Source organism: Netta rufina (assembly GCF_964035555.1).
Source record: "Netta rufina genome assembly, chromosome: 14".
Lineage (NCBI taxonomy): Eukaryota > Metazoa > Chordata > Aves > Anseriformes > Anatidae > Netta > Netta rufina.
The window spans coordinates 19,346,196-19,582,024 of record NC_140137.1 but is presented as its reverse complement, the minus strand read 5'-3'; the positions used below and the strand labels follow the sequence as shown (position 1 = coordinate 19,582,024).

Here is a 235,829-nt window from a genome sequence, read left to right as displayed (position 1 = left end):
TTCCATTTTCAGGAGGGGAAACTCTACCACAGTTTTCTAATGAAATCAACTCAGAAGCAGGTCTGTGCATCCAACCAAATGGACTTGTGCACATACTGAAGAGCATAAGCTGGCCAGGACTTTTAAGCTAAGAAAAACAAAACTAGATGTATTTAGGAAAAAAAAAAAAAAAAAAAAAAAAAAGTTGATTTAAAATGTCTTTTGTTACTCCAGTGTTCCTTAATGTTTTGATACTTGCCAGAGTGTTGATGGAAGCTCCTTACTAAGGGAGGTGCTGGCAGCTGAGAAGTTAGTGGTAAAAGGCAAATAAAAAATGATAAAAGCGTATTCTGCGGTTGCAAATAATCAAAGCGTTAGGTGTTCACGCTACATCTCCACGTTGGCCGTGCACGATGCCTGCCCTCTGCCTCCCGAGGTGTTCCTGGGCTGTGCAGCCTGAGCTCGGTGGTGGCCGAGCCCTCGCGTGGGGCCCTCACGCTGTCGGCCCCGCGGGCGCCTTCGCATCCTCCCTTTGGGCTGGGGCTTCTTTCTCCCTTTGTGTGCTGCTTTTTTACAACCTGCCTGCTGGCTCACGCTGAAGGCTGTTGCGGTGGTGCTGTGGAGCGCTGCCGCGAGGTTGCACCGTGCTGTGGGAAGGGAAGGAAGGTGGGGAGCAGCCGATGGAGGAGGAGGACGGGGCTGGACCCATCCAGGCACGAGCACCCTGTGGGGACAGGGACACGCTGTGGGGCCTGGGTGAGGGGCAGCGGGTGCAGGTGGGCTGCTGCGGGCATCCCTGTGGGAAACACCAGTGGGACGGGGCCGTGCAGTGGGGCTGACCATCTCCAGCAGAAGGCCATGACCAGACCCATGAAGAATTATTCCCTGAACCAGAGGGGCTGAAAAACACCTCTCTCAGTCCGTGGATTGGTGTAAGTGCATTGTGCTCGGTGTTCAGAGCACCTCCAGCCCCCAGGACAAAAAGCGCTGTCTTGAAATCCGCTTCCTGCCTTGAAACCGAGCTTTTAGAAAGCAGCACATCTTCAGCCATCAGTAAATAAAACCGTGAGTTCCTCTCTCCTCAGCAGAGCTCACTCCTTTACCCCACTGGATCGCAGTGTGAGATTAGTGCCATAGTAAAATCTACTTTAATTGCAACATAAAATGCCAACTTCCCAGCAGGGAACGATTTGTTTGAATTGTTTGCAATTAAAACAAAGGCTTACATAAATTTCACTTTGGTTCTTTTCGTGCTCCGCGTCTGTAGATCGGGGCTGGATGCGATACAAGAACAAGATTTATGATAACCACATTTATTTGTATAACAATTGTGAAAAGATGTTTTTAGCGGGTACATCATATATTAAGATAAAATAGCTGCTTTCTGTCCAGCACCAAGTCATGGCCTCCAACACGCCTCGTGGCAAAGTACGGCAGGTACCGAACGTCCCTGTGCTCCACCTGACAGCCGCTCCGTCCCGTTGCGTTTCAGATTCCTCCCACCAGCAGGGTCTGAAATCAGCCTGCCCGGAGCTGTGCGCTGCCAGCGGAGCCCCTCCAGCACCAGGGCCCTGGGGCTCCGCGTGCCCTCCCCAAGCCCTTCCCGGGGGCAGGACAGGACGGAGCCCCCCTGCTGCCGGCGGGGGTGCAGGGGAAGGGGCAGTGCTGCTCACCTGCCGTGCTGGTGGGCGATGCTTTCCTGGGCATCTGTCTTCATCTTCCAGGAAATTCAGACGAAACCCAGCATGGGACTGAAACTGGTGACTGTTTTGTGTTGTGTTTTTTTTTTCACGCTATTCCAATAAAATGTTGACATTTGAGCAGGGATTGGCAAAGATGCCATTTAAATGCCCTTTTTACAGTGCTGTCATCTGAGATGTCCCAGCCCCAGTACCCCTGACTTTCTGCTTGCCCCTAGGGCTGGCCAAAGGGTGCTGCCTTTGCCCTTTTCCTTGGCCTCAGTGCCAGTTCCATGAGCTCCAGGCACGGACGGGGCTGCCTCGTTTCCCTGCCGGGGTTGCCAATACACCATGGACCTGAAGATATGTTATGTAGTACACAAATTAAAATAAATTCAGAAGTGTAGGCATTCCACTCATCAGTGTGACGGGAGGAGTGGGAACCAGAGAGCTCCTCCAAAGGGGATTAGCAGTCCATCGATCTCAAATGCCTGCGCCCATGGCACAGCCTATGGAAACCTGCTGAGAACTGAAACGGGTGGAGGGGTGCCTGGGTAAATAGTCCTGTTCAATGCTTCCTAGGCCTGGCACGGCTCCAATTCATAATTAAGGATATTCTCTGAGGTCACAACAGGGAACTTTAAGTTTAAAAAATAACAAGTAAGTGGAATCGTTCTAATTATAGGCTCTGTTGATTCAAGATTAAACCACATGAAAAGACTGAGGAGAAACTGCTGATGCAGCATTTAATACGGCCACTAATTGCGTTGCTAATGCGATAGGACAGGGGTTATACTTTCTGCTTGATGTGAGACGTGCTGAAGAAAAGTGACCCATTGTGCCCAATTAAGTGCCGTGGGCATGACCACGGGGCTGGCTGTAAAGGACCAGGAGCTGCAACCGAAAGCGCCTCGGGGCGGGGGGAGCTGGAGCCGGCCCAGGCTGCTGCCAGAGCCGCGTCCGCTCCCCCCGCAGCTCCCACAGCCCTCGCCTTTTCATTCCCCTCCCTTTCCCTAACACTTTCTGGGAGGTTTCTGGTTTGGGCTCACAAGGGGACGTCGCTTTGTGTTCAGGACAAATGCTCAGCAGCGGGGCCCCCCCGGCAGCCCCGTCCTGCTCAGCTCCCGGCCTCGCTCCGCACGTTCCCCAACGAGCTGCGGCCTCCGCACCAGGGCACACATCTGCTGGGTGAAACGTGCCTGACCAGCAGCCCGGGAGCAGCCTTTCCCAGCTCTTCCTGTCACACTCAGCCTGCCCTGGCCTTTTCCTTCACTCGGGTGAGACCAACACCTGTGACACCCACACCTGGCTGGGAGCAGAGTCAGGCCGGAGCGCTTCGCAGCCACACGGATCCGCACACACACACACACACACAGTGTGCACATGTACCACGGCAGGGGGCTGGAGCGGGGTGATTCTTGCAGCTCAATTAATTAATTAATGACCTTGGTAGAAACATGCCACATTAGTTCGAAGAATACAGTGAACAGGCATTAAAAACAACGAAGCCCAGCTCGGGTACAAATGCTGAGAGCAAAGCGGCACAGAGCGGCCGGGACGGATGGGGCTCGAGGTGCAGCAGCGGCAGGTGATCCCCCGGGGTGAGAACAACGCTGACCTCATGAACCACGACCCCACAGCCTGGAGCACCCCGGGACTGCCTGCACGAGGCTGGTGGCACCGCCAGCCCCACACGGTGGACTTGATGTCACCAGTGCACTAATACAGTAATGAACCTGCAGAAACAGAGCCTGCCAAGGGAATCGGGAGCTCTAAAACGTTAATATTTGTCCAATGAGCTATTAAGAAGCATTATCTGCCTAAATAATGTTCACAAATAGTTTGACAAATATTTTTCCTTTGCCAGAAGTACAATTCTTTTGCCATTTTTCCTTATATATGGCTTTATTAAAGCTGCTCTACAAATGGTCACCCAGCGTTTTTCGAATCACTTAGCCATCAGTCACGCTTTAATTGCAGCCGTGCCCTGCTTGCAGCAGCACTTTGGGAGGGCTGCGGGGCAGAGAAGTGCCTCCACCACGGGGCTGCGTGGCTGAGCCCCCTGTCCCCTCCCCAGGGACCTGCCTCGGGTGCCTTCCACACCACGGCTGCTGTTGCCCCCCTGCAAGAACCGATCCTAAATGCGAAAGTCGCGATGCCACCCCAGCAGTAAAAAAGTAAAGCCCCAAAAAACTGCCCAAAACCCTCAGCTGGAGCCAGAGACCGATCCCACAGCTCTTTGCTGGCTGACGCAGCACGGCTGCAGCTGGGGTGCAGCAGGAGGCACGCGTGGCTCTCATAGAGTAGGAACGTGGCTCCCAGGGGGGCTCGGGCCGGAGCAATTGCCAAAATCACGGCGGCGATCCCAGCCCCTGCCCTGCGCACCGCACCTCGCGCACCTCGCTGCCGCCTGCCCTGGCAGGGGCTCGCTGAACATAATGGGTCTGAAAGAGCTCAAAGCTGCTGGTCTAAATATATCATTGTTGCTGGGGAAATAAATAATAAACAGAGGAGTGATTATAATCTTGTGGTTTAATTGGTTCTCCTTGCTGCGGCTGGAGGGCCGTCCCCGGGTGTTTCAGAGGAGCAGGCATTTCAGGTACCAGACCAGCAGAGCGCAACGTTAATTTAACAAAAAGCCAGCCAAATAAAATAAAAGGTGGTGCAGGCCAGACGTGGCACGTGCGCTTCCCAGCCCCAGAATATTTATTACGGGTTATGAATGAAGCAAAATTAACAAGCTCTGTCTGAAAAGGCATGTGCAGAGTGGCCACAAGCCCCACCAGGCTGGTGGATAAGAGGTGGCCGCAGCCCCCACGCGTGTTGTCCCGCGCCTCTCCCCTCACTGCGGGTCCCTGAGGTGCTGCAGGGGCTCGGGGCCAGCCCCAGGGCTCCGGGGGGAGGCAAAGCAAGGCGAGGTGAGGCACACAGCACCAGGACCAGCCCCGTTGCACGAGGGCAGCTCCGGCAGCAGCAAGAAAAGACAACGCGAGCCAGAGGGGCACAGCGTGCCCCCAGCGCAGGCCCCGGAAAGCTTTCTTTTACACCCAAAAGTCCCGTGTAACGCTGATGTTCCCTTTGGCTAGTAGGCGAACCTGCTGAGCACTGGGCTGGCCCCGTGGCAGTGGGTACAGAAAGGGCAAACCGCGGAGCCCCTTTGCTTTCTGAAGGCTTTTTCTGGGGGGTGCTGAGCCCCCAGCCCTGCCCAGCCCTCCCCGCACCACCGCAGCCCCGCGGGAGCTTTCCCAGCTGCCCGCCCGCTGCGGCTTTTTGTCTCCTTCCTGAGTGCGTCAGTGAGTTTTAGAGCCCAGGTGCTATTTTCTAGACACCTTTGTCTGAGGTTTAGGAGCAAGAATAAGCTTCATTAACAGAAGGGAGGATTTATAATAGGTAATAGCTAGGTGCTACCTCGTGAGCCGTCAAACAGTTGTGCTAAATTACAAGCTGCTTTGCTGTGCTTGTCTTCAAATAATCAGCTCCTCGCCCAGAGAATAGGGCTTTAAATGCCTATTTTTTTAAAAAAGTTGTTTCTAATTTTTATTTCCCAAAAGCTAAAAAAATTGAATTAGCCCAAATGCACAAACTATAATTGCTTTGAGATTTCTGGTTCATTAGAATAATTAAAATACTATGCACTTTCTAAGCAGAACACGTCCCTTCAGCACTAGGTTTTCTCTCTCTCTTTTTTTTTTTTTTTTTTGCATTAACTTTCCTCAGTTTTACACCAGTTTGCCTTAAATCAGTGCCCTATCGAGATGGCTAAAATTTCACAGGTGCACCTGCTGCTTGGGCTCTCACTTAGCGACTTCACACCTCAGGCAGATGAATCGGGGCCATGAAAGCATTTTGCTCTGCCCCAGGTGAAGGCAATCTTTGGGACCGCTGCTCCAGGGAAGCTTTTCTCAGGTTTCCTGCGGGAGCAGTGCTCTCAGCCCCGGCACCTCCTGCCTGCCAGCAGTGCAGCTACTGGTACTGGGCTCACTCGGCCATTAAATATAAACAGCTATCAAAATAAAATTAAAAATTCCTCCAAGCAGCCTGTGTCTGCCACTGCAGCAGGCACAGCTGCCCCAGCCCCGGGCGGCCGTCCTGGCCACAGGGCTCTGCTGGCTCCGCGCCCTTTTAATCCCTGTTAAGAGCATTTTGTGCACGGCCTGCTCTGACCCACTGACACGCTTTGCCATCTGAACAGGCAAGCACCACTTTTTTTTTTCTTTTTTTTTTTTTTCATGCTGGCATCACCTTCCTCATGGGCGCTTGCATCCACATCTCCAAAGCAAGTGTCAAAGTTGAAATGCTGCTGGGAAATACATAAACAAATAAAAGGGGAAAAAAATGGAAAACTAGCAACTGCCATTCTGTGTCCCAGGTGGCAGATGCCTCTGCAGAAGGGGCTGGGGGTGGTGGGGCCCGGCAGGGCTGGGGAAATGAGAGCGCCGGCCCCAGAACTGCTGACAAACGCCTTCCCGGCCAGTGGAAAAAAGCTTATGTGTAATCAAGCCTGCGCCCGCATCCAGGGAAATAAAGTTTCCTTGTTTTGAGTAGAAACACAGGTTTGCTTTTCTATCTGTATCTGCTTCCTGTGTCCTGCAGCCGGGTTGCATTCACAGACACACAGCGTGCACAATCAATTAAAAGCGGCCCTGTCAGGAGGATATTTCTGGTCCGTGTATTTTATTACCAAGTGCTATTCCAGGCTGGCCGTGATTTACTGCGTGCTGCTCCAGAGAGCACTGGAATCACGAGTTTTGTGCTATTTCAATCATTTCTGCAGGTCAGCCCAGACAGATACCCCGATAAGGAGCCGGGATTGGGGTTTGATTTCCCCCAAAACCAGGCAGGTTTGGGAAGGAGCAAATACAGCTGGCAGAGGTAGGAAGCAAGTGGCAAATAATCTCTGTGGACGTGGGGAAAAGCAGAAGCCTCTCTGCATTTTCCCATGGCAAGGGCAATGCTGATTTTTCAGCCTTGGGCAGTGGCTGCCCCCCTGCAGCCTGGGGGGTGCTGCTCCCACCTTCACACGGTGCAGCTCTGCCTTCGGTCACCGGGCTGTGGAACAGCAGCTGGGCAAAGCACTGTGCGTGTGGCAGCCCTATTTCCACAACAATCCTCTTGTAAGGTCCTGTTTCACTTGATGTCCTGGCACTGGTGTGGACAAGGGGTGTGGGTGTGCGGGGCAGAGCCCTGCAGTGACGAGAGCTCCTCGGAGAACCCAGCGGGGAGCATGAAGCGAAGGCGGTGCCGCTGCTCACGGCTGAGCATCACCTGCAGGCCCACGCGCTGCAGGCAGCACCGGCCACAAACCAAGGGAAGGCTCAGAGATGCCCCGGGAACTTACACAAATCCTGCACGAGCTGTTTGGATTTGTACCGTGAAATCTCTCCAATAAATCAGAATAACTCCTCTTTAGTATTTAAACAGAGCCATCAGCTGGCTAGTGCGGGAACCCAGACGTGACAGCGCTATGAGTCTCTAATGAGCATCTTCCTCTCATCCCTCACTTCCAGCCTCTTTTAAGCTGTCAGCAGAAGTGAAACTAAAATAAGAGCCACCATTCTTCAAGGGAAAATTCCAGTGCTTCAAATGCAATTTACAAAATAAAGTGGCAGGCAGAGCCTGAAATAAATATAACAAAACTTCTGCTCCAGGCTCACCGAGTTCAGCCCATTCCCTGGAGCGGAGGCGTTTGTCCTGCTGGTCCCAGTGCAGACAGACCCACGGCTGGGTACTGAGGAGCTCACACCCAGCTGGGTGGCACTGCCACAGGAGGGGCTCATCCCTCGGGTGCCCAGAGGCGCTGCCCCATCCTGCTGCGTGCCCACAGCCCCCGGCCCATGCAGCCCCCGGGGCCGCTCTGTCTCCCTCCGCGTTAAGCAGCAGGGACCAACAGGAGCCCGTCTGCAGCCAAAGTGCTGGTGCTGAGGATGCAGCACCCACATAACCGTGTGTGCTACAGCAATAAGCAGAGCACCACGAGCTGCTGTGGAGCACGGCTGTAATTAGCTGTAATGGACTGGGCTGCAATTCAGAGGCCACCGAGCTCGGCAGAAGCCATCTCGAGACAAGACAATTACCAGGAGGATGTTTTGTCTGACTGCTGAGCCAGATGGGAATCTGAAAAATTTATGGCCAGCGTCTGAAATTGTTGCTCTTACTGAGTAATAGCCTGCTCAAAAAAAAAAGAGGAAAAAAAAAAAAAAATCAGCCCAGCCCAGCCCAACCCAACTGGCCCCAGCAGCGTACAGGGACCTGCTGCGAGCATTACCCAGCCCTCTGGGTGCTCCCAGACCACACGAGCTGCTCCACGTCCTGCTGCAAAACTCCATCAATTCAGTAAAAAACCACCAGGCAGCGGCTGCAGGTAGGACGTGAGGAAATAGCCTCAATTTGCACCAGGGGAGGTTTAGACCGAGTCTCGGGACGAACTGCCCAGGTGGTGGAGGCCCCGTCCCTGGAGGTATTCAGGAGAGGTGTGGATGTGGCACTAAGGGATGGGTTTAGTGGGGGACTTGTAGTGTTAGGTGATGGTTGGACTTGATGATTTTGAGGGTCTTCTCCAACCTACACAATGCTACAACTCTGTGGTGCATGCAAAAGAAAGTCAGGCCCCAGTGCTGATGCCGCTGCTGAAAAATAACACCGAGGTATGCATTTTTAATAAGAAGGAGGTCCCTAAGTACTGTACCCTCTAAATGTGGGGATTTGGATGTTTTATGTGTTTGAAATTCTCAATTACACGTGGTGTGCTTTCTCTTCAGAGGGCAGAGACCAGCTCACGCCAGCAGCCCATGCTGGGGGACGCTGCTCGGAGCTGAAAGCCTCCGGCTCCAGCAGCACCCATGAATGCAGGAGGCAAAACGCAGGAGCTGCTCGGGATGGGGAGGCCCCAAATACAATCAAGGGTGATCCTGTGTGAAACATTTACCTGTTTTTTTCTCCTTTACATTTATCCTTCCTGTCCGTCTCCTGTAATCCTGACAACACATCAATTCAGGGAGCGTAACACGTCACCCAGGCAGAGCACGTCGCTGTTAAAGGCAGTCGATAGAGGCAGGGGGGATTTAAAACGCAGGCAGTGCCAGGCACGCTGCCCCGGCTGCAGCCAGCCACGGTGGGGAGGGAGTGGAAAGGGGGCAGCTCCCCACCGGGCAAGGGGGCAAAGCCCCGGCACTGGCATCGTCTTCTGGAGAGGCGAAGTCAGCGTCTGCCATCTGCTCTGCAGCGGCTGCTGGGACTGGATGAAGACCAACCCCATCTTTTACTTTATGGGAATAAACAAACGGCACAAATACTCACTAGTAAAATCCGAGGGCAAACAGGAATCAGTGACCTGCTGCTGAAACGCTGCCGTTGATCCCAATAGACCTCTCGGCCCTTTTCACCCACACCTCAAAGTGGAAGGCATGGCAGATTTCAGAGGCTGAAGCCAGCGGCTTTGCTGAGCTCCTCGTCCCTGCCAGAGCAGCAGCAGCCTCCTGATGTGCCCGCTGCGGCCTCAGTGGGTCAGTGTGCCAGCCACAGGTGTGTTAGTCCTGCGAGCCTACCAGAAACCTCGGGAAATCAAAAGAATTACCTAGGGCCCTTCTTAAGTGCTGTGCACATCTAAAAACTAAGATTCGTGGTTGCTGGGTGTGGTTTCTGGATCAGCATCTTTGTTCCTCCCGGGGCTGTTGGACAGTCCATTTTTTTCCTCATGCCATTTCTTCCCTTACTCCACTCCACAGCTTCTCACCATCTGACTACGGCTGGTGCCCAGACGCGGAGATCTCTGCTTGCTCTGGTCCCCCTTGGTCATGCAGGGGCCAGGAAGGATGGGGCAGGGCTGGGGCTGCTGCGTCCCGACACAAAACCGAGCAGGGGGCACGGGGCCAGGGAGCAGAGGGACCCCCATGCTGGGGGCTGGCAGGAAGGGGAGCAGCACTGCCACGGCCCCAGAAATTAGGGAAAAAAATGAACTTCTTCCTATTATTTTTTTTAAGACAAAAGTCCAGGAAATTTAATTACTGCGAATGAATCTTAAAGAGGTCTGAAATTTCAGTTTCTGTCCTTTCTGTGACACCACAAAGCACACAGAGAAGCGAAGGCCCAGAGGGTGTTTGTGGATGTGTGTGTTTGCAAGGCTTTTTTTTTCTTTCTGTAGTCGGTTTCAAATGTCCTTCACTTCTCTTATTACAGGTCTTCTAAAAATATCAAATATAGCTCTTTCCCTCATTATATTTTAAGATACTCTATTTATACATTAATTCTTTCAAAAATAAAAAGTGACACATACAGCGATTCAGTCACTCAGAGTCTTTAAAATTATTACAAAAAGACAAGACACCCATTTTCACCAGTGTGCGATCGCGTCACTTCTACACAACAGTCTCTCTGCCCACAGGCTGCATTTTCTTTCAGGATTTTCTATTACAAAATATAATCATCTCAGCTCCTGACAGGGTACCTGGCAGGTCCAGCTCTGCAGGCACACAGGGCTCTTTCTCCCCCCCCACTCCCTCTTAAAAACGACCCGAAACAGCGAGAGGTTTGTCCACGGAGGCACGAGCGTCCTTTTGGAGGCAGGCGCAGTGGGGATGGAGCCGAGGGGCTCCTCCTTTGTTTGCTGCAGGTTGGCTACACCAGCGATGGATGTTCCGGGGGTACGGCAATAATTTACCTCGCACAGCCAGCACTGCACAGACTTGGCACAGACAGACGACACGCCAGGCTGCAAGCACAGAGACCACCTGAAAAGCAACGGTGGCGAGTAGCAAATGCAGCTCCAAAATGGCACGAGAGCGGCCCGGGCATTCGCAAAGCTTGGATGTCTCCCCCTGCAATGTGCATTGGGAAGTGGAGATACAAAACAGCCAGTCAGACAAAAGAAGTAGTATTTATCTGGAGCTGCATCTTGCCCTCCAGGAAGGAAATGCCGGTTGCACAGATCACAGATGTTTACCCTGCATAAATCTAAATCTAAAAAAAAAAAAAAAAAAAAAAAAGAAAAGAAAAGAAAAAGAAAAAACTGGAAAAAGTTGGAGGGGTTTGGTCCCAAATGTCCCCTGGTGGGGACCCAGCCGCCCCCAGCCCTGGCACCCGGCGCTGTGCCGGGCAGGATGTGTGCCCGGTGTGGGTGCAGACATGGGTGAGGCTGCGCCCAGGCGGGGAGGGAAGCTGGGTGTCACGCAGGACGCCGCCGCAGAGCAGCCTGCGTTCTGCTGCCAGCCCCGAGCACCTTCCCCCACCACATCGTGCTGGCTGACGGAGCGCGGGGAATGGCTGGGGAGCAAAGGGCTCCTCGGTGCTGAAGGCTCTTCCTTCCACCGGGCAGGATCCGTGCCGGCAGCTCCAGCTGCTGCTCCTCCGCGGGCAGCCTCACGGCAGCGGTGAGCGGCCAGGCGCGGGTTCACACTCTGCAGGCGTAGCCCCCCCGAGCCTGCGGGCTGCTGCTTTGCTGCTTTCCTCGCTGCTGCAACAGCTCCGGACAGGGGACGTGGCCTTCAGGCACCGCCTGCCTCTGCACGATGCTGGGAGAGCCGAGCGACCTCCCCGAGCCTCCTGCAGGCCCGGGCGCCGCGGAGCACGGAGGGACCCGCGTGGTGGCATCCACGCAGCCGCCGGTGGCCGTGGCCGTGGCCGTGGGGACGCCCTCGGAGGCAAGGAGCAAAACGGTCTGCAGCACGCGAGCCAGCGCTTGCCATGGATACCATGTAACGCGCAGCGGGGCCGCGTCCTGCGCCCCGAGTTATAGGAACTCCACGTAGTTTTCGGGGATTAATCCCGTCTTCCCGTTGAGGGTCCCTTCCAACCAGCCGGGCTCCTGGGATGGGTGAACTTGGGGAGAGAAGGAGAACAAAGCGCGTTACCACACAGCCTGGCTCCACCGTGGGCTGTGCAGGATCTGTCCCGGCCGCCTGCCCCTCGTCCCTCCTGCCCGCAGCCTCTGGGCCCCCCCGGCCCTGCCCCAACCCAGTGTGCCCCAGGAAGGGCTGGGGACAGCAACGGAATGGGAGAGGGGTTGGGATTCTTATCCATGAATCAATGCAGTGACCAGTCTGCACCAGTATGGCAAAGTCCATCACCACTGGAGATGCCCGCAGAGGATTAGTACCATAACGTGGTGGCAATGTGGTAACAAAAAAGAGTCAAGCCACAGCAGACCAACTCGTTTTACTAGCAAGTGTCCTGGCTCCTAGGTTTACTCATCTCGGGGTTTTCTTTATGCCCCACGCCTGTACCCCTCTCACTCTCTTTGGGCTTTTATAACACCAAAGGCTAACGGCCAGCTCAGAGGAAATGCACCACCTCCTGCCTGCCACCAGGAAAGCCCCTGGAAAACCTTCTCCAAAATTCCTTTGGCTTCACAGTGCCCCTGCCAACGTCCACCAAGAGAAAAGAAATTGTAAATGGTCTGTGTGCATCTGAGCAAGCCCTCTGGTCGCAGCAAATGGCTTGGCAAAGTGCTTTAGCGGAAAGTCATGTGAGTTCCAGCGACTGCTCTCCCTTAAGGAATCGCTCATGTCCCCATTTATTCCTGCCTGGACACTGTCAGATAAAGCGGGGCACGCAAACAGGTAGGGAGCAGAATTTTATTCTCTATTACAAAATTAGGAAACGAATGCAATGCAGCTTCCCTACAGGCCAGCACAAAGCCTTCAGTACCTGTCGGCAGCGGGGGCTCACTGCTTCCGAACAGGGAGCTCTCCACGGCAGGGGCGCCTGCAGGCTGGGAGCAGCCCCTGCTGACCCCGTGGTGCCCTCACCGCCCCCAGTTGTGCCCAGGGACACCTCTCCCAGCAGCACTGCCACGGGGGCAGGCAGCGATAGGTGCCCGAGGGCTGCTGGAAGCCTGCGTCTCACAGAGCTACAGCTGGGAGACTCCAACACCTCAACGCTCGGTGTTAGGCACGGCGTGGGCACGGTGCGCCTCGTGGCACCTCACCTGCCCCGTCAGACTTAGATGCTGCCCTGCCACGTACAGCCTCAGGGAACCCTGAAGCCAAAATCCAGCTCTCTAAGTATTTCCGAGATCCATTCGCTGCCACTGGGTTTTGTAACCCCCTCCATCACAATAATATTCTGGCCGAGCTGTTTCGAACTCACTTCCCCCAGCTAACGTGAGCCCCGGCTACGCTGCTAAGTGATTAGAACATGCTGTATATTTTTTCCCCTGAATAATCCATTGATTTTTATCTAGCAAACACAATGTATTTAATTCAAACTTGTTCCCCTACTAGCTGCTCTAATTCCCACGGGCTCCCAAAGGGGAGACCATGTTTATTTATGAGATATCTATGGTGCTGCTTAGGAAAAGTATTTTCTTGAATTCGCATGTATTAATTCTCTTCCCTTTTCTGCCATGTTCTCAGATATATCCCAGGGCAAAAGCAGTGCATGGGGTAGCAGTTTCCCAAATGACAATGCTTAGCATATAAAAGCCAAGAACTACTTGGAAAGTAGCAAGAAGACTTTTCTTTACGTTGGGATTATATCTAAACCAGAACTTCTTGTCCATGGGGCACAGTCTCTTTCCCTTGATGCAGGAAACAGAAAGTCTATGCTCATTAACGTCGTCTCCAAAAACCTGACTAATCAGAGGCCACCTATTCCAATTCTCAGTATCCAGAGGAAAAAAACGCTCACTACTTTTCCATCTCCCGTACGAAACATCACAGCAACTGCATAGAATATTTCCGGTGCTGGTACTTGGAAACTGATCTCTCCTACCCCGAAAACTATCAGGGAACGGTTCCCTGGTAAACGCTGCTGTCAGTCAGCCACCTCGTGCTGGTACGTGGCACTTCAGGTCACAGCAGGCACTTCGTGCTTGTGAGCACAGCCTGGGACACCTCGGCGTGCCCTCCGTGCCACCGAGCCACCTCCACCCAGGTGGCAGAGCGGGCATCTCGGCTCGTCGGGGTCCTGTGCCCCACAGGGGACAGGAGGAGGCTCCCGCCCATTCACCCCCCTTCTACACATCTCCCCTAGGATGAATTAAATCACGGTCTTGAAAAAGTCGTTTTCACACTGAGCCTAAAAAAAGGACTGGATGGCCGGCTCTTTTCAGCACAGATATAAAAAGGAAGGCAAGATACACCCTGGATTTAACGCCTGTTTCAAGCATTTCTGCTTTCTTCTTTCATGGGACTTCTAGTGGTGGAAATGGGATAGTCATTAGGCACAGGATTGAAAGGAAACCCATGAACTTTGAGTACAAATTATTCCCTGGGTCGCAGGAGGAAAACCAATAATTTGCAAAACTCGGTGCTAAAATAACTAATAGCCAACTGGCGTTCTCTGCAGCTTTCTTCACGTTACTGTTAACACTGGCTCTGCAGTTTCTCACATCTCCATGAAATGAGAGATGCTGTCAGAGAACAAGTCCATTCGGAAACACGGGACAGCCTCCTGCTACCTGCTGCCCAGGCTGGCAGCCGCAGTCTCAGTGCTGGTGGACACGAGCCCGATGGCTTCCCGCAGCGCTTCTCCAGCCCAAAGGCTGCCAGCGAGGGGCAATGCCACTTTCATTAGAGGGACACGAACCTCACGGCATGTCACCAATGCCCCAGTTCACCCGCTGCCCTCCCACTGTGCCCTGCCCTTGCTCAGGGCTCAGCTCTGGCAGCCGGCCCCCCGGGACCCCAGCCCCAGAGCCGCCTGGCCCCGCTCCCCGGGGGCGCAGCGGGCACTCACCGTTGTCAAACACGGTGCCTGCCGTGAAGGAGAGCTCCGAGTCGTGTTCTGCCTTGCAGGCGTACAAAGCTCGCGCCTTCCTCAATGGCGAGCTGCAGAAAGAAAGCATTTACTGGCATTAAAACCGTACTCTGGTCAATACACAAAAGCTGCCCCTTCCTGCTCCTTGTAGGGTCCCCGGGCCCCTGCCCTCGAGGGTTCCAAGGTTGCCACAGGGAGGAGCAAGAAGGACCCCGTGGAGGTGAAGCTCCCCTCCAAGAGCTCCAGGCCTGGGGCAGGAGTACGTGGAGGGCTGGCAATGCTTCGTGGGTCCCTGCGGGGAGGTGAGGGCTGCCGGGCAGGCGCTGAGTGGAGGCAGGCAGCAGGGGCCATCAGCGACCCGCTGCAGACCAGACCAGGGAGCTGCCAAAGCCCAGCACTGCCAGAGAGCTCCTTGTCCAATTTCAGGAGGAAGAATTAGCACCTGGGGAAGGGTATTTCAAAATGGAAAAATAACTAAGTCCATGAAGAATTTGCTGTGCTTCTTTAGAGACTGAAGACAAAAAAGATTTAACAACCATTAGGCTCCACTGGGAAGGAGTCTGCGTGCCCACGCTGCGCAGGGGAGCGCCTCAGAGCCGACGGGGACAGAAGTGGAGGCCGATTGCTGGCGGGTGCAGGGGAGGAAGGAGCCCAGGAGTGCACCCGCACGGCAGAGCTGTCCCCATGCCCCGGTCCCCCCCTGTTCATCCCCGGCCAGTGTCCCAGCAGGGGGGGTGGCAGCTGAGACACCAGCAGCAGCTCCAGACCGCGCTGTCTGTCTGTCCGCAGCCAGAGCCGCGTTGGGCTGTTTGGCTGCAGCCCGCCCCAGCGAAGTGAGGGAAGTGCCCCCAGCACTGGCATAACCAGCAAGGCGCCACCATTCCCAGCCGGTGGTTTCGTGGTCTTTTCTCTTTCTGAGGACTACACAGCGCTCAGCTTTCTCAGGGTGGGCCCCGTATAACCAGCACACTCTCACCTCGTGGCGAAAGTGGTTCTTGCTCACACAGAAACCACAAACCAGGGGAGCTGCGAATGGTTTTGGTTTTGCTGTGAGCACAGCCCCTTAGTCGAGGCTTTTCCTATCTGAATTCCAGCCGCCTGATGCGAGCAGCAGCAAAACGCTTTGCAGCCTGGTATGGGCACCGCTGCCTAAACGAGGGGCCTGGGCTGCCTGGGAGGCTCTCCTCTCCTCTCCTCTTCTCCTGCATAGCATTTGTGGAGACCGTCAGGCAAAAAGCCATTTTCTGGCTTCCTACCTCACACTGTTCCAGTTAGTGTTTCTCCTCCCAAAGCCCCGTGCAGCACGCCGTGCCCCAGCCCCCTTCACCCGCTGCGCTCGGGGCTGACACTGGTGCTGCGCCCACGCCCTGCGCAGCCCTGCCGGGCTTGCAGGGACCGAGGAGCTGGGATCCTGGTGATGGCTCGTGTTGAGTTTTTGCCTCCAAGCATGGCACGCAGCCAGCAAAGCACTCAGAGGAGTATCACCCATGTGCCCCTGTGCGGTTTCGGGGATGATGAGCCTCTCTCCCCCAGAGGAAGAAGGCTGTTGGGATGATATTACACCGCTGTCGGGCTCTGCAGACGTGTACCAAAACACATAAATAACCCTGCCGAACAGGCAGACATTGTACAGGCAACGTGTATGGCTGTAGGTGTGGGGGAAGAGCTGGGTCTGTGCCTGCAATGCACAAACAGGTCTGACACGTCTCCCCACGAGAGGCTTTGCTGTGCCGTGCCAGGAGTGCAGCTGTGGGGACGAGGCAGCCCCTCGTTCTGCTGGGCCAGGGATGGGCTCAGGGGAAGGACACCCTGTCCGAGGGCACCACCCCGGCTTCCCCCATGTGAGCATCCCCGGTACCCGCAGCACAGGCACCAGGGAGCTGCTCGTGGTGCAGCTCCAGTGCCAGAAGCTCTGGGGCAGCGCACGTGGCAGCGAGCTGCACGCTGCAGGTGCAGGGCTCTCGCTGGTGAGTCCTCACCGCTGCTGCCCTGTGCGGTGCCAACCTGCTCCAGGGAACCCACCCCGGTCCACCCATGGCCTGCAGGACCAATCTGTTCCAGCAATGCCCCAGTGCCTGAGACATGGGCTAAATGCAGGCAAACGTCTGTGTTGCACCATATCCTTTACCTCCCTCACATTCCAGCTAAGAAAAAGAGAATGGCCAGAAAATGTGGTATCACGGCATTTTACAGACATCTGCACCTCCCGGCAGCAGCTGGGATGACAGTACCTCGCTTACCTGTTGTAGAGACGAACGAAGCGAGCTGCAGGGAGCTGACATGGCTGGGCAAAACCCACAGAAACCACAAGTGACTCCATTCACCGTCAGCATGACCTGCCAGTGCTGACTGCCGCCAGCCTGAGCATCGCACGGCCCAGGGCTGCATGTGCTGGCGGCACCCACCGGGGGCAAGCGGGTGCCACAGGGGTGCCAGGAGCCTCTCCTGGGGCAGGAGATGTTTGAAAGCTCCTCTCTTGCTGAATGCAGATAGCTGCACTAGGGGAGTTTGAGCAGGATGCAAAGGGGGAAGGGAAGTGAAGTGAGGGAAACCAAGTAAATTACACAGAAAATAGCAAAAGCAACAGAAAGCCAAGCAAATTCCGCAACAGACCTGATGGGGGATGAGTCGCTGGACGTAGAGGAGGTGGGCATAGGACTTGATGGCGCGGAGAACATGGGCCAGGACGGTGAGAGGGGTGACGTTGGGCTTGGATTCTGAGGGCTGCAAGACATAACCAGATACCTTATCAACGTGCAACCACAGAAACAAACAGCAACCGAGAGACAGTCAGACGACATCCGACGATAGCGAGTGCCTTGGGAATATTCAGAGCATGAGACACAGCTACGAAATGAAGTGCCAAGACCTTGGGAAACGTTTCAAGGCCAGATCTGCATTTCTCTGGACAACAAGAGCTGGATCTTCCAGTTAACCCCTGCTCCATCGCCACATCCAGGCGAGCCCGGCACCTCGCGTGCGGAGGGCTGTCGGGTTGCTCGCCACTGCTGCCTTCCCAGCACCTTACCTGCTTTGGTTTGATTCCCCACTGCTGCCAGAAAGGGCTGACTGCATTTCCATACCTGAATGAGGCCTGCGAGCAGCCTCCACGCTCCATTTTTATTTTGGTTGCTGCTGTGTCTGGCTCTAGAAGGTTCTTCTCTGGACCACCACCTGCAGTGCCAAGCACCGCTGCCTGTTTGCATGTCTGAGAGGGTCCCAGCTGCACCCCCTCAGCAATGAGCAAAGCCAAGGCAAGGACAACAAGGACAACCTGCCTTGAGGTGAGAGAAACCAGCTGCAGGGCACTGGCTGAAGGGGCTGTGTCTGTGCACACCCCCTGAGCACACTGGGGTGCACCCATCATGGGGAGCACCGGGACCCCGCTGTGAACCGGCTGCTTCTGCGGCCACATCACTGGCTCACGTCGAGGTGACCGGTGCTTCAGTGCTCCTGTGGTGCTTATAAAATGGCAGCACTGTAAAGGTTTAATTGCTTTGTTTTCGTGTTTTACATCAAGGAGCTCTCTTCCCCTCATCCAAACTGCTCTTGACGGTTAGCTCTAGGTTCTCCGCTTCCCCTTTAAGTTCCTGCCGTCAGCTGAAGTCAAATCAAGTTACTGGACTAGCAATTGCATGCAGAAGTCAAGTGAGAAAAGTCTGTTTCCTGCAAAACTGTTTTATTTAGGTCATTTTCAGGTTCACTGAAAAGCAATTATTGTACTAAAACACCAGTTTGAGTCTGATTCATCTTCTACCGTTTGTACGTTTTTCAACTCATCTGCATTCTCCATCTAATTCAGATCGTAAACTCTGTCCCCGATAAAACACCAGAAAAAAATTCTCAGCACTGCAAATGCCCTGGAAAAACAAGAAGTTTTGTGAAAGCAATCATGATTGATGCCTTCGGGCTCAGAGCGGGGTGGCACCCCGGGTCAGCAGGCCTGCGGCCCTGCGGGCAGCCCCCAGCCCAGCCCGTCTCTGTCCTCGTTCCCATCCCCGGGACAGATGAGCCAGGCTGAGGCCACCCGTGTGGCTCCTCCACCCAGACGCCTCCAAAACTTTAACAAAAAGATGAACTCTCTGTATAATGGGTGATGGGTTAGCCATAATCCTTCAGTAACTTTGAGATGCCACCAGCAGGAGGTCGCCGCTCCGGGGCCTGGCGGGCTCCCGGGCCTACCCGGAGCTGAAGGGACAACTCTGTCGGTTTGGCCCAACTCCTAGGGAGAAGGTGGCCGAGTCATAAATACCCCACCACAGCTGGCTCCGAGAGGACACTACAGAAGGTTACATTTTTGGCCTGAACTCCCCTGCAGTCCGTATCTGGTTAAGGGCAAACTCTTGGCTTCTCTGCTGCCTGCAGAAGCCGTGGCACCGAATCGAACAGAAAGCAACCGTGGAGCTACAGGCAACTCCTTTATTGCGTCGGAGGGTTACAGGTGTACAGACATACAGCAGTGCATCACAGCTTGCACCGAGGGTTGTCATACAATGGGCAGAATACTAGCAGGAATCCTCAAATAATTCACCTCCTATTTAGTGTTCACCCCGCTCCTCAGATCTAATCAACGTCCACATCATAATTATCAGCATTATATAATATATAACACAATCTTTTTGTATTTTTCTATCAAAATCATCAGTCCTAGAAAAATAGGTCATTACCTGCATAAGTTAAGCTTTAACAAAGCTGCTAGACATTTGTGTTTACCATTTAGGAAGCCTATTTCCAACTTTTAACAGAAGGAGGTGCTACAAAGACCACAGAGTTATCCCAAATCGCAGAAATTAACCCTTGATGTGCCAGTTCTTCCTGCTGCTTTTTCTTTCCAGCAGGCATAGTTGTCTGGCGATCTGTGACGATGTCCTACCTGCCCTTAACACAAGAAGTTATGTAGCACACAGGGCAGGTAATTTGGTTTTATTTTATCTGTGCACAAGCATGCTTCTGCCCTCTAATGGAGAGAGCATGTTAGATCCATTTGAAGACATGGAGGGCCCAGTTCCTCTGGGCATCAGGAACCAGAACATCTCTGTCACTGTTTGTATTGCATGAGGAGCCGGTATTTTGGAAGCCAAAGTCTGTTGGTTGTTAATACCTGTATGCAACGACTGCTGGCTCTATGCAGCCAAGCTACCGTGCAAGCCTCTCAGACGGTGCACGTCTGCAGTGCAAACGGAACGAGGACGTGTGGGGTTAGCACCTGGAAGCAGAGGGCCTGCCGGCTGTGCCCTTCATCACTCCATGGCTACTCACCATTCACGCAGCCTCCTCCATCCTGGTGATCCCAAAGAGCTCTTCAGAGGTGCCCGTGACCTGCTCCATACATGGACTTACCCTTCACAAGAGACACGGACCTCTCAGTCCCCAGCCCCTGCTTCAGCGAGGTTCCATCTTCAGGGCAGGATGAGTCCTAAGACAGCTTGGACGCCTCCAGCCGCCAGCTCCTCTTCTTGCCGGTGACAAACCCGTCAGGCAGACGTCCCCAAGGGACCACAAAGGCCCCAGGCAGGGCAAGACAGAGCAAGCAAACGCACAGCATAGCCTTTTCCACAGAGGAGCTTTGTCCATGGTTGGGAGGAGCCCTGGAGCAGGGTGGTGACACAGTGACCGAAACACAGCCAGGCTTATCCCCCTGTCGGCCACCAACACCAGCAGGTGGCCCTGCTCCGTGGGCAGTGGGATCCGGGTGCAAGAGGACCTCTCGCTGGGTGCAGACGCCGGGCAGCCTCCACCAGCGGCCCCCCCCCCCTCCTCGCTGCATGGTTGGAAGGGCACCCATCCAACTGCAGGGCCAATGGGACCACAAATTCCCAAGATGCGTTTTGAGATGAAATCATTTTAAAAGAATGCGGCTCTTGCTACTTGCAGAAGTCAGCTCTATCACAGCCTCACCAACTGCTCAGTCTACTCTGATTACGGTGCATAATGCAATCAAATGATTCTCAGTCAAATGAGAAGAGAATTACTTCTGCAGCGTTGCAGTAAGAACCTGGCTCTCAGGCCAGCCTTTATCTAAGAAGCTATCAATAATTTGCAGCAGGATTTTGGTAGCTTTGGGTTCTGGGTGGCAAAGAAAACACTCTCCATGCCCACCAAAACAACTGAGAGATACATTAAATAATGACATCATGCAGGTCCTTAAGTATGAAGATGATCCTGTTTCAGTCGGGTTACTCACAGACGAGATGGTCCCATGATGACTGAGCCACCTCTGCTCACCTCGTCATCTCCCTCTGTAAGTCTTTCCAGTGCGTTGCCTCAGGAAGGACAAATGGACTTCTCAGGATCCTGCCTGAGCTGGCCCTCCCGAGCGCCTACAGACCTCGTGTCTGTGATGAGCACCAAGGGCTTATCTCCTTCCAGTCAAACACTGGCATTTATTTTCAAAGATACTGCTCAAGTATCACCTTGCTGAGTTATGTGATTGCAAGGCCTAAGTCCTGTTTTGTTGGATGGAAGTAAGCGCACTCGAGTGATCAGACTAAAGAGGCCTCTGTATCTGGAGAACCATTTTCGTGTAGGGTCCAATTTCCTTTCTGTTTCTCATGGAAATAGCAGAGGTGGTGATGGACTTTTTGGAAATGTTGGCTGCTGCCTGTTGTCTGCCGAAAGCAAATGTCATCTGGACCTGTTTTTTCCCTTCTTATTATTCTTGAGGACTTTGCGAGGGGCTCTCCCTGTTGAGTGCATAGTGGGAAACAAAACAGAAAAAAAAACAGCTGAGAACCAAAAATACCAGAAGCAGGAAACAAAGAAATGGCTAAAATTAGAGTCTTCAAAGCAGCTTTAGCCAAGCAGAAGCAGCAGAGGGAACTCCATCAGTCAGTAGCCCACAACGTGCCGAGGCTTTCACCTTTCCTTCTGGCCCCTTTTGCAGCCCCACGAGGCGCAAGGTGGTGTGAGAAGCCCAGGGGGTGGCAGCAGGATGGAGGAGGTCCCCAGTGCCCCTCGGGCAGTCCCACTGCACCCGCAAACACGCAGGGATGAGTGGAACGAAGCCTCCTCCTCGCTTCCCGTGGCTGCGGCACATCTTGGCTTTCCGTTCCGAAGCTCAGCTTGTTGCCTGAGCATGCGAAAAACGCAGCACTCCTTGCTTCCAGATACTGCTCTGCTTTCCAGTCGCTGGACCTAAAGAGCTTCTTTTCTACCCCCTTCTCATTACCTCTCTTTTCTCCCCCGTTCTCAGCAGTCTGCCTGCCCAGACTGTCTCTGGCATTTTCTTTACACTTCTCAAGTCCTGCAGGCATTTACAGGGCTGAAGAATTCTTCTCAGCAGGGTTTCCAGACAGCTTTTGCTGCTTTGTTCTTTTGGCTGAGAGGACACCAGTTCCACTTAAAAAATGTTTACAACTTGTTTATTTTTGTGGAACTCAGGGCTATTTCTGGCACAGAACATCTAACATCTATGAATGGGCACAGTCTACCGATGAGCTAAAGCCCTTTGATGAAATCACCTCAAGAATAAACACAATATTCCCATCCTGACGTTACCGGTACCTGACTGCATGAAACTAAACCAAGAGCCACCCACCCCTCGATCTTCTTTTCCTATAAAACAAAGCTGCTCAATGTAAGGCTCTTCTCAAAGCTAACCAGAAAAAAAAAATATTACAGCATCATTTAATGCCAGGGCTCTTCAACTTGCTAACACAAGGCCAAGATTGCAGCTCCCTGGTGGACACGGCTCTGTTGCCTAAAAGAAATGGGAGGCAGCTTTGGGCAGAGAAGCTCATGAAGTTCATGCAGCGCTGCACATCCCAGCAAAGCGCGGATTGCAAAGCCAGATGGGCTTGAGCGAGCAGCTCCCCAGGCTCTGGTTGTACTGCAGGTTAGTGATGGCACCAAGCATGATCCTGTACATTACCATGAGCCCACAGGCTTCTGATTGATAGGATTCTTCCTCTCTTTGGTGCTTTAAATGCAAGAAAAATGATGCCAAAGCTCTCTCAGGATATTCTCTCAGGAGCTAGCTTGTTGTATAAATAACTCGGGTGCAAATCAATGAGACTCAGGGAAATAAGCAGCCAGAATACATTGTGGGCAACATCACTTGACCAAATAGGTCCAAAACAGTTCAGCTTCTTCAGCATGGACTTTTCCACATCTCAGTTTATTATTTCCTCTGTCTCGATGAGCACAGCTTATGTGATCTTCTTTACAGTAATCTGGAAGTGTCTCTCTGTAATCTTCAAGACACCCAGCACATCGGTTTGTCCTGTCACTTTGCTGCTTGCCTTATTTCCCATAGAGAGAATGCTATGGCTGCTGTAGGAACGTCATACAGCATCTAACAGCTTTTCCACTTGAATAAGAAGAGAGGTTGGGAAGAGTTCTGCTTTTGGGAAGGAGAGCTGGAGGTTTTGTTGTCCCACTTAACAGACGTTTCCATTTCCAAACACAGCTTACCCTCAGCGTTTCACAGTGATGCAATGACATTGCTGGTTTGGTGCAGCCTTCTGGCATGCAGCTTAGCGACTGATGCTACCGCTGGAGAAAGGTTGAGTGAATAAGCAAAGAATCAGCAATGGATGCATGTTCAGCATGACTAAGCGCAGGGAGGCACCGCGGGAGGAACCTGCTGGAGCAGGCGGACGCTGGCACAGCCCGTGGGAAGGTTTTATCCACAGCAGCGGGGTCCAGGCGGTGGGAGCACCGTGCTGGGTTGGTAAGGAGCAGCTCCTCAATGGGAGCCCAATTCCACATCCAAAAATCGGCAGTGCCACCAGCAAGTCACCAACCCACCCGTCACTGCTCCGATGGGAACGGGGAAGGCAGGGGACATGGGGAACGCACGGGTCCACACTAACACAGCTCCAGGGCCTTGGTGGCACCTAGCCCCCATCTGCATTCGCACAGAGGCTGCACTTTCTGCTCCACAAATAACCCCTCCCTGCTTCCTCCCCGCTCAGAAGGCTCTCAGCAGACCTCACAGTCAAGCCAGCAGATTTCACGTTGAACCAAGTGCGTTCAAACTGTGTTTGAGCTCTGAAGTATTAATAGAAAAATTGTGCTGTGCCAGTAGGAAGCCAAAGAGCAGTTTAGGAGGGAAGTGCTGGTAAATCAGGAGCCAGCATCATAGTCACATCTTTTCCACCACGCCACTGCTTCTAATTCATGAGGTAATTCTGCAAGTCTAGATGCATTAGTCACCAACAAATTGTACTCACACTTAAGGAGAACTCGACAGGCCTCCAGAAGCTCTCATTTTAATCTGGCATTCCATCCACTGCCATTTTACGTCCCCCAGGAAAGAAAATTCTCCCATCTGCCACCCCAGCTACCATAAGGGATTCTTGCAAAACGAAGGAAATTGAAGTCCCTGGGGGATCACAGCCCCCAGGTCAGTGCGCCACGACCTCCCAGCCTACTGACCAGCCTCAGCACCTCTGCGGGCAGTCGAGGTGAAGATGCCGCTTCTTCTCCCTTCCCATTAATCAAACACAGTGAAGACAAACACATGCAATTCACTGTTTTTTTGGTAGGCTGTTTCTGCACTTCCATTTGGGACATTTCACGTGCTCCCCCAGGTTCCCCTGAGGGATGCACCCACAGGAGGCAGAGGGGATTCTCCTCTCCTGCTGCTTCCATCCGTGATTTTCTACAGACAACAACAAAAGATGAACGGGGCACTCCTTCCCCTGGGATTTCCTTCCCTGCTGCCCGCCGAACCCAGCCGGGACCCCTCTGCCTCAGGATGCCCACGGCTGCTCCCAACCCGGCCGGCGGCCTCACGGCATGGCGCCGGGCGAGGAGGGGGAGCGATGCCAGCGCGCGGGGGCCGGCGAGTAATTGGCCGCGGTTCTTATGCTACCGATAATTTCCCAGCTTAGCACAGCCCTGTCAACGGTGTCTGCACATCGGCTTGTGCACGGCCAGAATGCAGCTGGACGGAAAGCGGGCGAGGGCCAATTAATCGGTGGGCAGGATCCCTTACGGCGGCAGAAAGGGCCGCGCTGATCGTGTTACCTCCGCTTCATGTCGAAGTGGCGGCCTTACGGCTCCGGCTAATTTATGAAGTTAATTAGGCACCAGGATCTTCTTTCAGAGGGAGACAGGATGTCTTTGTGACTGAGCAGCCCTGTTCCCCCCCCCTTGCCCTGGGGGGGAAATTGTCAGCTTTTTGCTGAGAAATCGGATCCCTCAGGAGGGGCACGGCCGCCCGCGGGGGTGGTCCCCATCCGCACCCCGCTCACGCAGCCCGGCCGCTGGCGATGGGGAGCGCGGGGAGCACGGGGAGCACGGGGCCGTTTTGTGCCTGTGTGGCACGGCTGGGAAGCGGCGCTGCCTCCAGAAAGCAGTCCCACATTCGTCAAAAGGCTTTTACAAGGGAAAGTCTAGGCTGCATCCTCGGTTTTGAATTGAATCTGCCGGCAGAAAGAGGAACCAAAGAATGCATTCAGCTGTGGGTTTTTTTAAAATATTTTGTCTCTAGTGACGTTTATAGGTGGCAGAGAGACCTAATTTACTGCCATTTTGCTTTCAGCTGGCTCAATAAAACTGTTGGCTAGGATCGTGCTTGTGAGACTCGGCCCAAAAGAAGCCCCAGCCCAGCACGAGCAGAGGCACTGGAGGCAGAGCCGAGCTGTGCAGGATGGACCCGGCTGGGCTGGGCAAGGGCTGCACGGCCGGGAGAGCAGCCCGTGCACCGGGACCCCGAAACATGAACCAGAGGGGAGAGGGAAGGAAGGCAGGAGAGGAAAAGGCGAAAAAGAAAGCAAGAAGATGAGTCTGAGATCTACCCATCAGCTCCTAACAGCACACACACTGTTCTGTTAGCTGCCCCGGGGAAGGCTTTGTTGTAGCATCTTTGATTCCTGCATCCATTTCCCCACAATGGCCTTAATGTATTTTCAAATACCGCTTTATTTGAAAGTGAAATTTCCATTAGCCAATATTTGTCTGAGGCAGTTTCTTTGAAGAAAATACAGCTATGCAGCTATCTCCACACTAATTATATGAATTAAGAAAGCAATGAAAGTGCAATGTCTGTATTTTCTTCCCCAGGCTTTCAAGAAAGCTGTCTTTTAAGCATATGTGATGCTGAAGTCAAAGGCACTTTTTTAGATCTCTTGGAGGGAGTTGTACAATTCTAATTTAATTCAGTTTGCGAGAAGCACCCTTAGATGTTCCCAGAGCAAATCACATAAACAGAGCAGTGCAGTTCAAAAGCAGAAACTTCTGAAAAGTCTCCTGGGAGGCAGCTCTGCAAAAAGCTGCAGAGAGCAGGAGGGAGGTTGGAAAGAGCTGCAGAGAGCCCTGGGGAGAGGAGCCTGTGAAGAGGCTGTCTGTCTGTCTGTCTGTCTGTCCATCTGCGAGGGCCCGCACGCCCTGCACAGGCAGTAACATCCCCAGGAGTAGGCTCCAGTTAACTCCAAAGCTGCGGATTCAAAGCAACCACATACTTCATTCCTGCTGAGAAAAGGAAGGTAGGCTTCTGCGTGCATTAGCGAGAAGGAGGCTTGACCTGACAGATCATCTTTGCTGTAATGGATGACCATGCAGAAAATATTTTGACGTATGACTGATGGTTCAGATGGGGCTAGCCACAAAACTGGAGACTTTCTTTGTAAGAATATTTGGCCAAATTTTCAAGTTCAATTTGTGGAAAGTTTCTAGTCCAGGAGCCAACTGAAAACTGAAAGAGCTAAAGCTTTGAAAAGTTGTTATGCCAAAGTCTTGGGCAAATGAAAAGCCCACACAGCAGAAAAACAGATAAACCATCCATCTTCGACCTTTTCCTCCTGCGAGCCCAAAGCAACAAGCCCACGGAGCAGAGATGCTGGGAAAGCTGGCGGCCTTTCAGCGCTGGACTTTTCCTCTCGACCAAGCAGCCGTAAATATCTCTCCTCAAACGAAAGTTTGTAATTTCCCTCTGCCCTCCCAAAACAAGATGACTGCTCTTGTGGCCTACAGGCATCTTTCTTTTACACGTATCTGAAAATACCTCATGGAAGCGCACAAATGCTTCTAAAATAAATCCAGGATTATTTAAACACAACATAGGAAAGAATTATGAAATACATACACATAAATATACATGTGTGCGTGTGAATTAGATATATGCAAGTCCTAAAACGTATTGCCATCAGCAACTGGGCCTCCCCCACATTTATCTGTGGAGCCTACTGAGTATACTGCTTGTATTTTTCATGAACTGGGTTTGAAGATGTTTGCCAGACCCTTGAATCACTGCAGCTTATGGAGCTCCTAACTGCAGGCAGAATCCGGGACTCCCAAGTCAAAGCTGCTTTGCGAAAAACACACAGACACCCTTATAACAGTCTGAACCAAAAAAAATAAATAAGTCATGAGATAGCTGGAATATTATGTCATCTGGAATAAGCCAAGCAGCAGACTGGGAACTTGAGGATCTGTTCTCAAGCAGAAACACCAGGAGATCCTGCTTGGAGCGGTGAACGAGCCCTGCTCCTCCCGAGGCCAGGCCGACCCCATGGCTGAGCCACGCAGCACCGTGCTCCTGGGGCCGCCTGCCCAAATCCCCTGCCCAACCCACAGACACGGGGTGGGCACAGGGCAGTGCTGCTGGCACCGGTGCAGCTGTGGAGGACGAAGCAGGGCGCACGGTGCTGCTGCTCAGCGGGGCTCCGTGCCAGCCCCGGCCGGGTCGGGGCCCACCCCGCGGTGCCGCCCGGTGAGCCTCCACGGAGACCTCGTCCCTAGCCTCGCTCTCCTCGTGCTGTAGTGCTTCCCATGACCCCAAACAGAAGGGAACCAATGCTCATTTGGGCTCACTTCACCCCAGACCCATACCAGATGCCGTACGTGTGCTTCTGCCATCCCGCCGGGTACCCGCAGGGCCAGGCAGTGCCCGCCTCGGAGAGCCTTCCTCCCCCAGCAGCTCATCTGCAGGGCCATGAGCAGCCTCCCACGGGCTCTTCCCCCATCCAGGAGCAGCGTGGTGGTACCTCACAACTCCGACAGAAGAGACACGAGCCGTGCCAGGAGGTGCTGAGGGAGGAGAGCTGCGATAATTAACAGCTTTTCACGATGAGCTACCATTGAATGCCAGGCTGGGGGAGAGCGGGTAAGCACACGGGCTCCTCAGGGACAGCTCTGCTTGGCTGAGAAGAAAATTGCTCAAACAAAAGCCCCAGAGATGCCATTCAGAGAGACGGTCCCCAAGTGGCTGACAGGAAGGCAGGATGAGGGTGGGACCCGCCCCGGTGCCTTCTGCACCTCCAGTTGCCATTATTCTTCGCGAATATAAACAACGGCAGCAGAAGAAAGCGGAGCCACAAAAGCCTCTGCAAAACAACTGCGAGCGAGCACGAGAGAGGAACTGCAGAGGTCACGCAGGTTAAGGGCTTGTTTCTCCCCCCCGGATGGAGGACGGACGGACGGACGGGCGGACACGGCACGGCAGCCGCCTGCCCCTGTCCCCGGGTGGCTGCCACCCTTGTGGTGTGTCCCCGGGCACGGGCAGTGACCCGCAGCCAGCCCCGAGCCAGCCCGTGCCCGCGGGGATGTGCGGGCGTTCCCCCTGCCAGCCCCTGCCCGTTTTGACCTCAATCTGTGTTTCCTTTTTTCATTTTGGAGCCATCGCGCAGCCTGCACCTCCTGACCTCTGCCCGTCCTTCTGAAGCAGCACGGGGTAATTAATATACGGAAAATGCAGCCTGAGATCACGAAGCGCGTTGGTTCCACGCTTTGCTTACATTGTTTGACCGAAGGGATTATTTCAGAAATATTCTGACCTGTCTGCCTGACCCGAGAAACAAAGAAGGAAACCGAAGCTCAGAACTTCCCGGCTGGTCGCTGCTCCGAGGCTCAGCCTCTCCCACGGCCCCACACTGCAGCACTGGGGGCACGGGGAGCTCCCCCCCAACCTCAGAGGGCTTTGAGAAGCACAAGAGGAGCAAACAACCCAGAGGCACTCAGCAGCACGTGCACCTTTCTGCCCACCTGCAGGCAGCAGGATGAGCACAGCTTCCAGTGCCCAAGCGCTGCGAGGTCCCCGACACCCGACAGCGTCCCACCTCCAGCACAGGACAGCACTGCTGAGAAAGGCCCGCTGGGCTTTAACCTGTGCAAATTTGACCTGCAGGTCTGAAATGGGAAATAAAATCCCGTAGTGGTGTTTCCAGAGCGGAGGTTTGCAGCTCGGAGCCCAGGGCTACCGGGGCTTTGCAGCGAATGCAGGATCTGTTTGTACAGTCGCAGCAGGAGGCTGCAGGAGGTAGTGCAGAGGGTGGAAAAGGGGAAGAGGCCTTCGATGTGGATGTTCTTGATGGCTCCCAAAGCCCTAAGAGGATCAGGACACGCTGACCAGGGCAGCACCACCCTGCACAGAGCCCTGGACCTCCCCGTGCCGCTGCCCCTGGGGGCCTGCGTGCAAACCTGTGGGGCACGACCCTCTCAGCACATGTTTTGCTCACTATTACCCCGAGCAGAAGCACCCAGCTGACAGGGATGTCAAATCTTTTTGCCAAGTCAGCCAGATACTATCTGATGAGCACACCGTCGCTACCAACCATCGTCATTCCCTTTCCAAAGGTGTGAAAATGCCGCAGTGACTAACGCGCATCTCCCGAGCAAGACCGGCCGGTTTCGCTGCACCCCGGCGACTCACCCGACACCCGTGTGGGGATTAGTGACTTCGGTGACTTCAGACATTTTCCTAGCCTGAAACCGAACACCCCGAGCAGCTGCCATTCCAGCACCAGTGTAGTAGGGGTGGGATTGCGTTTGGGCTGCAGGTTGCAGCGCAGCACGCAGGGCATGGGGAAGAGCTGCTGCTAGCCTTTTTTTGGCCAGCTAGGCACCCGATGTAGCATACCCCCCTTATCTGTAAAAAAAAAACCAAAAAAAAAACAACAACAAACGAAACTAAAACGCAGCTGAGCACGCTAAGAGCCTCAGCAGGGAAGGCAGAAATGACAGCATTTGTGGCAGCAGCGGACAGACGTGAGGACTGTCACCCCTAACCACGGGTTACCGCTGCACCCACGGGAAATATCTGCTGTGACAGGCCTGCCCCGGCTCACAAACCTTTTAAGGCTCTGTGGTTTATCGGAAATAACCCCATTCTCGTGGGCAGTTTTCTCCCACCTCACGCCTTCGGCTGGCTCAGAGGCAGGGCTCCGGGGCCGTGGCGCTCGCTCAGCCCTCGCACACAGCCCCTGCTCCACGGCCTCGTCAGGCGCTGCTCGGAAAACGAAACAGCCCTGGCTCACAGCTCCTCTGCTGCGAAGGAAATAAAAGCTGTAAAGAGTTCCCGGGCATTCACAGCCGGCGAGTACCTCCCCGTGCTCTCTGCGCGCCTTCTGGGGGGTCCTGCCACAAATAAAGGCAGGCTCTCCTCGCTGCCAGCTTCACACGGCATCCTGAAAACGAGTTTTCCTCCTCGGAGCAGTGCCGGCCTCCGCTGCCCTTCACACCTGGCTGGTCTCAGTGCTGGCAGCGGGGTGGCACAGCTCCCAGGGGAGGCAGGATTTGTTCTGACAATAGCTTGACTAATGAAGCACAGCACAGAACGAGTTCACTTCTCTCCTGTTACTGACATCTTCACAAAAGTTAAAACTAATCCAACCCCCCCCAGCCCCTATTTTTGCTGCCTTCTGCCCAAGCGGAGCTGCTGAATAAGGCTGCGTCACGTTTATGTGGTTATTTTTCAGAGTGGAAAAAGTGACTTCAATTCAGCAAGGACCCAGCAGCATTTACAGATCCATTTACTTCTTGGGTGTTTTTGCTTATGTGTGTTACAAGTGGTAATTGCGAAGCTGTTTGCATTGTTAGGAGGTTATTTATTCCTGCACGTCCCACCTTACGCCCTTCAATACACCCATGATGCTCCTGGCTCTCAGGCCTTTCGTTTTTGGGAAGGGAAGGAGAAATGTAGTTCAAGTTTTAACTGGGACGCCTAATGAAGATTTATTCTGGTCTTGTAAATCAGAAGCACATGGGAGTAGCTTCTCCTCCTTACACTGACTGGGCTATTTTTTTCATGACCACTGGACCTCAGATCTGCTCCTCATTTCTTTCCATATCCACGGAGGGCAAGAAATCGCCATACTTGGTCAATCAGAAAATAAAATAAAATGCAAACAGACACGTGACGACTAAATCCAAGTTTCCCAAAGCTATCATCTCCCTAAGGCCGGAGTCCCCAGGGCAATGAAGGTATGGGATTGCTCGGCCACCGCACCTCCCCAGGGCACGCTCCTACGGGGCCCTAACGCAGGAACTCATCCGCACGCCCTGCTCAGCCCAACCCCACGGACAGCAGCTCTGTTGGGGAAACCACCCCAGGAGAAACCCCAGTGCCCTGAATGACCCTTAGAGACCTCAAAAACCCGCTGCCCGTAGGTCCTTTAGAAACAAGCGAGCGAGAAAATAAGCACAATTATTCCATTTTGAGGGCACAGCAGACTACGCTTCCTTCATCAAGTAATTTTTCTTTCAACGTTCATTATTTTTGGCTTGGTTCGCACGTAAAAAGCCGATTCCAGGAGCAATTGGTAAAGGCCTTGATATTGTGAAGGGAGCTCTGTAATTATCACCCCGACACAAACCGAGTGCACGCAGACAGGCACGCGAACCCTAGAAGGGATGTGAAAGGTGCCAAGCCCTGAACTCCAAAGCTGAGGAGCAAGGCAGCAGCTGCAAAGTGCTCACAAAGCCCCCCTTTGGCTGTGTGGGACAGCCACCCCTGGGGGACAGCCACCCCTGGGGGACAGCCCCAGCACGGATCCCCTGAGGGAAAGCACGAAGGATTCACGGATGCCCTGCCTGGGCACGAGGGCCTCGAGGCAACTCCAATTCTGGCGTTTCCTTGTGCGTGCAGCCAAGTTCCCAGCCCAGGGGATCCCGTCCCGTGCCCTGCTGTGCAAATGCCTTCTCAGGTTTTTCGACAAGCAAAGCAAAGCCAGGAGGATCCTCCTGCGGGCAGGGCTGAGCCTCCTGAGGCAGAGGCAAGGAGGCTGCTGGCTGTGCCTCCCCCGAGCTCCGTGCCTGGTATTTTTGGAGCCATCCCCGCACGCAACCGGCAGCGCCGTCCCGCCCCACAGAAAAATGTGTATTTTTGCGCCTGCTCTGCGCAGGTAAAACCTCCTGCCACACCTCCTGCGACTCCCCCCGGCTCTAATCGCCGCAGTTCCTGCTCGTCAGGCTTCCTGGCTTCCCCCAGGCTCTCCCCAGGGCCCCCAGTCCCACGCTCAGCCTCCACCCTCACCCGCCAGCAGCCCCAGCCGCAGCCTCTGCTCCCTGTGTGGGGGTCCTAAGCCAAGGGGGCTTCTCCAGGGCTCTCCCGATTCACCAGGCAGCATTTTTGAGCAGCCAGCCTTGCTTTGGAGACCTCGTGTCTGGCTGCTGCAGCCGGGCTCGCCCTGCGCTGCCATGCCAGCAGACAGGGGGCCGGCGTGGGAGGGATGCCCAGCGCGGCCGAGGCGCGTGAGGACAGCCTCTCCCTGCCCCCCCGCCAGAAATGGCTGGAGCTGCGGTGTCCCTCCGAAAGGACAGCCTCACAGAGCTGCTAAAATTAGCCCTGAGATTGAATTGCCCTGTCACCACTCGGAGAGCCGGGGAGCCACGTGCTGCTTGCGGTGCTCCAAGGAGAGCACCGGGCACGGCATGGCATGGCATGGCACAGCATGGCACGGCATGGCACGGCATGGTCCCCCCGGGGCTGGGGATGAAGCAGGGGCACTGCTGCAGTGGCTGTGGGATGCCTGGGGCCAGGGCGAGCACCACCTGGGCTAGCTGCGAGTTCCTGGTGCTCTCCCACCTGCTCCAACCATCCTGCGTGCTTGGGATGCAAATCTCCCCTTCTGAGAGAAGGCAGAAGGCTCCTGGACATCGTTTGCATGCTCCTACTTCTGAGCAGGCCGACGACTTCATGCAGTCGTGATGCAAAAATCCAGCCCATCTAGTTACAGGGCGAAAAGTCACCTGGCCTCACCCCACCTTCACCACTGTCACGCACAAGAAGAAATTAGGATGAGAGAGCAGACCGAAACCCTCACTGTTCCATTCAGCGCACATCTCCGGTGTGCATCACCAGGCCACCAGAGCAAGGTGCTGGCTTTTAAGGATTTAAAAATAAAAAAACGTTCTTAAGTCTTATGTACTCTGTGATCACACAGTGTTTGAAAACTTTCCCCGTTTCAGCTGAAGCATCTATCCGTGCTAGAAATACAGGCTTTTCTGGCTTTTGTTTTGTCATGTTTCCTAAGGAAGAAGTTCTCTGCAATGGCGAGGGTAAAGAAAATCAGTGCCTATTTAAAAGAATTTTTTTCAAATCCCCATGTGGGGCGTTGGTGGCAGCAGACAGCCAGCTCTGGTCCCTCGTGCCCGCGGCCGCAGCGACAGCTCCTGGCAGGGGACAGCAGCCCTGCTGACTCACCAGAACAACTCCCGCCCAGAGCAGTTTTTCCATAAAAATAAAACCAGCCCTAATAAATAAACGCATTCCCATCGTAAAACCCTGATTGGTGCCTGGGAAGGAAGAGCCTTCGCCCTGCAGCAAAACAATTTCCCTCCTGGCTCGCGATGGAGGGCCAGGACTGAGGAAGGCAAACCTGGAAACGAGCGAGTTCCCCCGGCCGAAGGACGGCGGTGGCACGCAGAGCGCGTCCCATGCGGGCTGCTCGCACAGCGCCCGGCACGGCCACCCGGCCCTGCTCACGTGCAGAGATCCAGGAGAGCAGCCGGAGCTGGGAGGGACCCCTGGGAGGATCTGAGGAGCAGGATTTGGGCTCGGCCCCGCGCAGAGCAGAGCTGAGCTACGCACCAGCATCTGCCGGAGAGCCGAGAAGCTTTGGAGACAAAGCTCAAACTTCTCTGCTTCCACAGACGGCATTCAAAACTTCAAGCACCACACACTGTAAGGTCACAGGGTGTATCGAATGTACCGGTGCTCACTGCAGCAAAACAAAAGCAAGGCATCCCCCAAACCTGCCGCCTTAATGTCTTTGCTCCAGCAAGCCTTGCGCTGAGATCAGCAGGAGCTTCACAGCCTTACTTTGACACAAACACAGGCAGCTCAGTGAGCAGCTCGAACTTCCAACCAACGCAGCCTCTCCTGGCAGCACCCCGAGAGCTTATGCAGACACTGAGTTGGGTGCCCACCACGACGACACGAGGGCCAGAGATGTCAGTGACCAAAGGCACCAACCCCATCCATCTCCCAGCGGCAGAACAGAGCAAAAGGCCCTGGTGCACGATGGCCTGCATGGAAGTGTCTGTTCCACTGGTGACTTCAGACACCAAAAAAAAAAAAAAGAAGGAATTAAATTCTGGTCTGGGTGAGTTTTTAATTTTCTGACCTTTGCTGTTGTCACTTTAGGGAAGGAAGCACCAAATCCAGGATTCCTTTTTTACTGGTACTCTCAAAGAGTGCCTTGTTCAGAAAGAAATCCTTTTTTCTTTAAGGAAGGAAAGCGGGGCTTCCCGGCCTGCTCACACCTGGAATTTTACAGCTCCTCAGCTGCAGGGCTTGAATTCTTGAATTCTGCCAGCTCCGCGAGCTGCTGCAGCCGTGGGCCGGGCAGCTCCTCCTGAGCGGGTCCCGAGATGGGACAGCCCTGGCCCACAGCCAAAATCTTACAGAAAATGGTGAAGAATGCAGGAAAAAAACCAAACTCCTGAAGCTGGGCTCAACGAGGGGTCTCACGGGACTGGCAGAGGGTTTGGCAGGGTTTTTGAAGGGGCGCGGAGAGCGAGGCACCCTGACACGCTCCCAACTCCTCATTGTGGGCCCGGTAATTACAGGGGAGCACTGGAAACCCTCGCACGGCAGTAACAGATAATAGCAGCCGACTCCAGCGTACAGAGCTGCCCAAGGCTTTGCAAAGCCGAAATTTCTCAGCTGGTTAAAGAAACAGGGACGGCTTTATGCAGGCATTATTTGTGCAGCGCCGCAGGGCAGCAGCGACAACGCCGCCGGGACACTGGCACCATTCAGGCCATGCGCCCCGACCCCGAGAGCGCAGCCCGTGCACAGCCACAGCTCCTGCCCAGACAGCACTCCTCCTCCTCTTCCTCCTCCTCTTCCTCCTCCTCGCCTCTGCCCATCAGCACCCGCACGGGGCAGAGGAGCCCTGAACCTCCATGGGCTGGGCACGGGGATCAGCGCTGCCACCGCTCCGACCGCGGCTGGGAGTGACTCCGGTGACCGCCCCAAGCAGAGCAGGGTAACCCCAACCATCACCAACCCACAGCCCTGGTGTGGAACCAAACCCACTCGCACCAAGCCCTTACTTGTCTGAAAATGTGTGCTCCGAGCACGCCCGGCAGCCCCCCTGCACACGCTGCTCCCCCCGGTGCCCCCCAGACGCCGCGTGGGGGCTGAGCCCCATCAGCTGGCTCGAGCCGGCTGCAAATACACACGTGGAAACGATCTGGGTGTTTAACCACCCCAGCACTGCAGAGGAAATACAGCAATCAAATTTTCATGGGACTACAAATTAGGTTAAAAGCAAATATTTAAAGACAAACTAATGCGTTTCAGCAAACATTAAAACCCAGCAGCACAGATAAGTATGGGAACAGCATGGGCTCGTGCGGAGCAGACGCAGGCTGATGGGTAAGCAGGCACAGAGGCTGAAGAGACATCTATACATAGCATTAAGGGAAAATAAAATGAAGTCAAACACTTCATTTCTCATCGAAAGATTGGATTACAGACATTTGAGTTACATAATTGGGGTCACAGAGAAGAAAACATTTGCTTTGAGGTATTCACTTTAGACTTACTTTTTAACCTTTAGCTCGACCTTGACTAAAAGCTTGCACATTTGTGTGTGTGTAATCACTGGATGTAAGGGAAAATGCTCAATGCCACAAACGTTGCCAGAGGCAGGAGTGCTGCCAGGGCTCCCCTGCTAGGCACCGCTTCACTTTGCACAAGTGTCAAGGCCCCTTATGGGCGGCAAGCAAATGGTTCTGCTCCAGTCTGCTCCAGTAGCTCTGGGTGACAGCAGGACGCCTCCGCTCCCCAGAGCCCCACACGGCCTGAACTGGTTCATTCTGCTGTGCTTCTTTACGACTTTCTTTAAAAAATAAGTTATTAGGAAGAGCAACTCTTGGAATTTGAAAAACTGCAGATTTGGCAAATGATTCTTTAAAGTCACAACAAGACAAGTCAAATAATTTTCTTCCCTCGGAGGACAAATAAACTAAAAACATCCTGCTGGGGGCAACGGCATGTGACCGACCTCCAGGGCTTCCACCAGCAGCACGGGCACGAGACCCGCACATCCCAACTCAGTTCAGGGCACACAACTCACGGCCTGACCGTGGCTCCTGCCCTGCGGGCCCTGCCGTGTGGGCTCGGCTTACACGAGGTCGGCTGGGTTTGCACGCAGGGTTTTAGGGGCAGCAGTGTGATGGGAAAGAGATGGAGCTGGTGGGCGAAAGCCAGAGCCCTTCTCCGCCCGGGCACTGCCAACGTGCACCTACCTTCGCCTGTCCCAGCGCCGTGGGGATGAGCCCCCCCTGAGGGGCACGGGCACTGCACCCCGGACCCCGGACCCCGAATCCATCCCCTGCCATCAACCAGAGGGACCACGGCCAGGGTCACCGGCCCACCCGGCACCGGCAGCGTGTCTGCTCTTGGCGTGTGCGGGAGGGGAGGGAGGTTCTGTGGGAAAATGCATCGGGGCCCAGCAGGGCCGCGGCAGGAAGGAAATTCCCCGCAGCAGAGCGGCCACTGGTGCGAGGGCTCGGCTGTGTCAAGTCCAGGGGACTTCATAAATAACTCGGCCGTCCCCGGGGAGTCATTGCTAAGGTCGCTATTTTTTCCCTTGAACTTTCCAGATGAAGGAAGCAATAGCAGAAGCAATGGCACAGATTTGGCTGGAGATCAACTGTACTGACAACAGTCATAGGATTTAACTCAGAAGAAAAGTCCTTTGTGTTTGCTGGAGTTATCTCCAGATGGGTCAAGCAGTTCAAACAGCAACGCGGAGCCCTGCTTGAAAAATATCCCGCGTGCTCAAAATAACCCGGGCTGAGCTCACCAGCAGACCCAGCCCGCAGCCACTAATCCCACCACTTAGGCAGAGTTAAAAATGCAGGACACATGCTAGGCGCCCATTAAAAATTAAAACGTTAAATTGTTTTCTTCCACAAACTGCTGGGATTCAGAGTAAGAAACAGCCCTGATTAAAGATTAAGGACGGAGAGCCTATAAAACACTAATTACTACCGTACTTACAGTGAATTTGGCCTGTTGGGTTTAATTACTTCTAGTTCGAGATCACTTGAGTTCAGGTTGGGCTGGGGAGAGCTGTTGGAGTTGAGGAAGCTGTTTGCATTTGAAGATACGACGGATTCCAGGCTGGAGTTGATGATACTGTTCCTGTTCTCTTCTGAAAAACACCGAAACCCAAGGACCATCAGACACCACACATAGCTGCTATTGCTTAAAAAAGAGCGTACAGCTGCGAAGGCATATGGCATCCTATTAATAATCCCTGCCCTACTGGAAGCAGGGCACTGTCCCACCAGATCCCCAGCAGCAGGCAGCTAGCTTACGGCCACATTTTCTGTGTTTTACATCCATATACAATTATTACACCACTTCTTTTTTTTTATTGATGCAAATACATTTTAAATGACTGATATTTTAAGGAATTCTTTTCTCTTAAGGCATTAATATCTTACATTCCCAAAGACTTCCAAAGTGCTACATACCCTGAAAAAAATTAGAATGCAAACTATATACAGGAACAAATGTCTCTGTGACTGAAATCAGCAACTACAGGGCCGAACGTTTGTGTGAGAGGGTAGGATAACATTTCGGAAGGAGGAAAGGACAGATCACCCAGTTACAGTTTATCTCAGCACAGCAATGCTTCAGCCTAGGACGTGACAATAACTACTCTCAGCCTTCTCTGGCTGTGCCCAGCATCCCAGCACAGCCTTGTCACAGACAGGGCTGAGGATGAAGGGGAAGAGCTCTCCTCTCCATTTCATGCTCTGAGCGCTCCCAGCTCCAGCCCTGTGGCTCAGCCCCGGCTCTGCACCAGCCCTGATGCAGCACTGCATGGACAGCGGCTGCACCGTGCCCACCAACACGGGGACACCTCCCTGCAGACTGCCTGGGGGTTCCCTGGAGTTTCTCGTTCCTGTCATCATGCTCTGCTACGAGATCTTATCTGTGTAACTTCAGCACCGAGGTGTGGAAACACTACGCACCCCAAACCAACCTCCGCAGCACGGGTCCCCTCCTCAGCTCTGCGCTGAACTACCCCAAATCACATTAACTCCTTTTCATAAGGTGCCTTTTCCATACAAGCAGCGATTGTAGTTGTAATTGGGAGAAGCAATGATCATCACTGAAGGCAGGGAAAGCAGCTCTGTCGCAGAGAACTGCTCCTTTCCTGAAAGACAGGCACCTGCTGGGAAGCACACCGAGCGCTACCTTCACGAGAAATCGTCCAGAGAAATTATTTTTCCTGTGCGCACCAATATGATCAAATTGCTACTGAAGAACACGAAGGAATAAAGAACTCCTCATTCTTAATCCCTTCAAATTATACGTATATATACGTCTGCTTGCATTAGAAGGCCAGCATGCAATACTCATCTACATCCTGTGCATGTTTAAAGAAGGATAAACAGCAAGAGGAAGCCCTGAGCTATGCGGAGGGTTAAGCCTGAGCAGAGAGAAACCCCTCAGGTCTCTGTGCAATAGCCTGGAAGCTGTGCTGCCTCGGGGACAGGGGAACATGGCATTGTGTAAGCCCTTTGCCACCGTTTCAAAGAAAAAAGATTACAAGAGCCAAAGGTTCGTGGGTGCCAGGGCAAGGAGCAAAGTCTAACGCTCCTCGTCACGCTCGCTCCCCGGGGTCACCGAGTTCTCCTGGTTCCTGGGCAAAATCAGAGCGCTTGCGGGCAGCAAGAGGGCCCAAGCTCAGCCCAGGTGATCTTCCAAAGCTTACACAAAGCCAAGGGTGTGATATTCATGTCTACAGATGTAAACAGGTTCCTGAAATTGCATGTCATTAATCTTGATCTCCAACAAGCTGACAGGGGAGCAGGTATCTCCAACACTTCTCTGTCCCCTCCGCTGTTCCCGTGATGCACCCAGCTGGATTTTTTTCCAGGCTGCCACCGTCTGTGGCGTTAAAGGAAAACACAGACGACCTCTCCAGCGATGAGTCACACAGCGGATCGAACAACGAGCCGTGCTTTCCCTAAACCACGTCAGAAAGGCTCACAAACAAGAGAGATTTCCCCAGAGTGCTGAATTTAAAGATATTTATTGGCCCACGGTTCCCGGGCAGCTCCAGCAGCAGGTATGGGAAGGCTGTGCAGGTGGAGGAGCCCAGCTCGTGGAGCTCCCTGCCTGCCCTACCTCGGCTGGGGCAGCGATGAAGCACAGGGGTGCAGGACGGGTGGAAGGAGAGCACCAGCTTGCGCAGGGGCTGCGTGCAAGCCACACGGGGCAGCACGGTGTCTGGACACCAGACAGCAGGTCCCCACACACCAGCATCTCCAAAACCATGCGTATGAAGGAAAAAACATGCGTCTGAAGGTTGCTTTCAGCCCAGCACCTTGGGGAGCTCAGGGGGAGGCTGCACTGGGACAAACGAGCTGTTTCTGCGTGGCAGCACCACCGCCAGGAGCCGTGCACCACGTGCATCCCAAACACCCCCCGCGCCCATCAACGGGGGTGAGGCAACGTGCTCACGAGAAGCTTCTGCCCCCCAGTTGTGCTGAGGGAGGTGTAAGCCCTGTGGGATGGAAAAGATCATCCAGAAGATAAGGAGGAGCAAGAGCAAAGAAAAGCAGAGGCTGGACTCTCCAAATGTTGACCGGGGGACAGAGCAGCCAGCAGATGAATAAGAGAGAAATCCACCTGCCAAAGGACCTAAAACCCCCCAAAAGGCCAATCCACCTCAGTCCTTGATCTTTGCACCCAGCAGTGCAGGTTCCGAGGCCGGTGTGTGCCTGGCAGCCCCTGGCTGTGCCGACCTCTCCGACACCGGCCCCGGCAGCGCAGAGCTGTGCCTGCAGCGCCTTCGGCCGCGACGTCCGCTTGTTTCCAAACATTTTCTGCCCAAGGCTGAAGTCCGAAAATAAGCTCTGTAAGCCTAACAAATCAGTGTCAATTGCCTGTGTAATCTCAGACGCAGCTACCAGCCAACATTGAATTAAAGTCGCTATCAGCCAAGGAACTGGAAGTGTTTCATCTGCAGAGGACGGGAGATGAATGGCAGAATCGGAAACCATGCCTTTATTTTATTTCCTCCTTTTTAAGAGGCTGAGATTGTGTTTTGCTTCATGATTTTAACAGCTTAAGTGAAGGACTCTTTGCTGTGGTACTTAATTTGTCCTTAGAGCTCCGGGAGCAGGGCAGCCAAGCTGCCACAGCACCGCCAGGGCAGAGGAGCCGCTCCGAAAACTGCCCATGCAGAGGTCCCAAAATGCCAGGTGCCAGAGCAGCGACCCGTGGCTGGGAACCCAGCTCTGGGGCACCTCGATAACCCTCAGAGGGACCACGGAAGGGATGACAAAAGCACCCTGCATAACAAAACACGAGCAAAGGGCCAAAACACCGCCTAGAAGGAAAACCTGATAAGGACCAAAGCGGTGCATTGTCGTGTTAGCCCCGCTTGTTGCACAATATCCACTCGGTTCCTGGGTCACACTTGACCCAGGTCAGTTGTGGGCAAAAAATGTGAGCATTTAACAGCAAAATTATCATTGTTATTATCTAATCTGCTCTCTTGCGTGATCCTGTGTGCTGAACATGATAACAAAGCGTTACGCACAGCTTTGTGTGATGAATCTCAGTGAAAGTTTCAGAAAGACATTGTACTCCAAAGAACAGATATCAAATAAGGGAAAATTCACTGCCCCACTTATCTCCTTCTTAGGGCTAAATTGCCCTCGGTATTAAAAAATGTGCGCTCTGCTTTGGTTCTGGACACGCCTAGCTCCAACTGGGGCTCTCAGATCTCGCCATGCCCCTGTTTCGGGGAGCAGAGTCCTGCGGCCGGTGCCCCTGCTGTGTTCAGGGCTGCTGAGCCCCCTCCACCTCTCCTGACACGGATTTTGGGGCAGGAGCACCCAGCTGCGCGCCCCTCCTGCGCGGAGCAGCTCTCCACGGGGCGGGCAGAGCAGGCGGCTCAGGCACAGACCCCGGCCAGCGAGTGAACCTCCGAGCACCAGCAGCACAGCTGCAAACACAGCTGGTGCTGGGAAGGCTCAGCGCCTGCCAAATAACCCCAGGCACCTTGCTGCATTTAAGGACGGTTCGGACAAATCCCGCCAGCCTGCCTGGCTGGAAAGCTGCCCCCGCTCATCCCGTGATGCACGAGCGAGCCGCGCTCCCACAGCCCTCTCACCACCTTCCAGACCGTGAGCAGCTGTGGCCGGGAGCAGGAAGAACTGTGCTGCTTGGGAGCCCCAAAAGCAGGGCGCTTTCTGTGTCCCAGCTCTGGACAGGGGCAGCGTCTGCTGCTTCTCCTCGGCTGCCCTGGCTCCAGCCCCTGCCCCAGCCCTCGTGCTTCAGCCCACAAACACAGGAGACTGCAGACCGTCAGGAGGAAAGCTGAGAAAATATTGCTTCTCTTGAGGGTAAATAGCTACAGAAATAAATAAACGAACTCGGTTCCTCTTCCAGGCAAGCTGAGGACAGCACACGAAGGACCTGGCAGCCAGGTGACTCCAGCATCTACCAAACATCTGCTGAGTTATCAGCAAATAAACTAATTAGGCTGAAATTTCCCCAAAGCAGATGCTGATACTCAGGGCTGCACTGACAGCTGGGGTACACGCCATTTCCAGCGTACATGTCGGTACCACCGCCGCCTCCTAAATCCACGCGTTATTACGACATCCTCCAAAATGGGAGTGCTTGGACCTTAATGGGAGCTCAGTCAGAGGCAGGGAAGCGCCAGTGTTTGGAGAGTCAGGAAAGCAAACAGCAGCCTCTCTGCTACAGCGAGGGGGCGAGGGGCTCACGCCAGCCTCGCGCTGCCCCCTCACCGCCCGCTGCCAGCCCGGCTCCTGCCCCTGCTGCAGCATTGGGGATGGCCGGGGACAGAACAAGGTGAGGCAGCAGCGTGGGAGGTGGGAGGGCACGCTGACTGCTTCACCTAAGTGTCTGGAGCCAATTAGTGACAGAACTGGAAAGACGATCTCCAGCATTTTTCAACTGCTGGGGTACCTAATCCGCGGAAAAATGCAGAACCTCCTGGCTGAGCTTGTTGTGTCTGTGAAAGGCAAAGTGCCCGTGGGCGTCCAGAGAGGATCGTCTGCGGGCTCTGCCCCACACACTGCAGGACCTCGGCAGCTGGGGACAGCGGGGACGGGGGCCGTGAGGCGGGGAAGGCTCCGGGGGACGGGGCAGCAACACTACACCGCGCCAACGCAGCCCCCAGCCCTGCTTACAGCCTGGGATGCCAGGCAGTCTTTGCACTCCCTCTCAGCACGGCAGCGCAGGAAACCGAGGCACTATCCTCTTACAGGACGCACCTCTCATCGGTACCACGGCAGCTGCGTGTCGTGGCGCAGGAATGGCCAGCTGGCCGTGAGCAGCAGGGCAGGGGCAGCACTTACGCTTCTCGTTGGGCTGCGCCGTGTGGAAGAGAGTCAGGGGCCGCTCGCTGCACGAGGGGGGCTTCGAGTCCGTGCTCTTCTTGCGAGATAGCAGCAGCTGCGAGTTCGACGGCGGGGTCTCTGGCACAGTGTTAAAGATCTGTTAAAAATAATAAACAAGTTTCCTTGGCATCGCCCGCTCGGGAAGAACAGCGTCCCGCTGCCACACCAAGGAGCAGCATCGGCAGAAGACCCACAGAATGAGTGACATTTGGGTACAATTTCCTAAGTTCTACGTTTCTAACATTTGCACTCTTGCATTGTTGTGGCATTTGACAGACCCTACAGTAGGCTTTTTGGTGTTCAAGGCTCTGCGGTGCCCTTGCAGGTGTTGGTGGGGGAGCGCCCGAGGGAAGAGCAAGCAGTGTGCGCCTGTCCTTGCCACAGGCTCGGCGCCCGGTGATGCAAACCAGCTTGGGAAAGTCTTCCCAGCTTCCAGCCACAGCTGTCAGAAAACTGAGTAATCACATTTTTCTCAAGGGGATGGAATTTTTAAACTGCATGAACCTAATGAGCACCAGTTCTGTTTGTCGTTGATATCTGGTTATTTATTGTTTTTCTGTAACCCCAGGCTCCAACATCAGCGTTCAGCACCAGTTCTTCCAAGGTCTCTGTTTGCAAAAATCTCTGAGACTTCCGTGCCGTGTCTGGCTGTGCCCAGCACCCCTGAGAGGTGCCCGGGGCTGCCCGGGGCTGAGTGGCCCTGCTGGGGTTTGCCAACAGGAGAACTGCTCCTGAGAGCCACCCGCTGCCCCGTGCCCTGGTGGGTGCTGCCCCAGCAGGCAGCAGAGCTGCAGGATGCCGCTCACCAGCCAGAGCGAGCCGCTGCCAGGAGCTAATTGCTCTTTTTCATGTAACAGCAACATAATCCTCAGGCACACATGAGTAAACCCTCCGTGCTGACTCTCACAAATAAATGCTAAATTGCCAAGATGCTTTAGCCAAATATTGTAATGTCACATCTCTCCCAAACAGCACGGAGAGGCAGGCACGGCCCCTGGTATAAAAACTGACAGACTGTTCTCAGCAAATCCAGCACCCCGTGGTGGAGGGCACCTCAAGCAGTGCTCCAGGCAGCCCTCCTGCTTGCGGGTGCTCGCTGCTCGAGCTCCGTGGGGGTTTGGAGCCCCGGCGCTGCGTGAGGCCGAGGAAGCAGAGAGGGGTCACCACGCACACCCCGAGACCGGCACCGCTACCGCGAGCACTGGAGGCCGTGCATAGCTGGACACGCCGCAGACAGATGGACGGATTATGTAGCTGCGGCCGACCTTCCTCGCGGGGAAGGAGAGCCCCGCTGAGCTCATTCACACATTCCTCCCGAGCCCATGGATCACCCCCAGCACCACCAGCCCGAGCCGCGCTTTCTGCAGGCAGCCCCGCTCGCTTGTGCCGAGCCTGCCCGCAGCCAGCCCTGCCCCGTGGGACCTGGGGACTGGTGGCAGCCCCGCTGCCCACCCCCAGTGCCATTTGCTCACCTGGCTGTGCCCCTGGCAGCTGCTGGGCTCCAGGGGCCTGGCCCCGCTGCCCGGTCCCGAGGCTGGAGCTGTTCCTTCTGCACCGGGCAGGGCGCGGGACCCTCTGCAGCAGGCACCTCACTCACCTGCACTCTGCTCTCCAGGCCCGGAACGGCCACTTTCTGCTATTAAATGCTTTGCAAATTGCTTGGGAAAATGATGAAGTACGTAACCAAAATATATGAAAATGAAATATATAATCAAAGCAAATAAATGTGTTCATTTGTGAATGGCATCTCGTGATGGCTTCCCACAGCACACTTGAAGTTAAACTTCCAGGTTTTTCTGTCCACTTTTTGGTCTTCAGTCAGAGAAGGTGTATCTGCATTAAAATTACAGACTGAGTGCCTGAAACCAGCCTCAGCTTATAAGAAGCTTGTGTTGCTCAAAGCAGCTGCATGAAACGGTTCAACTAAAACACTTCAGCGTGTGATATCTTACCCCCTCCGACCCACCACAAACAACTCTATTTCAGTTACAGTGTCTGACCAGCCCAAATATTCACCCTCCAGACTGCCCACACCTCCCCTCGTGCCCGTGGAGACACAGAGATGCTGCTCCTGCAGGAGTGTCCTGCGTGCCACTGCCACCACCGCCTCCCCTCCGCCGCCCTTCCCCGTGCAGGCTTTGATGTGCTCGCCTCCACTCCAAGCGCTCGCTTTACAGCCTCCACTTCACTCACTGACGCAACTGCAATTGTAAAGGCTCGGTAAATATGCTGCTTCCTGCTAGGTTATAAACTTCTTTTATTAAGCCACAAGGTCTTTTATGCCTCTCGTGCAGCACAGATTAAAGCCCTGAGGGCTGCACCAGCCTGCTGTCCTGGGCTGGCACGGCTGGGCACTGCAGGACGTGGCTGGGCATGGATGGACATGGCTGGGCACTGCAGGACACAGTAGGACACGGTAGGACACAGTAGGACACGGTAGGACACGGTAGGACACAGCAGAACCACCACAGCACCTCTCTGCTGCCCGGGGAGGGCAGGGCTTGGAGCGATGCCGCTCGGTGGCAGTGGCACGGCGCTGCCTCCCGGTGAAGCAGGAGTGCCCCAGTTTCTCCGGGATGCTTTCCAGCCCCAGACCTCCCACTGCTCCATGCCCACCCTCCCGCCTCACCTCAGAGAGGGCAGGGAGAGCAGCCCCACCGCAGCCCCCCAGCACCACCGGGCGAGGAGGCGCAGCAGAGGCAGGGCTGTGCCAAGCGGCCCCTCGGCCACCTCGGGGTGGCACGCAGCACCCCGGCTGCATTTAACTGCTCGCGACAGGGGAAAGCCAGTCAATAGCTCCATTTTAAAAAGCACCAGCGCTCATTCTGAAGGTCCACAGAGGGAGGAGTCTGAGGGCTCAGGGAGCCGTAAGATAAATAGTTCATTCCCGAAGTGACTTGGCCAGCGCTACGCGCCCGGAAACTGCGCCGGCCTCCTCGGCAGCGAAGGAAACCCCCCCAGCCAGCCTCAAAAACTCCCGCTCCACTTCCCCCAGCCGAGGCATCGCTCGCATAAAAACCCCACTCTTCTTCACCAGAAAGTTTGTCAGGTTTGTTTCAGTCTCTAATTTAACGAGACTCAGCGAGACGTGTTCCTCGCTGTGCATACCCGTGTTATAACTCTCCCGTCCCAGAGTCCAATTAACGGAGAGAGCGAGACAGCTTAACGGTCAGACGGGGAGAGGAGCAGCCAGGATTCATAAATTACATTTACAGCCCTTGTGCTCGCTCTGTCTGATGCAAGCGGGAACTTCGCTGCTCCACAGCCACAGAAGGGCCAGGCACCGGCAGCACCCCGAGCACCGGGAGCGGGAGGCTTTGGGAGCAGCCCCCACCCCTGAACGAAACCATCCGAGTGCTGCTAAACCCTGTGCTCCACGGCTGCTCCAGAGGATGAGGAATCTGCCCGCTGACCTCATTATCTGGAGCTGGTTATAAACGACGGCCTCACAGTGCTGACGACTGCTCCCGAGGAAGCGGTCCCCAGGCACGCGCGGGGTCAGTGCGCTGCGGAGAGCTTTGGTGCTGGGCACCCCTTACCCTGATCTCTGTGAGATTCAGAAGTGCCATACCCCGTTATCACGAAGAAGCCGAAAAAGGGGCAGGTTGGGTTTCCTTCCCAGGTCAGAGGAGCACGATACCAGAGCACACAGACGCAGCCCCAGCTCCGCCGGTGGCACCGACTCGCCCCAGGAGCTGGCAGAGCCGGGAGCTGCCGCGGCAGCTCCAAATGGACGTGGGACAAACTTCATTCGAGGGCAACTAAACTGCTGCCAACAGCACTGCTAAAAACTGTCGCTAATTAGAGAAAGAATAAAATAAAGACGAGGTGCTGAGGGCTTTGACTTCGGCATTAATTCTTACCACTGAGTAAGGCTGGCGTTTGGGTCCGTGCAAGTCCCTGCAAGGGCTGGTCTCTCATTTGTCATCACTACCGTGTGCAGAAACAATTCAGCTGGTGAATCTTTTGTCTGAGGGAACGTCGTCAAGACAGTGTATTGATGTCTTAATTTTGTAACACTTCAGAACAATGGCCTTTTCCAGAGAGCTATACAAATAAAAGCTTTGGAAAATAAAGTGGATGGACAGCCACAATTTTCAGAAAATTAAATGCCACCAGATGTGATAATATTTCAGTATTGCTTTCTGCTAACATTTAATTTTTAAGTCAATTTATTGTCGATTTTTTAGAGATATAGTGTTAAATAGCACTCTCTTGAGTAACTAATAACACACAGCATCCTGATTTTTTTAGAGGATACCCTCTTGGTTTGCTTGTCATGGCGACATCCGGAGCCATAGGAGAAAAGTCATTTTATCCATTTAAAAATATACAACGGGTGTGTGTTTTATATCACATCATACCAACGTACTGCATCCACGAGCACACACAGCAAAGGCTGATAATCGCTAATGGAGGCATCTCACTAAGGAACGACTCCAGGCTTTGTCCATTCGCTGGGAGGTGCTGGGCAGGCGAGCACCGGGCACGTTTGCTCCAGCTCAGCTCTTCCAGGGCTCCTGTTTGCTCTCTTGTAGCATCCGGCATGCAAATGGTGCGGCCGCTAGGATATTTTGTCCCCCCCCTTCCCCTAGCCCTGACTCTACACCACCCCAATGCTACTCCACACTTCCAGAAGCTCCGGTGTCAGTACAGCCCCTGGGAAATAACCCAAAGTGCAAGAGTTCCCCCTGACAGCTGCAATTACAAAGATAAACGCGAGGCCTGCGATAACTCCATGCGCAGAGACCTTCTCAAGGAGAACACGCCCGAGAAGCCCTACGAACAGCCTGGCTTTATTGGTGCTATTGCGAGGACAACCACCCGTTTGGATCCGAGACCTGGAAACCTGTAAAATCCCCAGGAACGATCCAACTCTTTGGATTGCACACAGAGCTTAATGGCCTGTGTCGGAGGCTCTGGCAACGCGGAGCAAGCCGTAATTTCCCAGCCGTTCCGGGAAGCCTCACAAAGACCCCGTTCTGCTGATTACCATCCCAAACTGCGCCTCGCTCCCGACACGCACCCAGACACCAGCCGGGGGCACGCTGTGGGCAGCACCAGCTCTGGGTAACAGCACTGAGATGGCACCATCACTGCGTGTCCTGCACTGCCTGCCTCTGTCCCTCTGTGCCTTTGGGGTGGGTGCTGTGCCCCACGGGTAGCCCCAGGGGGTTCCTGCAATGCACGGCAGTGAGCAGAGCAGGGTGACTGCCCCCCCGACACCTTCCCCACGGCTCCAGCGATGGGCTAAGCCTGCTGGAGGGACCGTAAACAAGCTGCCAGCAGTTACTCAGACCAAGCAATGTCATCACCAAGCTTGTTGTTTTTTTTTTTCTTCTCTTTTTTTTTTGGTTACACAATGACGACAGTAATTTTAACAGGAGAGGCATCCCACTTACCTGAGGGAAATATAATGTAATACCAGACAGTTGCTGATTGCCAGGAACCATTCAAATCAATTACATTTTCCCTGCGAATGCACTTAATCATAAACAGTGTCTGTGAGTCACCAGCGTAAAACAATATAAAGCACCAGCAGCACCGGCACAGAGGACTTGCATATTGCTAATCACCTACAGCAGCTCCCGGGGGGAAACTTCACTGAGTTCCAATCAATTCAAATTAAGGAATACACTGAAACGAAGCAGTCCTAAAGAGGGAGCCGAACCAGCACCGATGCTGAATTTAAAACAGATTTTCCTCCCAGTTGTTGCCTCTTGCCGTCTCCCTTCTTCTTGGGATCATTTCCCAAGAGCCCCTCGAGAAATGAGGGCAGGGGTCCACAGACATTGTGTGTGCAGCATCCTGGTGCCAAGGGACACCCGTGCTGCTGTGGGCAGTGAGGGCACCATCCTGCACCACCAGCACCCGCTGCACGGGAGCAGCCGGGGTGCACACACTGCACTGGACCCCCCCACAGCTCAGCAGTGACAGCAGCACGTAACCCAGCCGCAGCTTCCCCCTCCCGCTGGGGCCGTAAATTACTCCCCAGGCAGGGTGATCATGGCAGCGCTCGGCAGCCCTGCGCCACCAGGTGTAATTCTGCTGGGGAGCGGAGATGAGCACTGCAGCCCGCACAGACACGAGCACTGCAGAAATCTGTCATCGATTCCTGCAGGTGCCGACTGATGGCAGGAGGCTCGGTTCAGGAGGTTTGGTTCAGGCAGAAGAAGGACCTCTGTGTGACAACCTGCACCTCTAGGGACCCCCAGAGCTCAGCGGGGCCACAAGCAGGACGCTGGGGATGCAGCCAACGAGCCCGTCACCACCAAGCAGCAGGCACAGCGGCGAGGTTCCCCTGGGCCACTGCAGGACCACCACAGAAGGACAGAGAAACAGCCACCGAGGGCCAACACGAGGCTTTGTGCCGGGTCGGTGCCTTGCCCACAACCCCAGGTTTGTTGCTGCTGCTCGCACGCCCCTCTGCGTGGCAGCTCCTAATTAAGCAATCACCGCCATTGCCCCCCACGCAGAGGAGAAGAAAATAGCTCCTCCGTGCTAAATAAATACCATGGTGCTTATCTGCATGGGGAGGCAGCTTCTCTGAGGACACACAGAGCACAGTGTCCCCATCCATCCCCGCTGGTCATGCATTTGCTGCCCCTCGGCAGACCACGCACCCCACTGACACCCACACCGCACGTGCCGGGGACTCAGCCTCGCACCTTCGGTGTGAAATCGTGGGCCAAACTTCTCCAGAGCGAGCCCAGAGCCCTGGGTACCTCGCAGCACCCAGAACCAGCTCCTGCATCCTGCAGCTCCCCAGCCCACGCCGCTCTCCCCCCACGGGCACCCAGCGGCACCGCGCGGGGAGGTGTGGCACGGCGTCCCTTTGGCCGGGGCACCCGCAGGAACGCGGTGTTTGTGGTGATGCACCTCACTGCCTCCAGGCAGCCCGGCGTGCCTCTCCCCACCAGCCCACGTACACGCAGGCACGCTGCACGCAACCTGCCAGCAGTGCTCGGGTTCACAGCGTCGGCAATCAGAAGCCCCAGGCCGGAGCTGCAGCGCTGCCGGGCAGCGGTGCCCCCACTGCCCTCGGCAAGTCGCACTCCTTTTTTCAGCCAAAATGCACAGCTCAGTACCTGCTCCAACCCAAACCAGACCAAAGATCATAAGAAAAGAGCTGTTTGAGTTTAGAAGGAAATGGATTCTTTTAGAGCTGCCATTTGCTGAATCACACAGCCTTCCACGGGCAGTCAGCAGGCTTCTGCACCACGCTGAGGGTGGCCAGCTCCCTGGGGGGGACAGCGAGCTCCCCGAGGGACAGCCAGCGCCCCAGGGGGACATCCAGCTCCCCGGGGAGGCACGGGAGCCCCCAGCTGCAGCACAGCCCGCTGTGGCACTCGGCTCCACTGGCAGAGCCCAGCAACAGGTGAGAGCATCCCTGCAACCACAGCCACAACCGCATCGCAACGCAGGGAGCAACCCTGCGGATAAAGCCAGGACTTGAACAAACACAGATTTAGTCAGAAAAGCAGGAACCAAGCCTAGCCCTTCGTGGCTGCCGGCCACGGAGAGCAAGGAGGGCCCCGGGAAAGTGGGCTGCAGCTTGCGGAGAGACGGATTTGTTTTAAGAAATGAACTGCGCTGAAGGAAGCACGTAAAGCTGTTACCTTCTCATGGTTTTCTATGAGAATTTCAATCACAATGTTCTGAAACTTGATGTCCATAATGGCAGCGACTGTTTCCTCTTGGGGTCGAAGCAGAGTTGGCCCAAACACCACACCCAGATTAGCAACAGTCATCAGGTTCTGCTTGTGGTTATTTGCAACTCTGCAAAACAAAAGCAATGCAAGAAGTGGGTGATAGGAATAATCAGAATGGAAACCCCCTCCCCGCCTCGTGGCTGGCACCAACCTTACAGTTCTGTTTGCGTTTCTGACGCTCCTGGTGAGCTCCTTGAAGGCTCAGCCATGTGGAAAAGTACAACGTTAACCATTGTGTTACTGGAGGCCCCGCAGCCTCAGGAATTGACTAATCCCATAAAAACCCCAACGCTGCCCTGGCCACCGAGTCTCATGTTGCAAACCACTCCCAGGAAAACATCTTGAATCATTAATGCTTGAAACCCTTCTAAAAACAAATTGTTGGACCTCTGACACACGCTGCTCTCCAGCTGAACGAGTGACCTAATATGTTCCAAAATCCAATTCCTTCTCACCCATTTCAGCATTCGCCTTCCCCAGAGGTCAGCCCAAGCGGAGCAGGCTGCGGAGCGGAGACCTCGCGTCACCAGCGGGCGCGCGCCCGTCCCCGCCCCAGCCAGGAATCCACCAGCCAGGGATCCACGGACACCAGAGCCTTCCTCCCCGTCATCCCTATTTTTATGTCAGCGAGGATCGCGGCACGTGGGAGCGGAGCAGCTCAGCAAAACGAAGCAGCTCACGCAGGACCCAGCACCCCGATGATGGGCGCTTTGGGGGGTCCCCAGGAGCAGCTCTTGGCGCTGCGAAGCATCAGCAGCACGGCTCAGTCCCTGAGAGTACAGGCTGCCTGCGAGGTGCTGCGGGGAGCAAACCCCACGGCAAGCAGCGGGGAAGCCCAGGTGCACGGCTGCCCTTCGGCAGGACCCCGACCTCCTCGCCTGGCACCGCGGGCCCTGGCTGAGCCGCGCGCCCGAGCCTCGCCGCGCCACGTCACTCACCGACACGTGCGAGTGACACAAGGAGGCCTTGCGGTGGGAGCCCTGCAGCCCTATCTTCGCAAGCCTTTTTTGTGGTTTTCTCCTGACCTCTTCAACCAGGAAACTCGGTGACTTCAGGCTGTGCTGACACACAGCTTCAGCTGACACGTTTCTGTGAGCGCCTTTCCCCCGTCGTCTTTCCGTCCCGTTTTCCCTGGAAACACGCGCTAGGCGAGCACATCGTGAGCGTGAGGTTCTCAGATCTCGCTGGATTGTCCCAGGATGTTACTGCCACGAGCCTTTATTACTGATCGCAGAGCCAAGACGATAGTGCTCGTTTGTGTGCGGGCGTAGCTTATTTCAGCACAGCATAAACTAGGGCTGACTTAAAATCGGCTTTCCTCCTTTTCCATCCAAGTCTCACTTGAGTCAGTGAAGAACTCTTCATTCCTCAAACAAGGCTCCTTGGGCCGTAGAAGAGGATCTTGTCACCTAAGGGTGCTCAGGGTCACCAGAGCTGCCCCAGCTCCAGCCCTGTTCGTGCCAGTGCGTGCTACATCCCTGGAGACCCCGCAGAGGCATCACCTCCACCAGCACACCGAGCACCTCCTGGGCTGGGCTTACAACCTTCCAAGGTGCAGAAGCCCCAGTGAAGGTCCCCGGGGTGTGTTGTAGGACCTCCCTCTTACCCGTAACCTCCCCCAGTGTCAGGAAGCCCTGAATATTTTATCACCAGTGTCTGAGAAATCTCCTCTGTCAGTAAACCGCGGCGCTGCGGGGATGGGCTGCCCCGGCGGGAGGCTCCGGTTACCCAGGCGCTGCTCTTCCCATCGCCGCTCGGTGAGCGAGGGCACGCCACAGCACGCACACAGCGCTCACAACACCTCCCCTCGGCGGCAGACCCAGCAGAGTGGAAGCAAATCTGCCTTAGGAAGTCACAGCCTTGGGGAGCGGAGAGAAAGGCAGAAGTCTAACAGGAAAAAAAAAAAAAACTTACTTAGGAAAAAACCTGCTTGCTTACAGGAAAAAAACACCTACTTGCAGAGGGATGTAATTTTCTTTCCCTAGTTTCATCTCCCCAGGAGAAGTGCCTACCTTGGCAGTGCCCCGCTCGGGCCCTCGTGTCCCCACAGCCACGTCCCCAGGGACCCTCACTCCCTGCCCCGCACCGGGGGCACCCCAGCCCCATGGGGCACCCCGCAGGAGCCACCCCTCCGCTCGCTCCAACGCCCGCATCCCCCGCGCCGTGTCACGCAGCTCCAGCTCCACGCCTGAACACAACACCAGTGGTGGGCTACAGGTTGCAGTGCCGTGGAGATAAATCGAAGCAATGTTTCCAAGCCTGCTCCCCGCCTCCGTAACGAGACATTTACCAGCGCCGATGAAATATTTACACTGCAGCAGTATCACACATCCACATGCTCCCGTTTGGATTTTGACAAAATGCAGCTGAAACCGAAATCGTTTTGAAAGTCCTAATAAAATAATAATTCGAATGATCTTCTGTGGTTGCTAAAACAATGTTCATTTATAAAAAAAAAAACACAACTGAATTGATCCAAGTCTTACAAAATTAGGTTCCTTCATTTCTCATTACCGTTATCACGTAATACATCACTCTAATAAATTGCTTTGTCATTGACTTATTACCAGGAGGCAGCTGTACACGGTCCTGTTAATTATTACAGACTAAAGCATTAATGGCTTCCCAGCGAGGGCAGGGTCCCGCTGCCCCCGCAGCAGACCTGGCTCTGCCCCAGCCCCCAGGAAGCCCCCCCGGTACCGGTGCCAGCCCTCGGCCCCGTGCCCCCGCCGGCACCACGCTCTCCTCTTTGCCACGGAGCTTTGACTCCGCAAAGGGTGAACGACATTTTGCAGCTGCACGGGGCTTGGTCCCTTCTGGAATAAATCAGGGTGGCACATGAATTTCTGCACTGTAACACGGGTACTTTTCCACTAGTAACCTTTATAGTGCTTGGTTACTAAAGCTATGCTACAAAACATGATTCACCTTTCACATCCTTCAAATTCCACATCCATTATCCACATGATGATTTACTATAAATTATACCTCTCCATCATCCTTTGTACTAGCAAATAATGCCCCAGTTTCTAAAGACGGGGTGTTCTCATCCCAAAGTGTCCCTAATGCTGGTGCTTTTCACAGATGCTTTTCTGCAGGCATCGTTAGTTCCATTCCGGAGCTGCCCTTCAGAAGGTTTCCAAGTATTTCCTGTATTTTCCTTTTAACCTGCTGCTTCTTCCTGGCCCTCAGTGCACTCTGAAATCAATTGCACTAACAGCAATTTAGATGGGTCCGTTTGCAGTTCTCTCACCCTCCACGCTTTGCAGAAGTCCCCTCCAGCACAGACGGGAGGTGGGAACCCAGAACAACCTCTCGAGCAGCGCTCGGCGCTTGCAGCGCGCCGCGATATCGACTGGCTGCTGGGTATTGGGTTTGGGGCTGCTTCCCCTCCTCTCAGCACACGATGCCATTGCAAGCACCCAGCACACGCAGCTGGACCGGGAGCTGTGGGCTCACACCGCTGCTGCAGCCCCCCGGCAGCGCGGGTCTCCTGTGCCCGCAGAAGGCCGGTCACTTCGCATTCACTCGCAGAAAAACAGCGGAGAGGGGAGCAGAGTAAATCCATGTTGTGTGCTAAATTAGATTATGCCTGGGTTGCTTGGATACTGTATAATCACCAGCATGACCAAACATAATTTAATACAGAGTAATTGGTAGTCAGGCTTCAGCGCAGAGAAAGCTTACAGGAACAGTAAATATTTCTGTGCTGCACCGGCTGGAAGCCAGCAGCAGGTAGCAGGGGACGAGCGCAGCGCGGCACAGCGAGCGGTGGGGGACGCCGTCCTCGCCCTCTTTGCTTTCACAGACGTCAACGATTTCAGTTCCTCCAGCCTGGCCAACACCTCCCATTTGCTCTCAGGGAAATCCAGTTAAAGGATTCATTTATCCCCAGCAACCCGCAAGGAGCCTGTACTGCAGGGGCAGCCCCACGCACCGCAGCCAATGCCACGCACAGAGTGAGGCGACAAACAACGCTCCCACTTCACCTCCTGAGCCATCAGCTGGCATCAGCGGTGCTGCCTAACACTGGTGGACACATTTTGGCCAGGACACAAAATTACCTCCATCAGTGTGCAGCCCTGAGGGCACCAGCAGGCAGCCCGGCCACAGCAGCACCGTCCTGGAGGGACGCCGTGCCCCCGGACCTGGCACCGCTCGGCACAGAGCTGCTGCCCTCCGTGGCTGGAATTATTTTGGGCACGCATTTTATATAAAATGTATACACGCCTCAGCCAAAGAGTGTTATTATTAGTTCAAATATCTTCCCCGATTCAGAGAAAAATCTCTGAGAAAACAAACATCTGAAAGGGAACAAAGGCTAAGTCCTAAGTGTTTCTATTTCCATGCCTGGGACAAACCTTTGAAAACAAAGTGCTTGTTACGGCTGGCCTAGCGAGACCTTATAGGATGGAAAATAAAGCAGCTAGTTCGTATTGCTGCAGGACTAAATATATTTTGTCTCTGCCACCACCAGTAAAGCTAACACGAAAACCCAATCATGCAGAGGATTAGCCATCCGAAAATTATTTCGGCCGCTATAGGCAGTTTGTTACAAATTAAATGGGCGCGTTTGACGCTGGAGATGAATTAAAGACAAAAAGCCCAGAGGATATAGATAGCACACCGGGTGACAGCAGCACCTCTGGATTTAGCAGCAATTTGGGGGTGAGTAACTCAGTAACTGCACGAGCTGCACTAAGCCGCGCAGGCGAGGCGCAGCCATGGCAGAAGCTGTTCCCACCGGGGCGGCCTCACAAGGAAAACCCTGCCTGGGTAGGTGTGAGGCTGAGGGGCTCAGGAGAGGTGAGGAGGCAGCAGGGGGTTTGCAGGCAGCTCCATTTCCATGCAGCCTCGCAGGCAGCGTCCCACCCACCACGGCCACCCCATTTCCATCAGCCTCATCGGGGTCGCGCACGCTCCTGGACAGACGGCAGCGCTGCTACAGCCCGCAGTCAGCGGCATTTATCGGATAAGATCTAATGAGTTCTGGGAAACGTTCCTGGGTGCATTCGAGTCCTCCCTGCGCATTACCGAGCTTAATTGGGCTGCAGCTGATGAGCGTGTAGGTGTAGGGGCGAGGGGCCGGGCCGGCTGCCACGCCAGCACCCGGATCCGGGGAGCAGCAGCGCAGGAACCAGCGGGTGCTGTGCTACGGCACAACGGCTGAGAGCTGCTGTGTGCAGCCACCTCCCGGTGCCAGGGCAAGGGATATCGATGGCACCACCGCTCTGTGCTGAGGGCATCCAAAACCAGGGAAGCCCTAATGGGGAGTTTTGTCAAAAGCAAACTTGGGAAAGAAACAGCTCGAGTTTGGATACTGCAATAACTGCAATAACCCTGGAAGGGTTTTCAAGTTACTGAAAGGAGGTGTTTTAAAAATCAATGCTTCCCTCCTGCAGCATCAGAAACAGAGGAGACGAGAAACAGAAGCTCTTCAGCAAGTACCACTGCAAACACCAACGCCACCCATAGCTCACCGTAAGAGAACTGGAAGAGCCAAGCACCACGGAGGCACACGCGGAGAACCGCCGAGCGCCACCGGCTACGCTTCAGCTTCCAGCCAGAGCACGTACACACAGAAGGGATGTGTTCACAGACTGCATAACTGCAATTTATCCTGTCATGTTCATTAAGGCCTGGATGTGCCTGGGCTCTTCTGGGCTGCTCTTGGATGAGGGAAGCTCTATGAGGGCTGGTGGATTTTTGAGGTGCTGGATGGGCGCACTGGGTGCCCGCTCTGCTGCCACGCGGTGCTTGCAGGTCCCCAGCAGGCAGCAGCAGGGCCTGGGGCAGGGGCACGGCCCCGCTGTGCAGCCCCAGCTCCCTGCAGGCTGACGAGCCGCACGGCATCACAACTTGCACAGCAGAGTGAAGTGCGGACAGCCAAGTTCTGAGGAATGCAAATGGAGGCCAGCAGATCCAAAAGGAGGACAGATCACCAGGGAAATACAAAACCTCCCAGCAAAGACGAGGAGGAACTTTCTGAAAGCAGTTGACAAAGCACTCCAGGACAATGCTGAGAATTAAGAAGGGTTTTCAGCAAGCATCCTCACGGCTCTCAGGTTTCCCCGCTCAGCTAGGACGGGACGTGTGCCTGCACGGGCTCTGTGGGATCTGACTTGCTCCAACAAGACTCCCTTTCTCTGCCGGGTGAATCTGGCCACAGCTGGATGCCTGGGTTCACTCCCAGGGAAAACAAAAAAAACGCTCCTATCACACTGAACAGATGCACAGGCCAAATGTTAAATTCAGTATCGGTGAGCCTAATCAGTGTGAATACCATACATGCTGCGACTTGCAAGTAAAGCTCTGGTGGTGCTGCAACGCTCCTCCGATTCAGGCTTCCCAAACCAAGCAGCCTCGACTCCTGTAGTAAAAACTCTGGGCACCACGAGGAGCTGCCACCTCGCCCATAGGCACACAGCCCCCGTGCTCCCCCCACAAACATCACGTTTGGGGAAGAGACGGCACCAGGTGAGCGCAGTTCCCATACCCCCACCCTGACCCCGAAGCCTCTCGCTTCTTCCTGTAATTTTGTGTGCACGCACAGCCCCCATTTACAGCTCCAGTCAGTTCTGCTCAGTGACCTCGTTAGGATAATAGCAGCTATTTGACCCATTAGGGACAAGCACCACGGCAGGGTTTTGGCCAGCTCCGTGGTCCCACAAGAACCGTGCTGTGCTCCCGTGCCCCCAGTGCCACCACCTCCACGGGCACAGGGGCAGGTTTTTGGCTGAGAACAGGAATTGTTGAAGCACAGAACATCCTGAGTTGGAAGGGACCCACAACGAGCATGGAGTCATCACAGGCGGCGCAATAAAGCACCAAAAGAGAAAGAAAATGTTAAAAAAAAGTGCAAGTGCCTCAGTCGCAGTGAAGAGGAACAGAGCGGGGTTTTACCTTCTTTCTTCCACCTGAGGAGTAGTTTGGAGCACTTTCTCTTCACAAACACACGATTAGCACCGTTCCCCAAAAACACTGAAACAGTCCATATGGAAGTGGAATACAGAAAGCTACAGCTTTGTAAAATAAATTAAAATAATGGTTAAAAACAGCACATAAAGTGCTGAAAAAGCCACCTGGATTTTGTGCACCCTGCCATGCACACGTATGGGCATACCCACGTGCCCCCCACAGCCCTTCCTCTTGTCAGGGCAGCAGCTGACCATCAAACTGCGACACCCTTCCACGGAATTGCATTCGAAGGGCACAAAGGCTACTCAGCTTAATAAACCAGCCTGCAAATCCCCTGCCCCAATGCGGGGTGGCCGTGCAGGCCATGCAGTGGCGCACCTTACACCCCCTGCAGCGGGGTGAGGCAGGCCAAGGGAGCGGGGTGAGGAAACGCGCTGCCAGCAGGCTCTGTGCTGCGGGCACGGGTGTGCACAAACAGCCCAGGGAAAGCAGGAGCAGCTCCCTCAGCTCACTCCTGGTGAGCCGGGCACCACCCAGAGTGCCAGAGAATCTCCAGTGCAAACCAGCTGCTTTGCCCGGTGTGTGTTCCCCCATCGCCCCTGTTATTTGACACGAAATTTGTGGTTGCATTTGTGATTGATTTGCCGCCTCGCAGCTCGTGACTCGGTCCTGTGTCCGTCCCCCAGAAGGGGCCACCTAGAGAAACCCACCACAACGCCCCTGTGCCCCCGTGTCCGTGGGAGGCAGAGACAGCGGGGAGAGACGCCGGCTACGGACTGGAAACCTTCTGCTCACTCTAGATTCAGCCCGTTCCCGTGCACAGTTTCGGTTTCACTGCGATAAACAATAAAAAAGAACCCAGATAATTATGTGCTAGCAACGACATGTGCCCCGCAGCACGGAGCTCCAGCCTGAGCCCCACCAGCGGGGTGCCCGCGGGGCGGTGTGGGCGCAGGGGTGTGCGGCCGAGCCTGCAGCACCCCCGCTCTCGTTTAGGGCACCCTTATCGCATCCGGAGGGGTGAGTCTGTGTGCGATGGAGATACAAGACTTGCAAAGGACCTGATAAGAGAGATGCTGCAGCCTCCGATGTGTTCCTCTGCGCTAAGAACCGGGGCTCCTTCAGAAGCAACGTGGAGCAAAAGCGACTAGAACAAGGCGAGCAGCTGATCTCATCGCAATCTGGTCTTAGGAGGTGAAGAGTTCATTTGCAGAAGTAGAAAAAAGCCTTCTGCTAATTTACACATTACAGGAAGCCAAGCACAAGAAGCACAGAGAACACCTACGTTTTTGCTTTTTTTTTTTTTCTTTTTTAATTCTGCAGAACCTCCTATTAAAAACAAAACCAGACCAGTAACGGGGCTGACAGAGCTGGTGAGGGCGGCTCGTGCCCGGGGCGCCTGCACGGCCGGTGCTGCAACCACTTCCCGGTCTCATCTCCAGGAGCATCCCGCCTCTCACCCTACGGTGCCACCGAGCAGGAAGGCTCGGGCGGTGGGAAAGGATCCTCCTCACCTCAAGGCAGAGCAAATAGCAGAGAGCAGGGATTCGGGGCCCCACCACTGCGCCGGCTGCGAGGCATGAGGGCAGCCCGGCGTCGCGCTCGCTCACCAGCCGCAGCATGAGGAAGGTGCCCATCTCCGGCCACATTACCAATTATCCAGCGGGTTGCTGTGCAGCAACAGAAAAAAATGGACCCGTGCCATTTGCAGACAGATGCAAGACCATATAAGAGAATGCCTGCAAGTGCTGGAGAGGTTTGAACATCCACTGACCTCGTTTAAGTGCTTCCTCTTCCTTTACATGGCCTCAACATACAAAGGGTTTCTGCGGGAGGCAGGAAAAGCACAGAGGGAGACTCCCCCGTGTCTGAAAGGCCCCGTTGTGCTACACGGACTGCGTTTGTTTGGTTTTGAGAGCGATGCCTCCACTTCCATCAAGCATTGCTGCACACGCACAGCCCCACGGGTCTGACCACGCCGTGCGGAGGAGCTGTGTTAGCAGGAGCGCCGCTCTCCCTCCTCCCGCTCCCCGCTGCGTTTCGGTGGCCGTTTCGGCGATGCCCAGGTTCGGTTTACTTGAGCAGAGTTGACCTTAGCGGGAGTTGAACAGCAAATGCACAAAGATTTCAGCCTTTGGCTGCGGAGCTACATTCCAGTCTAGATCTGCAGCTCGAGTTTGCCGCATTTCCACGGCACGTCTGCTGCCTCCAGTGCCCCGCGTTACGCCAGGGCTCGTACCTAGCAGGAGCACTTCTGGAGCTTCCCCCCAAAATCCATCTTGCTCAGGAAACAAAACCCCTAACAAACTGTGTTAAAGGTACCATTTCTTCAGGAACCTAATACAAAAACTAAGAAAACAAGGGAGGCTGAAACATTACGACAAAAACATGCAGATTTCATTAATGCTTAAAATGCGTGTGAGCCTGGAGGAGCCCGAGAGCCAGCAGAGCCCCCGCCGGAGGCACTGTGAGGGGAATACGGCCCTCTGCGGCCTTTGTCTTCCCATCGAGCTACAGGTGGTTCCAGTTAAAAGCTGTAATTAAATTAGCCATGCAACATGGTTGCGCTAAGATTTCAAACTAATCTGCAGAGCAATCTCTCCACCGCTGCCTGCGTCCAACACTAAAAATACCCCAGAGTTACACAAACCCACATCTGATGGAAGAGGACGACCCGGAGGATTTCCCACTGCTCCCGGGATGAGCGAGTGAGGAGCGGGTCCCGCGGGCTCCCTGCACCCAGCGCTGCCCCGCTGCCCATGGCCTCGCCTTCCCAGTCCCCCTCTCCCCTGCCTTGAGCAGGGAGCCAGCTGAAGTCCTGCTGGGTTGGGTTGGGTTTGTTCCCCTCTAAGGAAAAAAAAAAAAAAACAACAAAACAAACAACGGACGACTGGCTATACTTGCTAATAACGTCTAAGCAGTACAACAAAAAGGATTTTTATCGATCTTCATGGGCTTGGCTCCAATTAGGAAGAGGACAATTTAAAAGAGTTGCTCAGAGCTGTAGTTCCAAAACCAGGAAGGAGAAATACAAACCCTGCCCCCCGCGGCACACAGGAACGGGGCTGTGTGGGCCAGGAGCACCGGCCAGGATCAGCGGGCAGCCGAGGTTGGCGCAGACCCCAGGGGTCGTCTGCCCCGGCCCCCAACCCGAGCACAATGCCCCAAGCAGGCTGTGTGGGACCATGCCCAGCTGGGTTTGAGCATCTCCCCTGATGGAGACCCCACCGCGTCTCTGGAGGCTCTTGCAGCGCCTGGCCTCCCTCCGGACGGAAAGGCTTTTTTCGTACGTTCAGATGGAATTTCCCACGTTTCAGCTTGCGCCCGCTGCCTTGGCTCCCATACCACATTCATGAGCTCCTGGCGCTCTTGCCAAGTATGTTGCTGCTTTGCTTTTTTTTTTTTTTTTTTTTATTGTGATCAGTCTAAATTTTCCTTCTTCCTTCCTGTGTTCACACCTTTCGCCATGCCCACCAGGGTACGCAGAGGCAATGCACGCCCCTCCACCAGTACGCACCCCTTGCCCAATGCAAGCAGCAGACGATGGTCCTGGTGCCACTGTGGCTGGGATGAAGCTCCAGGGCTCGCTCTCTTCGGCATCTCATCTCAGCCTCTCCCTTGAATTGCCAGCAGTGGCCACAGGCGAGGCAGCGAGCTGCTTCGGATGGGACCTGGGTTATCCCCAAAGGGCAGCGCTTGGCCCAGCCCGGGGCACATCACGGTGCTCTGGAGCTCATCCCGGCACAAGAGCAAACACAGAAGTTAAACAGAAACAGGCTGGTGGCAAAGAAAGTGTACTGGGCCCATCCTTATTGCAGCGGTGTGACAGAACTTGTGCCTGTTTGTGACCCATGATGAAACACTCGTGCAGAAGTGCCTGATGTGAAATGGTCCCGGGGCAGGAGGCCCAGCAGCACCAGCAGGAATGGCTCCGGCTCCAGCTCGGCACCGGTGCAGCAGCACCCCTGTGCCAGCTCCCCAGGCACCAGGACCTGATGCTTCAAACCAAGGCACAAAGCAAAGGGACAGAACGGGAACAGGAACAAAGGGGAAAAAGGCAAAACCAGGACAGATGGGTCTCAGGCAGGATTCTCCCAATTTCTGCAAGGGAGAACATGCACATGGGGAGCCACCTTGCAGGTGACCTTCACAGCTTCCTTCACAAGAAGTCCTGCCTTCCGCAACCTACGCAAGTGCCCAAATCCCGTGGGCCACTCAAGTGCTCCAAGTCCTCCCAAGTTCCTAGCCGCAAGGAAGCCAAGCGCTGGTGGGGTCATGAGGGGCTCAGGGCTGGAGGAGCCCAGGCACTGCCCGGGCTGTCGGCAAAGCCCCCGTACAGTGCCGGGCCTGGGGGGCCCTGGCAGCACCACAGCGGGCTCGGGAGCGAGCACGAGGCACTGACAGCACTTCCGAAGTGAGGAAGGGGGAGCAGCAGCGAGGGAGGAACGCTGCTTAGACTTTCCATGCAAGGTCAAGGGAGCTTGCTCGCTATTTGCTTTTGGCAGCCAAATCAGGCGAAGAACATATGAGAGAAGCGTATCTTAAAGGCCTCAGAGGCTAGTGGAAATTTCCAGAATGTCCTGGACAAGAATGACTTACTGGAAGTAATACATAAATCAAGCAAATGAATAGTTACCAGACAGCAGCATAAACAGCTGCCACGGGGATGAAATCAGACCTGCTGTGCCAAGAGGCGTCAGCCTCATCGCCTGCTGCACCTTCGGGGGGAAAACGGGGAAAACAACCGGAGGAAAAGCACATTTCTGCAGGAAGCAGCTGCCCCGGTGCAGCGCCGGGCGACCCAGTGGTTCCCGAGGCCGCCGGGCACCCAAAGCGCCGCGGTGAGCACCGTGACCGCTGCCAGCGAGCCGGCCCCAGGGGATTTGCATGGGCAACAGCCAAGGATCAGGCTGCTCTGGCGAACCAAACCAGACACCAGGCTCTGCCTCCAGGGGAGACCCTGGAGGATTTTTTTCTCCCTCTCCTTTGCCAGAGATGTTGTGAGCCCCCTGTCCCGCGCTCCTCTCCACGTCCAGCCCTGCGTGTCCTGCCGGCGGGGGCATCACTCGCTGGGTCGCAGCAGCCGCCCCGCAAGGCTGGTGGAAAGCATCCATGCTGATAAGTGGGAAATGATTTGTGCTAGAGATAGCAATCACTATCATGTTGGTTAAAACACGTAAAGTAGAAAACAACACCACAGCAAAAACAAGGGGAACTAGTCACTGCTGGCCAGGCCACAGCTGTGAATGATGAAAGATAATTAATTTTCGCTAAACACACGTACACACTTTTCTTTTGCAGCCTCCTTAATTGCTTTGACCTTTTGCCAGGAGAGGCACGGGTGCCCGGGGCAGAGGCGGCTCAGCCCCAGGGCTGAGGTACCAGGCGAAGCAGCAACACATGCAGCGAGCCCAGCGCTGAGCTGCGCTGACGGGGCACCAGCACTGACGGACATGGCTCTGATCACTGCAGTCAGAGCACATGCCTCAGGTGTTGAGTTATGTCCATGCAAAAAAAAAATATATATATATACATCCAAATTCTTGAAAAATAATCGGTGTAAAATCCTCGTGCTCTGCAGCCACAGAGCATCCACTCCTCCCGGAGAAGGCACGTGAGAGGAGGACAAGATGGCGGGGCCGCCGCCACAGGTCGCTGACAGGACGGGCACCTTCCCGCCACCCGCCTCGGCCCTCGGCGCGGCCGCCCCCAGGCTACATGGCGCTTGAACTTGCTTTAATTATTTGGCAGGGGGAAAAATCAGTTTCATCAGAGCTGGCACAAGCCATCGATAAATGCGCATTCTGAAGCGAAGCGCAGACGTTCCTGGAGATAGGTGCCGGGCCAAGAGGAGATAGCTGCAGCACAACAGCTCCGAGCCGCACGGAGTTGCTAGGTGACGGCTGGGGACGGCCTGCCGCAGCTCCACGGCCGCCCGGCGCCTCGCCTCCCTCCCTCCTCACCCAGAAAAGGTGACAAAACTCCCCCTTGGAGGCATGGAGAGAGCAGTGCCACGCCACAGGGAGCCCAATGGCCGGGGCTGTGGAAGGCACGTGCTGAGCTCAGGCTCCTGCACGCTGAGAGGCTCTGGTCCTGCTCTGGCTGCTGCTGCACCCAGGAGAGAAATAAACACAGATTTCTAGCGTTTTAATTTGAATATTAATGGGGATTTTCCTCTGCTCAATAGCAGTACGTGGCTCTTCCACTTCAGTATCAGCACAGATCAAACCTAGCACCGCACATCAGGCTGCAAAACAAAGAGAGCAGCCGGGGAAGCCGGGCCTGGACCTGCTCGCCCCCAGGGCTGCTGCAGCGCGGCTCCCACACCAGCACCGGCACCAGGGGGGCCCCTGCTCGCTGCCTTGCATGGGCAGTGGAGGTGTGTGCAAGCAGCTAAAACACGGCATTGAAACACAGAGGGGAAGCTTTGCTGCACCACACACTTCCCCTAACATGTGTGCTCGCTCAGTGAACTCACGTGTTTCTTTGCATAAAGTGTTCATGCAGCTTTTTAAAACGTCTTTTTTCTTGTTTGTAAACTAGGGGCATCAAGAGCACTCTTCCCAGCCATCTCCTGCAAACACCAAAACCTCCAAGAAGTGGCAGTGACTAAGCAGTAGTGACTTGCAACCAAAACAGCAAGAATAAGGAAAAGACAGGTACTGGCTTTGCCTTTTAATTCTTTAAAAGACGTTTGATTCTGGCCTGAGACAAGAGAAACCACACTATTCTTGAGGCCATCCAGAACTATACCAGGTTCAACAGATGCATCCTTAGAAATCCCCTGGAAAGGTTGAGGGGCTGCGGGTGCTCATTGGGACTGCTCCTACTACACGTGGACAGGCTTTTCGGCACAGATCCTTTTGAGAAAACATCAGAACAAGGAGGTCTCCTATGCTTCAGGAACACTAAATCACAGCTGGGTTTATCACAGAAATCCTGACAGGGTGAACGTGGCCCAGGAAGGAAAATTAAAGGTTCCACTTACTCGTGGGTCAAAGATTACCATAATAATAGCAAGTTTCCCTGGAACCGGTGGCTGCAGAGGAGAGGAGGAAATTCGCAGCATGAAGTTACTGATGGAGGAGCACTGACAGAGATTGCTCACACTCTGGTTTTACAGGGGATAACTGCCTGGACACCTGGACACCTCAAGAGGCAGTGCAAACAGGCTCAAAGCTGCAGCAAGAGGTCAGCCTCAATGCGACCAGCCTCATTTTCTCTTTGCACACCCTCCCATGCCTGTCCCCGGGACCTGTCCCCCACCTCCAGCTCTCCTCTCCCTGTGAACACCAGCGCGGCGTCTCCCCGTCGGCACAGGGGGGGACGTGGGGGTGCTCGAGCGCCTCTCGCCGGATTCCAGCGCCCACTCGAGCACCCACTCGGCGAGGGCCCGGCCACCATGGGAAACCCGCGGCATTTCTCTCAGCACTGCTGCACAAGTGCTCTGCTGCAAGGGAAAAAGTGCACTACTCAGCCACCTCAGAGTGCTTATCCCGGCTGATATTTAATTTGTATTAATAATCGCCAATTTTGAATGTATCGGCTGTGCTAGCATGGTTTTATTACCATTACTCATGGCAGCCCCACGCCAAACAAGAAGCCTGGTTTCCCTTTTCACTCAGCAACAGTGAATGTACAAACCAAAAAAAAGAGATGTAACACAACATAGGGCAGATAGGCTCTCTTTCTTTCTCTATTTGACCAATACAGATTGTGTTCTGTTTTTAGTGTCAGAGATCTCCACAGTAATACTGTGAGAAATACTTTTTTAGCTCATCAGATAAAAATGCAAATCTTGATTATTCATACATTGCTAAAAAAAAAAACAGAAAAAAACAGAAACAGCTGAGGCAACCCCCTCTGAGAACTTCAGCCCGGCTCGGTGGGGGCAGGAAGGGGCCCTTTGGTTTCACCACACCAGCTCTGGGCACCCTGTGTGCAGGGACGAGGCAGCCCCCAAAGCCTGTGCCCCCCTCCGGAACACCCCTCCCCAGGCAGGTCGCCCACGCCAGGCCCCGTCCTGCTGCCACGCTCTCGCTCTCCAAACGGCTTCTGCAGATGTGAAGCTTTATCTCCGGTTAGGATCGAATGCAAGGTCATTAACCCGGCGGTACGGCACCGCAGCCGGTACAACAGCAACGAGTCCCGAGCCACGCTGCTCCCACGGCCAGCAAGGTGCTCGGGGGTCGCAGCAGCCCCAGGGCATGCAGGCAGAAGCTGTGGGGTGCGGGAGCAGCGGGTGTGGGACCGATGCAGGAGAGCTGCGGGTGCTGGCTGTTTGTTCGACCTGTCCCTCCAGGAGCAGCACCAAGCTGCAGGGTCTGCCCGTAGGGACACCCCAGCAGAGACCCTACACAAAGCCCCCCCATCTCCACCACAGACACGTCCAGGAGCACCCCGAGGAGCTCAGCAAGAGCTTTCAGCCCTCCAGCCCCACTGCGACAGAACAGGCTCTTGTTCCAGCGGCTTCCTGCCTTTCTCCGGGATAATTTTTTTCCCATTAAACAACCACTATGAGCTGTTTCTCTTCCCAATATGGCAAGCACCACTACGCTCATTGTTTGTTTGTGTTTTGTTTTAGTTCCTTCCCTACTAAAACAGCTTGAAACCCATTGTATTACCTGCCTCCCCCTCCACATCTCACACTTGAATACCACCAGGTTTTCCTTTAAATGAAAAGCACTTAAGCAGTTACGAGATTCCTCGCACATATTTGGCTGACGGGAGTACCTGGAACTCCCTATTCCTTGGCTTCAGCCTGTAAATGCAGAAGGTTTTGAAACTGAGATCTAAACCAGCTCTTTGGTTTTTAACAGCCTAGCCGGGGAGTCCATGGAACAGATACAAACACATGTCATAAGAAAGCATCTGGAGTCGTTTTTAAGCATATTTCAAGTATTGTTTATTATTTTTTTCTCTTCAACAGATAACTTCAGGTTCTCCCAGATTTATTCTAACTGGTTATGCCAATTAACTCATTCACCAAGGTTTCCAAGCCCTGCCTAATCCCTCGTGCTCACACCGCACCGGAGCGAACGACGAGGGCAGGTGCGACCCCGCAGCCTTGAGGCTGGCACAAACACCTTATGATGCTTTCACTTTTTAAGCACTAATCAAAGGTTTCCATGGTGACCAGCAGGAGCAGGAAGAAGATGGGAAATTATAGGTCAGCTCTATCACTGAGAGCAAAAAATTTATTCAACTCCTTTGCCCTTGAGAAGTTTCAAGGTGACCTAGAAGTATTGACTAACTGAGCTGCACAAAGGCAGAAAACATGCCCCGGAGCAGTATCCTATCGCTGCCAAGAAATAACTTCCAGTCCTTTAACACCAGGCTTGATCCGAACCCCAGTGAGGAGCTTCACCCCGACAGCCGAGCCCACCAACACGCCACCAGCGCCCGCACGGCCCCGCGGTGATGTAGGTCAGCGGGACAGCCCAGCGCCCCTGCCACCCACGCTGCCCCGGGTACCGATCCCCATCTCACGCACACACAGGTTTCCATTTACTCGTAAACCAGATATGACTCAACACCAAACACACACACACACACACACACACAAGGAAACTTTTTTTACCACTATTAACTTTCAGAGGAAGTGGAAAATGGAGAGAAAAACATATCAGTCATATACATACTTTGCCAAGTGGTTCATGAGCAAGTGCAGCATCTGCCTGTTTTTCTCCGGGAGCCGATGAACAAGGCTGTGGATCTCTGACACCCTGGATTCCTGATTCTCCAGTTCTGCATTGGAAATAGAAGATGATTTATCCCTGCATCAGGGAGGTTATTACAGAAAAAGGCATGCGGGCCCAGAGAGCAACACTGACAGACATCCCAGAGACCCGAGGCTCCCACTCCCTAACTCCAACCTACACCCAGGCACGCTGCGGGTATTCTCCACAGTGTTTTTTCTCTTTACCAACTCCAATCAGTTGTTTGAGAAAGGAAGAAACTAATGGGCTGAAACAATGAGCTGAGAGCAGATGCCAGCCATATGAAAAGCCAGTTGTGATCAGGAAATGGGCTGGCTGTAACCAGAGTGTTCCTCCAGTTTCAACAATGGGAAGCATCAGCACATTCTCATCCAATGTGTTTCCAAGCACCGTAAGAATGTGCTCAGCACAACGCCCGGAAAGATTTTAGCATCTGGTCTCAGCAGGCTGGTTGGATCTGCAGGTGCTGGCAGACATGCCCCAACGGCCTAAAAACAGGATCCACCGAGGAGTCCTTTGCCCTGACCCCTCTTCAGGAGGCCACCACCGATGTGACCACCGTCCATGGGAGCCTCCTAACCCAGCAGTCCTCACCTGTGTGCATCAGGCAGTACCAGCACAGAGCTGCTACCCGACAATTACCTGCTCCCATATTAAAGCATCCTCCTAGAGCAAAGGAAAGCAGCACAGACATCTGAACCGCAACTGATCTAACCAAAGCACCGGAGGTGTTGTTTGAACAACGGCCTTGCTCATTTTGGCAGCTGATGGTCAGAGAAAGAAATAACTGTAGCACCAGTTAGTGCCATCAGCCAGCTCTCCCCTAGCCCCGCACCGTGCGTTCCCTTTGTACCCAGTAAGTCCCAAACAACACCCTGCCCCTTGCGTCTCCATCCTTAGTCTGCTCTCCAGGATTTAAGAACAAGGGTTCAGTGGGGGAGCAGCAGGGTAGAGGTTATGCTCAGCTGCTTGCAAATTCTGTTCCTCCTTCAGACTGATACCATAAACATAAACAAACTCACTTGCTGCTTTGATGAAGCTTCTTTGAAACTGGTACATCATGAGTGGCCCCGGAAGCATTCTGGAAGATAAGAAGGTAACACAGACAAAACACAGCTGAGCAACACAATCGCAAAATTGCAGAAATAAAGCTTTGCTGTTACCATAAAGTCAGCTCTCTTTTTAAAGAGCAGAACTAAGCAATAGCAACTCCAATAAATTCCTCTCATCAGAAGGCTTAAGACCTGCTAAAGTACCCTCGGTTTATTCTTCCTCCCTTTTCAGTACCATACCAACTTCGTTTTTAATTTTGGCTGTTCTTCGCTAACACTGTAACACAGAGTTTTAGTGCAACAGCGAGCCCATGATTTCCAAGTAAGTTTAAAAATAGATTAAAAAGAGAAACAAGCCTAGTCATAAAACTTTAACAGTCGCTGTTCCCATTATATTTCCAATTCTCCCCTCCCCTTGCACATCCTTTCAATGGGACATCTTGGTGCTGGCGACGTTCTTCAGTGCTTTGCAAACAGTTCAAACACTGGAACAAAGGTTGCCAATCAAGCAAAATTATGTAGTGTTTTGTGATTTTCTAGGCTGAGATCCACCAAGCTAATTATACTCATCACTCTAATTGGATTTAGCTTCTCTCTTGTTCTCTGCATCTCAAAAAAGAAAACCAAACCAACACAGAACAACAGAAAGCAAAAACCTGCAGTCGCGACAGGTAGAAGCATGTTGTGGATAATGAAATGCTGACTGCTGCCAACAAACTAACATTTTTGGAAGATAACCCACAATGATAATGGCATCGGCTTTCATACAGAAATTATTACTGAAACGAAGCTAAGCACCCAGTTCTGTAACAACTGCTCCTTACAGGAGCACGGTGCTCACTTTCTGCCACACACTCATTAGGCAGAAGCCTACTGCGAAAAGCTTCGGCAGAAGCTGAAATCAAGGCAGGGCATGCAAGAATGAGCTTTTTTAATTACGTCTGTATGATATATGCATTTTCCAGAGAGCTCAACGTATTCCCCACATCCTACTCAAACATGCTGGAGGGTCAAGGAAAAAGCCAGAATAAATTCTCTAGCAGCAGTTTCTCTTTCATTTATATTAAAGTGTTTTTGTTAAGTATCAGCAATAGTAGGCAGTAACGTCCCAGATCATTGCTGAGTTTGTCCTGAAGCCTCACGACAGACGAGCCTTTTCTGCCTTACCTCAGGTAAGTTTTCAGTGCACTAGTAATGGTCTTTATCTCCCATTCTGCACAGATCTCGGTTTCTGTTTCAGTGGCTGTTTTTGGATCTAAGGAAAAAGAAAAAAAGAAAAACAGTGAACCAAAGTGATGATAATACCAGCTCACACCACTCCAGCACCAGCAGAATAGAGCCAGCTGTGTGGGAAGATCATCACGTCGCATTTTCTTAGCTATTCCAAACCCCAGTGACCACAAGCTGTTCCCCAGCAGACACTTCTGCTAGGAAGCAGAATTCGTCACCAGAGATGGGACACACTAATTTGCATGAGACAAAACAAAAAAAAACAGGAAAAAAAAAGAAAAGAAAAACAAAACATCAACCATGAGCAACGAGCCTGGCAGTTGGACTGAAAGCGTGACACCGAACAGGGTGCAGGAGGCTGGGGTGGTCAATGACAGCAGTGACAGCAGTGCACAAACACGACACAGACCAAGACAACCGCAGATCACCCCAGGACTCAGCAGAAAAGTCACAGCCTCAAGTGGGCTGCAAGGCATCGCTACAGCCTGCATGGACACGGGCACGCAGCAGTGGTGGCACGGCCTTTAGGGTGGCAGTGAGGCTCCTGGGCCCCAGTGGGACAGAGCGGGTGGGCAGGGGCAGGGGCTAAGTTTGTTCTCCTGCCCGAGGAGAGCTCCTGGAGGTGGCAGGGAGGCTGTGGAAGGCCGAGCCACACGCCTGCAGTGTGGATTCACAGCTGCCTTTCATTTGGACGGGAGGAGTCAGCGGGGCGGCCGCATGCAGTGCCTTGGCACGGCTGCTGCCCGGGTGCTCTGGGGCTTGGGATGCTCCCATTGCCTCGTCTGCAGCCCCTGGGGTGCTCTCATGCCACCCCCGAGGTATGTGGGGAGCAGCCAGGCCTCATTATTGTGGTGGTGTTAGCAGGGAGAGCACGGAGACACCCGGCCAGTCTGCGCGGGGCAGGGCGGCAGCAGCCGGGGCTGGGTGCGGCAGTGCTGCGCTGCGGTTTGTTTATTCACCTCTGGCCTCTTGATGTCATCCTATTCTGCTCCTGCATCCTCTCGGCAGCAGCAGGCTGTTTCTTGCCATCTTTGTTTTTTTCCAGCACCTGATTCACCCTCCTCCACCCCGCAGCTGCCCGCAGGCCCCGCAGCAGCAGCGCCAGGCCCAGCGGCATCTCCCTGCTGCGAGGAGAGCCCGGCACCGACAGGGAGCGACCCTCGAGCCGCCTCCACCAACATCACCAAGCTCCACAGCACTGCAGAGACCCAGCCACTGGCTCAGCCTGCAAAAAGCCTCCTAGTGCTTGTGAGGAAGGACTCTGAGCTACAGGTGATGGGCACGCACCGCGGCATCGCTGCCCGCCAGGGACACTTCTCAGGTCCTTGTTTCCCCGCTGAGCCGAGGAGAGGGCTGAGCTGAGCTGCTGCCTCGTTCAGCCTGCCTCTGCAGTTTGAATTCCCAGCCCTCCACAGCTGTGTTAGATGAAAACATGAATGGATGACAAAATGTTTCCTGGCCATAACCAGTTCCGTGTGATAGCTTCGGCTTTGACAAGCAGCAGCAAAGGATACCCAAGAGAGGCAGGAGCTACGTTACGGGATGCTGATGTTGGCAATGCTCAGATGGTCCCAGCAGCTCCCTGAGGCCACCTCCGGCCAAGGCCGAGCAGATGCTGCATCCCAGCCTGCCGAGCCCTCCAGCATCCACGAACCAGCACCTACTGCCCGACAGCACCGCTGGCAGCTCTGCACCCCCAGCCTTGGAGCTGGTGAACCACACATCCCCACGAGCCAGGACCAGAAGTGGTCTCTTTTTATTCCTCCTTCTTTAAGGAGGACTGACTGGAAGCCAAGCTCCCTGCCCACAAAACCGGGTCAGTCAGGAGGTTTCACCTCCATCTCACCAGCCGTGCACACCCTTGCACCTTTACCCAGCCCTGCAGGGCACGGCAGACCCGTAACGCCACCGGTGCCCCAGTGGGGCTGGGAGCGGTGCCAGCAGCCCCCGGCAGGCTGCAGGATGGGCTGCCCCAGCCTCTGCAGAGGAGCGTGTCCGTGCTTCCAGAGTGACGGCTGCTCTTGGCAGCACGAGGCTGTTCTGGGCCTCCCTCTGCTCGGAGGGAGCCTCCGGAGCGTCTCTATTTTTATTGTCGAATACTGCAGCATTCTTTTCTCCATCTCCTCCGGGGCCTTTCCTTCCTTTCTGCATTTTTCCCCTCCTATCTCCCCTTTTTAAAATTCCTTTAAAGAAATCAAAAAAACGTGCAGCTGCTCCGCACGGTGTAAATACGAGGCTCTGGCCTAACAGCGTGTTCTTTCCAAACGCCGACCTGAACCAACCGCTGTGGAAAGTCTGCTCGCAGGAATCTGCGCTTTTCTGCTTCTCCCTGTTTTTTGCAAACCACCAAACCAGATCAGGAAGCCAGACTTGTTTGCACAAAGTTCCAGAGCGAGATCAATAAGGCACTATTTTTACTGATTTCTGAGAAAACACCGTAGTGCTCTGACAATGAGCGAGCCTGTAGGAGAGCAGCGACTGCTCCCTTCTCCGGCACCTCCACCCACGGCCGGGCCCAAGCTCCACAGGCTGTGGTAGCCCCAGCGGCCACGCTCGGGTGGCTGCTCGGCGACCAGTGGGAAGCACCATGGTGAGGGGTGACACTGGTCCGGAGTCTTTGCTGATGACTAGACACAGCTCAGAAATCACCACGAGGTCTGCACCAACAGGCCCGGCCACGGGGATCTCGCACACACACGTGAAGGCTCAGGGTATCGAGACTGAAAACCTGAAGGAGGCAGGAGCAGGACGCGAACACGTTACATCCATAGGCATAAACGCCTCATTTCCGCCCTGCTTTGATGCTGCCTCATGAATTCTCTTTGCTAACACAGCCCTGCACCTCGCAGCCCTGGAGGTCTTGGCTGCAAGCACGCAGCTCCAGGCGAGCAGGACCCAGAAAGGTGCACAGCAGGAGCCCACTCCCACCGAAAGTACTGGGAAACCTCTCCAGACCTCAGGAGAAACAAGAGCAGGCCCTTTCCGTGATATGAAACCACAAAACCTCCCGTCAGAGACTGAGCAGGAGGCAGGGAGGCACTACAGATACTGCTACCGAGGCCAAGCGCTGATGCTGGATACAGCCGCCAGCACCATCTGGTCCCGTGGCTTCAGCTCAGTGGGTATTCTTCTCTTCACAGACACGTATAATGTGCTTTTGAATTTTAAAGCAATAGGTAAACATAGTGTAATTTTAAAACTAATTAAAAGAATGCACTGAATAAGAGTTAGGATTTCCCTCAGGGCAAAGGGTTTATTTTAATTAAAAAAAGCATCAAGAGGAGCACTTGAAAAGTAAACATTTAAGAAATGTATATTCACACTAAGGTCACGTGTCTCACATTAATCACACAAATGAATACTATCCTTCCTCGTCAATGCCAAGGCAACTTCCCATTGTACTACCTTTTTAAGGAAGCAATTTTAACAGATTAAAGATAAGCCTGGTATCGGGAAACAAAATAAAAAAATAAAACCAAAAAAACACAACTTTCTAATAGCAAGGTCTTCGCTGAAGTTGAGCAAACAACTCAACACAGGATGTCTTTTGAAAAACTCATCCAGGAGTTTCCAAACATGATTCATGAAACAGTAGGTGAAATTCTGTGGTTGGTCTCGTGCAAAGGCTCAGGGCTGATAATCAGTCCTCCCTCACCCTCAGGTTTATGAGTCGGCAACAGTTAGCTCCGTGGGTTACACATGCAGCATCTGTCTCCCAAGCTAGAGATGGATGCGGCCAGCACCAGAAGCTAACTGCTGGCTCTACAAAAGGAGATTTCCACATGAGCTGGTATAAATGAGAAATAGTGCCCATAAAACACCCAACAGGCCAAATTCAGTTTTAACCCTGGAGTTGCTTATTGCTGTAAATTACTAATCTGATGTCTCTTAGCAGATACAGAAAAGGATAAAGCTAAAGAGAGTGAAAAATTAACTTCCCTAAGCCTTTTATTCCAGCAGAGTCTGGCTGGAAGGGCCACCCGCCGCAGCAGCCACCCCCAATGGCCCCAGCTCCAAAAGCACCCCATTGAGCCCTGTCCCTGCCTGGAGCCCGTTTTTAAGGAACTTCTTCATCCATTTCCTGGGGATGGAGAAAGCTGTTGCCGTAGGACAGCTGGTTTCAATTCCTCACCAATTTCTCCATGGCAAGAGGAACTGCCTGGAGCACAACCTCATCACCCAGCCGTAATTCTCACCCACACTTGGATGGCTGGAGAGGTTTCCAAAACAGCCGTAGGACCCCCTTGATCCCAGCAGCTACGACCTGTCAGAAGCCTCACTCACCACCCCGTGCTGCTGCACACTGGGAGCAGCGAGGAGGCCAGGCCAGACGCCGTCACGCTCCGCTTATCCTAGCGCCGAGTCACAGCAGCAGCTCTGCGTGCTGGGAGCTGCTGTCCCGTGCGCCCACACTTCAGCCATAAACCCGTCCACGGGAGCTCCAACTGACAAACTTTATTTATTTGCTGGGTTTTGTCCTCAGTTTGACAGCAGATGGTGACGGTGAAGGTTGGAGAAAGGCAGCTCAGCCCGCCACAGCTGCCCTGCGTCTCGCAGCTCCCGGTGGGACGCACACCTCCCCGATTCCCCCGGGTCTCAGCGAGGACCAAGAGCTTTGCCCAAGCCCCCGAGCCGTGCTGCAGCTCACCCCGCAGCGCCTCCGCGCCACGGCTCAGCCCAGCGCCGTGCTGACCTCCTGCAAAACGCCTCGTGCCAAGGGCAGTGTCGCTTACATCAGCCGCTGCTCGCTGAAACCTGATCCTTTTGCCATTTAAACTGCATGTGAATCGCTAACGCTGCCCACATTCATTTCTAAATATAAGGGAAACCCGAAGTTGCAAGCAAAATTTGGCTTCGCAGTTCACGTGGGCTTGAGGCAAACACGAGCGTTTACGCAGAGCGGTGCCGCGGCCTTCAACTCCTCGAGGGACAGGAGAGAACAAAAGGGGGATGACAGCTGATGCGCCTCAGTGTGACACTTGCTTTACAGACCACCTGAGGGCTGCCACTGTGTGAAGGTGATTTAATTGCCGGTGATTCGGAGAAAGACAGGGAGACCTGGGTTTGTAGAGTCCCAGGGACCGATAGCAGGGGACATCCCCAAAAAGGATGGCACTTCGGACACCCACCGGGCACGCACCCACCTCTCGTCAGCCCTCCAGCACCGCCAGCTAACGAAGACACGCCGGGACAAAGAGAAACCACTGCCTATATATCACCGCCTTATGAGACACGAGGTCGACAGCTGAGTGGCTTCAGTCGCTGAGCAGATAATGGATGCTGGACGGGGTCCAAAATTCTGAATCCCTCCCAGCTCCGGAGAGCTCTTAAACCAAGCAAGTTTTGCCATCTGTCACAGCCCACAGCCTCCAAGCAGAACCCACACAGCCGCGAGGCTGCGACCCATGGGGTGAATTATGCCCGTGTGAGAAGAAAACAGGTCGAGGTGCTCTGCTGGCCCTGGAGAGGTTGCACACCGGCGTGAGAGCCACGAGCAGAGGACCTGGCAGGTCAGACCTGCCCACATTACGGGCACCCGTCCCCCAGCCTATTTTTATCAGTGGGCAGCAATGCTCTTTAAGTGATGCTCTAACGCAATAGTGCCAAATGTGTGTGCCATGGCTTATCTGCTGTACTGGCGTGGCTAGCAGGACATATTCACATGCTCCAGAGCCTATGCCAAACTTCTACTAATAGAAGAAAAAGAGGCAGTCGCTAGCTCTTGTGACTGCAGCTAACTTTCCAAATGCCAGAGCGTAACTGATGCAGACATGTCCCCGTGCGTCAGGCAGGAGCCAGGGACTGTGATTTAGAGCCTTACCCTTCTGTTTCCTAATGGTCTCGCTGGATTATCAATTTTGGATAGGTTAGTGCTGACAACTGCTACAGCCACCAGGGGCTTTGCTCAGCGAACACTTTAATGATGGGAAAAGAAACAGGAGTTGGAAGACGAGAAGGGAAGATACTGAAAGTGAAACACAACGGATTAAAACTTTTTGCGAGGAGAAAAACACAGAGAGAGGAGCACTGGCATTTTGTGAAAGCGAGGAAACAGAAGTTACTTTGCAAAGGAACGACACTAAGCAAACGAAAAGAGGAAGAAGACCACAAATGTCACTCATTTGTCCCAGCAAGCACCAAATGCATTCCTAAGGCTGTTAACAAATTATCAGGCGTTTATTTCCTCGTTACTGCACCTATTTCATACACGGTTCTGCCAAGCCTACGAAGCAGGAGGCAGGACTGGAGAAGCGCAGCTGCTGCTGCTCCAGCTCGAGTGTGTGTTTGCTCAGATGTGCCTCATCCGTGCCTAAATGCACAAATTCCCCCAGGGCTGCAGCTGGGGGATGCGAATGCCCCCCTGCTAGTGCTGAGGACGAAACCACTGGCTCGGTCACACAGAGCCATAACTTCAGCACCAGCACGGGTCGCACACAAGGGCCTAAGGAGCAGGGGCAGTTCTCCTGCACAGGCCAAAGCCTGCAAAGGTGGTGAAAAAACAGAGCCAGGAGAGGGAACGACTCACATTTCTTTTGAAGTGCACCCACTAGGCTACAGTTAACGCAGACGCTGGGCTGGGAGTCAGGCTACAAATTCTGCACTGCAGACCCACAAGCACAACCCAACGAAGAGCTCTGCAGGGTCCCGGGGTGATGGAAACCAGGCACCACGACAAGGACACGCCAGGAACCGTCAGCCAAAGCAGCCCCAGACCTACCCTGCACCAGGGACGACCGACAGCTTGCTGACAGCCACAAGATCTGTTTGCTCCTACACATTTTGTGCTCAGCAGAGGCCTGGGGGGATGCTGGGTCAGAGCTCAAAGGCCCTGCGGCCTCTCTCGTGCCATCGGAGCAGCTCAGGGGCAGGGAGAGGTTTCTGAGAACGGCTGCACACCAGGGCCATGCCAACACGAAGCTCTGCCACGGTGTGACCTGACACCTTCCCTCCTCCCCAGCACCCAGACCCGCAGGACCCAATGCCTCAGGCACGAGGGGATCGCATGCTTGAAATGCCTGTGCAAGACCGTGTTAGAACAGGCACGGGAAGGTCCAAGGGGAAAGTCAGAAGAGCCACAGGCAGCATGCAAAACAGAAGAGAAAACAATTTTAAAATATTCTGGGAACAATGTGGCAGGTATGAGATCAAAAACCAAAGCTTTCAGTTATTTCTTTGAAGATTTTAGTTGCATTAGGGAAGGCTGCCAAAATCTGTAGTGCATGTGAGCGGGACACCAGTGACTGCACCAGACCTTTCAGAGCGATGTCCTGCGTGAGTCCTACCTTTGTAACCTGCCAGTGGTGCCCTGGGACCTCCCGGCCTCTAACAGCATGTGGTCCTAAGAGCACAGTCACCACGATTAGGTACCCAGCCAAGAGCCTCTGTTCTTGGTTTGCAAAACTTCAAAGCAGCAGGCTACTCGCCTTGAACAAAACACAAGACACTTACCCATTAATATGCTCAACAGCTTTTGAACTCTAGAGTTTACTCCGACAATTCGGTAGAGCCCTTGCTCATTGATCCCTGGAAGAAATAAAGAGTTTATTAGGAGAATGTCAAAAGAGCTACTAACATTTCTTTCATTTCTCCAGCTTCCCTAATAGCAACAATAATTAAACCCTCTCATCAACTACATACAAAATTACAGAAGAGGGAAAAAATGGGTTTTGATGTTAGGACTTTCATGTACTGATTAAAAGTAATGTCCCAGTTAGCTCAGGAATCAAAGACCCGAGGCCACCTTGCCACCACCCCATAACAGTGAGGGAGCACGGTTGCACCACGAAGGATCTGCACTCAACATGTAACAGAGAGGCAGTTTGGGAAAAAATTACTGTGCCAAGTTCTTCAGGTTGAGGTTTAAGACATTTACATGTTCTTCACACGTGGCCTGGAAAAAGACCTTGAGCCAAACTACTTGCTACAGCATCCAAAGGACTCGGTGATGGATGCCCTCTTTCCCCAAAGCACCTCAGACGGGGTTGCCTAACCTCACAGGCTGAAGCTCTCTGAATTTTCCTTCATACCTGCGTTCGCTTTGTTTGGACTCATCTCCCCCTTTGTTTCCTTTTGTGGACTGGGGTTGTTTTTTAATTTATTTGCTCTCACACGGCTTCTAAAACTTGGCCTGAATGTTACAGAAAGTTGCAGACAGCTACAGAAGCATGCAGCCCCCACTGCAGGAATGCTGACAGAACTGCTGCCACTTCGGGACCCTCCTGAGCCGACAGGAGGTGTGCACCCAGCCTGTGTGAGGGGAAGGGCTGAAATGCACGCCTGCTGCCCCACAGGAGGGGACAGGCTTTGTGCTGGCAGCGCACGAGGGCACGCTCCGGGGACGCTCCGGGGATGTCTGCAGCTCCCTCCCCTCCCTCCACCCCACTGCGGTGCAGAGCTCCCCGACTCAGCCCCATCCCTGCTGCTTGTTAACTGCTCCTGGGGGGCTATTGAGCCATTATCAGGTGTGGGATCCGGGGGGTTAATGAATCATTGCTGGTCATGAAAAGAGCAGGTAAGCAGTCGCTGTGCTACGAGCAGCTGCAAGGCCTTCCCCCAAACAAGACCATCTGGTGAGCGGCTCTACCTCTTGTTTCAACAGCGTGTATGCATTTCTTGATGATGCTGAAGCCGATATTGTCCAACTGGGCGGCTGGAAGGGAAGAGAAGAGAGAAGTGATCAACTCCTGGCCGAGGGACGGCCTCACAGCCATCGCTGCCATATCACCACGCCAACAGGGGGAGGAAGGAAAGGGGGATCGGGGAGGAGAGGCACGGGGACAGCAGTTGCACCAGGTGTAAATGCAGCAAGCGCACGGCGCTCACCCCTCAGCAGCCTCCTGTTCTGACCCCCCACCTCCCGCAGCCTGCCGAGCAGCACTGCCCCAGCTAGGCCGGAGATTTATGTCTACAGCTGGTCAAAATATTAATTTAGGACCAAGGTGAGCTATCCTGAGGAGACCTTTGTCTGGAAACACCAGGTTGCTTGGGAAAAAAAAAAAAAAAAAGCGGAATCATATTTTTGACATGACAAATCCTTGAAAGCAGCACGCAAATCAGCCGGCTTCAGCTCAGAGCCACGTAATTCCTACAAATCCTCTGAACTGTCCACCCCGCTAACCGAACCGCCGACCTGCCGCAGAGGTGGCTGCACCTCGAGGCCAGCTCCACCACGGCACACCAGGACAGCCCGCGGGCTGGGGTTGGGGTTGGGGTTTGGAGCTCCCTCCCACGCTGCCTGGAGCAGGGCAGGGGCACCGCGGGGGCTGGATTTCTTGCTGCAGCTTCTGAGGCGTTTTTGTGCAGATGAGAGTTTTTTCAAGGACAAACCGTATGGCAGGCTAGAGCACGGAAAAGTGCCAGTAAAAGGAAAAGAGAGCTCAAAAGAACTGGGGAAGAAAGGTGAAAGAGAGGAGGAGGTAGATGCGAGCAGCAATAGCTTTCTGCAGAGGAAAATGGAGTGCAGAAGTCAAAAGAACGGCAAAGGAATGGTAAAAACAGAAGGAACGGATAGCCTGGGGAAGAGCAATAGGTGCTGGGTGATGGGAACAGATTTTGCTCTGTCCAAAACCAGATTTTGCTCCTCTGTGCCCAGCAGGAGGGGACCTGTCCCAGGGGAGCAGAGAAGAGTCCTGGGCCGGCCGGTCCCTGCACTTCTTTCATTAGCACAAGTGAAACGTTTATTTAGGACAAATTAGGATGTGTGCAAGGCAGCTCACTCTGCCTGAGAGTCAGATCTAAAAGATCTGTGTTAATGCGACGTAAAACCCAATTAACTCATGCCATTGCAGGTCTTCCCATTCAATTTTAAGGGGTTACTAATACACGGATACAAATACCTGCTGGAAGGAGATTTACCCTAGTCAGCTCTCCAGCGCTGCGTGGAAAACACCGCCCACAGGCAGCAATTTGTCACGAAAAATTATTTCCCCGTAGACAATGGTCTGGGCAACCCTGTGCAGGGCAGAAGCCCCTCGGAGGGTTGGGGAACCCAGCGGGGCTCCCACTCCCTGTGAGCTGGACACGAGGGGACGTCGTGCTGGAAGAGACGCGACAGCACAGCTTGGAGCCCAGAGGAGAGCCCGGGGCTGGCAGTGTCCTCACGGCAGGGCACAAGTGATTTTATTCCTGTCGTTCTCCCCGCTCACACCATCGACTGGAGCACGGATTCAGTGCTGGTTCACAAGGAGCTGCCAGTTCGCTGGCTGCCGCTGGCTTGCATGGTGCCACCCCTTCCTAATCACTGCTTTCAGGTTCTCTGCCGGTATCGTTACTGGCCTGATGAATGGCACAAAAACCTGAGACAGTGAAACAGCTCTATTGTATTTTTCTGGGCAAGCACACCGGAGCACCGAGCCAACATAAGCGCTCATGCCGGAGGCTGCCCGTGCCGCGGGACGTGCAAACATCCCGGAGCTCCGGGGTGCTCCTGGAGGCTCCCCAGCACCGCTCCCCGCTGCGCTGCAGGCACAGCACAACTTAACGCACCACCGAACAGCGAGACACCACAGCAGCACCCCAGATCACCGAAATCCACAGCCGTGGGGGTGTTTGAGGAGCCAGCAACTGTGGGGTGGAAACTGTATGGGCAGAGCTCAGCAGGGCTCGCTAGCGCGGGCTCCGTCCTGCCCCTAACCCTGGTCTTTTGCTGTCCCTGTGCGGTGCTGTCCAGCCAACACAGCTCGCCATTTCAGGCTCTCTACCACACACTTCAAGTGGCAGCCATCCCTGCAGACCAGCAGTTTCCACTCGGTCCCCAGCACGCTTGGATTTGAGCACAAGACCCTTACAAGCACCAGGTCTCCTCGCCGCGTGCCCCTCTCAGAGCCCGGGGCTGAGCAGGAGGTCAGCCCGCACCTCCCGGTGGTGCTCGGTAATAGCAGCCCTGGGAAGCAGGAGCAGCCCCTCCGGATGGAAATGACCGAGCATAATCCTCCCAAGTAGATGAATAAGCTCTTCAACTCGTTGCTGAGCTCTGGATCAGGAAAGGTCAGGGATTTATTTGCAGTAGTTATATCCAGAAATAATATCTGATTAAATATCCAAAGTGCCTTTATTCATCCTTAAATTTAACTTTTAATGAGCATCATAAAAGCTTGATTTCCCCTCTCACAGAAGCAGCTTCTCTTTATCTCATTCATTTACCCAATGATTCCGTACCACACCAGCACAGACCAAAGGCAGATCTGTATCTGCTGCGCTCCCGATCCCCACGCTCGCCCCGCTCACCCCGGCAGCAGAACGAGGGGCAGCCCCGAGCTGCCACTCGGCACCACCGCCGGAGCCAGGCAGATGCAGGCAGGTGTGGGCAGCAGGGCCAGGAGCCCCCAGCCCACGCTCAGCCAGATTTAAACCCTCGGGGAGCTGCCTCCTGCCATCAGCTGTGGCCGGGGAACAACAGAGGGAAGGCAGCAGCAAAGAGCAAACTCCCAGCTCTGCCGCAGGGAAGCACGGCCCATCTGCACTCCTCACGGCAGGCAGCCCTAATTCCCCGCCTAGATATTTAAAGCTGCCTCTCAGTCCTTAGAGGCAGTGGGCTCACGGCAGCTTTTCTCAGCAGAGGCAGTATTTTCCTCTGCTCATGCACCCAAACACGCTGTGGGGGCCAAGCCTACAGCCCTTCCTCCTGCGGTTTTTCTGTCCCTACAGGCTCCCGTTCCCCAGGGGACGGATGCCAAACCCAGCTTCCAGCCCGCGATGCACACCTCGTGCTGCTCGCACAGGACCAGCACTGCAGTGCAGCCCAGCAGAAACCTTGTCCATCAGCAAGGTGCTGCACTCTGTGCTACAGCTGCACGCACACGCACTGACCTGACCTCCATGTGGCATCACATTTCCAGTGCTACTGAGCTGGTCTCATCCTGTTCTATTTTTGCCTACAAGATTATTTCTATTTAATCCATTAATTCTTCTACTTTACGCTGATGTGGCATATCAGAGCATCGGGAAGGGGGCAAGAAGACAGTCAGCTCTGTTTAGCCTCAGGCAACCTCGCTGGCTCCAGCTGTGTACGCGTCGGTCACGGCACTGCAAGGTCAGCACGGGCTCTTCTGCACACCCCAGCACACGTCCGTGCCATATAACAGAGTGCCGTGATGAGGATGATGACATGAATTCTTTCAAAGACTACTGTGGTGTTCAGAGTCACGGAGAGAGAGAGAAAATAAGGAGTGAAGACCAGAGAGGAAAGTTTTCAGCCATAGCTCAGGTCTCAAGCCAAGCCACGGGGAGGACCGCAGGGTGCTGCCAGGGCTTTTGATGGGGTCCTGAGCTAGATGGGCAACCAAGTGGGTATGAAACGAGGGGAAAAGGGTGGGGAGCAGAAGGGAAAGGAGTTCTTTGGTGCTTCGCCATGCAATATGCACAAACAGCCTAGAGGATTTGTTTCCGCAGAGCAGAGCAAGCCCTCCTGGTTTGCGAACCGGTGCATCTAAATTCATCCAGCTCTAGCGGTTCACTGATACCTGCTCCCCCCAGCACTCTGCACTGCTTCCTCCCAGCTCCCAAAGAAGATTAAGATAAATCACCCGGCAGGCTGATGGCCATCTGGCCACACAGCAGGATGTAAAATCCAAAAGCTCTGTAAAATTAGACAGTGGCCAAAAAGCAGACCTCGCGATAGTGCTCTGAATCTCTTTCAGCCTGCCATAAGCAGGAGCAGGAAGCAGAGTTATATAGGTTTTCAGGGTCAGGAATTGCATCCGGACTCCATTCAATCATTACACTCATTTCAAGTCCTTATAGGAAGCTCCTGTATCAAGGGCTCCGTGGCACGAAGCCAGCCTCCGAATCAATCTGAAGTGTAGCTCGTGAGGCAAGCAGCTCGCTACAGACATGGTTTTAATGAGTGCTAAAGCAGAGTCAGATGTCTGAACATACCAGCAGCAGCCCAGCGAGAGCCGTATGTGAAAATAATTGCCACCAGACCGCGTAGGAGCACGGCTACGTAAGCAGCCTTCATTTTGGGGTCCCAGCACACCCTGGTGGGCAGGGTCTCCCCAGCACAAGATCGGGATCGCTCTCATTTTTAAGATGAAAATCGACATGGAAAAGACACTGAAACACAAGCAGCCGAAGGACACCCCGCGGGGCCACCCGGCTGGGCACGGGGCCCTCCTGCTGATGGCAGTGCCACCAGCTCAGCACCCTGTGGAGTGCCAATGCCCCTCCAGCACACGCACCCGTCCCAGACCGACCCAGGAGAACAACCTCTGTGCCCGCAGCAGCCAGCCCTGTGCCGAAGGAAACCCTAAGCAGGCATTTAGGAGCCCCTACACGGGATCTGCTGCAAGCCTGGCAGCTGAAAACCGGGATTAGACAAAACAATGACCCTGGGAAAGCCACGCATGCATCCAACTCGAGCTGTTCCCAGTTATCCAAGAGCCGCCAGTACCCTGCAGGATGACTCCAGCCTAAGTCACCAGCCCCACGAGGATTGCTGGCTGACAGCACCGAGATGGAAAGGTCACAGTTTGACAAGCACTTCTTTCAGAAGCAGTAATTGCTTCAGCGATCCTTCCTCCCCGCCCCCAACCCAAATGTTTTCCCTGCTTTTGCATCGCCCCTCAGAGCAGTTTACAAAATGGTTGTTTTAAAAGCTGCCGAGCCAAACCGGCACACGCTGTCCTGGCACAGCCAGGGGCCGGGCACAGGGAACACGCGGAGCGGTGGCAATTAATGGCCAGACCAGGACAGAGCTGAGTAAGTCCCGTTCTCTGTCCCTGAAAAAACTTATTTTGGTCCCCTGTAAAATGGAGAACACTCTGAGCTGTCCCAGGCAGGCTTCGTGTTCGGGCAGGGCAGGGTCTGAGCCGCCCTCCCCAGGCTGAGGAGCGCCCGGGTCCCCTCCACCACGAGGACAAGGTGGGGACCAGGGCGGAGGGGGGAAACCACATCGCAGGGAGCAGAAACCAGGAAGGGACTGCTTCATGCACGGGCTGGAAATGGGCACAAGGAAAATTACCTGCAAATTATACCTATTATTGTGAGAAAAATGCTTCTACTCAAGATGAAAATGCCCTGTCTGAGGCAGCACAAAATGGGCTATTTACTGGCCATCAGCGCGGGCCGGGCTCCTGCGTGACCGATGGCTTGGGGACAGGGGAAGGATCGGCTCCGAGCACCGCAGGTCAGGGGCACGGCCCAGCTACGGGTTTGGAACCAAGGGCAGGAGAGCTGGGACTCGCTGCCACTGCTCTGAAACACGCGCTTCTCAACCCAAGTCTTTGACTGGCTGAACTACGATAAACACAGCCTGTTTTTTCAAGGGTTGTTGGTGACAGTGCTGACTCGGTGGGACCTCTGTAGTCCTTATGTTATGTTCCAGCTCCCCTTTGAAAAAAGCAAGTTTGTTCTCCAGGTTCTGGCCCAGCACGGCCAGCTGGTCACTCCAACTGCCCCCTGCACCGTTTGTGCATGAAGGGAACCGGCCCCGAGGGATGCCAGCACCTGGGGAGCGAGGGAGCCTCCCAGCCCCATTTCCCTGACCCCTGTGTGCCCGTCCCCAGCTGGGTGGCTCTCTCCCGGGGCCACCCTGCAGTCCCCAATCACCCTCCACCCCATCCCGGTGTCACCGCCACCAGCAGCTCAGCCTCCCCGCCGGGGCTGCAAGCTGCACGGCACAGACCCTTCTGGGGGGCCCTGCTTACAAAGGGTACTTACTGCCTTCGCTTTGGTTGTCCTTGTTCGAGTTGTAGACCTGGAAAACACAAGAAGAAAGCCTTATGAAGACCTGGCTGCAGCTGGGAAGGCACCGCTGACCCACCTCATGTCCCCTGCTGGTGGCAGCTTTGGGAGCAGCTGCCCCGGCCCCACCAGCCAGGTGCCAGGGCCAGCACAGGCGTCAGCAGCAGGCTGCCCCAGCTAAAACAAATTCTCAAAAATAGGACAAATAGGACAGAATAGGTGGGAACGGAAACTAAACGGGCTTTAAAAGAAAACACAGATGGGCATTCCTCGCTTCCTTGCAACACGTAAAGGATACGAACCTCGGAGCAAAGCAGGCAGCTCCTTCCCTTCGTGTCAGGAGCACTGCAGCAACATCTGGCAGGCGCTGCTCAGGCCAGGAGCAGCCCTCCCCACTCACATGCACTTACAGCGAATAAACGAGGCAAAGGGTAAGAGGAGAAGAAACATGAGTTCAGGGAGGACATGAAATGCTGCAGGATGAGCCCCCCTCGGGCAATGCTGTGACTCCAGCCCAAGCCTCTCCTGCCTCCAGATACCGGTGCTCTTCCTCCTGCCCTGCCCCCATTACAGCTTGGCTACTTTAGGTTAGAGCAGAGCTTCAGTGGGTTACAAGAAAAAGGGGGAAATGACAGCAGAAGGTTTTAATCAGTTTATTTTAATCAGTTGAAGCACAATTTTAAAACCTAGCATAATGAAAAGCTGTAAGATCAGCCTTCGGATCCAAAAAGGTTGCATTTCTCTAGCTCAGTAGATGAAGATGTTAAAACAAATAAAAAAAATAAATCCTTCATCAACCTGGAGCTGAAACAAACACACACGGCACTCGGTCAGCATCACAAGCTGGAGCTGAGTGTGGCAGCATCCATCAGAACAGGAAAAAAAGCCTGTGTGGGCCGTTAAACAAAGCCACGGGCGTGCACACCCTTCCTCTCCCAGGGAACAAAGCTGGGAGCCCCCTTCCACAGGGACCGAAGCTCGGGGAACTGATTTAATCACATGCTGCGGCCAGAAATAGCAAGCGGGGAAGGAAAGTTTCCACGGGCGATGTTGACAGCAACACGGCAGCAGCAGCCACCACACATCGCCCTCCCCTGCCGTCGGGCAGCTCCCGGCCCTTTGCACCCAGGCACGAACGAACGCCAAGGGCAGGGGATGCACGAGCTGCCCCCAGAGCTCCCAGCGGGGCTGTCCTGGCCAGGATGTGCCCCACAGCCCCGGCAGAAGCAGAGATGAGGGAGAGGATCCTGCCCTCGGGAACGGTGCCGGTGGTGCCCGGACAGGCGCTGAGCGCGGCACCGCTCGGCTCGCTGCGGGTGCCCCAGCAGCAGCTCCAACCCAACGGCCCCTCGCCCTCAAAGCAGCCCCCAAAAGGCTGTGTGCCATACTCCTGCTGTGAAGCCACTTAACCAGATGTCCTCCTCAGAGTTAAATAAAACCCCTCGGGGTTCCTGCGCTCCCCGGCCTCTCGGCCCCACCGAGGCTGCAGCCCCACCGCTGCGGTGCCGGGGCGGGCAGGAGCAGCTCCCACTCCAGCTGCACGTGCCAGTCAGCACGGCGAGCCGAATGAGGAAACTCCGTCAGCATTACAGACAGCTTTCTGTCCAGATATCTCCCACAGGTTTATTTTTACCCCTCGGTGCCATACACCAGGCGGAAGGCGGCAGGCACTCGCAGGGTCCATGACCCAGGGAGCGCCCCTGCAGCCACAAATCCTACAAATCGGCTCAAAACCCGGGTACAGTCATAGACCGACCCCACTCTGCTTGATCCCCCCCTCCTGAGATGTTTCCCAAGGAGCATCTTCCCTCTCCCACTCCCAGGGGGCCCAGCTACGCAGCGGAGGACAAAGTGGAGATTTTGTTTGCAGGAGGAGAGTGCATCGCCCCACATCTGGAGACTGGGGGATGAATCAGCAGCAAACACTGCCAGTCAGCAAGGGAGCTTTCCTCCAGGAACTGCGTTTGTATCAAGAAAATAAAAATAAGTGAAAAGAGGGAAGGAAATACACAGCAGGCTCCCCCGCCAGCAGCGCAGCCTCGCAGCCCTGGCCACGAAGTCAGCTTTCTCTAATAACGCTTCTCCCCAGCTCTGCTTCCACCCCCGAGGACCTGCTGTAGGAGTGGGCAGAGTTCAGCTAATTTCAGCTCACCAGAGGCTCGCAGAGCACCCGGCCCTCCCTGGGGACCCCGCTGGCACTCGGAGCCCTGCAGCTTCAGACCCCACAGCTTCGTCCACCAGCTGCACCAGGTCACTGTCCCCAGGGCCCCTGCTCTCAGCATCCTGCTCTGCCCAGCCCAGCCACCTGCCCTTGCTGAGCATGCACCAGCTCCAGTGCTTGGGCATCAAATATTTTCCATTTTTCTGGGTCCACACGGGTGTCACCCCCCTGCTCTGGCTCCTGACACACTTCCCAGCACGGCTTCGTCGTCCGCTGTCCAGCTCTGAGTTAGGGCACGCAGCGCATCAGCCGCAGGAGATGTGTCTGCCCGCAGAGCCGTTCTTGCAAGTTGGTTAAATGAAACCATAGAGATGTTGTTAATCATCAGACACCGCTCTTTAAAAATGAGAGAGGACAGACACGGAAACGCAATACGCTTGTGCCATTAACTGCCAAGTGTGCACACAGCATAAAGGAAATTTCACGCAGAGGCCAGCCGTGCGGCCATAAAGCAAGGAGGTAGCGCCGTCCTCCACCCATCTCGCTAAGGACAAAGCCTTTACTGCCCATTGAGGGTTTTAGGTCCATAAGGACAAACCCTTTGCCACTGCCAGTGCGCGAATGCCCTGACACCACCCTACAACATCGAAGCTGTAACCAAGCCTCAGCTCTGTAACATCCTTTCCTTTTCCAAAACAAACATTATATTTTATAAAAAAACCTTTTGCTATACCAAAAAGCATTTGCTCGGAGGTGAAGGGCCGACACGCTGCGTATCGCGTGTGGGAATATTCGGTTATAAAACTCACCCAACTGGGGCTAGTGACTAACTTGGAGACAAATCCCTACCCTGCGGCGCTCCGCTCGCTTTAAAAGTCATTCTCTCGCTAATTATTCCCATTTGATCATATCTTCAGAGCCAAACTATCTTTACCACGAAGTTTCAGAGGTGATGGTAATAGAAAAAATATTTATTAACCTAATATAGAATTTGCTGGAAGCCTTGAATTCAGTCTTCTGAATTCATACTGAAGATGGTCAAATATCCCGAAGAAAATTGGTTTCTATCTTTCTTAGTGGCAGCTACTGCTTGCTTAACTTCAGCAGTCGTGGCTATTTGGAGGCTTAAACAAGGCCTCTTTAAGCCACCTTTCCGATGTAATTTTGAAAAATTCTGAGACTGATCCATAAGTAAAGCGGAGGCTTTTAGGTTCTATGAACCGAATTCTCCAGATTTTACAACCCGATCCTACAAAAAAGGCACATGTGAGCATGCAAAGAGCCAACAGCTAACAACTGCCTGCCTGTAGGTTGTTTAGGGTGAAACTTTTGTGGGCAAAGGGGAAAAAAAGAAGTAAATGGGGTTTGGAAGAGGAAGTAAGAACAGGAGATGTTGAGTAATTTTATGTTCATTTCCTCATTTCAGATTTCACACTGGTTTGGCCATGATGTCTATTATCCTCCGTGATAAATTAACTATGCTTTCATATGGCAACTGCATGTTTGCACACATCGTTTCTATAAAACAACTCCATTCCAGACACAAAACAGGTTTCCACTTAAGATCCCAACTGCCCCAACCGAAGCCGTAACACTCGGAGGCTGCACAGTGCGCGGGCACAGCCGGCAAATCTGTCAGGTTCAAATATTGGAGCAAGATCTGCCTAAATGGCCGAAAACCAGATGAAAGAACTGTCTAGCTTCTCAGAGGCACAGAGGCGAGAGGTAGATGAAATGTATAGAAATCCTTAACCAACAGTAACGTCAGCTGTCCTGCTCTGTACTCACAGACAGAGGGACCTCCACTTGAGAAGGAAACCATCATTTCAGTCGCCTAGCCCATGTCCTGGCTTGGAAGATGCCTCCTTGCACTCCTTTTACTGGTACTGAGACCTACTCTTCAACCTAGACTTTGTATTTAGACTAAAACTGACTGTCAAAATTGGCCAGTCCTGCCAGATTTCCTTGGTCTCCCTGGAGGAGCGCAGTGTTTGTAAAGCCATGAGCAATAGAAGGAAATGCTGCAATGTTATGCAATTTCCTTGTGATTCATATTCAGAAATCCTCAAAACAACCATGAACGAGTTTTTCAACTTTGAGTTCAGAAGACGAAGAGGCCAAAAATGTATAAATAGAATTCATTATGTTCCCTCAGAATTGGTAGTCCAGCTGGCTTGCCAGCCACCCAAGGACAGGTTTTGAAGACACGGAGAGGAGAACCGCAGACATTTTTGGAACTTCTTATTAAATGATCTGGGGAAATAGTTGGAAAAAACAGCATGCAGGCTGGCGTCCAGCTCGGATTTGCTCAGACAAGACCTGGGTCAAAGTACATGGCGCAGACACTGGCGCGGCGCAGGGTGGTGCCTGCAGTCCCCCAAGCCACCAAGCAGCCGCAGCACCAGGGCTCGCTCAGCCCAGCAGGGGGAACATGGTGCTGGGACCCCTGCCCTTCATCCACTTCTTCAGTGCCCCTGCAATAGGGTGCTCCGACGATCTGCTGGGAAGTCTTTCCCCTGAGCCTCTCACTTGGACACTAACGAAGCACCAGATCACTTCCCCACAGGCCAGACCCAAAGGTCCTCGTCCCCTTCAGAGCATCAGGGAAACTGAAGGGCGTCGAGCTCAGCCCCAGAGAATTTATTCCAAATTATTCACAAAGAGCTGAAAGCCTGAGAAGCAGCAACCACTGAGCAAAAGGCTTATGAAAATGCCTGGACAAAAAAGCCTCTGGGATGATGCACAGTGCTCGGGAGCTCTCAGGAAAAGAGCAGAGAAGACCGACTCCAGCGTTCCCTAAAGCTGTGGTAGCACACAAAACCCTGCTCTGACGAACTACAGTGGAGACACTGTAAGTTACAGGAGGTTTTACATGGAGATCTTGGGAAACTCAAAATGATTTCAAGCGAGTAAAACCTCTGAGAATTGTTTAGCACATATTCAGCTTAGAAGACAAGGCATTACTTTGTTTTTACCGTTTCTGTTGCCAAATACTCCATTATTTCACAGCAACTCAAGAGAAAAAGAAAGTGATAAAATAGCAGCCTAATTTTAGTACAATAAGGATGGCACATTGTCCCTGACTGCAAACAGCACGAGTTACCCACTCACGTCCTCAAACTGCTGTCGAACACAAGCAGTTTCAGGGGCTTCTGAGGAAGGCCGGTCTGTGGGGCTGTCCGTCTCTCCTGGCCAGGCACGTTATTGCTCACTTTTATGCTCGTGTGCCCAGTATTGCATTTCTACCTTGTCTTCTCCATCGTACTGCTAAATCCAGCCTTCATGAAGATGGGCAGCCTATGGTCTGCTATCCTATCTCCCACGGTGGGCTCGGGATTGCCCACAGCTGGGTCGGAGCCTCCAGACAGTTTGGGCACACCTAGGGAGGGGAAGATCCCTTGTACCTGACTCCTGCAACAGCAGGTAATGGGAAAGGAAGGAAGAGAGAGTAAAAAAGAAGGATTAGCACAGGCCCATGCCACGCCGGGCAGGATCCTCTGCACCTGACACCCGAGCGAGCTTGGCACGCTGCAGAGGAGCTGTGTTGGGACACGGCCCAGCAGCAGGATGCCAGCAGAGCACAGAGCAGGAAGGCTCATGTACAAAAAAGCATATTTCCTTGTTAAAAGCAGGACACCTGGCAACCTTGATGAAATCAGCCCTTGTTTCTGGCTCTGCCTTATCAACCCTGTTCTATTTTTGTCCGAGAGCCAGGTTTTCATACTACAGGCAGGATTTTCAGAGCTAGACTACACTGTGTTGTGGCTAGAAATAACCTTCCTTGCTCTCTGAGCCAGAACGATATAGATAGGAGTAAGATCTCTCCCAGCCCACATCACTGCAAACCTCCCTGCAGGGGGAAGGGAGGGAAAAAATACGCCTTGCTTCCAAAGCGAAAGACTTGGCAGGGCAGCAGAAACCTGCTGCGAAATGCTGGTTTATGTCATTCAAACGAGGGCTGTTCATTTGGAAGAGGGTGGCCTAGGGTCCCTGGCAGCTCCTTCCTTCCTTCCTTCCTTCCCTCCCAACCTACTGTTCGACGCTGAACTCAGGCGTTGCAGGCAGAGCTACCGCCCCAGCGCGCTTCCCTTCGCCCTCCCCCTCCCTCCTCCCGGCACAAATCTCAGCCCCGAGCTCACACCGATGCCCGAGTTTGATTAAAAGCAAAAAAACATCCATCAAAGCGAAGCATCTGGGGGCCTGAATCCTCTACACGGGTCTTGCTCTTGTGCGTCTCGGCGCTGAACTAAGCGATGGTTCTAATTAAAAACAAGCCCACGTTTTATTACAAGTGCAGGCATTCCCAAGAGCCTCCAAAGCCGAAGCCGACCGGGCTGCCCGCCAGCCATCTGGACTGCTTAGCTCAGCTCGGTTATATAACCCGCCGTGTTTGTCACCTCGGGAAAAAATTACCTGGGTCAGCCAAGGAAAAAACTACCTGGGTCACACCGCCAGCCTTCCGAGTCTGCAGGTCAAAGGGAAACCGAGCAGCAGATAGCTTGGAAATCAAACCAAAAAAGAAAAAAAAAAAAAAAAAGAGGGTAGGTGGAAGCAACAGGGCACAAAGCACGTTAGCCATACAGTAGCCTCTAGAACAATGTAACTAAAGGTCAGCCGGTTTAGAAAAATACATTTTTGGAATAACTGAGGCGCTTAAAGCTTCGCAGCGTCTTTAAGCAAGTCCAGCGGAGCAGCTAAATCCAGATCGCTCCAGTGACTGATAAAAAGTGAAAATTTCTGCTAGTTCAACAGCTTTCCCTTAAGTTTTCTAGGATGCTTGAGCAACAACTTGCACATCCTCCTCCGCCAGCTCTGTGCTGGAGCCCCGCCAGCCTCGCTCTCCCCCTCTCCCGCGAGCACACACGCCCTTCCTCCTCCCAATGTCTACCCATCAACCAGGAGCCTGAGCACACCAAACCAGCCTAATTTTAAATGACACTGGCACCTTCGTTTCTAAAGTAACTAACACAGATGTGCCTCGCGTTCCTGCCCTGTGGGAAGAGGCTCCTCGCTGCCCAGTTGCTCCGAGCAGCCGGGGGTTGGTGCCACGACCCCAGCATCTTTGTGGTGAGGCCACTTCTAGCCCTGGGCTCGTGCAGCTGCTGGGGCAGGAGGCTGGGCTGGCCGTGGGGCCGAGTATCCCTCAGAACTGACCATCACAGTGCTGCGGGGTCTGCCTGGGACAGCAAAGCCAGGACAGCATGGGAGAGGGGCCCGGAGTACAGAAATACGATGATCAAACCGTTCCCAGTATTGACGGGCAGGCTTTCGTCTGAGGCTGCGGCTAGAAGAAGGACAAAGCCTAGGTCACAGCCCATGCTGGGACTGTAGCATGACAGTAGACCACTATTTAAAGAGGGCAAGGACCTTTAAAAGCAGGCAGTAAAGGAAGTGATTAATTTTACACCTGACTGTACAACGCATCGCCTATTTTAATTTTTAATTTCGTGTAGAAAAAAAAAAACTACTCTAATGGCCCACTGAAACTGGCAGAGAAGTTTGTTCTGCTAACACGGAGCTATTCTCTGAATTTCTAGATGATTCCTGAATCCTCTGCTCAAACACTCCTAAACAGAGGTGATATGAGCAGAGAGAGAAAAGGCAGGAGATTTTCTCTTTGGCATTTCATCCCCACTGAGCACTTTGTGCCTCCCCGCAGAGGCTGCCAGCAACTGGGCAGATGCAGCCTAAGGGTGGGCAGCTGGGTTCAATCAAAGCAGCATAACGAAATCGCTCGATGCCACCACCCAGCAACCATTTCTGAAGCTCTCTCCCCTGTCCGGGCCCAGACTCATGAACAAGTTCACACACGCCAGCTGATCTGTCCTGTTCACACACACACACACACACACACACCGCTTGTCGCCAGCACGCAGCAATTCAAGATCAATCAGCCATCGTTCCCCAGGGACTCTGCAAACTCTCATTACCTCCCACCACCGTGCTCACCTCCTGGCCTGAACCAAAATGAAAGAGAAACACATCGTGCTGCAGCAGGCTCTGCGGGTATCCCGCACAAAACACAGGTTTGTGCAGGGTCCTGTGAGCAGACCTTCGCTCACATCCCAGCCCTCCTGTCCCACACCCTCCGTGGGTATCAGCAGTGGCCAAAGCTTCCCCAGCAAAAGCAACATCATCAGCTGCTCCCACCGGGAGACCAAAACCCAGCTCATGCCGAAGGACCAGCCATCCCACTCCCCAAGCAAAGCCAAATGTCTGTAGCCTATTTCGTGCAGTAATATCACAGTGAGGAGTGCTGTGGTGAAGCTGGCTACAGCAAAGAGTACATTAAGGAAACGATGAGGCATTCACGCACAGAGATGACAAACAGAAACAGGAGCTGCTGTTCTGCTCCTGGACTTCCCAACAACAGTGCTAGAAGCAGAAGAGGTCACAAACTTTCCAGAAGTGGGTGTGATAGCAATTTTTGTTTTATAAAGAAGTCTTTTATCTTCTTTAGATGATCTAGAATGTTTCTCTCGGTATTTTTCCTCTTTATGACCCAATCAGCTTTTTTAAGGAAAGGACAAAAAACTGACATCTTGAAGCAGCAGCGATTCTGACTCAGAAAGCTATCAAACACTGAAGCAGCATTTGTTGGAACCATACCTAAAAGCCTGAAGTCGAGCCTTAAGACCTCACTGGCTTAAGTGCTTTAGAAACAAAATAAAAGCTTATAATACTAATGTAAAGTTATTACCCATAGGCTTAAAACAGGTTACAAAACAGGAGAGGGAGAACAAGGGAGCTGTGGTCAAAGTACACGTGATACAAAAACTAACATGGAACAGGATAAATTATCACTGCGCTTGACTCCTTAGGATCCTTTTCTGCCACCCTGTCCCCAAAAAGGACAAAGGACAAACGACAAGCAGACTTTTTCTTGGCCAAAATCCTTTGTCGTGGGACGCAGAGAAGCCAAGCAGGCACTTTGCTGAGCCAGGTTCTGCTGGCAGGCAGGGGGCTCGCCACCATGGCCCCCAGGCACCCGCTGGAGCTGCCCACATGTTGCCCACCTCCAGCGAGACAAAGATGCTGCTGCCAGAGGCACTTCAGATGCTCCCAGGCAGCCTTGGTTCAGGGAAAGTTCACTGGGTTGTCTGGGTTGGGGGGCAGTAAGAGGCAAAGAGAAAAAAGCAAACAATAGAAACTTATAGATTGAAAGAGTGCAGCGGGGAAAGATGTCCCACTCAGCAAAGGCAGAGAGATGGAGAATCAGCAAGTGGAATGAGGCAGGTCATGGAAAATGGAACAGAAAGAATTTGCCATAAGCAAACAAACCCAGAGAGGACGAAGGCCATGAAGAAGCTGCAAGATAAAACATATGCTAATAACCAGCCTTCTCTGGAAGGCCTGCAGAAACACACATTTTTGTCAGACCAGCATGAAAGACTGCAAGGAAAAAAGCTGAAAAGATAAACATGGCCCAAACCCTTGAGCATCAAAGGAGTAAACGTGATGCTCGCTCCCAACATCTCACCTGCATACAAAGAGGCTCTCCCATGCAAAGAGAAAACAGCTGAAAACCATCGCACCTGTAGTCAAAGATACTCTGGATGAAGATTTTTCTATAATTTTAAATAATTAACTTCCTCCATTAACTACTAAACTGAGGTGCAATTTATGCCCAGCACACTCGGAGAAAAACATGACTGATGTTTATTAACAACCAGAGTGATCGGTCCCCAAGTCCTCCTGAGTCTGATGCAGCAGCAGTCGTAGATACTGCACCCTAGGTGGAAACGCTGGCCCCCACCTCAGTCACAGACGGTTTTTCAAACATTGCTGGAAACGGATACAGAGCTAATGAGCACGGTACACAAACCGACAGAGAAGAGGCAAGTGACCTCCAAGGAGTTGGAGATGAAATGAATTAAAATGATAGAGCAGATTTGCAGCTTCCAGTTCGTTATGATGGAATACGAGAAGGTTGGGAATTCGTGCAGTTGGTAGGTATCCAGCTGTCCCTCCGTGGTGTCTTGGGGGTTGCAACTGAAGTCCTTCAAGTTAATTTATTTTTTGAATGAGCCAAAATGACAGGAATGCCGAGGTTGAAAGCACTGGATTGAGTTCAAAAGACATCATTTCCACTGGGAAATTAATCTCTCACCATTTTGCATAATTAGACAAGGAAAATGAAAAACAATTTCAGAAAGAATTCCCAGAAGCCATATCTGAGGTGGAGGCGGGAGAGGGTGCCGCGTATTGGGCAGGAACGCGAGGCCGGGCTTTGTTGTTACGCTGGGGTTTGCTATAAAAACACCACGTTGCATTTCCAGAGCAGAAATACTGAACCAGCCCCAGTGCCGCCGAGCAGCTGTCGGACAGGGAGCGAGGCCGAGGGCTGGGACCAGGGGCAGGGCTGCTGCAGACGCCTCTCCCAGCGCCGTGCCAAGGGCACACCGGGCCACGGGAGCTCCCAGTGGGGCTGAACGCGGCTGCCCAGCAGCCTCACTGCCCATTACGGGTTATTTCTCTGCTGGTACTGCCACCAAACCAACCCAACCCAACCACCACCGCGGGCTGGCCCTGAGGGGGACACGAGCCCCGCCATGGCAGGCTGCCCGGCCCCCCGCCACAGGCCCCCTGGCACAGCCTCAGCCCTCGGGCAGCCCAGGCCTGGGCCCCCCAGGACACCCAGGGCCAGGAGATGGCAGCCATGGTCACCATGGCAACCCGAGCAGGCCTGCCTGATGGAGGCGGCGAGGGGAAGGACCCTCGGTGCCTGGGGGGGCAATGCCAGGCCGTGCACGTTTTGAAGGTCTGAGCTCAGCCCCGCTCAGTGCAACCGAACGCTGCCTGCCCCCAAAACTATCATCTGCTTCTCTCAGGGGAGCAGCAGAGGAAGGACAGAGCAACGGGAGAGGGATGTGTTTTTCATTTGGGGCCATGCCAAGCTCTGGGGGCAGACCTGGGAAGCATTTGTTTTCCCTGCCCCATGCAGCAGGAACTGCCCTGCCTGAGAGCCGGGGCAGCAGGAGCAGGGCAGCCCGTCCTGGGCACCCCCAGACCCGCAGCCCCCCACCCACACGGGCTGCCCTTGCCCTGGCAGGGCACAAGTGCACTGAGCGGGCTGGTCTCAGCTTGCCATCTAGTGGAGGGCGCCCGCACGGCGTCCCCATGCCTGCCCTGCTCCATTTTGTGCCGTCCCCACGCTTGCAGCACTGGAGGATGTTCGAAGAAAGGAGAGCCCGGTGACACCGAATGCCCAAGCACTGACCACACCACCTAGCCACCGGGCGTCCTGGGGCACTGAGGGGCCACAGCCACCAGGACGCGGTCAGAAGCCCCATAGGGTGCTGCAGAAAGAATAACAAGTCCTTCGTGATCCCCCAATGTGTCTGCTCGCCCAGTACTGCCACTGACTGCAAGCCCGCAGCACCCGGCAGCATCAGACCCCCCCGAGGGAAGGCTGTGGGGGCTCATGTGGGCTCACAGCTCAGACATACCAACCCCACCCGCACCTTATTTCATTAGGCTACAAAGCTACAGGCACATCACAAACTCCAGGCGATGACCTACAGCTACAGATGGGAGACGGGTTTCAACTGAAGGTTAAAGAGTTTGGCCTGGGCTCAAATGGAGGAAGAGAAACTCAGGACAAGACATATGAAGTATGGTGCTGCAGTGGTCACCAGGAATTGGGCAGAGGGTACTCCTTACCCAAGCAAAGGATTGGCACATCTACACAAAAGAGAGCTATTGGCAAAGGGCTGCCAGTGTCCACAGACCTTCGGCACCTAGGGAAGGCCTTAAGAGAGTTTCAGTGTCTCTGCAATATCTCAAATGTCATTTAAGAGAGCCTTTGTGGATCTTGCCCTCCGGGCTTTCATTAATTCAGCAGTAACCACTTCTGAACTTCCTGAGTTCCCAGCGCTGACAAACAGCATCGCAACTCCAGCCGGGCCCTGCCCCTGTTTGGGAACATGAACACGGCGTCTCAGCACCCAGCAGAAAACACAGACACCGCAGCTACTGCTCGACGTGTCCCCACGGCTCAGCAGCTCCACACAGCCCAACGGCCCCGCAGCCCGGTGTCCTCACACAAAGCAGCAGCCAGGACTGCACCTGGGAGAGCGGGGAACCAAGAGATGGTTTCTGGACCCCAGAGCAGTGAGGTCCAGGAACGGCTTTCCAGAATGGGAGCAAAAACCTCGTTTGCTTTCTGGAGGATGGAGACTCGTGGCACAAGGACCGAGTCAAGTGAGTGCCACTGCAACGGGTCCAACTTCGGGCAGGTCCCAGGACCAAACCCACCAGCCTCAGCAGTGCTGCCTTGCTGAGTTACCAGCCTTTAGCCTCCCACAGCACGCAAGGGATTTGTACTCTGCTTGCCTTTGCAAATGTGCAGAACACATAAAGGAACTGAAGGTAAGGGGAGCAGAGAAGGAAAGAAGAAAGCCCTGTTTGCGTGTCTCCATTGCTCACCAACTCCCTGTGAGGGCACAAGCTGGAACCAGCTGCCGGTCCCCAGCTGATGGTGCCCTTGGCTTTACAGCACAAACAAAACCAACTCCTAGGTGAAATGCTTGCTGCATTTTTATGCACTTGTATTGCTTCAAAGAACCAAAAGCAAAACAAAACAAATCAAGCAAAGGGCAGCACACTGCAAGCAGCAGAGCAGCACTGCTCAGGTCCCATCCACGTCTTATTTCCTCTGACAGGATCACAGGATGTTGCATTTGCCTTTTAACACTATCTTTTCCATCACCAAGCAAGGCTATGGACAATGTATTAATCCAGCTCAAGAGGGATGTAATTTAACATGTTTCATATCCTCAATCCTCTGCTTACCCTTACATTGCTAGGCTGACTTTCCTAAAGAAATATTTTTGTGTCCCAAACGCTTCCAAAACCAGTACCCCACTTCTGCCTGCATGGACGTGAGAATGATTTCTAAGATTACGAACCTGCTTGGAAGGTAATAGCAGGAACTGCTGACACCAGCATCAATTTTGGCTGGCATGCTCACTGCAGACTTGGCAAGCAGAGCCACAACCTTACTAAAATGCTTATCTTGTTCGGTTCTTTGACAGAAAGCAAACAGCCTAATTTGCGTCTCTGTTAATCCTACAGCCTACCACAGCCACCAGTATGAGCCAACACAGCTTTTATTCTTGACTCAGTCCCCAGTCAAGTTTCAGAATCACTCTGGCCTACACCATATTCATTCGCAAACTGCATCACCAAAGGAAAAAAAAACACATAGGAAACTCATCCTGAATATCTTAATGAAAATGAATGCAATTGCTCTGTTACGTAGTTAACATTTTCTCCTATTTCCAGCCTCTGTAACATAAAAGAAAACCCAAAGTCAACACAGGGTTTTCAGCCAAATTAATTGCAAGTGGTAAGAGTTAACAGACTGATGATAGCTATCTGGAGTCTGCTCTGACTGTAAGATATATAATAAATCTTTTCAAGTTGTGACAAATGTCTTGGCTAATGTAGCCCACATTCTATGTTGAGATTTTACTAAAATGTAATACAACATTTGGTTTTAGTTTTTTAATTATAATTAAGAAACAAACTCCACTGCACTTTAATCTCTCCACAGCCCGAATTTGCACATGGAATTACCGTCTCCGCCGTGCCAATCTTTCCCACACTCAATATTCAAATCAAAGGAAACCAGACATTCTTTCCAGTAGGGGTGTTTTTGGTTACAAAATTATAGTCAAAGCATAGAATGGATGCTTCTAGGAGTCCAAACATTAAACCCTTGTCTCTTGCTCAAGGAAATCTCCGCAGAGTAGGTAACGTCCCACACCCTCACGCCACAAGATAAGAACTCAAACAAAACAGACCAACAGCTCCACTTGTGAGAGATCAAAAGAGGATAACTGAGGACGAGGAGCTACCTTGTCTGTCAACACACGCTGCCTCCATCAGTGAAATGCCTCTTGCATCCATCTCCACAGAGGCTTCATTCCCATGGCTCCCGCGCCACACCTGGCAGGCCGGGTTTAAGCGCCACGAGCACTGAAGCGCCACGAGGTATTGCATTAAGGCACAGCGTTAATGAGCAGCAACACTGCCTGACGTGCTGGATGAGCAAGCTGCTCGAAGCTGATGGGCACGATAGGGAAGAATAGAAATGTGCAGGTGGCAGCATGAAGACCTCTGTTTTTTGAATGGGTTCACGTAATCAGATTCTGGAACAGGATCATCCAGGCAGTGCTGCATCTGTTACTCCATAGCGCCTTTCGCATGCACAGCGCCCTACAAACGCTCAAAATCTCTGGCTGCACTTCTGCAACCCTATCCTACCAGACCGGCTCCACTATTGTGCCAAGCCCTGATAGCATCAGCAGGTCACAATGCAGCTGGATGACTGTATTCGTGCAGCTCCAGCTGGAGGTGGCCGAGTTTCACATCCCTGCAACTGCATTCTGCAGCGGAGGTGAGGCAGAGGGAAGTAGGTGAGCAGGCTAAAAGAGGACAAGGCTTGATGCCAATTATGAGCAATTATGCACATTTAGTTAGTGAAAGAACAGAAAATATTATCCTGCCTCTGGATGCCTGCCACCACAGATCCCAGGTAGGGGTTAATTTAGGAGGGGACAAGACAGTTTGCATGCTGGAGCTGGAGGGGCTGGCGTGCCTTACACAGGGCTGAGTGCCTTCCCCCTGCAGCTGCCACAGGACAGGGACGCTCGAGTTAATAGCCAAGGTGGAGCAGGCTGGCTCTCCCAGGCAAGGCTGAGTGATAGAAAAAGACAGCAGGGGTTGTCCTGGGCACGCACTGCATGTTCTGTCTCCTTTTTGCTTCTGTGCCTGTGTCTCCCACAATACCGGTTCTTGGAAGAAGGTGTACATGTGCAATTTTGTCCTAGAAATGTTGTTTCACCCCAGGGAGTGGCAGAGAGGTGTGATCACCATCAGCAGTAGGTCCCAGCTCCACAGCACATGCCCTGTTAGGAAGCGAGGTCTGTGCAGCGTGGAGAAGGGGCTAGCCAAGCTTCGTGGGGACCCGACAGCAGCCACCTTACGAGGAAGGCATCAGAAGGACAGAGACAGGCTCCCCGAGGCAGTGCAGGGCAGAACAGACAGGAGGTGTAAACTCAAACCACAGACAAGGCATCAGGAGGAACTCTGCTCCAGGGGGATGGCCAGGCAGCAGAGCTGGAGCTCTGGAGAGCTGTGCCAAAGGTCTCCTTCCTCGGGAGTTTTCAGTTCCCCGCTGGATAATGCCCCGAGTAATCTGCTTAGAACAGGAGGCTGGACGAGACACCTCCCAAGGTCTCATCCCATCCCAATTACCCAGTGAATCCCTGATTCCAAACTAAGCCCTGACCATCATCCTCACTGCAAGGCACCGCCGGGGGTACCCGGCAGCACCCTCAGACCCAGCCGATGTCTGAGTCGCTGCAGGTGTGTCAAAGCAAGCCCGGCACGCGCCTGCCAGCCCGTGTGTGTCCGCGTGGGTTTCACGAACACTTCTTTGTGACAAACCAAGGACCTTGCCGTGGGTGGCGGGGAGGCTCTGGCTCAAGGCAGCAGCAGTCTGTGGCCGCGGGGCTGTGCTGGAATCTCTCCCAGCGATGAGGCAGCCCGCACAGCTTCGGCATGGCAGAAGCAAGCACAGCGAGGACGGTATCGCTGAGAGCTGGGAACGGGCTCCACTCCTCCTCTCGCACTAAATCTGCAGTTCTCTGCAAGACGCAGAAACGCCTGCCAGATGAGTTGCAGGACTCAAAAATCCCTGGAAATCTACAGCGTATTTTCTTCCACTGCTCTTTTTGCCATGTTTTCCTTTCAGCACAGCACAGCAGCGTGTTTGTGCTGGCCAAGCCTACCCTCCTCCCTTCCACCACACCTTCAAGCAATCCAAGCACAGGAGATACAGTATTACCTCAAATATTTAACCAAAGGATTAAACTATTCTCTTGGCAGGAGGCGTGCGCTGCCCCACGGATACAGCTCTCGCGCCGGCTGGCAGGCGCTGCGTGACTGCGAGCTCTGCAGCGAGCTGCCCCGGGCTACACAACGCTCTCCGTGCTCTTCTCCAGTGCTTTCTCTCTAATATTTGTGCTCACCGGCTCCCGGCCATCCATTGCCTCCATCCAAAGCCTTCGGTCCTCTTCCGAAAGCGCCTGCATGGTGATCACGCCAGGCCTGCGGAGAGAAAGGGAACACCGTGAGTAAACTGCAGGATGGAAAATGAAGATGACAGGGATAAATTTTCCATGCGAGGGAGAGAGAAAGATGATGATGTTCCTCACCGAGCCCCTGCAGCACGGAGCTGATGCCAGCCTTACCCCTGCAGGGAAATCCCCGCAGATCCTAAGCAGGACCAAGAACGGCGCAGAAGGCATCTCCAGCAATCAGCACACATTTTCAGTGCTTTTAGAGCGTAACAGCCACTCCGTGACGCTAGACAATTTTGCATTTGATTTTCCCCCAGAGAGATCACCTGCATTGGAGCTAAGCACGTCCACGTAATGGCCAAGGTGAGGAAGGCAACCGAGCAAGCAGGATGCCCCCACACCCCACGTCCCACCACCACCTAAGCACAGGCTCCAGGGGGACCTTCCGCTGCATGAGGAATTTCAACACTTTTATCCCCAAAATGCTCGTGTGGTGTGACCATCTCACATCCCTGACCCTGCCGGTGCTCCCACACTGCCAGTTCCTCTGCTCCCTCCCAAGCTATTTTCAGAGGCATTAGCACAGCACGGCTGCTGTTTCTGCAGGAGGAGCACGGACACGAGCCCTGGCAACAGGGAGGACGCAGGCATGGCCAGCACGACCGGGAGCAGCTATCGGGGCCGACCCCACAGCAGCACTTGTGAGGTTTCATCCATGGGAAGTGCTGCAGCACAGAGCTCCTGGGGCCACAGTCTCCATCCCTGCAAGGCGCAGCCGCCCCGGCCACGCAGGGGTCAGCCACCGAGCTGCCGACCACTAAATCCCCAAAAAATGGTAAGGCCTGGGAAGAGGGGGAATTTCTAAGCTGCACTTTCCAAAAGCGATTCAGCAGGAGGATGGGAGCAGCAGGACCGCTCTGCGACAGCCGTTCAGCCCCTGATAAGAGCTGATCCTCCGTCAGAAGAGACAGCACTAACAGGGGCTGCCATGGTGCTGGTTTTGGCCCCTTTTCTACTGCTTCTAGCAGTCCGTATGGGAAAGGAGCAAAGAGTTAACACTCCTCACTTGCTGTGCCCCCTGACCGACCAGGCAGCTCGCTCGTGGCACCCCAAGGCAGCTAGCACGGGGTCCCCAGCAGCAGCAGTGTGCTCAGGCTCGCATCAAGCCCAGGTCCAAGTAAACCAGCCGTAATGTATTTGATCTCCGCTAATCCCATTGGTGAGTCAGTCAATACTCACCAGCTTAGTGGTTTGGAAGTTTACTCATTCTGAAGGGAAGAGGAAACCACTTAACCATCGCCCCGTTTGAGGAAGAAAGCGTTCAGCATCCAGCGCCGAGTGTTTTCGAGACGGGGAGCAGAGCTCCTCGCCCTGCACAGCCCGGGTGGCGCAGAGCAGCCGGAGCTACCCACGGAGGAACAGGAGCACTGGCCATGGGCTGAGAGCAGCTCCTCTCAGAGCAGCTCCTTCACGGCAAGAGGCTGAGGCCGGGGCCACCGGGGGCTCAGCTGCACCCCCGGCCAAGGCCCAGGCCTGAGCTGGAGGCAGGGTGCTGGGCGCTGCTGCAGGGGGCACCGACAGCCCCGGCAGAAAGCCCTGGCCGGGCTCTAGCTGAGACTCGGGCAAAGGAAATACGGGGATTTCTGTCCCTCTGGCTGAGACATTAAAACAAAAGACATTTAAAGCGTTCATTTGAGTAAGCTTGACGCTGGCCTCTCAGAACAGCGACAAGACTCCAGAAAGACAATACGGGTATCTGCTGTGCCAGGCTCCCTCCTGCACAGGACAAAGGAGCGATAAGGTGGTGATGTTTGCTCTGCCTCCGAGCAGATAACAACTCTTTGGGCTTCACTTCAAAGTCACACTTATTTAGCAGCATGCGGGGCGGGGCTGTGAAACTGAATTAAAAAGCCATTTACATTGCAAATAGCTCTGCATTTCCTCCCACTGCGTTCATTGCCAGAGCCTCCATTGCACCACTTCCCGAGCAGAGCCACCTTCCTGGCCCTGATGCCTGCAGGACGCGCCCCGTGCATTATGCCCCGTGCATTATTGATCTGCGCCGTGCCCAGGGGTACCTCGCACTCGCTGTCCGGGCAGGCTGGCTGCAGCGGGGGCAGCATCCCCCCGACAGCATCAGCAGCAAGCTCTGAGCGCCTGCAGCCAGCCCCGTGTGCAGGGGGTTCCTTCCAGACCAACCGCTCCCCAAGGTGCGCTCGCTAGATTCTGGGTATTTTATGGCAAGATGCCGGGTATCTCGGCCATTCAGGGCAGCGGCTGAGACAGCAGAGGCCCTGCTCTGACTTGCTCTCCCAAAAGATAAACAGAACTCATCCATCTCCACTAACACACGTATCTGAACTCCGGAGCTCTTCTACATTCCCCCTCCCGGCAGCCCCACAAGCTGGAGGAGCCCCCTCCGCCCGGCGGGACTGCTCCCCACAGGCAGACGGCGGCGGCCACGCAGCGGGAATCCTTCAGGGATGAAAATACACAAACATGAACTTTTGTGGCAAACGAGATAACGAACCTGCTGACTCATTACTGGAAGCTGCACCAGACGTTTCAGCCGCCAGGCACCAGGAGGCCCTTGGCCTTCTTTTGGGATGCAAGGAGGGGACTGGGAAATTTTGTGACCGGTTTCTAAACTGAGTAATGCGGGAGCGAAAGAGCATGGAGTAGAGCACGGCAAACATTTTGCAAGAAAGCGTATTTTCGATATGCTACAATCTAAAAACTAAAAATATTTTTCCATACGAGACCACACAGGAAATTTGAATTTTCTCAATATCTCTGCTTTTGAGAAAAACAGCCCGCGTTTAAGGAGCTATGACTAAGCGCGCGGAGAAAATGAGAAAGTCCCATGGCCCAGAAAGACAAACAAATAATGAAAGCAATAGGAACAGATAAGAACTTTCAACTCCTGCAGCAGCTTATCACACCAAGACAATCAAAAACGGCTGAAAGACAAAACCTGAGCAGGGATTAATAACGGGGCCTGGAGGGCCGAGCACAGCGCCGGGACCAGAAGTTTCCAGCCTGGGTCTGCGCGGAGCAGCGCGCCCACGGGCAGCAGCCAGGTGTGGGCCTGAAACGAAGCGTGGAAGGAGATGAGGAAAGCAGGAAGGAAGGGGGCTCTGCTCCTGAGATCAGGTCTCCCTGGGCTGGTTATAAGACGAGGCTTCCCCTCCCGGGACGCGCTCTCCCCGTGACCGCGGAGGAAGGCTCGTGGCACGGCCGGCGTGGGCGCTCAGCCGCAGGGGCACGGGGCTGGGGGGAGCAGTGGGGGAGCCCCCTGCGAACGGCTTTGTTGGAAAGGTCACTGGAAAGGCGACACCGGCAGGGAACAAGTACAGGTTGTATTGCACGTGCTGTGCGAAGCTCCGCTGCCAGCCGCCGGCCTCTGCACAGCCCAGCATGGGGAGGCGTCGGGAGAGCCGCCGGGCTGCGGGCAGGGCCGGGCACGGGGAAACGCACGGAGCCAGGCAGCGTGTGCCCAGAGCAGGGCCAACACCAACACACCTAGCTACCCAAAACCATCTGCTCGGTGGAAATGCTTGCAGCAGGTGCCTCGCAGCTCACCCAGCGCGGTGCCAAGCATTACGCAGCCCTGCGAGCACGATGCCAGCCGCTCCGGGGGCACAGCGGAGGCACCCGCAGCGATGGCACAACGAGCAGGTCACTGCCTTGTGAATGACTAAGAGACCAAAACCCCAAAATGCTGAATACCTCCTGTTCCCGTAAACACCAATTGGTATTAGAAGCACTTAGCTTCTGGCCCTGAGCAATGACCTAGATTATCCTAAATTGCACAGCCTTTGTCATCTGCCAGATCAGCTGCTCCTCCTCCTACGGCTTATTTGGCAAGACACCGGCTGTCATCCCTGTTCACCTTGTTTATAAAACTGATTTAATGCGCAGAGACTACAACTAGGTTTAGTTAGGAAAAGGGCATTAGCAGTACACCACGCTATCCATGGCACAGGGAAGTATTTCAGCCAGACACTACAACTGCATTCTGGGGCTCGTTTTGCTGTAATGGTATCTGATGTTTTCTGAACACAGCACTAGAACACCCCCTAACTTCCCAGAGAAAATCAGAGCTATGTGCAAACGCAGTGTTAGGGATTTCTTAGCCTTTCCCCCAAATACCTCTATCACAGAGTTTCAGCATTCAGCGCTGGGAATTCTGGAGCCTGCTCCCTGCCAGACAATAGGAAAAGGAAGCGGTGCTGCGATGACAGGCCAGGCTCAAGACTTTCAGTTCTGGAGCGTTGAATCATCTCTGGAGGAGCCGAGCACGCATTCCTCCCCCCAGCACACAATAGCTTCTCTGCCTGTTATTTAAAATGGCCCGAGCCTGCAGCCGGCCCGGCATGCCTACCAGCTTCCCAAAATGCACCGCCGACAAGAGCAGGCTTTGTGCCGAGGGATGCAGCACGGGAAGAACCGGCCGAGGCTGCCACCTCTAGGCTGCGCGGCTCCAGCCTGGCGTGTGCGGGGCCGCCTCGCTCCTCTCCGCCTTATCACCGCGGCACGGGGCTCGCTCCGCATCCTGGAACACCTTTCCCAGTTGCTATCAACGGAGCCTGAAAAGCTACTCCAAATTCATGGCAAGGGGAGATAACAGCACTTGAATGAAAAGGGAAATTTCATCAGGAAGCTGCACGCGTGCACGGTTTGTGCGCGGTGTTGCTGATACGCCAGCACAGCGCAACCGCGTGCGGGGCTCCCGGAGCCCCCTCCAGCAGCAGGACAGCCCTGACCCGGAGCCCCACCAGGAGCCCCTTGGGAGGGGACAGCACAGGAGCACAGCAGGGCACGGGCAAGAAGTACCTGCTGCAGAGCCATGCAGGGGGACATGGCCCCAGGGCCACCTGCAGGGTTATTTACGGGTAATTTGCTGGAGAGTAAGAGCAGAGGCTTTGGACACGAGTGCCAGGCGGCAGCGATGTGGCCTCTCCACCAGCACGGACATCAGTGGGGTTTGTGCTGTACGGGCGCAGGTTTCAGCCCTTGGGTCGCTGACCCACGCCTGCCCCGGGAGGCACAGCGCAGCCCAGCAAGCGTCAGTCCACGTGCTTCACAAGGGACAATCCGATGCATCCGTCCATCAGAAGCAAGTGACGCGTAGAGAAGAATCTTCCTGCTCTCTTAACCCATCCATTTCCAAGCAAACCACTGGGGAGGTAGCTTCCACCTTCAGGAGAGGCACGGTGGTGGCTCTACTCAGCCCTTTCCCTCCCAACAGCACAGACGCAGGCAGCACGCTCAAAATGAGCCCAGGTCTCCCAGGCTGGGTCAAGGGAAGGTGCCTGCACGCACCGAGCAGTTACAAAACACTCGGCTCCTGCTGGACCTTGCTTACAAGCCTCATTTTCATTTCAAGCTGCATGCAGAAAAGGAGAAAACTGCTCTAAGTCAAACGCAGCACATGTGTGAGACAGAGAAGCATCCTGGGGATGCTTGCCTTAATCACAACCAGACTTCCAGCATGGGGCTGAAGAACAAGACATCAAGTTTCTAACTTCTCTATTAGCAGAGACAATAAAAAAGAAAAACAAAAACAACAACACAACACAAAAAGCCCGAGACCAAAGCAGAAAACAACCAGCGCAAGACAAAAAGCCCTCTGCACACTCAGCCTGGACGGAGCTGCAGCCAGCCCTCGGTCACGGCCGTGCCACCGCCCGCGGACCCCAGCCCGTGCCCCACAGCACAGATCGGGGGCAGCGCCCAGCCCGCAGCTCCTCTCCTCCTGCCTTAACCACGCTGGGAAGCACCCCCGTGCTGGGCAGCCTGCGACGAGTTTTTATACCAAGAATACGCACAGTTGCCTGCATACTGGGTGGAAAAAGCAGCCTTTCGGTTCATGTTTTCTGCTCTTGTGGCTCTCAGGCAGGGGAGCCGGGAACACGTATGTGAAATGAGCAATTTCTCAGGTTTCCCCGCCTTCGCCGCTCCCCTGCCATTATTTACATTTAGCAGGCGCATTTCTGGAGCAGCTCTTGATCCCATGCCTAGCAGGCTCCAGACATCAAGGGAAGGTTCAGCCGTCTCTGAAAGCACTACAGAAGAAAACTATTGTGGTGGCTGGCTTCTCCTCCTCCCAGTTTTATTTTGATTTTCACGTTAAAAAAAAAAAAAAAAAAAAAAAAAAAACACTCCTCAGGGCATAGGAAAAAAATCCCAGCGTCAGCAGAAATCCTGCAGCTTCCTGGAGGAAAACGGAGCTCCAGGGAGCAGGCAGCAGCCACGGGGCTCTCAGCACAGGCCACGCACCCCTCCGTCCCCGCGGGCAGAGCCACAAAACACGGGCTGGGCCGGGCCAGATGCAGGGGCTACCAGCCAGCACCATCCAACACACCAGCTTTTAATGAGCTTGGGCTTTCTGGAGCCCTCCTGGGCATCTGCAGGACAGCTGGAACGGGAGCAGGCACAAACCTGGGAGGGCACAGATACTCCGTGACTTTGGAGCATGCTTTGGGAAAGCAGGTCAGCTTCCTGCAGCGAGGAAGGGACGAGGCAGTAACACCGCGTGGAGCAGCAGCACCAGCTCGGTTTTGATGTTTACGTAGGGAAGCCGTGCGTGGTGCTAGCTGGGCACAAACGGGCTCCCATTCCTGGGCGCTGTGGATTGAACCCACACGTCTGCCTGGCTCAGCTGCTCAGAGACAAATCGCGTCAGAAAGCATTTTACTCCTTTGGGGAAAAAGAAACAAATTGGAAGTGCCCAGAGGTGTGAGCTGGGCTTCCAGCGCTGACCAGCCACAGCACAGCGGCTGCAGCCCGGCCCCGGCACAAAAGCCAAAGTTATTTCAGCACATACCCAGCGCTGGAAAGAGGCACCCCAGCCCTGCCAAGACACATGCAGCGTGTCTTTTCCATCCGTGTGACCATTTACCCTCCACGGCCAGAGCCTGCAGAAGTGCTAAAACACCGTTCAGTTCAGAACGAGCAGAGTAAACTCGGCACCTTGTAAAACGAAGCGCTAACCCAACACCCCGCGAGCACCTGGCTGCGAGCAGCGGGGAGATGCGTGTTTCCACAGCCTAAAGCTTTCCACTCGCAGAGGGTACGACCACAGCAGCAGGCAAACACCCAAGCTGCACGGGAAGCATCCAGGAAAGCCGCCTGCAGCCGGGGGCAGGCACCGCGGGCCCGAGGTGCACCCCAGGCTGCGACGCCCCTCGGCACTCACCGGTCGACGGCTTCCACATCAAAGCAAAATCTCTTCTCGATTGAGTCGGTTTTCCGCCGCGTGCAAGATTTGAGGATAACAGCTTCGTCTTCTCCCTGAGAAGAGACGGAATCGCAGGTAAAGGTGGAGAACAGCCAAGCGTGCGCCTGCCCCCAGCACCCACCGCACTCCCCGTTACCGCGTTCAAACCAGAGGGAGCTTTGGTAACACCAGCAACGCATCGCCTGCTAGAAATGTGTAATTACACATCCCAAATGAGGGCTTGTCTTTCCACCTTTGCAGACGTGGTTATTCCAAAACAAGGAGGTGTCCCTTCTGAAGGCACGCGGTGAGCTTCATGCACCGCGTATCGCACGGCCCACGTTTCGGGCAGGCAGGGAGCGTTGGGCCGCAACTTTTGGGCAAAGTTTTATTTTCCATTGCTGAACAATGCCTCACAGACCTGGCTGTCAATTCTCACTCCAGCGCTGGCTGCATTTTTGGCAGCGTTCTGCACACACAAACCCCTAACGGGAGCAAACATGTCTTCAAATGTTTATTATTTAACAAAGCAATGACAAAACCGTCCTCCCATCCAGGCATCCGCATCCAAGCCGTGCTGGATTTCCCCACGCCGAGCAGCAGTCGGACAGGATCTGCGTGCACTGCTGTCCTCTGCTGGAGGAAGGCCCTCCTCGGGCCCTGCCAGCACAGAAAATTCTCCCTTTGCGATTTTTAAAATCCACCGATGACTCAATAGAAGATAAATCCTGCGCGTGTTCCTGGAGGCGGCCGCTTCTCTGTGCTCTCCGTGCTGTTCTAGACGACACCTTGGCTGACCACCCTGTTCCCTGACATCGCCGTTTTCCAGGAAACCTATTTAGGGCCCCAGCAGGAACTCGGGAGGACAGCTCGGAGGGGTCTCTGCAGGGCTGCTCCCCATGGTCTGGCACGCTGCCTGCACCCTGCCGCTCACCGCAGGCGCGAGGCTGCTCCCGAGCTGCCCTGCTCCCCCCAGTATTTGGGGAATGCCCCGCTTCAGAGCCGCTGATATCAAACGATATCCGACGCCAGCCACAGCCCCAGGCATGCTCGTGAGAGGCTGGCAGCAGCAGGGCCTGCCGTGACCCACGTGTGGCTGTCCCCTCCTGCAGCACCGACCCCGTGCCCGCAGCGCACAGACCCTCGGACACCCGGCCACGGCGCTTGCTGGTGAGCTGTGTGCAGCCTGCACGGGGCTGCTCAGCACAGGCAGCGCTTCAGGGGGAGCACAGGGCACAAGACCCAGCACAGTGCTTACTGCCAGGATGCTGCAAGGCTCCAGACCTCAGGAGAGCAGTGCCAGAGCGGGCGCCCGCCCTGCACGAGGAGGGCACCGCGGTGTGCGGCAGCACCCACACCCCGGGCACTGGGGAAGCCGTGAAGTGGGCAGGGACCACATGAAATAACACACAGCAGCTGACGATTACAAGGCTGGCATACTTGAAGGCTAAGTTATAATGAAGATGCTCCGAGGCAAGAGGAAATTCATTTTAAAACTTGCCCTCCTCCTTTTGCCAGCTCCCTTTGCCAGCAGGGAGCCGCACGGAAGCCTGCAGAGCTGCCAGAGGCAGCTCCCCTGGACGGGGACGATGCTCGCAAACCACCCCAGCTGGGAACACACCGGGGGGCTCCATTGTTCCTGCTTTAGAGGAGAGGAAAGCCAGACCCTGCTACAGCTGGGCTTACGCTGCCCGGGAGCGCTCCCCCTGCACTGGCACATGGGGTCCGAAGGGAGCTGCACGCTCTCCTGCAGCTCTGCCCAAAAGGAAGCAGCTTTATCGGCCAAGCCACAGGCAGTGGGGAAGGAGCAAAACAACCGACAGCCTGCCTTCCCTGCTCCTGCAGCAGGGATCAGGGACTGGGAACCGGGCGGTCACGAGGGTGTGCATAGCACGGCCACTGCACTCCCAGCACTGCCACCACCGCCTCTGCCAGCAGCATCACAGCACGGCCAGGGGGCACGGCCACACCAGAGACCCCACGTGTCCCCAGGACACATCCAGCTGCGTGCTGACACTCACTGCTTTTCCTCCAGATTTCTGGTCGAACGGCACCATCGTTATCCGCTTGGATTCCCGCTCGTATGTGCAGTAATGCTTCACCCAGGCCGTACTGAAGTGACCTGCAAAGCAAACGCGGTTTTTATTCCCAGAACTAGGAGGGTTTGACTGCTCTGCCACTAATAACCCGCAGGTTTAACGACCATTTAGCACAGCGGGGTTCTGTACCTGTGCTTCTCGCTGTACTTCACCGGCGGAATAAGCACTGCCACCCCTTTTTGTTCAGGGAAGAGAAAGCAGACCTGGCGGGCACTGGGCAGGGATGCTCCCATACTCACACCGCAATACCCCAGCCACTGGGCCAGTCCTCCCCTTCCAGATTTTGGGGTCTGCTGAGCTAACTTCCATGTCCCCCACTCCAATAAACCACTTCTCCCCACGCCCCTTCGCCGCATCGCCCTGGTCACCTACGTTTCTCCTGGATGTAGAGATAACCCTCCATCGTGTTAGGGCTGAGGTTTTTGTGCTCGTGAGGGTTCTCCTTCATCTTCTTCATCAGCGATTCAACCTCTGACCTTGTTCCTTCAAAACGGTTTCTTGTCTGCAAATCAAAACAGGAATGCAGGAGCAGAGCTAGCTGGGGAGCCACCTTCCCGTCCCTTCTTCCATTCAACTTCAATAAATTCTTAACTTTTTTGTGAAAATAAATAAACAGAGTGGCACAAATCCAGGCCTCAGGTGCCTATACCCCTTATGCAGAAAGTTACATGACTGCATTTTTCTGCCGGGACTGCTGGCAGGAGGACCCCGGCGCTGGTCAGCACAGCCCTCGCAGCAAATGGGACCAGCAGAGCCCATGAATAGATTTTTTTTCCCTGGGCCTGGATTTAATCTAAAAGAAAAATATTACAGCAATTGGCAAGTCACTTGCATTGTAAGTTTTCTGAAAAAGTTGTTCCAAAATAACGAAACTACTCTGAGTCCTTTGTCGAAAAAGAGGATTTCTCTAACACAAGAGGGAAGCGCAGCTCGCCAAACGCAGAGCCCTGCACCCAGCCCACGTCAGGCTCACAGGCACCACGGGCACGCCTGGCCAGGGCCATGCAGGGAGAAACACCACCTCGCAGAGCCCCACCAACCATGCCAGCAAAAAAACACAGCACTTCCCATGAGCAGCTGTGCTGTGACACACTCACAGAGCGGTCATGGAGCGGTGCCTGCCCGCCAGCCAGCTCCAGGGGTCACCTGGAGCACCAGAGGGAAGGAGCTGCCCCTCGGGCTGTGCCTGTGGCATAGCACTATTTACCAAAAAGAACTTCCTTTCAGTAATGTGGTGAAAGCCTTGGCTTCATGGCACGCACAAAAAAAGGAGCAGGCCTTCAGTAAGATCAGCGAGACGTGCGAGGTTTCTTGCAGGCCAGGCAGGCACAGCAGCAGGGGCACTTACGTTCTGGATGCTGATGGTCAGCTCCGTCTTGAAGTCGCTGAAATCCTTCGCAAGCTCGTAGCCATGGTGGTAGAAGGTAAAAAGCCCCTGCAGGAAGGCCAGCAGCTGCATTGGGGTAAAACGAATCGAGACCATCAGTCTTCCTCGGGGACTGCCGGGGCAAGCATCGCTGGCCCTTGGCCAGTGACAGGCACCCAGCAGCCCCACCAAGCCCCTGCTGCAGTCAGTCCCACTGACCCCAAGATACCCAAATCCTCCTCCTCTCCCCACCGTGCCCCTCCGCTCCCAACAGAGCTGGCTCTGCCCCAACAGCCCCTGCACAACCACAAACCGAGCTCTTGGGCAGCCAAACCCTTGAACTTCTGCTCCCAAACACAGACGAGCAAACCCCCTGCCCAGGACCCCGCTCCCACCCCTGCCCCACGTCATTCACACTCTCACTCTGCTGGGAGCCAGGAGGTGTCAGCAGAGCAGGCAGCCACAGCCACAGCCACGGCCACGCTCCCCTGGCTGAGTTACTCTCCACCAGGAGGGAATTACTCCTTGCAAGCAGCAGGGGAGGTTTTGCATTTCCTAGAGAAGCTCTAAATGGCCTAGAACTGAGCAAAGGCAGATCCCAGAAAGCCCATTTTTAATCTCTGTCACTCCTGAGCACTTTTTCCCTTGTGAGCATTACAGTTCTCTCCAGACTTTATTTTTTTCCCCTCAGTCAAGCCTCTTCTCCTTTTAGTTGCCAGCAGACCCCGTAGTCTGGTCCATTACAGCAGAGGTGTCTGCAGAACCAAACGCTCTGGGTGTGCATGGGGCCAAGCTCACGGCCCTGTGCCCAGCACCGAGGGGCTCGCCCAAAGCACATCTCCTGCTGCCTCCCCCAGACCCCACGGGGGGCTGCAGAGCCCTGGCTCCGTGGTACCGCGTCCCCCAGGACCCCTCTGTGTGGGACGGGGAGGGCTGAGCGTTCACTTACAGGCTCCACGAACTCAAACATCTTCCTCTCCTGGACCTCCTGCACCTTGAAGACGTACTCCAGGGAGACTTCGTAGAAGTGCTGCCGCACCAGGTCCACCTGGCTGTCTGCCTGCGAGCACCAGGGGGGTGAAAGAGGAAAAACAAAGTCAGCGCTGGCTGGGGGCACGGCCAGAGGGCACCTGGGCCTAACGGGGACGGGGACGGGGCCGTGCCGAACGCAGAGCCACCACGGGGCTGGACAGATGGCACAGAGATTAAATATAAACCTGAGGCACACGAGCAGGCTCCTTCTTCAGCTGAAAAAAAGGGGGTTGATGACTCACGTTCTCACCTCCCCGACAGCTGGGTAGGAAAGCACGGGTGAGAAGTGAGAAAAAGGAGCAGCCGCCGCGCACCCGACTGCGAGAGGAGGCTCCCTGCTGCCTGGAAAACCACACACAGGGCAGGGCAGGAGGCTGCCGGGGCCTCCAGCACACACCACGACGGGGTCACTGCTCAGAGCCACCCCAAACAACGCAACCCAGCCCGGGGCACGCTGCCCCAGGGACCCCTCGGGGCTGCACACCCGGAGCCCTGCCCGATAAACGCCCGCCTGCACGTTCACAGCGCCTTGCCCCCGATTTTCCCTGGGACACCGCTGTGAAATGCAACATTTTCCCCGTGACCTGCCACTTGTGCTGGGTGTCTGCGGTGCAGGGGCTGAGACATTTAACAAATCGAGCTCTGAAAAGCAGAAAATGTGATGCAATGAAGTAACTCTGCCAGGAGTTAAATGGCATGTTCGCCTCAGCGTGTTATTTAGCTGGTCAGTAGCCAAAGCAGCAGAGAATTCCCATGGTTTCCTCCTCTCCTGGCGTTCCTACAGCAGTTGCACATGTGGCCACTATCACCCTCCAGATGTGGACAGCAGGAAGAGATTAGGAAATATAAAACACCCAATCACCCGGACACAAACCCTCATCTCTCAGCCGTCAGGGTATCTAATGAGGCTTCAGGCTGCTAATAAACGGCCGGGGTTGGCTTTCCTGAAACGTTTCCATCCCACCAGCGACTGCTCCGTGCACATCTGCAGGGGAAAAGACCCCAGCTCCTGGCAGGCAGCAGCTGGCCCCAGCCTTTGCAGAAAAAGCCTGAGTTAAAGTTTGGGGTGGAAAATACCAGCAGATGGCACCAGCAGCCAGCACTGCTGAGCACACACCAGCAGCAGCATCCTGCACAGCACGGCACGGCACGGCATGGCACAGCACGGCATGGCACCCCACCACCCCCCTCCAAGGGCAGCTGGGGACACGCCAGCCCCCTGCCCAAAACCAAGCCCTGCAGGGACCGGCCAGCCCTGGCAGCTCACGGAATGCCAGGAGCACAAGAAATGGCCAAAAACTCAGCATTTACCAAGTAAGCAACAGCCCCACAAAGCAGTTTGGAAGCACTAAGCCTGGTTGCCCTTCTCACGAAGCTCAAAGCCAGCGCAGCCACTTCCAGAGAAGGGAAATGAAGACGCCCGTGATTTGCCGGGGCACACAGGGAGCCTGCAGCAGAACCAGCTCCCTTCTGCTGCGCTCTTTAATTACAAACTCTGTCCTTTTTGATTGCTATCCATTTTGGGATCTCTCTGACTTAGTCACCAAAACAGCTCTGTCCCCTTTGATTAAGGGGAAAACCTGCCACTCGCAGCCAACGTGAGGAAAAAAAAATAGTTTACAGCCAAGAAAACCACTGCTGTACGCTGCTTAAAGCATTCAGAAAGCTCAACAGTCACTGGCAGACATGGAAAACCAGAGGTTGTGCTCACCTCCTGGAGCTGGGATTCCTTCTTCTTGGAAGACAAGTTCAAGTGCTTTTCTAGGACACCGCAGTACTTCTCGGTCTCCTTGTCGTATTTCTTTTTGGCGTCCTACAAAACAGAGCAAACGGCGCGATGCTGCGCCCCACGGCACCGCGCCAGCGGGAGGAGGCTCCATGGGACCCCTTCCACACGGGACCCCCGGCTGGGAGCTGCCCACCCTCTGCTCAGCCCATCCAGCACAGGAGCAGCCCCAGGGGGCTGGGCACGGGTAAACGCCAGGGATTTGGGGCCAGGCAAGGCCCTGATGGCCAGCAGGGCAGCCAGGGAGGCGACCCCAGTGCCAGGGCCCTGCTCGCTTCCCATCCCCGGGCAGCGGCTCACGCCGGGTGCCATCAGCAGGACACCGAGACTCGGATGGTTGTGGGAGGCAGATGTCGGCCCAGCCCTGTCACTGGGAAAAGCCCGTGCGAGGCAAGGCAGCTGGGTTTATTTTAAGTTTGTTCTAAAAAGCGATAGCAGCCCTGCGGCCACACCCAGGGCAGACAGGCTTTGAAGAGCCCAAATTGGACGGAGGCAGCGGCCGCGCAGCAGCTCCCGCAGAGCAGCTCCCTCGCCCCGCGCCTGCTCCTCGCTTCCCACCAGGCTGGGCTCAGCCCAGCGCTTGCTCTGGCAAACTCTGACCCCGATCAGCACCAGGAGACGAGGCTGAGGGTCAGGCCAAAAAAAGGGTGCTGTGCAAGGCCACCCAGCCACGGGACATTCAACTGGTGCCGCCAGGGCGGCTCGCACCGAGCCCCTGCCCACAGCCAGGCAGCAGAGGCGCCCCTGGGCTCCCTGACACCTCCAGCCCGGGCCCAGCCCCATCTCACTGCCTCCAGATGTGGATCTTCTGCAGGATCCCTTTTTGTGCCTTTTTTTCCTTTTTTTTTTTTTTTTTTTTTCCAGCTGCATAAACCAAGTCGGATCGGCCCTGGGACAGGGCACTCTGCTGCCATGCGAACGCTGCCCCAGCCCGCTGGCACGTGCTTCTGGCGGGCAGCAGCAGGTTGTTATAACAACAGCAGAGCCACAGGCAGCGTCTGTAATTCCAGAACAAAGGCAGGAAAGAAAGGCCGGCAGGGACAGCCTGTCCCACAGCAGCCTCAGACACACGGGTGTGTTCCCGGGTTCACCCGGGGCTGCCAGAGATCTGCAGCGTGCCGGGAAGGAGGGAGCACGGAGCTGAAGGGTTCAGGGACCTGCGAGCTCGTCTCACAGGACGCAAATTCTGGTGCGGAGGAAGAAAAAAAATCGCTGAAACTGGCACGTGATTTTTGGCCCACGGCTCACGTCGGTGCATGACTTGGCTGCAGGTGGATTGGAAGCACCGAGGCAGCTTCACAGGGGCTGGGCTGTCCCCGAGCACCCCGAGCCGTGCCTCTGAGCCCCGGCAGAGGCTCACAGCCGAGGCCGTGACTCGATGCAGGAGCCACCCACCTTAGCGGCGCCGATCTGCTCCTTGCGGAACTTCTCCAGCGGCGTGATCAGCACCTCGCTGGCGTTCTCGATCTGCCGGGCACACACGGGGAAGAGTCACCCGCAGCTCCCCGGGCACACCGCGCGCTCAGCCCCGTGCCCAACGCCCCCAGGGACCCCCCCCCACAGCCCCCCGTGCCTCGTCCTCCTCCCTCACACCCGACTGGGCTCCGGCAGGGACGCTGGGCGGCGTGCCCCAACCCTGCTCTTCACCCCAGCGCACCCTGCGATGTTTCCAAAAGCTGAAAAAGCTCTCGGGGCCGTACCATGCGCATCCGCTCGTCCTCCAGGTTCCGCAGCACCGTGGCAAACTCCTGCAGGGACTTGGCTGCAAGGGACACACCGAGAGGTTCAGCACATAGCAGCGTTTTCTTTTTCTTTTTTTTAACTCCGAGCATCCCAGTAGCTATAGCAACACATCTCCAGCGCTCACCGCCTCCCAGGCTGGCTCTGGCTGCCCACCAGCTCCGTGGCAGCACGAACCCTGCTGTGGGACCTGGGAGCAAGGGGCCTGCCCTCAAACCTCGGGGGAAATAACGCCCAAAGCAGTTGCTCAGCATGGGGGTGCCTTCCCAGTGAGTTCACTTGACTCCCAGCCCCGCTCGGATGGGAAAGCTGTGCTGAGACCGGGCACAACTCAGCCTAAAGCCCTAAAGCAATCCCGGCTCCCTGTGTGTCCCGCTGTGTTCCCACCCCCTGCACTGCCCAGCCCGGGGGGTTTGCAGCAGACCGAGGCTCCCCACGCAGCGGTGCCCACCCTCACCTATGCAGATCTCGTCGTCCGTCTCCGCGTCGCCGATGCAGTTGAACTTGAACTCGTTGAGGGAGTCGGCGAACTTGCGCTTGGCTGAGGAGAGATCTGCCGGGAGACAAAGGGAGAGGGGAAACGGGGGTGTCAGCCCAGGAACAAGCCCACCGACCGCATGGCCCAGGTGGGCACGGGGTCCCAGCCAGCAACCCCCGGGGGGACCCACTCGTGGGGGTCCCTTCCTGCCCCGCACACCCCCAGGATGGGCTCTGGGGGTCCCGGCCAGCACCCCCCAAACACACCACGGGAGAGGCAGCCCCAGCTTCTCGCCGTGACAGCCTCGGGGGGCCCCGAGCCCAGCGCCCCGGGGTGAACACAGCGGGTGACAGCCCCTGGCAGGGCCGGGTGGTGGCACCGCTGCCCCCAGGCCCTGTCTGTGGGCGTTCCAGCAGAGGTTGATTGCTTTACGAGTCACAGCCTCTCCGAGAGCTGAATCCTATTAAGTTATTACTTCAGTGACCTGAGCGGATCCAGGCCTGGCTTTCCGGAGCAGCCCCGTAGCCCTGCGCACGCACGCGCCCCCGGGCACCGCGGGGCTGCCAGCTCTGCGGGGAGCTCGCAGTGCAGCAGGGCAGGGCCTCCGGGCACGCCGACAGCATTAGGATGCTGCCCTGATAAATCCCCTGGGCATTTCTGTGCTCAGCAACCCCAAAATTCAGCCAGCTTTTCCCTTTCCAAACACCGATGGAGAACATTGTGCACATAAAGACCGCGTCCCCCTCAGGCAGCCGCTGCCAGAAGAGAACCGAGGCAGAACTGGAGCACTTTGCTTTCCCCGGGGGATAAGGGACCTTAAAGCTTTCTCCGAGCATTAAAGCTGCTTTCCTGGTGCAGTCCACGAGCAAAGCTTTGCCCGGCTGCCCTCACACAGCTCCTGAGGCAGCAGCAAAACCGAAATGCCAGCAGGGACAGGGCCGGGCAGCAGCAGGGGTTCGGCTGCTCGGGGACCCCCAGGAGTTACTGAGGGCAGCAGCGGCACGGCCCCCCCAGCCCCTTCCTTCAGCAGCTCAGGGGCTTCACCCCGGTCCCCAGGAGCCCCGCAGCCTCCTGCGGAATGGCAACGGAGTGGATGTTAATGAGATGACGTTAATGACTCAAGGAGCCACTTCCTCCCCGCCAGCTCCGCGCTGACCCCGGGCCACCCGGCCGGGCTCACGGACACCCAGCCCCAGCAGCTGCCTGGGCAGGGGCACCCCAAGCCTGGAAGATTTTCGGAGCGATGGCCCCCCGGCACGTATACATAGAGGGAGGGGAGGCTGAAGGGGAAGGAGATAACTCCCAGCACGGTGGTGATAAAGGGAAATCGCTCCCAGCTGCTCGCTGAGTGACACCACCAATTCACAGGGTGCTGCAGCAGCTAAAATTAGCGGCAGGCTGGGCCAGGAAAGCAGATGGGCAGCACAGGGGGGCCCAGTCCCTGTTAGCCCATCACATCCTCGCATCCCACTGCCCGTCAGTGTTTTAGGGAACCCCCTTAGCAGCAGGACAAGCCCTAAGTGCACCGCGAGGGATGGCGTGTGGGGAAGGGCAGGGCAGGGCAGGGTGCTCGCCCCTGCGCAGAGCTCACTGACAGACACTCGCCTCCCCCCGGGCTGTGGGTGAGCAAACAAAATCTTGCAAAGGCTCAGGAGGAACTTCTGCTTTCCCTCGTGCACCACCACGCAGCTCCCCACGCGCGTGAGTCAAAGCCGCGCTGCGCCAGTTCTGCTTCCAGCTCCTGGCTGGCTGCACCACCCGGCCACAAAATCACGCAAAAACACCACGAAGCCGGAAAAATCCTGCTGCCTGAGCAGCACGGCTGGCCTGGGGCCTGGGCTCCACCAGATGGTGGTCCCGGCACGGCCGGGGCTGCTCCCCACCAGCTCTGGAAGCCGCGTGGTGGCCGAGTGCCCGCGGGGCCAGGAGCTGTGCACCCTGCAGAGCCCCCACGGTGCCCGTGGCCACGGGAGCCAGCCCTGCCTCCGTGCCCCAATACTACCTGTGTCTGGGGAGGGGGAGACACCCACGGGCTGAGCAGCACCGACCCCAAATCCCTCTCACCTGCAGGTAACGGGTGCAGCTGGCGCTCACCTGCCCTCCCCTCCCACGCCAGGCAGGGAAGGCGCCCGCGTGCCGATGCGGGTCAGCGCGCTCACCCTCACAGTGCTAAAACAATGGCCAACTCTGCAGTCACCGGGTTTCCGTGCTGTTCCTGCCTGTCCTCCCCTCTGCTCTGGTGCCCCACGCTCTCCCTCACCTGCTGCGTTGCCCCTCTCCATCCCCACCCGGTGCTGCAGGCAGTGCCATGCTGTGCCATGCCCCGAGGCGCCCCGCTCCCCGCACCCGTTTCAGGAGGAGGATCCCTTTCGGAAAGTCAATCTGACAGAAAGCAGGCATGAGCACGAGCACGGCATGCCAGAGGTCCAGCTGCGTAACCACGGCAACGAGCAATCTAAATAAAATGCCCTTTTAAAAGTGATGTATGGGCTCGTTACTGCAATATAGGGTTACCAGCTCAAACGGTTACGGGAACAGCTACAGTAGCGCTCCCCTTCCTGAGAACTCTGCCCTTCCTGGAGGAGGGTTACGACTCGGACAGGGTGCCAAAAGGGAGAAAGCTGCAGGCAGCTGGGGACGAGGGACGGGGAAGGAGCGGGCGGTGACACCACCACACACCCCGCTGCCCAGGCAGGGCGTGAGAGCAGCGCCGAGCTGCAGCGCTGGGGCGAGAGCCCGCGGGTACCAGGAGCTACGCGGGGGGCCCCCGGTGGGACACTGATCGGGGAGGCTGAACCACAGCCACAGCCCCACGCACGGCTCACATGCTGCTCCGAGTCCCTTGCGTAACCCCGAGCTGAACCGCAGCCAGCTCCCGGCGGCGTTCACCCATGGGGTGAGCTCCCCTGCGCTGCCTTCGCGCCCAGGTCCCAGCAGCAAGGTCGCCAGTGTCCTTCGAGGCAAACCTGCTCCTGTCAGGTAACAAACAGCAGAGCTCGCACCCGTCTGCACGGCCTCACGGCTCCAGAATCCAGGCTCCTTCCAAAATTCACGGGGACCGGGAGGACAGCAGCCCACAGCCTCTCTCCTGCCTGGCGTCCCTGTGCCCCTCACGCCCACTCCCCCCTTCAGCCCTCCCCGGGGTCACCTCCTGGCCCCGAGCACTTGGCTGCATCATCCTTCTGGGAAGCAGCTTCTGTAACCGCAAGGGGACTGAAGTGTTTGGTTTTGAAGCCCTTCCCAAAGACATTTGGAAGCGCTGCAGAAGGCCGGCCCTACAACCAAGGCGCTCTGGTTGCGTAACCCCGGCCGTGCGCACCCTCCCGGCGCGAGGAAAGCCCCGTCCCGGGCACGGCCCCGCTGCTCCGTGCCCTGCAGAGCTGGCACCCCCTGGCACATCGCCCTCGGGGCAGCGGGGCGTCCCAAAGGGGCACCACAGGCAGGTGAAGGGACCAAAGGTGCCGAGGGAAATTGGGGATAACAGGGCAGATCTGGCAGGGTATGGGGACGTGGGAGGCAGGCCGCTCGCTGCACCACAGGTTCAGCGCCCGTCCCCTGAAACTCTCTGTTCTCACCCAGAGCAGGGTTTCTACACTTCCTGTGAAGAAACTTGCTTAATAATCTATATTTAAAGCTGAATTGGACAACAGGAACCGCGTCGCCTGCCCCTTCCTTCCCCCGCCGCGGGGAGCAGCGGGCTCGTCCGGCTGGGCCAGGCCCGCAGCAGGGACCGGGGGGTCCCCGGCAGCACGGGAGCTGCTTCCAGCCCCCTGCCCCCTGCCCTGCTGTCACTGCCACGAGGAGCATCCCTCGCCCTGCCACGCACATCCCTCACCCCACAGCCCAGGGGCACCGTGTGCCTGCTCCCCGTGCCGGTGCCCGCACCCAGCCCGCTCGCTGGCATCGCAGCGCTCGCTTCTGACAGCCCCAAAGGCTGCCCCCCATCACATCCCTTACAGCTTCTCAGAAATAAAAGGGAATTGCATCTGCTTTACGCTCAGTCCACCTTCTGGTTTTAAAAAATGCCTGGGCACAAGCCCCACGCGGGCACCCCTGTGAACTCCAGGGGTCCGGGTGCTTTGGGGCTGCCCCTCACGGCCCTACAGGGGGAGGAGAGGGCTGAGGGCAGGCGTGTGGCTTGCAGTAAAGCAGGCTGACCCCACCAACAGCCCCCTGCTGCAGCCACCGGCTCTGGCTGAGCCGTTTAAGCTGCGTGGAGGCCCCGCTGCAGCTCTCAGAGCAGCTGGGACACGTAACGGGGGAGCCCGTGTCAGGCTTCTTGGGACATCTCGAGAGCAGTTCCCTTGGCAAGGAGGCTGAAGGCATCGCCAGGAATTGACCCCGCACTAACTGGGAACCAGGAGGCAGAGGCCAGGCACCGAGCCCGGGCTTTATTCACACCCCCTGCAACCAGCCTGAGGGGAAGGCACCCAAAGGCACCCACGACCTGTCCACAACGCAGCGGATCAGCAGAGCCCAGCGGTGTCCCCGTGGGCCACAGCCCCTCGGTGCCAAGAGCAGAGACGTGGGAAGTTTGGGTGTGCCAAGCCCCAAAAAACCCGGCGCCCTGTCCCCGGCAGCAGGGAGGTTTCAGAGCGAGGAGCCCTGAGCGGCCGAGCACGCCGCGCTGCTCTCCAGCCCATGCATCATCATATGCCTCGCTTCACACACTCAGAGTGGATTCATACGGCAAAATGTTTGCCAGAAGGACAGAGCACCCATTGTGGGATGAATGGGACTATTGACCGGGCTCAAACAGCAGATCAGATTTGAGTAACACGCTGAAGACATGAATTATTTTCATGGTATTTTAAGAGATAAAAGTTCTGCGCTTCGTGAAAAACAAAGTCAGCCTTTGGCAGGCCCGCCTGGTTGCACAGCTAAAATTATTCCCCGCTCCCCCCCCGAGCCAGCACCCCGGCCACGTCAGCGCCCACCCCCAAATCCCTGACGCTGCGGGAGCGCTGCCAGGCCGGGATGCTTGGCAAAGAGGCGCCCGATGAACGGCACCGAGGATCCAAGAGGGACGAAGCCAGGAGGACGTCAGGGCTCCAGGCAACGCTGCCGGAGCTCCGGGAAGGTGAGGGAGGTGTCCTTGGAGCACAGGGACAGCAGGTCCTGGGCTGCCGTGGGACGGGGAGCCCCGGGGGAAGCTGAGGCAAGGGGAAGTTGGGTTTGAGGAGACTGATCGGTAGTCGGAGCCCTCTTCCTTGCCCCGAAGTACCTGTGCCTTTTCTGAACTCCACCAGCCCGAACCTTCTGCAGTTTCGGGGCATTTTGGCCTGGTCCAGCCCCTGTGCTCGCCACGCTCCGGGCACGGATCTGACCACAGCTCTCCGCCCTTCCTGTGCAGCTTTTCTTAGCGCTTGTCCGTGCGCTTCCCATCACACCGACATCACTGCAGCAGCTCTGCTGACACAGATTTTGTCCCGAGGTGGACAAAAACACAGGGAAACCAGGACACCCAGGGTGGTCACTGAGCTGGTCCCTGGGGACCCCAGCATGAAGGGTTGCTGCTCCGAGGCTTCCATCCGTGCGGAAATTTGCCTCTCAGAAATCTGCAATAATCCCTTCATGAAAATACATTTTAACACTTCGCATCGTCTGGGATCTCTTTGGAAGTCACTCCTGGGATGCAAACTGCACTTGTCAGCATGATCCTCGCCACGGAGCTGCCAAAGCCTGGTGGCCGGGGAGGGAGCACAGCTCCGTGCAGCCCGGGAGCTTCAGGGCTGAGCAGTCACAGGCTCCACAAACCGCAGGGGATTTTCCAAAGCAAACCACGCAGAGCACACACCGCTCGCAGGGCACAGCTCGGCCCTACCCTGGCTCTGCGTTAAGGAAGTTATTTAGGGGGGAACCGAGGCACCTAATGGGCTCCACAAACACCCGGTTCAGAGGCCCGGGAGCAGAAAGGACAGAGGTGACGCAGGGCAGGGGTGAGGGAAAGCAGCAGAAAACCAGACAGCTTGAGCAACGCCAGAGCAGGCTGCGAGAGCTGCGTGCTGCTGCCAGGCAGGGCAGAGCAGTGCCAGCCGCCTCCTGACGGTCAGCTCGGGGAAGCAGCAGGCAAAGCCAGGATGAAGCAATGCAAACAGCCCCAAAAGGGCTCTGTGGGCACCCAGGAAGAGAAGGGGCTGGAAGCCGGGTCCGGCACTGCGCCATCCTCGGGCTGAGCAGCCCCACAACGCGGGGTCTCCACCAGGAGGGGACGAGTGCAGCCACGGCACAGCAGCAGGAGCCCACGCACCCGCTGGTGCAGAGCTCTGGGAAAGCAGCCCGCTGCTCCCGCTGCGTGTAGGATGGGGTGGCCGCATGGGGACCCCCCAGCAGCACTGTCCCGGGGGCTGGTGGCCACAAAGCACCGGGGTCGTGCAGGGTGCGGGGCCACCCCAGCCACCGTGCAGCTCGCGTGCGCGGCAGTGAGAGCAAGCAGAGCACATCGCTGCGCCTCCCCACCCAGCTACCAGGGCTGGCACTCTGCCCCGTGTTTATTTTCGTTCACATCCTGGTGTTGTTTTATAGCAGAACTCCCCCCAGGCCCCTCCTAACCTATAATCCCCTCGGTAAGTGGCTGCTGGCAGCGAGGCGAGCGCGGGGCTGAGCGCGCTGGGCTCCGAGGGGAGGGCGCGCAGGTGGGGGCAGAGGAGGGCTGGGAAGAAAACCAAACACAAGCGTCCAGCACACCCGGCACAGGGGAGGATACGCCAAAACGGCAAAGGCGGGTGACAGCTCAAGTGCCTGGAGAATTCGGGGGAGCGGCAGGGAAATGGAAAACCACCGCCCCGTGGCACGCCCCGAGGCAGCCGCCCGACAGACCCCGTGGGGGCTAACGGCACCAGCAGGGTCAGCAAAGGCATTTGGGAACAGCGCTGCTGCGAGGACGGCAACACGGACAGAGAGTGGCCACCGTGTCATTCCTGCTGGCTGGCTGTCAGCCCGAAACTATGAAAGACATTTCGAGCTCGTGCCGGCAGCGGGGGGTTCGAGGGCTGCGCCTCCCCCTGCCTGCGGGACGCCCGTGCCCTGCTGCCCCCACAGCCACCCCTGCGCCCTCTCCACCAGCTTTCCCCAGGTACATCACGGGCAAACGGGGTGGCTCCGTGCCCTGATGTGCAGCAGGGGCCCCGCACAGCCCCAGCCCGCTGGCAGTGCCAACAGCATCAGCCCCGCGTGAGCACGTAAAAGCTCCACCACTGCCCTGGGCACAAGCACTGACCCTCGGGGGCACGCACCCAGCAGTGTTGTGCACAGCGCCGTCCAATGGGTCACAAAAAAGCACCCAGCGCGTGGGCAGCAGCCGCACCGAGCCTCTCCCCCGTCCCTTCCAATGCCAGAGGAGAGCACGCATGTCCCCGGCCGCTGCAGCACCTGCTTTGGGCCTCTGAGCTCCTCCGTAATTACAATTCCCCCCCTGAGCCCTTTCTGCTTCTCCCCTCTCCTTAAGACCTGGAAGGATGACCTACAGGAACAGCGCAGGTTACTCTGCCCTCATTGCCACAATAATTCATTGGCTGGAGCCTGGAATCACATTTCATTAGAATAAAACGCTCCGTCTGAGACGGTTAATCAATGTAGAGGACACTAATCCAAAAGAAATTTGCTCCTGCCCAAGTTAATAACCATTAGCAGCGCAGACGGCCGAGCGGGGCAGCCCGCGCACCGTGCCGGCCGTGTCCCCACGTGGGGGGACAGCCCCTCGCCAGCCCCCGGCCAGACACCATGTGTGAGCCCCACCGAGCAGATTACCCCAGGCAGTAGCCACGCATTTGGATTAGTTGGTTATTAAACCTAATTAGTTAACAGCCAGCCCAGCAGGGAGCCTGCTTGGTTTCTCAGCAGGCAGGTGCCAAAACATTGGGGTGCCCGGGGGGGGGGAAGGGGTCTGAGCCCTTCTGGTGACACCCGGGAGCTGTCACCCTCTGCGGTGGCACAGCCCCACAGCAGCAGGTGACATGGATGGAAATCTCACCTCCAAGGAAGCAGCTCTCGGGGGCACATTTGGGAAAAATAAATGGGAAAAAAAAAAAAAAAGAACAGAGCCACACATATAGGATAAGTGCTCTGCTGGCTGCGGGATGACCTGAGGAACAGGGCAGCAGCCCAGTTTTGGACCTGGGACCCCCACACTGCCCAGGGCCGGGGCAGGGTCCCAGCAGAGCAGGGTCGGCCCCACGCCCCCGGCCAGCAGCCTGCTTCCCCTTCCTCCCCGGGAGCCTGCGGAAATCCTTTCGCCTCCGCTGCTCCTCCACCAAAGAGCAGGAAAAAATCCCACCGTGCTCACAGAAATGTCACCAGCAAGTGAGTCAATTTTTCCCTGATTCAACGGGGAAAAAAAAAAAAAAAGAAGTAAGAAATTAACCGAGTGCCAGCAGAGGCATGGGCACGAGGAGCGGCGCAGGAGGGAGCCGGGGTGACCGCCGTGCCCAAAGCACCGGGGCCACGGGTGGAAAGGGCTGGAGACGACACACGGCGGGGAGATGCCCCCATTGCTCAGGGACAAACCCCGGAGCCTCTGGGTCAGGAAGCAGCGACCCAGCACAGCAGCACCTGCGGCCCTTCTGCCCCCAGATTTTGGGAGAGGAAGAGCCGCACTCCGCCCGCCCCTTAGCGCACACAGGGCGAAGCAGTGCCGGCCGCAGGGGGAACGCAGGCGACGCCACGCAGCGCCGGCTGTGTGCTGGTATTTCTTCTAAAACATTGCTAAGCAACCAGCATCCGACGAGGGCATCCTTCTGGCCAGACACCGGTTCTGCTACAAAAAAGCAGTGAACAGAAATCTTTGTCATTTCGAGTGCTGGTGGAAAGGCTCACCCCAGCTGGCTCACAGGTAACCCCGCGGGCACAGAGCCCCCCTTCTGCCTCCCCCAGGTCCTGCAGCAGGGTCAGGAGCCACTAAAGAGATCCAAGCACGTGGGTGTGCACCCAGACGGCCACCACCCAGCACGTGGATGTGTTGGGGGACAGCTCAGGGCCACCAAGTGCCAGCCCTGGGGCCGGCAGAGAGGCCCCGCGGTTCCCGCTGCGGCACCGACCGCGTGCAGGCGAGGCTGCAGCTCCCGTCGCTGGAAAAAAAAAAAAACTTCGTGTTTTCCAACAGTTTTATGAGCTATTTATTGCCTGCCTGTAGATAAACAGTCTGTATCTTTTGAAAATAGCTTCTTCTGCACTGCAGCCCGGAACAAAGGCAGCGCTTTTGTCTCTGGGAGAAGCGCGGAGCCGGGCCGGGGGGGAGGCGCGGGGCAGCACGCACCGAGCCCCCGGCTGGAAGGGGCACGGGGACACGCGGCACGGCCTCTCCAGCCTTAACCAAAGGTAATCAAAAAGGAAAAAAAAACAGCGCCAGGAGCCAAAAACAAGCAAAGCGACCGCACCACGGAGCTGGTGCACGAGCTGGCTGAACCCCAGCCACCGCCAGCCCGCGCCGAGCGCCGCGTGCCCAAGCGGAGGAAGCGACATCTGCGGCCCCTTCCTCAGCGCTCCCGCGCCGCCGGCCCCGGCCCATGTGCGGCGCAGCCTCGCACGCAGGGACCATCTGGCTCGGAGGCTCGTGTGCTGCGCGTGAACCCAGCCAGAGACGAGCCTGGCACTAACAGATGTCCCCTTCCCGCGCTGCACCGCGCTCAGCGCCCCGCGGCGCGTCCCAGCGGGCACGCAGCCCGGCCAGCACCGCCACCCGCAGCCCCGGTGACCACCTTGGGGAAATCGGGATGGGATCGGCAGCTCTGCTCCCCCACACACCCCAAAGCCATCCAGGCTTCGAAGAGCCCGGGTGGTGCCCCAGGTGCACGCACCCACAGCCCACAGCGGGCATGGGGCCGCCAGGACGGAGCAACGAAGACAAAGAGGTGGGAGAGCGCTCCCGGCACGGGGGGAGCGTGCCAGGAGAAGGGAGACAAACAGCCCTGCTCTGCTGGAGCGGCCGCGCCGTGACAGCTCGCTCACACGCGCGGAGGAGAGGGGAGATGATTCACGCGGAGCAGCAGTGAAGCGAACAAGCTGTGCGGATCTGAGTACAAGCTCCCCCTCGCTTTCTCTCCACTCCCCACCCACACCGGGTCACGCTAAATCTATTTATCACGCCGCGTATGAAGCTGGCTCGTTTGGCTGTGCTTAAAATTGACACGTCAGAAAAAAAAGAAAGAAAGCGGCGATGAATACCTGGCACAGCAACATCCTCCTGCTGGGTGAGCTGCTGCAAGGTGCCAAAAGGAAGCTGAAGGGCTGCCCAAAACGCTCCGAACCAGAAGAACCCCAGCTCGGGCTCTGTAGCATCACCTTTGCTTCACCTCGCGCAGGCCAGCTGCGTCGGGAGCCCCTCGCTGCCTCCTCTGCTCGGGCACAGCAGGGCTGGTGGAGGGATGTGAGCCCGGACAGGGCAGCCCGTGCACCCAAAAAGGCCGGGGCTGGCAGGGGAGCAGCACAGAGCCCAGAGCTGGGGCAGGCACCGCTCCTCTCATTGTGGGGAGAAGCCCACGAGGGCTGGCTGCAGGAGCCAAGGAGCACGCGGTCACCTCTCTGCTCTCGCAGGGGAACCCCAGGGGAGCTCCACCAGCCCGGATGGGACCCACGCTGGGTGCCCAGCTGCCACTGCTCCATCCACCTGGACGGAGGGACGAGCCCCAATGGGGTGCGGGGTTTCTCCAGACGAGCAGCAGGTGCTGGCACTGCGCTCCGGCCTTATCTCGCTCGTGCCGGGGCGCTGCCGCTGCGCTGCAGGGAGGAGCCGCAGCTCCCACCCAGCCCGGAGCAGCTGGGGCAGGGGGAAGCACAGCCCGCAGAGCTGCCCGAGCCCCGGCACCGCCAAGGAAACAGCATTTCCTTGTGCACGTCTTCAGTGCCATCATCAGTTGATGCCCCCAAAACCACAACCCCCCTCACTGCCCGCAGCGTGCCGGTAACGCCGCGCTCACACCGCTCGGCACCGCGGGGCTGCTGCTCCCCCTGGCACAGCCACAGCCCTGCCGAAACTGCCGTGCAGCCAAGTGCACTGAGAGCACAGCCAGCAGGTGCCTGGTGCTGCAGGAACACCAGGCAGCCCACCCAGAGCCCCTCCAGGAGAGGTCCCCTCTGCGCCCACCTTCAGCTTTGGATTTTCCTCCTCAGAGCACCAGCTTCCTTGCTATGCTGGCTCTGGCAGCGCAGTCAAGATCGTTTCAAAGCAGCTCGTGACTCCCCAACCCACCCCTGCCACCACCCAAGGGCTGGTTTTAACCTCTCCTGTTGAACCCCTGTTTGCAGGGCACCTCGCCGTGCCACTGCCACGCGTGGGGACAGCCACTTGTCCCGACAGCATCACCACAGCGCTGCGCCGGGACGCGCGCCTCGGGTCAGAGCTCTACATGAGCAAGAGCTCTGGTAATGAGCTGCCTCCCTGCAGGATTTAAGAGGCATCGTCACAAATGCAAACTCTCCTGCTCGTCCAAGCCCTTCTGCTCTGTAGCTTCCTCCTCTGGATGTGGGGCCAGGTCTGGCCACCCCCGGCGCAGCGATGTGCCTCGGACGATGCGCAGCACCCTGCCGCGAGTGGAAGCATCACGTTCCTGCTGCTCACCTCCACTGGGGAGGCAGAGGAGGGGCCTTTAGGTTGTGCTGGAAATCAAGCAGAGCGTTATTATTGTTTGTGCTGCACCTCATTTGAATAAAATCCCAGCCAGGCCCTTAAACGCGTGGCTCCACAGGCCGTGCAGGTCATGCAAAGGAGGCAGGAGCGCTGCGGCCCCGGTGCCGCCAGCAGGGCAGCTCCCCCTGCACACACCAAACCTTCCCCGCAGCCTGCAGGAAGGACGGGCAGGTGGAAAATCCCTCCTGACACGGCGGAGCCCCGAGGCTGGGGCTGGCTGCAAAACTGCACCTTGGCTGGACAAATGAAGCAGAAAAATCAGAGCCACTCAGCTCAGAAAAAAAACCAAAGTGCTGTGTTTTGCCGCTCCGCTCGGTGCCGTGCCGGGCTGGCAGGGGCAGGGCAGGGAGTTGGGGGGGGGAAGCCTCACAGTGCCCCACGCCTGGTCCTTCCCCCAGGCTGCACAGGGACAGGGACACGGCGGGGGGAGCGGAGGATGCAGCAGAGCAGAAAACCCCAGGTTTTAAGCCCTGAACCGTGCCCGTGGCCAGGGGCAGGGCTGTGACGCAGCGAGGTGGGGGTAACGTCCACCTCCCAGCTTCTGCAGATGGGGTAACTGGGACGGCCACCGGGCTCCTGGAGCATGGAGGTGTCCCAAAGAGCAGCACATCACCACAGAACCAGAGACAGCCGCTGCTGGAAACCCAGCGAGCAGGAACCTGCAGCAGCGCCCCAGGGAGATGCAGGGGAAGCGGCCGGACTTCGAAGCACGAGATCCCCTCACCTGCTGCAATTCGGCTGGAACAGGAGTCGAGTGCCCAACAGAGCTCGGGCACCAGGGCAGGACAGTCAGCAGGCAGGGTAGAAGCAGCAGCTCCTGCCGAAATCACCGCTCGGTGCCTTTCCAGGCATTTCCTTATTTCCAGAATGAGCCTTGTTTATACCAGAAGGGAATTAATCGCTCAGGTTAAACAATGGAAAAAAAGTTTCACTTTTGCTTCCAGCCAAGCTTCACCCTGGGGCACCAGCTCCCGTCCCCGCACGGCAGCACCCTGCGGAGGAGCAGCACGAGGAGCACACAGCTGGGGAGGGCTGGATTTTGGAGGAGGTGCTGAGAAACGGCACCAAACCCGCACGGCACCGACCCCGGCACGCACGGCCCGAAGCTCTGCGTGCCGAGGAGGAGGAGGAGGAGGAACACAGGCACCCGTACCCCCTGCGATGGCAAGGCCCCAGCTCCGTGCTGCCAGGAGGAAGCCCCGAGGCCGGGCAGGGACGAGTTTGGTGGCTCCAAATTAATGCTTGGGGGCTGGCAGGATGGAGCAGAGCAGTCACACAGCACCCAGGTGGCTCGGCACGGCACGGGGCTGCCATCCCCGGCACGGCCCCGTCCCCAACCCACACACGGTGCCTGAGGAGGGGACGAGCCCGTGGCACCTCTGGGCCTCCTGGGTGCCGTGCAGGGAGCCCAAAATGCACCCAACAGGGCCAGAAACCCAGGGTCAGGCACAGGGATGGCCCCGGCCATGGCCCAGGCTGCCACCAGCCCCTTCCCAAGCCCCTCAGCACAAACAGCACCCGCGTGGGGCCGAGCTCACCAAGGGACAAGGGGGTGAAGCTGGCACCATGGGCACGGCCCCTGCACACCTGTAGGGGCACGAAGGGGTGAAAAACATCCCCGATAGTGTTGGTCACCACAACTCCTGTGCCAGAGACCATGTCCCCTGGCCTGCAGGCTGCCAGGCCGTTATCTGTGCCTCACTTCAGGTCTCTGCGTTTGCGAAACTTTGTGAATAATTTATGTGTGGCATACAGGGGAGAAAGAGGGACGCGTTCCGCTGGAAACCAGGTCGCTGTCGCTGCCAGCGAGCAGGAAAGGCAGACAATGGGAGCGGGGACAGCCGCTGGCTGGGGAACGCAGCGCGACATCCCCACAGCCGCTCACGCTCCGGAGGTGCCCCAGACATCACAGGATATTCACCAGGACCAGCCCACCGCCACACGAGGTTTGTCCCCAACCTCCCGGACCCCTTTTTTTAAATGAAGTTTGGAGACGCTACGAGGCGGTGTCACCCCGTCCTGCACCTCCACAGCCGGGCGGAACCAGGGTGACTGCACAGCAGCTCTCCACGAAATCCACGCGGGGACCCCCCGCCACGCAGCACGGTGCCGGTGGGGCCGTGCCGGGCGCTGGGGACGGAGCCCCCTCCTCACCACGCACCCACGGCACCGACCCTGCCCCGCCGCCCCTCCCCGCCGCAGTCACGCTTCCCTCGCGCCCAGCGCCTGTCTCGAGACAAAGAGGATGTGAAACGCTCACGAAAGCACAAGAGGAAGGAAAATGCAAGAGGACACTGCCAAGACCTCAAGAAGTTTCGGTTTCAGGCTGACGCCCTGTGCTGGGAGCCCAGCCACCAGCCGAGCCCCTCACCCCAGGAGGGGAGCACGGTGGTTTCAGGGCTTTGGAGACCCCGAGCCCTGCACGCCCTCGGTGCTGACACCCACAGAAGGAGCCCAGGATGCTGCCCACAGCCAGGCTGAGGAGCACGAGCTGCTTGCAGGCACCAACCGAGGGCTCGGGAGGAGCAGCACCCATCTGCCACCAGCACCGGCTGGAGCTCCCGGCGAGCTGCAGCACCACGAGAGCCCTGCAGGGAGAGAGATGCTGAGCCGGGGGGGCTGCCAGCCCTCACCCCCAGCAGTGACAGCCCCACAGCCCCGCTCGGCTTCACACCTCCGTGCCTCTGCGGGAGGAAGCGGTGACCGAGGCTGGTGCAGCACGTGGCTGGTGGCCGCACGGGTAACCCACAGGGCAAGAGCCTGCCCAGGGCTCCAGCACAAAACCGTGGGCAGCGCTGCCGGCCCGTGGCAGCACGGCTGGATGAGGTGCTCCAAAACCAGAGCCAGGTTTGGGGCTGGTGCTGCCGTGCAGGGCAGCACGGGTCCCGTCACCGGCTCCTTGACAGCCTGGCAGCCCCTCACAGGGGCTGGCATTTAACGCCAGGACGGATTGAAGGCGGAGATGCGTTCACGGAACCGCTCGGGTTGGGAAATAACTGGAAGATCACCGACAGAGCCCAGCACCGCACCCGCAGGGCTGCAGCACGGCCCCGCACGGCGCCCGCTCCCTGCTGCAGGCAGCGAGCGCGGGGGAACCGGGAGCGGGGGCGGCAGCGCTGGGGGCACCTGCAGCTGCTGGGGGGACCCCACCAAGCCCCCAGCAGGGCAGGGCAGGGCGGCAGCCCCCGGGACAAGGGCCGGGCAGCGTGCTGCTCTGCAATGCTCCTTGGAAAACGGAGCAGACCCCACAGCCAGCCCCAGCCCCCAGCCCCGCACACCCCGAGCTCGCCCCAAACGCAGCGGGGGCGCAGCGCGGGGTCCCCCGGGGAGCACCCCCCGGGCCCTCCCCGCCGAGCTCCCAGCGCCGGGGGGTGTGTGGGGGTCTGGGGGGGTTTGGGGAGGTTTGGGGGGGTTTGGGGGGATTTGGGGGGCCCGCCCCCGGCCCGCACTCACTCTTGAGGGCGGCGACGAGCGACTTGGCGTCCTTGATGAGCTCCTTGATGAACTTGTTGGTCTTCTCCAGCTCGGCCTCGTGCGAGCGGAGCCGCTCCCGGAACTGCGGGCTGTCCAGGCAGCACTCGCTGAACTCCAGCGCCGGCAGCCCCATGGCGCCGCAGCGCGAGCCGGCGGGGATGGATCGATTCCAACAAAAAAATACTGATAATAATGACCAAAACCGCCCGAATTACCCCCAAAATCTAACAGCGGCTGCAACGGGGCTTCCCCGCACGCCTGCTCCCTCCGGGGCCGGGCGGGGCCGGGCTGAGGCCGGGGGTGGCGGTGGCGGTGCCGGAGGGGTCCCGGAGGGGTCCCGGAGCCGCTCGGTGGCCGCCGCCCGGGCAGGGTCGGGGCTCGCGGCTCCCGGCGCCGCCTCCCCCCCGCCGCCGCCGCCGGCCCGCGCCGCGCCGCGCCCCCGCCCGGCCCCGCCCCCCGCGCCGCGCCCGGAGCCAATCGGCGGCCGCGCGGCGGGGCCACGCCTCCTGCGCCCGCCGAGCCAATGAGGGGCGGGGCGGGGCGCTGAGGCTCCACCCACCGAGCGCGGGCTCCGCCCCCCGGCGCGCCAGCACGAGGGTGGGCGCGAGGCGGGGCGGTAATTAGAGGGGGGGGGGTTGTAATTAGCGGGGGGCTGTGCCTCGGTAATTAGCTAATGCAGCCCCGGGGAAGCGCGGGGTGCGAGCCCTGGGAGCACCCTCCCTGACCCCAGCTGCACACGCCTTGGGCTGCTCCTTCTGCAAGCGCCCTCCCACACCACCCATAATTGGCTTTTTTATCATTATTTAATTGTCTTTTTCTATTTTTCATGGAACGAGCTCGTTCCAGCACCCGTCACTAACACTTGAGGACAGTAACTGGGTTTGTAGGGCGCTGCCCTAGGGGATTGCAGTACCTGGATTTCTCCCACCCCCCCTGCAGGAGCTGCGGGCTCCGGCTGCTCACACGCACGAAATCCCTCACGCTGCAGCAGAGGCAGCGATCAGTGCACCAGACCAGCGCCGCGTCTCCCCTTTTCCTGCTTACACAGCACCCGGCGGGCTCCCAGCATTGTGCCTGAGCCACTGTGCAGCGGGGGGGGAGCAGTGACAGTGGTAACCCAGCCAAATCCTGCTACGACTGCATCCAAGCTGTAAGAGAACACCACCAAAGAGCAAAAAAACAACAAACTTCCATGTCCTCCTCCCTGTGGCTCAGGGCTTGCATCCCTCGCTGTAGTTGCCTGCTTCTGTTTGTGTTTTGTTATTTTTTTAAGCAACCTGGTTGTCCTACACTCAGGTGGGCTGCTCAGATGGGTGCTGCACAGGGGCCCAGCAGCGCTGCAGCCCCCGGTGTAGGACTGGGCAGCCCCCAGCCACCTTCTCTGTCCCTGCAAACCTGAGCAGAGCCACCGTGCTCTGGCCGCCCGCTGGCACGTTCTCCTGCTCACTCATCCCAGAGCTAACTCGCCTGGGGAGCGCTGTCAGCAGAAAGCTAATCCAGCGTTAAAAACAAAAAAATAAAAAAGAATAAAAAGGTTTTCTACCTAGCTTGGCTCACTCTGGGATCAAATAACAGCCCCGACAAGGCCAAGCAGGAGGAAAGGAGACTGTGACAGCATCAGCCTCACTGCTGTGCATCCCTGCACCCACACGGGCTGGGGCAGGCAGGCAGGTCAGGCAGCTCAGTCGGGCAGGTTCCCATTTCTACCACAACAGGAGCTTCCAGGCGGATCAGCTCCCTGACTGCATCCCCCTGCCACCCTCCTTCTGCCCGTTCCCCATGGCAGCATCCCATGGAAGCACAAACCGGTGTCATGGGGGGCTGGGGAAGGTGGGAAACCACCACTGATGGGACTCCCAGCACCCAGGCTTGGGCACACCAAAACCTTTCTTTAAGCCCTCGGAGATGACAGCAGGCACTTTGGCTGTCAGAGCCCAGGAGCTGCACGAGAGGCTGCTTGGAACTGCCCCCAGGCAGCAATGTTCAAGGTCTATTTATTGCACGATTTTATTACACGCATCTTTCTTGCTCTCAAGGATTTTTTTTATTGAACCAAGCACAGATGAAGCATTGTATCTGGAACTTTTTTTTTCCCCCCCATATAATACATTGAACCATCACAAGGAATTGCACAAATTCCCCGTTGTAAACCAAAGGGCACGTACTGACCTGTTGTACTGCCAGCCTGCCAGGTCGGGCTCTGGAGCCTGGCAGAGCCCTGAGCACAGCCATGGGGCAGGCCCCAAGGGCTACCCCTGCTCCGAGGAGGCGATGTTGTCCCAGTGGGTGTGCATTTACCTGGCAGAGCTCTGCATGTGGCTGCAGCAGCCGGCCAGAGCCCCTGCAGCACGGTAACCACGCTCCCTTCACCGAGCACGTGTCTGTTTTACATGCAGCCAGCAGGATTTCTGCACGGCTCACAGGGGAACCGCACCTTGCCTTCCCCAGGCGCACCCCCAGCAGTTGCACCTGCATCTGTCCACCACTGAGAGACTTTCTCCTCAATTCCTCTTGTCCTTTTTCCAGCCCACCTCTCCCTGCAGTCTCTCCTCCCGGCCTTTGGGCACGTTTCCAGGGGCCAGGAGCATAAAGGGGCCTCAGCATTGTGGTCAGATCTCCTGGAGGCAAAAATCCAGCAGGGCCGGGCACCCCAGTCCCATCTATAAAACTTTAGGCTCGCTGCTTGCCCTTGTTAGCCTCCAGTACATCAAATAAATCTTTTTTATTATCTGTTTTTTGAAAAACTGGTCATTAGCTACTCATGCTACCAAGTCTTTCTGGCTCTCATGCGCACCACAGATCCGGCATTTGTTGTTGGAAGGTGGTTTATTTGAAGGGCCAAGCCCCTCTCTGCTGCATTCCGAGGCACCTGGGAGCGCTGAGAAAAGAGCAGGAATCTCACGCACCCAAAACCCATCCCACACCACCACATCTGAGGGAGCTGTGGTGATAACACAAGCCAGCACCCCGCTCATCTTCCTGGCAGATGTCGGATCGAGCACAGCCCCACTCCCAGCCTGATAGCCACAGCACCCAGTACTGGAAGGCCTTGCGGTGCTCCCAGCCCCTCAGGGCCCATTTCCCTCAACTCCTTGTTAAAGATGAAGGAAACCCATCAGGGCTTTCCAGTGTCTTAGCCAGAGCACTAAGTGTCCCTGTCCCCAGCTGTAACCAGGACAGCCCCACGCAGGAATGGCAGCGGCTTGCTGTAGGCCGCAGGCCCTGGGGAGCGGAGATCTCCCATCCTGGTGCAGGACAGGCTCGTCCATTTCCTACAGGTGCTGCTGCTACATATACACCTGCAGCATTTTGGGTTGCTTTTTGTATTTTTTTTTCCTTTAAAAATGTTGACTTTCAAGCCCAGGTATCTGCATGAGTTCATGTCATTAAGAGGCTCCTTTCACAGTTGCTGCTCAACTCACTAACCTGTAACCAAGACAGCCACCTTGTAGAGCGGTTTCTAGTGCTAAGAAGCAGGGTTAGAACAGTCCTGCTTGAAGTGAGATTCATCTGCACGTCAGTCACATCGAGGAATCCCAACAAAAGAAAACAGCGTCAGCTGTAAACATTCCCCGAATTCCCCAGCAGCTTCTGCTACAGGAACATAAAGGACTGTCAGGTGCACTCGGGGCAGCAACGAGGCATCAACCAGGCTGCCCAAGCTACAGCAAAACAAAGGCCAAATCAGAAACAAGTTCTCAATTAAATGGAAAAGTGCAATTAGTCATGCCCCTGCAAATTGCTGCAGCACAGGAAGCTGGAATGGCAAAGCAATAAGCCGACTGAGGGCTATGAAATCTTCAAAGATGTTCATGGAAGAAGCATTTAAATAACAGGGTTAATTTTAGATATGACAAAGTTTCATTGTCAGGAAAGGCCAAACAGTCTGTCTATTCTTACTCTCGTTTTTTCAGGAAATAAGAAATCTCATCGAAGGACCAGCCAAGCAGCTGCCACTCACTTCCTCCCAAACAAAGCGTTAGCCTGCATCCATGCGGGCCTTGGGCTGGAAATGCTCCGTGGGGAAACGATCCCTGATGCTGCTGCAGTGGGCAGAGGCAGCGGGTGCAGCACCACGGAGCTGCCAGGAGGCTGATGTGTGCCTCAGGGGTGGGACAGCAGTGACAAGCACCCCGCAATGACACCTACCTGTCCCACATGTGGTGCCTGCTGAGGGCTGAAGCTGATGTCCTTCCATCGCTGACCCACCACAAATCCACCCGAGAACCACCTGGTAGCTCTGAGGCTGCACACAAGGATGGTGCTGGCAATTTGGGAGAAGCAGGGGGTGATTTCTGTGAGCAGCAGATGCCCACAGCTCCCTTCTGGGCCACAAGGGCTCAGCTCCGCAGGAGGGCTTTGCAGCCACACCATGCAGCAGCACAGAGCCAGCCACCAGAGCCTCCCTGCCCAAAGAGCAGCAAGCTTTCCCCAGGGTACATGCAAACAGGATTTACCCAGATCAACTCTTGCAGCAAAGCCACAAGCCCTACACCAAACCTGGGCAGAAAGGCTTTCGGCACCACCTGCACCAAACACCTCCTTGCCCCATCCCAGGGCGCACCACCACCTACCTCAGGCTGCGCAGGAGCTGCAGACAGGCCCCAGCACAGCGAGCAGAGAGGTCCCTGCATGTCCTGCTGCTGCAGGCAGGGTGCTCAGCACGCCCAGGGTGCTGCAAAGCCACCAGGGGCTGCTCCAGGCTGAGCAGCAGCACTTTAACCCCGCTCCCCACAGCCATCAGCTGCAGCTGCTCCCTCGCCCAGCTGGCTCCAGAAGCGGCACCCAGCAGGGTGGGACCCCCCTGGGGAGCACCTGCAAGCTCCAAGCCCCCTCCAGCTGGGCAAGCTGGCAAGGCACCGAGTCCTTCCCATGCCTTGTGGCTCAGCGTGCTGCCTGTCTCAGCCACGGTGCCGGCTCTACCTTCATGTGTCTCGCACGGAGCAGCGAGCAGACCCAGCCATAAAGGAGCTGGCTGCGAGCTGGGTGCGGTGCAGCTCGAGCCCCAGTCCAAGGGAAGCCATGCGCCCGCTCTCTTTGCACGTACAAGGCCAGGCTGCAATAAAAGCACAGGCACACAGCGAGCAGCCAGCGCTAACCCCGCTGCTGCCCAGGGGCACAGGGTGGGTGGGAGATGCCTTGCAGGCGCCTCCCGAGGTGCTTTCGAAGCCCCTCTGAGCCCCCGGCCGCTGAAGCGGAGCTGTGTTATCATAAGGCAGCTCCAAGGAGAGGAATGTTTTCCCCAAATTTGTACAACCACTGGAAAAAAGTTACAAACCACTGTGAAATTGATCTGAAGCCATGTTTCCAGGAATTAGAACCAGGGGTTCCCAAACCAAACTCCAGTTTCCTTTCTGGAGTGTTTCCAGAGATGTCTGCTGCGCATTAGCCCTGGTGCGACCTGTAAGATGGATGTGAGTGCTGGCTCTCTGAATGTAAATATTAATTTCCTCCCTGCTCTGCTCGGTTGTCTCAGACATCGGTGTTGCCTATTTCTCTGTCTCTGCTCCTGGAAATGGGACTAAGACTTTCCCTCGGCACACAGTGCCTTTACACCCACTTTTGCCCTGGTACCAGTTCTCCACCCACTTGTCACTATTAGCCTTAGTGGAAATCATGTTAGTTCTCATAATTACAGCAAGGGCACTGCCTTTCCTGGATAAAAATATCTTCAAAAGCAGTTAGCAAATCTCCAAAATCCTGTGGAAATCCCCACTCAACATACTGGCTTTGCCCGGAAATCCAGACAAAGCGTTTGCTCCTGGGGCTGGGTGCTGGGGCCGCTGCTGCCTGGCCAGCAGCCTGCACGCCCTGCGGCACCCACATCGCTGGTCGGTCACTCTGCAGGTCTGGGGGTAGCACTTGCCGACCCTTCCCTGCTAATTCAGGGCTTGAAATTCTGTTGCCCCTTGGTACAGCCCTGGGGAACGTCAGCCGAGCAGAAGCCGGGTTCTGGGCTCGTGGTCAGGACCTGTGGTGCCCGGGGCAGTGGAGGGGGCGTCGAGGTGATGGCACAGCCCTGGGGACCGAGAGGAATCAAAAGAGGAAAAGTGAAACTGCAGGTGGGGTAGGGTACCAGAACAGAGAGGAAGAACCAGGAAACAGGTTTGCATTTTGTTTTCTAAAGTTAATGAGTTTAAGAAGGAGGAGCTGCCCTGCGGGGCAGCGTGCCAGCCCCGTGCTCCTCCAGCAGACAAGCAGCCATGCCAAAAGGCACCAAGCCTTTGAAATAAAAGATGTCTTGTCCTGCTCAAGGGAAGTGACTTCTTCTGTGCCGAGAGGATTTGAGGCATTCAACTTTTCCTCTTGCTCCCACGCCACCTGAGGAAGCCAAGGCCCCCCCACCTCTGCAGGGAGCTGGGCTGAGCACGCAATCCACCTGCAGCCCGAGGCAGCTCCATGCACGGCTGCACCTGACGGGCTGGGGTGCAGTAATAGCGAGTGCCAGGCTGTACCAAACCGGTCTAGGGAAAGGGTACAAGTCATTAAAATGCTAATACCCGGCCCTGTGTGGTGCTGTACACCTCGGAGCTCTGCATGGAGCCAAGTCAGAACTGGCGGTGCCCCTGTGCAGGCGAGCAGGAGTCCAGGTGTGCAGGTACCGGCGTGGAGGTGTCCAGGTGTGCAGGTACAGGTGTGGAGGTGTCCAGGTGTGCAGTCCAGGTGTGCAGGCATGGCAGTGAGGGCCGGGCTCCCTGCGTGCCCCGTGTTGCCACCTTCTGCCATGTCAGCACGTGAACGTGTCACCCAGGCAGAAAGCCTGCCCGTCCCCCCAGTCCCTGCAGAGCTTCCTTGTGCTTCTTGAGGAACAAGGTGAAATGAAGCTGCCTGAGGCATTCAGCTGTGGGAGCAGGAGGACAAAACTCTCCTCAGTTATTTTCACAGGCCTATATTTTGTCCTCACCTCAATTATTTTCACAGGCCTGTATTTTGTCTGTTCAAGGTCACCGTGCTGGAGCGTCCTCGCGCCGCTCAGTGCATCTCAGCACATTCAGCCACCAGGGAACGGGCGCAGTAAGCAGATCCACCTCCTCGTGCTGGCCTTGTAGTCGGAAACCCCACCACTGCCCGGTGTTTGTTTTCACGGCAGTGTTTGCAGAGGACGTGCCCTTGGAGCCTGCAGATAAGATACCCGTGATTGGGAGCAATTGCATTCACTACGAAAGCCACGGAGCAGCCGGAGAGCTCTCCACGCGCTACCTGGCTACAGGCGCACCCGCGGCGCCCTCCTCCCACTCCCTGCCTGCTGCCGGCCGGGCGGCGCAGCCCTTCCCCACCAAGCTGCAACTCTGAAACCAACAACAATTCTTAATTAATAGGGCTGGCGCACGGGCCAGACCCGCGTTTCGTTCCTCTCCATTTTTGGTTTCATCGCTTTCCACTCCCAGCGGCAGGACGCAGGGGAGCGCGGGGTCTGCGCGAGCAGGGCTGCCTGCCTGTTTGTGTTCCCTTGGCCTGGGTTTGGAATGGGCCCCTCTTAGAATAAAAATATGTTATTTACTGTGCAGTTAAATATTTGTTTCTTAGTGGGCTGGACTTCAGTGAGCTGTATTTTCTGCAATATTGCCCAAGTATGACTTACATTCTTTCCCCTTGCCTTTGTTTTTGTCTAATTAATTTTCTTGCTCATTATGGCTTTATTGGCCATACTGAGAGTTTTCAGTGACTTTATACAAGAAAAAAAAAAAAAAAAAAAAAAACATATAAATCATTAAAAAGAGCAAAACCAAAGATTTTGTTAAATGATTTTGAAATTGAATTCATCTTTCGATAATTTGATCTGTAGGAAGTACAGCGCCAAATTGGATAAAGAGCATTTCTTAATTACCCAAGAGCACTTCCTCATGCGAGTCCACTGGCCCAGTCTGGACATGCAATGATTTTATTTTTAAATAACATGACCAGGAGATACCGGCATGAGCCATCACAGCCTTTGCCAGCAGATTATCTGGACCACCGACCCTTTCCCACCTCGCCTGTTTAGCTCTGGGGCGCGCAGTTAATTACAGGACGGTGGCAGGGCAGGGCTGGGTTTCCGAGGGCACCGCAGCGCCTTGGCGCACACCCCGCTTCCTCTGCAGCGCCAGAGCAGCCTCTGCAAGGCATTGTTCTGCGGGGACAGGAAAAGTCCCCCGGGTCAGCCACGTCTTCATCTGCAGACGGAGATACCGGCTGCCTTAGCACCTCGGGGAGAGGGCACGCCGGCACCGCGAAGCCTCGATGCGCAGGAGGGGCAGTTTGTGGGGTGTTTGGTGTGGTCGGTGTTCGGGTCAGCCCTGCTGCCTGAGCCCACACAGCCTGCAGTGAGCCCACACAGGCCCCCCATGTGCTGGGCTGGGCCAGGACCCTGTGGGGCTGCAGCACCTGCTCATGGGTTTTGTTTGGGAGGTTGCAGGGGGAAAACTGGACACGCTGGAAAACACTGTGGATGCTTTACATCACATTACTCACGTCTGATCTGAGGTGACTGCAAAGTTTGATGTTCTCTGGACATCATTGCTTACAAATAGTGCAGAAAAATGAAACATTTGGGTATTTTGGTAACCACTTCTTCTGGAAGCTGCAGAGTTCCTCCTTCACGTTGTATTTCCCGGTGCGGTGCCGGCAGCGTGACTTTCCCGCACAGCCGGGATCCCCTGGCACCCTGAGCCCCCACACCCACCAGGGCCCCGTGCCCGGCACTTGGGCAGCACAGAGAGACCCCGCAGGGAGCCGAGATGGGGGCAGGCAGCCTCCAGGCCATGCGGCAGAGACCGGGGCAGGTTTGCAGGAGGGCACTTAGTGCCCAAGACAAGGGCAAGCTGCGATTCTCTGGGTTAATTGCCAGGATGCCAGCGAAGAGGACAGACAGAGATTTCTTTGTGCCGGCTCCAAGTGCCTCTGTTCCAGGAGAACGGCCCATAACCGACCTTGCTTTGTGTGGCCAGCCCTGGCTGACACTATTTGCTCAAATGGCTGAGCTGACAAAGAGAACATAAGAAATTCTTGGAGATTTTGGGCAGTGAGGTATCCCCTGGAGCCGGCACTGAAGCCCCATTATTTTTTTTCTCCTGGGGTTCAGATCGGAAAACCCCACACCACAACGACCGGGGCAGCTGTCCGCAGTGAGCTGGGCGCTGCGGTGCCTGGGCTGACCTCCCTCTGCTCCTGCACACCCGTTGAGGAGGGAAGAGCTTTCCTAGGCAACAGGGCAAGAGGAGAAATTTGGACACATCTCCCAACACACGTCTGGAGAGCCAGGCTCCTCCGCCCGGCCTCCTTCCACCCCATACATTTCTGGGACGCAGCGAGCCCTCTCCAAAGGCAGGAGGAGCCTGCAGCAGCCCTCTTCTGGCGGATGGCAGACGCTGCCAGGCTGGGGGAACAAACGGCGCGCCAGGAGCAGGCGGCTGGTCCAGGCTCTGGGCTCTGCCAGCGCCCTGAGAGCTGCTGCTCCCCCGGAATGCCCCAGGGAGCCTCAACAGGGCAGCGAACGGGGCCAGCGTCAGCCCATGGCACTGCCCATGGATGGCCCCAAGCTCTGACAGTGCCATGTGGAAGTGGGACTCGTCTGTGGTTCCACCAGCCACCACTGCCACTCACTGACACCGTTAAGGCACAAAAAGCAGATTCCCAAGTGGGAAGAAAGTTGCCTTGGCTCATCTTCCGGCTATAAAAACGTTGGAAAACGCATAACAATCAGAGAAAAGTGATGATCATGGGTAGAAAGCAGCTACAGGCCTTACCTTGGGTGGGTTTTTGAACAAAGGCAGCCATGGAAAGCTACAGAAGTAAGAACCCCTGTGCAACGCACCGCGTCCCTGCCCGGGGGTCACCTGGGTGGCAGCAGCTCCCCGAGCCAGAGGTGTCCCAGGCAGCCAGACCTGGGTAACCCGAACATGGAGGTCAGTTTGGGGAGATTGGGAAAACTCCAGGGAATGAGAAAAAGCCATTAAGTCAGTGGGCAACGATGGCCTGGCAGCCTGGTGTTGGTCTCAGGAAAAAGAGGCAGGAGCTGATGCTGGGCTTGGTGAGCCAGGAACCGAAGGGAGGAAACAACACCCAGCAGCAGGGGATGGGGAAAAATGGGTTCTGTCAGGCTAACCTGATCTATTTTTAGATAAAGCTGTAATTAAGTCAGTACTTGATAACAGCAGTACTTTCAGGGTAATAGGGCTTCTGTTATGTATCTGACTTGCACCAAATGCAACACGGCACATATTAAATGAATCAGAAGACGTCTGCTGCCCCCGAAACGCAATTACAGAGCAGAGCCCTCATTTGGTGAGTGCGTCCAGGGGAGTCCTGCGGGATTCATCCCGGCTCTGAGCTAGGGCTGGGCGCGAGCACACAGCGTTTGGTTAATATTTAAGGTCATCCGTCACGGAACAAAGGCCGGGAGCCATTCCTCAGCGGGCAGCGCTCCCTCCCGGGAAACCGGGGCTGGAGGACGCCTGCCCGCAGCCCCCGGCACAGCCCCGCGCCCCCGGCCCCGCGCCCCCGGCCCCGCGCCGCCTCCCGCGGCCGCTCGGCGCCCTCTGCCGGCCCCGGGGCTCCCCGCGGCTCCTCGCTGCTCCCCGGAGCTCCCCGAGGCTCCCCGGGGCTCCCCGCAGCCCCCCGCAGTCCCCCCGGGTTCCTCCGGGGCTCCCCGGCCCCCGGCCCCCGAACACCAGCCCGGGCTGCAGGCAGCGCGAAAGAGCAGCTGTTCCCCTCGCGGTGTTCATAAGGAAGGGTTTCCTGCCTCCCCGAAAGGGAACAGCACGTTTACTCAGTGCCAGGGAGGTATTCCTTATGTATATTTAAAAAAATAAAAATAAAAAATGAAATTAAAAAAAATAATAATGTGCTATTTACAGATTGCAAAATAGCCTGAAGAGGGGTGGGTTTTCTAATCTTTGGACCTTAACTTCTCACTTATCTAGCACGTGTCTGAGATAACCAATTTTTTACAGAGTCCCACCTCTGACTGGAGGTTCACACCGTGGGCCCTGTCCCTCATCCACTGCCTGTCCCTGGGGCCATGCGGTCGGTGCTGACTGCAGAAACGGCTTCATCTGGAGCTGTGCTGCGGAGACATCCCATGACGAGGGAAATTCGGGTTTCCCTGAGCTTGTCCGGGTAAGGGTGCCCCTGTGTGCACACACCCTCTGGGCTGCAAAGGGTCCATCCCCTCCTGTCCTGCTCCACGTTGGCTTTACAGTGCATGAAGCCCCCTTGGGGACCAGCCCCACTGCTTGCAGGATCCCCGGCACACAGGGGAGCCCCGCAGCCCCTGCCTGCCCCCAGCCCCGCGCACCCTCCTCCAAGCACAGGTGGGATGCTCGCAGCTCACCCGAGGGGACGGCGAGCGGTTTGCAGGGCCCAGCACCAGCTTATGTCAAGGCTGCTGCAAGCTGCCAGCATTTGTTAACTGATTTATCTCCTGTCAGCTTCCTGGCAGGCTGCTTCTGTGGGGAAAATGAGAGGAAAATGGTCTGATGGTGCTGGGGAGACTCCAGCCCTGGCGCTGTGCCGCACCCCGGTGCGAGCCCTGGGGGGACGGGGCAGGGGGTGCCTGCGGGACGGGGCGGCCGAGCACCACATACACACCACAGCCTGTTTGCTGTCACCCCCTGACTGCACAGAAGCACTCTGGGGACAGAAATGGCCTTGCAGCAAGAGACGAAAGGGCTGGGGAGCACACAGGGAACCAGCATCGGCAGCAGGGGCAGCCCCACCACCCAGGCACAGGCACAGGGCCCTGGCAGCGCTCCGGGCGCACGGGGGAGGCGGGCTGGATTAAATCCTTGTCTTTCACCTGGGCTGGAGTCCAGCCCCAAAATAGCAGTCCAAAAGCAAGATCACATGAGGGGAAAAAAATAGCAAGGCAAAGGATTATCCATACTTCCTCGTCCTATGTGGGCACAGCGCAGCAGCCCATGCCCCGGTGACGGCACCGCCGCGCGCTGCCCCAGGCTGGATTTTGCCCGGAGCCAGCACAGCCCCGATGCCGGTGTCGGTCTGAGGGACATCGCTTCTCCTTGGAGCTCTTCCCACGAGCTGCCGTGAGTGCTGCGGGCATGGGGTGTGCGGGCATCGCGCCGGGAGCTGCCCGGCCTGGGGGCAGCGGGGCGAGGGGCAGGGTGACACCCAGCTGCACAGCATCACGCACCCCAACCTGGCTGCTGGGCACCCCATGCAGCACCTCCCTGGTGTCCTCTTTGGGGCATGGCCCTTGGAGAGCCACAGCCCTGCCCCGGGCTTTGCAATCCCTTCCCACAAGGTCTGCAATGAGCTTTTGTGGTTCCTAATCCGCCACCAGTTTGCAGCTCGGCTGGGTGTGCGTGGCTGGGGAGCGGTTGGGGTTTCTTTGTCCTCATTCTGGGCTCAGGGACAGAAAATGGGGAGGGGAGGTGGGGGAGGACACTTCAGTGCTGCCTGCAGGTTTTTTGCTCAGCCCTTCCAGCAGCGCAGCTCCGAGGAATGAACCCAAACCCTGGGACCTGGGGCACCTTGAGGGGCTCATTTCCAACCCGACTTGCAGGAAGTTCTGCCTGCTGTCAGCGCTGCGTGACCCTGACCTGGGGGACGAGCAGCAACACACAGTGCCTGGGTGCTGAACAGAAAGCAGCACCTCGTGTTTCCTCAAGGAAAAAGCCACTCTGTGGTTAATTATTTGCCATGCTTCCAAACAACCCCAAGAAATGTGTGTTACTTCTGGGACTCCTAGCCGAGAAGGTCAGCAGATATTCAAGGCGGAGCGGTGAGGGGGTTCCTTACCTGAGGCAGGAGCAGGAGCTGTCAAAAGCCGTCCAGAGAGCCTAGAAAACAGCGCAGGCATCTGCTGCCACCCGGGCTTCGCCCTGGGGCCCGGGCAGGGAGGGCAGCGCTGCAGGGCTGCGGCGGCACCGTCAGCCTTTGGGATTTGGCCAAGCTGCTCCTCAGCATGGGGACTGCTGCAGAGCTCCCAGCCACTGCTCGCTCTGCGCCTTGTGTGGGGCTGCCAGACGATTGCTCTCACCAGAGACGGCTGCGTCCAGGCCAGGCAGGGAGGGCACAGAGCTAAATTTGGGGGGAGGCAGGCGAGCAGTGCCACCCGCAGTGCCCAGAGCCCCCAGCCACCTGGCACAGGGGGAGGCAGGCAGGGGGTGCAGCGCTCCCCACAGCCCAGGAACAGAAGAAGGCAGCTCTGTAAGGAGGCAGGGCTGCGTTTCCCAGCACTCCTCCTTCACGAATAACCCGAATGCCTGCCATCCAGGAAAAGCTCAGCCTAATTCAAGGGCAGTGTTTGGCTTTGTCTTGCTTGTTGTTCCCTTCCACCGTTGGCACACGGCTATGATGGCACGAGGAAATGTTGCACAGGTTTGTTCCAACACCCAGACACAGGGCAGTGAGCACGGGGATGCTGGGGAGGCCCCGAGCCCACCCGGGCTGTGTCAGATCCGCCAAGAATGATCCCCGTGGGCTGCTGTGAACTGCAGTGAACTGGGACATGTTTGTAACAAAACGTCTGGGCTCAGTGTGCTTTGGACTCGGCTTGGCTGCCCAGACACACAGGCTCCGTGTGAACCAGGACGGAAAACACATTTTAAGCAAGCCTGAGATAACCCTGGTCAAACAAGGCTGCAGAAGGCCGGTGGAGGCAGGCCAAGCTCCGCAATGCTTCCTTCACCCCCGCAGCCAGCACAAACCCTGCGTCGTGTGCGTGGCTCAGCCGGTGCCCACGGGCCAGGCACCCTCTGATAGATCCTACACCTGCACCCAGCACTGCTCCCTGAGTCCCAGGGGATACAGATATCAGGCTCAGGGGGATAATTTATCAGGTTCCTGAGAGCACCTCGCCTTTAAGGCCAATCTCTGCCACTGCGGAGCACCCCAGCATCGTCAGCATGGGGCTGAGGGGTGCAGAGCCCCCATCCCTGCAGCTCAGCCCGGCACTCATTGGGGCAAAGTGGTTCATTGCATCCCGGGAGGGCACAGGACCACCCAGTGCTTGCCCAAAGCAGCAGGGCCGCGGGGATGGGAACGAGAAAAGAGAGCCCAAGAAAGCTGGCTCCTCCGCCAGCTTTCTCCTCTCTGCCCCCACGGTGCCGCAGCACCCTGTACCCACGGCAGTGGCAGGCTCTGACCGAGCCAAATCGAGCCAAGCTGAGCTGAGCTGAGCTGAGCCGAGCCGAGCCTGCCCTGATGCTGCCAGAGCCCGGCAGGTGCCCGCCACCAGCACAGCTCGGTGCCCGGTGCCCGGTACCCGGTGCCCAGTACCCGGTGCCCGGTGCCTCCCCGTGCTGCGGGCGGGGCGGCAGCAGCAGCAGGGAGCGCTCGGGCCGGAGCCGCGGCCGGGGGGGCGCTCCCCTCCCACCGCAGCGCCTCACCAATAGGCTCCGGTTTGGCTTTTTTTTTTTTTTCCCTTTTTTTTTTTTTTTTTTCCCTATTTTATTTTTCGGTTCTCCCCTGCGCTCTGACACCAGCCAAAGCCCGGGCCCGCCGGCGGCAGCTCCTCCGCGGCTCCGTTACGGGTACGTCCCCGTCTCCCCCCCGGGGATGCTGCGGGGGCTCGGGGGGCGCGGGGAGGCCGCGGTACCCCCGGGATGCGGCGGGGAGGGGGCGGGATGCGGCCCCCCCGGGGGCCTGGGGCTGCTCCCAGCGGCCGGGGGCCACGCGGGGCCGGGGGCTCCCTGCCTGCTGCTGGGCACCCGCGGGGCGGCAGCGGCCAGGAAAGGGCCCCCGGGGGGGGTTAGGAGCTGACAGCCGGGCCGGGAGGGGGGAAAGAGCGACGGGAGCGGGATGTCGGGCACCGTTCCCCACCTGGCTGCGCCCAGAGCCCCGGTCCCTGCAAGTGTCACCAGGCTCCTGCCCCCGGGAGGGAGGAATTTCGATTTCAAGATGACTGCAAGTGAAAGGAAGGCATTGACCAGAAGCCGGTGGCACAATCTGAATCGGAATCTTTAAAATATTTTGTTTTGCGAAACGCGGTATTTGGACCATTTTACTTCCAAATAGGAAATTTGCTGAAGTGATACAGCACTATAAAATGGTCCATTTTAAAATAATAATAATAATTATTAATAATAATTTCCTTTAAAAAAAAGTCCTTGGGCCTGCCCTAGCAGACACCCAAGCCCCCCCTCCAGCCCCGGGGTTTGCCTGGATGTGTGGGAGCATCGCCTCGCCTCGCCGCCCCGCTTTGCTCCCCGTGCCTGGGGGTGCAGGCAGGTGCCCCAGCACCACCCCCAGCCCTGCAGGCTCCCGGCCCCACACGGCTGTGGGGGATGTGCTGGAAGCAGGCAGCCTGTGCCCCTCACGGCCTCAGCAGCGATCGCCTTGGAGAGTTCCCGAGCCTTACGGGCAGGTCGGCACAGCCAGGGGTCTAAAGCTTAACGGGTTCCTAAGGGCAGGACCAGCTTGGTGGAGGTAGGGCAGGACAATGCCTGATTGTTCTCCCCACAAGACGGGGTCAGCAAAACTTTCTCCAGCTGCTGCCACAAGCACTCTGCTGTCTCGGGGCGTGCAGGATCGTGCGCTTGGACTGGGGCTGACCGGAGTTCGGGTCCACCAAGGTCTCCGGCCAGAGCCAGCTTCGCAAGCCCTTTGGATAAACTTTCCTTCCCAGCTCCACCCGAGCCCAGGGGATAGGCTTTCCCTCCCAAGCTCCCCAAATGACTCTGGCCTTCCTCCCACTCCTGAGACCTTGATCTTCCTCCCGGCCGCGGCAGCTCCTCAGGCAGCTGGATGCGGCTCCTTCCACGTTGCTCCCCCGGCTGCAGCCCCACGTCCACCACCACCACGCTGGGGGCAGGTACCTGCCCTCAGGCCTCCCTGCGTTGTTTTGCCAGTGTTTTCCTCTCTGCCAGACAGCACGAGCAAGCTGAAATGCTCACAGGTGTGGGGGGAGAGGCAGGGACAGCAGGGGCTCGGAGGAGATGCCCAGCTCCATGCCCTGCTCCTCCCAAGCAGGGCAATCAGAGCTTGCAGCATTTCTTCTTTGTATTTGGCGTCTTTGGTGTCTCTGGTTTGGCTTCAACAGCAGTGAGCAGCTCAAAGCATCCTGACGGTGAGGAGTCAGGGCTAAGTGACAGGGTCCACGATGACATTAACCACGGCAGGCTCATTTCAGTCTGCCTCCTCTTATTTCAGCGTGCTTCTGACGGCGCGCTGATAGAGCAGACCACAGTCAGAACCCTCCTAAATATTTGTTTTCTCTTCTGATGCCAAGCCAGAAAATAAATAAATAAATAGAAAACCAGAGAGCTTAGCAGCCAGAAAGGCCCTTTTCTTTCCTTTGCAACAAAGATGGGTATTTTCTGCCTAGAAGAGCTGTGACACAGACGGCGTGGCTGCCCTGGAGCTGTGCAATGCCAAGGCAGGACCAGTGCCCACCCCTGGCTGCAGGGGCAGACCCTGCCCGGGGCTGGCCGTGGCTCGGTGCAGGTCCCCAGGTGTGTGACCGCCAGCCCTGCCCCTGTCCTCAGCTCCCGCTGCTCCCTGCAGCCCAGCAGGTGCCTGCAGGTGCTCGGCATGCCCGGGTTTTTCACCCTGTGCTCGCAGGGAACAAGGAAAATTCCCATCACAAGGAAAATTCCCGGGGTCATTTTAGAAGCGCCACTCCCAGTTTCCTGCAGCAATCAATCTCCTCTCAGCTCCGTGCAGTTTTCAGCAGCTCCTAGGGGCTGGATGAGGCCCTTAATTAGTGCAGGAACCCAACCAAACCGCAAATGGCCCCATCCGTTTCGCAGCATGCCCATATTTGCATGAGCAACAGCACGTGGGAGGAGGCATGAAAAAGGATTTTTAAGAGACATTGCAATCCTGAACCACAAACACACACATTTCAACAGGAAATAAGCCTCGCTTTAGGGGACTAATTAAAGAAAGTTGTAACTTTTCAGTGAGGAGGCAATCACCAATTTTCACTTTAATGGTGCAATAACTGCTGGCTGGAGGTTGAGTCGGTTCCCATCTCCTGCTGCCTGCGCATCCCAGGCTCTGCCTTCGCAGGGCTGCGTCCTCCTCGTGGTCCCTGTGAGCACCCCGCTCCCCGTGCAGCACCAAACGCCACCGGCAGACACCCAGTGCCACAGTGGGTGCTGGAGCCCTGGCTCCCCACCAGCCAGGGGAACTTACAGATATTACAGAAACTGCTGTTAGATTTTGGCTTCTCCCTGGCAGGAAATAAATGAGACGATCAGAGGAGGCCACTGCCCTGAGCCTGGCGCGGTGTCAGGGTGCAGTGCACACGGCTGTGCTGCCCTGGCCCCCAACATCCCTGCAGCTCCAGGGTAATTCCTATCGGAGCAGGGTGCCGGAGCCCTGCAGTGGTTAAACACCCGCCCGGTAACTGCACAGAGACCTCTGGAAGTAGGGCTGGGGCTGCCTTGGTCTGGCCTCACCCTCTGCGAGAGCAGCACCTTCCTCCCCAGAGCCTCCAGGGCGCCAGCCGCAGTAATGCCAAGTATGCTTGCCTGTTGTGTTTAATCATCCTTAATTTCATAACCCCCAGAATCACAGGAGCTGGGATGAGATGAATGCATTCCTCTCTGAATCAGGGCTCAGAAATGAGAGGTTGCAAGGAATGGTGAAGAAAGGTGGTCATTAACCACAGGTCAACCCGAAATGCAGTCATTAACCACGGGTCTGCCCAGATTGTGGTCATTAACCACGGGTCAGACCAAAACCAGCAGCAGCCCCAGTGAGATCTCAGCAGGCAGAGCCAGCCCCAGCACCACCAAGCACAAGCAGGCGGCCCCGGCCAAGGTGGGGGCTCACCCACTGGAGAGGGGCACAGCCCCCCGCAGCTCGTAGATTAAGGAAGAGGCAGGAGAAGCCTTGCTAGGTGCCACGAGCAGGCTGCCAGCAGGAATTCGGGGCAGCCCAGGGTTTGGGTACCCGGGGAAGGGCAGCCTGGCACCGTGTCACACAGCCCCCCGGTGACACGGGCAGCTGGGCTGCGTGACACGGCTCGCACTGATTGCCGGCCACGGTGCTTTTAGAAATCTGACATTCATTTTGTGCAACTGCACGTTGATGATTACCGTTTGGGCTGGCGGCCTGGCCGGCTTTGCTTTTTAAGCGGCTCACAATAGAAATCTCTCTGCAGAAGAATTTGTTGAAAACCAGTTCAGCGAGAGAGGGAGAGAGAGGAGCTGCTGCTTTGTCATGCTCTCAGCCCCAGCCCGTTGTGTGGCCTGAATAGACGCAATAATCCTCCCTTCCGCTCTCCATTTGTTAAACGAGAGAGACGCCTGACTCAGTAGTTCTCAGTAAGAGCACTTACTATTTTTTGCCTCGCATCCAGCACCAGATTATCTTATTTGAATGCTGCTGTTGCAGACGGGAGCAGACGCTGCAGCAGTCCCCGGGCAGCAGGGAGCAGAGCGGCCCTGCCCGGGACCTGCAGCTGGCACGGCTCTGCCTGCCACCAGCCCCTCTGTACCTGCTGAAATGTCACACCTGAAGGAAAACAGGGGAACAAAATAACTCCATTCTCCCGGCTGCTCAATGTGGCAGGCAGAGGCTAACACAAGCCCTCAGAGCACCACGGTTAATGTCTATATTATAGACCCGGCTGTCCCCCAGCCTCCTGGCGCGGGGCTGCCAGCTCGCAGCCGCCCTCCCAAAGCCCCGCTGGTTGCCCACAATGGTCTAGACACGGGGCCATGGTGACTCACGGCCTTCGTGCGCTCACAACGTTTGTCCCCGCTTCTGGCTCTTAATTTAGATCCGAGCTCTAAGAGGAGAAATCTGGGCGTCAGCCCTGACCTTGGGGCTTTTCTTCCCACGCCTCTGGCGTTAGCAAACCGCTGCTCCCACCTCGGGCCGAGCACTCACCCTCGCAGGGCCCTTCCTTCTGCCAAAATTTCTCTTATTTCCATGCCAGGTGCGCAGGCACACTCGCAGCCTCGGCTCCCCGCAGCATCCCCAGCCCACGGGGCTTGGGCAGCTCGCCCAGCCCCTGAGCCAACCCCCCCGGCACGGCCACCGCGGGCTGCTCCGGGTGGCCCCGATGGCCCTAAAGCCCTCCTGGGCGGCGTTTGGGGCACAGAGCCCCAGGGCAGGCTCCCCAAGCTCGGTTTCCCCCTGCTCTCAGCCCGGTGCTGCCGGGGCGGACAGGAGGGGGAGATCTTTACCGTAACAAATCCCAGCCTGTGCTCTGGGATGGGGACTCCAGGCTCGTGCTGTTTGCCTGTACCGGGGGCACTCTGCGAGCCACAAACCGCCTTGAAAATGCTGCCGGCTGCTGGTGCTCAGTGCCAGGGCTGCTTTTCTGCACATCTCCCCACTCTGCCCGCAAGCAGCCATCAGCTCCAGGGGCTTTCTGCAGCCCCTGTGCCATCCAAGCAGGAAAGGGACCACCGAGTCCCCTCTGCACGTCACCAAAGCTCCCAGAGCTCCCTGTGCAAAGCTCTGCCACCTGCCCAGAGCTGCCCTGCCTTTCACAGACTCACTTTTTTCCCCCAGAGAAGTCATTTGTTAATTTTCTAACAGCTGCACATCCTTACATTTATGTTGTACATAAGGCTACTCAAGTGGGTACATTTTCAGTTAATTTGCTGGCATTTTCGCTTAGATCCGTGTGTCTCCACCTCCCATCACCACCGGCAGCCCTGGCCAGGTCTCTGGGGACCAGCAGGACCCCGCGGTGCCCCCTCCACCAGGTGTGGGTATCTGAAACTGCACTTCCCATGCAGGTGGTTGCTTACGGGGATGAGAAGGGCGGGGGAGCCTGCAGACCACCACCACCACCTCACCTCTCTGCCAGGGGAACGCAGCGGGGCCAGGCTCTGTTTCCCTCGGAGAGGTGCTCCTGCTGCTGACACCGCGGTGGCTCCGCTGTCACTGCAGGTGTCTCACGGGGACCACTTTGGTGCCGACCTCTTCGCAGGTGCAGGTGCCTCAGTACGTTGCTGTCGGGGACAGGAGGACCAGGGTTAGGCTGGCAGCAGCAGCATGCAGCTCGTGCTCCTCTCCGAGGGGCAGCGGGCACCCACAGGCAGCTCGGGGTCCCTGGGGCTGAGCTGAGAGACCCCAAATTTGGCCTCAGACCATGTGCAGAGAAGCGACCTGCCTTGCTCTCCTGGCAGCAGGAGGTAGATGGAACACACAGCGGGCTCACTAGCTGAGTGCAGAGGTGTTATCCCCCCATTAACCGTCCTGTGGGGCTTTTTTGTTTGTTTTGTGGCTGAGCCTCTCACCCAAATTAACAAAGATTCAGCTCTGAGCTTGCCTTGCTCCAACAGAAAGATCTCATCTGAAACTCTCCCTGCATGTTCTCGTGCACCACAGTTTCACACTGTAAGGCATTTTCTCCAGCCCTCAAGGCACGCAGATAAGAAAATTATTATTTATCAGTGGATTTTCCCTGTAATTATTATCTCAAGCTTTTGTTGTGCTGTTAAGTTATTGAGCAACAGTGTGCGTGGCAAAACACAGCCCTGGCCGTTTACTCAGGCACCCGTAGCTACCAGGCACTGCATTTCGAGGACGATATCAAGCAGCAGAATTAAGAACAGAATCCTCCTAGGCAGTTTTTCTCAGAACATAACACGACATAGCCCTTACACAAATATTTTAGAATGAGCATAATTAACTCCCTGCGCGTTTTCAGGGCAGTAAATCACTGCTAAGCTCATAGCGAACCCAGAAACCAAGCGATTTTCCTTGGAACAACAGAGACTGAGACTCTGCTGGAGGAAGCCTGACTTCTGAGTGATGATATGTCTACTGATGGTTAACCACGAGTATGGCTGTGAGGTTTCACTTGGCCTGGAGATGAAACCCTCACTTCCAGCATTCTCCTCGTCTAGGGGGAAGGACACGGTATAAAGCCTGAACCCAAACTCCAATCCCAGTTTTTGAAGCCTGAGCCAACCCTTGATTAAGCCTGGCTATTCTTCAGAGGGCCAGCTGAAGGAAGTGTTACATCTGACAACACATGCAAATTGCTGCTTTTTGCTCCTAATTCAAGCCTTGTGCCTTATTAGCAACAGCACCCTGACGTTTTGGACCCATTTCAGCAATGAGAGCTTGGCACAGGCCCGCAGCTGATAGCAGGGCGAAGGAGAGGGGCAGTGACAAGGCACCAGCCTGGAGCGGGGCTGCTGGCAGGGAGCTTTGCTTGGGCTGGAAGCACAGGGTCAGCGGGGACTTAGCCCAGCAGGAGAACCACATCAGCCCCGTGGCGTAAGAGCACAGCATAGAGTAAAATTTTGGGGCTAGAATCTGTCATTTGGGGTCAGCTGATGGTTTTTCTGGGCAGAGCTGCTCTGCAAGCAGCCCGGCTCCCAGCTGCAGGCAGCCACGCTTTTCCTCTCCGCATCTACTCGCTCCCAGAGGGAGGCAGGGAAAAACTGGGTAAAAGTGCCACAACCAGAGCACAACCAGACGCCGCGAGAAGCCTGCCCCGGGGCCAGGTGCGGCGGTGGCTGGCTGCCGTCCGTCCGTCTGTCCATCCGTGGGCGCCTGGGGCCGGAGCCAGCGGCCGCGGGGCAGCCACACCTGGGCCCAGACAGCTCCCGGCTCTGTGGTCTGACATTTTGCCCAGCGTCCTGCCTGGACACCGGGGGCGGGTGGTGACATTTGTGAGCCTGGCGAGCGTCACCCAGCTTCACCTCCCTGCCCGCCAGGGCTGGGGGAGCGGGTCCCCAGCAGGGCGCACAGGGGCACCCACTCCCCCATCGCCATCCCCAGGGCATCAGCAGCCCCAGCAGCATGGAGCCTTCGTCCCCGGGCACCCAAATCAAGGCCACGAGGGCCGGGTGACTCGTGGTGTGGTTTAGCAGTCGGTCCCACCTGTGGGTGCGTCTCGGTCGGTGCAAGCGAGGGGCTGGGGGCAGCGCTGCAGGAAAGCAAAGGAGCAGGAGGGTGGGTGGGTGCCAGTGCCAGCCTGTGGGGGGACCTGGAAAAGGCAGCACGTGCCCTCCGCTAGAGGAAAGGGGAAACCCTCAATATCCGCACTGCACTAATTACCTTCTATAATTTATAATAAATGGCGTAAACAGCACCTTAAAGCACGGACAGGAGCAGATCCCCTGCTGGGGAGGGAGCACAGCGCAGGAAGGAGCAGCAGCCACCCCCAGCCCCCAGGCAGCTGCATCGCCTCCGGCTGCAAAGCCCAGAGGTGAAAGGAGCCCCCTTGGCTACGCATCTCCCACCCCCTCCTTCGCTGGAGAAACTGAGCTCTTGTGCTCTGCCCAGGGTGTTCTTTCCATCACAGGTCCCACACATCTGGCGAGCACCGAGCTTAGTGATTAAATCCCGCACACGAGGCCATGGGAGCTGCATCTGCAGCCAGCGCTGCTCATGTCCATGGGCTTGGTCCGAGCCCAGCCAGGCCACGGGGAGCGAGACCCTCCTGGCAGAGCTCCTGCTCCCCGGCTGGACCGGCTTCAGGAGCTGGGGCTGTAATTAAGTTAATCACCAGATTGCAGGAGGGTGTGGGTGGGGAGGCAGGAGAGGCTGGAAGGTAATTAGAAAGCAGATCCTCACTTTGTTTTCCTGTCTCCCCACGGGTGCCACGGCTCTGCTGAGATGTTGTGCTGCAGGTCCCAGCCCGGAGAAGTGCAGCAGTCACACATGGCTCTGAAATGCTCAGCTGCTGGCAGGCCATTCCCTCGGGGCTGCACAGATCTGGGACGTGCACGCTTCTCCAAGGGCTCCCTGCTGGGAACAAAGAGGGGATGGGAACTGAGACAGCATCAGGAGGGTTTGACACGGCCACGGTGAGGCCGACCTTACGGCATCCCAGTGCTGGGCCAAGGGTGGAGAGCAGAGGACGACTGTGGGCAGGAGTTAAATCAATTCCTACAGCTTTGGTCACACTTTAGAGCACAAATTCCACTTACAAAGGGTAAAACCTGACTGATAAATACATCATTAAGCAGCTAATTCTACTGCTAGAAATAAAACCTTCCTACCATAAACACTGACTAGGAACAAGCCAATGCTTTCTGCTGATCTGCACACAACCACCTACTACACATTTATCATAGGCTTTGCCTACTCGTTTACTGAGTCCTCCTCTGAGGATCCGAGGAATCACAGCCGTGCCTGGCACCTCCAGCGGGGCTCCTGGGCTGCCCCAGCCCAGCTCTGACTCCACCACACTGTGAGTTGTGGAGCCACTTGTAGGAAACTCTTGCTGAGCTCTGATCCTGCCTGCATCTCGCACGGCCTGCTATTCCTGGGTGAGGAAATCCGTCCCACACAGCGCATCTCTAAGACTTGCAAGGAATGAAATCCCTGTTCATCCGAGCAATTTTTCCTCAGCAGGCTCGGGCAGCTCTTGGATCACCCCAGCCAGCTCCCTGAAGCCGTATCTGTCAGCCCCCGTGCTTCAGGAATCCACCGGGGCAGACAATGCGTGGAGGAAAGCCAGAACCTAAATTATTTAAAATATTTTACCTGTTGTAACCATTCTCCTACTTCCTATCTAAATTTCCTGGGAAGAGAGCTGCCTGAAGCCAAAAGCAGGGCTGGGAAATGAGCCCAACAGGAGGCAGCGCAGTCTGGTGGCACCCTGGGATAAATATGATTTCTGTTTTAATGGAGAAAATAACATGTTCCAGAGAGAAACCAATTGCAGCGTTCCCACTGCACTCACCAGGGCCTAATTCTGAGGACACTGATCTCATTATGTGGAGCCTGAGAAAACCCTAACAAATCCTGAGCGTGGCTGTCTTTTGTTTGGAGCTTTCTCTACAATCATCATCCGACCATCTCAGTGACAACTGGCATTAGCTGCACTGCTCACCAACGCCTCCAGATTGTTCTGAAGGGATGCTCAGAGCCCATCCAGAACATTTCCTCCCAGACCTATAAAAGGACCGTATCCAAAGCCAAGAATAGTCTCAATGAATTTGAGTTGTTCTAAGCCAGGTTCGTGAGACATTTCTGGGTTCCTGTGGGCAGCATCTGGGTGCTTTATGATGAATACAGCACAGGCTCACCTCACCTGGCCGCCCCGTGAATCCAAGGGTCACAGCAGTCCTGCGGGCTGCCAGCCTCTCACCAGCACCAGCTTTGTAAAGGGAGCAAAGGGGAAAACCGTGCCTTTTGGCCAGTGGAGCCTGTACTGATTTTAAAGCAGGGAAGGACGAGGAGCCCCCTGCTCGCTGCCCCAGCACACCCGCTGGCTTCTGGGCTCACGCAGAGCTCGCCTGGTGCTGGCAGCGTGGCTGGCACCCAGCACTCACTCAGATGCTTTCAGAGTTTGGGATTTCACATCAGAGCCTCTGGGTTGGCAGCTGCAGCAGCCGGTGATAAAGCCTGGAACTGACCCCAAACATCTCAGATTCTCCTGGCTCCTGGAGCCTCACACCCGGCTCCTCTCCCCACTGCCATGGGGAGCACACACACAGCCAAGCCCCATGGCTGCAGGCCAGTGGGACATGGTCAGAATTAACCTCTGGGTTCAGCTCTCTTCTTAAGCCCTTTTTTTATCTCTAGAAAGCTCATTTCTGACCTGGGAGGTTTTGACATCTGCTACTATTAGATGGGGTAAATCCAGATGCCAGATTACACAAAATTCCCATAAAAAACTAACATTTTCTTGCCAGAAATATAATAGTAGGGCCTGGAGTGGTACTGTGCATAGAGTACCAACTACACAGTCATAAAAGTATGAGAACAGCAACAGTATTTAGCAAGGAGAGACAATGGGAGTGGAAAATTGTGTTCATTCAGCTTCTCTTGCGGAGTCAAAGGCAGCTGGCGAGCACTGAAGGTGCCCTAAAAATAGCAAAAAACCTTAAAGGAAATACATGAAAATGAAGAAAATTTCCAGCAGAGCTGCTCTGTTAAAGCTATCCATAGATGCACTCAGCCGTGCAGACAGGCAGTAAACAAGGGAAGCACCAGTCTGCACCTCACCCACGTTGGCTGCGGCGCAGCGCTGCTGAGCTCCTGCTCTGAGCCCGTGGCTGAGGGAGGTTTGCTTCTCGCTTCTCTCCACCGCCAGCCCAGGAGGTTTCTGAGAGCCCTTTGCCCTCAGAGGAAGGTTTAAGAAAAGCTGTATTTCCAGTAAATTGCACAATGCCACTGATCTTGATTAATGCTCAGCAAAGCACTGAAGCCTTATCTACCACACTGAATGACTTGAAGGCTTTCATTCAGAGAAAGCATGGCAGGTTATCGGTATTAAATCTGAACTACTACAAGAAAATTATGATTTCTCAATAGAAAAAAAAATGTTTTGGGAGCAGAAGGTCTCAGAGGTACCTAATTTCAGCTGCCTGACAACTGTGTCAAAAAAGGATGTCAAAGCTGTACCTTGGGAGCCCACCAGCTGCCCTGGAAGGCCACCAGGATGCATAAAGCTCCTCCTGAGCAGCCCTGGGACACTTCACTGCAGGGCAGCAGTGCTAGCACCTTCAGCGTGCCACCTCGCTGTCAGCTTATATCACCATCAGTGAGCATTTCCAAAAATACCGGGCTGTGTCAGATGGGACAGCAGGGGCTTTTGCTTCCAAGCGCACACCATCTGAACGTCCCAGCTCTGAGCCTGACGCTGCTTTTGTTCATTTAAGCAGCAAGGAAACCAAGAGAGATGGTTATAAAAGTTGGTCTGACTTCTGCAGAGAAAGGTTAATGCTTTTGGCTTTGCAATTAGGGGCAGAGCAGGACCGAGCCTCGGGGAGATGCGTGATACGGGGTGGAGCTGGCCAGCAGCCGGTTTTGTGAACCTGATAAGCACCAAAACAGCTCCCTGGGCACATCAGCAAAGAGCTGGGGAAACGCGTCTGATAAAGCACGGCTCGCTAGGCATTGTTCCAGAAAACATGACTCCTGAAACAAGATCAGAGCGGTCCTGCAGAAAGGGCAGTGGGGAAAAGTTTAAAATAATACATGGCCCGGCCCCTGCGCCCTGACCCCGCGCTCGGCTGCGGGCCCCCTGACTTCAGCCCTCCAGCTGCAGCACGGCACCGCGGGCCAGGAGGAGAGGGGCCCGTCGGGAACTGCTCGCTGCCAGCAGGAATTCAGGCCTTGGATGACAGAGAACGCTTCTTCCTTCCCGGCTGTTCTCCCCTCCTAGGAAATCTCGCTGTTCTAATAGCGACCCCAAAGGGACGCATCTGAAAGAAAGGGATGAAGCCTGTGAACTAACCGAAGTCGGTGGAAACGGCTGGGCGTGTTTTTAACAACAGCAACAAAGTCTTTATTTCCAAGGTTTAAGTTTTTAGTTCCCAAAACTTTAAAAGAAACGGGCAGTTTCACATATTTTTATCTCCTGCAGACTTTGGGGATCCACTTGGAGGCACAGTTTCCCCTCCTTGCAGCTGCATTTGCAAAGTTAAATAGTTAGGAGCTTACAGCCAAATGTTTGGGGGTTATGCACACACAGAGCCATCCATTTCTCTGTGTCTGTGTATTGCCATGAGTTGCACTCCCAGTTATCTCCCAGGTCACTGGGAAACACACACGATGATACCAGTTCAACCCTAATTCTACAGTAACACAACTCCATACCAAATAGATGCTTTCACAATCCGTATGTAACATAAATACACATAAATAGTGACCATATAACAATTCCCATATATAGCTATGGGAATAAGTGGCATTTAAAGTCATTTCCTCTCTCTAGGTTTATCCTCTGCCCTGTCTTTTTCTGTTCATAAATCCACTTCTCTATAAGCACTAGGGACGGTTGCACATGAGGGTCAGCCTATTCAAGGCAGATTTTAAACGCAGTTTCTAGGCCAGGCGCCTGGCTCTCTGTTTCAGTTGGGATACAAGGGTGCACCAGCATGATATAAGCTCATTATATCCTCAAAGTTCCTTTTTTCACATGCATTTCATCACCCACATTTGTGTGGGTGTACCTCCCGCTCACTGCCCAGGCAATTAAATCCTCCTGTGCCCTCGTTTATCACCCACAACATCGAAATTTTGGTCTGGCTCTAAGCACGTCTGTGCCTCAGCCAGGTGAGGTGCAGAATGCCAAGACAGGAAGAAAAAAGTTTGCTTATCTAGCAGCGTGCGTGCAGTCCCAGTCATAATCATGACTGAGGTATAATAGTGGAGAGAGTTATTAGCCTGGGCTTCCTGCCTCCTGCGGGCTCCAATCAGACACTGGGTGTTTTCAGACTTTTTCTCGAGTGTGTAATTTTAGTGCGTACGTCAATAGAAAGCAGAAAGAAAACAGCATTCGCTGCGACACAATTAAAAGGCCCCCGGCCCTGCCGCCGATGAGCAGACGACCACCAGCCCTCCCACTCCGGGGAGCATCACCCTGAGGGCTGTGTCACCGCCACCACCACGTGAATCACCTGCCCCGGCCCCCTCCCTGCCTGCCCCTTTTTATAAGCCTGGCACCGTGCGGGGAAGCTCGCCGTGCCCGCTCTCACCTCCCTGTCTCTTGCAGCCTGGGCAGAGGCTGAGGCATGGCCGAGGGGGAGATCACCACGTTCACTGCCCTGACCGAGAAGTTCAACCTGCCCCCGGGGAACTACAAGAAGCCCAAGCTCCTGTACTGCAGCAACGGGGGCCACTTCCTACGGATCCTTCCCGACGGCAAGGTGGACGGGACGCGGGACCGAAGCGACCAGCACAGTAAGCACACACAGCCTGGCTGCTCAGCTCTCCTGCTTGCTCCTGTGCCTGGCGCTGTCTTGGCTACCTTTTTCCCTAGGAAGCATCCCAGCACGCAGCTGGGAGCGGGGCAGCCACGAGGCTGACTGGTCCTTACTGGGATCACGGGTGGGCAGAGCACCCAGGGCACAACTGGGGTGGTAATTGCAGCTTGGCTGCTTACGAGCAAGCTGGCAGCTGGAAAAAGGGGCTGAGGAGGAGCTGCACATGCTGCGTATGGCCACAGCCATCACACCTGACTCGATGTCCCCTGTGCTGTCCCTTGGCTGGAGGGTTTGGTGCTGGCACCACACGCATGCAGTGCCTGCTGGCAGCACCCCCACCCTGCTCCCTGCACACAGGGCCCCGACCCTTCTGCGGGCAGCACGCGTTTTATCTGTGCGGTGCACATGGTGTCTTCTTGCCTTCGGTACCTTCCCTTTCCCCTAATGCAGTAAATTAAATTCCTGTGGGATACGCAAGTCCAACAGAAGCAAGAATCAGCCAAAAAAAAGTTATTTTGTGACTCTCAGTTTTAAAAATGCAGGGACAGCAAGGAAAGGTGCTGTCTGCCCTTTCCAGAAGCTCCCCACGGCACCAACAGCTCCTTCCCTCTCCCTGCCAACAGCCAAGCCCGTGGCCAAGGTGCTGAGCTCACAGCTTTGACCGAGCTGTGCCAAGCCACCAGAGGAGAGCTGCACGCCTGGCCTGACACAGAGCCCCCTGCCCCCACTGCACTTTCCAAGTGCTTGAGAGGATTTGGGAAACTGCACCAAGAGAGCGGGGCAGGTAGAGCAGCTCCTGGGGCACAGGGGTTAGGGCTGGGGCCGGATCCTGCCCCTCTCTGCTCACCGTGCTCAGCAGCAACCTTCCCGCAGCCTGTGTACACCGTACCCTGGGTGCTTACGGGAACATAGCTGAGATCTGCCAGGCTCCTGTTTGGTTAGAAAGGAGCGCTGGGAGGAGCCCAATTAGCCTTACAAATTCTAAGAACAGCATTTTTTTTTCTTTAAACCACAAGCGTCCACGTGGCTTTCTCCCCCAAAGTCAACCTTTCCTCATGTTGCTTTCAAGAAGAGGCAGTTTGTGCAGAGTTTCAAGTACAAATATCCTTCTCCTGCCCTTCGCAGCACCCTTGGCAGCGTTAGGGAGAGCTCAGCACCCCGGCCCTGAGCCCAGTGCCCCCTCCCTGGGGCTGCCCCCGCAGCGAGCATCTCCCCTCCGGCCACCAGTGCCAGCCCCGGCACGCTCGCACCTCGCCAGCTGCCGTCCTGGCCGTGTGTTTGGGAACCTGTGCCAGCAGGGAACCTCCTGCAAACGATCCCATAAACGTGGATATCCGACCGTGCAAATATTTACAGAGGAAACTCCGTGCAGGGCGGCGTGCCAGCAGGAGGTGTGCCTCTGGGCACCAAACACCGCGCGCTCCGGGGTCCCTGCCTGCGTGCTGCAGGCACCAACGCTGCTCCTTGTCACAGTGCCCCGGGGTGTACCAGGAGCAGAGCAGGATGCTGGCCTCCACCATGGGACACTGCTTGCTCAAGGATCTAGTGGGAAAATAAAAGCCACTCGTCCTGGGCCCTCAGCACCCAGCCCTACGTACTGATTCCTTCCCTGGTCCTTTGCTGCAGCACTTGTGCATCCCGAGCCTTCACCGTGAAATGAAAAGGAACCTTACCAGAGCATTTTTGGCTCTTGAGGACGAAGCTCAACATTCCCAAAACCAGCCTTACCTTCTCCGCTTCGTGCGTTTACTTCATGGACGGAAATCTCCGTACAGAGACGTGAAAAGGCCTGCAAGAACGGATGCACTTTCCCCTGGCCAGTTTTGGAGGCAGCTCCATGGCTCTGGTCCCACCGCCCCTTCCCTGGCCAGGCGGGTGGGAGGCAGCCCCGCGGGATCACCAGGCAGGCTGGGGACTGCAGCCCCACTGTGCCCCCACCAAACCCCTCCAGCTGAGCAGGGAGCACCAAAAGCAAGGAATGGACCCGTCGCAGTAAAGATTTCCCTGGTACCTGCTTCTGCCACACCAAGAGGTCACACTGCATGCTGTTCCAGGCAGGATTAAATAAAGTAAATTTAAAAAAAAGAAATAAAAAAAGGAGGAAGGAGCTGGAGTGAAGGAGCCTGCTCACACTTCACTCAAACCAACCCCAACATTCCTGTTACAAATCTCTACAGGAAAAGATCGGGAGAAAGAGCTGACTTGGAGATGGGAGCAGTATTTTGGAAGAGCTGGGGTTTTGCACGACACCCCAGGCGCACCCACAGCCCCCGCAGGTGCCGATGCAGCCGCTCAGCGTGTGCCCATGGTGGTGATGTGCACACTGCTGGAACCACGTGCAGGAGAACCACCCCCGGGCTGCACCCTCACTGCCTCTGCCCTTCTCTTCTGACAAATCCATTGATCAACAGCTAGAGCCAAGCTGTAATCACTGTAATTAGCTAAGGAAGGAAGAAAGAAACCCACGGGGGTAAAATAAGTAACCGCACAAAGGGGAAGGCTAAACAGGCCGGGGAGGGAGGTGGCACAGACGCTCAGCCTGCCGCTGACCCAGCTCATCTCCCACAACAGGAGGCCAACAAGGAGGGTTTTTTTGTGTGTTTTTTTTTTGCCTCAGCATTGGGAGCCCAAGCCCAGCACTGCTCAGGGTGCCTGACACCATGGGCTGTGCTGCCGCCCAGCACTCTACACCGGCAGGCCCAGATCCCAGTCGCTATCAAAGTCATGCCTCCTGCTCACATCAGCTGCAGTGATACCAGGCACAGCTCCTGGACATCTGCAGGATGCCCGTGTTGCTCTCCAGGATGAAGGGCAGCGCTTGCTGCCCCTCTGCAGCTTGCTGGAGCTCCCCAGTTCCCCCACTGCGCCCGGCAGCCCCAGTAAGGCAGCCTCCGACAGGATGCTTTGGGGCACGGTTTCAAAACGCCGGCATCTGAAGCCTGTCTGTCCCCGGTTTAGCTCTCAAAATACTTCTTCGTGTGTCACTCCTCAAGTGTCTTGTCAAAACCACATGAGAAATTTGTAAATTAGAGCCAGAATTAAAACCCCAATCTCCTGTGTCCCATTCCAGCGTCTTAACCAAAAGGCTGCCCTTCCTTTGATGTAAAATAAGGAAAAAATTGGTCTTTGGTTCCTAAAACATGGCTATGGGGTTTCTTTGAAGGGGAGGGCACAGGGAGATGTTTTCATTACGCTCTGTACTGTTCCTTATAAACTCTTTATAACCCAAGCTTCAGCACCAAAATACCCTGCTAACTTTCCTAGCAGCTTAGACATTATCTCTCACTTTTTTCGCCCCCTGTTTTTATTTTCCTCTTATTTTTGTTGTTGTTTTATTTTTACTTTCAGTTCAGCTCCAGCTAAGCGCGGAAAGCGTGGGTGAGGTTTATATAAAGAGCACCAAGTCTGGGCAGTACCTGGCAATGGACACCAACGGGCTCTTGTACGGCTCGGTAAGCGCGAGGCTCCTGTGGGACCGGGCACCGAGAGGTTTTGAGGTCTGCAGAAATCTCGTAGCTCTGAGTAATGCAAACCGCAAGCAACAATTAGCCTCTGTTTGTTATTTTGGCAGCTGGACAGCCACTCTCCGTCCAGCTTTATTTTGGGGGGCGGGAGGAACAAACAAATAACCCAATAGCACCATTTGCAGCCCTGCCTCGAGCACCTGGCAAACACCACGAGTTGTGCTTGGAGCAGCAGCTGCTCCTTACCAGCTCGGCAGCTGCTGGCTCCAGGAGCAGGACCCCCACAGACCCCAAGCTGTGCCAGCTCCACAAGGGGGCTGCGGGCTGCCAACAGGGCTGTGGGGAAGCAGAAACCTCCCTGGATTTTCCCTCTGCATCCTCAGTTCTTCAGCCCTGCACCAGAGGTGGTGACAGTGCCGGCACGGGCACAATGGTGTGGGGAAGGAGCTCCTGTGCCCAGGAGCCATGGGACATGGTGTCACCAAAAATAATCTGTGTCTTTGGGAATAGTCCCGTTTATAGCTAAGTGGGTGTCATGTAATCCTGCCAGCAGGCTTCTGAGCCTCGCCAGAGAGCTGCTTTGTTCCCTGTGCTTGTCTCCTTAAACCCACGGCCAGCACCAACCACTGCCAGAGCAGGAGCATGCGCCAGCACCAGCTTACAGAGAGTGGTGCTCGGCTCAGACATTGCCAAATGAAATGCCTGGGTCAGGGACAGGGCCCCCAGGCCAGGGAGATAAATCAAGGCCACATACCTGCACGCTTCCCATCACCTTGGCAGGGCACAGAGACAGGGCAGGGGCTCACTGCCGCCACGCACGGCTCTCTTCCAGCAGCTACTGGGCGAGGAGTGCCTGTTCCTGGAGCGGATCGAGGAGAACCATTACAACACCTACGTCTCCAAGAAGCACGCCGATAAGAACTGGTTCGTCGGCCTGAAGAAGAACGGGAACAGCAAGCTGGGGCCACGGACTCACTACGGGCAGAAGGCGATCCTCTTCCTCCCGCTGCCCGTGTCGGCCGACTGAGCCCCCACCACGACCCCCACCCGAGCCCCCCTGTGCCACCCTCCCTCTCGCTGCCCCTCTTTGGCTGGTCTGGCAGAGCCAACCAAGCGTTAGTGCTCCGAGCTTTAGGTAAAGGCTTTAACAAAACCAAAGCAGAGCTACCCAGCCCCACACGATGCTTCACAGAGGTGGTGGAGAACCGGAGAACCCCCGGCACCTCGGCCTCACCCTGCAGGGCTGAGGACGCCCCGGGACATGCACCTTCCCAGCCCAGCACCTCTCTGGGTGCTCTGTGCTCAAGTATTTATCCATCCCAGCACGTCGCTGCTAGAACACCCTCCGAGCCATTCCAAAGGGCACTGTTATTCATGCCATGGAGTCAACGCCTGGCGAAAGGCCTGCAGATAGCCTCGTCGTGCTAAGCTAAACTAACAGCAGCCAAAAGCTCCGAGTCCTCGAAATCTTAGCCTTCCTTCCACCTCAAATATTGCTATATTTCATGCTAATATCAGCCATATGTTATTCATATTTATTTATTAAGTAAACCTGTCTCTTACACAACCTGTCCAGAAGTGGCACCAACACCCTGATGTTATCCTGGAGGGGACAGAGCAGAGTGGGAGTGACCAAAGCCTGATTTGGGGGCTCTGTGGAAAAGGCACCGGGGCCCCTCGGTGAGTTTGGGGTTCAGCCATGGCATGGTGCAGCCCATGTTCCCTGGCACACCACACAGATGTGGCTGGGCACTGAACAGACTGAACGGAGCAAGGATGAGGGCAGGGAGCTGCGGGGAGCCCTGCACATGTCGCAGTGAAGCGGCCGTGTCACAACACTACGGGGCAGGCTGCTGGCATCACGGCACGGCAATGTGCTGGGGCCCAAGTTCAGGTCAGCCCTCTCCATCATAGATGGAAGTTTCAAGCTGTAAATATGATGTACTGGTACAGTGGCAGAGTAATAAAGTTTGATATGAAATACTGGGACAGGCTACACTTGTTCTTCCATTCCCCAGGCCCCGGGGATGTGGGGAAGGCGCTGCCCTCTCCTGGCACAGCCTGGCAAGCCAGCTCCACGTGGGAGGTGGAGACAACAGGCGCTGCGGGTCACATATTTCTGCAGCAGTAATTAGCCACTAATTACTGCTCTCTGGCATTGCTCTGCTAATTACTGCACTCCTGAAGCTCTGCACTCGCTGGCTCTGAAGCCTCCCCCAGGCTGATGGCATCGCCCCTACCAGCCCTCCCAGCACACAACCATGGGAAGGGGGAGCGTGGTGGTGCCAGCACCATGGGGACAGCACCAGCACCCTCCCCACATGTCCCTTCCACATCCCTCCAGTGCCCCACGCCTGCAGGACCACGAGGGCACCAGCTTACCTGGGAGTCCTGCTCTCCCCGGAGGGTCACATTCAGGCAGCAAAGCCTCCACGCAGATGCCCATGGGGAGGGTCAGCTGCACACTGAAAGCTTGAAGGACTACAGGTAGCACTTTGCAGCTTTCACTTACAACCCCCAACAGCCAAAAAGGCATGTTTTTGCTGTATGCAGCAATGAAAACATTTTAATTAAAAGGAAGAAGAAAATAATACTTGTAAAATTCTACTCAGCACAAGCACCTTTCCCCCCCACCCCCCAAAAAAATTCAACATGACAGTAGCATAACTTGGGGTTTTATCAATATTCTGGCACCACAGGGAGGCAAGGTAACTACCCCTACACTGGCAAATGCCTGGGACTATCTCGTTCCCTTATTTTATACAACCCGGCACATGCACCCTAACTCATAGCAGGTGCACCCAACCCCATCACCAAAGGCTAACAACTAACAATTTACCAGCTGTGCCACCACAAACCTGCACAGGTTCTTAATTACCTGGGCAGGGAGGTGAAATGCACCCTTCTGAATCCTGGTGGCACTGTGGGTCCCGCAGCAGTGCCACTTTGGGGACAGTGCCACAGCTCCCCACCAGGCTGAGCGCTGCAGTCTCTCCTCTCACTGCTCCTACAAACTTGCTATTCCTTAATGTCAGGGGATAAGAGACAGGAAGCCAGACATTTAAAGCGGTGCTTAGCAGTACCCAGCAATGACCCAATATCTGCCAAAATCCCGGCTTTAGGCCGATGAGCTGCAGGAGGAGCGGGGACAAGAGAAGGGCCCGGCCACCTGCCCTGCCCCAGGCACTGCCAGCGCTTGGGAAATGCTGCAGACGATGTTTGCAATGGCAGACACAAAGATTCAAGCTGGAACAAGATGGAGCGATGTGGACAGCAAGCAACATCAACAGCTTGCTTAAATATTGTGATAATTTTCCCCGTGAAATGCTGGGCTGTCACTCAACCAAAGAAATGAGTGAGTGCATGAACAGGAGATCCGGGTTTCTAATTAAACTGGAAAGTTGGAAAATGCAATACTGGATTTAGCTGTGCTGCCTTCCAACACCTCATTAACCGCAGGGCATTCCTCTCATTAGACGTCTACGCTCAGAAATTACCACCTCAGATACGCACTTGACGCCCAACTGGGGGAAAATGTCAACACTTTGTCTGAAAAATAATCCCTAAGGAAGCCACAGTAATTGCTTCAGACAGATGAACAAGCAAGGATGACGTTACCCAGAGAAACCACACTCAGCCTGGAGAGTTTTGTCCTTAGGGTGAGAGGTGAGGGGGGAAACAAAAAGGACTTGTAGGATGTAATAGCGTCGTTGTGCTTGAAGCTCTTCCCCAGCACGCGCGGAGAGGGCAGGTGTGCTGCACGGGGCCACCGCTGGTGCCACCCCTTGGCCACCACGGCAGCTGCTCACCAGCACGACAATCCAGCACGGTGATCCAGCACGATGATGATCCCACGTCGAGGCTTCTTCCAGCATCCTGCAGCGCGGGAGGAGGCGGCGCAGGGCAGGTGCTGTGAAGGGGGATCCCACAGCCCCCTCTGCCCGTGCTCCCTCTTGCTCCTGCTCTGCGGGGCTGCGTGGTGCAGCAGCTTGGCCCCGGCCAGGTCTGCAAATCCACAGAAAGCTCGGCAGCCTGCGAGCTCGGCCAGCGCGCCGGCAGCCACGCACAGCACCAAGCCGCAGAGCTCTAAATCTCGGGCGCTCCCGGCTTTTGTTTGGCTCAGGAGTCCTCTGCCGAGATTTAAAACCCGGCTGCTCGTTCCTGTTAAATGTTTATCCTGCACCAGGAAGGGCATGAAAAGTCACACAAACTATTGCGCTGGAAGGGCTGAAGCTATTTTTTTAAAAATATCACACTTTACGTTAAATAAACAACCCTCTGACATGCTGCCATTTGTTAGGAAAGAATGTAAATCCGGGTCTAATGGCTCCCATATGTTCCCCGGGGATGACATGGAAATGCCCATGAAAGGTAAAACGCTGGGAAGGGCCGGGCAGCTCCGCGGGGCTTCGCTGCAAGGTACGCTAGGGGGTGGCAGCACCCTGGGGACAGACGGACTGCCCGGTCCTTCTGTCCAACGGAGCTGCCTTTAAAGGCGAGGAGGTGCCTGCTCAGACCTTACCGGTCCCTGTGCCCCTGGGGACGTTATTCCCTGCAGAAGGGACTTTTTTGACAGCTGAGGCGCTGCCTTCCTTGCACTCTCTGGGGCTGCTGCAGTGTGGGACCCAGGGTGCAGGGACTGGGGGTGGCAGAAGGCTGCTGTGTGCCATAACCCCCCCCACACACACAGCCCCTGGAAACAGCCTGGCAGCGTGTGCTGATGCTCTGGGGGATGCAATTGGGGTCAAAACCCCAAATCCTGGCGGCGAGGACCGGGCACCTGCTGCCCCCCGGCCGTTCCCAACAGGACCGGGGCCGGCTGGGCTGTCGGGCAGCGCTGTGCTGGGGCGGACTGACCCTAAAAAAACCCCACAAGGTGCCAGGAGCCCCCTCTGCCGGACCCCCCCCCCCTCCGCCGTGCGCTCCCGGTCCGAGGCCGGCAGGGGGAGCTGCGGGGGCGCGGCTGCGGCGGGGGCACCGCGGGGGGGGGCTCGGGGCGCACCGGGACCCCCGGAGATGGGACGGGGAGCGGGGGGGGCTCGGGGCTCCCAGGGGGGTGCCTGGCCCAGGGGACAGCCCCGGCCCGAAACGGCAAAGCAAGCGGGGCGAGGGAGCCTGAAATGATCCGTGATTGAGCTCTGGGAACTGCTGGGAATCGGAGCAAAAGGCAGGCTTTGGGTTTCCGCCGCTTTGCTGCGGTTGGCATTTTGGAGAGGCTGCCGGAGGACACACACATCCCGGCGGTGGGCGGCCGGGGCCAGGGCTGCAGCACCCGCTGTGCCACCAGCAGCCTCCCCCTGTGGGCAGGGGCTGCGGGGAGCCACGGGACACCGTCCCCAGCATCGTCCCCAGCATCGTCCCCAGCATCGGCCACCACCATGCCCACCCCAAACCGCCACCGGGGATCTGAGGCAGTGCCAGTCGGTTGTTTAAACGGGACCAATTTCCATGGTAAGGGTCACATTAGGAAGAGGGGGGGAATTTGCAGGAGCTGGAGCAAGATCCTGCAAACCCTCCCCCTGCAGCACCGCCGTGGTCCCCATACCTGCTTCGCCTCCCCAGGGCCCTTCCTGGCTCTCAGGGTTTTCCCTTCCCTGCTGACTTGGTGCTGCAGGAAACTCTGCTTCCCACATTAAGCGCACTGCCTGCACCAGCACAGACAAATACATTTATCACGCCGAATTCCCGAGCTGTTACACCGCGGAGTTTCCGGGATGTGAATCCTCTGCCTCTCACATCCTCCCCGGCCCCGTTTCCGGAGCTGCTGTGCATTCATCACCCCCAGCATGCAGTGTCCCCAGTGTCCCCTCCACGAGGGGACAGCCCTGCTCTGATGGCACAGCCACAGGCCCAAGCTGTGGGAACGCTTGTGACAAGCACAAAGCCCTCCCCAGCACCCCAAAGCTGTCGTTTCGCTGCAGAGTGCCCCCTCCCCATTTTTCCAGCACTGATTTCCTCCCCCTGGCAAAGGGGCTGGGAAGGAGGATGGCACCTGCCACCAGATGTGCAGGAAGAGCTGGCCTCTGCAGCCTGCCTCGCAAAGAAAAGGTGCTGCTGGGTTCAGAGCCAGTCGGTGAGCTCTGGGCTAACGCTGGAGGAAGGGGCTCCGTTGAGCACTGCAGGGCAGGAGGCTGCGACCAGGCTGTGCAGCCCCATCCCCGGGTGCTCCCGCCGCTGTTTTTGTGTCTCAGACATACCCGTGGTCCTGGCAGCGGGCTTCTCCTCCAGGCTGCCCTGCCTCAACCATCCGAATCTCATTTATCCTGCAGCTGACGTGCTTTTTTTTTTTTTTTCTTCTTCTTCTTCTGAGATGCGAACGATTTCTGTGGATCCATCTGGATGTTATTAGGGAAACGTCTTGGGTCCACAGAGGCTGCTGGCAGCAGGCTCCTTCCTCGCTTCCTCTGTCCCGGACACGTGAGGCGAGGAGCCGGCCCGCACGAGGAGCCTGCAGCATCCGTGCACGAGGAGCAGCAGCCAGGAAATTTTGGGCACGGGGCTCCCAGGACTTCCCATGCAGCTGCCCCACAGCGGGGCCACGCAGGGACCCACCCTGGTGACAAACTTGTGGATGAGCTGGGGAGAACATAAGGGTGGAAACCTCCCCATCGCCTGCTGTTCCCAGCACCTCTCCCCTGTCCCAGCCCCATGTCCACAAGCCCCCCAGCTCCGCAGCCAGCTCTGGCACTGCCCTGCCCTCTCCACCTGGGGACACAGCAGGACAAAGGGAACTGTGCTCATGGTGACTGCAGGGACCCCTCAGTGCTGCTTTAAACGTGTCGTAAATGTTCCTCAGCAGCACTCTCACCACTCGGCCCCCTCTTTCTGCACCCCCTTAGTTCAGTCCCTTCCCCTCGTTCTGCGCAGTGATTTGCAGTACCCACAGTTTGCTTGTACAACAGCACGGTTCCCTTGGGCCTCGGCTGACAGCTTCCATGGCTTTGGGTATGTTTTTATTTAGCCATTACAGCTACATCCTGAATGTGGCTATAAAGCGCATTTATCCTTTATGACTTAACTCGGTGCCAAACCCGTCCCAGCCACAGCCTGTGCTGGGGTGCATTTGGGCTGTTTGCTGCCTGCGCTGACGGCTGATGGCATAAAGGGAATAAACGGGGAATAAAGACAGAGGGACAGCAGTGAGGGGGGCTGGTGGTGCTGAGCCTGGCCAGCAGAGCATCCTGGGCACAGCAGCGTGGGCAGACGGTGGCACAGGCAGCTCTGCTGGCAGCACTTGGGGCAAAAGGCAGCAGCCCCCAAGGTGCCCATCCTGGGCAGCGTGCAGGCACCGGAGAGCAGGAGTCAGCTCGTTCAAAGGATGAGTGCAGCTTCCAGTTGGTCATGCATTAAAATCACACCTTAAACACAGGACAAAGGAAGGAGGAAAAGACTGTCCAGGCACAGCTGTGAGAAGTTCGCAGTGTGAGCTATTCAGGCTGGAGGTGTTTGCTCTGCGGAGAGCACGGCTGCAGCCTCGGGCCCAGGCGTCCATCTCCAAGAACACTTCCAGCTTCCAAAGCACACCCAGTTGCAATCCAGAGGCGCCTGAGCGCAGTCATTACTCACCCAGGCAGACCATTCCCTGTCACTGATCATGGAAAGTCAGTACACAACAAGAATTTGCAACAAAAAAATGAACTTCTGTTTATTTTCAAAGAAGCAAGTTTGGTCTCAACTCTCTTCTCTTGCAAAGAGAGCCGGTATCACTGCTGCTTAATTACTTTTACCCTCTTTAATTACCTCAAAAACTAAATGAAAAGGAATCAGGAAGGCTGTGGGCACTGTCGCACTCTTTGGCAAGATACGTACTGGTCAAAGGTGCAGTCCCAAGGCCATGAATTAAAACCAAAATACCATTTTACTAGTTTTCCTCAGAGTTTCTGGACAGATTCTCCCCAGCCTCCACAGAGAATACTGGTATTTTTTTTTCCAGCCAAATTTTCGACCCAGGAGTTCGAGAAGGGCATTCAGAAGGAAGGCAGACCAAACCCGCACTGCCTCTGCCTCTACCAGCGCTCCCGGCTCAGGAAAACGCACGCAGACAACTTGGGTTTCCTCGCCCAGCCTCCTCCAAACACCTGGCACAGTCTGGTGGGAGCAAGAGGAGGAATTTAGGGATGGGAGTTTTTGCAGGGTGCTTTTTTAGCAGAGAACAAAGAAATAAATTGCGTAAGTAGAAATGTATGTTTGCACTAGCCGGGGTCATCGCTGTTCCCAGGCTCGTTTCTGTATGTTTTTGTTCCATTCTGAAATCCTGTTATGGAAAAACAGATTGTGACAAAGTAGCAGGAAGGGAAAAGCAACACAACCATCCTGCAGACTCCGAAGCTTAGCAGATGCTGTCGTGCCCAGAGGAAAAGGCTGGTGCATGGACACTGCTGCAGCCAGGCTCCGAGCAGCGCTGAACCCGAACATCCTCACCTCGGCTCACGTCCCCGCCGCCGTGCCCTGGAGCTGCAGGCTCACCACTGCAAGCTTTAACTCGCTGCGTGTGCATGCAGTTTGTATCGTGTTAAGCCCATCCAGACAGCTAGCGATTGCCTCGTGCTCAACAGCCCCTCTGCTCTCCCTGACGCCCGTGCACTGGGTTAAGCCTGGCCGATTATCACTGTCCCCAGGAGGGTCCCCGTGGCCACAAACGCCTCGGCCCCTCCAGCCTGCCCCGGGCTGTGCTGTGTGCCTGCAGCACGCTGCCGCCCCTCTCAGTGCCTGCTGTGCACACTCCTGAGTTTTGTAGAGGCTGCAGTATCAGAGTGCAGCCACGGCTTCAGGAACCATCCTGAGCTCTCGGCCAGGCCTACCCCATCCCATTACCCCGGACCCTTCAAAGTCTACTTTCCTCCCAGCCGGAACCACAGTTTTAATCCTTGATTTTTCTAGACCAGTAGAAGACTTTTCCTGCTTCTCCCCCACTGCCCACTTCCCCGCTCTCACAGCCCCAGCCCCATGTCACTGTCCCAGGGCTCTGTGCCACCAGCACCCTCCCTGGGTCGGGGCTCAGACACGTCCCTCCGCTCACTTTGCTCCTGTGACTTTCACATAAAGTCACTCCCAGTCGTCACCTCGATTCCAGTGCTTTTCCCCAAGCTTTTGAGGCTGACCACGGAGCCTGTGCTCCCCCTTCCTTATCCCCCGGCCTCCAAACCATCCCCAGCAGCAGAGGGGCTTCACCAGTCCCAGTGTCACCACGGGAGCAGGGGAGGTCCCCAGCCACCCTGCTGAAGTGAGTCCAGTTTGATAGCAGCAATACCGAGCTTGCCTGAAGTGCTTTCCAGAGGCAGGAACAACCCAGCCATCCTCAGGAGTGTTGCTCAGATTTAATTCAGGCTGTTTAGAAACTCCTTCTGTCTCTTTGGTGCCGTTTCCCTGCACCCAGCAGCCCAGGGTGAAGCTGGCGTTTATCTGCAGGTCCGACAAAAACTTCCACAGGGGGCGAGCCTCTAATTCTGACAAACCTGCAAATAAGCAAGTGTCAAAAGGGAGAAGAAGAAAGAGAGGCACCCGGGGAAGGAAGGCATGCCGGGAACGGCTCCGTTTGGGCACGTCGCCTGTTGGTGCTCACCACACTGCTGCGAAAATGGATGGTCACGTCTGGGCAGCAGCAAAGGGGCTGGCTCAGACCCCGAGGGATTCGTTTGGTTAAAAGGACGAGGGCTGCAGGCAGTTCCCAGCTGAAGCGGGGGCCACACAGCTCGGATTCCTAAAATCGGGTCAGCACGAGGTGGTGCGGGCAGGGAACTGGTGTCTCTCCGGGTGAGCCACTGCTTCCTGCCTGCACTTCATTTATCCCACGTCTTGTTCTGTATGGTTTGTCCTGAAATATGCCAGTGTGCAACTTTCCAGGCTTTTCCATCCCGCTGGGGTAAACCCGACGCATGTGGGATGACACGGCAGATGAAACCAGCCCTCACTGCTGGTGCTGTGCTGGGCTCCTGCCAGCTCTGCAGAGGTTTTGTGGGGGCTTGGGGCTGGGGTTTCTTTTTCTGGTTTGTTTGTTGAATTTATTTTTTTTTTTAACTGAAGTGGTGCTTTAAACACTTGCTATCTTCAACCTTTTCAAAAAGTCGGAAACGAAAATAAAGCTCTGCCCAGATCTACTTTTCCGCAGTCCCACAGAGGTGAGAGGATCGCTCTGGTGACTGCTGGGGCATGCAAACAGAGCCGTGACCGCAGGTCCTGTCCTACAGGGTGCAGTGGTGCTCCCCAGCCCCACCACCCCTTAGTCCCACATGTTTTGAGGCCGAGCATTTACTTACACAGCCGAGACCAGAAGGAGGCATTTCTCTACCCTCCGCCTGGTTTTGCCCGTGTTCTGCAGTGCTGTTGTGGGCCATGCCAGAGGAAGCAGGAGGCAGCACGTGGGACCCTAGGCCAGGACTGCAGAGAGAAGCCCCAGCCTAGAACCCATCCCACAGCATCAGCATCCCCATGGGATGGACGTGAGCACTGTAAAACAGAGCCATCACCCTGTCCTTGTCACAGGGTGAGACTAGGGTCAGTCACCAGCTCCAAAACCCTCCCGCAGCACAGAGGTACCTTAGGACATCTGCAAGTTCCTGGCAGTGAGCTGATTTTTTTTTTTTTATCCTCCTCCCTAATTTAGTCCTGGGTCAAAACTCAGCACAGGAGCACTTCGCGTAAGCAGCTCCTCGGCAGCTGACTTCACAGAAGCCCAGTGCCTGCCCGGCACAATTTGCTTCCCAGAAGGACCCCGTGCTCGCATGTCCATGCTGCCACCAGCTCAGTCAGTGGGGGCAATGCCCACGGCCACCCGGCTGCCCCTGCCCTGCCCTCGCCCACCAGCCCAGCCCCTGCGCCCTGGAGCGGCGCTGAGCCTCCGCCACCGCCGCCACCATCCCCCAGCCCCAGCAGCAAGAATGAGAATTAAAGGAGAAGAACTCTTTGAAATCAGTTTTAAGTAAACAAAAAATTGATCTCACAAGCTTCAGTAACCACAAGCATAAATTTGGGTTTGGCTGCTTTCTGTGTTTTGCTTGGGTTCTTCTGCATCACATATGAAGACTATTTTAAGACGATTTGCTCGAGCGGCTCAGCGTATCTCCAGGCCAGCGTGCACTCCACAGTCACCTAGGAGCCACCGCTGTCCCCATGGCCACCAGATCCCTCCTGGAGCGGGGAGAGACCGAGCTGGCCTGAAATGCAAACAAAGTCCCTTATCCTGGGGCTCCTATCTCCACGGGCAGGCTCTGTCGGGAGCTAGCTCAGTATCCCCAGGAAACAGAAGGTGGGGAAAGGTAAAAGCATTCCCTTTCCAGAATTAAGACAAAACAGTAATTCTATGCGTGCCCTCATTTTATTCCAGCAAAGGGCAGGCATTCGGTCAGCGGAGCGGAACAAATCTTGTGTCACACCAGGAAAAACGTCGTGCTTATGAGTTTGAGTCCAGACCCCTCCTGTATCTGAAGCAAAGAGCCGTCACCCCTCCATTCCCTGCACAAAGACCTCAAAACTGGCCACGTCTGCAGCAGGGATGTACGGACCTGCAGGTTTGACCCGGGCAGCATTGAAGTGGTGAGATGTGGATCTGGAGAGGACGGCCGCCGGCCGGATGCTGCTCAGACCCACTCACCGTCACAAATAACAAAACTAAAATAAAACAACCCCAAGTAATTCTCGCTTGCTTGGTAATTGCCCCCCAAATCAGGCATCTGCATCTTCAGCAGGCACCAGGGCGCAAAGAGGAAGGGCAATCAGGGCTCCTGGTGCCTGCACGGAGCTCGGCTGGACAGCTGGGGAGTGGTGGGAGAGAGCCTAAGTTTCAGAGGGAAAAAGGGAAAAAGAGCAGAAAAGTAACTAAAGAAAGGTGGTGTCGTGCTTGTCTCCCTAGTGCCCACAGCAGCCTGTCAACCACACCACCCAACAAATGGCCTGGGATAAAAGAGAGGGAAAAGCACCATTACGGGGCCGCGTGTGCTCGTTAGGCTGTCTCTCCCTCTGCTGCTCTCCGGGGAGCGCTGCCATTCCCGGGAAAGGTAGCAGACGATCACTTTACAAGGCAAGGGAGGGAGGAAACTGCAGAAGAGGAAAGAGAGCAGACAAATTGCTAAATGAAAAGGCAAATGAGACGCTGTGAGCAAACACGGCGCTGCCTCCGCGGGGCCGGCGCTCCGGCTGCAGACCTCTGGGCAGAGGCACAGCCTGGGGCTGCGAGCTCGGGCTCGTGGCTGTTTGTACAGCAACATCAAAAGTCATCTTTATGCAATGTTTCCTGAACATTTCCACATTCAATTTTGCAAACCTCCAGGCAAAATTCCTTCCAAATCACAGGCCTTGGCTCACACGTGAATATCACAAAAGCAGAAAAGAAAAAAAAAAAAAAAAAGAAAGAAAGAAAAAAAAAAAAAGCACAAAGAGCTATCATTTCTAGCAAAGCATTTCTCGTTTCCGCTTGGAGAAGCTCTGGAGGTTATTTGCAGCCTTTAAACTAATGAGCGGCCGGCAGAGCGCAGGCAGTGGAGGAGGATAGCAGCAGCTGCCAAGTAATGATACTTTACACTTACGGATGCTTTTATCCGTGTTTCTCCAAGCACTTCACAGGAGATAGCAGGGTGTTATTATCACTCCCCTATTTATGTGGAAGCTGAGGAATAGTTTAGAGTGAAATATTTTGGTCTTCCTTAAGACTCTACTCTGGAGGCTTGTTTAGGAAGGGGGGTGCACGATGAATTGCCCTCCCTCAGATGCACTCCCTGGTGCAGGCACAACTGGGAGCCAAGCAGATTGCCAGGCAGCTCCAAGCGGGATGCACGGGGGGTTTGAATTGCTGGAAGGCTGATCCTGGAGCTACCTTTGTGCAAAATCCCTCCCCCATCACGGTCCTGTCTGGGATCGCACAGGAAGGTGAAGAGGAAGGAGAGGACAGCACGGGGAAGCTTTCATTTCTTACAACATTTTGCACATATTTAAGGCTGCTTTTACTAAAGTTTTACTGAAACTTCTATGCAAAACCTCACACAAAATGGAATCCTTAATGATGCCTGTATTGGGGTTAAGAAGGAAAATACCCATTACTTTGATTTTTTTATTCCTAAGCAGTAAAGTCTTCCAGAGACAACACAATGAGCCACAATTACTCAGCACATTGGATCTGCACACGGGCTTTCACCTAAATGCACTCACCTACACTAAATACCTGCTGGTTTAAGCTATTCCTGCACATAGCAGAGGAAGTCAGCAGCTTACACACAGCTCTCCAGGTCTCTGCCTGCAGATGCCAGTGCTGCTGGTGCTCATTTATGCAACCAAGAACAATTAGAAATAAACAGGCAAGGAAAATTACACTTTTAGTGGAACTGAGTGTGATCTCATGTCAGCAAAACTCACACCTCCAGATGAAATGCCGGCTCACACGCTGACTGCCAGACCCCTTCCCCATTCACACTCCACAGCATGCATCCAGGGGGTGGCTGCATTCATACATTACAAGTCTCTCAGTGCCCCTCCACCCCATCGCACCCCTTCCCCAGCCCCTCCTCAGGACCATCAGCAGCAGGTGAATTTTTCCTTCTTCCCAGCCCCAAACATCCTCACCTGGGACCAAACGTGCCCCTTGTCTTGCTTTTACCTGCAGCTGGGGGAGAAGCCACAGCCTGCTGCAGGCACATGGGTCCAGCCCACACAGGGCACAGAGCTGCAGTGGTGTAGGAGTGTTAGTTGTGCTTGCTTGGGCTGGCAGATAACTGATTTTGTGCACACGATGTATAAATCTGTGGCTTTACCTATTGTGAAAAAAAATGAATAAACCAAATCCATGCCCATAAAACATTTACAGTTCTTTGTGCATTCTCCAAGTATTTATTGTTTGAAGAATGAGTGTTGTTTCACTTGAGACTAGGGTGTTGTATGGCAAAGAAAAAAAAAAAAAAAAAAGACTGGCATGATTTTAAATCATGACATCTAAGAGCTTTCTACACATGCTGCAGAGATGGCGAGTGCCCAAGCCAGTAAATTTCATTCAGAAAGAAAGTCAGCCAGCTGGGATGCCCGCTCCTCCAGGGCTACATCCCAAAACGTACTTTGTCCTGAGAGCTGGTCACTATCTTCTGCGAGGTCTCGGTGGTCTCCAGAGCTGCCACCCTCAAGGTTCACAGAGGCAGAAGCTGTCTCCCCGTGCTCACCATGGGGCAGGGTGTCCCACACAGGGCCGTCAGCAGGGATTCTGCACCTCACTGCTGGATCATAAAACACACATTTACATTTTTTCTCTTTTTTATTCAAATCTGATAGATCTGAATCTCTCCAGCAGCAGCATTTCAGAAGTAGTACCGTGGAGGAGCAGCATCTCTGCCAGTACCTGCCGTGGGACACGAGGAACAAGCACCTCGTCGATGGGACCTGTCTTTCCCCGGTCCCCAGAGCAGAACAAGCGCACGCAGCAGCCCGTGAATGCCTTGCTCGGCAGCACACAGTAGCCTGCACCACCTGCTGCAAACGGAAAATGAAAACACCAGGGAGAAAAGGCAAATTTTATTGTGTCTGGAGAACTACGACTCTGTGAAGCAGAAGTATTTAAATAGACAAGACTCTTTTGTCCAGGAAACTGAGTACTAATAATAACATTTCGGCTTCCTGCAAAGAAGGCTCCTTCCCCAGCTGCTTTCCACGGTCTCTGCCCCTTTCCCGTCCTGCTGGCACTGTCCCAGCCCTGCTCGTCCCCCACCCTCACCTGCTCCAGCCCTATTCCCCCACCAGGCAACCAGACACCCCGAGATGTTCCAGGCTCACCCTGTTCTCCAGCCTCGAGAAAAGGTACTCGGCTTTTCTATGGGATTCCCTGCTCGACTTTCTCCTCCAGGCTGTCTCGGCAAACAAGCACAGAGCAGAGAAGCCTCTCCCCTCCGCTCCTGGTACCCTGGACCCCAGCCCTATAACTCGCTGGCACAGGACCCGGGGGCTGCCCCCACATCCTCAGCTGTCCCCGGCCAGGGGAGCTTCAGCAGGGCTGAGAAGAGCTCAGCTCCACGCTCCTTCTCCCCATCCTCTTCCAAAGCACTGGCCAGAGCACGGAGGTGTCACAGCTATTCGGACAGCTGCAGATTATTTATTCATTCATTCATTTCGTATGGGCAAACGGCCCAAACCAGCCCTTAAAAAAATTCCACCCCAGGACACCAGCCCAAGCCGTGGGTGTCGAGATTCGCCGCTGTGGGAGCAGAAAGGCACTTTGTGCAGTCGTACACCTCATAAAGAGAGGACAGGAAATTTCATGGGAGCAAAGACAATGGCCTAATTTTTTCCTGCCAGTGTCAAAACAATGCTCTTGAAGAGCCAGAAGCCACGGTCTGTGAGAACTAAATTGGTGGTCCCCATCCGGCCGCTCTGCAGTAACGGCCCTGTCACCACGCGGCGTGAAGCGGTCCCAGGGGGGAGCAGAGGCTGGGCAAGGAGGAGCAGGGGCTCCGAGCTCCTGCCTTGGCGAGCCCCAGGCCAGCAGAGAGGGAAGGGGAGAGCCCCTCACGGCCCCGCTGCCGCCCGCCCTGCCCTCGCTCCTCTGTCGGGGAAAACTCCACCAGAAAAGCCTGGACGGCCAGAAACAACAGCTTCTGGAAATCAAGCATTACCTCTAGGAAATGTAGGGCTGAGCGAGTTATATCTAGCATGGAAATGAGCTGGATTAAAGCAGTGTTTGCTGCTGCTTAGAGATTGCAGCTCAAATCCTTCAATATCCTGCCGCTGGCGGTAGGGACCGGAGAGCCTCAGCAGAACTGGGGCTTTATAAGGTGACAAATCTGAATACCAATGTGCTTTGTAACAAGGCGAATAGAAAAGCGGGCAAAAATAAAGGCTTTTAAGGAAAACATATCTCATTTCCACCCTGCCTAGCATGAAAGAAGTTAAAGAGGCAGGAAAAGTTTTGCTCTAAGCATCACATTGAGTGGAATCAGTTCAACAGAAAATTCACAAATGATAGAAAAATATCGTCCCATCAGGTCTGAAGTGTTGGTGCAAAGTCTTTTGTCAACTGGACTAAAGCAAACTGGATTTGGAGTTGTTTTGGTTTCCCGACTGCAGCAGGGCCCCGCCGCTCCTCTGTACCCAGGGGCAGCTTCACCGCGGCACCCAGGCATGGCTTTAACGGCAGTATGTAAACTAGGTTCACATGTCCTGACACAAAAACCTAAAGAAACTGGATCCCAAGTGACAGTTTTAATTAAATAGTAGCTCAGCACAGCTTGGAATATTCCAAAAATCCCAGAAAGTAATATATAATTGTGCATCTACAAAGCATCATTCAGAGTGATGACTCAAAATACTCTATTGATTTGAAATACATTGTCCAATTGTATTTTACATAAATATGTATATAATACTTGTTAGTTTAATAAATATGTGGAGAAAACAGAGAAATATGTATCCACATTCAGAAACAAATGGCTAGATCACAGAACTATTCATTTTTCATGAGAAAATTGAAGAAGAGGCTTCACTCCTTTTGTTTTTATTTTATTTTGTTTTGTTTTATTTTATTCTTACACAAATAATGATTTAGAAAATGAACATTATCATCAACACTATAATCACAGTCTCAAATCTATAATCCCACGAAGGAAACCTGTGCTGCACAGAAACTAAGTCTATCGGGGTTGTTGAAGCTTAAGTTCCTTAAGTATTATTTTTAAGTTCCTCTCCATCAAGGATATTATGAGTAATAAGAGTAGCTGCAATTGTGGCTTTTTAGAAAGTGTTCTTACCAGCTTGTTCTAGAAAGGCTATTTTAAAGGTCACATTGCTGAGCTTGTGGTGCATTGCCTTGGCTAGCTGGTATAAAGTAAGTGCATTTCAGCTGGCATCTGGTTTAGACTATATTTTCATTTGTAAAAATTGAAAAATTCTTGGAAGAACTCCACAGCCTACAAAAAAATGTTCTTCTTGAAAACGAGTTATGAGTTAATGATAATTCCACTTTGGGCAGGAAGGAAGGGTTTAGGCTGGACGTCCCCGGGTGAGTCGGGAGGATGTTAACCACAGCCCTGCTCTGCTCGGGTCCAACGCGCGGCCCCTGCCGAACGGGACAAAACACCCCATTTCCAGGAGGTGGATGCATTAAATGTACTCCATGGAAGCTAATTACTTTTATAAGCACTAAGTAATTCTGAATATGTGAAAACTTTCTGAATAGAGTTTAAATCCAGCTTTTCCTTTGATACATCCCTAGAAGGAACTTCAAATATTAAATCCTAAGAAATGTAGATGAAATCGCGTAAAAGCTGTAGACATCCTAAATTTGTACAATGGGATCCCTTATGCCGAAGATACAGTGGAACATTCATGGCCATTACAGTAAAACTCAAATTCTGATTTATTCCTGCATTTACCTACAACTGGGTTACAATTCTGGTTAGAGCATCCATCTGCCTAAAATAAATATTTTTAACGACCTTAATGAGCTTTGGAGTGATCCTGCGTCAAAGTCTCTTCATGGGAAAAAAACAGGTCACTTTTTGGAAGGACCTGCTCTAACTCCCACATGAGGAGCAGCCTGCAGCACTGGAAATAACCAACACGAAGCCGTAAAAGCACGGAGGCAGATATACGACCTCTCCTCTCGCATGAGAGAAAAAAGCTGCTGTGCTATTAATTTGCTTTCAATTAAACGCACAAACTTAAGACGACGAACGTGAATTATCAGAGGTAAGGGCAGGAGCAGCTGTTGGTAGCTCTGCAGCAGCACAGGGGCACGCACACAGTACAGAAATAGAGGAAGGGGCTGGGGCTCCCCAGAAGCAGTTGCTGCAAGGCAGATGTGGCGTCCCACAGGACGCCGTGCCCGGTGTCCTCGGCGCTCCCCGGCTGCGGCCTCACCACGGCTCAATGAACACAGCGGGATGGGACTGGCCCAGCCCAGCCTGGTTGCTCTGTAAATCAGGGCACCTGGAAGATCCTCATCTGGGAAAAGGGAGGAGGTGTGTGCGTCCTGCAACCCCTTTGTCAGCAGCGCGCACCGGCTGGCGCGTGGTGCGGGACGGCCCCGGCCCCGGCGCGAGAGCTCTGCGGCAGAGAGCTGGAGCAGGTCCCACGCTCATAAACGTTTCGCTGCGCTTCTGAAAAACAGACGGCCGCTTTTTAGCAGCCTATGAAACAATATTGTAAACAGTTCAACTATTCTCCCCTCTGGTCCTGGGAGCTTCGAGAACAATGTGCATTCAGGGATGAGCCCTCAGCCTCGGATGCTCGCTAACCCGCACCGCTCGGCATCGCTGGCCCGGCCGTGGGCAGCGACCCACAGCTCCCACTGCCACCAGGACAGGGCCGTGTGGAGGGACGTAAGGTGAACAATGCAGGAGAGAGGGTTTAGAGTGAGGAAAAAAGCTGAAGTTGATCCAAATAGCAGGGTTTAACTTCGGAGCCAGCGAGCACGCTGGGCTGGATGCGCTCGCCTGGAAAACAAAAATCCAATAAAATGGGCAGATGGTCCTGAAGAAATGGGGGGGAGGAGGGCAGAAAGAAGGAAACAAGATATTAAAAAATGTAAATGAGAGGGAAATTATAAAAAGCATAAAGCTCCTGTCCCTCAGGGAACAGCTGTGTATGCTAATCCCTCCTGGGCTGCTCCTTTTGGATCTCCCTTCCTTCCTTCCTCCGTCCCTCTCTAATAGCTCCCTTGTTCCTGCTGGACAAAACTGGCCCTTTGTGGCTGCTCTCAGAACAACATTAAAAACAGGAATAGGGAAATTGTAAACAGGAGGCTTTTGGCCTACAGGCCAAGGCACACACCGGCCTCTGAGGTCTACTTCATGCTAAGCAAAGAAACAGATCTTTGTTGCTGAAGGGATTAGGGCTGCGGGATTTCTGAGGCACGGCGGAGGCATTCAGCTGGCCTGAAGTAGGGGCTTTGTAAAGAGATACCTCCATTATAGATCCGCGAGCGGAAATCGTTCGTGCTCTTTATACAATCTGGGTAATGCGATATTGTTGGACTGCTGAAGGGCTCTGGTGAAGCAGGGCCCTATCTACTCAATGGCAAATTCTTCAGCAGCTAAATAGATGGTGGTATAATTACCTTTACTGGCTGGGGGAGAGAGGGAAACGATCTGTCTTTAACCCTTAGGTGCTTCATGAGCACGCTCACCGCGGGCTACTGCAGAGTTTGCTAACAGACTGCGGTCACCACGGCTTCCAGATGAGGTTTCAACAGCCAGGACAGATTTACCTCAAATTCCTCATGAAACAACTACGTGCATGCCATAAAATACCCACTGCCTGCATTACTGCAAGGCTTCCCAGACCCACCTCTGCTCTGTGCCCCGCATGGAGGGCCAATGGTCCCTGCTTGAACACCAGCAGAGCCCGCGACCAAAACCATCCACCACTCCAGCCACCAAGGGCTGCCTGGGCTGAGGCTGTGAAAACCCCGTGGTGGTTGGTTTGGGGGTTTGGGGATTTGTGGTGGGATTTTTTTTGTTTTAGAAACAGTTAACTGACTCCTTTCTGATGAACAATAACCTACATTCAGGTTTGCATTAAGGTTATTCAGCAGTTACTCACAGCCCACACCACCTATATCCAAGTATTATGGATTTTTCCACGGTTAACTTCTAATTAAATTATCCGGCTGAGCATAAGAGCGATATGCACACAACCAGCATGCCATGGCGCTGAAAGCCCCAGCACTTCCAGTGCAGGAGGCACTGGAAAACTCTCCTGGAAAGCAGGTGGCACTGAGCCTGCCTGCAGGCAAAGCTGTCTCCATCGGCACAAACATGCGCTTCCTTCACATTTGCATGGCATAGTACCATAGTACCTCCAGAGATGGATTTTTACACTTCTGCTAGTGATAACTAATAATAACTCACTTTCCCCCGCACCAAAACTGAGAGCATCTGCAACCAGGAAAGTAAGTCTGCTCTGGAAAAATAATAGAAGTCAGTTGCGACATTTAGATAGAAAAACAGATACGAAATCCTTCTGCTCCGGGGCAGCCCGACCTGTGTTCCTGCTCGGGCCATGAGCTGTTCTCTGTCCTCTGCTGCTGGCTGAGCACCTGCACCCGCTGGCCCCCACTGCTGCTCCAGGAGCACCCCCGGGAGCTGCCCCGCACCGCAGGGGAGGAAGGGCAGAGCTGGTTTGAATGTCACCATTCCAATTTTTCAAGGACGCAAAGACCGTATATAAATGATGTTCATGAGAACCCATGAATACAAAATGTGCAGGTTAGAAATGCACACACAACCAGTCATACCCTTCTGCCAGCATTTGCTAGCTTTATTCAGCAAGCTCAGAAGTCTGCTGTTCTGCATTTTGAAGAAATATTTGGCCTGATAATAATACAAGAATTAGCAAGTAGTCTTTTTTTTTTTTTTTCTTCTTCAAGCACTGTCTACATCTCAGCCTTCCACTTTTTTGGCTCTAATTTCAGACTCTCTTCCCAGGAAAATATTTGTAAAAATAATTTGCTATAATTAGAAAAACGCTTCATTGAAAACTCATTACTGGAACCCTGTCCTCCAGCTCGGAGCTAGGCAGGCTCCAAGACACTTTTTTTCTGGTACATGTCACTGGTAAACTGACAACCAAAATGATGCCCATGTTTGATTTACAAGAACTCATTCTGAAGTCCTGGCTCCTAGAATCTGATGCTCGTGTGAGGTGTGCTACATCTATCAATACCTGCTCCAACAGGCAGTGCTGAACAGTGCTGTGGCTGTTTCTTAGCCTGGCCACCAGAAGCATCAGGCAGCGCTGGTGGGGCCACCTGGAGGGACCAGCGCTGCAAGGAGGATCCATGGGGACAAAGCACATGGGGTGATGCGACCAAGTCTGAACAATGGCTGGGTTTTAGGTGTTCACACAACTGCACATCCCTGTTCTGAAGAGCTTTTCCTTATCACACCCATGTATGTGAACAGAACAGCTCCAGCACACACCACTCCTTACTATTCAGAAGCGTAGTGTTTGCTCTGGATGTTGGAAGGGGAGATAGTAACAAAAGGCAACCTTGAGCAAATGCCTCTGAGCTGGGATTTTGAGATTTTAACATCCCTAATGTGGCAGAGCAGACTGGGGGCTGAGCGATGGTAACGCTCTGCCCAATTACAAAGTAATTAAAAGACCAGTGTGGGCTCCACAGAGAAAGCTTTGCATATGGACTTCAATTATTATACCACAGTCTTGCCAGAAAAACACAAAAGAGGATCTCAGGCAGCGCAGAGGATGCATATGGCTTGTGTAGGTGGAGAAAGCTAAGAGACTGTTACTTTGGGTAGGAAGTGGATTTTCTCTCTCCTATAATCTTGTTAAATTACCCTGTTTTTAAATCAATGATTTATATTGCTCTCTTCAAACCCAGAGGAAAAAAAAAAAAAGAAAAAGAAAAAAAAAAGCCTCTCTAAACAGCAAGTATGTGACAAGCAATGCATTTTCACTTTCATTTATCCTCATATTGAAAAGTTCACTCAGCAAACCAAAAGTGTTACAGGAAAATGCTGGGAAGGACTGCTTAAAAAGAAAACCTTGGCTGAAATGAGATGGAAAACAGATTTCCCGGTTTAGGTAAGTATCAGAAAATAATACATAACGTTATACATCTTAAAAAGGAAGTAGGAAAATATTCAGGAATTTGCATAGCCATTTGCAGTCTGAGTGGAGCAGAGAAAAACAGCGTCAGGACAGGGAGCGTGTCGAGCAGGCGGCGGTGCCGGGAGGCGCAGTGAGCATCGCCCCGCGTCTCCAGCCCCAGCCCTCCCTCCACCCCTGGTTCCAGCAGCCCATGAGCTTCACCAAAAAATGGTAAGAAACTGCATTTCTGTTGCACGTGCCCATGTACAAGTGGAGGAGGACTCCCATATTTTCCTTTGTGCTGCTGGTGGTTTGGCTTTCAGGGAGCCCCCCCCTCCCTTTTACGCCAGTTGTGCATCTGGGTAGGGCTGGCAGCTTCCATGGGGGACTTCCACGGAACTCCCAGCTTCCACCTCTTGGCAACACTCGCAAAAATAAAATAAAAACACAAAGCTGTGGGATATGCAAGACAGCTGCCCACCTGCAGCAGGTGGAGGGCAGGACACTGAGACAAGCCAACAGACACTGCCTGTTAGATTGGAAGAAGAAAGAATATCATCAAGATCCTCTTCTTTATGGAGCTGTTTGTACTGGATTCGAATGACCCCGAGAGGGTCTGGCCCTCTGTCTGCAGGCTGCTGCTGACTCTCTGCCCCTCACTCTGGCAGGTACTACAACTACTTTAAGTCTATCCACCTAGCAGCCTATCTACCTTTTAATTTCCAAGAGTCCCACTGTGCTGCCGTGGAGCACCAAGTCTTCACTGCTGTCCCAAGGGTGGATGGTTTCGCCCTACTTCCCAAGTGCTCAGCGCAAGGTTTCACCAGCTGCACCAGAGAGGAGCAGCATCGGACAGTCAAAAGGGAAGCACTGACATCAGGGACAGACGTCTTTAGCTCTGCTGACTCACTGCTTCTTCCCCCCGCAGGGAAAACAAGCCCGAGCACCAAGAACTTTCCCACAGCAGCCCACGTTGCTGCCAGGAGCCCTGCGACGGAGCAAGGAGTGGGGAAGTGCGGCTAAACCCCCTTCTATTTCCAGCCCCTGGGTGAGGTGGATGGAAGTCACAAGGCTGCCGGTTCACATGGGAAGCCATTAATAACCTCCTAAGCACTGTCACATCCTCTCACGTGCGTGCCGTGAAGGGCTGTCGGGAGAGGAGCCGCTGGGTGTGTAAGTCCTCCCACGTGCTGCCCGGGCACAGCACCCGGGGTGCCGCTGCGCACCTGCCTGCAGCGCTGAAGGTGTGTTGGAAAAGGAAATCCTGCCCCAGGGGCTCAGCGACTGCTGGGGAAATAAAGCCAACAGGTCACTGAGACGTGCCGCTTCCAACCACTGAATATAAAGAGCTTGAATGAAAGGATCTTGCCTGGATGCAAATTCCCTCTTGCAAACAAACCTTACAGGTCTTAGCCCCAGTTTCTAAGGCAAATTCCAGTCTGATTATTTGCTCAGTATGCCTTAAATCCCCCCCTGTAGTTACAAATGAATAAAACTTGAAATTCCTTTTTTTTTTTTTTTTTTCTGAGACATATTAAAAACTTACTGAATTTTACCTTGTGGTGCCCTTCCCAGGGATATTTAGCGGATCTGGGACCTCTCTGGGTGAAAGACAAGCCATTCAATTTGTTCCTTGCACTAGTTGTTCTCCAGAACACCGCCCACGCACCGAGGTTCGAGACCTCCACAACAGCACAGCACACGCTGAATTTTATCTCACAGACGTGCATCGCTACCGACTATTTTTGGATGACTGCCTAAACCAGGGAGCACAGCAAGGTGCACAGTAAGAGTATGAAGAAAAGGTAGAATGAGAAGTGCTCAGCAGGGGGTTCTGACTTCCTCTGAGCAGCAGCCCTGGAAAGCATCTGTGTTAAAAGAGCTTCATGTGGTGAGTTTTCCTGGGTGGGATGAGGACTGACTATTGCTGCAGAAACAATGCACACACGATGACTCCATAAATCCTCCAGCAGCAGTCAAAGGAGGAAACGCCATTACCCCTAAGTGTGAAATGCATTTGTTGGCTGATGGTCAGCAAGAAAAACCACCCCATGGGCTGTTCCTCTGCAGTGCACAGGAACACCGAGGCAGCACCACGACTCCCTTGAGCACGAACCTCTCATCCCTGCACAGGCACCCACTTTTTCTCAGATAATGAATTCAGCTTCTCAGGTTTTCCACTTCCATTTAAACACACAAGCCTGAAAACTCCCCAAACTGCAACACAAACTGGCCAAGCCTTTGCTCCGTGTCCCTTCCAGAGAGCATCCCTGCCCTGGGCCGTGCCCTGCTCCCCCGGAGTGTGGTGGCTCCAGTTCATCCCAGTGGGCACGTGCCTGTCAGTAAAGGGGTCTGACCCTGGGTCAGGAATAGCCTGACTTTTTTCCCTTGCTCAGTGCATTGCTTTTCTATACTGTTTAAAAACAGACACAGAGAAGAAGGAAAATGATAAAACTAAGAGCCTACTGAATATTAAGCAGATCACACACCATGACCACCTCTCATAGCTGTCCTTCCCCGGGAGTGGAGCCCAACCCCAGATCTCCCATCTGGTACAGAACCAGTATCTTCCTCTTGGCCTGCAGGCAACACAACTGCGAGGTTTGGTGTTAAATGAAATTCATGAAAGAAAGTCCAATTGTGAGCGTCTCGTGCCCATTAGCAGGACAGAAGCTGCTGGCAGCTGCCAAGCAGTGCTAACACCAGTGCCAGGGAAGAAGGAACCAGGGGAGCCGGTGCTTGGAACATGCCTGATTTTGGCATTGAAAGTGTTACAGAAAACATGCCATAAAGTTCCTCTGAGGCTTTAATTTCCCTCCCCCTGATCTTCCTTTGATTTTGATCCCCTCCTTTCCTTATGTCCTTTGAACTTTTAAAAAGGCACTTTGAAGACATGTCATAAAGCAGTTTTTTATTCATGATCCCCTCTTTGATGCTCTTGCTACTTTGTATGAACTGCAGCCTCGCAGGATGTGGCAGCCAGAGGAGCTGAAAGCTGACACTGGGAAGACAGGGCAGAAAAGTAAAAGCGTGGACACTGTTTGTCAATAACTCGCTCGAGCCGTGCACATGGACACAGCATCCCTTATTCTTTGGTGTGTTGACTTCTGAGCAATACAGACCTGGTCACACCTACAACGAATCTGCTCCTCCAAGGAGCCAGAGGGCGGCCAGGACGGTGGCACCAAGGCACAGGGCAGCTGGCTGGCAGGTCCTTCGTCCCAAAGGCTGCCCCCATCCACCACATCCACCCAACCTCAATGACCTATTTTCCATGATAGGTATCAGCTGTGTTTTGGGATCACCCAGGATGTTATTGGGTCTTCCTGGCAGAGAAAGACTGAAGAAAGGATTACGTGTAATCACATAATTCTGCATGTACAGCTCCTTAAATATTGAATTGCTGCTACAGGATTATATACATTTGATACTTCCTGAATCAAGCAGACTGTGTAATTCGTCTTGATCAAAGTTACAAGGAGTTTTTTCCCCGCGCACACGTGCTGCACGTTCTCCACAAACAGGTCTTTGGCCTGGAAGTCCAACCAGCAGGCAGACGATGAAGCTGCCACAGCAGAAGAAAGGGAAAACAGAGCACACCACCATCACCAACTCTTCAGGCCTTGGAGAACTACTTTGCCTGAATCATGCTTTCCGTATTAAAGTATCTTCCTCTCATATCAAAAAGCTTGGAGATGAAGCCCAGGCTAGGTAACATTTTTCCCCTCCTGAGTTTTAATCTGAATTAGAATCAGACACTTCCACAGAGAAGCGTTTTTGCAAAGCTGGCCTCTGTGGCACGAAGCCACTGGTCAGAGCCTCTCAACTTTATTTCACCTTTGTGTAGGGAATTGCATTAGCTCAGCACAAGAAGACCTCTCAGCAATGAAGGAACAGATGTTCAGGCATTAGATAAGCCACAAGCAAGTCCATGGTGTTTATCAGCAGGGGTGAGGTTTGGGCTTATTATTTTTAGAGGCTGCCCGGTGGTAGGAGCTATTCTGAAATAAGTGAAAATTATCCTGAAAACTGCTTGATGGACTTTTGAAAGATTATGTTTTAAATATATATTTTTTTGCTCCTTTTTACCTGCAACACTGATTTAGTGCCTTTTTTTTTTTTTTCCCTGGTGTGTTTTTCCTCATTTTATTACAGCCAAGTGTCTGTTCCTGGGACTGAATGCAGATGCATCTGGAACAGGAAATTCTAACATGCTTCCAAACCTGGGAATTTTTCACTTTAAACTTGAGATAAAGAGAGAACTTGTTTTACAGACAGATGTCCCGTAACAAAGGACAAATATTTCCATAGGGGCCAAGCCACAGCACTCCTGAGAAACCAGTACTGCAAAAAAAGTAGCAAAATGTAAAGATGTGTTATGATTCCAGTGTGCATTTAGTAAATTATCCCTATTTAACACACTTCTTCCTGCTCGGGTGAAACAAAACAAAAACAAAGTGAGAAAAAACACTGAAATACCCATATGAGGGTTATTTCTTTTGATTTTGTTAACCTTACAGCATCTGTTGGTTAAGCTATGATCTCAAACTCCTTGCTCTGCAATTCAAGCCAAAGCAGGTCTCTGGAGGCAAAATCTGGCCATCCCATCTCCGTGAGCTGTGTATGAGCATACACACACTCACGTGAAACCTTCCATTTGAGTTTTTCAGAGCTCCATGTGTGGCAGTTCATTTCGCTAGAGGCCACCTTGCACTGCTTGAAGATGTGTTTTTAAGTCAACCCTGTAAAATTGCTGGTGTTTCTGTCAATAACTGGGCGACTTTCTGTGTAGGTAAGTACCGAGGAGCTCTGCTGCACTGACCCCAGCACTGCATGGGAAGTTCTGGTCAACTCCCCCATGGCATTTCAGACCTTACTGTCCCAACCACCGTTAGTGGGAGTGAAATGATTTGCCCAAAGCCATGCACTAGTACACAGACACATCTGCAGATCTCACTCTTACATAAAGAACTTCTAATCATGACTCGGTGACGCAGCCAAGCTTCTATGCAGGTGGCTACCCACAAAGTAGAAGGAGATCTGGGGGTGACAGCCATGCAGTGCTCAGGATTGTCCCCTTAGAGCATTCAAACAACATCCCAGGCACTTTGAGGTGCCATGTGCTATCAACACCCAAATAAAGCGTCAGTTTTATTGCCCAGAAGATGTCACAGAAGGTGAGCTGTGGCAGAGTGCCTGGGGCTCCCCGCGATGCCACCACGCCGCCGCAGCCGCCTGCTTCTTCCCACCAGCAGGCTTCAGGAGAGCAAGCAAAGAGAAGTATAAGGTAGTAAACGAAACCTGAATGCTTTGTGAAGGGTATTTGGTGTTACTAACCTACAGCAGGTTTTTTAAAAGGTGCTCAAACATCCAAAGCTGCAAGTGTGGAAGCTGGCACCGTGAGAAGCCTGGCCCCCTGCCAGCCCGGGTCTGAATGGCCCCGAGCCCGAGGTGTTTGCAGGGCTCTCCTCCTCAAGTCCTGCTCTCCTGTTAGAGCAGGCACCTTCCCTGTTGAGAAGATGAGAGATTTTGGAGCTGGAAATAGAAGAAAACCAAGGTAAACAGAAGAAGAACATATGCACAAGTGTGCATCTAAAGTGGTGAACACACAGGGAGGAAAGGAAAATAACCTCATGGAGCATTTCCCTCAGGGCAAGAGCACTGACCCTCACCTGCCCTGTCCCTGCTCAAGTGCTTCGAGGTGCTTCCCATGAACGTCAGAAAAACAGGGCACTGATGGGTGGTAAAGACCTCAGATAACATTTGTACAGCACTTTGACACAGAAAGCCCCAAATTCCCCTCTATTGAGGCAAAGTCTGACAAAGGCATAATGGAAATAGGCTTCCGGCTGACAAAAATGTCACTCTGGCACTGGTACAAGTCCACATAAACTTTCCGGCCTGCCCTCCAAGTGCGAGCACTGGCGTTTCCATTAAGTGCCTGAAGACGCAGAAGGCATCCGGAGCAAAAGTAAACTCCCAACCAGAGCGAGCACGATCCTGGGCTTGAAAGTTTCCGTGGGACTTCTGCAAGTAGTTTCCCAGCAGGAGCAGGGGTCACCCTGGCAAACTGGGAGGTTTTGTGACTGCCACACAGAGAGGAGCCCACACGCGGCCATTTGAGAGGGTCTGTTTGGAGCTATCACCAGGAGCATCTGTCAGAGGAGGGCTGGAAGTGCCTGCAGTGCCTGGAGCTGCACTGAAGGCTGAATGCAGCCAAGCACTGGCAGAAACCTGCATTGGGCATGCTGGTGGAGGCCAGGCAGGAGCAGCAGGAGCCAGGACCATGCTTTGTGCAGGGCCAATGCAGCTCAGCCCCACACCACTCACACAGGGGCTTCCATCAGCACCTGAGCATCAGCTGCCCCAGCCCAGAGAACTGACCCTGGCTGCTGCCCACTGCTCACTTCCACCCCTCCATGTGCTGGGGTCCCCTGTGGGCAGCACGTCCCAAGGCAGCCCTGGGGCACAGCAGAGCATGACAGGGTTTGGGGGAGGAGGAGGGCACCCCTCGCAAGGTCTGTGCCCATGCCTCACACTGACCAGCTCCCATCCGTGCGGATGTGAAAGCTGCACCGCTGCCTCCACGGGAAAGTTATGTTAGAATAGTAATTAATGGATTTCTGGCTGCATTTTAATGAAACTGTGCAGCTGGAAGCAGGCAAGCAGCCAGTGCCACGTGACCACGTCGTGCTCCCTTGGACGCCTGTCAGGAATCTCTCCTCTCAAGTATCCAGTTGTCCTGCGTGACATTTTTTCCCCAAAAAGTGAACTAATCAATGTCTGGCTACTAGTTATCATGAAGAAAGGGAGAAACACATACTGAGAAGCTGTTGTACATCAGCCGCTGTGTTATAAATACACTGGAGATACAGCTAGGCACAGTATTTTATTGCACACAATTATATTTATCTTCATGCAGGCAGAAAGGCTGCGAGCAATGAGTGTCTGCCACAGAGAGCACTTCTAAGTCAGGTTATTGCATTCTTGACTTAAGCCCATTTTTCTGGTTTCCCTGCAAACGTCAACGAATTTTAAAAGGGAGCATTCAGCCAGGAGCTTCCCATTCAGCCAAAATACAGCATCCCTCTGGGTGGGGATCGTACCCCTGCATGGCACAGGGATGAGCCCAATGGACTTCTTCTGCCTCTCACATGTGGGATCCCTGAGGGATCCCCAACTTGCTCGAAGCTCACGTCCCAGTCACTCACATCAGCTGCTACAGTTCTTCTCAGAAGTGCCGGGCATTTTCTGAAAGCACAGGGATAGATACGCCTGCACCTCGTGCGCGTACACACATACAGGTGTGTGCCCAAGACCAAAGACAACAGGAATGTAAATATGTTTTACGCCTAATTATGGAAAGTACTTTGGCAGGAGGCGACTGGGGACACAAAGAGCTACTATTTGGGTTCTCCAGGCTATGGCCTCCATTCAGTACACAATTGGCAATATTTGGACAGTACGGGCCAGTTCCTTCCTTCGCAAGGTAACTTCCTCTGCCTGGCAGCCCTCGAGCAGGCTATAAAATGACCTTATGTTTAAGGACAGTGTCAGATTAAATAAGCAGAGGAGAAGTGCTCTCGCTTGCTCTCCCTGCATCCCTGCAGTTGTTTTACAGCTCCCTTCTGCTTTGTCTTCGGGGTGCAGGCAGCTGCTCCTGGCAGCGCTGCCCGCGGTGCTCCTGCCCACGGCGACGTGCACAAAGCCCAACAAGCACACAGCGTGCCAGGGAGAAAATGAGGGAAACAGCAGCATGCAAAATAAAACGTAGATATTAATCTTACAAGACTCTCTGTTTGGGTTCTGCCTCTCCCCTCTCAGCTTCCAGCCCTCCCCAGACAAATGCTCTCCTCTGACGTGCCCGAATGCCTCCTGGCGCCTGGCCTGCCAGTGGGCACAGCTTCGTGAGCGCTCCCTCGCCATTCATTGCCCCGTCCCAACCTGCTACAACACACATCGCTTCTGAATCTGGCTGTGAAACCAAACAGAAAGCTTTCCATTGACACTCCAATGCATGTGCAGCAATTCAAAAGCCTTATTTTAAGTTTTACGGTGCTCCCACCTGAATAAATTAATTTTAAGGGCCACTTTTCCATTTGTGGATTATGAAATGTTGGGAGGTCTGGATGCCATAGCCAGGTACCAAAAGGTACCATGTTACAGACTGCGTGGCTCTGTCAGTGCTGCTCTAATTCACAGCAACCATCACTGTGAAGCCCCACAGAGCTCTCCCCCGCACACCCCCCGAACATGACCAGTCTCAAGGCTCAGACCCACAGCCACAGACGGACGGACAGCAGCAGGACTGCTGCTCCCAGGGGTGACCACGAGCCATGAAGCCATGGGGGGACTCGAGCATGACATGGCTCAGTGGAAAAAAAATTACTAATATTAAACTTTTCCTAATCCACCCACCTTCCTGCTCCCCTCCGGAGCAGAACAGCTGCATTGTACCATGGGGTTTGCTCAGGTCAGAGCTGGAGCCCGTGCGGGAAAAGGAGGGCTCCTGCCGCCCATCAGCACAGCTCCTGTCGGGGCTGGCTTCCTGCAGCCACCCCGTTGGGATACAGACGTGACCGTGGCCATGCTCAGCCATGAAGCACAGCATTGCCCTGTAACGTGTATCTGTGTGGGTGTAAATGCATGTGCACGCAACAGATGTCGGCACGCTCACCGCACTGACATCCACAAGAGAAATCTGGAGAAGTAAGATGCAATGGGATCGCTGGCTCTGCTTTGGTTCATCTGAAACTCTGACTTCTTTTGGGAGGAACCTGAATACAGAGAGAGAGGAGAGGAGGCAGGCAGAGGAAGGAGCAGTACAGAAACTGGTGTGTGCTGCAAAACCAGGCACAGCCAGCACAGCTACTGCTTCGAAGTTACTACACTGCACATTAACTTTTGGACCACCACCTAGATTTAATTTCCATGTGTTTATAATCACATGGGATGATTGTTGAGGTGTATCAGAGCATCAAAGAGTACAGGTCCAGAGGACAAAGGTGTTCTCTGAGCACGGCTAAAAGATCTGAAGCTTTGTCCACAGAGGGAACATCTTACTTGTTTCATGGGGTGATACCTACCAGCAAGTTCAGCATCTTTTAGAAAGGATTCACCAGGTTTAAATCCTGGTCACAAGGAGCCCCAGATCCAAAGGTATTTATGTAAGCTTGTTTCCCTCCATCCAGCATACAAAAGGTTTGCTACAGCCCTTGGCTCCCCTCTAGCAAAACAGAGCAGGTCTAAGTTTACTCCACTCATGCAAGGAAACTCCTCTGCCGAGGCAAATGCACATTTGGCTGGGGAGGCTGCAGCACAGGGCTCCTTGCACAAACCAACCTTCCACAGTAATGCAGGGACAGAAGCACTAGGTGGCAAAAAAAGCCAGCAGGTCCTCATTAGTTGCACTCAGAAGATGAGCGTTAAGGCACCTACAAAATTTCAGGTTGTTCAACAGCAGCTGTGATGGGTGTCAGCAGGGCCCGTACACCCGTCGGTAGGGTTTGTTGTTTGCAATGAAAGAACTGAACTGAGGGCTCACACGTATCAAAAGAAGAAGGGGAGAAAGGGGTTAAACTGCCAAATTGTTACTGAATAAACGTTAAAGTACAAATAGCATCGTACTTGGATTTCTGTGCACTGCTTCCTTCCTGGTAATTGCAGTATAATAAAGCATCAAAATAAACAGTAATCCAAAGAAAAGGCTAAAATTGGTCTGTATTCCAGATGAGAAACATCTGCAGCAGTAGATCAGATCTTTTCTCTTTTTCCTGGCAATTACTTAGACAATGTTACACTCTCATAGGTAAAATTATTCTCCCAGCCTCTTCTATCACTTCATAAATTAAATCAGTATTTTTGGAAGGGAAGTAAAAATCAATAAAGACCTCTAGATAAATAAGAGCAAAAGACTCCCTCAGATGTAGTTTAGATGCCTGCCTTTGTGAACACTTCCTGTGCAGCCGCTCTCATTCCTAGCTGCATTTTCTCAAACGGATGGGGAAAAAATCCCTCAAACACTTAAAATTTTTAAATAAGAGCATAATTTTTCATGAACTAAAATGAATAAGAGAGGGGTAGGATTAGACCAACGTATTAACTGTCTGACTTGTTACCAGACAATAAAGAAGGGCAGTTGCATTAGCTCTGGAACCACTACTGCCAATTATGAAAGCATTGTGTTTGCCATACACATTGATTAGAAAAGCTGTTTATTTGAACTAATAAGCAGTAAATGAGCCGAAATTGTCTTTTCTTTATTTTTAATATGATAAATGGAATAAACTGCGAGTACATCTGCTCTGAGCCTCTTTTCCACAATACGTTACGCCTGAAAAGCCTGAAAAATGCTCTTTGCTATTCCAACATTTCAAATTAGTGATTTTCTCCAAAGCATTACCTACAAAACATACATCAGTGCTTGCGTGGTTCAGCCCTCATTCTGCATTTAGTTCACCAGCGCCGTGCCTTACAGGGGGCAAGCACCGAGCTTGTGCACAAGCCCCCGCTGCAGCGTCAGGCAGGTTCCCTGCTGAGTTCAGCTGGATGGAAAAGCTGCAAACAGAGGGAAAAAGGGTGTCAGCAGATAATGAACACTTTATTTTAGGCTGTGGTCAAGTAATTTGTTTTTCTGAGGAGGGATTTTTTTTATTGTACTTGGTGGGGCTTTTAGGGCAACCACGGTAAAGTTTCTCCATAAAGGAAAAGCAAACAGCTGAAGAGTCTTCCCCAGGCTTTAAATCTCCCTGCAGAGAGTAAACCATGAAGTGTTTGTTAAAATCCTAATCCGATTTAAGACTGCTTTTGACCATGTTAGGGAAGGAAGTGCTGGCTGTCGGTGCCCCATCCAGCTGGGGCTTTTACAGCCACGCTGCTCTGCCTGGGAAAAACCTGCACCGTGCTCTCAGGCTTGCTGAGCCTAAACACAGAAAGGAAGCTCAATTAAAGTGGGCAGTGAACAGGTCTCTGTGGTTGGGTTCTCCCTGGAGAAGGGATCCCTGTCCCTGCAGAGGTGACCCCAGCCCAGGTAGGTGCAATGGCAGAGGACGGCTCCAGCCAGGCCCTGCCCATGTCTCTTGCTGCATTTCACATCTCCAAAGCAAGCAGGAAATCCTGAGCACGTCCTTGGGGCAGGAGAGGGCTTTTCTCACAGGTCAGCCATCTCCACTTAGATGGGGGAAGAGAGGGAAGTCAACACAGCCCGCCCCTGGTGCTGATACACAGGCTGTAAGCATGCAGAGGTATTCCAGAAAATCTTGAATCTCTCAAAAGCAAACAGAATACTCATGTTGGCATCGTTGCAGGAATTGGCCAATTCCTGTTGATCACTAATTCATGAAAATTCATGATTCTATTGATCACGCATTCATGAAATTGTGCAGATCCGTGCAGCTCCCTGGTACCTGAGCTCTCACCTGCAGGTTTAAGAGCCAGAAGGCTGCTCTGTGCAGACAGCTGCCGGTAGAGACTTGAAAATAACCTAAAGCCAGATAATTGCTTTGCAGATGACACACCAGGAAGCCTGAGCACCACATGGATGACCCATGCCTGAACACACTCCTCAGGTCACGGAGGTAGGAATGCCACCAGGAGCGAGAGCCTGGCAGCCTGCTGGGCCAGGCACCGAGGCTGGCTGGCCCCATGCAGTGAGCCCTGCTCACATCCCAGCCCTGCGTGCAGCCATCCCAGCAGCAACAAGCAGCTCCTGCACCACTGGACAGTGCTTCTGCAATGCAGGGCTGGAGGAGTGCATTTCTGGGCTTTCTTAAACAAAAAAAATCATTTCTCATGAATTCATCTCATAAAACTATTTCTACTTTCTTTTTAAAATATCATTATCAAAGGGAATCACAATCAAGCAACCTGCACAGACCTGTTACAGCTATATATTGATATTCCAAGCAAATCACTCAGCATTTGGCCCCAACAGCTAACCCTCTGACAGCAGCCCATCATGTTCCTCTCTCCTGGAGCAGCAGGAGGTGACACTGATGCTACATTTTGGTTGCAGAGATGTCCTCAGCCCTCTGGCCAGCAGCACCTGCTGCTGATGGAGAAGTAGCCACCGAGCCACACTGCTGCACCTTTCCCTTGGTGAGAAAGGGAGCAGACGTGCTCCTGGGGACAGGCAGCACCACAGCCTGCCAGGAAGGCCGAGAGGCTGCAGCTCACCGCCCCGCTCCCCTGGCCTCACCACCGCAGTGGGGAGCACGCGAGGAGCAGGGGTCAGGGCCACTCGGTTCTCTGCAGCTCCGAGCAGTGCAGCAGGGCTTCAGCGTCATGCAGTGCACAGCAAAGCCTAATGAGCGAAGTTGTTTTGAGAGCACAAAGTGTCCTTATTCTTCACAAAATGGAAATTTTGTGAGATGTCCACAGGCAAGCCAAGGAAAACACAAACCGCATGCCTGCCGTGGCACGGGGGCACAAACGCTGTTATTGTTAATGTGACAAAGTCGCATGTCTAGTCACACAAATTACCAGAATGCAGAATTCCCGAGTTTAAAGAAAAACAAAAGTACTGTTAAAATGAGGCGCGCTTAGGCCAGGGCACGCTTGACTGCATTCCTTCAAACTGTTCTGAGCTTCCTTGCTTTTGGGAGAGGAGAGAGGGAAACCAGGATCTCCCTCTGTACCAAGGAGTATCAGTAATTTGAATGTGCAACAACAACAACAAAGTCAAAATAGGCTCTAACTGCCCTAGATAACCTGTTCCTGCTGCCATCCACTCAAGGTCCTAGCTGAAAGCCTTGGTGCAGATAGCTGAGGGGGTCACCTGCAGCTCCCTCGCAAAATATCAGCAAACGCACATATGTGTATATATATTTTGTTGTTGTTGTTACACCACCCACCGTTTCACTTATTTCAATACCTTATTATTCTCTGGATCTGCCCATTTTGCTGTCAACAAAGAGCATCAGGCTGTGGGATACCCAGAAGCGCAGCTTGGCACGGGCACGCTGCTGCCCCCCGGGCGCTCCCCTCCTGCAGAGCCCCGCGGCCATGCAGGGCTCTGCTGCGCCAGGAGCCACGCGGCCAGAGCGACAGCCCCGGCTTCACAGCATTTACAGAGGGGAAAAACAGGAACTTTAAAGATTTAAGCTCTTGACATCTGGATTCTGTCATTGTAATAGGATAAAACAAAGCTGTGATCCAGCCTTCTTTGGTCAGGCGCAGATCAGGAGATGAACTTCCACATCTCGGCGCGGCGTGTCATTATTTGCTATACGCACAATCCCCCAGGAGATTCTCAGGAGCACAGATTGCAACACAAAAACCAAGACCCCGGCGCACCAGGATCAGAAACGTGCTGGTAACTGGAAAGATTTCTGAAGAGCTTCCTTGGCTAGAGCTGATAAGCAGAGGTTTTGCCTTGGAACTGTTTATAAATCCTGGCTCCAGAAAAGCTTAAGAGAATCAATGTGATCATTCACACAGAACTGGTATGCGTGCTTCAAGATGCAGGTGTCAGTTCTGGGGAGATCGAATAGCATGGTTCTTTGGGGAAAAAAAATGCTCTTCTATGTGCCAACACACATTTAGTCATGACTGCCGCTCTCATGTTACTGGGTCCCAGCTTGAACATGGCCTAAAGAGCTGTTTCAGCCCAACAATTACTTAATGTTTTTCAGAAAATTTCAGGAGGTAGGAACAGGGGAAAGACAACATGAGGAACCTTCCCTCTATTCCAAGAGCAACTTTTAAAGAGCAAGATGACCTTTAGTTCAGTAGAATGTGCTTATGTAGCAAGAAGGTTATATTTTTTTAAATGATCCCTTTTCAAACAATTAAAATACACACCCACACCATATGCAAGTACACAAGTCAAAAATCTCTGCTTTACATCATGCGCAGCACTTTTAAATGACATCTCCTTTTTCCGGGGTGGAAAATCACAGTCAGCATTTGTATATAAATATTATTACACAGCTTGAACGTACAAGCCAGGAAACAGAGTGCTGCATGACAACGTGCTAAAAATTCCTTGCTGCATTTTTTTTTTTACATTAAGAACCCAGCCCTGTCTGTACAGTAATTCCATTGTCACACACAGCTCTCAGCGGCTTGCAGTTCTCACAGCTTCAGCACCAACACTTCATCCGAAGTGAAGCGCAGCCGCGCATCGGAAATCCTCTCCTCCTCTTGTGGCAGTGATGCACTGCTCTCCTGAAACCTACAGACCAAAGCTGCACACATGTTCAACCCCTGGCTATTGTCATGCTCTGACTGCACGTGTGACTACAAACAGGAACATTTTAATTAGGAACGTCAGCATTTCTTCCAAAGAGACACAGATGAAGAGGTCACGTTGACTTGCATTCTCTTTAAAGTAATCCATCCTAATAGTAAAAATATGCTTTATTAGATTGACTTCCAACCACCACAAACCTCTTTCCCAGCCTACAAGTGACTAACAGGGTCAAAGACCAGGACTCAACTTTGGTTTTGGCTAAGACAAAGCATAGGATCTGTTTACCTTGCAACAACTTGAGTCTATCTACTGAGTGGCAGCAGATCCCAATTTCTCCTGGGAGATTTTATCTTGTTATTCAAGGGTTAGTGAGACAAAAGTTTATTAGTCCTGGGCCTTTCCATCTCCACATGACAAAGTACATAACCTGAGAATGAAGCCTCCAACCTTCAGTTCACCAAGTTCTAACCCTCCTGTATCACCAGTGAACTCTCAATTATATTGTTAAACGCCCCATTACATTTGAAATTGGGCCTCTTTCTGCCCGTGTGTATCACTCAGTGCTTGTCCTCAGCAGATTTTGTCTGCCCGTGCAGTGCCCACCTTTCTCCCTTGCTCGTTCCCTCCACCCCCGAGAGCACCCAGGCCCACCCGAGCTTCTCGCTGCAGAAGGAAGCTGTGTGCAAACCAGCTGTGTGCCACCCGAAAATAAAGAAAACTAACGAGGGACAGAAAGAAGAGGGTGCTACCATCGCCTCCACTAGCCAGTGGGAGGTGAACAAGATGTAGTGGTGCTAAGCGCAGCAGGGGACACAGATTTTAGGGCACGGGGAAATCCTTATACCTGCTGAGAACAGTTTGGCAGAGACTGGGGAGAGGGCAGGACAGCCCATTAGGGACACCCACGGCTGGCCTGGGAGCAGAGCTGCCGGTAACAGCGGAGAAACACCCACAGCACAGGGGGAGGTGAGCAGGGAGGCTCCAACGCTGAGCGAGCTGGGGGCTGCAGGCACCCCTGGCTGCCTGCCCCACTGCCTCTGCAGCCCCGCGTCTCCTCCTCCCAACCCTAACGTCAATATTGCGTTCAAATATTGAACAGTTTTCTTTGGCAAGGAGATACAAAGCTGACCACTTCCTAGCTCCAAACGGTAGCAGCTTGCACCACGGCTCCACGCGCAGCCCACCGCTCATATTCGGGTTTCTCTGAGCGCCTTCCTTCCTGCCGTCCCCCCGCGGATCGATGCGGTGCTTCCCAGCCTCTCAGCTTCAAGGTCAGGAAAACAGAGCTTGCAAAGCAAGCTAATATTAATTTCAAATGCTACCTGCTTTTGTTTGTCAGTAAGCAGGACTAATCACTGCGCAGAGGAAATATCGCCTGAACTTTGCTGCACAGACTGTTCACGTTCGGGCAGCGAGTCTCTAACATCAATAAGATCACTGACTCGCAGGGGAAAAAGAAAACCTCTGAAGAAAAACAGGAATGGGGGAGAAAAAAGAACATGAAGGTGTCCAAAAAAGATCTCAATAGCAACAAAGCAAGACAAAAGCTTTTCAAGATCCGTTAAAGACAAATCATTAAACATTTACTTTTCCTCCTGTTGCTGTTTGAAGTTTCCACATTACCGTGCCATTCACCAAGCAGAACGACTGGAACTGACGGGCATTCTGACAGCACGGACCGCTGGCCGTGGTCCAGCGGAGCTGTCATAACGTTGTGATATACAGCATCAGAGATGTTCTTAAAATAAAAAATAAATAAATAAATAAATAAAATTAAAAAAAAAAAAAGTAAATTCTGTGAAAGTAACAGGTTAAGGCCACAAAGAAAAGTGTTTAAGTGTTAAAAAAAAGATTATTTTGAAATCATATGTTTTGCAGTCTATAACTTTTTAATGGATATAACCTGGGTATTTTCAAAGCAGGAACAGGAGGAAAGTAGTAAGGAAAATATTGAAGTGTTAGAATACGGTAATTACGTACAAGTATGTGACTCTGTAATGCCCAGCAATACTTCAAAGAGGGAAGGGCTGGCTTAGTTTTATTCCACTGCCATACCCCAGGCAATGATGGGCAGTGAGGGGAGCAGAGCAGTGCCGTGGGGACAGGCTGGCCCTGGGCTGGGGCTCCCTGCATGGCATGGGGTAGGGCAAGCAGCATTTTCATCCCTTTTCTATGACATGCGTTATATATACACATCAGAATCAAAAAAACTTAAAAATTATTGCATGGGGATGGAAACAGAGGCCACACCAAATCACATTAGTTTTACAGGGCAGGAGCAGCTATGGTTAAGATACACAGTTAATCATCACCAGTCCTGTGGAAGCAGCAGAGAACTGCAATACAGAATGGTTTTACAGTACACAAAAATATCGTTTTACATCAGCCTGCCACCTAGGTAGCTGCAGAGCGCCAACACCATCCCCAGTAAAGTTCTTGCATTTTAAACCTTCACCTCAGTTAACAGAAATGCTGCTAACTACTGCGGTAGCTAAGATGGAATTAAATACCTCCCTTTTGCTACAATTTTCATAAACTTAAGTTTATGAAAATTAAGTAATTTTATGAAAATTAAGTCTATTTTTCATAAACTTAAGTTTGTGAAAATTACAGCAATTCCAAATGGAGCCTTGCAGTGAAAAGTTACACAGCTTTTCAGGAAAGAGTTCTAGCTTTTTGTTCAAAATGTAACTGAGTACTGGCAAGAATTTCAGGGGAGGAGGCAGTACTTTATCAGGCTGCTGTAATTCCTAGCTCTCTTTACAGGCCAGTGCTGAAGACGTGAGAACAATCCCAATACTTGGATTTTTCAGGATCAAACTGGCCTGCTATGGCAAGATGAACACCAAAAGGCTTGTAAAGCACTGCCTTATGGTCACTATGACTTTTACCACTGGTAATTTTCCACAATGTTGCCTTGTTTGTCAGGGAACACAGTTTCCTCCACATGAAAATTCATTTTCTTAGTCACAAGTAAATTGATAGGTTTTTGAGAAAGATGTGCTAGCAGGTTACTGGCTGACAGCTTCAATTCTTTGTTTGCATTTAAATGTATACACACCAACTCTCACAAGTCTGGGTGCCCGATGTCCCCATGACTGCCCCACACAGACCAGCCACGAGGTTGTGAGCTCCCCCTCGATGTGGGATGCTCTGCAGAAGGGACCTCACTGCTGCTGAGTTTCATAGGACCTGGGGTCGGGGCTCCCAGGCAGGCAGAGAGAATGGGAATAGCAACACTTCCACTGCCCTGAAAATATGTTTGCATTTGTTCATTTTGTTGCTAAAAATGCTCAAGTCACATGGGAATGCCTGGGAATGCAGCCCAGGAATTTCGTTTGTAAGCAGAATTGTATTTCTGGAGATTATTGACCTGAACTGTAAATAAATATTCTGGGGAAAAAAAATAGAAAGATTCACAATTTATGGTCCTTGAGATGATCTACTCAACCCGAGACACTTGGAAAGATTTCCCATGGGGCTCTCACCAATCCTCTCTCAAGTGGCTGAGTCCTGCAGGTTGTTAAATAACCCCCAGTCCCTTCCGCCGGTGCTGAGTGGATCCAGTTTCAGGTCTGGAGCCTATGATGGGAAAATCCATATCTAAGATTTACAGAGTCTCTGTCTGATAACACACTTTGTTATTCTGCCAGTTGGACAGCAGGAAAGATCACAGCAGCTTCAGCAGAAGTCCTGTTTATTCATTACAACCAGCTCGTATCTGCTCTCTACCCCAAGGACTCCTAGCTGTGCAAACCACAGTTACGTGTAGCTGTGAAGCTGAAACCTTCATTCTGGTGAGGTACCAACTTCAGAGTTTGCACTTACCTCAGTGGAGTTTTTCATCTTGGTGAATTGCAAATTGCTGATATACTGAGGTCAGATTTTGATACTAGGTGAGAGCCCGCAAACGGCAAACATTAACCAGCCTGGTATCCTCTAAAGAAAGGAAGCGAATCAGCAAACATCTTCAGACTGGCAACATTTTGTAAAGCAAGTGCAGAAGACAGTGTGCTCAGCTGGAATTAAAGCTGCCAGGCAAGTCAGATATAATTGCAAAAAATAAAGAACTATATCACCTGATCCTGCAGAAAACTCGCATACATCAGGCTTACAGCCCAATAATCCCAGTGCTGTAACTGGGACGCTTATTGCACCAACACCAGTTAACTGCATGGATCCAGAGATATAGATGTGCTGGCATGATTCTGTCACTCAAACACCAAGCAGCTAAATGGTCTGTGGGATTACAGGTAAAATAACTATTCTGCTCAGGTCTATGGTGGACCCCTTAGTGTTCATTTTACATTTTATGAACTTTTATCCTACTTCCCTGAGCTCATGGTTTAGTTAATGGCATGGGTTCAGTTACTACAATTGTTCATAAACACTAAATTATTCATGTAGAACCAGGTCAATAGATATTAAAAGCTGAAGTGAATTACAAAACAAAAGTCAATGGTGAATTACTGCAGAAAGCAAAAGTGCTGGCGTAATGGTTCCCAACTCAAACACTGCACTTACAGGCTGCTGCTGTGAGGCAGGTGTCAGTGCTGGAAGTCACCTGAAAACAAGCAACAAGGACACACTTTGGAAAATATTTCCCACTGGTGTCATCCCAAAGCACCTCAGGAGCTCGCTGTTACCCTGGGGTGCACCCATCACCTTCCTGAGGCATTGTGTTCCCTCTGGGAAGGAAGGCACAGCTTCCCCACTGGGGCAGGTGTTTGCTGCATGGAATTTGGTTTAATAGAAAATAATGAAGCAAACCTAAACCATTCTGAATGAACTGGTACAGAACTTCACACAGCAGATTGCAGCCTCAGCACCAGTTCAAGAATAAAGAACACCCTTTAGACCAGACTGAGACATCCTTGGCTTTCATGGGCCCGTGCCCCAGGAGCCAAAGCTGCTCCCCATTCCTCGTGTAAGACCTCAGCAATAAAACTGAATGTGTCCATAGCCAGGTAAGGCCAGAGAGCAAAACTGCACGGGAAGGAAGGAAATGAAGCACAGCCAGCATTAATTATGCAAAGCAAGATGTGACTTCAAGGATGTGAGTAATGTCTGGATGCAAGCAACAGGTGCCTGATAAGGCAGGAGGAAACCCAGACCTTTCATCTGCGCCGCAGAAGCGGACAAATGCGATAGCCCCATTTATAACTGAGATAACGATGCCTCGTCACCTCCAGGGTGGACTGCAATGTTTATGAAGTAATCTGAAGAAGAGGGGATGCCGCTGCCCTCGTGCCAGGGAGCCGGGCTTCTGGACAGAGGCCCGGGCTGCACGCTGCGGCGCTTCAAGGCAGCGAGATAACAGCGAGATAAAGCTCGGGAACGCTCTCGTGATCACTGCGGGAGGGGGTCCAGTACTCCCCTTCACCCACCAGAAATACAGGGCCTGCTTCAACACCCACCCATCGGTACCTTTTGGGCAAGCAACAGGCTCAACCACTTCCAATTCTCCCAGCTCTGCCAGGCATAAAGGCTCACAAGCAGCCTGCAAGAGCTGCACCCCATCCTCCTATCCCTGCACATAAGCAGGCACCTTATTTTGTTTGGCATCTGTTTTGTGGCACTTGTTTTCAGGTTGGCATCCCCACACAGCCCTAGTGCCGGCTATGGTGAGTGACAGCATGAGCTGTCAGCAAAGCCATCACCATTTTGCCAATGTTTTTGTCATTCCCCACCTGCCCCCTCTTATTTCTAGGTATCACAGACCAGGCCCCATAACTTGTCAGCAATGCACCAGAGGAGGAGTACTCTTACAGCAACACTCACACAAATTATCTGGCATATGTGACAATATATGATACGATACATCAGTAGGCCTGGCTTTTCCTCCTCTGCTTATGGTTAAAATCATCACAGGCAAACGCATCAGAAACACACGATGCTGCCCAGGATTGATTTGCAGCGGTGCATTTCCATGCTTGGGAAATACCATCTCGGTGGATTAAAAGGCAAAGATCCAGTCGTTCAGGTTTTATGAGCCATTTCTAAGAGTTAGGTGAGAAACAAACTGCAAATCCCTTTCCTTATTTTAACTGGAAATTTTAATCTGCAGCTTCCGTTCTTATAATGTACAGAGAAATGGTTAAGTAAATAATGAGAAGCGAAAAGTTCTCCTCCTTGTGTTACCAACAGATGGCAAAGCTACCCATAAGGGCATCCTCTGGTTTCATTCACAAGGCAAGGCCAGATTTAAAACCCTCCTCTGTAACAGTTTGAGACCACCGCAATTCTGCAAGCAAATTAGAAAATTGCACATGCAGCATCGGTTTAGGTACAGAATTAGCTGCTGCTTCATGCAGGGGTGCTGCTTGTGTGCTGTCTTACCATAAGGCTGCGAACGTCAGCCAGAAGGGATTTGTAGACACACGAAAACCTCAGCAGATAAAGCCTACACATGTGCTCTTGATCCAGCTTAAAGATAGTAAAATGCCAAGTGACCAAAGATTTAACATGGCTAAACATTCACAGCGTCTCAGGAGCTTAATTTATGCATTCCCCAGGGAATTGCACTTTCACTTTGCTAAATTGCCTGCATATTTGCTTTTTTCTGATGGCAGATTAGGAACCCTGCATTTCCTTAAACCACCAGCTTTTGGCCGGGACACCCACGCCCACCCTGGAGCCCTGCCAGCCCGCACTCCTCGCAGGCAGGGCTGGAGCGCCGCGGTGCAGCGCGATCCTCCGCGAGCGAGCCCAGGCAGCGGCTGCGGGCAACACTCGGCTGCTTGCCATCAGCCCAGCCCCAGGCCCAGGCCAGCGGCAGTGCGGTGGGGAGGAAGAAAGTTTTGGCAAGTGCCTGCCCCTCTGAGCACAAGCGAGCCCCAGGGCTTAGCTTGTGTCTCTTTGTTGAATCTCCGTATGATAACTTTGTGAAAAGCACAAACCTGAAAGCCCAGAGGAAAGTCGCTCTCCCCGCAGTGAGCTGTGGCAGCATTCGCTTCCTTGGCACCAGAGAGGGTTTGAGGAGCTCTGCCTGCATGCAGAAAATGAGATCCGATCCACCAAAAACCCTGAAGTCACTCACTTCGAGTGCTCCATTTAACATGCCCAGCTGTAAGGGGAACTGTGGATTTATTTATTTTGTTAAGGCCAGGAAAACAAATAAAGCCTGGGTAGCAAAGGATGCTCTTCTAAGGCAGACCCAGCTCCTGAGCCCTGAAGCCACGTGTGCTCAGAAGCAGGCTGCATGTGTGCACCACACCGAGCCCCCATGGAAGGCTCCTGTGCAGGGCTGGGTTACACGAGTGGCTCCTTCATGCAGTGTAATCGCTGCTGCACACAGCTGGGGGAAGGTACGAGACACCAGCAACCTCAGACTCCAAATCAGCCCCGTTCCCCTCTTTGGGGCACACTCACACAGGGATGTCTGCCCTGTGACGTGCAGAGGCCACTGGTAGGATCTAGTCCACGCAATCAACAGTGACCAACAGCACAGGACACAAAACATCTGATTCAGATGTCATTTTTCTGGAGCCTGTTGCTGAGTTAATCAGCACTAATCAGCACCAACAACAGGTGAAACCTTATCACCTGGGAGGTGGCAGCAATAATCCAAAGAGAGCACTGAATGAGGTGGTGGCACACGAGCAGAGTTGTATTTCTGCTGCTTGTGATTTAATGAGGAAATCCTGAACACTTCTTGGTACTTGCTGCTACCAAAGAGAGCTGAATGTCTCAGCACCTCTTCGAAATTGGCTTCCATCCAAATACCCAAATCCACATCGCTAATAACTAACTCTGGGTTGCAATGTGCATGTCATCATAGATCTACTAATTGCAGGACAAAAAGACTGCAAAGCATCTAGCTAGATGATGAGTGTTTTCTGACTTCAATGGGAAGGAAAAAGATTTCAGAGGTTCCAGGAACAGGCAGCAGAAGCTGGATGAGTATTTTGATGCTACATGCAGTTTCAGTAAAACAAATATGGTCTAAACCTGACAGTCAAACTAATGCAAAGCCCTAAAGAAAATAGGGATGTATCTTCTATCACAAAACATAGGCAGCTTCTTTGCTTTTCTAAGGATAAGCAAGAAAAGAATCAAGGAATTCACTTTACAGGCAATACAATTGTGGCAGCACTATAATCACCCCAGCAAAGAAATCATGTTCAGAAATCTACATCAATTTCAGGATTTAAATGGGCATGAAATGAATAAGCTATTAATTTCCTGCACAAAAAAAGGCATGCCAGCTCTGTATCTCTGGCACTGCAAACACGTATAAACACATTACAAGTCTCAGGACAAGTGGCATTTCTCCTAGAGCCTCAGCTTCCAGCGTCACACCATGGTAACATGAAATCCCTTGCTGGTGCCATTCATCAACACCACAGAACCCTCTGTGAGGACAGCCTCATCCCTCCAGGTGGTATTGCGATGTTTCTACAGAGGACAAGGAGATCGGAGGGCCAGAGATGAGCACCAGGCCAACAGTGGGGAAGAGGCCAGCCCTGCACACAGCTCAGCCCCGTGTGCCCACCTCCTGGCTCGGGGACATTCACAGCCACACGTGTGCCCGCAGTTCCTCCTCTTTGCAAAGGAAAGCTCGAAGTGCCAGGAGGCACTGCCTGCTCAATGGGGTTTTGCTTCAGTGACCCACAGTTCAGCTTGGGAATCTTGACCCAAACCAGGGCCAGCTGGTACAGAGACAGCAGTTGGAGGAATCCACACTCAGTTCCAGTGCAAAGCAGCCTCACATGCCTGAGCACAGCAAACACGATAAACTCTAGCAAGAAACCTCCCTGTCTATAGGGAAGAAGTGGCCCAATAGGGGAAGGCAGGAATAGAGGGAGAAAGGAGAGACGGATTAGCTCAAAGGGATTCACCATTCCAGAATTCCATGCGCAGACTTCATGCAACAGGCAGCAGTACTAGCAATACTCTGAGTCCTGCAGCTTCGACTTTCTCTCCCTAGAATCATGGCTAGACACCATTCCCTCCCCCTCCACCGCCCTGGATGAATAATAATTCTTATTTCCTCTCTGCTGTTTTACAGCTAGGGCTTTGTTAAGAGCACACCATCTAGCTGGGCTTTGCCTATAACTTCTGTGTAATTATAGCACCAGCCCACCAGCGTTCTTTGCTACTACGTAGTAGTTTGCAATTGCCATGTAGGCAGTTAGGGTCTCGCAGGGAGATGATTACTGTACTGCAGCTGAGGTCTTCCCTCACGTTTATGGTACGTATCACCCTGAAGTAGAGAATTCAGTATTCGGATAAAAAAGCCTTAGCTCTGAGATGCTTGACTCTCACATTGCTGCAGTGTTACAGCACATTTGCTAAATTCAAATCAAGGCTTAAAATTAATGCAGATGCTGTTGCTGAAAAACACAGAGCAGATTTTTTGCTCAGACATTTGAGTCTTTCAGCTTTGAGTTGGTTTCCAGCACTAAATACAGTGAGATGTTATTTCTGTGGATTTTCCCTTTATATAAGCTTCTTAAAATTGCATTTCCTTCTATTGCCCATTTATTTTGCTAATTTTCAAAATCAGACAGAATTCCTTGGCATGTACAACCTTCCAAAACTGTGTTGTAAAGAACACTACCAATAAAAAAGCAACATTCTTAACAAACATTTTCTGTTTATTCTTAAAAGAAAGCATCGGTCTTGTATATTTGATGTCTGATATTTTGTGTACCACTCAGATAAGCTGTTCTTTAGAGACTGCCCTTCTTCTGTCCTTTCCTTGTTAAATTGCATTTGCCCATGACCCATGAACACTGCTCCCACTTGGAAAGGTCACTGCCCTCAGAGACAAACATATACATAACTAAACAGTCAGTCTCTGAGCACACACTCTTGAAGAGAAATCTTTTCCATGAGGCAGAAATGTACAATGCTCATGTTAGCACTAAATAAATAACATGGACCTTTTTTTCAGTGTTGTGCAAGCTCTTAAATATGTGCCATAAACATAACAGGAAATGGGGTTTGGTTTGTACTCTGAAGATTACTGTGCTCATGTATTAAAAAAGAATAAATCATTATTCTTCATCCATTTTCACTGTAAAGCAACCTGCCTGCATGGATCCTGAAGGACCTTGCACACAAAGCCCCAGCCTGTAGCCATTTCTGTACCAGCTGAGAATTAAGAGAGAATCTCCATTTGCTGAACAGAAGCTGAAGCATATAAGGATGTTGCAGAGCTCTCAGCACACAGTTAGGGCAAGGTTTTCGGGGATTCCAATATCTAACAGCAGCACAACAGCTGCTTGCTAAAGATCATTTGAGAATCTGACCCTGAGGGCCTGCCTCACGTTGCCTGCAGTGCACCCAGGATGGGATCCAATGGGGCTTACGAAAAGCTAAACCAGGAAAAAGCTGCAAAGCTGCGGACAGCAACATAAAACGCCTCACTTCCATTAAGCAGGACATCTTGCTCCTGGTGGTTTTGTGGGAGCTGCACGGCTCCATCCTACCTCCTTCATCTTCTCAAAAAGAGCCAGAAAACACATCTAGACGTTGCACATACCCCCACGGAAACACAGCTGCAGGTTTTACCGGCATTTTCACGTAGCTATCGCCGGCCAAACACGCAGGCTGCGGCGCATAAGCAGAAGGACGGCCGTGCCGGTACGGCGGCGAACGGAGCGAGGCAGGTCCGCGGGCAGGGCAGAGGCCGGCGGCAGCGCAGGACGAGCGCTCGCCCCCGGGAGCTGCCGGCCCCGCTCGCCCCCTCCCCGCCTCGCAGGGCTGCGGCGCGCCCACGGGGGGGGCAGACACCCACGGGGAGGGGAAGCAGCGCCCACGGGGGGGGACAGTGCCCACCCCCAGCCACCCCGCATCCCCCCCCGGGGGGTGCAGCCGCGGGGAGGGGGCGGCGGGGAGGGGCCGGTGCCCCCCCAGCGCCGCCGTTACCTCCAGGCGCGGGCGGGGGGCGCGGTGCAGGCGCAGGCGCTGCCCTCCATTCATAAAAGCAAACCGCAGCGGGCCACGGCCGTGCCCGGCCGCCGCGAGCGCCTCGCCGGCCCCATTCATAAAAGGGAGGCGAGCATGCGCGCTGGCGCCCCGGTGCCCACCCATTCATAGAGCCGCGAGGCCGCGCGTGCGCAGAGGGGCGCGCTGCCCTCCCATTCATAAAATAGCCATTTTCCCAGGCAGCGGCTGTTGCGGCACGGCGGCGGAGCGGGGCAGCCGCTGACAGCGGCGCTCGCAGGTCCCTGCCGCGGGCCCCGGCCGGGCGATGGTGCTGGGCGCGCTGCTGCCGGTAGGTGCGCGCCCCGCGGGGGCTCGGCTGGGTTGGGCTGGGCTTGGACGGGGCTGGACGAGGCGGGCAGCTCCCCGAGCAGCTCCCCGAGGGGAAGCCGTGCGCCCCGGCTGCGTGCGATCGCCTGTCCCCTTGCTGCAAGGCGCTCGGGAGCGCGTTTCGCGCGGTGACTTCTCCGGCAGCAGTTATCCGCGGCCGTGCGGAGTAGTAGATGGCTGCTGGTGCCTCGCAACCTAGAGGAGACTTGGCGTTCTGAGGAAATCTCCGGCTTCCTCCAGAATTCGCGTTTGTGCGCCTCTAATTCTTATTTATGCCTCTCTTCTACGTCCTTTCAACATCTGCATTTGATGTACGTATATGGCAGGCAGGTTTTGCCACACTTGCGTCGGGATTATTTGCAGGGCTTTTATAACAGAGCGAGGCTCCTCTTTCTGCTGGAGGGATGTCTTCTTCCTCCGCAAGGGATCAGAAACGTATGGTCACCTGGGCTGACAAAGAAGAACTGGGTATTTCTTACTTTGGAATAAGAACGCCGATTTTACATATTTTCTCTCTTTTCCAAAGCCATACGTCTTGCTAGTGTCAAGTAGTTCTGAGCTGTCTCCATAATAGGACACTTCAGAGATCAGCCACTGGTGTGTCAGATCTTTCCTGCACGACCTTTGCTCTTTAGCATTTTATTTCATACATCTGTCTTTTTTTAAAAAATTTTTTTGATGTTTTTGGCCTTACTGCTTTATTCCATCACTGTTCTGTTCCCTGTCTTGCTGTACACTTGGTTGCTTCAGTTTTAAATCTGGATGGATTATATATTTTAAAGGCTAGTAGCAATAAAAATGTATGTCTAGAATAATTTCATAAAGATATATGAAGTACATTATATATAGAGGGAAAAACCTGTCTTGGTTGCTCTTCTCTCCCAACTGCGTAGCAAAGATAAGCCAGGATTTTATTTTCTGGTACCAGTCCTGGCGTCACAGGAGAAAGACAAGCCTAGAGACGACATGTTCTGAAAATTCATTATCAGAAGGGGAATGGAAAAAACAGACAGGGGCATATAAAAGGCACAAAGGTCTTAGAGGAAAGCAGGGCTGGAAATGCAGACCTTGGAAATGGCAGTGCAAATGAATATCAGCATTAATCAGCAGGAGGAAAAGGCTTCACGCTTTTTCCTGAAGTGACCAAGAGATGGGTTTGATTTCTTTATTTAAATCCCTTATAAATCCAACTTTTTCTTTAAAGGGTGTAAGAGAGGAAAGCAGAACAAAATGAAAAACATCTCTGATTAATCCAGACTAGAAAAGGCATGTTCTAGATTCTTTAAAACTTCTTCAGCTGCTCCCTTTCTTCCAAACCATGCAAAGGGTACAATATGTCAGAAAATCAGCTTAGGAATTGTTGTTTAATTAAGTAAAGAAAAACCCAGCTTTCCCAATATTAAGACTTCCTCCCTCTCTCTTTATTTTGGGTTGAAGAATAAAGCTACAATTTGTGCACTGAATCACAATGATCTTGATGACTAGCTTCCCCCTTCTCCATATAAAAATGAATGATAGCAGGAGGAGGGGTTGTTCTCAGTTATTGGAACCCCACTGGGGATGTCTCATTGATAAATGTGCCATTTTCCATGGGCTACTGTGTTTCTGTTGCTAGAAGGGACTCTATATTGGTATTATAAAATTAAAAGGACTATTTCTGAATACTGCAGTCCTTTTGAAATTCTCTGTGAGGTATGTGCAGGGGAGAAATTATTTGTTCTCCTCCTGAAACAGCAAAACAAAAGCTGTTTTCATGGAATCATGACTAATTCCCAGATCATACTGGGAAATGCTACATCTCAAAAAGCAATCTCCCCACCACCACCTCACAAATAAAATTGTAATCGGACTTCAGTGAAATGAAATTTACCACCCTTGCAATACTACAGCACTAATTAATTCACGGTTCTGATAGTTTTCCAAATACTAACTGTAAAAGCAAAAAGTTCATTAGTCATATTGCTGTACAGCTTTCCAAATTCCGCCCAGTACTTACAATTGCCTTTTTAGAGGCAAAGTCACACAATGTTGTTTGTTTATTCTTTTTAAATCCAATACGACATATTTCCGTCAGATAATGTAAAATCATTCTAATATGGTCATCATTTAGTACCATTAGCTTAATAGATTATATCTGAGCTTAGTTTTCTGGCCTTAAAATAAATGTTCTTATCCAGTAAAAGGCCTTGACTAAGAAATTTGAGTCCCTAGAGATCTGAATGTTCATGGGCCAAAATGTGCTTTATTCACTCACACCGTAGGAACAGCCTTTAGCTGGACAGAGACAGCTTCTTGGAAGTCAATGGGTCTCATTTCCCAGCTTCTGAATTTCCAAGCTCTGGCAAGAATTTAGTGTCTCATTTTAAAAATGGCAGATTTCCCTAATAAGCTTTCTATTTTTTTTTCCTTATTACTTGTAGAGAAAATTCTAGCTTTTCTTAGATAGATAAGGCTGATAAGGAGGGAAACAAAAAGAATCAACACAAATATTTTTTATTAATAACGCACTTCATGGAAAGGAGCTTTTTCCTTTCTTTTTTCTTTTCTTTCTTTTTTTTTAAAAAAAAAAAAAAATAATCACAGCTTAACTCAAAATTCAGACAGCCTAACTGAGTCTTAATGAACTCCAACATTATATATTATTCTTAATCACACATTTAAAATGTGCTTACGGAGAGGCCTCCTCCAACTCGAAGCGTAGTCACCCTTCGTTAAAAGCTTTTATTGAACCTTCTGACTTCAGGCAGCAGCAGTGTGTCCCTTGTCACTGCTGGGAGGTCTGGGCAAGAGGATGGCCTCAATGCCACACAAAGGCAGCAGCAGACTTTGTCCCCTCACCAGCAGCCCCTTGGCTGGGACGAGGACCATCCCTCGCCGTGTGGCCTCCCCGGGGACTCGCCCAGGCCAGGCTCAGCCGGTCCCACCCCCACTGGTCTGCCAGGCCCTGCAGATCCCCCATTGCCAGTCCTCCTTGCTGTCAAGGATAGCTCTGGGGCCAGATGTCCTGGCTCTGCTGTCGGCACATCCAAGGCATTTCTCCCTTCCCCACCTAGCTTCAGCCAGGAGCTGGGGACTGGAGAGCCGATGGGGGCAGGAGGCGTCTCTGCTGCCCAAAAGCCCTGCATGCAGCTGGGATAAACTCTTTCAAGACAAGTTTTTCTAGACTGTATAACCAAACCATGACAGAAGAGAGCGAATACAGTCATGGTTGTTACAAAAGCAGCAATAAATTAGAAGAAAGACTATTTTACATGGCTTACCACCGATTCTGAGTGGTGCCAACTTGCATAGGCCTTGGAATATGTGGCCTCCCTTGACACTACACTGCTTGAAGTATGTTCATTTCAGTTATGATAGCTTCTTTGTATTCTGATATATCTATAAAGATATTGTTGCTTTTTTGATTTTCTTCCTTTTGCCCCATTGCCTCAGAAATTCATGCGTCCTGTGGAGCAAAGAAAATGAGCACATTTCTACAGCACATTTACTGCTACCATTACTACAAATATTTTAATCTTAATTAGGTGACTGTGACTTCTCCCTGAGAAGGGAATTCAGCTTTTGTGTGGATGATAGCAGGTTTAGGATCATCACGGTAGCCAAGAGGAGGTGCGATGCAGCTGCCAGGTGACAAGACTCCAGGAGCTCTGGTGTCTCCTCACCATCACCGAGCAAAGCAAAGCTGCAGGTGGGCAGCCCTGGCCTTACCACGGCCCCTGCAAGGCTCTCCCTGACATCACCAGGATTTGGCCTCATTTCTCTGGGGCAGTTTCTCCATCCCTACATCACAAAAGCTTGCGATGCGTCACTCTTTGGAAAATCCTTGGAAAATAGCGATACGATTTCTTCTTGAAAAGTCAGGTTTGTTTTACTATGCTGAAAATGCTTCCCTAGCTATGGCAAGGAAGCAGAAGGCTCTCTGGGTGCTGTTATGATCCCCCCGCTGTCGGCAGGACAAGGTGTCCCCAGGGCTCCAGGCAGCATCGCACAGACCCTGTGGGCTCAGCTGCTCCCAGCCACACAGGACACGGGTCCAGGCTCAGAGAGGGGCAGGAGCTGTGGTACAAAGGTGCACGGGACAACCCAGTGCCAGCAATCCCAGTACAAATCCTGGTTTGGCGAGGCGAAGAGCTCTTCTGTGCCGCTGGTGCCGACTGGATGCAACGGCAGGGACAGGCTGCATGTGAGGGGCTGTTAGGGCTTAAGTGCATCAGAAAGAAGTAAAGTGCCCCCGATTTGGTACTTGCAGCTTATGAAGTACAGGAATTTTCAGTTGCTGCACTACTTTTCTGAACATAATGGTGGTCTCCCTGTTAGCATATAGACCCCAAGCAGCACGTTTGGCCTTTCTTTCCTCTGAGACTTAAGGCCGAGTTCAGGTGCAGGCACACCAGCATCTGCTTGGTGAGCGTTTCTGCAGCTTTCAGAGGTGGCTGGGGCTGAACTGGGATGCTCTGCACGTGGTACTGGCTGGGCAGGACGTGAGGCATGGCATCAGGCTGTCCCGTTTTCCTGCTGACTTCGGTTGGCTGGGGGCACTGGGGATGTTTCAGGATCAAACCGGTGCCTTCCAGGGCGCAGTTTAGTGGGATTGCTTCCATGCAGGACCTAATTCTGGACACCAGAGTCCCTTATTGTCATTATTTGTTACTGCACACATCTAGAGAGCTGTTAAACATATGAGAGAGGACATATTAAAACTAGTAACTAATAGGTAATAGAAACAGTTATGAATATTATGCATGTCTGCACTCATTAAATATTTAATCCAAGGTCCATTTTGTTTTTCAGTAGCTGGAAGACAAGTTATCCGACTCCACTTTGAGAATAAAACACTAGAACCTTATTGCTTTCAACTGCAGAAATTGTTCTGAAGACATTAATGTGCATGAGCTTTCCTGTGGGTTTATATGGCTTTCTCACTGAATTGCCCACAAGGATGTAGCTTTCTATAAAAATTATATAGGCAAGTCCAAAATCCTATTAAAACATAAGATCATTTCTGGTTTAACTTCATTTGACTAAAGAATCTCACAAAACTTTTGAGTCTGAAAAAAAAAACCCAAACACTTTAAAATAACAGTTGGTTTCCTACAAGTTTAGGATTTGTAATTATCTTGTATAATAGTAATTTTAAATTGGCAATACCTAGATGAGGAGATGAAACAAACTACAGCACATTTATGGACTTGAGTCTTTGAGTCTGACACAGCTCCCTTGGAAGGGAATATATTTTGACTTCAAAATTGTATGTGGTGAGCAGCCATACAGTCCCCGGATGGCATGGGGGAAGAGAAATTTTCTCTACATGGGATTCTGTTGACATTTCTGCTTTGAAAAGAGCTTCATTGTTTCACCTGCCTCTAAAGAATGAATAAATCCCAATGCAAGAACATACTCATGAGTTTTCCTTCCTATTGACTACGTTCAGAAAATTGCCTGTACAATTGCACCCAGTGAATTTGTGCCCATGTTAATGCTATAATATTGTAATTACTGATGATCAAAGATTAAGCTGTTTCATTTACAAGTACTGTGTATGGCACTTTTTTCCTCAGAATTAAAATGCAATTTTCAGTTGGACTGAATTAGTACAGTGTGTTACAAAGGCGTTACAAAAAGTTTCATAGCTTTTGTGGAGGTACGGTGCTTAAGCATCTCAAGCCTCCTATTCCACTTTATTTCTTCTCCTATTTTTCTTTTTGTTTGCCTCAATCTACAGTTGTAAATGGCACATCTCATTATATTAAATCTGTTCAATCTGAGCAATTAATTCAGTATCTGCGAGCAGTGCCCAACTGACACTGCCAGAAGGAGCAGAGCTGTTCACAAAACCCAGCCCTGCCTTACCCCAGCAGGTGAGCCTGAGCAGAACCCTTCATCCTTAAGGGCTCTGGCATTTGCAGCTTGTCTCTGGTACCCAGCCCCTTCCCAGTTAGCCTGGGGGCTTCACCAGGCAGCTTCAGGGCCTTGCCTACGGGGAAGAGAATGGGGAAGGCAGGAGAGCACCCTTCTTCAAGGTCTGAAGTTGTGCCGGGTCACCCTGACCACCATTTGGACTGGAGATGTGGCTGCAAACCGAGGCACCAAAGTCAGTGTATGGCAGCATCACCCTGGCTGACAGGCGGCTGCGTGCGGGATGGGCTAGCAGGGAGGTGAGGAAGGGCACCGTGTCCATGTCTGGAACAGGAGCGAGTGCACATCATCCCTCCTGGCTCCCCAGGAGGATCCTGCATCCTTCTGTCTCCCTGCGAGCTGACTGCCTTTCAGAGGATGGCCCGATGTGTTGTTCGGCCATCCTGGAACTGTTTCAGACTGGTTGCAGCTGCGTTTCCCCCCTGGGGAGCACAATAACCAAAAAAGGCCAAGTTCTGACATCTCTGGGGTCTTCCGGGGAAGTCATCAGGATGCGTGAATGCACCGTGGCAGGCACACCTCAGCCTGCAAGAATTCATGGGAGCAGTCTGCCTCTTGACTTGCTCCTGCTCCAGCACAAGTCCTGAACCTGAGAGCTTTGTGGGATCCCTCTGCCCTGCTAGGAGAGAAGGGCCCGCTCCTGCCACACAAACACAGCACCCCCTGCCCTTCGCTGTGGCTCAGGTTTCTCACAGGTCAGCCTGCTGAAGGCTCTCAGTGAGGTTGACTGATGCCTGCCACGAAACCCAAAATCCTCCTTTTCATGGGATGCAGACATCAAGCTTAAAGCAGAGACAGCTCAGGGAAAGACATGCTTAAGGCATGTGCCAGGGGAAGCACAGATACAAAAACCCAAAGCAAATGCCCCATAAATTACCGTCATTGTTCTCATCAGGCAGATCCCAGCAGGGCAGAGCCTCCCCGTAGAACCAACGGCACCCGGCTCACGCTCGAGTTCAGCACTGGAGATGTTTGTCCTGGATCTGTCACCAGCAATCTCACTGCGCCACTGAAACTTCCAGCGACAAAACCATCAGCAGCAATGTAGAAAATTGGAAAATTCCATAAATATCAGAAATTTGCCTTGCTTAAGCGTAGCTCACAGAGTGCGAGCGGTTAACTGGAAAGGCTCTGCTGGGGAGTGAGAAGGCAGGGCAGAAGTTAAGGGACCAAAACCTGTCAGGGTGTGAACCTGCGGTGTTTTGAAGGTGATCTGCAGGAAGGGACATTGTCTGGAGCAGGGGTCTGGGAACGGGGACAGCTGGGGCTTATCTGGCTCCAGAGGTTTTACCCGAGGAAATCTTGTGCCCAAATATCTGTGGGGTCTGCCCCTGCCTTAACATCTCCCTTCACTGGTTGCAGCAGGAATTTGGGCTCTGGTTGCAGTGTCGGTGCTCCGTTGCCCATGCTCTGCAGCATGAGTTGCCCTGTTAGAAGGACATCCTGAAGCAGTATGATAATGAAAAAAGACAATGAATAATTTTCAACATTAACTAACCTAAAGTGAGGTTCTTAGTCCAGGGTTCATCTCCTTCCTGTGATAATTAACTCTGAAATCCTGATTAGCATTATCTCAGTTAAGCCCTCTTTTAACGTATGCCTGCATATGGCCACGTCTGAGCACCGAGCACTGCCAGGTTTGGGGATTTTAGGGGTCGCATGCTTACTACCTGTGGCTATGATCTTCCTTTGGGTTAGCCCAATGACCCGACTCCAATGTGATGCCATCACCAGCCAGGGCCAGCGCTGACCGTGCGGCCCCAGGGCTGATGGAAAACCGCCCTGAGCCACTGCTGCTGCCGTGCTCCCACCCCAGGCAGAGCCCCCGAGCACTGCAGGGCACCTCTACTGCCCCACCAAGGGCCAGAGCTGCTGTCTGGGGAAAATCAGCATCAGGTCAGAGCCTTTGCATTGACAGAGGCGGCGGACACTGCCTTGGGGGTAAACAGCTCTGCTCAGCGCTGGCACACGGTGCCTTAAAGTAATGATCTGTGGATCCAGCCTGAACCTACTGCAAAGGCACCAAACTCCAGAGACTTGATAGCAAGTGAGGCTGAATTGGGACCAGAGCACGGAGCCACATGCCAGAGGTTATTTACAAGTTACGGAGCATTAAGGCAGCAGTGCTGCCAGGGACAGAAAGGCCAGACAGACGGACGGGCATGTCACCCCTTCAGCATGCCACCATTTCCTTCTGCTGCCTCCCAGCTGACACCAGCTCTGCTGCACTGTCTCTCAGCAGCCAGAACAGCTGCCTCTCTCCTTGGGGGAAAAAAAACAGCTGTGAGATAGAAGTCTTCCTACAAACATAACACCTAGCCAATACAGAATGAACTATTTGCTAAGCTCTGACTTGCAGCAAGCGTTTTTTTTTGTTTGTTTGTTTGTTTGTTTTTAATCATGACACTGGATCCTGATGTACAAAAGAAACCTGCTTTCTTTTTCTGCTCTGCATGCCCCACAGTTGTCAGGATCATTGCTTATTTTCACTTCTCAAATGCAGTAATTAGGAAATGGATGCTTTAAGAACTCTTATTTCTAGAGCCAGGGTGTCAATGAGCTATGAATAATGAAATAAAAAAAAAAAAATTGGATGAATGACTAAGACCCAGCAGAGAATTTTAACTAGTGAAGAGTACCAGCATCAGGACTGCCCGACAATAATCACCATTACTGATAGATAAAGCCCTTGTTTCTGCTCGGCTTGTGCAGCACGGTGGGCAGGACATGATGCTGGTGCCCCAGAGGAGGCTTGGGCTGTGCTGACCACGGCTCTGGCCCCCAGATTCCTCCCTGAGCTCCGTCTCCTATCGATCTTGAAGGAACTGGCAGATTTTCAGCCCTTCAAATGCCAAGCACTCTGTCACAGCAACAATTTACAAATCCAACAGTGGACTCTAGTAACATTTTTAAGTGGGCAAAAGTGTACTTCTCTTTCTCCTTCCAAAAATGCATAATTAGCTCATGCTCCAGTTTCTGTAGCTGTGTTAAAGTTGTGGGGATAAGCTCATATAGGAGCAGCACATATGTTTACTCTCACGCACACATTTCTCATGCGTGACTTTAATTGTTGTAATCAGATGCAGTTTTAGCCTGACTTTTTTCAGTCTGCTGTAATATTAAAATCTTTCATGCTGTTGGAAAAGGTTAATTTATTTGCCTGAACACAAAGAACTGGAAATGTCTTCAGCAGTTCCCTGTTTCCTTTTTCTTGATACCAGAAGCTTTTCCCCTCCTGCAACTTGCTCTGAAGCTGTACTCACCACTTCTTTATACTGATCTCCAACATTATATTATTTATGAATAAAGGTCACTCAGCAAGGAAATGGCACATCTACGAGAAAACAATGTGCACTTTCTAAATTTGAACCAAGTAGTTTCCGTTCTTTGATTTAAGTTTAGTTACTTCCTGTGGTTTCTTGTCCTACGCTGCTGTTGAATCTTTGGATCTACTCCAGTATAAATTGCACTCTTTCAATGAAACTAGAAACTGCAGCAATAGATGGCTTAGCCAGCACAGCCAGTAAACAGCACTTAAACTAAATATTAGTCCACTTAGCGTGTTGAAGGAGGGAGCCTAATTACCTGCGTGAGGTGACATATCACCTCCTGAGAGCCAGTCTGACCTGTGTGTGTGCTCTCCCCGTAATCCGTCCCCATCCGCTCTCACGCTGCCTTGCGAGCAGACAAGCTGCTAAGCGAGAACTTCCACCTCCCGCAGGAGGGCTGAAAGCAGGCTTTTAAACCAACAGCTCCCGATGGAGACGGGACACTTCCTCGCCGAAGCCAAGCCATCCTCCCACAGGCAGATTCAGGCGCTGGGTTAGCAAGGATGAGTGTTTTGTCCCACTCTCCAAAGTGTTTTTGTGCCAGGCCAACGCTCCTGAAGGTCACCCTTTTGCTTCACAGTGGAGAACAAGATCAATCGGGGAAAATCCCCAGACCTCAGATAAGTCATTTTGGGTGTTGTGCTGACAAACGGGCACGTATTTATACGCACTGGTAACCCTGAGGTGTGCTCTCCATCAGTAGAAGTGATAACCAAGCACTTTGAGAGCATGCAGTAACGGTACCCCTACCGAGGCTGGAGCTTTTTATGGCCAAGGTTAGGGAGAGGAAAGCAGCAGCAACGAAAGCAATGCACTTTGTACCTGGCCAAGTGCTCCGGCTCCCTTTGCCACAAGCTGTAGTCTTGATAAGAGCTTCTGCGTGATAACCAGCCACTGCAGTGAGCCCTGCTTGGGCTGGGTTGCTGACTACCTCAATAACGATGCGCTCTCTCTCTCCCCTGCCCCTGTTCTGTCTCTTCTCTTCCCCCCAGGACACTGACAAGCAGATTTCTCACCAGTAATCAGGCTGCTTCATCAATGGAGCCCCGGATTCCCCACAACATCACCGTTGTCCCCAATTCTGTGATGGTCCAGCCCTTGCTGGACAGTCGGATCCCCTATGGGAGGCTGCAGCACCCGCTCACCATCCTGCCCATTGACCAAATGAAGACGACCCACATAGAGAACGACTACACCGACAACCCCACCGCTTCCCAGCTGGCAGCCCAGAAGCGCCCCCGGGGCCCCCATGAACTGGTCCTGACCAACCCGCACCTGCAGCGGTGCGAGCAGGACGTCACCCACCCCTGGATCTCGTTCAGCGGGCGCCCCAGCTCCATCAGCAGCAGCAGCAGCACGTCTTCAGACCAAAGGCTCTTGGACCACATGGCCCCGGTGCCCGTGGCGGAGCAGTCCTCGCCCCGAGCGGTTCGCATTCAGCCCAAGGCGATTAACTGCAAACCCCTGGACCTGAAGGGGCCCGTGTCTCAGGAACTGGACAAGCACTTTCTCCTGTGCGAAGCCTGTGGGAAATGCAAGTGCAAGGAGTGCGCCCTGCCCCGGACTCTGCCGTCCTGCTGGGTGTGCAACCAAGAGTGCCTCTGCTCGGCACAGAACCTGGTCAACTACTCCACCTGCATGTGTCTCGTCAAGGGCGTCTTCTACCACTGCACCAACGAGGACGACGAGGGCACGTGCGCCGACCACCCCTGCTCCTGCTCCCACTCCAACTGCTGCGCCCGCTGGTCCTTCATGAGCGCCCTCTCCCTGGTGCTGCCCTGCTTGCTCTGCTACCTGCCCGCCACCGGCTGCGTCAAGCTGTCCCAGCGCTGCTACGACCAAGTGAGCCGGCCCGGATGCAGATGCAAAAACACAAACAGTGTCATTTGCAAGGCGCTGCCGGAGAGCAAAGCCAGCAGGCCAGAGAAACCTTTTTGATAATTTGGGAAGATGGGAGGGGGGGGACGTGCCCCGCAGGTGGAGCTCTGTCTTTTTCGTAACCTGTGTTCTGAGGATAACGTCAGCCTTTTGCCTTCAGAGAAAGCAGAAGCAACTATTTCCACAAACTGAAGCACTTTGGGTCATTCAGGGTTTTGGAACCGGTCAGAATCTAACTAGATGGGGCCAAAGGAGGAATCTCAACCGTTTGGAGTGAAGGCTGAAAACCCACATCCATCACACAAAGCCCAGCTGCTTACCGACTCCCGGTTCGGCCGGCCGGCTGCCCCCCTGCCTGCACACCACAGGAACCATGAACTGCTCACTGGGCAGGCTCCAGCACAAGCAATACCATTCCCATCCACAGAGAGCTGCACTGGGTTCATCCTAAGGGTGGGGCTCCTGTTTTCACTCCCTCTCACACCTCCGATTTGCTACCAGCAGCCTGCTGAGGGTGGCGGCTTCGCTCCCGCCTCCCCTCTCCCCACCTGCTCGCCGTTAGGAGGGGCGGCTGCACACCATGAGTTTCCCAAAGCTTTCTGTGTCCCTCAGAGGGCTGGAGCCAGAAGTCAACACGCAGTTTGTTTGTGCAAGGGGCTCATAATGTTTCAGCACGTTGTTCTGCTTGGTGCCCACCAGCCCACGTGCTCGGGGGCTGTCCAAGCAGAAGGCCGGCGGGGCTCTGCGCATCGTGCCAACGTCGTGCTGCTCTGCCCGTCAGTGAGCTGCAGCAGCAGGCTCCGGCCAGTGGAATATTGATCGTAACCAACACTACAAACCTCCTGCAAAAGGTTTTCCTTCAGATCCCATCCACCACGTGTGCTTGCTCCCCAGCTGCTGGAGCGAGGGCGATGTCAGCGTAATCCGTGGAGTTGGGCTGTTCAGTGTTGGTTTGTTTCTCTGAAGCCCTCGAGCGACGTTAAGATGTCACATAAACCTAAGTGTAGGATACACGTAGATGTATTTTTATAAGGATATCAACCCAGTACCTCCTCTCCTGGAACAAGCTCTTCTTTGCTCATTAAATATTAAGATTTTTTTTCATCCTGGGGCAGAATGGCATCTGCTTGAATTACATCCCATTCCCCCATTTCTATTGCTGCTGTTCTACTTTTGCCTCCTCTGTACAGAAGTGTCTTTTAAAGTGTAGAGAATGCTTTTAATGTTTGTTTTAGTGTTAACAAATGCTAGGGAAAGCCAGGGGAGGGAAGGGAGCGTATTTAAGGAATTTGCCCATGGTCTTCAGTAAGTGAAAATCATCGGCTCTGTGCACTCGTCCTAGGGCCTGTTCTGCACTCCCCGAAGATGCAGTAACCCCTTGCTCTTGACAACTCCAAGGTGCTAAATACAAATATTTGTCCAAACATGCAACACTGTAATAAGTAGGTAGGTACTTGTTGCATGCTGAAAACTGATCTAGTCTCTCTTTTCTCTTTTTCTTTATTTTTTTTTTTAACTAGAGGAAATTTCCTCAGTAAATGCACAGCAGTGACAGTGAAATGTCATCTCTAATTAGCAAAGCAATAGGCAGAGCTCATGTAGCACTTCCAGGAATCCCATTTGCTTGGTTGCAATACAGTTGCTGCGTAGGGGTTGGCAGGAGCGCACTGATGGGACTTCTGGTGTCTTTTGTTTTAAGAATTAATTTACCCTGGATGACTTGGGGTTTAGTTAAGTTTAATTGTAGATATTTATTGAATGGAAAATTAAAAAAAAAAAAAAAGTTTTATATTTATATCGTGCTAGCTTGTGTATGATAAATCCTAGGAAAAGGGATACGACGTCTGTTAGCAGATACCAATTCCTATGGTTTATCCCTGTGCTGAACATATGGCGACACCAGAAAGAAGGAAGCAGGTGGGGATCAAGGGTTGTACATATTATCTTGCACAAACGAGAAGGGAAAAGGGAAAAGGAAAACCAGCCCCCAGTTAGCTGAACTGTTGGTTGAATGTATAAGGTATGCGTATTTAAGAAGAGAAATCACTTTCCGAAGACACAATCAGGCCAGAAAACGCAGCAGGAGAGGAAGCTGCCTGAAGCCCTCCTCGGCTGGCGGTGTACACAGTACCCAAACGGCCTCCACCTTCAGCTTCGTGCCATTTCGACCCTCTGTCCTCGCCTATTCGGGGGGGATCCGTACCGAAAATCGGCGACAGCAAACCCCTCCGTGTAGACGCATGGTTCCTGCAAGCAAACGCAACGTCGGAGCGGTCGCCCCCGTGCCGGCCTGCGGGCGTGCACGCGCGCCGCCTCCCGCTGCTGTGCCCTTCCTTGTACATAGCTGTAAACTATTTCTCTGTTGGTTTCTTTTCCTGTATAAATCCTGCTATGATGTAAGCCCATCACTTGCTGGCGGACTGTAGCGCGTTAGTGGATGTGTTAGAGCAGTGGTAAATGTAGCAGAGTGACTCCCCGACCCTCGGGCTCCCTGCGCCGTGGGGCAGCTCGGGGGTGGCAGGAGCTGGCTGGCGCTGTCCCCCCTGCCCCGGGGCTGGGGGGCTTTATTTCGCCTTTATTTCCCTCCCTGCGCCCATCCCAATGCCCCCTCTCCCCTTGAAGGTACTTGGGTCTCCTGCCACCCCGAGACATCCCGCGGGCGCAGACACGGGGGCACTCGGAGCCACGCCAGCGGCTCCGCCAAGCTGACGAACAGCTTCTAATTAACACCGAACCCCTCCTCGAGGATCGCTGCCCCGGGCCGTGGCTGCATGAGGCCCCCACAGCTCGGTCCCGGAGGCGAGGGCTGGGTGCAGCCTCTGAGCGCTGCCCACGCACGCAAGCAAAGACCCAGAGCATGAAGCAGATGCTCCAGAGAGCTGGCGGCCAGCAGCGGGGCTTCAGGTGGCTCTTTGCAGCACCATGTGTACCAGGAGCAGCCCCCAAATCCCCTCCGAGCTCCCCGGGCACCGGCGTTCCCCCTCGGGGCAGCCCGCACCCCGCCGCAGTGCCGGGGGCTCCCTCTCCCCTCCCCACGCTGGTAAACCCCCCCCCGTTGTCACCCCCACCACATGTGCACCCTGAAAAGTTACCACAGAAGGTTTTCTTTGTATAGAATATTTATTTTGAAGCTCTATTTTAATAGTATTTATTTTAGAAAGTCTACTATTGTAAGAGTTCTTCTGTTTGTGAAGAAAAACAAGTACTGATGAATGTACTGATCTAGAAATTATATATATATATAAATATATATTGTTAAATATATCAATGGCTGTTGTGGTTTTCTATTAAAAAAATATCCCAACGAATATTTACAGCGATTCTTCTAAGAATACAAGCAGGGAGCAGCCCCAGAGCAGTTGTTTGATAGCATGGACAGCAGGGGTGACGGAGGGAGCAGCGAGCCCATGGCCCCAGGGGTCGCTCAGCCCTACAGCCCCATTGCTGGGGCACCCCAAGCACAGCCAGCCCCCGGGTAACCTGCCCTCTGCCCTCTCTTCTTCCCCCCAACCCTGACAAATGCCGAAGAAGCTCACAGTGGAGTCATGTATGAGTCTCCGGGACAGAGAAACTCCTCTCAGGCCCCCCTTTTTCAGGGGCTTAGATTTTCGCAGCTCTCGAGCCCCTCACCACGCCGCCTCCCATGTCACCAGCAGCAAGCCAGGCTGCTAAAAATAAAGGGCCCACTTTATTTGGTAGCGTTCCTGTTGGTTATTTGCATGAGCTGTGGAGCTCAGCCTGTGACTCACTGAAAGAAACGCCAGGATTTGTGTCATCCACACAGGTAACCTGGGGGGGTTACCTGGCCTGAAAGAATGTTATTGAAAAATAAGGTTGCATTAGTCACTGCATCAGACAGAGAGACCAAAACGGCACCGTACACAGCGTGACACCTGCTGCTGAAGGGTTTGCGATGGGGAAAAGATGCTGAACTTGTTATATTGTTGTGTTGGTTAGGTTTGGCGTTTGTTTTTAAAAAAAGACCTAGGCAGGATGTGTAAATGTAAACTTGAGTTTGGCAGCACTGGTTGGGGTCTTGCACATAAAGCTTCACAGACACCGACCCAGTGTCCGGGTGTCTCTGCTGGAAGCAGACCAGCACCGTCTCGTTGATTTGACTGGTGGATGTAAAATTAATACTTTTTCTGTCAAAATCATTGCCTTTTTTCCAAATCAATTTTCCATAATTGAAGGAAACCAATTCCAGCACCATGAGCACGGGTTATAAGATGGCACAGAGAGACACAGAGCTGGGAATAACTGAGTCTGTGGTTCACTGACAGGTCCAAAGAGGACCCACAGCTGTTGGAGTTTGGAGCAAAAAGGGAATTTCTGGTGAATCAGTGCATCCAAAACACCTATTAAGCAATGCACTTATTCTGAGAAAATGGGCAGAAACTTCCAGAAATTAGATAAAAAGCTAATTTTGATATTTCCTTTAAAAATACTTCACTTAGCTACGCATTTAATAGATGGGCTGAGATTTTCCCAAGGTTAAGGAGCCCTGAGGACATGCGAGGTTTCTCGGTGTTGCAGACAGTGGGAGGGTGGGATGGGGAGACAACCAAGCGACTTTGGGCCATCCATCCTCGAGTTCCCCCATCCTCCAGTCGCATCCATCCTTGCCATGACTCCTCGCAGCAGGCCAAGCAAAGCGCCGTCGGTGGGGCTGCCGTTCACTGCCAGCCCCGCGCCTGTTGCTGTGCCGGGGAGCGTGACACATTTTTCCGTGGTGAGAAGCCTCTGCAAGAAGGAGAAGAACAATAGGAGCAGCACGACCCAGGGAAACCCAGCAGCTGCAGCAGGCAGGGGCTCGGGCTGGGGCCGCCCTGCACCCCTGTGCATTGGGCAGGATCCGGCCCTCCAGCACCTCCTGCTCCCAGCCCCCTGCCTGCGGCCCAGAGGTGGCCCTGGTGCTGAGCAGCCTTCCTCCAGTACGGGGTTTTATTTTATTTTATTCCTTTTGCAATACAGGCATTTTCTCACCGTGCGTGCATGCGGCAGCAGGTGCCCAGGCGCACGCCCATGCGGAATGAGAGCGGGATTATTCGGAGCAGTTCCCCTAATGAGCATCCCTGCTCTGTTTGCATGGAAATGAGGTCGGAGATTCAAGGTCTGCGTGGTCTGCCTTTAAAAAAAAAAAATAATAATTGTTTTAGAGGCAGCAGCTCCACATGCACAACTGCATGGCTGACACAGGAGCTCGCTTTCAGGCCTGGCTTCCCAGGCGCAGGGGCTGCGAGGGCAGCGCTCGGGGCACCCGCTCCCACGCACGCACACGCCACCGGCCCCAGCTTGCTTCCTGAGCCAGCATCTCCCAGTAACAAGCGATTTTTGTGCTCGAGGCAGCGCCCACGCAGTGAGAATTGGGGCTGGAGCACTCAGCCAGCTGCCAGCACCATCCCCGCCAGGAGCTGGGTCCCACGGGCACGCAGGGGCCGGCGGGGGTCACCCACCTGCGAGGGTCGGCAATTTGTGAGCGGCGGACAAATGGCCCCGATGAATTGCCTCTGCATTTTGTTCTGCTTCCTGATGCCAACAGCCCCGGGTGTCGGGCGGAGAGGCCCCCACCGCCCCCTCCTGCGGCCCCCCCTGCGGCCGTATCCAGCCCCTGCCTGCAGGGAAGGATGGAGCCGGTGCGGGGAGAGCCTCGTGGGGAAACCTCGGCTGCAAAGTGGGGGGCTCGGGGAGTCTGTGCTCAAGCTGGGTGCAAGCTGAAAAATAAATAAACAGCGAACTGAGAAAGTCACGGTTGGAGGAGACAGTCTTGGTGAAATTAAAAAAAAAAAAAAAACAAAAAAAAAAAAAACAAAAAAAAAAAAAAAAAAAAAACACAGCCTTTGGGTCTCCCTGGTGTGAAGACGCCCGCAGCTGGTGGTCAGCCAGCAGCAGCTGCGTGCTGCAACGTGGGGCTGAGGGATGCCAGGCTCCGAGCACAGAGCTCTCACCCTCTGTGCCTTCGGCCTGGAAAACAGCAGCGGAGCTCCCCGAGGTTTTGGAGTGGCACAGCCAGGATTTCACCCCACCGGCCGCACAGGGAGCAGGGCAGCATAATTTACTTTTATTTACACCTGGATAGAGGGGAGATAGGAATGTGTTTTTACCAAGCTTCATCTTCTGCAAGAGCTTAAATGCTCTGTCTGGAAGGCAAGGTGCTGCAAGCAGCCAGCCCCAGCTAAGCAGAGATCTGTCCCGTCAGAAATGCCCAAAATTGACAAAAGTGGCAGCTTCTGCGTGCCCACCTGCCCAAGCCAGGAGAGAGGGCTTTGGCCACGTGGCTTCTGAGAGAGCAGGAGGTGGGGATGTGAAATGGGGACAGAGAGCACTCAGTGGGGTCCTGGGATTTAGAAAAAAAATGGGTTGGAGAGACCCCATGCTGCCGGGATGTGATGGGCTTGTCATTCGGTCTCAAAGAAATAAGAGGAAAATGTGTATTGGGACTCCAGCTAAGCAGCAATATACCTTGACAGTCCCTTGGCCAGCTCCTTTCAGGGTTAGGCTGGCTGAATGTTGTAAACTGCAGAGGAAACGCAGAATGACAAACAATTGTAGGAACCTGGAAAACCAAGTTCCTCTGGATTTCATGGGAAGTGCGATTTTAAATACTCTGACCTGTCTGTCTGAGGGGAAGTGGGCAATAAATAGCAGCCTGGTTGTTATCAAGAGGATGTGAGCTATTTATAAAAAATTCTTGGGCTTTTTGAACTCTGTTTAAAGAGGCAATATCCTTCACTTGGGTAATTGGGGGGACTAAAATGCTAAAGCAAACAAGATTACTCAGCCACCTTGGGAAAGTTTAGTGCTTGCCTGTGTGTTTCCGAAATTTCAGGCCTATTTAAACAGCTGCTCCGTTATTGTCCCCAAGTCCAGAGGAGAGCATGAAAGGCTCTTTCAGACCACCTCTTGCACGGATATGCACCCGCAGCTGACAGCCGCTCCCGGCACGCAGCCACTCGGCGGCTGCGGCTCGGCGGTGCGACAGCTGCCAGCCGGGCTGCATGGTGAAATAAAGCCTTCCATAGGTGAAACGCCTCTGAAAATGTCTGAAAAGGGGCTTCGCCATGCCTTGTGATGCGTTGGCTTCCCAGCAGGATGAAACCTGGGTGCCCGAGCCTGGAGCTGCTCGGACAGGGAGCTGGAGCCCAGGGCGCTGCGGAGCGGTGCCTGCCCGCATTAGGACTGCTCTTGTTGGCCAGGTCTGGACCCCCCCTACAAAGCCAGGGCTGACACAGGCCACAGAAACGTCCCCCTCGCTCCTTGCCCCTGCCCCACGATCGGCGTGTCAGGATGTGGCATGGGACAGGGCCCCAAAGGGCTCCTTGGCTGAGCAGCGCCGCAAGGCAGGCAGCGCTGTGCCGCTGTGGGAACCACACACACAGCATCCTGACACAGCGATGGCATCGCCTAAAACACACAAACACGCTCAAAAGAAGGAAAACCATGAAATTAAGGATAACAAACAACAAAGAGAAACTCGTACACAGAATCTGTTGGTGTTTATGAGTCACTGAGGCCTTCCTGTCTCCTCTTATAAATTGTGGGAATCCACTGTGGGCCATCCTCTCCCTGAAAACCACCGAGGTGCTATTTTCCTCACAGCCCCAGCGCCCGGGGCGGGGGGAGCCCGCTGCACAAATGAAAGAATTTCTTTTTTTTTTTTTTTCCTTCAAAGTAGGAAACCAAATCTGAGGAGCAAATGCTGCGCGGCGCGTAAACAGAGGCGCCTGCACGAGCCTTGGCGATGAGATCACCGAGAGCCCGGGCCCGGCGCTGCTCTCCGACAGCGGAGGGCTTAACAATGGAATGGATGGGAAATGCCAGGAAAAGTTAAAGAGCTTTGGACACGAGGTCTTTGTAGAAGCTCATTCTTTATTATTAACAAACAACTTCCCCCCCCCCCCCTCCTTCTTTTTTCTCTTCGGCAAATGAGGGTTTTCTTTCTTGCACGTATTTTTTTAAGCCCCAGCCACTTTAACTTCTCAGTGCCGGGGCGTTGGGAAGCCAAGTGCCACATCTCGCCTCCGCACATGCCAGCACTGCCCATGCTGCCACGGGAAGGCCAGGATTTCCCCTCCAGGTTGCAGGTGGGACTTGCAGGACAGCGGCAGGGCACCTGCTTACTGCCCCGAGCGGGGACCATCCCCTTTGGTCCAGCAGAGCCTGTGCAAAAGCTTCCTTGAGGCTGAGGGAAGGATGCTCAGCCCATGCTTCCTGGCTGAAAGTCGCTCATGGTTTACAGTTTCTGCCTGAAAAAAAAGCTGGAATCCACAAATGAGAACCAGGTTCCCACTGGCAGGAAGGGCAAGCTTCGCTGGTGTCCGTGTGAGCGCCTCGCCCAGCACAGACGCTCGGATGGTTTCGAAGTTCAGCTGGATTCAAGGGGAGCCACCCAGGCTCGCTCCAACCAGGGCCAGCCTTGAGCATCTCACCCAGGCTGCACTCACAGCGGTGGTGAAGTATGTCTGTGTATTTAGGGACTTCCAGCACCAGCACTGTGTGTAGAGACAAAAAAATAAGAATAAAAAGTGTAAGGTGCTCTAAAATGGGGTTTGATACTAGCGCACAGCACCCAGGCTTTGGGAGAGCGGTGTTCAAGAGCTCTGATGTGACAGCCTCGAGCACTCCCGAAAGCTCAGGGGAGATCAGCTCCTGTGTGCTTACTCTCAAAAGTCCCTCGCTGACTTTTTCCTGGGGAAGTGCTGCTGGCCACTGACCCGCTGCGTGGCTTCTGGAGGTGGGCAGGCACGGCAGAGCAGGCGACGGCTGCTTTTTCAGCCTGGAGGAGTCACAGGAACTGGGAGCTCTCCGTGCTGGCTGCTCTCAACAGCTCACCTCTACTTAAATTCCTGCTCGATCCACACGATTCGTTCTGTCAGTTCAGAAAACGCTTTCCCTGCTCCCTCCGGATTTCTTGGTTTCCATGCCACGAGCACTGGAAATAAAATTATTATAATAATGATTACGCTACAACAAAAAGGCTACCCCCAAAATTACAGAGTCTGGAAGAAACAAGGGAGTTAAAAACCCCGGGATAACCATAAGTGTTATAATTCCATGCTCGCACTAAGTGCAGAACAAGCCTCGGCAGCCCCCACAGCAGCAGCCCCCGGCCCCGCCGTGCCGCGGAGCCCCGGGCACAATACTCATTAAAAGGGACTTTTGGGTTTAACGAGAAAACATCAGACTCCAAACTGCGGTGGAGAAGTCAGATGCAGGGTAGATATGAAGGGAGATGTCACTTTGATACAATTCACACCGTATTTTAGCTATTCCTCTTTTTTTCATTTCCACTTTTCAAGAACACAGAGGATGCTTTTCCTTACAAACAGCACATACATTTACGCTGTTTCCCCCCTCCAGCTCAGCACATGCTCCCCGGGGCTGTGCTGCCCTTCGCTGGTGCTGGCAGAGCTCCTCCAGCCCGGGGTCTCAGCAGCCTCTTGCTGCAGCTCTCGAGCCCCCATCCCGTGGTGCTTCCCTGCCCTGCACACGCACGTGCACCTGCTTCCTCGGCTCTCCAAATCCCTTTCCTTTCCCCTGAATTAAACCACTAACTCTCTAACTTCTCAGTTCTTGCGTAGCCCCTCAGGTAGCAGAATTATTCGCATTTTTCCTTTTCTCTCCCTGCTGAGGTGCAGCGCCTGAACAAGAACCAACCAGCCAGGGATGCACCCTCCAGCCAGACCTTCCCTGTAGCATTTCGGTTCACCTCGCATTCTCCCCTCATTGCCAAACTAAGATGGTTTCTGTAGGAAAGAAGTGGAACGAAAGAAATGTGAGCTCCAGAGTACCCAGCGACAGAATTCCTGCCCGCTGGGGTGCCAAGGGACTGAACCGAGTCTAAGAAAAAATCATTTGAAGGCTTTCTTTGATTTACGCTCGCAAATCTGCACATTCTCAAAAGTGGCTGATTTTCTTGTTGTCCTCAAGCCCCTCTCACACAGCACCCAACCCAGCCCTGCTTCAGTACCTTAACATCAGAGGGAGTGCGGTGTGCTCGGGGACACCAGGGTGGCATCCCATCGGAGAGCACAAAGCAATCAGTACCACTCGCTGCCCCGAGGGCTTCCTCAGGCAGGACTGAATTTCCCTGAAACCCAGAGAACAATTCCCTGCATGGTGTATTGATGGGGCCTGGGCTTGGTCGCCAGTACGAACACACACACTCACACACACATAATTTTTTCTTTTACATTTTTGCGTGATGACTTGCATGACAAGCCTAATAAAAGCTTAGACAAAAAACCCAAAACACACAAAAATGTAATACTGTTTTATATTAACTTCCAGAACGCTTCGGCGACTGCAGGAAGAAGCTGCATTAAAACATTAGAACAAAAAGCAGTCAAGTATGGAAAAAATAAATGCCCACTTTAAAACCATCCACTGTTTCTGAGCTGGCACGGAGGAACGCATCGCCGTGGGCGGCGCTTGCTGCTCCCACAGCACCTTTGAGCAGCGCTGGCTCTGTCCCTCCACAGCTCCCTCCCGCAGAGCTCACTGCGCAAGGTGCTTAAATCCCAAATCCCAGGGCCCACACACAGCCTGCCGCAGCAGGAGCCCGCAGCGGGGCAGGGTCTGAGCTCCTGGGGCACAGCACAGCTCATCCGGCCTCCGCCGAGCCACGAGGGCTTTCTGGAGAGGGCTGGGTGCTGGCAGGAGCCAACGGGCCTCCGGAGGCATGGCACGTGCATCCCAGTGCCAGTCCCAGTGCCAGCCCCATTCCCAGTCCCAGTCCCAGTCCCAGTCCCAGTCTGTTTCCTGCCTCCCAGCCCCACTCGGCTCCTGCCCAGCTCCAGGCAGCAGGGAGCAGGGCTCGTCCTCCAGCCACACTGCCATGCTTGCCAAAGGAAAAAAAACAAAAAACACAACAAAACCCCTATATTGCAACACAGAAAACAAACAGCGTGCGTGTGTTAAGGCAGGATCCCTCTCGTCTCCCCTCTCAATGTATTTATAGCCTACCTGGGGGGAATGGGAGGCGGTTTGTTCCTAATGACCCTCTGGCATTGGAAAACCAGCAGAAACAGTTTAAAAGCGTGATCTATATCACAGGGCCACAGGAACAGCTCCGCATGGAAATGGGAACGGCTCTCTGAGAAGCTGATAGTGCACAGAAAACACCCCGCTCCGGCTCCAACTGTGCCAAGCAGCTGCAAGAAAGAAATACCAGCAGGAACGGAAAAATGTTTCCACTTATTTTCCTAGGCCTCGTGCCATCAAAAAAAGCCCTGGAAGGGGGCGGGGGACCGGGGCTCCCCACGACACCCGTGCGAGGTGTCGGCCCCGTGCACGGGGTCAGCAGGGGAACGTCCGCGGCGGCGCGTCCGACACCAGCGGCACCCGCGCCACCACGGCCAGGGGCACCCGGCGTGGGCAGCAGCATCGGCTCCCCCGGTGGAAACCGGCCCCGCTCCCAGCGCCAAAACCAGTAGCTGCACTCGAAACCACTTCCTCCACCTCGTAACAATGCACAGAGGAATTTCCACAAATCCCAAGGCTGCCCTGACTTCCATTTCTAAACTTGGAAAAAGAAATGCCAGGACATTCCTTTGTTGCTCCAGCTCACTGGCTGTTTGATCTGGGTTTTTTTTTTTCTCCAACTGAGCCAATTAAAGAATCCCAATTTCCCCTGGAAAAAGCATAAAGCGGTAACAAACAATGCACTCGCTTCTTTGATTCTTAACTAACTGTTTCCAAGCCGGACCCAAACCTGTCACCTAGTGCTGGGCAGCGAGGTTTAATGCTTAAGCAGCGTTTTGGGCAGGGAGACGAAGTGATAGCTGCATTGGCACCGCTGCGCTCCTGCTGCTTCTGGAAGGAAACGGCGTAAGGCTGCCCATGCCCAGTGGCTGCTCTGGCTCAGGTAAGCTCAGGATGGCCCCAACCAGCCCCTGGTGCCCGGCAGCCCTGGGACGATGCCCAGCACAGGCCGGTGCTCCTGCACCATCACTGGGACAGAAATCCTCAATGCTCATGCACAGAAACAGCATTTGCAAAGCAGAGATCTGCGTCCCTCCTCCCCTCCCTCACACACAGTGTGACCAGAGGGTTGTGGGTTTCCCCCTCACCCCGCTGGGCACGATGTCTGTCTGTCTGCCCCTCAGTAAATCCTCACCAGACAGCAGCCCGGTGAGCCAAGGGTCCAGGGCACCCCTGGGCACACGTGAAATGCCAGCCATCAGTTTGCTCCAGGAGCTGTTCATGGTCATCAGGGAAACTCAGGAGAGGTTTAGGAGCACTTAGGATGAGCTCTGGGCAGCCGAAGCACGTAGGGATGGACACCCTGCCACGTGGCTCAGACGGACACGCGGGGTGTGCGAGGCGCACGCTGCTCACCAGCAGCCCTGCGCCAGAAATAACGCGGGCAGCAGCCTCGCCGCAGCCACGCAGCGAAGCTCGGAGGGTGGCTGCTCCCTCGAGCGTGAGGAAACATCCATTCTTCTGTCAGGAAGAAGGAGAGACAGGAACCTTGAACTCAAGGAGGAAGGACCGGGTTCCTGTTGTTCAGCTGGGGTAATTAATATCATGCACACCGAGAGGGGCCCGAGGGGAGCACGTGCTGCCTGCGGAGACCCCGCACGGGGCCTGCGCCACTGGCTGCCGCTGGTGGGACTGGCTTGGGGATGGTGTGCTGCCCACAGCAGAGGGAGAAATCCCGCTGGGTTTTGGTGTTAATCTATAAAACCCCGACAGCCTCCTGCTGACAGTGCCATGCCCTCGTGGTGGAGGTGCCGGGGAGCTCGTCCTGAGCCCTGGTGAGGTGCTGGTGGTGCAGCTGTTGTCACAGAGGGGTGAGCACAGCCTATTTCATCTCTCAAAGCACCTCGGGTTTTGAGAAAAATACTGTAGGTGAAGACTTCCAGCCTCTCTCACGTGGAGATACAAAACCACTTATTCATCTACTGATTCCAGTGGGAATTTAACACTCGGCGTTGTTGGAGTTGGGATGCAGAGACAGTGACACCTCTGTCTTCTCAGCTCCGGTTCTGCCGTGAGGACTGGGAGGCCCCGGAGCAGCAGACCCAGCAGCTGAAGGTCATTGTCATGGCCTGAGTCAAGATGTGAGCCCTGCGAGGCTCTCGTAAGCCATCAGGCACTGGCCCAGTGCAGACAGCGACGGTATCCTCATATCCTCATATCATCCTCATATCCTCATATCCTCCACCGCCTGGGGTCCGGGCACACCCTGAGACCGATGTGCTCCAGCCCAGCCTCAGAGTGCCGGTGGGTGTTGGCGAGGTTCTCTTCTCATGATATGACAGGGATGAAGCCGAGACCTCTGCCTTTTTTTTTTCTTTTTTTTTTTTTTTGGTGGTATCTTATCATCCAAGAGCTCATTAACCAAGAATTCCTCATGCTGTTTATTTTCCATTTGTCCATATGCTCCCCACAAACCCAGCCTCATCTCTGTTTTAAGTTTATACTTAGAAGCAGTAATTGGAAGGGCTGAACAAAGGCACGAAGGAAGGCAACACAAGCACTAACAAACTTACCAGATGTTTCGGATTCCTGCGTTTCCCCGAGAAGCAGGATCCTTAATGTTTTGATCATGTCATCACAGCACAGAACCGTTGCAGGCCGGAATACGACTGGCTCCTCTTCCCCGACTATTGGCCACAGAGGCAGTAACTCATGTCACCGCGAGCCACCCAAAGCCACGAGCAAAAGCAGAAACCTGGGACGAGCCTGTGCAGCACCGGTGCCTGCAGCGGGACGGTCCCAGGGATGCATTCGGCTTCAGACTTTGAAAACACGGGGCCGAACTGTGCTGCTCTGCTCCTGCTGGTGTGGTGCAGAGCTGGGCTGGCAGCAAACGGCCCCGCCTGGGGGCTGCAGCCCCACAGCAGCCCCACTGCAGCTGCGGGGTTTGGGTCAGGGCACTGCCACCTGCCAGGGCTGTCCCCAAAGGGCCGAGCACCCTGGGCAGGTCCTCACCAGGGATCAGCACCCAAGGGTGGCACCAGCACCAGCACAGGGAGCTGGCTGTGCCGCGCTGCTGGGCAGTCTGCTGGGCATCCCTTATTTCGGTTCAAGAGTGCTCATTTCCTTGACGTTTTTTGTCAATTCAAGAAGGATTTAAACTTTACCAAAGTAAAACACTATGAAGCTGAAACACGGAGAGTTGCTGGTTACATTAAAATGGTGCTTATTTGCTTGTAGATAAGGTCTTATTTTCCAACACAGCTCTTGCAAAACACTTGTGACAACATCACGGCACTCTACAGAACGGAAAGAAGGAAAAAAGTGGGAATAACAGAAATTCTGTGTGCTGCAAGCAGCCGTTGAGGCCGCTGGCATGGGGGAGATGGCACTCGCGTTACGGCCAGCAGCTGCCCTCCCGTCGGTGTGTGACGGTGAGAACTGGCCGTAAGATCACTGAGAGGGAAAACTGCCTCCACAGCACACAGAAGGGACTCCCGCCTGCCTGGGGCAGTGACGCCGGTCCCCAGGCACCCCCAGCTCCACCCAGGTGATGCAGGAGGCTGGGGGACGCGGAAAGAGAGACAAAGAAAGCCCTCCTGCCTCCGTCCTGTGGGGTGCTCCAAAGAGCAGCAGAGCCCTGCAAACAACAGCCCTGCAGGCTCACAGAGACCGGCTGAATACATGAAATTAATTAGGGGAAGAACACTAAAAGCAGACTAAATACTGGAAATCGTGAACTAAAGCACAGCTCACATCATGATCGGAAGGGGAACTTCCCAATTTGATTGCAGAAAGCAATTTACTTCAATTAGTGGGGACATAAACAGAGTGCTTGCTTAATAGAAGCACTGCCTCTCCAAAAAGCCTCTCCTAATTGCGTTTCTCCTCTCGGCATTTGCAGAACTTCCAGAGGCAAGTTTCGTGGTGGAAGGGCCCCGCTGGCCGTGCCCTCTGCAGAGTGGCACCGTTACTGTCACATTGAGCTGCCTCAGCTGGTCCCCAAAATGCTGGGAGGAGGAGGGGAGCACGGCGGGGATGGGCAGAGCTGTCCCCTGCCCTCCTGGCTCTGCTCCAAGCATGCCCAGGGGTACCCACAGCAGCTTCAGGATGTGTTTTGGGTTTGCTTTTCATTTGGGAGCTTTAAACCATCGTCCTGGCAAAGCCAAGCTCTGTGTTATCCCTTGCATTACCGGCTGCACCTGCAGGCTTGAACCAACCTTTAGTTTTCTGGGCAGTGGCAGTTCCCATCTCCTCTGCAACGCCAGGGTTACAAAGCCCAGCCTGCACCCAGCCGCATCCCGGCCCCGCAGTGCACAGCCGAGCATCCCAGGGCAGGAGGATGCTGTGATGGCCCCCGGCCGCCCCGCACATCTGCAACCCCTTTCCTTTCTTCTCCTGTTCTTTTCCCCCTCCCAGAGCACTTTAAAGGTCCAGATGAGGCCATAATTAGGCGAGCAGTTAAAGTGGCGACCTGGCAGGGCAGTGACCTCCGGCCGTGGGTAGGAAGCAGTGGCTGTGGGTGGGCTGGGGCTCAGCCTTGAGCCGTGCACAGCGCCCCAAAACCAACACTCACATGCAAGCGCTCTTCCTCCAACCCCATCACGGCCCCAGCTGTTTTGTCTGTGCAAAGGAAACACAAATTTTGGTGAAACTCCTGTGCTGTGCAGAGCTGCCTGCCCACCTGCCCCGTCCCCTGCGCTGCACCAACACTGCTTGTTGTGGCACGAGGTGCCCGCTCCTGGCTCTGTCCCCTGCGTCCCCTGACACTGCTCGTGGGCATCACTCCGTCCTGCTGCCCGCACGGGGGCTGTGCTGCTCCTAGCTCCGCGCTCCGGCACGTCCCAGCATATGTTTTTAAGTAGTGCTGTTTGCGGTCGCTCCGCTCTCTTATCACCGCCGCGACCTTTGCTTGTTGCAGATTAGTGGCTGGAGCCAGTTGGATTTGTTTGATTTCTGTTGATGGTTATTAGGCAGAGGAAGTGCCAGAAGGGATTTTGACCTCGAGTTTAAACCTATTCCAATTAGAGCCACTGAGCCTTTAATTACTGCGCTCCAGCCACTTCGGTTAAAGCAACAACAAAAACAAACACAGAATCTGGTTGAAGATGGGCTTCCTTCTCATCGGCCCTCGGATCGGCCGCCTGCTCTGCCCATCAGCTGCCCATTGCCCCGTTCCCATCCCCTTTCCCCCCATGTTCCTGCCTGCCCTGCGTGGCCGCAGCAGATGAGGGGCACGCACCCAACGTGCAAGGCTGGGGCATGGCGAGCGGCACACTGAGAGGCCAAGAATGCTTCGGAAGTGCTGGTTTCGTACTCAGTATTGAGCAATTCAGTTAAAACCCCAAAAAATCAGTCCAGAGCTCGCTCCGCTTGGCTCTTGGACATGAGCAGCGTTTTGCTGGCCCCAGGACCACGGCACCCTTTGGCTCCCGGCACAGCCCCTTCTGATGCTCCGCGCAGAGGTTCCTGCCTTTTGCAGTCTAATTTCTTACATTCACTGCTATTA

General features: G+C 54.2%; 3 protein-coding genes across 8 annotated transcripts; 2 read left to right on the top strand and 1 right to left on the bottom strand.

Moving 5' to 3' along the window:
• Positions 1-9,977: 9,977 nt before the first annotated feature.
• ARHGAP26 (Rho GTPase activating protein 26) lies at positions 9,978-130,712 on the bottom strand. 4 transcript variants are annotated; one of them, XM_084295145.1, is made up of 23 exons: positions 130,294-130,712; positions 115,197-115,292; positions 114,700-114,761; positions 114,395-114,466; positions 112,925-113,026; positions 111,131-111,241; positions 110,164-110,268; positions 109,188-109,317; positions 108,738-108,838; positions 106,696-106,790; positions 99,444-99,522; positions 83,220-83,256; positions 77,146-77,211; positions 76,011-76,085; positions 68,499-68,586; positions 67,302-67,360; positions 66,202-66,307; positions 49,550-49,709; positions 41,889-42,027; positions 36,532-36,685; positions 16,965-17,075; positions 14,331-14,422; positions 9,978-11,471 (listed from the first exon to the last, which is right to left on the bottom strand). In XM_084295145.1, exons 1-23 carry the CDS (start codon positions 130,445-130,447, stop codon positions 11,383-11,385), a joined length of 2,283 nt encoding a protein of 760 aa, XP_084151271.1. In that variant the 5' UTR covers positions 130,448-130,712; the 3' UTR covers positions 9,978-11,382. The 4 variants fall into 4 exon arrangements, with proteins under 4 accessions (XP_084151271.1, XP_084151272.1, XP_084151273.1 ...); XM_084295146.1 differs by having other exon boundaries at positions 110,164-110,250; XM_084295147.1 differs by lacking the exon at positions 16,965-17,075.
• Positions 130,713-142,195: 11,483 nt separating this feature from the next.
• Positions 142,196-163,292, top strand: FGF1 (fibroblast growth factor 1). Of its 2 annotated transcripts, none has more exons than XM_084295105.1 (4): positions 142,196-142,337; positions 157,631-157,818; positions 161,190-161,293; positions 162,141-163,292. In XM_084295105.1, exons 2-4 carry the CDS (start codon positions 157,650-157,652, stop codon positions 162,330-162,332), a joined length of 465 nt encoding a protein of 154 aa, XP_084151231.1. In that variant the 5' UTR covers positions 142,196-142,337; positions 157,631-157,649; the 3' UTR covers positions 162,333-163,292. The 2 variants fall into 2 exon arrangements, with proteins under 2 accessions (XP_084151231.1, XP_084151230.1); XM_084295104.1 differs by having other exon boundaries at positions 162,138-163,292.
• Positions 163,293-208,147: 44,855 nt separating this feature from the next.
• On the top strand, positions 208,148-222,557 carry SPRY4 (sprouty RTK signaling antagonist 4). 2 transcript variants are annotated; one of them, XM_084295103.1, is made up of 2 exons: positions 208,148-208,240; positions 218,512-222,557. In XM_084295103.1, the coding sequence occupies exon 2, from the start codon at positions 218,558-218,560 to the stop codon at positions 219,455-219,457; it is 900 nt and encodes a 299-aa protein (XP_084151229.1). In that variant the 5' UTR covers positions 208,148-208,240; positions 218,512-218,557; the 3' UTR covers positions 219,458-222,557. The 2 variants fall into 2 exon arrangements, with proteins under 2 accessions (XP_084151229.1, XP_084151228.1); XM_084295102.1 differs by having other exon boundaries at positions 208,161-208,236.
• Positions 222,558-235,829: the final 13,272 nt, after the last annotated feature.

What these genes read in the sequence shown, in the direction of transcription:
- ARHGAP26 (XM_084295145.1), bottom strand. Translation starts at nt 130,447, where the DNA reads ATGGGGCTGCCGGCGCTGGAGTTCAGCGAGTGCTGCCTGGACAGCCCG. An exon ending in GCTGTTGAGCATATTAATGG is followed by an intron (nt 68,587 to 76,010) that starts GTAAGTGTCTTG and finishes CTTTTTCCTTAG; the next exon opens with ATCCAAAAACAGCCACTGAA. An exon ending in CCCAACAGGCCAAATTCACT is followed by an intron (nt 17,076 to 36,531) that starts GTAAGTACGGTA and finishes TATGTCTTGCAG; the next exon opens with CCCTCAGAATCCAAGCCCAA.
- FGF1 (XM_084295104.1), top strand. Translation starts at nt 157,650, where the DNA reads ATGGCCGAGGGGGAGATCACCACGTTCACTGCCCTGACCGAGAAGTTC. An exon ending in GGACCGAAGCGACCAGCACA is followed by an intron (nt 157,819 to 161,189) that starts GTAAGCACACAC and finishes TTTTACTTTCAG; the next exon opens with TTCAGCTCCAGCTAAGCGCG. An exon ending in ACGGGCTCTTGTACGGCTCG is followed by an intron (nt 161,294 to 162,137) that starts GTAAGCGCGAGG and finishes GCTCTCTTCCAG; the next exon opens with CAGCTACTGGGCGAGGAGTG.
- SPRY4 (XM_084295103.1), top strand. Translation starts at nt 218,558, where the DNA reads ATGGAGCCCCGGATTCCCCACAACATCACCGTTGTCCCCAATTCTGTG.